Source organism: Balaenoptera physalus (genome assembly GCF_965194825.1).
Source record: "Balaenoptera physalus genome assembly, chromosome: 19".
Lineage (NCBI taxonomy): Eukaryota > Metazoa > Chordata > Mammalia > Artiodactyla > Balaenopteridae > Balaenoptera > Balaenoptera physalus.
Window position 1 is genome coordinate 34,327,159 of NC_138900.1, and position 284,734 is coordinate 34,611,892.

The window sequence follows — 284,734 nt, forward strand, 5'->3', positions numbered from 1 at the left end:
GTCTTCACCAGTTGACCATATTATATTTTTGTCCTGTTTTGAGTGTTTTATCTTTCCTTGCATTTTGAGCCTCTCATTAATATTTAGGTTTAATATTTAGGTCATTTGCTTTGGCTCCAGATATTCCTGGATAAAGTCTTCACAGAGCAAAACACATGAGGTAGGGAGAGCATTTTTAATAGCCTTTTTTCCTCTGGAGTCTTAAATCTCCTTGTGTTTTCTTTTCATTGCCTTAACCTATGGCCTAGTGTCTGGGGGTTCTGAACTGCAGGTGGGTCACAAGAGAGTATGGCTGCTCTGAGCCGCAGGACCCTATTGCTGTGACGTGTATTCATTGCGAAGACCTCCCCGATGACTAGGACGTAGTTTTTTAAGTTGCTCTGTAGAAATCCCTAGGAATCACCATGGGTATTATTGATAAGTTTTGCTGATATTTTTATTGTTCATGACATACCTTCTCAACTTTAATATCGATCTAAAGTTAGAAACCAATCAGTTCCCTCAATTATCACACGCTGTTGATTTCTTAGTGTTTCAGTCACTAACTTGGAATGTTGATAGGAAATTGGTTGCTTCTCAATTAACTTTTCAAGCATTAAATGGTAAAGTATAAAAAATATTCCCAGTTTTGCTGAGATAAATATTAAAATGTCAAAATTAATAATCAGAAGAGTTTATGCTTATCCATCAGTTCTTACTCTCATTAAAGTGTTTGAATTAGTGGAAAGCAACATTCTCGTAAAGTATTTTGTGAGCAGAGTATTCAATAAATGACTCTATTAAACCTGAGTAGGAAAGTTATAGTTAATAGTTACTCTTTATCCTAATTTTCATCAGTGACGTCTAGTGAAATGTGTAGAGAGAGGATGATGTAGCATTGAAGTGGGATCAAAGATACGTGTAAGTAATTCTTTGCAAGTGGTGTCTTTACCTTGTCTCAGTTTCTAAACCTCAAGACTCTTAACTGCCTGCAATTTTGTCAGAACATTTATGGGTGGGATAATGTTAAAGAACGAATTTTAATATGCTACTTGATAGTTACCATAACTAAGAAACAAGCCAGATTTTACTCCAGAGAGTATTTGCATGACTTGAAAACCCTACATCACCCAGACGCCTTTTTCTCGACCATCTTCTTGTGAGCTGTCTTGACTTTACACCTTAAGCAACATTTTTTCTTCAAAGAGAATGAACTAAATGTCTGTATACATTGAATGCTGACAAAACTATTAACCAAAGGAATTGCTTATAAAGTCTGCTGATCTGTTTTATATCCAGAGTTAAATATTTACTTAAGGACAGCTTTTAGCTCATAAACTGCTAATGTGCTAATGTTTGTTTTACTCATGTCAGGTTGGGTTTTTGTTTTTGTTTTTTTCTGAGTATTTGGCCTTTATATTTTCTGCTTGAGTATGTGCTTTATTAAGTTTAAGTTTAACCTAGTCCATAGTCTACTAGCCTGAAGGAGGTAACACTTTAGAAAGAGGCTGAACCAGAGAGATGGAGATAGTGCATCCCCTTTGATGACTAAACACTTGAGGTATCTCCTGGATTTACTGAGAGACATGTTAGCCATGTCAATAAGAACAGATGCTAACAGGGAAGTCAGGTGTTCTCTTATTTTGTGTATTTCAGCGAACGTGTTGATTGGTATTTGCGCATCATCTTAATTTTGCATTTTAATTTAAGTCCTTTTGGTTCCACACAGCCATGGCTTCTTTTCATTGCAGCAGCTTCTACGTGTCCTGATTACAGGGAAGGTCTCCACTAAGGAAACAGTCTGGATGAATTTGTTAGGAGTGTTGTTTTATCTTAAAGATGCTGCGGTGACAAAAGATTATGAAGTAAAACAAGCTGGTCGTTACCCACTGGTGGGGTGGGTGGGGAGGGGAGAAGAAAGAGGCCCGGGAGAGGCATACTATAAAGCCAGTAACTTGGTGAAATTTAGTCCTTGTCTCTTATGGATTAGTCAGCCGTACTTTTTGAAGAGAATGAGATTTTTGGTTATCAGCCACTTTCTTTGAGTTTAAATTTATCTTCAGCTTTCCGCTTGGGTTCTGTGCAATTCATAGCTGTTCCCTAAATCATTTCATATTACCTTTTATATTTGGTTGCGGCTTATCACAGCATGTCTCTTTGTCCCTAAACATGATCTCTGAAATTTAAGATCCCCTCCCTCTGATTTTTACGTAACTGAAACTTCCAGTCACATTTTTTTAAAAAAGTCTTTTGAAAGTCCTGTAATCCTAAAACAATTCAAAGACTTGTTACAAGAATCAGAGTCTTCACACTGTACTCACTACTAAAAAGCACCGTCTTATCGCATGGTGTTAAAGATGAGAAGATAGGTGGCAGCCAGTGTAGCTTCTGGATATGAAATGTGAAGGACTATTGAGATAAACATTTTTTTTTAGTGGAATATACGTAGATACATGTATTTAGCAGTTTGATGAACCTGTGTTTGTTTTTAATAACCTTTTATTTATTTCCTTCTTTGATTAGCATTGCCTTCTGTGCTAAGAAATGCGGACTCCTGTGAGGTGCTGGAGGCTTGAATCATCTTGAAAGCTTTGCAATCTTGTCTAGTTACCACTGCAGAGGCAGTAAGGAATTTACCAGAAAAAGAGATTTGATACAAATGATTTATGAAATTTCGACATTTCCTGAGGTCATATCACTGGGCACCAGTTACCCTGAATGCTCTGAATGAGTTGCACATCTGGAAGCTTTTTTTTTTTTTTTAAGCTAACAATGATTTCTTCAAAGATATCTATTGTTTGCCTTAAAAATTTTATAAATTGCATTTCTGCACACATCTGCCCCCAGTGCTTACCATTGGGTTTATTATTCATAATCTGCAATTCAATAAAGCCTTTGTGCTTTGATTTATCTTCATAACCTCTGGTATGAGCCTTTATGTAAGACTGAAATAGCTACTTTAAAAAGAAATTATCTTGTAATTCTAAGGACGGCCCAATTTAGACTGGTAAGAGGTTTTCTTCTATCTGTACAGATAGCATTTCTGTGGGTTTTCATTTTTTTAAATGCCAGCAGTGGAGGGAAGATGCTTTTTTTTTCTTCTTTTGCCCATGTCCTAGCCAAAGATAGCCTTTTGGCCTCCCCATAGCCATTGCAAGACTGTGGGGACGGACTCCCTCAAATCTGGATATTTGCAAGTACCAACCCAGTTTTACTCTTTGCTTTAATGTAAGGGGTTGTGCTTGCTGTACTAAGAAATTGAGATACCATTTGTTCAGTGGAGCAGATTACACAGACTCTTAACAATAGAGTAATGAAAATGTTAGGTTCTCCAAGGAACAGAGAGAAGCAGGGTTAATAATCAAGTGCAACTAAAGCATGTGTTGAGAATTATGCTCACCCAGGGAGAGAACTGGCAGTCCTATGGCATGGACCAGTGGTGCTTGCCTGGAACGCAACTGAGTGGTGGTGGGGAAAATCCTGAGTAGTTTGCTTCAGGATAACTACAAAGCTTGGTTCTGGGTGAAGAGTAGCTCAGCAGTCTGTAGGCAACTGGCTGGTAAATCCAGACTGCCCACTCCAGTTACTGGAAATGTTCTCTTTTAAAAAGCAATAAAGTATAATCCTGTTAAATAGCATCCCAGAAATTTCTCAAAGTAAATTAGAAAATAAATTGAATATACAGGATGATTTTGTCCATACACCCAGACACAGTGAATTTACTTAATTTCTCAACAAATACGTGAATGTATGTTCCATTGTGAAGAAACGTAATTTGTAAATAGCTACATAAAAGGAGTTAGTTACCCTTCACCCTCTTAAATCCCTTAATGTTAGAGCCAGCTTCTTTAATATTTTGGGATGTATACTTTAAGATTTAAAAAGAAATGCAGGGCTTCCCTGGTGGCGCAGTGGTTGAGAGTCTGCCTGCCAATGCAGGGGACACGGGTTCGAGCCCTGGTCTGGGAAGATCCCACATGCCGCGGAGCAACTGGGCCCGTGAGCCACAACTGCTGAGCCTGCGCGTCTGGAGCCTGTGCTCCGCAACGGGAGAGGCCGCGATAGTGAGAGGCCTGCGCACCGCGATGAAGAGTGGCCCCCGCTTGCCGCAACTGGAGAAAGCCCTCGCACAGAAACGAAGACCCAACACAGCCATAAATAAATAAATAAAAATAAATTAAAAAAAAAAAAAAACCAATAGAGCTGAACACAGATTTAAAAAAAAAAAAAAAGAAATGCATTTTCACACATAAACATATCTGCACAAATTTAATTTCAGAGGGGTCATTTCCCCTTTTACATAAGTGGTATCATTCTATAGTATTCTGCAAATCCCCTACCATATAGAGAGATCTTTCCATGTCAGTGCACATACAGATCTACTCCGTTCCTTTTTGTATGCTGACGTTAGCTTGCAAGTAGCTTTGGTAAATTCACATGTCAGATACCCCAAGGCTCTTATAAGCTAATAAGCGCTTATGAAATGTCCAGTACTTTTCAGCTCGACTTGAATAGGGGTTTTATAAAGTGTTGCTGTTTGATGGCTTTTTTCTTCTGAACTTTTACTGAGAAGAAAAAAAAAAAAGATTCCCCCAGTTTTATCTTTTAGGTGAATTTTCATGAGTTGCTTTTGGATATTTTTACTAGGATTTAAATGTTATAAATGCAACATGGTCATCTGAAACTACACCCTGCTCCTTTTTTTCTGTACTTCCACGTAAAAAATTGCCCTTGGCAAAACTGATAAAAAACATTAGTTTGATTGATCATTTTCCCCCCACCTGTCCCCTAACTTAATCTTTTAAGACCATTCAGTGACTGTAGCAGCAACAACCACAAAATTCTCTCCAGAAATAAGTTATCTGTCTTAGAGTAGAATGAATCATACAGTGAGCCAAGAGAGGGAACTCTGGCAAGAAAAGGGATCCAGCTATTTGGGTCAAGAGTAGGCAGAAAACTGCCTTGGATTTTACTAGGAAAATCTGCTGGAAAAATTTGTTGGAGAAAGGATGAACAGTAGCTGTCGGAAATTCCAGATGGTGATCTCCCTACTCTTTAGAAGCTTTCATTTTCTAAGGAGATACTTTGCTTCAAATCACTTTCTTAGGCTGCCATTGTAGAATTTTTGCTGTAATCTGTGTTCATTAGCATTCAGTAAAGTCTGGGATGCGATGTTCTGTATTTACCGGGTTAGCTTAGGAACGCAACAACTTTGACTTTTAAATTGGGACCATTTTTCACTTTATAAGAAAAATGCTTTATACTTTTTGCTTGTCTAAGAAAACCATTTAAAAACGCCGATGAGGCTTCCCTGGTGGCGCAGTGGTTGAGAATCCGCCTGCCAATGCAGGGGACACGGGTTCGAGCCCTGGTCTGGGAAGATCCCACATGCCGCGGAGCAACTGGGCCCGTGAGCCACAATTACTGAGCACGCGCGTCTGGAGCCTGTGCTCCGCAACAAGAGAGGCCGAGATAGTGAGAGACCCGCGCACCGCGATGAAGAGTGGCCCCCGCTTGCCGCAACTAGAGAAAGCCCGCGCACAGAAACGAAAGACACAACACAGACAAAAATTAATTAATTAATTATTTATTTATTTTTAAAAAACGCCGATGAAATAAAAATTCATATTTTATGGCAAGACAATTTAAAAATAAAAATTTTCTCTGCCTGTTTGGGCCTCCTCCCTCCCCTCTGGTGTGCATTGTGTATCTGCATTATGCATTAATGAGACCTCCCCAAGGGCAGAAATACCTGCTCAACCATAAAGATCAATTTTTCTCCTTCTGGTACCAGCCATGTAACTCCTTAGAAGATAACATTCCTTTCTCTATCCTGTAAGGGGTCATAATAACCTTGTACACGCAGACATCTTTGGTGAACTTTCTGTACAATGCCAATATATCATTTCCCTTAAAGATAGCAATTGGTGCAGAACAGACTGGTCAGATGACCTGGGGATATACTGGGCTGCACCTAATAGAAGTTCTTAAATACTTACTTATGACCTTATTAATGTTACTAGCTATGTTACTTGTATTCTGCCTATTTTACAAGATTACTGTTTCTTGCATTGGCAATGTGTGATTAGCCTCAGATAAAATTAATGATGATTAGGCAACTTGAAACAATTGATCAAATATGTAAGATAATGATTGTAAGAGTGTAACTCTAAATGTGGGAAGAGGGAACTTTCCTGGACCATAACAGACTAGTAAGACAGGTGGTCCAGAGGCTTTTGGCTACTGTTAAGAGGGCCTAGTCCAGCAATAGCAAATTGAGTGGCCTATCAACGAAATCCTTGCCTGACCGGGGAACGGACATTCTTGGCATCATGGGACAAATTGGTGACGAAACGCCTCCCAAAACTTGGTCAAAATTAAGACCAAAAGGCAAGGGATTGTAAAATGAAGAATGTTGCCCACCATTCAGTCCTTAGCCACCGCAGCTGCTGACCCCCAGTACACCCTGAAAGGAGTTCAACGTGAAGATCAGGTGAGGCACTTTGTGCTCTGAGAAGACTGAGAGACTGGCCCTCTGAGAGTTCGATATTTTCAGGAGAAAGTTTTACGAACCCATTTTCTTGCATCTTCCCATACTTAGAAAACCATTAGCTAAGATGTTTGTTCCTTGTGGCTAGCAGCGACCGTCTACCAAGATGTGTGCTTGGTTGCACATATGCCCTTTGCCAAAATCACATCTCTACTGGACTCCGCCACTTACCTCTTCAGAACAGTTCTCAGAGCTCTCTGAGAGCCTGTCTCCTGGGTTATAATCCTGTTTGGCCCGAGTAAAATTTACCATTTCTTTCTTAGATTGACTACTAAATTTTTTCATCAACAACCCAAATTAATATGTGAAATAATCTATTTTGGGAAATAGCATAAATTTGTGTTATACGTGTGTTTCTAAAGCGAGTAACTAACTCCAACTTGAAAACACAGGATTAAAACATTTAAGAGAAACCCATCAGAGATAAAAATGTCAGTGTTTAATGCCAACATGAAAATGAAGGGAAAGGAGAGGGTTAAAAGTATCAAGTGGCCTAATCAAATGGTGTGTCAATCAATATTCAAAAGAGCTATTGCTCAATGTGGGTTGCAAACCACTTTTGTACTTAAATCACTCAGCAGGTATCTTTAGGAATGTGGTTTTGTGCAAGCACTCAAAATAGTTGAAAGGTGATTACATCATGCATCTTTGTTTTTTAAAATCCAATTCAGGAAAACAGTGCTTTCACGTAAGTAGGCAAGACATCTCCACAGGAAGACCCAAGTGAAGGGGAAAAGGCGACACAGAACAGCCTATGGAGATAGGGGTGCATAAGGCAGCCAGGCTGGCATGAGGGGGCCCTGCCAAGGAAGTGAAAAGCAGGTGGATAGGGACAGAACAGGAGTTGTGTTATAGTTTAAAACCAATAGTTCTAAAAGTTTGTCTCCCATTCCCTCCCTCTGCTTTCTCCCTCCCCACTTTTTTGGGGGGTGGAGTGTTTACCTCCTTGTCTCTAAATAATATACCTCTAATACACTTCTTGATTTTTTGTTCTTGAAATAGTGTGTTGACTTCCCACCAACCCCAAACTTCTGTGCCCCAACCTCCCAACACAGTTATATTGAATTTTGCTTAGCAGAATATACAGTGGTTGCATTATCGTGACTGTGTAGATGCTGTTCTTATCCATTGAGCTGGATGATAATATGACTCCCTTTTCTGCACAAGTTTTTGGTTTTTCCTGGAGTTTTTTGTTTTTAGTTTTCCACATTAATTCACCTTAAACTCTGCCAATTTTCTAAGCCTCTCTAAATGCTCAGGTGCATTAGAGGCATCTCTCCTGGAGCTTCTGGCCTGCTGTGCCTGTGCACACGTCACCCTGGTCTGTCCAACCTCCACCTGGACATTCCTATCACGTATACTGTGTTGCAGGTCCTGTTCTCTGTATCCCCTGTTTCCCTCTTTTTGATAAACTCTCTCCTTTCCTTAGCACACATTCCAGTACCCTGGAAGAGGGTGCACAGACAGTAAACACCTGAAAATGTCTTTGTTCTTCATTTATGCTCAACTGATAGTTTGGCTGGGTATGGAATTCTAGGTTGGAAAACATATTTCCTCCAGGATTTGAAAGCATTCCTTCATCACTCCCACTGTTGTTGTGAGAAAAGCTAGTTGTAATCTTTTGTTTGTTTGTTTTCTTTTTTTTTCTCTTGAAACGTTTAAGAACTTCTCTTTGGTTCCCAGTAGTCTGAAATTTCACTGCTATGGAAATTTGGTGGTTCTATTTCTGTCACTTGTACTGGGGCATTAGTTAGTACAGGCCCTTCTGATCTGACACCGCATGACCTTTAGTACTGGGAAATCTTGAATTCTTATCTTCCTTTCCTCTGTTTTCTCAGGAACTCCACAATTATTCTGATATTGTGTCTCCTGGACCGATCTCTCGTTTTCTTATCTCTTCTTCCCTATTTTCCATCTCTGACTTTTTATTCAACCTTATCTTCCAAAGCTTCTGTTGGCTTTTCGTTTCTGCTATCATGTTTTCATTTGAGGATTCTTTTTTTTTTGTCTCAGATGTTCCTTGTCAAAAAATAGTACCCTATTCGTTTTCATGGTTACAATGTATTTTTTGAATCTCTGAAGATATTAATGATACAGTTACTGTCTGCCTGTATAGGCTCTGTGAACTTTTTTCCCCCTCTTGCTGTCTTGGACTCTGTTTTCTTGGGTTAGAGGCTTTCCTCGGATTCCTGATGTCTTCTGGTTGCCTGCACATGTGTAAGAACGGGGCATTCTTTTCCCACAGCTGGGCTTGGTGTGGTCCAATCCAGAGACTATTTTAGCTTTTCTAGAGAAAAACCCTGCAGATTTCTGCTTGCCTGGGGAGGGGTACTCAGCTGGGTGGTGGTAGTCAGGGGTGGGGGAGAGACTGGCCCTCTTAATTGCTTCTTAGGTTTTCAACCTACCTTCTTTACTTGAGCTCTACCTTGCTTCCTGAGATACCCAGCACTTCCACTTTCTGAGACTTTGGAGCTTACCCCAGTATAACTGGGATTGAGTCTTACTTCCCAACTGCCAGTGGATGATTCAGTTTCTTGTGTCTGCCAAGTCAGTACCACTGGTCCATCTGCTTTCTACCTTCCAAATTTGTACTCTTTACTTATCCTCTCATTCTCTTCATTTTTATGGGCCTTAAAAAATCCTTTCATTGTTGTTTTAGTAGGTGTAAGGAGGCAGCCGGAGTAGATAGCGGGTTTAGTCCACCATCTTTTCTGACCATTGTTCCCCCCCAATTTATTGAGATACAACTGACCTACAGCACTGTATAAGTTTAAGGTGTACAGCCTAATGATTTAATCTGGTGAGTTTTCTAACGTAAAATTGGGTTGCCAAGGAGAAGGGTGTAGAAAGAATATATCCCAAGCCTTGAGAGTCAATTCTCTCAGGGAGTGGCATGAAGGAGAGGATAGATTTTCAATCCTTCACATCTTTGGATTGTTTCATTTTTCTACTGTGAAGTACATGTCCCCTTTCTAATTAAAAATCGATAGCTGCATGGCCCATCCACAGGTACTCAAAGAACACCTGTCCATGACAAGTGCTACTCGGGGGAGTGAGGGGGCAAGAAGAAAGCTCCTTCTTCCTTAGCGGTAAGTGACAAGGACCATCTGGCTGGGAAGGCTAATGCTGCTCCACGTGGTGATGAGTGAAGAAGTTGTACCAGGACCGCAATGACAAGCACCAACTTGGCATGCTGTCCTGCTTGGCCTGATAAAGAGAAGGGTTGAGTTTGCTGAGATAAGCAAATCATAGCTTCCATTGTAGTGATTTATTTTAGGTTTTTGAATCTTCTCCCTACCCAAGAGAATCAAGGCCCCTGAACTGTTGCCTACCACAGAAATTCATTCAGGCAACAAATGCTGATGGTTTTCTGGCGGCAGATGCTGGCCCTCCATGGGGGACTCTGTCCCTGGGGCAGTTAATGAGGGACTCTTCAGACAAACGTGCTCTGGAGGTTTTCAACACAGTGGATAATTAAAATCACAAACATACTCGATGTGGACATTTGGAGACCCCTCACCTGGAGAGAGACGTTCAACTTTTAACTGCAGCCCTTCAGTGTGGATTTGATTTCCTATGCAGACTTGTCCACTCCAAAATTACTAAAATATCTTCTTTTATAAGGTTTGTTTTCATACACAAAGATCTGATTCTATTGGTTGACTGTTGTTGTTACTGCTGTTTTAGTATGGTGTGAGGTGCTTTCTAATAGTTTTGCCTCAGTGGTAGCCAATTCAACACTATGGATTGAAGGAGCTATTCCTTCCCTTTCTGATTTCAAGTGCCAACCTCGTCATGAACTAAACTCACTATGGGCTTTTTAATAATGCATATTCGCAGACCTACCCCAGGATCAGAATCTCTGGGAATAGGATCCAACCATATTTGGAGACCAGTGCCTTAGAGCCTTGCTACACAGGCTGGCCTGAGGACCAACAGCACTGGCGTCACCTGGGAGCTGGGTAGAAGGTAAAACTCCTGGTGGCCATGCCATACCTGCTGCATCAGGTACTCGAAGTGGGGCCCGTCAGGGTGTGTTTTCACCAGGCCTCTGGGCGATTCTCATGCTGGCTATAGTTTGAGAATCACTGACTGAGGACTGAGTATGCAAGGAGGTGACTGCCACTGAGGTGACCACAGCACTGATGGGGTGATGGACCTATTCTGGCAGTTCATGGCGAGTACTTTTGCAAGCATCATGTTTAACTCACTTTCTCTCGCTCTGCTTTCCTGTTCGCTGTCAAGAGAGTTGGTCACAGAGCTGCATAAAGATGACACACACAACAGGGTGGGAAATCATAGCGTTGCTCCCCGCCCCCCACACATCACGAAGGGCATAAGGCTTCTAGCGCTCTGCATGGAGAGGCCAATGGAGGGAGATAGCTGAGAGCAAGCCCCAACTGGGCCATCCCATGCCCAGGGCTCCACCTCACTCTCCAGGGCTGACCTCACGCAGCAGAACACACTGCTGCGGGGCTGAGACACTCACTGTTCTTGAGGCCTTGGGGCAAACAGGTGGGTTCCCTGACTTCCTGGGTGGTTGAGGGGGAAGGGCTGCAGGAGGTAGGCAGGCACAGCTCCCAAGTCAGCTCTGCTGAGCATTAGGTGTGCCCACCATCTTGCGCACTGCAGGGCTTCCCATTTCCTGCGGAGGGAAGTCCCAGCAGCTGGGAAGACCTTCCCCTGTGAGCCCTCGGGAAGCAGCAGTGACCGCACCAGGGCTCCAGCCTAGAGGGCCAAGGGCCACTGTCTGGACACCCAGAGGCTGTGGGAGCCCAAGGAGGTGCCTGACCAGTCTCCAGGGAACCAGGGAGGGCTTGCTGCTGAGGACAGACATTTCAGCTGGGATCTTCCCACCTGCCATCTGGAATGGAAATCAGATGTTCACCTTCCAGCGTCCCATCATCTGATTCCTCATAATAGTTCCAAAGTAGGTGGCCTCTGGGCTGGGTTCTAGGCCCACTGCAGGGTCAAGGCTGTGACACATCCAGGGTCTCTTCCCCCTGGAGTAAGCTCTGGTACCTGGCTCCAGGATTCCACCACAGGGTCCCAAGTAGACCAGAGTTCATCAACCTGCTTCTCATAGGATCACCTGGGGGCTCGTTAAACTGCAGATTCCCAGGAATCTTTCCTGTGGGGCTCTGGCCTCTGAGGTTGGACCAGAGAAATGGGTATAACAGATGCTCACGTGATTCCTCTCAGCAAAGTGGGAGCCTCGGGATTCCACGGTGGGCATAAGGGTGCTTTGGACAAGTGGGAAGGGAGAATCTCATGCAGGACTATGAGTTAAATGCCTCCTGGTCTTGATTACCCCTTCAGTCAGCCTCCTTTGTCCCTCCCAGTGGTGACTCAGAGGAGGGCTTTCTTGTTCTCCCAGCCTGGGTTCCTCGGAAACAGGACAAGATTTTTTTGCTGCCAGCTCTGGGGCCTCAGCCGGGTTGTAGGCAGCGGTGAGTGGGGTCACGACGAGGTTACGGCACCTACTTTCTGAGGACAACTACTTTCTGAAGCGGTCTTGGTCTTCCTGGTGCCAGAGAAGAAGGTCAATAAAGGGCTGACTCTCGCGGGTGCTGCGGCAGCTCCCGCCTCGGACCCCTAGGGAGTTTAAGGCCTGAGTGAGACAGTAGGTTTCGACTAGTTTCCCTCATCGTGGCAGGAGGGCACTAGACCACAGTCCATGGGTCCTTCTAGAAACGGCGTTACTGGTGGGGGTGGGATGGGAATCTGGGGCAGAAACAGCTGAAAGAATTTGCTAGAAAGTGTTTTCCTCTGGGGGTGGGGCCACACCTGGCGCGTCCAAACACGTGCGTGGCTTTGAGGAAGAGAATGTGTTTTGAAAAGGTTTTGTTTCCTGCTCACGTTCCGAGGGTGCCTGGCCGCTCGCTCCCACACCCGCGTGGGAAGGCGGGCGGCGGCTGTGGGATGCTTGTGCGTTTTCAGCGTTTCTGGTGAAAACCGAGCAGGGTGGCGGCACGCGGCGCCCGAATGGGGGTCGGGGAGTCGGGGCCTCCCTCCCTCCCGGCCGCGGGGCCCGGGGCCCGGAGCTCCGGGCTGGGCCGGGCGGCCAGCGGGGGGCGCCTGCGGCCGCTCCGCCGCCCCCGCCCGCACAGCCCGATCCCGCCCGCGGCGGCGCGCCCACTCGGGCGGCGGCGGCGGCGGTGACGGCGGCGGCGACGGCCGGCGCAGGAGCGGGGCGGCGGCGGCGGCGGCGGCGGCGGCAGGTGAGCGCGGTCCGGACGGCCCTGGCGGGGAAAGGCGCGGCGGGCGGGCCGGGCCGAGGGGGCGCGCGCCGCGGCTCGGGGCCTGGGGACGCGCCCGCCGGCCGGGTCCTTGGACCCCCGCGTGGCAGGGCGGCGGCGTGGGGGGCGTCTGCGGCTTCCTCGTTGCTCGCCCGCCGGGCAGCACCCGGGCGGAGGGGTGGGTGTGGGCGGGGGCGGCTGCAGCCGGGCCCCTCGCTCGGCCTGCCTTCCCGGGCCTCGGGAGCCGGGGAGAGGCGCGGGTCCGGCTGTCTCCCCCCTTCCCCCGCCCCGCGGGGCCGCCCCCGCCCCGTTCCCCGGTCTTGCTCTTTCTCTGGCCCAAGCTTGGGGTGGGTCTTCTCAGGTACCCCCTCGCTCAGGCACTGCGGGGAGACGTGTCCCACATAGGACCTCAGCGCAGGAACTGGGGCCCAACCCCACTTTCCGGATGACAAGACTGAGACCTCACTGAGGGACATGGCTCTGCGTCACCCCTGGGTCTGGCACGCTCCGACCACTCTGTTGGAACGCCCATTGGCTTATGATGGTAAAAAGAGGGGCTGGTTTTGTCAGGTTTCTCAGACTCAGGCAAGGCAGGGGCCCCAGGAGGGTCAATATGGTCTGTTTAAAGTAAAAAATAACTCAAAGGGAGAAGGCTCAGGTGAGGGCAAGACAACGGCTTGGGGTTGGAAGCAGTCCAGTCACAGCCACAGTGAGCAGGACGCCTCACCAGTTAAGGGGGGCGGTGTGTGGATGGGAGAGCCGGTGAGGCATTTGCTCTGGCTTGCGTCCCCACTGGGACACTCCCGAAACCTACCCTTTTACGCGAACGGCATGGTAACCATCCCTGGTTGGGAGTGAGATGATGGAGCCTTTCTCAGTGTGGGCTGGAGTTGTTCTCTCTCCTGGTGTATATCTTGGGTCCCCTTCCTCAAAGGCAAAGAATTCATGTTCTTTCTGAGTCCCAGAGCCAGAGCTGGAAAATGAGAGTTTGGGCCCTTTCACTAGAAGTAGAGCCTTTAAGGTGAGGACCACAGGTGCCCTTGGTGGTTAGGCTGTGCCTGGAATGGCCAGATCTGGACTGGCCTTAGGTTCAGGGCCCTCATTGCTTGCTGAAGGCTTCTCAGACCTGGTCCAGGATGATGGTCAACGGAAGCATGAATGAATGAATGAACGAATGAATGACCGGCAGGACTGCAATGGTCTCAGGGCATGAGGCTGAGGGGACTCGGCAGGCTGGGGCTTTGGGCTCAGAGATGAGGGCCTCTGGCATTCAATCAATCACCACTTTCACACGTGGGCAGGTGCCCTCCTAGGAGAGGTGAGCGTGTCCCGCTGTGGACCTGGAGCTATGGGGGCAGACCCCCAGTGTAGTGAGGAAGCCCCCCAGGAGTGGCCAGCTGGGTCTGGGGCGTGGAGTTGGGTCCACAGGGTGACTTGGAGCTGCCTCCCCCAGTGCTGAATGTTGGGGATCCTCAGAGGCTGGGTCTCCTTCCTCAGCCCTTGATGCCCTTGGGCTTTTGAGAGCGGTTGCTCTTCGTCCTTTTATGGAGGAAGGCAGGAAGAGGTGGGAGAGTTCCAGTTTCTGAGGCCCGATGGCTTACAAAGCCATGGCATGTCCCTTGTACCGTTTGATCCTGTGAGTTAGGGCCAGAATGATGAACACCATTTATGGGTGGGAAAGCTGAAGTCCTTGAAGGTCTTGTAGCAAGTTAGGCCTGGAGTGGGGGCTAGGGCGTGGCCTTCTGGTCTTCCCATCCTGTTCTGGCCTGGTTCTGGTGGAGTCTGACTAAGTACCCATTGGGAGCCTGATCCTACCCCAGCAGGCAGTCTTAAGTGAGCCCATTAAATCCCCCTCAAGGGTAAAACACATTGCCTGCCCACCTACCTGCCCACCTCTCTCTTCCTCCTGTTCCTACTCCTTACCAGGAGATGCTCTGGACTTTGCTGCTGACCTCACCTCTTGGATTCCCTTCCTCTGCAGCTGGGCTCAAAGGGACTGCTAATGGAGGGATAATGGCTTATGTTGCCTCCGTGGCTAACTCCAGCAAGGGAGCCTCGACTGGCCTGCCCTGGTAGGAGGCAGAAAAGCGAGTTAGGCGTGGTCCCTGCACCCTGCCAATAGGGGCGACAGAGTGGTTGCACCTTGACCCCAAACACCTCTGTAGAGAGAGGCTCACAGAGCAGGCAGGCCAGTCTGTGCACTAGAAGGATGGACGGAGGGGTCTTCATTGTGATATCTTTGGGGGAGTTTGTCGATAGGTCATTTTCTTATTTCTTCATGCTTTCTGTATTTTCAAAATTGTCTACAATGAAGAAGAAAAGCAAAACTATTCCATTTTTGTTTGTTGTGGAAAATTTTCAAGAGCTGTTCCGCTTCTGAAACTTGGAATTGGGTTTACAGGTGAGGTCGGTAAACTTCTGAATTTAATAGGGCATCCAAAGGGAAGGTCCCCGGATTTTGAGGTATTTCAGCACAAATTAGTCTCCAGAATGGCCTGGAACTCAGGCAGAAGTTGCAAACTTCTTGTTGACAGTGTTGCCTCTCCCACTGCGAGTCTGCTGGTATTTGTGGCTCACTGCCAACTGTTGGAGAGCTATCTGATGGGGCCTAGCTGGTGGGTGGGCAAGAGCTCGAGGTGATGGAGGCAAGGTTGGTGGCAGCTTCCAGGCCCTGAGCCACACCCATCTGGGAACCAAAGAGAGTGGTTTTCTAAGCTGATGCTGCCCGGCCTAGGTTGGAATTGGGGGTAGGGACTTTGGCCAGAGAAGAGTGGACAAGTCCACATCCATGTGGGTCCTCCCTGAGGAAGCTGAGTTTGCGGGATCAGCCCACAGCGTCCTGGTCCTCTTTGCACGTAACACAGGCTGCGTGACGCCCTGGAGTCCTGAGTCCTTGCTGCGAGAGCTCCACTCCCATCTCCAGCCCTTTCTCTTGCTATTCCTTCTTCCTATAAACCCTTCTCTCCAGTGCAACTCTGTCATGTGTCTTAGGATGTGCTCAGCCCCCTCTTGGACAACTGACCTCAGGTGTCCCCTTCAGTCTGGTTGTCTGTGGGTCAGGGACATGGCCTGAGGGCCCTTTTGACTTCAGGCTCTGTCCCTGGGGTATTTGCCTTGCTCTGATTTTGGGACATGGGCATTTGTACCTGGACTGTCACTTTGAGAGGGGGAAAAAGCAAGGTAGGAGCTGTGGTCCCCTCCAGCTCTCCACCGCCCAGCTTGTATAGAGGGAGCTAAATGGGGCCCCACAGGGTGGGGTGGTGGGCCTTGGGCCAGGGCCATTGCCAAGTGTGGGGAGCTGGCAGCAGGAGGTCCAGCCAGTGTGTGCACAGGAGGCCACCCCTTCAGTTAATGACCACCTGCTGAGTGAGGTGGCTATGAGCAGCCGTCCACCTGTTTGCAGAGGGAGCCGCTGTTTTCAGTTATTAACAACAAAAGGCTATTATTTGCTAGCTTTTATGCCTGGAGGACAAGAACACAGGCTCTGGAGGGAACCTCTTGGGCTTGAGTCCAAGCTCAACATTTCCTAGCTGTGTGACTTTGGGCAGGTGCTTCAACCTCTCTGAGCTTCAGTTTCTCATCTATAAAATGGAGACAGAATAAGACTACTTATCTCAAAAACCAGGAACAGTTCCAGATTAAAAGAGACCAAAGTGACGTGACAACCAAATGCAGTATGTGAACCTGGGCTGAAAAAAATTACATAAAGGACATTATTAGGACAGCTGATGAAACTGGATATGGACTATAGATTAAAGTAGTGTATCAATATTAAATGACCTGATAACTATATTGGTCCTTGTTCTTAAGAAACATGCAGTGAAGTATTTAGGGGTAGAGGCTCACCGTATAAGCAAACCACTCTCAAATATTAAAGAGAAACATATGTATAGACAGATAATAAAGAAAGTGAGACAAAATGGTGCAAATAGGCAAATGTGAATTAAAGTATAGGAGAGTTCTTTGTAGCTTTCATCTAACTTTTCTGAAAGTTTGAAACTGTTTCAAAATACAGTTAAAAAAAATGCCTGTCTAATAGTATGAATGAAATGACATTAACTGATGTTACTTAGAACAGTGCCTCGGACTCCCTGAACATTAGCTGTTATTGTAAGTGTTGCTTTTTGTTATCATTAGTATGGACAAAGTATACATCTTTGTCTTTGTCTTACTTCATTGTCACAATACCCTGTGTTATTTTTCCACTTTACAGATGACAGTTGAAGCCCAAAGAGGTTAAGTGGTTTGCTCAGGGCCACACAGCAGTGAGTCCAGAGCACTGATAGGAGAACTGCTTAAAATTTATTTTGGATTAATTGCCAGCATCTGCAACCATGAGATTTTATGTAAAAAAACCCCCAGATTTCTTTTTTTTTCAGTTATATATATGTAATTATATATATATAAATTTTTAAAAAATACATATTTTTCAGATTCTTTTCATTATAGATGATTACAAAATATTGAATATAGTTCCTTGTGCTATGCAATAAATCCTTGTTGTTTATTTTATATACAGTAGTGTGTATCTGTTAATCGCATACTCCTAGTTTATCCACCCCCCCCCCCTTTCCTCTTTGGTAACCATGAGTTTGTTTTCTATGTCTGTGAGTCTGTTTCTGTAAAAACCCAGATTTCTGATTTCCTTTGATAACTCAGAAGGCTTGCAACACTGGCCACATTCCTTTGTGGCAGCTACTGGCTGAAGCTCGGCAGCAGCTTCTCTTTACACAGAGCTTGGGCCTCCAGTTTCCCCTAGTCCCCAGCCAGCCAGCCAGCCAGCCAGCCAGCGTCACTGGTTGATGTCCCATCTGATCTCTGGGGGCTCTGAGTTTGCTGTCCTGGGAGAGTGCCATTGTACACCTGATCCCAGGGTGCCAGGCCAAGGCTTGGGTTCTTCCCTTCCCTCCTGATGCCCCGCCTTGCGTTCTCCCCTCCGCCCACCTGCTCCTCCAGCCAGAGGGTGCAGCATTGCACCTCCTTTGCTCAGCCTATACTTGAGCACCTACCAGCTGTGTGGAGAGGGGCTGGGGGGCTGCAGGGGAGGAGGAGGAGGAGGAGCCGGAAGTTTTGTGGCTCCAGCCTGGTGTGTCCTACCATGTTCCTTGTCTTCCCTTGGTCCTGCCCGCAGCCCTAAGCAGTGCGCCTGGCTCTCCAGAAAGGGTACAGGGTGGTTTGCTGATAGCCCATGAGGAGGGTGTAGGAGGAACTCTCAGAAGGGCCCCCAGGCTGCAGTCTTCATGTTGGTTTGGTATGTGTAGATGGGCGGTTATTTCTCTTCTCTGAGTCTCTGGTTCTTTCTCTGTAAATCGGGGCTATACCACCTTCCTGGAGGGAGGTCAGAGGACTGGAGGGGCTACCATGTCAGCCTCGAGCAGGTGGCGATCTGGGGGTGTGGTCGTGGGGATTGTTTCAGTCCACGCTTGGCCTCTGACGCCCCTGGTTCCCCACCACGCTGGGTGTAAGGGTCATCAGGTGCCCAAGAGGCAGAGGAGTGAGCAAAGGCTGGAAATGAGGGCACCAGTCCACAGGGAGTGGGGGAGGGGAGGCTAGGCAGGTGTCGTGTATGTGGCCTTGTGGGTGCGCCTTATGGTACCCATCTCACAGAGGAGGGAACAGGCTCTGTGAGGAGGTGGGAAGAGCTCACTTGGTGGATTTGGTGTCAGATGGGGAAGCTGAGGCCCAGAGAGGCCGTGAGGCCTTGAGAAAATCCCACAGCCAGGCAACTTCTGCCTCCTGGGCCAAGACTGAGCAGCATTCCTGGGGAGGAGGAGAAGGTCAGCTCATTTTTTATTTTCAAATGGCTTGAATTTTGTGTTAATTACCCAAATAATTCACACTTATTACTAAAAAATCAGAAAACCTAAGCAGTAAAGTGGGGAGAAAAACCAGAATCTGTACCCATTAATGTAACCTATTAGTGTATTGGTGTACGTCTTTCCAGAGGATTTCTTGTTTGTTTTTTTAAACATATGACAAGAAAAAAAAAATGAGCATCAGAACATTTCTTACTGTGTCTGTCCTGCTTGCCCCCAGGCTTTGGGAGTGGAGTTGCTGGAGTTCTCAGACACGTATCAGGCCCGCTCCAGCAGTTGGTGTACTAGGAGCCCTGGTTGATTTTTCTCTGTCCCCTATTGCTGGACATTTAGGGTTTTTTCCAGTATTTTTGCAGTTAGCTCACTGCGCTAAGTAGCCCATAAGTAAGTCTTTGTACACACTGGGGATTATTTTCTGTAGGGTTTGTGTCACTGCAGACTGGATGCACGTTTGCGGTTGGGCCGTGTCTGCAGGCGTGGAGGTCCTGGGCGCCCCACTCCCCCGGTAGACTGCTTTGCGGTCAGAGGATGCGACGGGGAGGGGCTCCCACCGGAGGGCTTTGCCAGGAGAGGGGTTAAGATGCCGCCACCCAGGCTGGTACTGGAAGCCTTTAAGCTCCTGTGCGGGAGTTGGGTGGAGGTGGAGGCGAAGGAGAAGGTGGCCGCTGCTCCAGGCTGGTACGCGACGGTGGGGCCTGCAGCCCTGCAGCCTCCTGTGCTTCCGCAGAGGGGCCTAGGGGCGTCTCTGCCTGTGCTCGGGGTTCAGGCTGAGAGTGCACCCACCCCTCCCAGTCGGGAGCAGGGCTGAGGCTGATTCTGTGTTACTGGCTCTGAGACTCCCTGGGGGCAGGGTGGGGGGCATTCCTCATCTGTAGGAAGGGACTGAACATGTCGCCTTCACTGAGTGAGACTCAAATGAGACAACAGATGCCAGAGCTCTTACAGTGACAGTGTTTCAACATTTCATTATGGAAAAATTAACCACCCACAAAGGAAGACAGAATAGCATGTCCACCCCCATATACCCATCCCCTAGATGCCACAGTTTCCAGCTCTTGGCCAACCTGGAGTCATCTCTCCTCCCACACACTTCCCTCCTTCAGACCTCATATCACTTCGTTGGTAAAAATTGTATTACAGACATACGTCGTTTTATTGTGCTTTGCAGGTATCGTGTTTTTTTTTTTTTTATAAATTGGAGGCTTGTGGCCACCTTGCCTTGTCAGATGATCTTTAGCATTTTTTAGCAATAAAGTCTTTTAAAATTAAGGTATGTACATTTTTTAGACATAATGGTGTTGCACACTTAATAGACTACAGTATAGTGTAAGCATAACATTTATATGCACTAGGAAACGAAAAAAATTCGTGTGACTCACTTTATTGAAATATTTGCTTTATTGCAGTGATCTGGAACTGAACCTGCAATACCGAGGAACTATTCCTAAAGGAGAAGGAGTAAAAAAACCAGACAAAACAAAAAAACCCCAGAGTATTATTACCACACCTAAAACTTAGCAATATTCTTTAAGATCATAGCTATCCATGCAGTGTATTGTGTTCAAATTTCCAATTGTTTCATAAATGTCAAAAATATATATATATTATTTTAGTTTTTTAAAATCGGCATCCAAATGAGGTCTATGTAATGAGATTGGTTGATATATTTCTCAAGTATTCTTTCATCTGTATGATTGATATTAATTCAGTCTCTCTCGTGCCATGTTTTTTTTTTGCTTCCTATAATGCTTAATGTGTTTTTTATCCACCGAACCTCCTATATATAGATTGGTAGTTGTATCTGGAGCCTTGATCTAATTTAGTTTTGACTTTTTTTCCACACAAGAGCACATTGGAAATGGGGTTGCAAACTTCTACTGGGAGGCTCACATTATCTGGTTTCAATCTCTTTTTGTGATCTTCAATGGCTTTAAGGTAGTAGTTTTTGTTTTTTTTTAAAATTTATTTTCTTTATTTTTTTGGCTGCGTCGGATCTTTAGTTGCGGCACGCAGGATGTTTCCGTTGCGGCACGGGCTCTTCGTTGTGGCATGCGGGCTTCTCTCTAGTTGTGGCATGCGGGTTTTCTCTCTCTAGTTGCGGCACGCGGGCTTAGTTGCCCCCTGGCACGTGGAATCTTAGTTCCCTGACCAGGGATCAAACCTGTGTCCCCTGCACTGGAAGGCGGATTCTTTACCACTGGACCACCAGGGAAGTCCCTAAGGTAGTAATATTTTAAGTTATCATAAAAACTTTCCATTTTCACTTGGTTACAGGTGGTGCTGAGTTTGGCATTGGGTGGAGACCTTCCAGTCTCAGGCCATTGTTTTTCCTTATTCCTGCTTTTTCTTCTTAGTAGTTGCTTTTCCCTGTTATCTTTTAATTACATGGGAGGTATATTTTCATTAGAGAAAATTGGAAAACAGGCATAAACAAGAAAATATGTAATTAAAACTGTGCTAAATTTTATCACCTAGCGATAACTCCTAAGATTTGGAGTATATTTTTCCGGATTTTCCTGTGTGTAAAAGAATATACGTACATCTGTGATATTGTTAAATGAAAGGTCTGTTTTCACCTCGTGGCACCTCCATAACCTCCTTCCCAGGATCTGTAGGGAGGGTCATGGTCTCCCTCCCTGTCCATCAGTAGTTCACACCAGACGGGGTGTGGGGAAGGACGGGCGGCCGCTGGTGTAGCCCAGCTGCCAAGTTTTTCAAAGGAAATAAGGACTTTTGGTTGGCAGGGCAGTTGCTTTCACATCTGTTCTTTTAGGATTCTCTGCAGTTACTCAACACACTGTGACCTGGGCTGCCCCTTTCCTTCTCCAAAGCCCTATCCCCGAGGCCTGGCAGAGGCTGGGGCCATGGGGGTCATGGGAGCCAGCCCCCTGCCCTCTGGCAGGCTGTACCACCAACATGATGCAGGGTTGTTTGTTTTTCCTTGTCTGGCATTCTAACTGAGACAAGCAGCAGCTATTTAGATTTCTACATAGGAGGGGCAGTGGCTAAGGGAGCTGAGTTTGGTTGCAAAGATGCTGTTTACTTATTAACACATGTGTTTTCTTGGAGTGGCCTTGTATCTCACCCCAGGTCACCCCTTAGGACCACCACTGATTAGGAGTGAAGGCCTTTGTTCCATCCTATAACTTGTAACTGGTCGCATGACCTCGGTCGGCCCCTTCTCCTCTGGACTGAAGGAGTGAGCCAGAGCATCTCCATATGTTCCCAGCCTGGGGAAGGAAGGGATCCTAGCACATCCCTGAGCTTGCAGTCGACTGGGAAGAGATGATGGCAGAGGGGCCAGAGGTGAGTCACTGCATTGGAATGCACCCCACCCCCCCACCCCCAGTGTGAAAAATCACTCTGGGAGGAGGGTGAGTGACGGGACCACAAGGCTGTGCCTGCCTCGGTGAGGCTGTCTCCTTGGGGATCTCCTGGCCCAGAGCGTGGAAGAGCTGGGGGCCTGGAGGAGTGGGGCCAGCAGACCTGACACCAGTACCGAGCCAGACTGCTCTGTCCTCCCAGGCAAGGGGAGTGCTGCTGTATGTTCTTGTTAGGAGATTCGGGGTGCAGATCAATTTGGCAGAAATGTCATGAAGGCCTCTTGAGTGCCTGGTACTGGGGGTGGGTGGGTCTGCTGGAAGAGAAGAGGTGCCCCTCTGTCACTCCCGATCAGGCAGGGATGCTACAGTGAGAGTGCATCAGTCCAGTCTTGACGGGGGCTGGAGGATCTGCTTCCGAGGTGACTCAGTCACACGGATGGCAGGTTGGTGCTGGCTGTGGGCAGGAGGCCTCAGTTCCTCACCACAGGGCTGCTTGAGTGTCTCACAACACGTTGGCTAGCTTCCCCCAGAGGGAGTAATCCAAGAGGCAGCAAGGAGGAAGCCACAGTATTTTTCATGACTTCAGAAGTCAAACATGTGATATCTGCAGTATTTTGTTGGTCGCCCAGGTAGTGTGGGAGGACACCATACAAGGGCGTGAACACCAGGAGGCAAGGGTCATCAGAGGCTGACTACCGCTGTGGCAGAGACGAGCCCAGCAGCTTCCAGCTCATATCCTCCCAGCCTAGTGAGATGAGAGCATCTTCTTTTTCCATTTAGTTCCAACAAAAGTCCCAGAATTCAACATTTGGAGTCACATGCCCATTCCTCAATGGGCACTGATCAGGAGCCCACCCCTGAAGGGCTGGTTCTCCATAGGAATAGGGAGCTGTTACTAGAAGTGGAAATGGATGCTACAGAAGGAAGGTAACAGTGTATATCCTCTCAGGAGAGGCCTGTGGCACTGTGGCCCAGAGGAGGTGACGATGGGGCATTGCTTCCTGAAAGAGGTGGCATTTGTACTTGTCTTGGCAGGATGAGTAGCATTTTGACCATTTCTGGTGGCAGAAAGGCTTGAGCCAAGGCATAGCAGGGTGAAGCAGCTGGATCATGGGGTCAAAGCAGATCAGGATGGAAAGACGAATTGGGCCAGGTGTGGAGGCTCAAGGGAGGGAGCCGGGACTTGACTCAGGAGCTACCGTGAAGCCATGGAAGTTCTTTGAACAGGACAGGCCTACAGTAGAGCCAGGATCTAGGGTTTAAAACTGAGAGAACACCCTCTCTCCAGCCTCCCTTGTCTTCAGCTATAACTGAGCACTTACTGTGTGCCTTATACACATTTCTCACTAACCCTCACAGCCTCCCAAGGAGCTGGATGATGTTGTCCTGACTTTACAGATGGGCTCCTTGAGCGGCCAAGATCATGTAACTTGGCCAAGGTCACTTGATGGGGACTCTGATTGCAGAGCTCTCGGCCTCTTCGTCCCACATTCATGGGACAAGGGACTGGGTTGGGGCTGAATCGCCAGCCCTGATGGCTCAGACCCCTCTCGGGCTGCTCTGGGGTGTGGTGACTGTAGTATCGATGGCTTCCGTGCTCACACTCCCTCTCAGAAATCTGCCTGGAGTTTGAAACACGCTGGGGTGCTGTGGGGTTTCTTCCCGAGGGGAAAGGGATTGACATCTGGGTTTGTCAAACGGGGCCAAACTATGTGCTCAGAGCTCAGCGTTGTCTCTTGGCCGACCGCCAACTGTCTGCCTTGTTTTTGCTGCAGTTTTATTCCTTCTTGCCCACTACTTCACGGCCTTGCCACTCTCTACAGCCTATTGCGCCCACGCACCAGTCAGGGATTGGCTGGGCCATCTCCTGGGCCTGGGACACCCTCTCTTGGGTCCCTTCCTTCAGGGAGGCCCTGAACCTCCCCCAGGTGGGTGAGGTCTCTCTCCCCTGAGCTCCGGACCACATATCTTGCCTTCACGGATGCTTCTCCCAGATCTTTGTGCCATGTCATTGGTGGTGGGCACGCTGTGTCCAAGTCGCGCCTGTGTCCCCAGCACCAGAGAGGAGTCCTGCCCACGGGGCGGAGGGCGGGTGCTGCTGAGTGGAACAGGAGAGGGTTGGGCTGTGCTTTGTGCCTGGCACCTTGAGCCAAGAGAAACCAGTCTTCCCTGCCTGATGCTGAGAAAGCCCGCAGTTGCCCCTCCTTTGGGGGAGTTTCGCTGGCAGGTTTGGGAGCACCGAGTGCCAGGGCTTGGAGATCTCGGGCGAGGGCACCTGCCAAGGACGGCGTAGTGGGATTTGGATCAGCCTGTCTCCAGGGAAGCCCTTCTTTGCTCCTGGGGAGGGTCATGATGTGAGTGGTTGAGAGAGCATAGGCCATAGAGTCAGACAGACCTGAGTTTGAATCCTGGCTCTGCCTTTTTTTTTTCTTAAGCTGTGTGTGCTTGGGCAAGTGAGTAGCCCGAGTCTCAGTTTTCTCTTCTATAGAATGGGCATAATAGCAGGACCTCCTCATGAGGCTGTGCATGGTGCCCCTCACACAGTCAGTGTTTAAATAGTGATCCTGGTTGCGTTAACCTGTGTGCACAGGTCCTGCCTGCTGGGACCTCGCAGTGGGGTGAGGTGTCCAGTGCCGGGCGGCTGGACCTCGGGGTGCAGCAGGTCAGCAGAGAAGAGTCTGCTTCCTCTGAGGAAAGAGCTGGAAGGGAGACCTGGGGAGGGCAGGACGTGTCAGCTGGGAAAATTGGGCTCCGTTCCCTACTTTGTTACTAAACAGTAGGGTTTACTGTCAGGATAAAAGGTAGAAGATGATCCCAGGTGCCCATGTCACATGCTCAGAGGGCTCCCTGAGGACCAGGAGGTGCTTTCCCCCTCTGTTTTGGGAGGTCTGTGCGCCCTGCTTCCCAGTCCCTCCTAGTCTCCTGCCTCACCACTGAGCACCCCATGATCCCAGTGGGGAAACTGAGGCTCAGGGCCTTGTGTGAGTGGCGGAGCCAGGATGCGGCTCCCTGCCAGGCCGCTCTTGCTTCTAATTGCTCATTAGGGAGGCGTTTACTCCCTGCCTCCGTAAGTTGTCGCCGGGCTTCTAATGCAGGCTTTTGGTGCTTGTTTTATTTTTTACTCTTTGAAAATGGTTCCAGCTTAAAGCTTCCAATTTCCATGAAGTCACTGGAGTCAGGAGCCTGGCCTGACAGCTTCCCCCGCTCCTGTTGAGGGCTCTCTGTGGCTGGGAGAGCCCCACTACACACCCCGAGAGGCGCTGAGCTGAGGGTTGAACGTGAGGCTTTCTGCTGCTCCCACCGCCAGAGCAGGAAGCTGTGGGTCCCAGATGTGACTCACTCTCATTAGGTAGCTGGTGGAACGAGCCTTCACACGTGTGAGCCTGGATGCTGGCCTAGGAGGGGCGGGCGGCGGCCACCTCCACGCTGGCTCTGACCCTGGCCCAGCTGCCGAGGGGCCCTGGAGGAGAGCCAGGTAACGTGGGGAGGGGAGGTGGTGCACCATGTGTCCTAGTGGCCTGGGCCTGAGGGGACCGCGGGGCGGCGCCCCTCCCCACCAGGCGGGCCCAGCCTGGGAGTGGATGGACAGGGTCTGGACTGGAGGTGGGGGAGGCTTTGGAGGCTGCTGGGCAGACGGCAAGGTGGGGGGGCTTGTGGACAAGAAAGAGATGCCTTGTCACCGGCTTTTCCCGGCCTGACCAGAAGGTGCTGTTATGACTGTGGTGGTGTTTATTAGGCTTGGTCCACCTAGACTGCCGTGACTGACTCTCAGGTGCCCACGTTTCTTTACAGGGTTGTAATTTTACATTTACAAGTACAGTGTACTTTTCTCAATGAAAGTAAAAGTTAACTGGGGAAGTGCAGCTGAATTTATGTTGTTAGATTAAAAAAGAATAAACAAAAACCAAACCCTGAAAGTGATGCATGCCCATGAGGCAAAGAACCAAGATACCTCAAGAAAATGGAACAGTCTCTCTTTCCCTCCAAGTCCTCCTAGCCCAAGGTCCCGGGACCACCAGTGTGGACCATGGGGCGTGGGTCTTTCTGGATCTTTCTGCCCGCTCATCCAAACTCACGTGCACAGACACAGGGTGAAGCAGGCATCTCCTGTCCGTGTCATCACATGGGGTTCTGGACAGCTGGCCCTGGGGGCTTCCTCCCTGGCCAGCCCTGAGGGGAGGGGGGAGGGGAGGGGGGGTGGGAAAGCAGAGGCCTGGCCTGGGCCTCTGGGAGACAGAACCCCGGTCCCCAAGGCCTGGACGTGTGGCCGGAGCCCAGGCTGGCTCTGCCTGGAATGGCTGTGTGACCGTGGGCTGTCACCGGCTCTCTCTGCCACAGACATGCAGGTGGACGATGTGAGGGGTGACCAGACCAGCATTTCTCAGGGTGGGGACCCTGCTTTAGCCTGGAGGTGGATCAACGTGCTTCACGTGTAGGTACGCGTTTTAATACATTTCAGAAAAAAAATTTGGAAATAGGACATTGGATCTGTGACTTCATGCATGTGTTTTTGCCTTGGACAAGGCCGAAGAAGACACAGAAATGAAACGGGTAGACTTAAGAGGAAGTATAGTGGGATTGGCTCCACAGGAAGCGCGGGCGTCTAGCGGGGCGCGGAGTCTGGAAGGCCCGTCTGAGCGCCCTCCGTTCTGACCAGGCTGCGGGCCTCCCCGCTCCAGATGGGCCCTGGGCTCCCTGGAGTTTTCCTGTGGCTCCTGGTGTAGGGGAGGGGACGCTCAGGTTGTGTGCATTCTCTGCCCTCAGTGGGGAAGTCGCCAGTGGTCATTCATCGAAAAGAAGTGACTGTTTACTGGCGGCCGTTTTCCCAGTGGTCGGGGGTGAGGGTGGTCTCATGGGGCCTCTTTGCCAGGAGTGGGTCTGGGGAGAGGCAGTCTTCCTACGGGCCCTACGGGGCTGGGAGCTGGCGCAGTTAGCCGGGGGTAGGGGGTGGGGAATGGGGCAGGAGTGGGGCTTCCACACAAGCCAGAGGTGCTTCTCAAGAGGAGACAGAGGCCCGACTTGACATCACTTTGGGCATGTGCACCCCCCTTTACAGTTTGTAACTATTGGTCTAACCCATTCCCTGCCTCCCTGCCACCCTGTGTGGTAGTGTCGTCTGTCCCCAGTTGACGGAGGAGAAGCCCAAGGCCCAGCAGGGCACCGTCTCGTCCTGGGCCACACAGGGAGTCGGTCCCCGGGGGCGTCCACTTGCACACACCACCTCTCATGGAGAGCCGCCGTGTTCGAGGCCTGGGGTTGGGTAGGGACGCTGTGCCTTTGGGGAGGCTGGCGGGGGGCAGCACAGCTGAACAGGGGCTCTGGGTGGCTTTGGAGGGCTGGTGCGGGAGAGCCTTCCTGGCGGAGGGTCTTGCCTGCCCTCACTGCGGGGTGGCTGGGCTGAGTCAGGGGTCGCGCCCCAGCTGGGCCGTGTGTTCTTGGACCCGTGCTTGAGTCCTGCCTCAGCGGGGAGGTGGATGGCCCAGCCCTTTGCATTTTCCATGACTTGCCATCCCACCATTGCCAGGGGTCATTAAGGGGTGGCCGGTGGCCTGTCCCTCACCTCTCTCCTCCTGTCCTGGGCACATTCGCACTGAGCTGAAGGCAGCTTTCCACATCCCATTGCCCAGGCCAAGGGCAGTGCTTAACTCGCCCGGGAAAGTTCCAGGGGCCCCTGAGGGAGCAGGCAGAGTGAGTCACACTGGGCACCTGAGTCCGAGTGGCCGATTCTAGCCTTTTGTGGGGTCGGGTCTTAGGGATGAGAGGGAAGTGCTGATGGTGGACCTTTGGAGCGTTTACTGTCTTTAAGAAGGCCTGTGTAGAAAGAGCTGGAAGTTAGTTTGGCTCAGTGAATGAAGCCTTGGTGTCTGAACAGTCGCCAGAGGAGCTGGGTCTTCTGGAGGTCACTGCGTCCAACCTGTCTCCAGACAGAGCTTTGTAATGGCCTGGGTTCAACCGCACTGTGCCTCCTCCCGGCAGTGTGCGAGATAAGCAAGGGCTGAGCTAGTTTCTTGCATCTATAAAATGGGCTGCTCACGCTACCCAACGTGCCAGGTAGTTGTAGGATTAAACGAAGGGATGCACGTGGTACGGCTGGCACAGAGAAGCCACTACCCAAGTGGAGGTGTTTGTCATTACTGCCCCGTCCTGCCTTGGGTGGGAGGGAAGGGAGCCTCGGAGGTGAGGATGGGCAGGGCCGGCTGAGGGGTGTCACTGAGAGGCCTCCCTGGTAGCCGGTAGCCCTTGGGGTAATCACTGTCTCTCTATTCCTCAGTTTCCTCATCTGTAAAATGGCAGCGCCCAGGCAGGTTGCTGGGAAAGTTAAATGTGTGAAAAATGCTTCCCAGGCATCTGAGACCAGCAAGCTGAGGCCTAGAGGTCCCTGGCAGTGGCGAGCCCCACAGCCTGTGTGTGTGGAATCCTGCCAGCCCCTCCAGGGGTCCTCCAGCTCTGCCCCCACCCTCCCGGCTGAGCCTGCTTGCGGAGTCTCCACTTGCCCACCTGTGGCTCCTCCTGCCACCAACCCCCAAGGAGGGTGGCACGGTGCCCACCTGACAGCCACTGGCATCTGGCTCAACCTGCCGCTGCCCATGCATTTCACAAGGGGCTACGTCATGGCTGGGGCATTGCCCGGTCCCGGGCGCAGACCTGCTGGGCTGAAGCGCCTCCGTTCCCTGGGTTCCCCTTTCCCCATGCCCACACCCACCCCAAGCCTTCGAAGGAGGACAAGGTGTCGGGATGGGGCGGGGCGTGAGCCCTGGGCAGAAGTGGGCTCATTCCCTCTTTGGTTACCCTTCTCCCCGTGATGCCTGGGATCGTCGTTTCTCCTTGCATCTGCTGATCTCTGATGGGTGTATTTCACAGGCGTTTTCTGGGGCACTAAGTGCTGTGCTGGGGGATAGACCTGAGCCCACCCTGTTGTGAAGATGGGCTGGGACAGCCCTGGAGAGGAGGCCCGTGGGGTTCCTGGGTTCCTCTTACACACGCGTCAACTAGTTCCTCCTGTTTGGTGTCACGTTTGAACCCCTTCTCCTGGCTTTTGCCCCCCTCGCCGTGTTGGCAAACCACCCCCCCGCCCCCAGTTCTACGTCTCAGGCACTCTGGGCCCACCCCCTGGCTTGGGCAGCAGGTCGGCTTGCCTCCTCTGCCCTTTGCCATGCATCCCCTCTGCTTAGGGTGCTTCCCCGCCTCGAGCCCCCTCTTGCCTCGTGTCACCCGCTCCGGGGTCCTCGGGCTCAGGAGAAGAGGGGGCGCAAGTGTGTCTGCTCTACTTGGCAGCCTCCCCCTGCCCCTTGGCTCTGTGTTGAGACCCCCTCTTGCTGGTGCCGGTGCGGGGGGCGCCAGGAGCACCCTCCTTGTTCTCTCCTCCTCTTTGTGCCTCTGTCTGCCCCCCCCCCCGCCCCGGCCCCGCCGCCTTGAGCTCTGGAAGAAGTTACCCTGCAGCTGTGCCTGAGGAAAAAGAAACAAATCGAGGCCTTTGTTGTGGGCACCCTGGTCCTCAGACGTGATCCTGGCCCCCAAGGCCCACCTTCTCTTGCTTTCTTCTGAGCTGGGCTGGAGGTGATGGGGTGGATGACCCAGGGGGGAACTCGTGCCCACTTGGGGGTGGCAGCGTGGCAGGCCTGGCTTTCGGGCATCGTGAGGCCCCCGGGGGTGATGCGGTCAGTGGTGCCACCACCCACCTTCAGGACCCGGAGTACCTGCTGGAGGCGTCTTTGTCTTCCAGGAATCCAGGCCTTCTTGCCCCTTGGAAGTGGCTTAGTTCACTACCTCAGGTGCAGCTGACTTGGGTCGACGGTTCCTGGCATCACTGGCCAGCCGAGCAGGGGGAGGCCCAGGATCCAGGGGTGCGGCCTTTCTCTGCACAGATGGGGAAACTGAGGCCCAGAGGGCTCCACAGCCTCGGGGCGAGTGTGTTTTCCTGATCAGAGCTGTTTGGAGGCACATTTCCCTGGCCTCACTCAGTGGGGGATGTGGATTTGGGGTGGTCGTCCTCTCCTCCTGGCCTCAGTCTCCTCATCTCTGCAGTAGTCAGGCTGACCCTATTCCTGCGCACCTCCCTGCTGGGCGGGCCAGGGACCTCCCGGGTCTGCCCATCCCTGCTCCCCAAGCCCTACTCCCTGGCCTCTCCTTCGGGCCCCATCCGCCTGGGGGAGGAGGTGCCCTTTGAGTAAGTCGTCTGGAGGCGTTGCTTTAATGGGGTCCTAGGCTAATGGGGAAGTGTCCTCTTTTGAAATATTCAGACTCCCTGGAGCCGCTGCTCAGGTCCCTTGGGGAAGGGGTGCCTTAGTGCCAGGCAAGGCCTGGGACAGGGGCTGGCACCCCGGCATCCCTTTGTCAGACCCCGCTTTCTGAGCAGGGGAGCAAGAGAAGAGAAGAGCTGCCTTTTGGGGGCTGACAGGAAGTGAGGCTGAGACCCCTGGGACTCGAAGTGTGTCCCCCAGGTCTTTGTTGTGGGTGCCCTAGTCCTCGGCCGTGTTCCTGCCCCCCAAGGCCCACCTCCTCTCTCTCTCTCTCTCTCCTGGGCCCGGCTGGAGATGATGGGGTGGGAGCGATGTCAGGGTTTCTCAGGCCCACCCCTCCTGTTTGGAGCCAGTTGGGGCGGACCCACGTAACAGCACTCCCTGTGTGCCAGCCTCTGTGTGAGGCCCTTGGGCATTCGGTACCATCACCAGTCCATTCTACAAATGAGAAAGCCGAGGCCCAGAGAGGTTAATTAACGTGCCTCAGGTCACACAGCTCCTCTGATGTGGAGCGGGGATCTCGCCTGTTTGGTCTCAGAGCCTGTGCTCACAACCCCTAGGCTTTCCTGCATTCCTGACTGCGGCCTGAGGCTGGGCCCTCTCCCACCCTGGCATTTCTTTGCCTCGTGTGGCTTCTTTGGCACACGTCTCTTCCCTCCCCGCAACATGGGCTCCCAAGGGACCCTGCGTCCATCTTGTTTGCTTCAGCACTTCACCTGGTACCTGGCACAGGCAGGAGCCCAGTGGGCACCTGTTGGATGGCAGTGCGGGAGCCTTAGGCTGGGGCCTCTTTTCCTGTGGTAGAAACAGCACAGCAAGGTTGGCCCCCTTCCATGTGCGAAGTTTCTGGATTTATAAGGAATTTTTATAGCCACGAGGTCATTTCACTGCCAGAACAGGCCGGGGAGTGGGGGAATGTTTTCGTCCCCATCGCTCAGGTGAGAAATCGAGGCCTGAGAGGCAGGTGACCTGCCAAAGCTCAAGCAGATGGGACTAGGGACACCAGGGTTGGGGGCCAGACCCTGCAGTTCAGGGCGGGCTGTATTTGACTCAGTTCATGAATTTGGGGTTTGAGTGTCCGCTATGTGCCAGGCACTGTTGGGTCCTGAAAGCAGGGCAGCGCGTGGCCAGACATCGGCCTTCGTAGAGGCATCGCGTGATCGGGCAGCGACAGGCCAGGGGCCCTGTTCTGTGGTGGGAAGTGCAGGCACTGAGTCAAGGTTGGGCAGCCCTCCTGGAGGAGGTGGCAGCTCAGCCTGGCTCTCAAGGGCCGGTAGGAGTTTGCCAGGCAGAGGGAGTTTGGGGGTGGGGAGGTAGGCAGTGCTTTTAGGCTGTCTGAGCCTGGAGACAAAAGGGTGGGGCTTGTTTGGGGAACCGAAATAAGTCAAATCACACAGCCGCGAAGAAGGTCTCAGGAAGCCCTGGAGGAGTTGGTTGGCCGGGGGTGAGCAGGACGGGGCTCGTTGTCTTTGGGGTCGCGGACAGGCGTGGGGAGCCCTGGTGGAAAACCCCAGGGGAGGCTTGGGTTTGGGGGGCATGTGGCTGCCGTGGACTGAGCCTCCATCACAGCGACTTCCTGTGCCCAGCGGAGCCTGGAAGGAAGGGGTGCCCAAGTAGGAATGGGGAGCTTGGGCTCGGGGGACAGCCGTGGGGAGGGGCTCCCGAGCCCCTGTGTTTGTGGCTCCGGAAGCCAGGCTTGTAGGGGTGCGGGGAAGGTCGGCTGGGGCTGCTTCCCCTGCAGAAGGGCTCTTCCGGGCTCTGGGCTGGGCTTCACCAGGCAGCCCTCCCGCCCCTGCCCCCCCGTGTGCCCCCTTGACCTCTCACAGTTCTCAGGAAGCCTTGGGGAAGGGGGGTCTTAGCATCTTGGATTAGGGCCGGGCACTCTTGGTGGCTGGTGTGGCGGGAGTCCGAGGGGGGACCTCTGGGGGAGGCATGGCTTTGGGAGCCAGACCAGACAGTGATGCCTCACGGGTGCTGGGGAGGCCACGGCCCCGACAGGGCCTGCTGAGCTCTGCATGGAGGTGCCTCTCCATGTGCCTTTCCCGCTGCCCTCTCTGTGGCTAGCTTCTCTGGTAGTCTCAGTGAGAAGGGACCTCGCAGACCCTGGGGGCCTTCCCTGCCCCTGGAGGAATCAGGCCCAGAGAGGGCGAGAGGCAGAGCGGGGCTGGACCTTAGGTGTCTATCCCGTGCACTGCTTTGCTTATGGCAGGTGAGGAGACTGAGGCAGGGGGCACTTCACAGCCCTGCACGGGAGAGGCAGGAAGTATGACAGGAGGGTCTTTCCTGGTTGGTATTCAGTGCCTTTTCCCACTTTCTCTTCCCCAGGGCAGATTGCTTCCCCAGCAGAAAACTGCCCTAGGGCGGGGCCTCCTCCAGTCTTCCCCTGACGCTACCCTGGAGGCCAAGATCAGGGCTGGTCCCTGTGTGCCCACGCAGCCCAGCCCAGGGGAAGGTGGAGGTGGGGGAGTCGGGGCCCAGCTTGAGGGAGCTCCCAGGCTGTCAGAAAAGGGGCAGATAGTGGCCTCTGCGAGCCACAGTTGCCCAGGGAGTCTTCTTGGGGGAGGATCCCTGAGCCGGGTCTTGGAGATGCCAAAGTCAGCATCTCCCCAGGAGGATTCCTTAGAGATTTAATGCAAAAAGGGCCTCGTGAACCAAAAAGACTGGGAGATGCTTAGCTGTGGTCATTAATTCAGCAGCCTGCTTTCCTGCAGGACTTCTCAGAACCTTTAATTTGCTAATGTGCACAGGGTATCTTTAGAGAAGGAGGAAGAGAATGCTAAGCCCAGCACTGCATGTGACCAGAAACTGCCGTGTGTGTGGCTCTTCACGGCCCCGCTGTTGGGCAGAGCGCCCCTCAGGAAATGCAGACACAGGGCCAGAAAGTGTCGTGTGTGTGGCTCTTCACGGCCCTGCTGTTGGGCAGAGCGCCCCTCAGGAAATGCAGACACAGGGTTAAGAAGGAGCCTGGGCCCGGGAGTGGGCAGCTCTGGGTTTGAATCCCAGCCAGGAGGCTTTGGACGAGGAGCTTAGGATCCCAGAGCTGGTTCCCCTGGCTGGAAACAGAGGGAGAGCACACCTAACCCGCCCTGGGGGTCCGGATGCAAGGACCTTGCCTCTTCCCAGCACGTGCTTGGAGGCTGATGGCAGGGGCGCCTCCCGTCGGGTTTCCTGCCTCTGTCTCCCAGGTGGGTTCAGAGTGCGCAGAGCACGTCTGGAGGGCCGGGCACTGTGTGTCCTCTCCTCTCCTCTCCACAGCCCTAGAGGCCTTGGGGCGAGGACCCGGTGCTACCTGGAAGCTCTCTCTGGCTCAGGCCCACCTTCCCGCTTTCCTTGACCCAGTGGACAGCTGCTCGCTTGAGGTCCAGCTAGGCTCTGCGTGGATGTGTGAGCCCATGCGATGATGACGCTGCCTGTACCCAGAAAGCAGTCCCGAGGTGCTGACGCTGCTGTCTCCACCCCAGAGGCCAGGCCACTTCCAGAGCAGGGAGGGGGCCGGGGCGCCTTGACCTCTTTGGTGCCGAGGCCCATGACAGAGTGGGCTGAAGGGGAAGGGGCAGGTTCTGGGCCCACCCACAGCCCTTGAGGCCCTTTCTGCCAACTTGGTAGGGCTTGTCGTCTTGACCTGGCGTGTTGTGCCAGGTGCAGCCCCCTCCCCGCCCCCCGCCACCGTGCTCTGCTTGCATCACCTCCACTGAATCCCCTCAAAGCCCTGGGTGGTCTGAATGTTATTCTCCCTTTCTTTCAAATGACGAAAAGTGCGGCTCAAGGAGGATAAGTAACTTTTTCAGGGTCATGCATCTTAGACGTGATGGACCTGGGGCTCGTTTTCCTTTTCTTCTTCTTTCGTTTACAGGCTCTATTTATTTTTTGTGTATTCACATACATATTTCATAAATTTTTAAAAAATATTTATTTATTTTTGGCTGCGATGGGTTTTCGTTGCTGCGCGCGGGCTTTCTCTAGTTGCGACAAGCGGGGCCTACTCTTTGTTGAGGTGTGCAGGCTTCTCATTGCAGTGGCTTCTCTTGTTGCAGAGCACGGGCTCTAGGCACGCGGGCTCAGTAGTTGTGGCTCGCGGGCTCTAGAGCACAGGCTCAGTAGTTGTGGCGCACGGGCTTAGTTGCTCCGCGGCATGTGGGATCTTCCCGGACCAGGGCTCGAACCCGTGTCCCCTGCATTGGCAGGTGGATTCTTAACCGCTGTGCCACCAGGAAGTCCCCACATACATATTTATATATGTACACACACACACACACACACACACACACACACACACCCCGACAAACATGCCAGGAACACATCTTTCCATGTTAATATATTAAACTTAGAGCGTCACTTCAATGATCAGTCGCTTTATATTGCCCTTTGAGTTTTTCTGTTAGGGTCGTTATTTTTTACTTTTATGTATTTATTTTAAAAACCCCTTTGTTGAGGTATGAGTGACATACAAAAAGCTGTGCATTTTTATTGTATACAACTTCATAAGTGTGGAGATAAGTATACACCCGTGAAACCATCACCACAATCCATGCCATAAACCTGTCCCTCACAGCCTAAATTTTCCTCCCTCCTTTTAGTTTATCATTATTATTTTTAAGATAAGAACATGTAAAATCTACCGTCTTGAAAAAAAAATTTTTTTTAATATATTTTTATTTATTTTTGGTTGCATTGGGTTTCTGTTGTTGTGTGCGGGCTTTCTCTAGTTGCGGCGAGCGGGGGCTGCTCTTTGTTGCGGTGAGTGGGCGTCTCATTGCAGTGGCTTCTCTTGTTGCAGAACACGGGCTCTAGGCATGGGCTTCAGTAGTTGTGGCTTGCAGGCTCTAGAGTGCAGGCTCAGTAGTTGTGGCGCACGGGCTTAGTTGCACTGCAGCATGTGGGATCTTCCCGGACCAGGGACTGAACCCATGTCCCCTGCATTGGCAAGCGGATTCTCAACCACTGCACCACCAGGGAGGTCCCTTGAAAAAATTTTAAGTATACAATACAGTGTTGTTAACGATAGGCACTATGTATGTGGTCGATCTTGTTTTTTCTACTGAACACTTAAAAAAAATTGCATAAGCTACATTATAATAATAGAAATAGAAACTGAAAATGAGGAGAAGTAAGATTTGTTCACTCTGACAAAGCAGCAGTTTTGGTGTTTCTGTGTCCTGGTTCAATCCTAATCCATTCTAGGCATGACCTTCACCATGTGGATTTTTCACAGGATACCCTTCCACAGTATGGTTCAAGCTGCTGCATCTTTTTGGTAGCTGCATTGTACTCCACTGTAAGAATGTATTGTGATTTATCTTCCCCAGACTGATACACACATTGTTTTCAGTCTTTTGCAATTACAAATAATGCTGCAATGAATAATTTTGTACATAAGTCAAATTTCACACATGTGAAAGTGTTTGTAGGATAAATTACTTGATGTAGGTTTGCTAGGTCAAAAGGTGTGTGTGTACATTAGTGAGTCCGTTAGATATGATGAAACTGCCTGCCCCAGAGGTTGTGCTGAATCACACGCCCACCAGGGGTGAGCGTGAGTGTCTGTTTCCCCCCAGCCTAGCCAACACAGATTTATGAAATGCTTTGATCTTTGCCAATTGGGTAGGTAGAAATGGTTTTCCATAGTAGTTTTAATTTGCATTTCTCATGTTATGGGTGACGTCAGCTGCTTTCCAAATATTTAAGAGATTTGTATTGTCTTTCTGTGAACTTTCTGTTCATCCTCTTTTCCCATTTTTCTACTGGATTATTGTTTTTTTGATTTGTAGGAACTCTTTACATATGAGGGAGATTAGCTCTTTAGGGAGATAAAAATTGCAAATGTCCCATAATCTCTCGCTCATCTTTTGATTTTGCTTTTGATAGATTTTACTATGTAGAAAAAGAATTTTTAATTGTAATTGAATTTATCAGTCTTTTCATTATGACTTTTAGGTTTTGTGTCAGGTTAGAAAGGACTTATTCACTACAGCATTATATGAGAATTCTTTCATGGTTTCTTGCTCTTTGGAAATCATCCTGGTATAAATTATGCCTCCAGCTTTCTCTCCCTCCTCTGGGCTCTGCTGACTTTTTAAACAGGCAACTAGCAGTGCAGAAGTTAAGACTTAAACCTAAATCTTTCTTGCCCTTTCCAGGACAGTGGCTACTCTGGGTTAAATCTTCTGTCACCAGCAGACCCACTGTCTGGGTGGGCCGTGGGAAGCCCAGTGTTCTGCCATCTTGGGCAGAAGTAGCACCACATGAGGTCCCTGAAGGCCAGCTAGACTTCCCCTTTCTGTTCTTTGTTATCGAGGGGAAAGGGATCAGGAATGAAACATGGGCATGAAAGTGTTTTCATTCTAAAGGGGGAGCCTAGTGAAGATAGTGCTTAAAGGAATGAATAACTAATGGTGGAATTTCAGGCAAGAGTTGGGGGAAGATATAGCTGTTCTTTCCAATATGGGAACCTGGTTGTTTAGTTGGTCAGTTAATAAACATTGTTGCCTGAACACCTCCTGTGTGCAGAGCCCTTTGCAGACACCTGGGGGAAGGGGGCACCAAGGTCTCTGCCTTCTGAAAACTTGTGCCTGGAGCTGAGTTTCCTCTTGACACATAGAAGGTGTTAGTGCACATCTGCTGAAGGAATGAATGCATGAATCTCTGTCAAGATGAGTGAATGAATAGATGAACTCTTCCCAGGCAATCACTAACCATCATTAGAATTGGCACAGGAGATGGCAAACTGGATTTATTATCCCTGGCGGCTGGAGCCTTGGGGGGGAGGGGTGACAAGGTATTTGTGTTTTAGAGGAGAGATTGACTAGGGTAATGCCTAATCCAGACGGAAGAGTGGAAGGGAGGATTTCAGGAGCAAAGAACAATTCCCTACCCCACCCCTGGAATTAGCCCTCTGGGGCCAGATGACAACACGCAGGCTTTTCAGCTTTTCCTCAGTTCTCTTTGTTTTATGATGTAGCCTCCGCTGCTAGCCCAGCCCAGAGCTGGGCCTCAGAGGTTTCACATAACCACCTCCTTTGCAAGAGGGAAAACCGAGGCCCGGATCAGGTAAGGGTCACAGAACACGTTAGTGGCAGAGCTGGGACTGGAACACAGGTCTCTAGACCCCGAGACTGAGTGACAGCTTGTGGTCCCTAAAGGCTGGGGTGGAGTCAGCCTGGGAGTTCTTGGGGAGCAGGGCTGTCTGAGGGCATATGCTATTGGGGGCTTCGGCTTTTGCTCCTGCCTGGTGGCTTTGCAGACTGTCACCAGGAGGTGGGGAGATAAAGTGGAGGGTCGTTAGGGGCTCTGCCCCCTGTGCACCTCTGTCTCTCCTGTTTGGACCTCATGGGTGGGCTTCCTCAGCTCTAGGAACTGAGCCTTCCTTCTGGGCGCATTTGCTATTTTGTCCTCACAAACTTGGCCTGTTGGCTGTGAGGACCTGTGCCTCACTCTCCCCCGAACTTGGGTATCAGCACCTCAGTTTACTGATGAGAAAACTGAGGCCCGGAGTGTGAGAGACTCTGCCACTCCTATGGCCAAGGGCAGCAGAGCTGGGATTTGAACCCAGCCTCCTCCCTCCCAGGTACCGCTCATCTGCGGAAAGGTGTGATGCAGCAGGTGCTTCCTGTTCTGGGGGAGACCCTTTTGTCTGTTTTCATCATCTTCCGCCCTAATGCCCGCCCCCCAGCCCGCTCACCAAAGCCGCCCTGCCTGCTCTCTGCCACCTTTCTGCCTGGCTCAGGATTCGAGCTGGTGGGCTCATCCATCTGTCCGTCCCACAAGCATCTGCCAGGGCCTAGCTGCAGGACACAGACTTAAATCCCACAACAATTTGGTGAGGCAGGTGCGGGGATGTTTGATAGGAGTCTCAGAAGGCCTCCCGATGGGGGCAGATGCCCAGGAGAGAATGGTGTGGGGAGGGAGGTTCGGCCCCGGCACGAGCTAAGGCTTGGGAGGCCCTTAGTCCCATGAGGTTTTCTGGGTGCCCCTAGGTGCCAGGCCGGGGCTGGGCAGAGCAGCTGCTGTCTCTCCTTCACAGAGCTCTGGGTCTCCTGAGGGAGGTGGCATTAACATGAGTCCCTCAGCAAACAGAAAGTCTGTCAGTGACCCAGCCCACCAGGCACTGGGCTGGCCTAGGGGGCAAGACTGTGCTGGTGGGTTCCTGGCTGCAGCCGTACGGTCACCTGGGCGGGCCATGGGTACAGGGTCCGGCCTGAGGGGCTTGAGTGGGCCCTCTCCTCTCCTTAGGCCTGCCTGCCTGCCTGCCTGCCTGCCCCGCTTCACATGCCAAGGCCCCACTTCCCCTTTCTGGGGCCACCAGGCCCTGTACAGCTCCGGGGCCTGCCAGGGCAGGGCCAGAGGAAGCTGGGCTGGGTTCCTGCCAGTATTGCTTGGGTGAGGAAGTGGGTATCCTGTCTGTGTCTGTGAAAGCTGGGGTGGGCTAGAGCTCCCCCAGGGGTGTGGTAGGGCTGGGGGTGCCGCCACATCAGCCAGTTCCGCTGGGGAAGGACTTCCTGAGCACCCCTGAGGGCCCAGTCCTGCAGTCATAATTCGAGGTCCCAGCGCCCTACCTCCAGCAGCTCTTCTAGCTGAGGAACCTGGACCCCGCCGGTCAGTATTTGGCAAGAAGACCCCAGTCCTGTCTTGTTGTGGGGAAGGGAGAAGGCGGTGTGTGTGGGGTAGTTCAGAGGGCTTCCTGGAGGAAGAGGCCCTCCTGGATCTTGCTGGCTTCGACGAGGCTCCCTGGCATGGCTGCCTCATCTTGCCCCAGGAAGGCAGAGGGAGGTACCTTGATGGAGTCCACTTTGCCCCCCACCCTCTGTCTGGGGCCTTGAAGGGGGAGGGCAGAAAGGGGTTGGCATTCTGAGATGTTATGGGCTCTGGGAATGTCAGCACTGGGAGGGTGACGGACAGGACCCTGAGGGGCCTGTATTCAAATCCCAGCTCTCTTTTACTAGCTTTGTGACCTCAGGCAAGTGACTGAATCTCTCTTTGCCTCAGCTCCCACATCCATAAAACAGACACAGCTGTCTTACCTACAGGGCAGGGGTGCAGATTTAGAGAGACTACAGTGCTGGGTACACAATAAGAGGTCAGTAGGTTTTGTGATGGTCTCTCCTGCTCAGTCACGGGCCCTGCGGCTGCGGGGAGCCGAGTCCACCAGGATCGCTTGGGGGAAGAGCTTGATTCCGCCGGTATCAGTTTCTACCTAAGTATACCCCTCGGCTCCCTAATTCCTCCCACAGGGGAGGAATCTCTGGAGGGTACTGGCCTCCTGCAGCCTTGGGCCCCCTCCTGCCCTGGTTAGTTTGGGACACGGTGACAGAGGTATGAGCTGGGGTGGGGATTGGGAAGGGTCCCCCTCCCTGGCCGGCGCCCCTCCAGAGGAGGCCTTAGCCAGGGCTGGCTGTGTCTGCAGGGGCCCAGTCTCACCTTTGAGCTAACTTCTCCCGACTTGGACTCATCAAGGGGCCACGAGGGCTTTCTGGACACAGCAAACTGGGGCAGGAGGCCCAACGTGGACCTTGGGACTCTTGGTTGCAAGTGCCAGAAGCTCACCCTGGCTTCGGCTGGGAGGGGTATTGATTATCCCTTGGGAGTAAGTATCTGGGGGTTGCTTGAGCCTCAGACAGAGCTGGATCTGGGGGCCCCAGCGGGTATGTTCAGGGCTCTGTCTCTCACCAGTTCTCCGTGTGGGCTTCCTTCTCAGGTGGGCTGTCTACTGTGGTGGCTCAGGTGGCTGCCAGCAGCTCCAGGCCGCTGGCAAAGAGAACATCTTTTCCTCGTGGGCCAGCAAACGTCCCAAAGAGTATTCTCACTGACATGGTTTTGGTCACATGTCCATCCTTAAACCAGTCGCTGCGGCTTGGGAGAGACGGTACTGATGAGCCAGACCTGGGTCTTGTGGCCCCTGAACCAGGGCTGAGAGGGGGAGGGGACCATGTCCAGCAGAAGCGGGGAACACCCTCCCACCTGGACCCTTGGGGTCCCCCCTCTCCGTGAGATGGGGCTGCTCCCCTACCAGAGGTATCGTGAGGTGTGAGTGACAGTGAGGGAGCCCTGGGAATCCAGCCTCTCCAGGTAAAAGGGCCTCGACGTCTCTGCTCTTTGCGTCTTTGGAGTTCACAAAGGACCCGTGGGGTGGGGGTGAGGGAGTGACAGGGAGGCAGGGCCTGGCTTGACCTAAGGTCGGACTTACAGCCAGAGCAGCGCCCAGCGCTGGAGAAGACTGCCCTGAGAGGGGATGAGCTCCCCATCACCGAGGCCTGCAAGTTGAGGTTGCGGCAACACTTGTTGGAGACGTGGCAAAGGAGTTCATCCAGGGCCTCACAGGGGCCCTCCCAGTTATCAGCTGAGTTGGCAACTGGCAGAGGAACTGGAGATTGGACAGAGGGGCCTTGAAACCTGCCCTGACAGAGGGGGCCTCTGGGTCTCACTTTGTGGGGTGGCTCCTGGAGAGGAGCTGGCCTGTGGAGGTGCCTGTTGGTGCTGGGTTGTCTGCAGGAGGGAGAAGTGCGGCCCTTCCTCCCAGCCCTGCCTTGTACTGCCGGCGCTGGACGGGGTCCCTGGGTGCCTAGTCTCCGTGCCCAGTACTGCCCGTTGTCTGCCTCTTCTCCCGCCTGCCGTTGCCCAGGAAGTGGCCTAATTAGATCCCCAAGAGGAGTGTTTACGAGGCCTGAGTTCCCAAGACTCTCGGAATCTTTCAACTAATCCCTCTCTCTCCATGCCTGGCTCAGCCCGGCTTTGTGTGCCTGGAAGGGCAGGTTGGCATCTGGGGGTGAAAGGCTCCATGGTGTGTGTGTGTGTGTGTGCGTGCACACGTGCACACACATGCACATTTGTGCATGTCCTGGCCACCCACAGCTCTGCTCCGGGGGCTTTGCCTGGGGGATGGAGCAGCTGTGGGGAGTTGCCTTGGCTCTTTGGAGTTTGGGGTTTCTCGGCCTGGCAGTCCCGGTGCACTGGTGTTTGCACCAGGCCGGAGGGACAGGCAGTGTTGTGTATACTTTTGACAACTGGTTCAGTCACTGGGACCTGCTGCTTCTGGAAGGAGCTCCATGGGGAAGCCTTTCTCAATTCAATAAGATAGTGAGGCTGGGCCGAGGAGCCTGGTTTGGAAGCTGGCAGACCCAGATTTGAATCCCAGCCCTTCTACCAACCAGCTCCAGCTGTGTAATCTTAGGCAAGGCACTCTCCTTCTCTGGGTTCAATTTTGCATCTGTAAAATGGCTGTAACACCTTGGCCTTAGGTTATGAAGGCGAGAGTGGAGATGTATGTGCAGGCACCTGGCGTTGACAGCATGACAGCCGTTTTACACGTGCCCTGGAGTGGGGGCTTCTCAGGGCAGGGACCTTACCTTGTTTCGTAACCCCTTTAGCACAGGGCTGGGCATATATGGTTAGTACTCAAGAAATGCCTCTTGTGGAACAAAGACTGGTGAGTATAGCTTTAGAGGTGGCAAACTAGTGGGCTGCACTATGCAAATTTTATAAATTTGTTTTAATTGAAGTAATGTTGATTTACAGTGCTGTGCAAATCTCTGCTGTGCAGCAAAGTGACTCAGTTACATATGTATTTGTGTTCTTTTCCATTAGGTTTATCCCAGGAGATTGGATATAATTCCCTGTGCTATACGGTAGGACCTTGTTGTTTATCTCTTCTAAATGTAATAGTTTGCATCTACCAACCCCAAACTCCCAGTCCATCCCTCTCCCTCCCCTCTCCCCTGGCAACTACAAGTCTGATCTCTATGAGTCTGTTTCTGTTTTGTAGATACGTTCATTTGTGTCATATTTTAGATTCCACATATAAGTGATATCATTTGATATTTGTCTTTCTCTTTCTGACTTACTTCACTTAGCATGATAATCTCTAGTTGCATCCATGTTGCTGCAAATGACATTATTTCATTCTTTTTTTATGGCTGAGTAGTATTCCATTGTATATAAGTACCACATCTTCTTTATCCATTCATCCGTCGATGGATATTCAGGTTTTCCCACGTTTTGGCTATTGGCACAAAACAAATTTTAAAAATTAGCTGGCAACATTTGGAAATCAGTATTTCATGTAGAAATCAGATTAGTAGCTTTTGTCCAAACACTTTGCACACTTTGGTGGTCCTGGCCCAACCCCCTCAGGGTTGCCTGGGTTAAGCAGGTAGTTGCCGAGGCTTGTAGACACCTGCCTGGGCCCAGAAGGAGCAGAGGGGCCAGGACTCCTGGAAAACAGCCCCTTCCTCCACCCACAAATATGTGGTTTTTCCATTTTGTTCCTGGGATTTGAGGAATAGGAGCTCCCAGATGGAATAGTGCCGCAGGTGACTCCTGATCCAAGGTGGCCCCAGGTTACTCAAGGCAGTTGGCACTCACTGGGGGACTTCACTCAGACTCTGGGATTCTGGGTGCCCTGCTATTTTGCCTTTGGGGACTCTGGACCAACTTTCCTTCGCAGCTTCCACCAGTGGCCATTTGCACCCTTTGTGACTGCCCTGAGCCTTCCCATGTCTTACCACCTCCCTGCCCCCTGCCCTGTCCTGGTTCCTATCTCTGATGCAGGCCTGGAGGATGTTGGGGGCCTGGACTCCTGGTCCAGGGCTGCTCCCTTGACACAAGGTTCCTGCTGGGAATATGGCAGCCACCCCAAGCCCCAGTCACTGCATCTAGGGATTGCACATTTTTTTGGTAACTTTCTCTCCCTGGAGACTGGGAGCCCTAGCGGGAGAGGGAGCTAGCCTGACACACAGGAGATATAATGGGCCTGGTGTGCCATAGGCATGGTTAACAAGCTGTTTGGGAATAAACGAATGGGAAAATAAATGAAAGGTGCTGGGGAAAGAGGGAGCCCCTGTGGGCTAAGCATTGCAAGCCTGGGGTCCGCTCTCAACTTTGTCATAAAGGGTCCACTGTGTTCTTCTCTGAGGTTCAGTTTCCTTATCTATGAAGCGGAGCTTGCAAGGTTGTTAAATTCTTGCCAGTGGGCCCTTTCAGAAAAATTCAGTCTTATGTGGAAGCTTAACATAATATGAATGCAAGGGGTACGCTCTGAGTGAAGCTGGCGTTAGTGTCTGAGACACAAGACTCATTGAAAAGTTCCAGTAATCGAGTGAGTGAGGTCTTTGCACAAGAACCATTGGAACAGAAGAAAGCCTGCAAACAGACTTCACATGCATGGCCACCTGACTTAGGGCAAAGGTGCCTCCACTAAAACTCTTGAAGGAAGGATGGTGGCTCCACGAAAGGCTGGTGGGGAGATATCCATTCAGAAAAAAGATAGATATCCATTCAGAAAAATATCCATTTAGAAATGGCTAAAGATAGATATCCATTCAGAAAAAAGATAGATATCCATTCAGAAAAATATCCATTTAGAAATGGATAAAGATAGAGATCCATTCAGAAAAAAGAAGCTTGATCCCTGCCTCACACCATACACAAGAATTCCTTGAGATGTATCCGAGACCTACATGTGAAAGTAAACTAGTCAAACTTCTAGAGCAGTGCTTTCCAGTAGAAGTTTCTGGATGATAGAAGGGCTCTATATTTGTGCGGCCCAATGTAATAAACAGTAGCTATGTGTGGCTGTTGAGCACTTGAAATGTGACTGGTGTGGCTGAGGGACTGAAATTTTTTTTTAACTTTAAAAATGTTTTAAATGTAATCATCAAGCTATTATTATACTCCAAAAAATTAAGTGTAATTTATTAACTTAATCCCACCTTCAGTTCACATTTAGATTTCACCAGTCGTTTGAAAATTTTTTTTGTAGTTGCAGCTTTTTAAAATCAAAATCCAGATAAAGTCCATTATATTGCATTGGGTTGGTAAGCCTTTTAAATTTATTTTATTCTGTAACATCCCCACTGTCTCTCATGGTACTGACTGGTTAATAATGGGTTATGTGTCCTGCAGGCCAGTAGTTTTCAAAGTGTGGACCAGCAGCTTCAGCATCTTCTGGGCACATGTGAGAAATGCACATTCCTTCTCAGGCCCCTTCCAGTCCTACTGAAACAGACGCTGGGAATGCAGCCCAGTGATCTGTGTTTTAACAAGCCCTCCGGGATCTCTCCTGGGTACCACTGTTGTTGACTAGCCCACGTCGTAGATTTGGCTGGTTGCCACCTCCTGCCGCCATTTATCTTCTCCAAGTAGCCTCTATATGGGACTGAACTTTTAATTTCGTTTTTAATCAACTTAAATTAAATTTTTGATAGTCATATGTGGCTAGTGGCTACTGTATCGGACCGCGCAGTTCTCGGAAACACAGGAGACTAGCTTTATGACCTTGGGGTGGGCCAAGCTTTAAAGACCTAAAAGTTAGGTTTGGTGAAGATTGATAAATCAGACCCGGGGCTATGAGGCCTGGCCTTGCTCTCGCCCGATGCCAGCCTTCCCAGTCCAGGTCAGATCTTGGTCTGCTTTGTGTCTCTGCAGAGCTGAGGACCCTGCGTGTCTGTTCCTTCGGGCCTGGATGCAAAGGCAGATGCGGGCGGTGCAGTGAGCAAGGCCTGGCAGCTGGAACAGTGCAGGCCCCGTGTGTCCATGGAGCTGCTGGCCGAGGGGACTTCTGCCCAGCTCCGCCTGCCAGGCTCGGAGAAACCAGAGGCCTAGGCGCACAGGGGTGGGTGTCGGCAGACAGATGCTCCCCAGGCTGCGGGGTTTCCTGCGTGGACTGCTGGGCGGCTGTGCCAAAGGTGGAGGATGCCGGCCAAGGGGCGCTACTTCCTCAACGAGGGCGAGGAGGACCCCAGCCACGACACGCTCTACGAGAAGTACCGCCTCACCAGCCAGCACGGGCCGCTGCTGCTCACGCTCCTGTTGGTGGCCATCACTGCCTGCGCCGTCCTCATCGTCATCGCCTTCAGCTACGGGGTGAGTGGGGGCTTCCCTGGGGTCCAGGTCTCAGCTCTGATGCTTTGTACTTGTGAGGCCTTGGGCAAGTCATTATCTTCTTTAAGCCTGAGTGTCTGCATCTGTAAAGTGCTATGGAGCATATTTAGGCTGGAGGAAGACACAGTTTTTATTTTAATTTTTAAGTCTGGGGTGGTTTTAGATGTTACATTAATTTGGCCAAATAAATTACCCTCACTTTTCTCCACAATGGACTTTGATTTTACTGAAGGCCTGTGTGTCAGTGCTCCCGCTTCCAGGACCGTGGCAGACATCATGCATCAATCCCAGAACTCTTTCTCACGGAGCCGGCCGGGGTGGGGGGATGTGTGTGTCTCAGAATCCTTCTTATGACAGCGGGCACCGCTAATAATATCTCTGACTTAGGCCTCGTCCTGCTATAGCCATGACCTATGCGTGGCTGTTGAGCACTTGAAATGTGGCTAGTATGACTGAGGAACTGAATTTTCAATTTTATCTTTAATTATTGGAAATTTAATTTTGAGTAGCCACATGTGGCTAGTGGTTGCTGTATGGGACAGTAAAGTTCTAGAAGAAAACATCAGAGACTACAGGCTGTTAACAGGGTGATATGTGTAAGGTGGCCAGCACCCAGTAGGTGCTCTGCCGGTGCTGCCTGTATCTCTGTGCATATAAACCCGAGGACCTTTGTTTTGTCATTCGGCACATAGTTACTGAGCGCCCACTGGGTGCTGGCCCCAGATTAGTCTCTGTGCTCATGGAGCTTATGGGCCTCTGGGGGAAACCAGGTGCTGTCCACCTGTGAACGTCTTGCCTGTTACCTCTTCTCCCCACACTGTCGCACTTCTGTACCTTTCCTTCAGCTCGTCCCCTGTCTGGGATGCCTTTGGTCGTATTTCCTCATAAACCTCCATTCATTCTTTAAGAGTTAGGAGCAGTGGCCTCTCCCCCAGGAGGCTTTCCACAGCTTTGCTCCTGTGCTCTTGTACCTGTGCCCTGCAGGTGTGCACAGAGCTGCTGGGGACCCCGGGGGACGCCTGAGGTTGGGGGGGGGGGGAGTGAGAACGTCACAGGACTGGGCCCCACAGGTGACTGGGGGAAGGTGGTGGTGAAGGCACCCCTAGCAGAGGCAACAGCACAAAGCCTGAGGTAAGCGAGAACTTGATGTTTAGGGGGAGGGTGGACACCACCCACGTGGAGGAAGCAGCAAGTGACCTGGCTTAGGGCAGGCTGGACAGGCTAACCTGGCAGGCTTTCTGGAGGAGGTGGCACCCCGCTGGGGAAAGCTATGGCATTTCTGTGTATGTTCACCCCCCGCCCCCCCCCACAACAGGACCCCTCCCGACACCAGGCTGTCCTGGGGACGGCGTTCTTCACGCTTGCCGTGTTTGTGGCTCTCTACGCGCTCGTGTATGTTGAGTGCCTCGTCCGCCGGTGGCTCAGGGCCTCGGCGCTGCTCGTCTGGGCCTGCCTTGTGACGCTGGGCTACGTGCTGGTGTTTGACTCATGGATGAAGGAGGCCTGTGACTGGGAGCAGGTAACAGGGGACCCTGGCGCCCCTGGGGGCTGGGTGCTGCCAGCCAGCTGTGCACTCGGTAGCTCCTGCCCTCTCTGGGCATCAGATCCCTCCTGGAGACTGGGCCCGCATTGGGTGTGCCAGCCACAGGCCCCTCCCTCTCTCCGGGCTGTGGTTCTGTGACTGAGAACGGGCCCTGGGCTGATCTTGTTCTCTCAGCTCTGTGCTGATGAGATGGGGGTGAGGTGGGAGAAGAGTGTCCACTTGAATGTCTGGCTGTGGTGTTTCTGGAAATGACACGTCTCCAACTCAAAGAGGCAAAAAGGCACAAATTGGCTCACGTGCCGGGAAAGGCCCGGGGGTTGGTCTGGGGCTTCAGCAGGATGGCCAGATCCCGAGTTCTCCCGGCTCTGCTTTCCTCTGTGCTGTTTCATTCCCTGTCAGGCCACCCCCAGCTCGGGTCAGAGGTGCCCGTGGCACCTCTGGGCTGCCCGTCCACCAGCCTACCCAGGCCAGCTGAAAGAGGCAGCCCTTTCTCAACCAGCTTGAGCTGCACTGGCTGGCCTGGGGCCTGGGCCCAGCCCTGGACGGTCATTGTCACCGGGGGCGGGGGGGGCCCTCTGACCATTGGGGCTGGGTCCTGTGACTGGGGTGGGGTCAGGCTCAGGCAAGCCATGTGGGTGGGAAGCTCGGGGGAGGGTGCCGTTCCCAGCAGGGGCCAGCTCGGAGAGTGGGCGGGGCCGGTGGGCTGGGCTGCTGGGGGTGGCAGGTGAGGGGGCCCTGCCCGGCCTTCCAGTAGTTACCCTTCCTGTGGAGGGAGAGCTGTGGGCAGTGGACACCAGGCGAGAGCTCCCTGGGTCATGAGGGCGGCGGAGGCTCGGCCTCGGCCCCAGACGATAAATCAGCTCGTAGGAAATGATGCTGGCCGGGCATCACTTTCTCGTTCTATCCGTCGCTGCCTCTTGCCACACAGGGTGGGAGAAGGGGCCGACCTGAGGGCCGAGGGCGCCGGCGGCGTAGCCTCAGAGTTCAGGCTTCTAGGGCCATCCCCACGGGCCGGGGCTGCGGAGTGACTCCAGCTGAGCCCTGGGCGGGGGCGGCGTGACGGCCGCGCTCATGACGCCGCTGTGCGCAGGTGCCCTTCTTCCTGTTCGTGGTCTTCGTGGTGTACACGCTGCTGCCCTTCAGCACGCGGGGTGCCGTCGTGGCCGGGGTCGTCTCCAGCACCTCCCACCTCCTGGTGCTCGGCGCGCTGATGGGGGCCTTCACCACGCCCAGCGTCCGGGTAGGGCTGCAGGTGAGGGCCGTGTGGGTCTGGGCGCGGGGCCGCCTAAGGCCTTGGGTGGGGCTTTGGTTTGGGCCGAGGGAGGCCAAGGCTGGAGCGGGTGAGTTGGAGGCCTTGGAGACAGAGGTGTTTGCTAACAGGTGGCCTCGAGGCCGGGCTTCGTCCAAATCGGCAGGTGCCCTGCCCTGCAGCCTTTTCTTTGCTGGCCTGGGCTACCCCAGAGGCTCAGCCCCTCCCTCGAGCCCTGACCCTCGGGCCTCCTTCCTGGGTCCAGCGCACTGCTGCGGGGTGAGGCCCTGTTCCCGAGGTTTCACTCGTTCAGCCCAGAGCCCCATCTGGACAGGGCTGGACGCACCGTCTGGTGTCCTTTGTGTTGAGTGATTGTGAACAGTTAGTGCTGATGCACAGATGTGTTTTCCTCCTGACTAGGCCTGCTGTCCGGTCTGGGAGGTGGGGGCCAGAGCTCTGGGCAGCCAGCCTGGCTCTGTGCCTTCCGCGGCTGTCCTTGGCGCTCCCTCTGGGCTCTGGGCTCTGTGAGGGGATGTGCTCCTGCCTCCCTGGAAGTGGCTGGCTGCTCTGGTCTCTGGGGCCTGAGCCCTTCTGCACCAGGGAATGTCTGGCGGATGCTGAGACAGGCCCGAGTCCTGGTCCTGTGGTCACAGTGACCTACTAGGAGACCAGTGAGTCTAGGAGACCAGTGAGTCTGGACCTCAGTTTCCCTGCCTGCCCACCCCAGGGAGGCTGCAGCCCGAGTGGGTTGGGAGGCCAGGGATCGGGGAGGGGGTGCCGTCACCAGCCCACCAAGGGGGCCGGTGTCCCGGGGCACGGGCCAGGCCTGATGCTGAGCCCGCCATGGCCCGCCCGCAGCTGCTGGCCAATGCTGTGGTCTTCCTGTGCGGGAACCTCACGGGCGCCTTCCACAAGCACCAGATGCAGGATGCCTCCCGAGACCTCTTCACCTACACTGTGAAGTGCATCCAGATCCGTCGCAAGCTGCGCATCGAGAAGCGCCAGCAGGTGGGGACCCGCCTCCCCCTGGAGCCACAGCCTGACCCTGCCTGGCCCCCCGGCTGTCCCCCAGGCCCCACGCCCTGCATCCTCTCCCTGAGGATGTGCTCACTGAACAACATAGCGAGGCACCTGGGGCACCTGGCCAGACACCTGTGCTGGCGTCACCCCGGGGGCTGCTGGGGACACGGGAGGGTGTGTGCCTGCCGGGTTGGTAGCAGGGTGTAGGCCAGCAGCGATGGGGCCCGTGGTGGGCAGAGGGGCAGGAGGGCAGAGAGGATGGAGACCCGGGGCCTGACGCTGCCCTCCCTGTGCCCCACGTGCCAGGAGAACCTGCTGCTGTCCGTGCTGCCGGCCCACATCTCCATGGGCATGAAGCTGGCCATCATCGAGCGGCTCAAGGAGCGTGGGGACCGCCGCTACCTGCCTGACAACAACTTCCACAGCCTCTACGTCAAGCGGCACCAGAACGTCAGGTGGGCGGCTGGCCGGGCCCGTATGCACAGTGTCTCCCAGGGTGGCCCCAGCAGGTGGCCCGCTGCCCTCCTACCTTGAGGCCCAGGTCCCAGCCCGCACGGGGACTGGGGAGAGGTAAATCCAGGCCCCTCCCTGGGCCTCAGTCTCCCACTTGTTCCCCCAGGGGGTGGGGGCAGATTTGATTAGTACTGGGGGAGATCCACTGCCCCCTAAAATTGTCAAACTCTGTGCACGAACGTGACTGTTGGGAAGAAAGGGGTCTTTTCAGATGATTCTCAAAGGGGCACAGGCCCCCCAAAAGGAGATGAAGCCCCACACAGGTGACTGCCAGGGGCCCCCCAGTCCCGACACCTGTCTTTGACTGATTTGAAGGGGCTGCAGAATCTTACTCAGCGGCGCTGACCTGAGTGAAGCGTAGGTGTGGGCGCTGTGAGCTCCACCCTGGTCCTCTGCCTGCAGGCTCAGCATTACCCCTGAGACTGGCCTGCTGCCTCTGGGTTGTGGATGGTCCAGAACTGTAGACTCAGGAGCGGGGAGATCTGGTGCAAAATGCAGCTCTGGCTTCCCAGCAAGTCTTAACCTCCCCGGGCCTCAGTTTGCTCGTCTGTAGAATGGGGTTCCTACAAGGGCAGTGTGAGGACTAGATGTGTGAAAGCCCTGGGTGTGGAGCTCAGCTGGAGGGAGCGTGCAGTCACATCTTACCAGGGCTTTAGCTCTGAAGTCTGCGCAGAGGTGAAATCCAGGTATAGGGAAGGGGAGAAGTTCCCAGGTGCCTGAGAATCCACCTGTAAGGGCTCCATTCAGTCATCTGTGGTGAGGCTCTGAAGGGGTTGGGGGTTCCAGAGGGCCCCTGCAAACTGGGGCTTGCTACATTTTGCTTTGATGTGAAGCCTCTGGAACTTTAATTCATCCTTATGGTGGGGGGTTTCTCTCCCATCCCTGGCGGCAGAGGGCTCGCAGGGGTGATTGGGTGCGGGGCTGGCAGATGCTCAGGGGCTCTTGGCCCTGACCCTCCTGCTGGCCCCACCCCACCCCCAGCATCCTCTATGCTGACATCGTGGGCTTCACGCAGCTGGCCAGCGACTGCTCCCCAAAAGAGCTGGTGGTGGTGCTGAACGAGCTCTTCGGAAAGTTCGACCAGATTGCCAAGGTGAGCCCACTGGCCTGTGCTGCCTCCCCTCCGCTGATGGTAAAGTCAGGAGCCCTTGCCACCGCATCCACGGGGTGTCCTGTGTCCAGCGCTGTGCTGAGATGGGTGTGGGGAGGCCTGGGCTGAATTTTAGCATTCAGTCAGCAAAGCTTTCAAGTGCCCCGTGGTCAGAGTGGAGGTTGAGCCAGGATCCTGTCGCCCAGAGTATGAGGCCTCTGGGGAGACTGTCAGTGCACACTGGGGAATGCACTGGGCTTCACGAGCTTAGAGGGGAACTCCAGAAGGCTGCCTGGAGGAGGAGACGGCTCCATCCTCACTACGCAAGGTCAGCAGCCTCAGCCTCAGCTCCACCTGGGAGCATGGGAGGACTGTGGAATGCCAGGCCTCGCCCAGAATCTGCCTTTTGACAAGATCCCAGGGTGAATAGTCTGCACATTAAAGTTTGAGAAACCTAAAAAGAAACTGAAGAGGAAAGGGAACAGTGTTATGGGCAGAGGGAACAGCATATGCAAAAACCTAGAGAAGAAAGAAAGCTCTGTGTGCCCATGCAATGAAAGTGGCTCAGTGTGAGTGGGACAGAGTGTGTTGGCGGGGAACATGGTCACAGGGTCAGACATTCAAGGACTTGAGGGCTGAGGTGAGGAGCGGGATTTGACCTAAGGACCCTGGGGAGCATAGCAGGTGCCAAGCAGGGAGGGCATTGGGCAAGGAGGGCCTCCAGGGTTCAGCCAAGGCGGGAGGGGTCTGGAGACCAAAGAAGGCTGAGCTGAGATCTCACTGTTTTGTCTTGAGCAACACCCAGCTCCACGGGTGTGTGTAGGGGGCTGGGGAGGAGCCTCAGTTATTCATTAATTTACCACCTGGTCTGGTGACCTGCTGAGTAGCAGCCCTGGGCTGCCCTCAGGTTGCTCCTGGGCTACGTGCTATGTGGTTGGAAGGAGGGGTACAGGGGGCAGGACTGAGGGGTGCTTATTTAGCCCAGCCTCCGGTGGTCAGGAAGGCTTCCTGGAAGTGGTAGCCACTGAGTAGAGACCCAAGTGTAAGATTTAGGACAGTGGCTCTCCGTCCTTGCTGCGTGTTTGAATCACATGAAAAGCTTAAGTAAAAACCCGGTACCCATGCCCGCACCCATGAGAGTTTTTCAGAGCCTCCCGGGTGACTCCATGTGCAGAGAATCGATGGTTTAGAACTTGATGGGAACAAGTTCTGGCCTCGCACTAGGAAGAGCTGCTCAATCTTGGGAGGGCCTGCCTCACCAGGAGCAAGCTCCACCTCAGGAGATGAGCTTCCCGTCACAGGAGGTAACCAAACTACAGTTGGACACCACTGGCCAGGGGTGCTCTGGAGAACTGTCCCCCCTGGGTACTGTGGACTGAGTGACTCTGAGGGTCTGTTGAGCCGGGAACCTTCCTTTAGGAGCTTCCTTCCTTCATGATTTCTCTGCTGGAGGTTCCCAGAGGTTGGGCCTTATGTGGGCCCAGGCTCCATCCTCACTACACAAGGCCACAGCTGGCTCTTCCCCTGCCCCAAAGCCAAGGACCTGCCCTTGCCCTTTTGGACACAGCCCACTCTCCGTGGCAGGCCCAGGAGGCAGCCTCATTTTATAGATGAGAAGAGGGAGGCTATGGCAGGTGCCAGTCTTCAGGCCAGAGTGTCCAGTCCCTGGGCAGACACAGCAGGCAGAGCTGGTCCCAGCCTTTTCTCCTGTCAGCAATCAGATTCCAGAACTGTACCCTCCTGGCGAGAGCCAGGGCCTGCTCTCAGGGGTGTCCGCGTTGCGTCTGGGCTCAGGCACCTTCTGTCCCAACAGACTCACACAACTCCTCCAGTCTGTAAGTGCCAGGGGCACGGGGAGGAGCAGCCTGGGGAACGTGGCCTCCTGTAAATCCCTGACAGCGGGGCCGGATCCAGACTGTTATCCTGCGCCTGGCCCTGGAGGAGATAAGGGCAGTGGTGCCCTGAGCCTGTGCCTGGGTGTCCCAGCCCTCGCCAAGCTTCTGCTGCTTTCTAGGAAAGCTCTGTCCTCACCCACCTCCGTTAGGCCATTCAGAACTCGGCATGTGCCAGACGGAGCCCATCGGGAAGCAGCTGGCACACACTCAGCTGGGTCATTGGAGGAGGGCTTAGGAGGGGGACTGCTCACAAAGGCCTGGCAGGTAGGGGACCTCGAAGGAGGGATGGTGCCTGGCCTGGTCATTGGCGCTGGCTGGTCACCCACAGGCCTGGTGGGCATGCCAGGGAGTGGGCACTGGATCTGGAGACAGAGGGTACCCTGGTTCTAGGAGCCAGCCCTGTGGGAAAAGGCAGGAGGGAGCTGGGGCAAGCCTTCACTGGAGCCCAGTAGGCAGCTTCTCCTTCCTGTTCCCTAAAACCCCACCCTCAAGGCCTTGATATGTATGGCCACCTTTGCTAAAGGCTTATGGAGGGTCAAGTAGCTGCAGCACCACCTCAGATGGAACCTCAGACATCCTACCTGGGCCTCCCCTTCCCCTCCAAGGGCATTTTTTTTACGTGACCCCACCCTCTCTCCCCACTCCCATCTTTCGTCTCTGTTCTTCCCCCACTCCCCAAACCTTGTATCCCTAGCAGCAGAGTCATCTCTTGGGTTACCTTGACACCTGCTGACCCCGGAGCTTATGGCACCTGCTACCTCTCTGTTCTCATCCCCCCTACTCTCTCCACTCCACCCACACTGACTGCTGTGCTATGTCTCAAACACCCTTCTGGCCTCAGGGCCTTTGCACATGCTGCTTCCTTCTGCCCGGATGCTCTTCCTCCAGATCCTGGCATGGCTTGCTCCCTCAGTTCCTTTAGGACTTTGCTCGAATGTTACCTTCACCGGGAGGGCTTTTCTGGCCTCCTGGGAACTTCCTCTTCCTTCCCATTCCTCATTTTTCTCCATAGCACTTATCATGGGCGTCTACAGATTTTATTTATGTAGCTTAGTGTCCAGCTCTGCCACTGGCTGCAGGGATTGTTTTCTGTTTTGCTCACTGCTGTGTCCCAGTTCTGGGGCAGGGCACTCCGTAGATGCTCAAACATTGCATGGATGAATGAAACAAAGGTAGAGCCTCCCTAGAGGTCCTCAGGTGGCCGCCCTTGGTAACACTTGCTTTTATCCCTGACACCTGCTTGGGGTTCGTCCTGCAGACCCCCCGTGTTCCCTGTCCTTTTGCCGGGCCCAGAGGCAGCTGCTGGTGGCCGGTGCCCCAGGAGAAAGCCCCTGGCCAGAAGAGAGGCTGGCTGACTCTGGAGGGTGTGGGGAGGTGGCCAGCATGCCTGCTCCCTGGCCCCTGGGCCATCTGCTGACCAGGCCTCCCCTTGCCCTGCAGGCCAACGAATGCATGCGGATCAAGATCCTGGGCGACTGCTACTACTGCGTGTCAGGCTTGCCCGTGTCCCTGCCCAGCCACGCCCGCAACTGTGTGAAGATGGGGCTGGACATGTGTGAGGCCATTAAGTAGGTACCATGCACAAGCCTGGGGCACTGGGGCCTGTTCCCACGGCGGGCCCCTCCTGCTCCCCAAGGCATGCTGGGGAATGCATTGTCCCCGCTTTGCATATGAGGAAACTGAGGCTCCAGGGGCACAGGAGGTTTACCTGGACCACTCAGCAGTGTGTTTGCATCCCTCCCTCTGGGCCCACTGGGACTCCGAGTTCCAGAGAGTGTCAGAAGCTCAGAGCTGAGGGCCATGAGGACGGGCAGCTGGGCTCCGTTTCTCCGGAGGCTGAGCCTTCGCGGCAGCAGGGGAGCTGGCAGACGCAGGCTTGGACTCCAGGCCTCCGTCTGCTTCCTGTTCCCCCTGTGAAGACCCTGGAGTTGGGGGACTAGCCCTCAGAGCTGCAGGGAGACCCCCAGCCTCCTGCGGCTCCTTGTCACCAACATCCCAGCTCCCCACAAGGCTCTCTGGAGCCCTGAGCAGCCATGGCGTGTGGCGGTCAAGCGGGTGGCGGAGGGCCAGGCGGGCTTGGCCAAGCGGCCCAGTGTCCGGGGCAGACCAGGGCGCGGCTGGGCTGCTGGGCAGCGCACAGCTTCCGCGCAAACCCAGCTCCAGCTTCTCCTCCTCCTGAAATCTCACCAGAAAAAAAACCCGGCCAGGGAGTCGGTCCAGGTCACAGGCTGGCTCTGCGTCACCGCCTGTGTGACCTTGGGCTGGTGCCACAGCTCTGGGGCTTACTTCCCTCCCTGGAGCATGTGGAGGTGGTGCGGGGCCCTCTGCTCCCCCGGCTTTGACCCCGGCAGGCTCGGTCCACCCCTAGCCCGTTGGCGGAAACATGGCACCGGCTGCTCCCCAGGCCCTCACGCACTTATCAAAGGGAGCCGGAGGCCTGCTCATGTTGGGGGTGCTTTGTGCCCCAGGGAACTCTAAGTTGGGGCTCCTTGTACTACATGGTGCTAGCAACTCCCAGTGCTCCCAGATCCCAGAGATGGGGGTATATAAGGCCCACCAGGGCTGGCCCCATGTTCCTTGTTTCTGCTGGGTTTGGGACAGTGTCTGGATCCCTCTGCAGACTCCAGCTGGGGCTGCCAGGCAGGGGTAACACCCAGTGATAGTATGTTAGGGCCTCCAGCGTGAGCCACAGTGACCAGTGATGGTTGGAATTCCTCCTCCTTTTAACAGCCTTTGAGCTTGGGGCGGCCACATCCATTTGCACACTCCTGGAGATGGGGGGCTCATCCCCTTTCGAGGAGGCAGCCCCCTCAGGCCGAGAACGTTTTCTCCTGTGAGCTGGGCCTACCCTGTTCCCATACGCTCCCCGTACCCTTGCTCTGCCCCCACCCCGTGCCACACCCCCTACCAGGGACCTTGAGCCTGTCCTAGGGTTCAGGGCCCCCCAGCAGCCCTGGCTGGGGTGGGCTGACGGGCCTCTGCCCCAGGCAGGTGCGGGAGGCCACAGGCGTGGACATCAGCATGCGTGTGGGCATACACTCGGGGAACGTGCTGTGCGGTGTCATCGGGCTGCGCAAGTGGCAGTATGATGTGTGGTCCCATGACGTGTCCCTGGCCAACAGGATGGAGGCAGCTGGAGTCCCTGGGTGAGGCTCAGCTGGATGGCGGTGGGGTCAGAGGTCCGGGGCTGACTCTGGGCTGCGGTGGTGGGGTGTCAGCATGGGGTCAGAGAGGGAATCAGCGACCTGAAGGTGGGGGGAGCCTGCCCGGGCTCCGGCCTGCTCAGCCCTGCCTGCTGTGCACCCCCGGGTGGGTGTCTGCCCTCGCTGGGCCCTGCTGCTGTCTGACGCTCGTCTCCCCCAGCCGGGTGCACATCACAGAGGCGACGCTGAACCACCTGGACAAGGCGTATGAGGTGGAGGACGGGCACGGGCAGCAGCGGGACCCCTACCTGAAGGAGATGAACATCCGCACCTACCTGGTCATCGACCCCCGGGTACGAGGCTCAGCCGCGGCAGGCTGGGGGGCGGCGCTGGGGCGGTGCTGGGGAGCAGGGTCCACACCCGGGGCACGGCCCCCATGGAGGGAGAGGGGGGGCCTGCCCGGGGTAGGAGGCAGTGCCCCGTTACTAGGTATGTTCTAGGCCCCAAGGGACAACTTCTCTGGGCCTCAGTGTTCTATGAAAGGGGGATAACAACAGCGCCTACCTCAAGAGGAGAAAAAGCTAATCGAGTGAAGCCCTCACCGTCAACTGGGTGTGTCATAAACGTTCTAGAAGTAATAGTCACTGTTAGTTTATTTTCCATGAGGTTGTCACTAATCATCCAGATTTTCAAAAGACACGTTTTAAAAACACGCTTTGGATGGGAGTCAGGGAAGCAAGGGATGGCCAGGGGGCCGCTAGGCAGGAGCCCCCGTGTGTCCTGGGCTCTGACCCGCCGCGTGCGCCCGCCCGGCCGGTGCCTCTAGGTCCTCGGTTGGCCCCGCTTCCTTCAGGACCCCGTGGTGGGGAAGGCTGTGAGCCTGCTTCTGGGCCGTGGGCCCCGGTCCTGCCCGCAGCCTGCCTGCGCCGGCAGGGGCCTTTCGTTCCCGCCCGTGGGAGGCCAGCTCGTCTGGGCCCTCGGTGAATCATCCTTGGGGCTTGCTCAAGAATGTCGGCAGTGGCTGGCTCTTTCCAGCTCCCTCTCACTCTGGCCTTTGCCGTCCTCGGGGCTGGCCCGCCTGCCAGTCTCTGGGGCCGCCGCGGGCCAGGCTGTGAGCCTTCCCCGACGCCCTTGGGCTTCATCCGGCCGACGTTCCCACTGCGCCCTAGGTGGGTCAGCCATGCTGAACAAGCATCGGGGGAATGCCGCCTGGTACCTTGGGGCTGCTCCCGGCCCGCTATCGTGGAAACCGCCCAGCCCCTCACCCTGTCCCTGCAGCTCTGGGCCCCGCCCACTCCTCTGACCCCCCCCCCCCCGCTTCCTTCCTCCCCAGCCCCGTGCCAGCCTCCTGTCCCTCCACTGCCAGGCTCTTTCCACTGCAGAGCCCTTGTCACTGCTGCCCCCTCCGCCCAGAGCCCTCTTCCCTCTGTCCCAAATGCTCCTGTTTATCCTTTTTACTGTTTATTGTCAGTGTGAGCTCCATGTGGGCAGGCTCGGGGTGGGGGTCCCTCTTCTCCAGGCTTGAACCCCTGGTCCTAGGACAATGCCTGGTACAGAGCAGGGCCCCAGATAGCTTGTGAACGAATGAAGCAGAGCCCTTGACCCCGAGGTGGCGGCAGGCGTAGTCCGGTAGCCCACCCCGCGGGGCCGCCGGATCAGCAGGTATGACCGCGGGCGCCCGGTCAGACTCGTGTTCCAGATGAACGAGGGAGAAGGTTTTAGTACGAGTGTCTCACGCAGGGTTTACTGGGCACCCTGTCTTTTATCTGGCAACACTACCTTCCCCCATCTTTGTTTAATTTTATTCATTCACATAGTTGAAAATTCAAAAAGCGTGAAGGGTGTGCTATAGAAAGTGTTCCGTGCATCCCTGTTCGCCGCCGGCACGTCCCCCGTGCCGGGGACCCGTGTGGTGAGAGGTGTCTGTGCGCGTCTAAGTAGAGGGAAAGACTCCTCTGGCCTCTTGGCTGAGCTGGCGGTAGCGCCTCCACCAATGTGAACTTTGCTTCACCAGCGACGTAACTTGGAGACCTTCCCTTCTGTGCACAGAGACCACCCTCGTCTCTTCTCATGACTGTGCTGCACGCACCGCACGGAGGCGTGGTGGGGAGGTCCTTTCCCAGCTCTGGCTTCTGTAAGCTTACGTGTGTATGAGGTGCCCCAAGGGAGGAGTGTCCAGAGGTGGCTGGTAGGGGGCCCGTGGCCGGTGCAGGTTGCAGGTGCCCTCCCTGGGCCCTGCTTCTGAACAGATGCGTTTTTGCTCAGAACTGATGGATCTTCAGGACCCATTTAATTTTTAGGGACAGTGTCTGGCTTCCATGCCCTAAGAGAGAAGTGGCAATGACCTTGAACTTGAAGAGCTGGCTGCCGTGTAGGCAGAGTTGCTGACGGTGGAGGGGGAGGCAGAGAAACGTGACCTCCCCAGACCCCCAGGGCAGGTCACTCACCACAGGGCACAGCTCACTCTCAGGACCCTGGGACTCTTCACAAGGGCTGAATTCCATGCCATTCCCTCTGGCCTGGCAGACAGACATGGCTCAGGGTTTAAGAATGTTTCTGTCCTAGGAGGAGGCAAGAAGTTTCCAGGAAAGTTGCTGCCTATGGCTTAACGAGTGTTTGTGGCAGTAGGTGTTGGCCCATGTGGGTGTTTGTGGGAACCGCCGGAGACTGGGACTCCTGGAGGGCAGGAATGTGAGGGGATGAGGGGGACTCAACAGGCCTCGAGATGGCCCGAGCTTGTCCCTGGTGGCCTTGGGGGTCTTTCTCTTCTCTCCCCCTTTTCCAGTCCTGTCCGGCCTCGCCAGCTGAGGATGGTCCCAGGCGGGTTGTTGTTCTTGGCGGGGGGTTGGGGGAGAAGGAGGCAGGGCTGGGCCCCTCCTTCAGGGCCTGGCTAAGCCACCATGTCCCTGGCATGGCCGTGGCAGGCTTGTGGCAGATAGTGGACCCATGCTGTGGTTTGCAGGCTGTCCAAGTGGAACTCCCTGGAATGCTGCTCCGTGGGGAGCAGCCCTGGGTTGGCCAGCACTCCCCTTCTTCCTGGCTGCTCCCACACGAAGGACATGTGCTGCCACATGTGGGTGGGCAGGGCAGGATGCTTGTGGCTTCTTCCCTGGGTGCCATCTCCCTGGGGTGCGTCCACCGGGAGGGGCCGATGGGCTTTCAGACCCAAGGAGCTTCAGGGGCCAAGTGGGGCCTTCGGGCTTGGGGCCTGACCCCACCTCTTGCCCTGGGGAGGCAGAGAAGGGCCTGAGGGGCTGTGCACAGTTGTGCCTGGGACAGGGACAGGGCCCCGAGCTGGGGCCTCCCGGGAGCCCAGCCAGGGAGAGCACTGGGCTTCCGCCAGTCCCCGAGGGGCTGCAGACCCAGCAGCTGTTTTGCCATTTTCCCTTTTCGCCAGATGGGCCAACGTTCTGGGCAGCATTGCGTTTCTGGTGGGGCGGGATGGGGGCGGGCCGTTCTCGTGCTGAGAGGGGAGGGACCGTGTCTGTGTCTGCCTGCAGAGCCAGCAGCCGCCCCCGCCCAGCCTACACCTCACCAAGTCCAAGGGGGACGCGACCCTGAAGATGCGGGCCTCCGTGCGCATGACCCGCTACCTCGAGTCCTGGGGGGCGGCGCGGCCCTTCGCACACCTCAACCAACGCGAGAGCGTGAGCAGCAACGAGACCCCTGTGCCCCACGGGCGGAGGCCCAAGGTAGGACCTCTCCTCCCAGAGAGCTGGGAGCAGGGGCCGCGGGGAGGGGCAGGAGAGCACATGCTAAGGGTGTCCTTCCACTAAGGGTGTCCTTCCGTCCGAGCCTCACTTTCCGCATCTGCAGCATGGTTCCGGGCTCTGCCCTCCCTCCCTCCCTCCTGGGGCCCTTGGGGAAGTGAAGGCATTTGGAGAATGCTCCAGGGCGGTGGGGGATGTCCCTGGCCTCCTGGTTCCCCAGACCAAGTTCAGTTTCAGTTCTGGGTGCCTGCAGCTTGGCCAGTCCTTGCATCCGAGAGTGCCGGAGATGATAGACCCGGTCCAGTGAGGCGCATCAGGGCCCTGGGTCCTGGAGAATAACCGTCTCCCTCTCCCTTCCCTTCCAGGCCATTCCGCTGCGGCGCCACCGGACCCCTGACAGGTTTGTGCCCTGTCCCCTGCCTCCCTGGCCAAGTCCTGCCCCAGTCACCTCCTGCAGGCAGGCTGCCCTGACCAGCCTCTGTCCAGGAGGGCAGCTCCACAAGGCCCAGCCCTGACTATGGGTTTCGCCATGGCTTGGGTCAGAGTGTTTTTAGGAACCAGAACTTCACAATGATCGAGTGGCTGTTGTATACCCACCCTGTAGTGGGGTCAGTGGGGTTGGTGTGATGGAACCCTGGGGTTTAGTGGAAGAGACCTTGGACCGGGGCCTGGGGGGTCTGCCCTTTGCTTCTTGCTGGGCTGCTGGTGGCTGGGTGATGCTGTGTGATGCTGGGCCTTCGCTTGTCCTCTCTGGGCCTCAGTGGGACCCGCCTTTCCCTCCTCCATCCTGCACGAGGCCCTGGGACCTCCTGCAGGCACCTGGGAACCCCACTTGGGCGAGTCATCTCGCCCACACCCCTGCCTCTGGGCAAGTAGATGTAGGTTCCTGGGCTGATGCCGCTGTGGGTGTCTGATTCCAGAAGTGCGCCCCCCAGGGGGCGGTCAGAGGATGACTCATACGACGATGAGATGCTGTCAGCCGTCGAGGGCCTCAGCTCCACGAGGTGAGGCTCCGAGACCCGTGCCCGCCTTGTGCCTCATGCCCAGTGGCTGTGTCCGTGGTGCTGCCTCCTGAGGGTGGCCCCCCACGCCCTCCCCTCAACTCCTCCAGGCCCCACCTCTCACTGCCTGTGTGTCTCCACCCCACAGACCCTGCTGCTCCAAGTCTGATGACTTCTCCACCTTTGGGTCCATCTTCCTGGAGAAGGGCTTCGAGCGAGAGGTGAGGACCTCTGAGCAGCCCCAGGAACAGGGGCTCCAAGGCCTGGGGTAGGGGGCGGGTGCTGGCCACAGGGCAGCCAACACCCCCAGAAGGTCTGCTCAGGGAGGGCGCTGGGGAGTCGCTCCAGCTGCCACTGGGGCGGGGACGGGGCTCAATGCGGCCTGTTTGGGTTCTCTTCTTACCGGCCTCGCCCCTGCACCTGACACCCCCGTCAGTGGTTCCCCCACTTGGGTTTGGGAGACTTTGCTCCCTTCAAATGCCAAACCTCAGCCAGTGCTGATAGGGGCCAGCACGCACCTTTGGCTCTGCACTTTTTAGAAGAAAGCCACAAACTCAGTATCAGTTTGACGGGGCCTGACCGGTTCCCCCTTCTGGCTGCTGTAACACCATGCTTGTGTCCCACTAGTGACCATTCACTTATTTATCGAGGGCCTACTGGTTCTGGCAACATCCAAGGCACGCGTGTGTCATTCTGCCCTCACCTGCTGGCCAAGGTGGGCGACGGTACCCATTTCACGGACCCCAAGGTTTGGGGCGTCTTGGCCTCAGGTGCGGCCTGAGGGAGTGGCCCAGCCCACGGCCCTCTGGTGCTGGGACCGCTCTGCCGCTTCAGCCTCCAGGACTGGGGGGAGCTCCCTGAGTGTGTGGGGAGCTTGGGGTCTGGAGGCAGGTGTGGTCACCAGGAGAGCCGCCTGGCGGGCCCCCTGCTGGCTGTGAGACCTGGACAGGCTGCCGGGCTCCCTGAGCCTCGGTTTGCTCGTCTGCGGCAGGAGCCCTGTGGGCTGAGATCTTGAGATGGTGCCGGGTGTGGAGGGGCGGGCAGCACAGGGCCCCCGCCCGATGGCTTTGGGGCTCAGACCTGGCCGTGCTCCTCAGTTTGGGGTGAGAACAGACCCGCCACTAGCCCCAGTCGCAGCAGCCCCAGAGCTCCCATTTGGTTCTCGCCCACGGACTTGGGCTACGGGCTTTACAGGGACCTTGGAAATGAAGTTGGAGACCTGGGCGGGGTGGGGGAGGGGAAGGTATCGCCTCTAAATATAAAAGAGAGACTGCAAAATGGAAACAGATGAAAATTGTTTGTTCATGATGATGTAACAGTCAAGGAGGGGAGGAAGTCAAGGAGGGGGTGTAAGGTTTTTCTTAGAGATGATTAACTCGAGCCAGGGTGGAGCCCAGGAAGGGGTCAGAGCAAGTAGCCTGCCCTGCAGGCGGGGCCTCGGCTGCCCGGCCACCCCTCACAGTCTCTGTCGCCCACAGTACCGCCTGGCACCCATCCCGCGGGCCCGCTACTACTTTGCTTGTGCCAGCCTTGTCTTCATCTGCATCCTGCTCGTCCATGCCCTGCTGATGCCCAGGTCAGTCAGGGGGTGGGCCGGATGGTCAGGTACACTGGGGTCGGGCTAGGAGGGGTGGTGACCTTGCAGATCCCACCAGAAAACCTGCAGGAAGGGGCTGGCTGTTAGAGTTAGTACCTTTAGTCACTTTAGGCGTCAGAGCCCCAGAAACTGGACCTGGCACTGTGGCCCCCATACCTGGAGTTGCCAACGTTTATTTTTAGTTTTAGTTGAACATGCTTGCTCGCTCAAGCCGCAGACCTCCCCACTCCCAGATGCCTCTCGCCTTCAAAGTCACCTGTTTTCTGTATGGCCCTTCAGGCATTTCAGTTTTTTGTGACTGTTGCCTGAGGTATTTGGAGTCCTAGAGGGGCAGACTCCTAAAACTGTAGCTGCTACCACCTCCCTCTTAGGTGTGGGAAATTGAGGCCAGGGGGCTTAATGCCTTATCCAGGGTGTGTGGCCAGTACACAGGAGCTGCTGAGATTCACGCTTCTGCGAAAGGGCTCTGTTGCTGGGGGCGGGGGCAGGGGGCTGAGGTCACAGGGAGGGAGGAAGGTCAGCCAGTTGGCGGCTTCTGGAAGGGTAGTTAGGCCAAAGGATCCACTAGGATCGTGGTTCAGGATGTGCTTAATAAAGACGAAATAGGGAACGCTTTTAGATGGTGCTTCTGTGCCGGGCAAGAGTCTGAAGGCTGTAGTATAATCAGTTATTTCTTGTAAACTTGGCCCGGAAAGCGGGGCGTGATGTTGATCTTGGTCCTCGTGTCTTGGCCAGGCCTTGTGTGTTGTTCGTGGGGCAGCTGGACCACGGTGTGCAGTGTGCCCCTTCGGCTGAGTGCAGAGTAGCCGTTTGGGAGGGGGAGAAGGTGAACTGAGGCGCTGGGGGGTGGGGAGCATGCCGGTGGCTTGGCCCCGGGCAGAGGGTCCCCCAGAACTTAGGTTTTTCCTTCCTCTCCAGGATGGCGGCTCTGGGTGTGTCCTTTGGGCTGGTGGCCTGCGTGCTCGGGCTGGTACTAGGCTTGTGCTTTGCCCGTGAGCTCTTGGTGAGTGGGGAGGCCCCCGACTGGGCGGCGGGCAGGCCGGGCCCCCCGGGTGTCGGGGCTGTGGTGGTGCGAGCCCCGGCCCCGTGACCCCTGCCGCTCCGGCCTGGAGCACAGTCCCGAGGCTTCTCCCAGGCGTCTCCGTCCTAGGTGCTCGTAGTCCGCAAGCGGCTGTGGCTGTCCCCGGCCCCAAGGGTGGGGCTGTCCCTTCTGTCTGTGCACCACACGTGTCCTGAGCTCTGGGCTGGGCGGGCACAGCACCCCTGACTCCCCAGCGGAGCTCTCAGAAGCTCTCGCTCTGCTGGGCCCTTGGGCTGTGGGCCCCCGGGCCAGGCCTCCTGCGGGCTCTCCGTCCACCTCGGGTGTGGGTGCTGGGTGATGACACTGTGATTCCGCAGAGGTGCTGCCCGGCCCGGGGCGCGCTCCAAGCCATCTCCGAGAGGGTGGAGACGCAGCCCCTGCTGCGGGCGTCCCTGGCCGTCCTGACCATCGGCAGCCTGCTCACTGTCGCCGTCATCAACCTGGTGGGTTCTGCGGCGGGGACGGCAGGCCTGGCAAAGACCCCTCGGGCCGTGCACGCTTCCGGGGAGGAGGGAGCAGTCTTTGACCCTGGGGACCTCTGGATTCTAGAATCCTATACTCCTGTTGCCTAAAAGCCCATCTGGTGTGACCCCTGTGGGCGGGCCCTGTGAGGTTCCCATGGCGGCTCTGAGCTCCTCACCCTGTTTGTCACACGAGGACTTGGGGGCCCCCAGAGCGTTCACGTGGCCGACCCCACAGGGCCACCACGGCGTCCTTGACGTCCCAGTCTTTCTTTCCGGACCCTGAGGAGGTCCTGTCTCAGCCTCTCTGAGACCCAGTCTCCTCACTGGGGATGAGCAGCCCTGGGCACAAGCTGGAGGGGACACCTGGGCCCTGCTTCTCGGGCTGGGCTCGTGTGCTTCGGGCTCAGACAGCACTTGTCCCATGCGGTCCTCCCCCCTCCGACATTTAGAGCCAGAGTCTCTCCCATCTCCGTGTCCCCTGCCCTCGGGACTCTGTGACCACCTCCCTCAGTGTCACCTGGGGAGAAGGGGGCTCACTGAAAACGTTGCTCCCAGCTTCTCCCCCCGCCCCGAGTCAGGCGCTGGGATGGTGTCCCTGTGCCTTCCTTGGACTCCCTCTTCCCGCAGTGAAGCTGCCAGCTGCGGTGCGAAGTCGGGGGCACAGAGGCTTCGGCCAGGCTTAGAGCCGGGCCTGGCAGGAGATGACCATGGTGCTCTCGGAGGCCCCGGCCCTGCCCTCTGCCCCCTCCAGGTCCCCAGCCCCGCTCAGCCGGGGCAGACCCTGGAGTGCCTGGACCACCCCTCACGGGGACCTGTCTTTTCCGTAGCCGCTGATGCCTTTCCCGGCCCCAGGGCTGCCTGCTGGGAACGAGACGGGCCCGGGGGCTGTGAGCGGCTGGGAGAGGACCCTGTGCAAGCCCCTCCCGGTGAGTGTGTCCCTCGGGGCCCCTTGTGCCCTCACGCGGACTGTCCCTGCACGCTCAGAGCACACTGAGCACCTGAGCCCATGGGCATGGAAGAGCCGAGTCCCCCCTCTCCCAGGCGAGGCGAGAGAGCAGGGCCGGCTGGGGCTAAGGGGTCCCGGTGCTGGCGCCTGGGTCCAAGGCGAGAGGGTGGGAGCGCCCTGCGTTGGTGGTTGTCTCCTGACCACGCTCGTCATGATCTCCACTTCATGGATGGGGAAGCCGGCGCGGGGAGGCCGACGGATTTGCCTCATAGGCGGCGGAGCCAGGACTGGGCCCAGGTGGGCTGACACCAGAAGCTGTGCCTGGAGCGCCCTCCCAGGCAGGATGAGGGCTGTGGGACTTGAGGGGGGGGGGGGTGGTGAATTTGAGCTGGTCTCTAAAGGGCAGAAAGGTTATGGGACAGGGGTTGGAAGAGGGAACAGTGAAAAAAAGCCAAGGCAGGTAGTGGGCACAGTAGGTTTCAGGTGGTCGTGTCACGGGGAGGGGGTGGGGGAGGATTGGGAGATGAAGCCAGAGGTGGGTTAGATCCAGCTCCAGTGGAGCACGAGTGCCAGGGTGAAGAGCTTGGTCTTTATTCTGGGGCAGTAGGGAGCCACAGCGTGCTCTTGAGCAGGAGAGTAACATGGGCAGAGATGCACTTTGGGAGGGATCGGCTCATGGCAGAACTCAGATCACTGCCTGGACCTTGTCACAGCCTCCCCAGCACGTGCATTTTTATTTACTGTGTTTCTTTTTCCTTTAAATGAGTTCACTTGCCATAAGTGGAAGTAAAAATATAGTGAAAACACAATATAGAAAGTTTTAGATTCCGTTGCCTGCTCTTTGTTAAGGGAGGTCAGTGAGGCAAGAGAGTGGTGCTGAAGACACACTGGCTCTTCACGGATTCCTCTGTGGCTAAAGGTGTCCCTCCCTTGGGTGACCTCTGATCTGGGAGGTGCCTCTTGGTGACGGGAGATGGTGGGGTGACTGACATCCCCGTCTCCCCAGTATTACACCTGCAGCTGCATCCTGGCCTTCATCGCCTGCTCTGTCTTCCTGCGAATGAGCCTGGAGCTGAAGGTCGTGCTGTTGACAGTGGCCTTGGTGGCCTACCTGGTGCTCTTCAACATCTCCCCGTGCTGGCAGTGGGACTGCTGTGGCCACAGCCTGGGCAACCTCACCAAGACCAATGGCACCCTCAGGTGGGGCCCAGATCCCACACTGCCGGGACCCCTGCCCACTGCCTTTCTCGACTGTGGCCCATTGTAGCACTTTTTGTTTTGTCTCAGTGTCATTTCAAACTAAGGTGCTTTTGCATTCACAGTCCCCTCTGGACTGGACACCATGTGGGCTGGACCGGCAGGTGGCATGGTTTCCGCTTTACAGAAGGGGAAGTGATGGGCTCAGGCCCTGGGTCTGCAGCACTCAGAGCTGAGTGTGACTCATTTGCAGGGGGTGTCCCCAGTCCCAGGAGGCCACCTGGGTGATCCTGTCTCTATCTAGGCCAGTCTGGGGTGGGGAGGCGGAGGCTTCAGCTCTAGCCCAGTCCCCTGCTTTGAGCCACGTCCTGGGTCTCCAGAGCTCTGGAGAGAGCAGTTGGCTCTGGTCTATTCCCAGACTGATGCGAGGGGCTGGCGCGTGCGTAGTTCTGGGGGCTCTGGGCCTCAAGTGGATCGAGGAGCGGGGGCCTGGCCCCCCTTGAACTAAAAGGCAGGAACCTGGGGACCCAGAACAATGTCTGCTCCCGTGGATCTGGCTTGCACCTGCACATTCCTTCTGCCGACCTGCAAGCCCTGCTCACCTCGAGGAGCTCTGGCTGCCTTTGGCTGCTCCCCTGCCTGCCTAGAGTGCAAAAAAAAAAAAAAAAAAAAGTCGTTCAGACTTCGCCATGAATATTCCTTGAGACCCAGGTGGGAGCTCAGATGTCACCTCCCTGTCAACTGTACGTCCCTCTTTTCTTTACAACCTGAAGCGTCCTGTTTGCCAGCCACAAGAACGTGAGCTCCGAGGGCAACGATCTCCCATCTTGCTTACTTTCCCGTGGGCTGGCCCTGCATCTGGGCCTCATGCCACCCCCTGAATTCAGGGGGCTTTGGGCGGAAGTGGAGATGACGCCTGCCTTTCCCCTTCATATCCGCAGCTCCCCGTCCTGTTCATGGGATCTGAAGACAATGATCAATTTCTACTTGGTCCTGTTTTACACCACCCTCATCATGCTCTCCAGACAGGTACGGCCCAGGAGGCGCCCACCGCGTCCCTAGCTCAGCGTGGCTGCTTGTACCTCTTTCTGGAGAGGCCGGGGGTGGGGCTGGGGCTGCCTCAGATTTGGAGCAGCACACAGGACTGCAGTCTTTCGGGGAGCTCTGGTCCCTGGGTCAGGGTCCTGAGTAAGTGTCCTTACCTCCCATCAGGACACGAGTGACATTTAATCCTGTGGGTCACTTGAGAATTAGGAGTCATGGCTGACTGGGGAGTGGCTGTTGAGTTGGAGACATCTGCCAGGGGTACAGGGTGGAGTGCTGATGGGCTGGCTCCCTAGCCCCCAGGGTTACGAGTGTGCTCTGCCCTCGCTCGCTGCTGCCAGGACACCGATGTTCCCTTCTGTCCGCAGATTGACTATTACTGCCGCTTGGATTGTCTGTGGAAGAAGAAGTTCAAGAAGGAACACGAGGAGTTTGAAACCATGGAAAATGTGAACCGCCTTCTTCTAGAGAATGTCCTGCCAGCCCACGTGGCCGCCCACTTCATTGGTGACAAGTTAAATGAGGTGTGGGTGAGAAGGGGCTCAGTCACTAGGACAGGGAGACTGAAGGTACAGATGCAGTCTTGTGGAGGGATGCGCTATAGCTACAAGGTGCTTTCTGCACTTGGTTTCCATGGCTCTTGGCCTCATTGATGTGCCCAGGAGACAATGTGTGGTGTTAGCTGTAAGAACACAGGCTTTGGATCAGAGACCAGGGTTCAGGGGTGATTGTGGACAAGATATCTCACTGCCCTGGGCCTTGATTTTCACATCTATAAAATGGGGCTGATAGTACTTGGCTGGCAGGATTGTTGCAAGGATCAAATATCCAGGTATTTGCAGTCTGGACCATCTGTTGATGAAAACATGCGTTTTTACCAATTCTATGTAGCAGAGAGTTTTATATCTATGGAAACTCAGGCCCAGTGAGCATAGAACCCAGGCCTCCTGATTGTTACCTTCTACTACCTAGGGGTTCTCAAACCCAGCTGTACAGACCCAGGGTACTTAAAGGAGCCCAACACCAACCTGAGTCTGACCCTCCCCAACAGATCGATTCGGAATCTCCTGTTTTGTAACGGCCCCCACTCGAGTCCCACGTACAGCCAGCATCTGCTCCTGGAGCGCGAGGAGTCGCCTCCCCAGTCTGCTTCCCCCCGCCCCGCGCCCCCCACGAGGTCTGGTGGCCACAGGGTCATGTTTCTTCCCACCCCCAATCCAGGACTGGTACCATCAGTCCTACGACTGCGTGTGTGTCATGTTTGCATCCGTGCCGGACTTCAAAGTATTCTACACGGAGTGCGACGTCAACAAGGAAGGGCTGGAGTGCCTGCGCCTGTTGAACGAGATCATAGCTGACTTTGACGAGGTAAGGCCTCCACACAGCCTGGAGAGGGCAGGGTGGGGCCGGGGGCACCCTGCGCCCACTGAACACGTGTGCTGCGGCGCCCCTGGGGAGAACACATGGTACACAAATTATAAAAAGTACCTATGCGTTTGCTGTTTTGTTTTTTCACTATGTAATTTACCTTCTCTGTGAGGGGCAGCTTGCTTAGATTTAGGTTGTAGAATAGTTTGATTTCCTGCTAAGCCCCTGCTAGCAACCTGTTTCAAAGGAAGTCACTCAGTTTGGGCTTAACTCTTAGCTGCAAATAATCGACATTCCTGTGTAGATACTGTTGGGCGGGGTGTTTGCTCCTTAGCAGGAATGAGACCAGATGAGAATGGAAGAGACAGGGAATGTCAGGGAACAGAGCCGAGAGGGAGCAGCAGGGAGAGAACCCAGAGGCTGTGTCCCCACCTGTACGGAGGCATGAACTCAGGTGGGAAGGGTCCCGCATGAGAAATGTTTGCATTAGGAGTGGTGGTGGGAGGGAATCCTACACCCTTCTCAGAATCTGGGACAGGCCTGGGCTGCAGCTGTGTTGTATGGCCTGCTTCCTTTCGTCTTATAGCTGCTGTTAAAGCCCAAGTTCAGTGGTGTGGAGAAGATCAAGACCATCGGCAGCACGTACATGGCAGCTGCAGGGCTCAGCATCCCCTCAGGGCACGAGAACCAGGTACCCAGGCAATCGGGTGGTCTCATGTCCCAGCCCCAGACCAACACTGTACTTAGAGGGGGCACCTCTCCGTACCCCCTCCTATGAGGGAAGGGCAGAGGAGCTCACGGCTCAGCCTGAGGGAGCGTTTTGGTGAAGGGGTTGGGGCAGGCGGCCCCTCACCAGGAGGGGAGCTTAGGTGGGGGAGCAGGTCCTAGACCCTCTGTGGAGGAGCCTCGGTACACCTCTGCCCATCAGTGGCCCCCCGGGGGTTTCGTGCCCAGGCCGGCACACAGCGCTCAGCAGGTCAGGGTGCTCTGGCGCGTCCGTCTGACAGCCGGCGGAGGCAGGAGGACGGGGTGCGAGTGGCCCTGGCCCCATGGAGTGCTCTGTCCTGCAGGACCTGGAGCGGCAGCACGCCCACATCGGCATCATGGTGGAGTTCAGCACCGCCCTGATGAGCAAGCTGGATGGCATCAACCGGCACTCCTTCAACTCCTTCCGCCTCCGAGTTGGTGAGGCCCTGGGAAGGCGGGCTGGGCCTGAGCTCTGGGTGGGACTGTGCAGCTCCCGCCTCCTGGCAAACCCACTCTCAGTCCGGTGTATGTTGCCATCTGCTATGAAAAGTTTTAGAAATCCCTTTCTGATCTGAAAACCCCAGTGACTGGGTAATAAGAATTCTTTGCATACTATTTATGAAGTTACCTTGGCAAGTTTTAAGTAAATAGGAATATATCACTGCGGGGAATGGAAAGCCCAAATCCCTGGCTGTAGAGAGGTGACCTTAAATACATTGAGAACAAAGCAAAATCATTAACCTAAGTAGTCACTGTTAGCTAACAGGGTCAGTGCTCAAAGCCCATTTACTGTTCAAGAGGAGATGAGTAGATACAGGAAGTGTTCACAGTGGATGCAGGTTTCACATCCAGCATAGCCTGAAAACTGCCGAGGGAGCGCTCTCCTCCCATCCCAAGTACCACCTCCCGTCAGACTCAGGAAGCACCCTTCCAACCTTCATTTTAGTTGTTTTGTCAACGCTTTCTGTGGTTGCCGGGTGGATTCTGTGGCCTTATAAGCCTGAGGCTTTGCCTCTATGATCTGCTAACTGCAAACATGTTCTTTAGGCATAAACCATGGGCCCGTGATTGCTGGAGTGATTGGGGCACGAAAACCTCAGTACGACATCTGGGGAAACACGGTCAATGTTGCCAGTCGAATGGAGAGCACCGGAGAACTTGGGAAAATCCAGGTAAAAGCTCACCTGGGGAAACCTGTGCCCAAGGGGGGAGAGAACTTCCCAGAGGTGAGGGAGCCCGGGCATCAGTCAGCTGTGGGATTCTATCCACAAAATTCTTGAGGGAAACCAGACCCTGTCGGCCGATTTCTCTTCATCCCTCCCACAGCAGATTTTCTTTCTGCTTCTGAAGACTTAGGTTTCTTTTCCTTTTCAGGTTACTGAAGAGACATGTACCATCCTCCAGGGACTAGGTTATTCTTGTGAATGCCGTGGACTGATTAACGTCAAAGGCAAAGGCGAACTGCGGACTTACTTTGTCTGTACGGATACTGCCAAGTTTCAAGGGTTGGGGCTGAACTGAGAGTTTTAGGTAGGTGCAGAACATGCTGGAAGCCGATTTCCTTCCCTGAAGCAAGCCAGGGGGAAGGCTCAGCCCCATGTCAGTCACAAAGGCAGTCCAAGGGTTTGGCCATTACCACCCCTAGCAGGTGGTTGTGCATGGCTTCCTTGAACTGGCACTAGAGGATTTCTCAGCTTGAGGCGACCACCAAGCCTTACACACAGGCAGCCAGAACCTCTGTGCTGTCGGAGTCTGCAACTCGGCCTCCGGCACAGCAGAGAACGGCTCATTTGTGAGTTTTAGACCCTCATTTCCCCAGGTGCTGTGGAGGAGACCTCAGAGCATGACCTGGAGAACCCCGCCCACCCCTACTCCCCCTTGGCCTGTGAGCTGCACAGGCGAGACTCCTTTTTCTTTTCTTGTCCAGGATGGGTGGAGACTCCTTTCTCCCCAGCAGAACAGCTACAAGAGTCCACGTTTCTCATACAGGCATTCTGGTCAAGAGTTGAAAGGGTGCTTGTTTTAAATCTATAAATGGTTTCAAACAATAGGGAGAAAACCCCACAGTGGACACTTCTTACTTCTTGTCATCTTTGGCATGTGTCTGCTTTAAATGGATACATTGTTGTTAATGGAGGTACTTATTATCCTTTAAATGACTTCTGAGATGCTAGACAAATTATCTTCTCTGCAGTGTAGTCTCTGCCTTTGTAACCACTGACACATACGTGGGACCACGGTCCAGTGTGAGCATATGGGATCAGCTCAGCTGTGGATGGAGCCCAGAGCAATGTGGCTCACAGCAGGCAGGCAAGGAGTGTCACAGCCTTGGCTTTGAATCAAACAACTTTGAAGCCAGAATTTTGAGATTAGGTTTAATGAGAAAAGCCTAGAAAATAAGGTATAAGCTCTTAGCCCTTCCTTGACTCCTCACGCATTTTTAAGCACCCGCTGCAACCTTCAACTCTTAGCTTTATACTGGAAAGGAATGGAGTCCGTGTGGAGAGAAGCCTGTAGTTCTTTCCTTTCCTTCAGTCCTCATAGCTAGCTTTGCAGAGCTTCAACACTAAGAGGATCTACTCAGCATCAGCACGTGTAGAGGCTCCTGTATCTGGGAAGCCAGCCCTCTCACAGGTGCTCGGATGTTCTTGTTCTGAACTGAATGAATCAAGGCAAGTGAAAAAGCCAGGTCTGTGAGGTGGTGTCTTACAGCACTTGAGCACCAAAAGAATGGAAAGAAGTCTACCTATGTTGTTTCAAGGTGAGAAATAATAACCGAACTGCCCATTCCTTTTTCTGAACTGACTTCATTACCTCATAACCACAGTATCCCCGGGGTTTCTAATAAATACAGCTGAATTTCACTATATAGCAGGAATTCTTAGCCAGAAGTCATCCCTCCCCTGAAATTACACAGAAAATCTTGCATACATGAGGCTTCAAAAGATCACACAACGTTGCAGACAGGTGACTAAGCAGCCAGGTCTGCCTGGGACGGAGGGCTGTGGGGTGAGCTGGCACCCCAGCCACGGGCAGGGAGGGACTGGAGCCGAAGCTGCTGCCTGCTGGTGCTGTGTCTTGTTGGGGGCTGGGTGGGCTCTTGGCAGAGCTGATGCTCTGCATGAAACTGGAATAGGTAGGAATAAATCACAAGAACTTGCTGGCCTAAAGGAATTTCATTGTGAAAACGCTGGTAAAGGAAATAAGCCGTACTTAAATTGCCTTTTTTACACACCAATTCTTCATCTAAGTACTATGCTGAAATCTGTACCCTTAAAATCAGGAGTGACCAGGGCTGCTCAACAGGGCTCTCCTGGGAAGTCGGGAAGGTTCTGTCACTGATATGGTGTAGACACACATCAGTGTGCTGGGCCTCTCTTGAGGTGGACATACTTCTGCTCTTGAAATATGCAAATTACTTTTTTCCTCCAGCAAAGAAATCCCAGTTGGGAGTTTTAAAAAATAATTGGTTACCATTCATGTATTTTTCTTTCACTGTGCTCAGATGATAAGAATATTAAGTTTTGAGTTTTTGATGATCAGATCATAGTGTATAACTAACTGACCATAAAAATCACTTATTTTTCATAAATTTGTTTTCCAATTACCAAGTCATTTCTTCACAGGTGTCATTTTGCTTTATGACAAGTATCTTTCCTAACACTGACCTTCTCTATGGGTCAGGGACCTGCTTCAAATTTCTACTGAGGTGGCCTCACTGATGCTAGTGAAAATCACACCTGAAGTTGTCTGGTTTACTTATTAAGAAAATTTCCTGACACGATCATTAACCACTGTATACATTGTGTATATGTACAGAAATATGCTTTGAGAAAGTACATGCAAATGACTAGGGGTTATTCTGTATACTGAATATTTATAGACCTGTAACATTTGTTTCAAAATGTTATAATTTCATTTTTATAAAGCAACGGTGTTTCTCCTTTGTTTGGCTTTTCATAGATTAAATTAGCAATTTGGAAAACCTGATGTCGTAAGGTGTTTTGAATTTAAATGTTTTCTTGGTCTTCGGGAACTTACCTTATTAGCTAAGTAGATCTAAAGTTTGAGTCGGTTACTGCCTGAATTATATTTGAGAGACAAACTCTAAAAAGACTTGATAAATACATATTTGAACTGATTCTTTAATTCTCTTGGCATATGATTTCAAGTATGTTTTTGAAAGATTAGGTCATCTTAACTCTCTTGAGAGACTGAATTTTCCTTCACCTTACTTGTTAAGTGTTAGTTTTCAAAGTCAAGAAACTAATAAAGTAGCTTCCTGCCTGGGTGTTTTACAGAAGGTCTCCATGCAGTCTGAGTAGGGTCTTAAGCTTAATTTGTTCACTGAACTAGGCTACAGTCTAGTGCCTGGTTATAGAAGAGGACCACATCGTCGTCTCCTACTTAAGTAATTAGACTGCTTGGGCACTTGACCTTTGCATTTCAGGTAAAAGTAAATGAGTATTAGTTTAGGGGGCACGGCAGAGGCAGAGGTGACCTGTGAGAAACAGTAAATAGAAACGTAAACTTTCCTTTAAGCTTGCTGATTTCCTTATGTATTCATGGATGATTTAGTTTGTTATCTTATTTGGCTTATCCTTTTACCATAGTTCCAAATAACCCTCTGACAAATGGCAAAAACAAACCAAAAAGGAACACTAGACAAGTTAGTGCTATGAAGCTCCTGATATGTTTTGTTTTGTTTTTGTGGTGGTGGGAAGCCCCTAATCCTTCTACATGAGGACATCATTCCCAACAGGTACATAGGGGACACACTAGTAAATTCTAAAGGTATTTTAAGTGTATTTGTTTTCATGGTATAACAATGGAAAATCTCACTGGATGGGGATTTTAAAGAAGAGTTCCTCAGTCATGGTGCTGCCTGTGAAACATAAGGAAGCAGCACTATCACTGCTCTGCGAGAACTCTGCCCAGGTCTACTCGCACCCACTTTCTGCTCAGTATGGCAACAGGTCAAAATCATTCATTCCTCACAAGGCCACTTCTTAAATAAATCATCAAGGTGAAATCTGGTAAGTCAGGAACGATTTGGTTATAATTTCCTTAATGAGAAGTATGGCAGATGTGGAAAACTGAGGGATTTCAGTTATTTGGGGAACTTCTTTTAATGGATGGCCATAAAAAGGCTGTTTTATTTTCTGAGTTTTTTCTCTATCATTTCCTCCTCAGATTTAGCCCCAGGGAAAGGTGAAGGGGTAACTTAGCTGATACGCACACTACAGCTCACAGTCCCAGGTTCAGCTTTATTACCTAACACAAGTCCAATCTCTGGAACATTAAAATTAATTGTTCCAAAGTTTAATTAAAAACACAATTTACAAATATTTAATATCTTCTGAAAAAGCATTTCCAAGTTAAGAATGAAAAAAATATATACATAATATATAATCAAATACCAGTTAGCTTCAAATCCCATCAGGTCCACACTCAGTAACATCAGTCTTTTTAGGTTCTTCAAAATCTGGAAGAAAAAAACCCCCTTCATTCAGTACTTTTTTCCTTTTAATTAAAAAAGGTATGTGAAGGTAAAAAGAGTAACTATTGACAGCCCTTCTTTACTATGTTCAAGGTTAAAGACTAGGTGCATCACTGTGGCTTTTTTTGGCAAATGTGTGAAATCTTTATTCCTTAGACAAGATGGAAAGAAAACTAAATAGTTTATATGTTAACAGCAGAGACAAAACCTTTCAGATGTTACTTGGAGGGGGAAGACCAATGTTTACTTTTACTCACACTTAGCCCTCCACTCTACCGGAGACACAGGGCACGTACCTTCTGTTAAATCTACAAAGTTGTTTTCAACCACCGGGGAGGGGATGGAAATCCCCATTGCTTTTCGGACTCCATACATGCTTACAATATCACCTGGAGTTACTTGCTGTGCAAGTTCTTTAAGGTTATTGGTCACTTGTTCAGCTGGAAAGAAAAATCAACATAAAGACAGTTCAAGGTACTGAAATGTGGTTCCTTTAGATAACTTAAACAAAAGCCCAATAAATATATAAGTGGAAAAAAATAAACTGTCCATGGTATTCACTTCAGTGTTACTTTATTGTGGTATCACTACTCAGAAATTTTCCCTTTAAGCACCCTTATTCTCCTACCAGAGGTACAACATACCAAGATGCATTTCTCTGTATGAGGGACCCAAGAGACAGATCATGTTGGGAGGGGGTCTGGTGCTCAAACGCTCATTCTGGGCTTCCTGGAGCTCTCTGAGCAGTTTGGTGGTCTCATCAAGTTTCCTCTGGAACACTTCAGCTTCTGTGTGGTAAGAAAAATAACTTACTAAGGACAACATGGACATACTTGTACGTGATCTTGTGCAATAAATCGAGTACTATGCTCTGGGGTTTTGCTATTTATTGGTTAGTCTTCTCAAAGGAGTAATCCCCCTCAAATGAAATCAACACCACAGACACGCTTTACTATTCCACTGAAGCATGGCCAGTCAAGATGTTCCTGTAGTGAATGGCTATGTTAATCTGTGCTACTGTGACACTAAATCCTGACTGCCTGTGTCGTGAAGTATTTCCTTCAAACCCTCTGGAGACACTTACCTTCCGAGTCAAAAACTTCAACTGGAGCTCCAAAGTTTGTTACTGCTTTCAGTGCTGTAAGCCTGTCTTGATTATTGGAGTCTAAATGCCCTGTTGGTTCGATTTCTGTAATCTGCTTAAGAAAAAAAGATTAATTGAGCTTGCTAAGCCCTGACAGTGCTAGAATGAGAAATTAAGAAGATGGCTTGTGTTTATAAGCCAAGCTATTTCACCTATTTAGAGTTATAATTCTGATGCCTATAAAAATCTTTAAATTGCCATTCCCAAATCCTGGCAAAAGTGTCCATAAATCACACTTCTCGGTAATGGAATGGTGTGTCTTACACAATCTGCATCAGTTGTTTCATCACCACTCCAAAGATAAAAGCCTCGTTACTGCCGACTCTGTGAAGCGCTTTTGGTGACTGTGACAAGGCTGCAGTTTCTGAGGTTCACAGGCAGTGTTTCAGTCCATACACTTGCACTCCCCTGTGGTAGATCTTGAACATAAGACACTTCCTGGGGCTTCCCTGGTGGCGCAGTGGTTGAGAATCTGCCTGCCAATGCAGGGCACACGGGTTCGAGCCCTGGTCTGGGAAGATCCCACATGCCGCGGAGCAACTAGGCCCGTGAGCCACAATTACTGAGCCTGCGTGTCTGGAGCTTGTGCTCCGCAACAAGAGAGGCCGCGATAGTGAAGAGGCCCGCGCACCGCGATGAAGAGTGGCCCCCACTTGCCGCAGCTGGAGAAAGCCCTCGCACAGAAACGAAGACCCAACACAGCCATAAATAAGATAAATAATATTTAAAAAAAAAGATACTTCCTGGGTCTCCTCCAGGCCCCAAAGCCAGGCTGTAGTATTGCATGGGAGAAACAAAATCCTAAAAAGGGTGGAGTTTTATTTTTGGAATCACAAGACTCGGAGTTTCCATAACCCCAACACTGCTTTTTAGGAACAGATCAATCCTGACAATGAGTAAACAAAAGTTAATGGTTCCTTTTATACTTTGGTATCGCACTCCGAGCTTGGACAGTCTGAACATCCTATTTCTCTACCGACATACGGGCTAAAAGTGTGTGGTGGAGAAAACCGTATCAGTACATACTGATACTTATGGTTTGCCATTTTGGCTGGGCCCTTACAACTCTATTCAATAAACTTCTTACCCAGCTTTCTTTCCCATTCTGAAGTTTTCTTTCATTCTTGCCGGCTCACCAAGTACATGACCTTGCTTGGCTCCTCTTTCTTGGAAAATGACATGATTTTGTCAGCACCATCTACATTTGCATCTGTCTTTACTTGATCTCACATCTTCAAGTTTTCTTTCCCTTCAAAGAGCTTACGTCTCTCTGATCTTCAATGTCCCAGTTTTCCTCCAGTCATTTAACTCACGGTACCTTTATCTTGTCCCCACCATTTTACTGAAATTACTCTGATTAAGGTTACAAATGACACCTGCTGGTCTCCTCTTACTGGGCTTCTGTGCAGCATCTGACACTGCTGGACTCTTTCCTGCATCAGTCTTCCGTGGTTTTCCCACCTCAACTACTGGTCTCTCCAAGGTTCTGTTCTTTGGCCTTTTCCCAGCCTACGTGTCCTGCCTGGACAATCTCAGTCACCTAATACCTAAAATAATTCTACCTTGACACCAATAACTTCCAGATCCACACCTCCATTGATGTCTCAAATCACACTCACCAGCCCTGAAACCGAGTGAAATTTCTTTCCCTGCCAAAGCTGTGCTCCTTTTCCTGTATGTCCAATATGAGCTAACAATACTAATATCTACCTTGTGCAGGTCCTGTCAATTTTATTTCTACTGTATTTCTCCTTATTGTACATCTTCACTCTCTTCCACAGTATTGTTATCTAAGCAAAAAATTAACTAGCATAAGTCCTATAGCTTTTCACTGGTCCCCTCCCTCCAGCCCCTCTCTCGCCTCCACATTTGATCACAGCAGTCTGACTTCTAAAATAAAATCTCAGCCTCTTAAGCACTGCATACATGACTCATCATGTGGTCCTCAATACCTCTCCTCCTCTCTCCAGGTACCCTGTGGTCACTCACTTTCTGGGTGTTCTGCACATGTGCCTTGCCTGCTCACATCTATTCAGGTCATTACACATGAAGTTCTACCCACTTCACAAACCTGGGCCTGTGCTGGGGGAACCCTGTTCATCCTTCTAGACCCAGTTCATCCGGAAGTCCCTCTGTGAGGATCTCCTCAGCTGTCCAAAGCAGCTGGTTTCCCCAACCTGCGTTCCCACAACATGTACATTTACTCTGTACAGTAATTGGCTTTGGCTCCCTTGTTTACGTGTGTGCTTATCTACTGCACTCGCTGCTACTACATTCCCCACAGGCAAAGAAAGTTCTTTGATCTCAGGAGACACTCAATAAATATTTTTCTTTTAAAATAAAAGCTTTATCATTTAGGCTTTTTAGCTTATTCGCCATTTAAATATTTCTTATAAAGAGTAAAAAATATAATCACCTCCATTTCTTTTGCTGTGTCAAGTGTCCTAGTTTGGTCTTCATCTTCAGGAGATGACTGTAAGGATAAAGAAAAACACTTTATTAAAAGATATACAAAAAGGCTAATATCAAGGAAAATAGAAAAACATCAAGAGTTTCACGGCAAGATAAAAGGAATAAGAATATGGATTATCAAAATATAATTTTTTAAACCAAAAATGAATTAGATATAATTATTAGCATTTTGAGAGTATTTTGTGAGTCCAGAGTACATATTACTGGTGACTTCAAGACTGATAGTTCTATGACCAATCAAGAAGCAACACACATGTTTAAGAAGGTACTTGGTAATAGCATACAAGGACCTAAATAAATGGAGTCTTATTTTTAGCAATAGGTGGTTGAAATCTCTGACAAAGAGAAGATAGGAGTACTCCAGGGTGTATTCTGCATGAAAAGAGGCAATACTTGCAGACAGCAAAGAATGTAAAATATTCAAATGCTATAGAGAACGTGAAAACTTCCCATAATCCTAGTCTTCAGAGATACTGTGTATATAAACAATACATGTATCATGCACAAAAATCAATCATGATCTGTTATCTTTTCTTTTTGTTTTTTGTTTTTTTTTTAATTGTATCTCATTTTTTTTTTTTTTTAACTTTTTGGGTTTATTATTTATTTATTTATTTATTTATTTATGGCTGTGTTGGGTCTTCGTTTCTGTGCGAGGGCTTTCTCTAGTTGCGGCAAGTGGGGGCCACTCTTCATCGTGGTGTGCGGGCCTCTCATTATCGTGGCCTCTCTTATTGCGGAGCACAGGCTCCAGACGCGCAGGCTCAGCAATTGCGGCTCACGGGCCTAGTTGCTCCGCGGCATGTGGGATCTTCCCAGACCAGGGCTCGAATCCGTGTCCCCTGCACTGGCAGGCAGACTCTCAACCACTGTGCCACCAGGGAAGCCCTGTTATCTTTTCTTGAAAGGTCATACTGTGATTTATTTAACTGATTCCCAATTTTTAAAAATTATAAACACTGTATTGCTTATATGTAACTTCTATCTTAATTTTCTAGTACAAATTCTAAGAGGAACTGCTGGATCAAAGGGCAGAGGAACTTTAAATCTGAAATATATTGCCATATCAACAAAATGAAAGATATGCGATTTTAGTTCAAGACTTTTAATTAATTCAGGTTAATTGCTGGGAAGGGTATAGTAAAAATATTTTTGAATTGATGTAAAGCTGAATGTTTTTTAGGTTATGTGAAGAAAGCAGTTTATGTGCTAAGATATAAGACTCTACAGCAATTCTCACTGAACTTCAGGCGCTGACTCAGCTTTGCTGACAGGTCACCCAAGGACCAGCAGCCACAGGTACAGCGAGGGCAGAGGACAAGGCAACTACAGTCACAGCCACCAGGAAGAGTTATGACCCCCAGGAGATACAGGGTTCCTCTAACTATGGTGACAAGGACATTCTGGAGACCAACTCTCCTCTACACTGAAGGAACACTTTCTGGTTTTAATCTTTGAGCCAAGTCTCTGAATTATCCCAGATTATGAACTATGTCCAACTGAACTGGAGCTAGTTTACAAGTGTTAATAAAATACAGCAATGAGGAAGCTTTTTACTTTTTTACTTGAGGCTCCACCACTATATTATTACTACGTAATAAGGAAAAGGACATTCCCTATCATTTTAGTCAACTTAATGTCAAACCAGTGAGCAAGACTTCCTTTTTTTGTTAGGGTACATAACACGAGCTGACTTCTGAGTTATAAGCCCCATTTTGATTCCTACATTTCCAAGATGAGGAGATAATGACAATCACTGGCCCTCACAGACCCTGGAAGCCGAGTTACTCGTTTCCGTTCATTGTCCTCCACCCATGGTCTCCACCCGGGCTGGGCTGTCTTTTCAGTGCAATGGAGTTCAGCTGTCACACTGGTTAATCCCATGGTTTCATAACACTGATGACTAACACCTGAGGGCCAATGATAAATCACTGTTTCTTTAGTAGCATTCTTACCATCTCCGCCTCCTGCAGGGTTCTAGAATGTCCTCCTTTTGTTAAAACATCCAGTAAACTATCTGCCATAACATATGGATAATCTTGGCATGTGGCCAAAAACTCATGGATGCTGAAAGAGAGTGTGTTGGGAAAGTCATTTTCATACAAATCATCTCCACTGGCGTAATCTTCCTATCACAGCCAACTATTTCATTAGATGCCTTTAATTTATACCCCATGATGTGAAACTTTCCATCTAGACACAACACTGTATTTACATATTTACCAGCGATCAAGTTATCATCACAAGAGAATTAAACAATACCAAGAACACGATGAAAAGGAAATGCTCCTGGGGAAACTTCAAAGAAGAACAAGAGCTCAGTGATGGAGGGGATCAGGGCTCAGTCTGTGGAATTCCTTGCCTCTTCCCTAAGGTGATCGTACTCAGCTCAGGACTCTCACAGATACTAAAAGACTCTAAAAGTCACACCTCCAGTTTGGACCACACTCTTTGGACAGCTCCATTTGGAGGTCTAATAGGCTCAAAATGTCCAAAATTGAGTTGCTGGATCTTCCTCCCGAAGTAGTCCTTCTAAAATCTTCCCCTTCTCAGTAAACAGCAATGTCATCCTTTTAGGCTTGGTCTGAAACCCTGGAGTCCTCCTTGACTTTGCTCCCTCACACCCCACTTCAGTGAGTCAAGAAATCCTACTGGCTGACTACTGATCCCCTCTCAGCACCTCAGCCACCACTCCCACGGTCCAGGTCTCACGTGGATTATGACAGCAGTTCCTCTGTTTCTTCCCTTGCCCCCCTGCAATCTGTTTTCCACAGAGCAGCCATAGTGATCCTTTTAAAATTATAAGCCAGACTTGGTCACTACTCTGCTCAAAAGCCACCAATATTTTCCCATCTCACTTAGAATAAAACACCAAGTCCTTATAAAGATCTACTCCCACCAGTTGTTTCCCCTACTCTTCCTGGCCCTTACTGCTCTTCTTGGTCTTTAAATGTGTCAGGCAGGTTCCCACCTCAGGGCCTTCGCACAGCTATTCCACTGGCTGGAATGTTCTTCTTTCAGATGGCAGCAACGTTTGCTTCTTTACTGCCTTCAGTTTTGCCCAATGTTCACTTAGCAAAGCCTTCCTTGACTACCCTATTTAAAACAGCACCCCTCTCCCAATCCTAGTACTCTCTATCTTCCTTTACTTCTTTACTTTTCTTCAAAACACCTGTTACCACCTGACAGGAGGGCATGGGTCTTTGTCAGCACTGTTTCCCAGGGGAATCCCCAGTAGCTAGAAGACTGCCTGGAAAACAAGGCACCTGCGATGCCTGTATGTGGAATGCATGGATGAATAATCCTGAAAGAATTTATTCAAGCTGGTGAGAAGAGGTCTAAAGGATATACAAATGGCTTGCTCTTAAACCACAGTCACTGACTAAGGACCCCTGCCTTATAAAAACACTGCCACCACTACCACCATACATGTATAAAAGTGAACAATCCCCCCTTTGTCAGAACACCAGGAGACTGGTTAACCTATTGGGTTAAATTCTTACATATAACGAAAGTTAACAAAGTGCCAGTGTCAAGGAGGAATAACCCAAGCTCAGTGCCCGACCCCAAGCCAGAATCCCAGTAAATCAGGACATTTCATTATGTTGATGGGATGCAAAGTACCCAACATCCTAAATAAGAACACAAAGTTATCTTCCAACAGGAACATTTAATAAGGGATAGTTGAGTGTAACTGCAATGGTCTACTGGCAAGTGATGGGTCAAACAGGCTTGGATGTGGGTTGCCTTAGGAATCGAATCATGTCCTACCTCTTATCTTGGGGAAAATGGGTTGTGGCTTCCCAAACTGATCAAATTTGGAACAACTCACTGACACACAAAACTGTTACAGTAAAGCAGGTGGCACGTCAACATTTTGAAGCAACAAGCTCCTGAATTTTAGTTAAGTGGAGGTACACAGCATCTTTAAAAAGATATTTTTGTAAGAATTAAAATACTACAGATGCCAACATCAGAAAATATTAGGGAGATACGTTCTTTCTTTAAAATATATAGTCTCTATTAAAGAGCGATGATAACTAAGGGTCTATTTGATTATTGTCACTTAAAAAAATTACTGAATACATTTTCTACCATTTGAATAACTCTGTAAGTCTATCAATAGATCACTTATGTATATCAATATTTTAGGACAATGTAGCACTCAGAATACTGATGAACTGGTGACTCACCTGAAATCACTCGAGAGGTCAGAGTCTTCCCCATAGGTTGAATAGATTAGATCAGAATCGTCCTTGCTGATATTTGCAAATGTGGAGTCATAATGTGGTGCATAAGAACTGTAGGGTCCATAGTTCAAGTATAACACTGTTGATAAAAACACACACACACAAAACCACAATACCATTCTTTAACTTGTATGTCAATCTATTTTTTTGTTTATTAAAGATTATTCCCTTCTAACTTTGCTACTTCACTGACTGGCATACAAATCTAGGGTAAACATTTTCTCCAAAACATATCTGGGAAGTCACAACTCAGGTGAATCATTGCCCGCAAAGGGGCGAGGAAAAAAAAGAAATAACAAAGCTCATTTTGAATACTAATACTGACTTTTCAGGGGCTTCCCTGGTGGCACAGTGGTTAAGAATCCACCTGCCAATGCAGGGGACACGGGTTTGAGCCCTGGTCCAGGAAGATCTCACATGCTGCGGAGCAACTAAGCCCGTGCGCCAGAACTACTGAGCCTGTGCTCTAGAGCCCGCAAGCCACAACTACTGAGCCCACATGCCACAACTACTGAAGCCCGCGCGCCTAGAGCCCGTGCTCCGCAACAAGAGAAGCCACCGCAATGAGAAGCCCGCGCACCACAACGAAGAGTAGCCCCCGCTCGCCATAACTAGAGAAAGCCCACGCACAGCAACAAAGACTCAACGCGGCCAAAAATAAATAAATTTAGAAAAAAAAAATACTGATTTTTCAGTTTCTTCTTAATAAAATAGCTAATTAATGTTGCAAAAATACCATAAAGAGAGTGCTTCTTTTCCTCAGCTCCTTGAGAAAGAGAGAAGAAAAAACTTGACGACCACGTGGGAGCCTTACCTGGAGTTACCTTGTTCCTTTTATCTTCTTTGAACCCCTGCAAAGTATTCACTCCAGACTGAAGTCTTCCAGCTGTCATTCCCAGTCTCACAGGGCAGTAGCCTGGTTCTAAAACATAAGAGTGAGCACGGTGGCGGCAGCTCAGGTGGCAGTGGTCCAGATGGTGCTCTCGCTCAGCGTCTGTGCGCACACTGCTGCATGCCATCCACGTGACTCTGGGCAGCCCTTGCTCTACCCATTTTTAACATAAGAAAATCTGAGCTTAGAAAGGAAGGAATGTACGTGGGACCAAAATCTGGTCCTTTTCATTATACTCTACTGCAGCCTGGAATTCTTTATAATCGTGTTGCACTTCACTTTAAAAAACATGTTTAAAGTTTTTTAAACATGGACTTTTTTTTTTTAATTTTTAGTTTTTCTTTTGGCCGCACCCCGCAGCATGTGGGATCTTAGTTCCCCCACCAGGGATCAAACCTGCGCCCCCTGCATTGGGAGCGTGGAGTCTTAACCACTGGACAGCCAGGGAAGTCCTGAAGGTCGGATCTTTTAACGTTAAGATGATGAAAGTAAACCAGTAGAAATGGTCAAGTAAAAGACTAAGGGAAAATACATGATTAAAGACAAGAACTCATACTATATTCAGGATAAGTTAATCTGAATTAGTCTGAGGAAGACTTGCACTGCAGGGAAGAATAGCCTTCAAAGATGTGATGTCTGTAAACCAGGAACGAACCCCCGTAATGATGCTAGAAATCTGTGATACAAGCATAAGAACTGAGAAGGATGGTACCAGGACAAAACGTGGTCTCTAACAAAATCCAACAGAAAGGACATTTTCTCTTGAAGAAGAGATGAGATGATTTTTGTAGCATGACCACCTTGGAATAGAGTCTACTGCCACATGTGATCAGTGTGATAAAATAAAAGCACTTGTGAGAAACTTCAAACACCTAAATCAGATCTTCTTTCCTTGGTAAGCAGTCTGGAGTTTGGTGTCCCAACTGGTACTAGTGCCTCCAACCAGGAGGATGCAGCTGAGACAGGGGCATCTTCTACCTTAAACCAGTAAACTGGCCTCCTGGGGGAGCTGCTGTGTGTGTGAGGAGTCAAGTCAGCGTTGGCCACATTTGATAACGCCTACAGAAGCAAGAAATCCAGAAAACCAGACCAAGAGCAGAGACCAGACCCCAAGTACAAAGAAAGGGGCAGATCTTAGGGTGTGACCTAAATCAACTTAGTTGCATCACCAAATTTTCATCACGGCTATACTAGAGAGAGCAATGCTCTCAATCCTGTGGCATTTTCTTTTTATTTTTCTCCCCTGTGGCATTTTCTTTGACCCAAGACCCTAAAACATTCTTATGAAAAGTTCATATAAAAGTAAAAAATGAGTTTTGTTTTGAAAACATAGCACCAGTTCCTTTTCTTCTAAGTAAAGGAGGCTATTAATGTTCTCCTTCAGCATTTCAAGAGTGGAATGCAATGCTCAAAGAGAACATTGACAGGCTTGCATCAAATGCATCAAGCTGTTCTCTGCTTCAAGGTGTTTTTTTTACCTGTTATTCCCCAATCCCTTACTCACCATTTTGGGATCAGCCTCTCTGACCCCCAGACACTAGACAGGTATATCCTGTTACTACTCTGCTGCTCTGTTCCTCTGATGCACTGATTCATGGTGGACAAGCTGCCATCTCTTTACATGATTCTTTTTGTTTGTGTCCTCCTTTCCCCACTCCACAGAACGTAAGAGGGACTTGTCTCTTCATGTTTTGCTCCCTTTTTACACCTAGCTCCATCTCAAGCTCCTAAGACAGTGTCTTGCTCAGAGCAAACAATAAATAATGGAGACTATTTCCTGAAGTGCAGGAATTTTGTCATTATTCATTTTTGTATCTCCAATTAACTCTCTAATGGCAGTAGGATAACAGATATTTATAAAATATTCTCATGCTTATCACATGATTTTCCCCCCTCAGATGAATGACATAAATTTCCCATTCTTACACCAAGGTTTAAAATATTCCCTATACTATCTCCATTAAGATATCATTTGAGAAAATGTAAGTATGACTTGAGTTTCTAAAAGTGATTCCCAACCTTTATAAACTTTCTATCAACCACACTGAAAGATATGTCATTAACTATATATTATTCCATTCCCATTAAGGTACCACATGGCATATGTATTCATTTTATTCCCTGAAATTAAAAAAGTCAAGTTAAATTTATTATGCCATAGTCTGAGGGTTTTGAGATACTTCAAGAAATAACTGAGTCTTTATACCAGAGTCTCTTAAAACCAGGGCTAGAAATGACTGCCTAATATTTTGGCTTTGCTAATGGTGGGTATGATATTCCAGGCACTTTATATTTTAAAGAAAACTTGATCTGTAGTACTTATTTGGGATGAAATAAAGTTAGGCTAGCTGTTAGCATGAAGTACACGATGCCTAGCCAAGTTCTTTATGGATGATAATACAGTTAGGTTTATCAATATTCAGACTTGTTGCTTTAAAATGTTAACCCAGGTTACTGCTCTTTGCCAAATTAGCATCAAGTTCATGCACAGTCTAATTCTGTGAACTTACCTCCTACAACAGGATCCACAGGATGGAGAAGTCCCAATGTTGTTGTTCCATCTGGTTTTCTCCTTTCAAATTCACACTGCAATGACCCAAAGTATTCAAATGGCATGAACAGTTTTATATACCATATGTACATATGCTGCTCATCAGAAAACCTTACCTTAGTTTAGTCAAACTAATATTACAGGTAGCGATCACCATTATACTCAGATATCAACTTTCACACCTGTCTCCATGCACACAGGTGTTGATGGGTTAAAGAAATGAAGGTAAGAGAAATCTCAGAATTTTGAAGAGCTGTGTGGGTCCTTAAGGTCACCGAGTTCTGTTCACTCTATTAAAAAAGGATACTGAAGGCCAGGGAAGGGGAGTGACTTGCCCAAAGTCATGTATTAATTCATTTGGTTTTAGAACCAACGTGCTATACAATATGACTTGAAAAGACCAGTACATAAATGTTTTCTTTGTAAGCCTTAAGTCTGTGGTTCATTTTCCAACTTTAGAACACATTAACATCACTTAAAAAAAAAAACAAACCCAAATCCCTCTATCCAGTGACAGAGGATAATACTATGTACTTTATAAACCAAGTATATTATTACGTTTTCTTTTTGTGAGTGTTCTCCTTCAGAGCTCTATGGCAGATATGGATTAAAAGTACACAAGCAACTTAAAAACTGAGAGTTTCAGACCACCTGAATCAGTAGGTAATGAAAAGAAAGGAAAAGCTTGATCACCTGACTATTAACAAGCCGCCTGGTCAGCTTTCCTCCAGATTCCTTAACAATGCGGTCAATCTGCTCCTGCTCTCTTTCTAAATTATTGCTTTTAAATTTATCTTCAAGTACATCTTTGTCTTTCCTGAAAACACACATTAGTACTAAGTAAAAAAAAAAAAAGATAAGATGAAAACATTAAAATGTAATTCCAAATATGAATACAACTAAAGCGGAGAAATTTGCGCTACTGACACCAATTAAAACTTTGTTCCTTAATGACCTGGTAAGGGGCCCTAATAACACACCAACAGTAAGGCAAACCAAGTAGGTTGGTTAGTTCCCTCCCTTTTTGTGTCCAGTGTTACTTGCTTTAAACTTTTTTCTTAGAAGATTCACAAAAATGAAACTCCACCTCAAATATGTTTTAAAAGGGGAGGGGCGCACAATTTGTTTTACAATGTTTTAAGTCCAATTTTTAAAATTAAAATTTAAAATAAACGTACATTTAAAATGTATAAATCTTAGAAATATAACAAAAACTTGTCCCAAGTTTACTTCCTTTGCATTATGACAGCAGAAATCCCACACTGCTAAACCCTTCTCCCAGAGTTGACAGCGAGGTGCTGGGCATCAGAGCAGGCAGTGGTGTGAGCGGGATATACACGACTGCGTCCGGCCATGCCAGCTGCTGCCCGGTAGGACCAGTGGCTCATTACTGCTCCTACCAGTTGACACTGAGTGGAAAACATGCACACATCTCAGTGACAGCCCATCTGTTTAGAAGGTAGCTTTAACTGTGCTTAGGCTTAATTAAGTACGGTCTCAACTCCTTTGTGGAATGAAATAATGAATACACACATTTTTCTTAAACAAATAGTTCTATTAAAATAAACTCACAGACAATATGAGTCCCTAAAGGTAATTTACTGGTTTTAAAACTACTTTCATACAGAATAGACATTCAGAACTATTTTCTGAACTGTGTTTGGACAATTCCATATAATGCTTTGTATAAGAGGGGTATCAAATCATCAAAATGGACTTTCAGGACAAAACCCAACCAACCATGGACCCAAGGCAGGCCCCCCAATCAGTATTTTCTCCCGATACTGGTGTGAAAAAGACAGCTTAACCTTAATATTGCAAAGATTCTTTACTTTTTATTTTCCTTATTGGGACTCTTGAAGCCTTGTGCCTCAGTGTCTCCAGAGTCTTCCCTCTCTCTTGGCCAGCAGCCGCTGTCCTCCCCACTCTGCGAGGTGTCTGTTCTATCTTTCTGCTTTCGACTTTTTTGCAAGTCTGCCATGAAGTCTATGCTCTGCTTCAGGCTCTGAATTCTCTCCTAAAAATATTCAAGGATATTCTTATTGAATGTTTGTCATTCATTTTGAAAGTAATGCATTTTTTCCCCCACAAGAGCTTGCACTTACCCTATTAACTAGGGAAGAAAAAAAATTAAATGTGATCATACCAACAGAGTAGAATATTTAGGAACCAGGACAATAAAGTCTATTCCTTCAATGCAGATAATTTCCAATGTAAGAGAATGCTTTATAACTCTGTTGCATCATCAAAAAGTTCACAGAAGAGAAAGTGTGAATAAATACTAAGTATTCTTTGCAGTACTAAATTTAAAAAGTAAAATTTAGTTTAACAGGATGTTAAAGTTTTATATTTAACAGAATGGTTTTATCTTCTGACATTTAAGAATTATCAGGTATTTAAAACCTAGAGCATGTGAACATGTAAAGATCCCTTACATTCTGGTATCCTGGGATGATCAATGATGATTCTGGCATTTTTCTCTGTGTGAAAACATGCCTCAAGGAGAATAAAAAGGCTGCTAGCATAGTTTCTTTTTCAGAGTGCATAATGTTCTAACCAAAGAAGTATTGTTTCTGTTTTGTGAAACGTGCTGAGTTTTCCACTGCATTGATATGCTGTGAAATTTTCATGGTGGTTAAGGACTTGAGGTTTCTGGACAAATGTTAAAGAGGCAGATTTGTTCCCAGTGACTATTCTGCCTTTTAGTTCTGAGTGTTGTCACTGGATAAAATATGGACTGCAGTCTCCTCAGGGCTGCACAGCAACAGCAGGGTAGACTTCTGTGGAATAATAGAAACTAGAACTGGAAAGGACCGGAGGTCATTCAAATAAGAACAGTGTAGCCCAGAAATGCTAAATGACTCACCTAAAGTCACAGAACCAGTGACTAAGACCAGGCCTCTTGTCTCTCACGATGGGGACTTTCCTCATCATACTCTGCTGTATTAGCAGTACACTGAGAGCCTCAAGAAATGGACCCTGCTATTTTTACTGGACTATAATTTTAAAATAATCTTAAAACTATTTAAGCAATATATTTTATGGCAGACAAAGATATGGGTAGAGGAGAAAATAAATACCTTGTTAATTTATTATCCAGAGAGGAAAAGTGTTAACAGGTTTAACATTCTAGTATTTTTCTAAGCATTACACATATTAACAAATTGGAATTATAATAAACATTTTGTAACAGCAAAGTTTTTTTTCAGTTAATAAATTGCAAGTATCTCCCCTCTGTATCATTAAATATTCTTTAAAATATTCTTAACAACTGTATAGTATTTCATCCCATGTACATCTCATGGTTTAATTAACGACCCTTACTGGACATTCAGCTTATTTCCAAGTTTCTGCTATTATAAATAAAAGTCTCCGGGAATCTGTATCTCTTTAGAATAAATCCTAGCAGTAAAAATACTAGGTCAAAGAGAATGAGTATTTTTAAAAGGCTTCTGATGTCTACTACCAAACTGCTTTCTAGAAAAACTGTAACAATTAATAGTATTTGAAAGTTTCACCAGTGTTTGAAGTTTTCTCTGAATCCCTGGCAAACTGATTAGTACCATTAAAAAAAAATTACGAATTTGATTTTTAAAAACAGGTTTTAATACACACTTAAAAATATTAGTGTGTGATTCTTTCTGTGTGCATTTACTGGCCATTTGTGTTTCCCCCTGTGCATGTCACTTAAGCCATTTCTTACTCATCTATTTCTAGCACCTGAAATGGAGGTTGGCACATAGTAGGCACTCAATAAATGCTGGTTAAATGAATGGGCTTAGATCACAAAGTTCTCAGTAACCTTTTAATTTCCATTCTAGAGTTTTATAAATCAGAACCTACATTTAAGAACATTTTCAGATTTTTAGAAAAACATAATATGCATAAAATTAAAATAATTCATTTAGAGAAATTTTCTAAATTTCAACACAAGTCATGGAAAAAAATTGAGTTTAATTAATTTTAATTTGAAAGCAATGTCTTTCTTTTTTGGTAACTAAAATGTCTTCAAATCAGCATACTGTTTATTAATTCTCAATTTTACAAATGACTAAAGGGTTTGATTCTTTGCCATTAATAACAGCTAGCACCTACTGAGTGCTCACTCACACAGCAGGTATAATTTTATAAGGTTAAGTACTTCTGTTATGCCATTTTACATGATGGGAAAAAGGCTGAGAAAGGTTACATAGCCTACCTAAGATCATACAGAGTCTCAATAACACAGCCAGGACCTGAACCTTGATTAGTCTGATCCAAAGCCACTATGCTATGAACAGTACTGTTTATACTATAATGCAGCATTTAGTATTTATTTGGGAGGTCAAAAGAATTATTCTGCATATGTCTACTTTTTATAAAAATAACACATCTACTAATAGTCACCTAATAGTCACTACTTGTGTGTAACTGAAAAAATGATGAATGACTGCTCTACAATCTTTACACTGAATTCAAAAACAGTTATCTTTGAAAAGACACCATTCACGGAAGGGTGTACTGGGCTCTCTTGGGAGATGTGCTATTAAAAGAGTTAATTCAGAAAGTCTAAATTTAAACATTTAAAAATCACTACTGTAAGGGTCTCTCCCATCTAGGGTGGAGAGAACAGTCAACAGGAAGCTATAACACAGGATGCGTAGGGCTCCTCAACAGGAAGAGATCTGAAAAGAGGGAAGACAACAGAGGGAGAAAAGGGAAAGTGGAAAAGAAAGGTTTTTTTTCTGTGCTTCCAGCCATCCTATCCCCAGTAAAATACAAGAGATACTGGAGTCGTTTACATGTTATATTAACTACATTATTTAAAGATGAGAAAACAGTGGTAGATCAAAGTTGAAAATTTTACTTGGGTATGTTATGCTTGCGAATTAAACTTTACCCTAAAAATTCAATGTACATATTTTGGAGTGACAAAACATTGCATTTGTTGGGTGCACTTTTACTTCAAATACAAAAATAGCAAGTATTTGCAGGTTTTTAAAACTGGAATATGGCTTGGTTCTGGATTCTGAGTTTTTCTGCAAAGAATGGGATAAACATTTTATATTCCCCTTTCCTCTGCCTATTTTGCCAAAGATGGGTAACTGGCTTACATTACAGTTTCCCAAGTCTCTAGGAAAGGGTGGGAATTGATGTTGTCTAAATATTAGGAGTGCAAGAATGATCATCAATCCAAATGTTTTTCTTTCCTCAGTTAAGTGGATACAAGAATCTTTCAGAGCCAAGCACACAGACACTAAGACATCTGCACACCAAGGCAATTCTTTAAATGTAAAACTGATACAAATGATCACCATAAAAATTGGAAAACCATGTGCATCTACACATGACTCATTTCTACTATCCTCTAACTCCCTTGAATTTGAACCCGAGCCCTTGATTCTGATTTCTTTCTCCTCATACCCACTCATTTCTTCTTTGCAAAATCCCTCTCACATCTTGTTCTTCTTGATCTCCTCCTTACTCTAGCTCTTTCTAAAATCAGCACATTAACGCTAGCAATTATCTTTGAGATCTCAGATTAAACCTTCTTCTCTACAGATGAGAACACTGAGGCCCAGGGTGGTTAATGGGCCCAGGGTGGGCCAAGGTCCACAAGTTAGTGGAAAAGAGCTAAAACTAGAACTCAGTCTTCTGACTTCCCGCTGTGACAAGGTGCCAGGTTTGTCTCAGTTAATTTTCCGTCCTATGCAGAGTTGTAAAACCTCAAAAGACGTGATTTATCCTGTGAGCTCTCCTCTTCTCCCAGCAGATGCACATGATCACCTCAATTTGCCCTTCAAGGTCATTCATCAGCCATCGCTCCGAGATGAGACTCCCGTCACTTTCTGCCACTATCTACAGTATCTCTGTTTTGAATAAGTTACCAGTTTAAGCTCCCTCATGAAGCTTGATGATGATGATGATGTGTGTCTCTGCACACGTTTCTCCCATGTCAAATGCCTTACTATGTGCACCAGTTCTTATCCTTCAAAGGAAAGTCTGCTCCTGTGGGGAGGTGGCTTTGAGACAATTCCAAATTATCGTTCATTTGTGTATTTTGTTTCTTTCTACTCGAAGGAGTTCCTGTGCTTCACCAGAACATTAGATTCCATCCCTACAAAGGGAAATAGAGAGCTTTCCTTCTAAAAGGTCTCATAATTCATGTAATCTATCCTGTCCTGGAATTCATGTTGATGTTTGTTTCACAGCCAATATAGGTAAATAATTACAAGTGACTGCCAATATTTATTTGTATCAATTCCAAATGAGAATCTTCCTGCTTTAATTTTCTGTTAAAATTTTTTTTTCATTTAATATTTCCTACTTTTAATATCATCTGCCTATAAAATAAAACCAGTACTGTATTGGATCTGTATCACTATAACCAAAAAACTAAGGGATATAGATTTTTATAATAATTATTATTTATGACAAAGAATTTCCTTTACCTGGCTAAGAATTTTCATCCCTGAGTGCAATAGCTTCTTTGCAGCTTTATAATAAATGGTCTCTGGTTTGTTGTAAATCATAGCATTAGTACACATTAGTTTGAAGTTATCCTGCAGAGAAAATATTAGGGAGGAATGCATTAAAATGAAACAAAGTACCCTCCTGTCCTGGTTTGAAATCATGCAGGTCTTCAGGAAATTAAAAACAACCACCACCATCAAAAAAAACCCAAAAAAACAAAAACAAACCAACAAAACCCCCTCCCATCCTTTTACTGTTTACTAAGCAACATTAATAGCAATTTATTAAGTTTTAAAATTCACTAACAGGGCTTCCCTGGTGGTGCAGTGGTTGAGAATCCGCCTGCTAATGCAGGGGACAAGGGTTCGAGCCCTGGTCCGGGAAGATCCCACATGCCACGGAGCAAGTAAGCCCATGCGCCACAACTACTGAGCCTGCGCTCTAGAGCCTGCGAGCCACAACTACTGAAGCCCACACACCTAGAGCCCGTGCTCCTCAACAAGAGAAGCCACCACAATGAGAAGCCCGCACACGGCAACGAAGAATAGCCCCTGCTCGCTGCAACTAGAGAAAGCCTGCGCACAATGAAGACCCAACATAGCCAAAAAAAAAAAACCAAAAGAAAGAAAAAATAAAAACTTAGAAAAAACTTAAAAAAAAAAACTCACTAACAAAACGAATACTGCTAAATTAATTTAAATATCCTACTATATTCCTTTCCAAATTCTTAAACATTCTATAGTAACTATATAAATTTTAGAGCCTGAGATAAAATTTTAAAATGGGTTTCTTCAGTACAATCTTGTTGCACAAAAAAAGAATTAGAAGAAAATACTTCTATCTTATATTTAATAATTTTAACTGTGTACTTCATTTAATTAAAAAATATTCTTAGTTTTAAAACAAACATCTTAATTCTCCAGTTATGAGTTAAATACGTTACTTCAGATCTTGACTAAAAACTGGGACAATGTTAAATTATCACAATATTTCCTACCAGATTCAAATTAACTGAGCAAAAATGGCAGAACATTTACACTAATTTTCTTTTAAGTGTTTGGATATTATTATAAGCTAAACATAATTTGCAGAATGTTGCAAAATCATGCCAACCTGAAATAAACCATACAATCTCAAAGAGTTACAACATGTAACTGCAGTAGGCAAATTATCAAAACTGTACTTTTGGTTTAAATTTCAAAGTATGCACATGTGCTGGGGAACTCAATCCCACTGCATATTTTCATGGTAAAGTAATTTTTACATTGTATAAATGTGAGAGTGATTATGCCAAGGCCTTACTAAGTTAAAATGATAAAAACCCAACAAAAAAGAATCTGAGCCCCAAAATCCTCCTCCAAATTTAAAACGAAACATTCAAGCCCCATCATTTAATAACGAGTGATGACAGCTTAGAACACTTAATGTAATGAAGATAGGTAGACTGAATATTATTTAAAAGCATATGAGAAGACTGTTCAAGGGTCACAATAAATTTGATATTAAATTTAAAGGAGATGAAACGAAGTATATGTGGATCCTCAGTTCTTGGCCAAGTCTCTAATCAGTTAGGATTTTGCTAGGTCCTGGATCCCTAAGAATCTGATGAAAGCTATGGATCCACTCCTCAAGCACACACATGTAATACAAAGGTGAACACAAAATTTTCACGTCATTTTATAAGGTTCCTGATTCCCCTAAAGGCTCATCCATGGCTACCCAAAGGACCCCAGGTTAAAAACCCTTGTTACAGATATTCTGAAAAGCTTCCATTCCATTAAGAATTATTAAATATATATTTGGAGTTAGGAGAGGCAAATGAGGGGAAGAACTAGATGACTATTACACTAAATGACCATTGGTCTATAACTGGCAAGAGAGTACTGGACTATTCTGATTACAGGTCTGATCTGTTAAGGCAATTTGTAGATTCCATGAATCTTAACTGCCACGTGCTAGGCTTTACTGGACTTCTGTGTAATGGCACTTCATCATTCATAAAGCTGAATGACCTTTCTGCATACTTTTCATGTAATAATAAAAAAAAAAACCTTGAACAGCCTAATGAGCTGGATAAGCTAATAAATACTACATCGGGCTATTGAATTTTCCTGAGAAAAAAGTGTAGTAATGTAGAAAACTCCAAAAAGTTAAAAATACTTGTTCATTTCCATTACAATAAATCTTAACCATTTGCTCAAAACACTTAGGGGGCATACTTCTACTCCCTCATGTCATCATAAGGGAAAGATCCAAGGAAAACTATTCACAAAAAGGAAAAAAAACTGTGAAAAATTTTCCATTAAGCAATATATAAGGTCCAAAATATGCTGAATAAACAGTTCTAGCCTAACTTTCACCAGATGAAAAGTTGAGAAAAGTTTCCATTTCTTTGAATACAAGAGAATACAATTCAGGTTTTTCAGAGTAAAATATTATCTATACATTCAAGTTGATAGTAAAGACAGAACTAAATGCTAGTGTTATAAATTTCAACTGATCAACTTGGATGAAAAAAAAAGAGACCAAGTAAACGTTTACTGTTTTATTTTCCTTCTGTAACTGATTAGGGTCTAGCCCTTAGGTCAGGTGAACACTACAATGTTCAACCAGAAAAAACAAAGATAGATATTATCTAAACCAGTTAAGTTCATAATGGTTTGGTACAGAGCAAATTAAAAAAGAAAACACATGTTTCCTTTTCTTCGTATGACTAAAATGTAAAGTATAACTCTGAAACCAACATATATACCAAGGCTATTTAAAGATGGAAAAAACTTCAACTATAACATTAGGCATATGTATCATCTTGGTAGCTTGTAGGTTCTTTACTTGTAATTTATAAATTTCTTTCTTCTTAAAGTTGAAGAAAATATGCAAAACAAGTATAGCCGAAGTGAACTCAGGGAGCAACTGACTTTCATCAAACTAGAAAATGTAATTAAACTTCTTTTTTATTTATTTATTTATTTTTATTTTCGGCTGCATTGGGTCTTCACTGCTGCACGCAGGCTCCCTCTAGTTGTGGTGAGCGGGGGCTACTCTTTGTTGCGGTGGCTTCTCTTGTTGCAGAGCACGGGCTCTAGGCGTGTAGGTTTCAGTAGTTGTGGCACGCGGGCTCAGCAGTTGTGGCTTGTGGGCTCTAGAGCACAGGCTCAGTAGTTGTGGCTCACGGGCTTAGTTGCTCTGCGGCACGTGGGATCTTCCCGGACCAGGGCTTGAACCCGTGTCTCCTGACCTAGCAGGCGGATTCTTAACCACTGCGCCACCAGGGAAGCCCCAAGAAAATGTAATTAAACTTCTGTTTAGTATTTCTAGACAAGCCAATTTACTCTCTATTAGGAAGATGTCTAGAAATAGAAAAAGAAACTACTCTAAATCAACTTCCATTAAAATACTGACTTTATTCAATATCTTGTTAATAACCTATAATGGAAAATAATCTGAAAAAATATGTAACTAAAGCACTTTGCTGTACACCTGAAACTAATACAATATTGTTAACCAACTATACTTCAATTAAAAAATATATCAATTTTACCTGCATTGATCTGAAATTAAAAATCAAACATCTTTTCATTTTAAAGGTTGAGAAAATATTTTATAGAACACATGAAATTCAAAATTTTACCAAAACCCAAAAAATAATAAAAGACAGCAGATGGCTTATTTTGTCTGGTTTTTTATCACCAAGCTCAAAGATGTTTTCTAAGACAAAAAAATACAGATTTTAGGTATTAAAATAAACTTGAGAAAGATTCTGAATACCAGACATGCAGATTTCTGCCAGGATTTTGTACATATAGGATCCAAAAGTCTGACTCTCAATTGAATAGATGTTACTTTGTAGCATATAGCTCAGTCTATTTCTCCAACAGAGGTAAGAAACTAGAGTTACCTTTAGTTCTTCTATAGACTGGTAATCATTGTTCTTGATCTTTTCTTTCATGGTACTAAAATCCATTGGGTGTTTAATGATCATGGAGTAGCCGGGAGCAATAAAATCAGTCACAGGAAATGAAAAGAAAGCACTTGGGTCTTTCCTGTGAAGATAGGAAAAAGGCAATTTTATTTCTGCCACAAACAAATCTACTGCTCAAGGAGCATGAGTCAGAGGAAACCCTTCAGATGTAGAATTTGTAGTAGGCTAATATGTTTTTCACTGAAAACTGAAGTAATGATTTCAAAAACTAATAACTATTTAACAAGGTTAAGATGCTTTACATACAAATTGTACCCTTCAGACAGAGAATCTTTTAAAATATGCAGCTTAATTAATTCATAGCATCTCCAACACAGGGAAAGATGAAACAAAATAAGAAATCTAGATTAACTACCCAATATCTTGTACTCTGGAAGATTAGTACTATGTATTTTTATCAATCATAGAGGAAAAAGCAGAAATAGTAACAATGAATGCACATCTGCAATCTTCCATATTGGTTTCTAATTAGGCTTGGACTCTTGGGCCACAGAGCTGTTGCTTCCTCATGAGTACAGCTGGCCCTCTGTATCCGTGGGTTTCTCAATGTGGATATGCAGGGCTGGCTGTATTCACTGGACTGCTGTCATTTTATATAAGGGACCTGAGCATCCTTGGATTCTGGTATCTACGGGGGCTCCTGGAATCAATCCCCTGTGGATACCAAGGGATGACTATATATATTTTCTTAATCAGTGGATACAACTTCTATTGTGTGTGTGGGGGGGGGGGGTCTTCAAAAAACTGACATTAAAAAGGTCCTCATAATACCCCCAAACTTGAGACCCAGTGCTTTCCATCATAGGTTCTTAGCTCTGGCTGCAAATGAGAATCATCAGAGGAGCTTTAAAAAAATTCCAGTGGGGTGGGAGGCTTACCCTAGACCCACTACATGAGAATCTCTTATAGGAGGGTGGTCCAGGCAATGGTTTTCCTAGGGTTGAATTTTGATATTTCCAGGATAGACAGGGTTGAGAACCACTGCTCTATAAGATTAGTTCATTAGATTGTTATTTTCCTCTGGAAATCTGGCATATCAAAGCTTTCTTACTCCAAATAATCACAGCAATAAAAATGGTTATTATTAAATAAATATATTTATTATTATTAAAAATAATAATAGCAGCAATTCAAAAAATGTATTTACCACATGCCAGGGCCAGTGGTAGGTAATTGAGGTATTTTATATCTAATCCTCACAAAAGCCATCAAGGAGGTGGTATCCTCGCTTAGAGATGAGAATACTGAGGCTCAGAGGTCAAATGATTTGTTCTAGGTCATAAATCTGATAAAATATAGAGATGGAAGCTGAATTAGATGTATGTGAATCTGCCTTTGTTCTTCCCAGCAGGACGCCTAAGCAGTGAGATTAAAAAGTACTGAGAATAAGCAAAAATGTCCAGTCTGGAACTTATACATCCAAATGCATATTGTCCATGAAAGCTACTGTGAATAACACCATGAAGCATCTCTGGAGGGCCTCTTCAGAGCAAATTATCTACACCTCCTAAAATTATTCATTTTAATATAGAGTCCCACTTGGTTTGACCAAAAATGCTATTATTAAACTTGGTCAATTATATTCTTTACCAGCATTTGCACTGAGCCTCAAGGATGAAGAATCATTAAGGCTATTCCAAAAAAATGTGGCTCTGGGTTCTAATTCCCAAAATGTTCTAAGCAATGTGAACATCCTTAGGCTAAGAGAGACCCTGATAAGTAGATTTCTTTTAAGGAGACGTCATTACCCTACATTCCGGTCTTACGTTGTAAGAAACAAAATTAAAAGGTAGCCAAAATGCTTTGTAGTCATACATTCTAATTGAGTTGGAATGCTTAATACTTACCTGTTCACTCCTTTGGGACAAGTAATGAATGATTTACTCAAGTGTAAAGACTTGAGATGTAAATATCTCAATTGTTCTGTAACACCAAAAAGGAAGAGAGGCCACTAATTTCTGATTTTCACTGCAAAGCTGAATAGGTGTTGAATACAGATAGCACTAGAGGCTTTACCTTAAAAAATTATTTATGATATGTTCTGGGGTTGACATATAAGGCCAACATGGTAAGAAGAAAGCTCACTGTTAGAATGCATGCCCTATACCCATGAATCCTCTTCCAATAATGTAAATGTCTTTGAGCTGAGAATTCAAATTCTGAGTAAAGAGAGGTATCAAAATAAATATTTTAATGAAGATCATGTTATTCTTTTCTAAGAACTTAACATTAGTGTTATCAAGATACTGTAATTTTTAGATCAAATTTCTGCATTTAAGAGAGGGTCACAAATCTTATTTATGGCATTTTGTCTCTTCTCTCAGACTTGGTAATTGTTGAGTATTCACAGCAGTGATAAGCACTGCACAAACATACAGAAGGTATGTTTATGTATTAGCAAATGGAAATATCTATACTGTTTAATCCTGGTTTAAAGCTTTAACGTCAGAAGTTACTTTAGATTAAGGAGAAATTTGCCATTAAGAGTATTAAGTAACACTCTTCAAGCTGCCATTTAAAACAAACCAAATGAGAACATCTAAAAGTCAGCCTCTTGGAGTACTTCTATTGCCAGGCAAAATATTTATCATCCACTTTAAAATCAAGTACATTTGGATACAGGCCATATAATATGGCTTTAACAAATAATAATAATAAAAAGACGTGGTTTGGATCCTGTATTTCCCATTTCAATTTCCATGTTATAAAAATGTTGGAAAAAACATTCACCTCTGCAGTTGTCTCATCAGTTGATTCAAAGCTTCTTGAAGGGGTGTCTGTTCTACTTCTGAAGTAAAGAAGAAAGGAAAAGAGTGTTTTTAAAAGGAAGATTCTAGACAGTATTGTTTAGCTTATTTTCTTTCTATATATGACTTATCTCATACCCATCATTAAATATCTCATAGAGAAATTCCATTTATCTTTCAAATATGGTGAAGTATGAGAATATCAAGTTCAAAACTGAAGCTAATTTAAAGCTCTTAAGCAGTGACGTAAATAAGAAAACTTAAAAAAAATTTTAATTTAACAGCTTTTAAACTTTAACTTAAAAGCTAAACACCCAGTCACCTTCCCTGGCTATCATCTTTAAAATAATTTCAGCCTCCTCATTCAGGACAGTTAATTCAGAGTTATTCCAACCTTCTTGTTTGGCTAAAGAGCTTGCAAGAGGCTTCTCAGGAGGCAAGTCTAATCCTACAGGGGCCTGACACTGGAGGTCTTTTTCTGCCTCATTGTCCACGCGGTCCCGATCTCGCTTCTTTTTATCTTCCTAAATGGAACAAAGGGAGATAATTTAGAAATACTCCAGAATCAATACCTCTAAAACAAATCATTTTAATTTCAGTGGAAAAAAAGAAGACACCACTGAAAAGATTACTAATAATGAAATCTTAATGTATTTTACTGCCATCTACTGGAAAATGAGAGAATAATATGTTCATAAAGGTGGAAAAAAAAGTGCTTCTATATGGTAGAAATAACCAATTAGAAAAGTAATACTATTCACAAAAGCAAGATAACATACCCATGAGTAAATCTAATAAAAGATGACTAATACCTTTTAGGAAAAATTATGAAACATTACTGAAAGGCCACTGTGGAAGATCTGAATAAAGGAGATATACCATGTTCATGAACTGACAGTCAATTTGCTCCAAAGTAATCTATAAATAAAATGTAATGCCTATCAAAATTGTAAGACAGGATTTTTCATGAAATTTGATAAGCCAATTGTATAATCTATCTTGAAGAGTGAATCATCAAGAACAGTCAGAACAGTTTTGAAAAAGGTCACAATAAAATGTCTTATCAGATATTAAGTATTTGTATAAAGTGATAATTAAGACAATGTGGGTCTGACACAGGGACAAACGGACCTATAGGACGTATCATAGAGCCCAGAAACAGACCCATGCACATAGAAAAGTCTTGATATATCACAGATTGGCATTATAAATCAATGACAAAAGGGTAGTGCTGGGACAACTGGTTATCTACATTTAAAAGGAATATGAAATTAGATCTCCACCTCATACCACATGCAAAAGTAAATTTCAGATAAATTAAAGACTTAATTTTAAAACTTGAGATAAAGTAAAAGAATCACTGTGACTCAAGAGGAGGGATTTTCTTATCTATAAAGCTAAAAGACTAGCCTATTGACTGAGAAACACAAATAACTCAAAGTATTAGCAAAGATTACATAAAGAACACCTACAGATTCATGTAAAAAGGTAAATAACCCAACAGAAAATGGGTAAAGGGTATCATAACTAATTCCCAGAAAAAAAACTGGAAATGTTAAGAAACATGAAAACTAGCTTCAGGTTTCCTGGAACTCTGGGAATTATGAATTTAAAAACTGGAAGGCATTTCACATCTCTATGATTGGTAAAAATTAAAATGTCTAAAAATGTCAAGTTTTGATGAAAATGTGGAGAAATGGGGCTCTCATACCTTGCAGATGGGTGAGTAAATAGGTACAACCATTAGGAGAACAATATCTAATGAAGCTGAAGCTACCTTTACCCTACTTCTCAGCTATTCTACTCCTGGGCATATACCCTAGAGAAACTGCTTTTCACAAGTGTACATGTAGACATGTGCAAGTTTATTACAGGACTCTGTGAAATAGTAAAAAATTAGGAACAACCTACTAAAAGGAAAATGGATTAATAAATTATGGCATATTTACACAGCAGGTAAAATTAATAGTCTAAAGTTACACTGTATCAGCATGTATTATATTCAGAAACATAATTTCTGGAGGAAAAAGTTGAGAATTATTACAAGATCAGTTATGTAAGTTTTAAAAATATATTAGTGTATTTTACAAACGTATGCAGAAGGAGTAAAATTATAAAAACAAGTTTTCATGTGATGCACACCAAATTCATGGTCCTCTGTAGGGAATGAGGAAGAGGAATGGATTCTGGGAGGGTACACAGAAAGCTTCATCTGTGTCTGTACTCTAATTTCTTAAAAAAACCAAAAATACGAGCAAAAGGCAAAATGTTACGATTTGTTGGTATCCAGGTGGTAGTTTTTGTTTTTTGTTTTTTTAATTCTCTGTTCTCTGAATTTTAAAAATTAAATTTTATAGTAAAATTGTCCAAAAATGTCTATTTTATGCTCAAGATTCTCAATAGGATCTTAATTTTCTTGGCCCATGTCCAAATTTCTTGTTCTAGTATCTAGAGCAGTGGTTCTCAAAGTGTGGTTCCCAGACCAGCAACATCTGGGAAATTGCTAGAAATGCAAACTCTGAGGTCTCATTATGGTTCTCAAGCTTCAGTGTGCATCAGAATCACCTGAAGGTCTTGTTAAAACACCAATGACTAGGCCCTGTCCCCAGAATTACCGATCCAGTAGGTTGAGTAGAGCCTGTGAATCTGCATTACTAACAAGTTTCTAGGATATGTGAGTGTTGCCGGTGCAGTGATCACACTTTGAGTATCACTGATACAGAGCTTCACATTCTATTCTCAGAGTCCAAAGCATCTAATACAGAATACATGACTGACTGAAGCTCCAGAAAACGTTATAAACTGTACTCATTGTGCACCTGATGTCAGTTTCCATTAAGTTGACTGCTGTCTTTTTTATGGCCTCACGACTTATTTTGGAGCAGCAATTTTTGACTCAGGAAAGTTCTGTATCTTTTCCCCAGAAAAACTAGCATGAATCTTTTGTAGGTTGGCAGGTTTAGAACAACATCTGTTCAATGGAAAAAAGACCCTCAGAGACAAGATCTCTTCCTATTAAATGTAAATTGTGGATAGAGGACAGCCTGAAAGGCAGTAAGCACTCTCCTAGGTGGAAAGAACTAAGACCATAGTACAAGTCTGGAGTAGGGGTTGGCAAACTTTTTTTTTTTGGTGAACGGCCAGGTAGCATAATTTATGCTTTGTGGTCCATAATGTCTGTCACAACTACTAACCTTTGCTGGTATAGCAAGAAAGCAGCCACAGACAGTATGTAAATGAATGGGTGTGGCTGTGTTCTAATAAAACTTTATTTACAGAATCAGGTGGTGTTGGCTCTAGTTTGCTGACACATGGTCTAGAGGCTCAAGTTCTTGCTCTAGCTTCACCCTTAACACACTCTGACCTTCTTAGGCACTCATTTACTCTCACTAGCCCTCTTTATCACCTGAAAGATAGAGATTCAACTGTTGATTCTTATTTATCTTAGAGTTTATGAGATGGTGAAATGACCATGAAACAGAAAAGCTGAAAAAGTGCCAAAGGAAGGTATAATGTCTCTGAACTACCCCTATCTGGTAACTTTATCTAGTTAGACTGGTCTACAGTGACCACTTTACTATTTGGTATGGCAAGAGAATACTGCCTTCTGGGCCACAGTCCAAAAGAAAAAAAGAATATAAAAAACATATACTTGGAAACTACCCTAAAGTGAAAGGAGATATTGTAACATGTTATTGCCAGACTAGAAATCAGGAGATCTAGCTTCTAATTTCCCAGAATGTAAACCTGAACAAGTTATTCCACTGTTTTAGTCTCAGTTTCACCTGTAAAACAAGAGGCTTTGATCTCTATAGTTCTCTCTCTACCTAACATTCTGATTCCTACCTTCCAATTTTCTTTTTTTATGATTCCAAAATACCATAGTTAATGTCACTTACTGAAAGTAATAGATACATAAAACCGGAAGTTAACACAGTTCTGGTTAAGAGCAGTTTATTTTGCTAATTACATAGAGAAAACTGAACAAAAATACTAAAGCCATTTAACTTCAGGTAGGAGGGTTTATAATTTCAGTTTATAAAATGGGTTCAAATTCTGGCTTTGCCACTTATTAGCTATGAGATCATGGATCAACTACATAATTTCTGTGGGGGGACTACTTTCCTCATCCCTAAAACAGACACAACAATACCTACCTCAGAAGAGTGTTCTGAGGATTAAATAAGATAGTGTATGTGAATGTTTAGCACAGTGCCTACCTAGCACATGGTGAATACTCATTCATTCATGCATTCAATAAGTAAATGAGGTTCTACTGTGTGGATATGTACTGGTGGATAAACAAACACAGCCCTGCCCTTAGGAAGCCAACAGTGTAAAAAGCCACAGACATCAAACAACTTAGTAAAAAAAACCCAAACAGATTTCAAGGAGAGAATAATTGTTGGGTGAATCTAATTTAGACTGGAGAAGTATGGGAAGGCTTCCATGAAGAAGTAACATCTGAGTTGAGATCTGAAGGAGAGAAAATTTAGCCAGGCTGGGGGTGGGAACAGAATTACAGGGAGAGTAAATATCCTGTGTGTATGAAGGTCTGAGGCAGGAGAGAAAAAGTGGCTATTTCCATAACTACAAACACATTGCATTTATGTCAGACTAGATTCTAATTTATCCATGACTCAATGGCAAGTTATTTTATTAATTCGTAACACCTCTGAAGTAAATCTTTGCTCATATTATTAATATTATAACACTCATTGCATGTCATAGACACATTTGCCTCTTTCTGGAGTTCCTGGTGGGCAGAGGCCCAAGTCTTATTCAGCTCTGTACCCACAAGCTCAATAATGCCTAATACATAATATTTGTAGAATTAATTAATCACAAGAGACAGCGTGAAATAGGAACGTGAAAGCATGAGAAGTAACAGCTGAAGTTCTAGGTACTATCCTTCAGATTGGTCACTTTTGTAGCAGAGATATATATACATAGATATCTATGTCTATATTCAAATAATGCTTCCAGTGTACAAAACAATTTCAGAACTTTGTTTTGTTTTAACAGCTGATTTTAGAATTCAACTGAATAAATCAGCTTTATTACTTTGAAGCTACACCTCATCTTTGGCCCTAGGTTGGGAACTGCATCTGCCACACAATTCAGCTCTTACCTCTATGATGCTTTCCCCTACTTCCCCAAGGCATAATGAGAAACACTTTCCTCTGGACTCCCAGAACACTTTATTCATACCTCTATTAGAATTTACCAGGCCATGAAGTTTATTTATCCTTTTGTGTCTGATTTCCCAGCCTAACTTTGAGTTCCTGCAGAGTAGGAACTATATTTTACTTATCATTTGAGTCTAGTGCATCATAGGTTTCTGGTAGATATTTGTTGAATAAACAAACAAATAAATAATCCTTCTATCAGAGGACCAACACTACTCTTATGCCCTTAGTCAGAGTCCTTTCTTCTCTGGGAAGATCTTCTGTGATTAAGAGGACCACCTCAGGGGGTTTCCCTGGTGGCGCAGTGGTTGAGAATCCGCCTGCCAAGGCAGAGGACACGGGTTCGAGCCCTGGTCTGGGAAGATCCCACATGTCACGGAGCAACTAAGCCCGTGCACCACAGCTACTGAGCCTGCGCTCTAGAGCCCGCAAGCCACAACTACTGAAGCCCGCGAGCCTAGAGCTGTGCCCGCAACAAGAGAACCCACTGCAATGAGAAGCCTGCGCACCGCAATGAAGAGTAGCCCCCGCTCACCACAACTAGAGAAAGCGCGCGCAGCAACGAAGACCCAATGCAGCCAAAAAAATAAATAAATAAATTTATTAAAAAAAAAAAAAAAAAAAAAAAGAAACAGGACCACCTCAGGAGGGAAGAGCATAGCAGCCCTGAGACCTTGGGTGTGGCAGATTCATATGAAAGAAGTCAATGAATTGTGTTTTGAGAGAATTCCCACTTTGCTCAACAATTACAGTCATTCATTTCTCCTCTCTAGTTATAAGCTACTTTACAGTTAACTCAGCAACAAAATGAGATACTAATAGTACCTACCCCATAAAGCTATTAAGTATTAAAATAGTAAATATAAAGAAGTCAGAACAATGCCTAGCATATAGGAAACACTCAAATGTTAGTTTTTATGAGTATGTATGCCCCTTAGGACCTAGTATAGTATTTAATAAAAAGGGGAATTTATTGTATATGAGTAAGTTTTAAATTTTCATTAAAAGTATTACTTACATTGGGACTTCCCTGGTGTCCAGTGGTTAAGACACCACGCTTCCACTGTAGGGGACACGGGTTTGATCACTGGTCAGGGAACTAAGATCCCACATTCCACATGCCGCCCGGAGCGGCCGAAAAAAGTAAGTAAATAAAAAATTTAAAAGTTTTACTTAATTTGAAAAGATATATGCACTCCTATGTTCAGTGCAGCATTATTTATAATAGCCAAGATATGGAAACAATCTGAGTGCCTGTCAATGGACGAATGGAAAAAAAAAGATGCATATATACACACACACGTTTGTGTGTATATATACACGATGAAATATTACTCAGCCATAAAAAAAGACAAAATCTTGCCATTTGCAACAACATGGACGGACCTTTAGGATATTATGCTAAGTGAAACAAGTCAGACGGAGAAAGACAAATATTGTTATGATTCCACCCATATGTGGAATATAAAAAACAAACAAGAAAACAAAATAAATGAACAAATCAAACAAAAAAACCCTGAACACATAGATACAAAGCACAGAGTAGTGGTTACCAGAGGGGAAGGTGGGGGAGGGTGAAATGCGTAAAAGGAATCAACTGTATGGTGATGGATGGAAACTAAATTTTTGGTGCTGGGCATGCTGTACTGTATACAAAAGTAGAAATATAATGCTGTACACATGCAACTGATATAATGTTATAAACTAATGTTACATCAATAAAAAATAAAACAAAATTTTACTTAACTCTAGCATTGTGAATAATATCCTATATATTTAATGCTCATGATTTTAAAAAAATTAAAGAAAAACACCTGTCATTTTATTCTGATAACATCCCTAGCAACGGGACTAGCCTAACTTCTTTGAGCATCTAAACCTGAAGCTGACTCGCAAAGCTGTTAAGACAGAATTCGGGTTAGGATTATGCTTTTCTGAAGAACAGGTTTGAGTTTCAATGAAAGAATTTAGACCTCTCATCTGAGCTATTTCAATGAAAAGCCTTCTAAGTAGGTCTCCTTACACCCAGTCTCTACTCTCTTCAATATCTGCTAGATACTGTTAACAGATTACCGTTACTAAGGCTCAACTTTTTATCATTCTTCCACTCAGAAAGTTTTTGACTCTCTACTGCTTACATATTCAAGTTCAAACTCCCTACTCTGACATGTCAACTGCCTCTCAGATCTTACCCCATCCTCCTCCTCACGTATTCTGTGCTTCAAAAAGAGAACTACTTTATGTCCCTTGTACACACCCTCACATTTGCCCACTTTCATGCTATTGTTCTTAGTTCTCCACATGGTGTGCAAGCTTCCTTACTTCTGCAGTAATGTACCGTTCTGTTCAGGGATCAGCTTCTCAAGTCAGCATATAAATGAAAAGTGGGTTGTCAGGTTACCTTTGAAAATATCTGAAGTAGCCCATAAAGTATAATACTCATGGCTTTATACCTATGATCCTTTATGTTTAATAGTACGATATAAAAGAATATTTCTACTATACTACAGTAATAGCTCAGAATATATAGTTGACCCCATGTTGACTGTAGTGTTAACATCACTGTACTCTGATTTCTAAAGACTAGAGTTATGCCAGCAGGCAAATTCTTTGCCAACTGCTTGGCATTCAAATGTTTAAGAAAAAAAAAAAGCCAACACACTTCGGTGTTGTGCAGATTATGGTCTGATTAAAACTAAAGCATGGGGACTTCCCTGGCAGTCCAGTGGTTAAGACATTACCTTTCAATGCAGGGGGTACGGGTTCGATCCCTGGTCAGGGAGCTAAGATCCCACATGCCTCGTGGCCAAAAAACCAAAACATAAAACAGAAGCAATATTGTAAAAAATTCAATAAAGACGTTAAAAAATGGTCCACATCAAAAAAATCTTAAAAAAACAAAAAACAACCCCCCCCCCAACAAAAACTAAAGCATGGTGTGCTCTTAATGCTGTGGTTGGTATTAAATACCACTGCTCTACAGGGAGAAACAATACTGATCCTATCTGTTGGGGCATTTTAAACTAGTATAATCAGAGCCTTCCTACTCAAAAGAAGAATATTACTTAACTTTATATGACATCTTTGAAAAATTACAGGGTTTTGTGTTGTAAGCATCTGTGCTTCCCCAAAACTTTATCTTCTCCTTATTTTCCTAAGTAAAAGATTCCTGATTTTTATTAGGATATAATGCCCCCAACCCCTTCCCTACACTAAAAGACATTTTCCAGCCTCCCTAGCAGCAAGGGTGGCTAAGTGATTAAGTTTTGACTAATGAAATATAAGCAGAAATTATGAATGCCTTTTAGAAAAACACTTTAAAAGGGAAAGGTCATGTTTTATCTTTTTCTTGTGCCCCTCCCCCTTCCTGCTACATGAACTGACAGAAGAGTCACCAGTCCCTCAGAACCACACATACTCTAGCCCCTTTCAGGCCCACAGGTGTCACACGGCAGACTTTCCCCAAGAAAAGACCAGAAGCAACTGCTGTTCCTAAAACTCCCTGGAGATCCAGAGTACAGCTCAAAGAAAAGTGTCCTTCTGAAGTCTCCCTAGCAAAGGAACCCCTCTTCCCCCTCCCCAGTCCAGCCTGGAAAAAAGGGATAACCCAAACAGGCTCTACAGAACCAGTGACACCCCAGAAGTATCCCACAGTCCCTAGCCCTGAGTCCTGGGGAAGTGGGACCTTGGGCAAATTCACTTCAATTCTGAGTTTCCACTTTACCTTCTGTAAAATGGAAATCATCCACCTCCCTGCCCTACTCTGCAGGGTGTTATTTCCAAATGAAACTGTGGATGCGAAAGCGTCTTAATTTGCAATGAAATAAAAATATATAGGTGGCTAATGATACTTAGAGCCACCGTCAAGAAAGGGCAGAGGGGGAGACGTCCAGGAACCTATCCTGAAGATATCCTTATAAAAGTATACAAAGCGATGTGAACAATGAGGTTCAATGCAGCATTATTTGTAAAATTTAATAGTTATATAAAATAAAATATGGCACAGCAATATAACCAAATACAATGTAGTTAATAAAAAGATGAGATAATTGATAAAACAAGAAACGAGGAGTATATCAGCTGGCATAATGGTAGTAACTGCCAGAACTAAAACCGGAAGTGGTTAAAAGGGGTTACCTCAACTTCCAGTTAAACAAGATGATGGCGGGAAAAAAGAGTACAGGAGAGATGACAGTGGGTGAAAGATGTCAACACACTTGGGAGATGAAAGGCAAGTGGAGGAGTCTGCAGATCAGAGAAAGCAAGATACCTCCTGCATGCAAGGAAGGAGACACCTCTGAGAAAAGTTCTAACCCCAGAAACCTGGAAAAGCGCAAAACTTTGGCGGCTCCCAATCAAAATGATTAGTTCTCTGTTTAGTGATGCCCACAGTGAAGTCCATCAGCTGACAAACTTTGTCTAGGCACAAAGCATACAATCAGCCTTTTTGTGCTTCACATTTAAATACAAATAGATTACAAACGCTCAACAGATAACTAAATGATGCTTTTAACACAAAAGGAAGAGACCAAATAAAATGAAGAACTTGAGGGGAAATAGAGACAGTGCAAGGAGCAAAAAAAAAAACTTAAAAGAAAAATATCAAAAAAAACTCATCAATGAATATTTCAGAGAAATAAAAGATCCTGCGTGTAAAAACAAGAACAGGATGCTATTAAAACAAGGACAATTAGAAAACATGAAAAAGTTCTTGGAAATTCAAAATACAAGGTCTGAAACAAAATTCAAGAGCAGAGCCAGAAGACAAAGTTTAGGAACTCTCTTTGAAGGAAGAACACAAAAAACAAAGAGGAAAAAGAGGAAAAAAAAAAACATAAGAAAATTAGAGAATCAGTCCAGAAGTTCAACATCTAAATGGCAGGGGTTCTAGAAAGAGAGAAGAGAGAGAACAGAGGGAAGGAAACTATCACAGAAATACTTCAAGCAAACATCTCAGACCTGAAGACAAGAATATCCATTGTGCAACAGACCACTGAAGATAAAGGGGAAGATTCTAAACATTTTGAGAGAGCACATACTGGTCATGTACAAAGGACTAAGAATCAGAAAGCAACAGACTTCTCAATAGCAAATCTAGAAGCCAGAAAACAGCATGCAACGCTTTCAAAATTCTGGGAGAAAATAATTTCCAATTTGGAGTTCCATGCTGAGTCAAACCATCAATCTACATGAGGAGAGTATATGGGAGTAGAATAAAGATTTTCAAACATGTAAGAACTTACAAAAATCTACCTCCTATGAATGCTTTCTTAGGAAGTTCGTAGAGTTAAGACTCCACCAGAACAAAGGAGTAAGTCAAGAGGAAGACATGGGATCCAGAAAGAATGCAAAGGAGGCCTAGAGAACAACTAGTCCAGATTAGAGCAGGAGGAGACAGAGGGCTGCAAGATGGATGTTTCCAAAAAAGAGGAAGTGTCTGACCATGTGAAAAACAGAAATCAGATGGGTTTTACAAATCTGTTAGAAGTTTGGGAAGAATCAGTACACGATAACCAAACAAATGAAAGCAATTAATCAACTGGTCAAGATCAGATCTGTATTTGTATATTCCATTTGTCTCCAATGAACAATAATTAGAAATAAACACTGAATATTGAGCTGTATCTACACGGGGAGAATGCAGGAAGGGAAACTGGGGGCGTGGAGCAATATAAGGATGCTAATTTAAATTCTCATCTTGAGCAACATGATGTCAGTAAAAGATGTACACATAAATCAGTAAAGAGCAATATAAACCTGCATTTAGAAATGGAGATAAACATCCAAAGAAAAAAAAAGTTTGGGAAGTAAAACTCCAGGATGGAGCAGGACACCGCTTTTATGTTAAAAGCCTTGTAGTACTCTTGACTTTTTTTTTTAATATAATTTTTTTTCAATTGGAGTATAATTGCTTTACAATGTTGTGTTAGTTTCTGCTGTACAACGAAGTGACTCAGCTATATGTATACATATATCCCCTCCCTCCTGGACCTCCCTCCCCCCCTCCCCCCCACCTAGGTCATCACAGAGCACTGAGCTGAGCTCCCTGTGCTATACTGCAGGTTCCCACTAGCTATCTATTTCACACATGGTAGTGTATTTATGTCAAACCTACTCATGAATTACCTTACTCCTAATAGTAAATAATTTTAAAAAAACAAAACAGAACTGGTTACCTCTGAAGAGGAAGACTAAACAAGGTACCTGAGTGAGCAAAACTTTTTTCCCTTCCATTTTGTTCACCTCTGTATTACCTGAATTTCTTTCAAAAAAAAAAAAAATCATAGGCATATATGGCTTTTATAGTTTAGGGAAAAAAAAACGTTAGATAGTTCTATATATTGTCACAATCTAGACGAAGGCAACAGACATTGGGGCAGAAAGGCACATAATTAAGAAATTCCAAAAAGAGAATCTCTAAGATTTAGTGACTTACCGATGTGTTTAATCACATGGACTAGAACATTTCTGTTGTATATATAAATATAAAAAAATTATAAAACTAAACCTACAGAAATCTAGCTTCAAGATCCAGTAACTGATTCAACAAGTCACTTCGTGACAGGTTACGTTTGGGAAGTGCAGAAGTCTAGGACAATTCCAGGTATGTATGTGATCATCCTTGGAAGGAAAGTTAATTATTATTACTATTTTACCCAGCTTACAGATAGAGATAGCAGCTACTTTCTTTTTTACTTTCTATTAACTGCAAATGGTTACGAAAATGCTTATTTTTATCACTGGTGTCATATCCCTTAAAGGTCTCTGATCAAATTATCCCATCAATAGACTCAAACTTTGTTCTAAAATATGAAAACTGTTCATTATGTATTTGGCACTGTAGTATTTATTTCAGAACAAAATGTGAATCCCAATAACTTTTGAAATGACTGTTTTCCACAAACCTCGAACACTGAGGCTTTCTTGAGCATGACTTTTACCTTTCCTAGATGGTAGGAAGCAGCTCCTGAAAATCAGGACTTAGCTGCTCACTCACCTGATGTATGAGTACAACTAAGAGTATAATTAAAGAAAGAGCTGTTGAAGCTCACAGATGATTCATGTTTCTATTCTGCCCTGCTCCTGCTCAAGACAAGTCCGATTTTACAAGCGTTTCAGCATCTCGCTAGACACAAAGAAAATAAAGCAAGGTTGGCAGCGGGAGGCGGCAACCCTCAGAAACTGGCACCACCTGCAAAGCTGAAGCAACGCAACGACCTTTACCTTTATTCGTCTCCGTTTTCTCCCCTTTTCTTCCCCTGGAACCTGCTTCTCTCCTTTCTTTCTCTTTTTCCGCTTTCGGTCCTTGTGTTTGTCATGATCGTTTTTGTCTTCTAAGAGGCTGGAGTCGTGCCCGGAGCTGCCCGTGGAGAGCTCGGTGACTTCGTTCCCTCCCACTTTGAGGACCAGCTTCAAGGGCTTCTCTACATACTCTTAAATGAAAGGAAAGGGCTTCAATTAAAGGAGAACCTCGCGGGGCAGTATCCACAACGAAGAGTGACCGCTGGACGGGAGAAAATGAGGCGCACAGACCGAGGCGGCCCGGGGCACGCAGTGGGCGGCCCACGAAGCACCTGTTGAATGACGGGCACTCGCCGAGTGGACGCCCCGAACATTCTCGGGCCGCCTCACACCTCTCAACAAGAGACCCGCCCGGGCCGGGGGTCCCGGGTTCGAATGTCGCCCTCGCCTGGGGTCTGAGCGGCTCACGCGGGCCGCGCCCCCTTCGCGGGTCCGGGCCTGCCCGCGGGAGGTGCGGCCCCCGGCCCGCCTCGGACACTCGAGGGTAGTCTCGAACGCACGAAAACCCCACCGAGCCGCCGCGGGCTCGCCAACCTCCACCGCGGGCTCGCCGCCCCCCACCGCGGCCCACTCCTCACCCTCGTAGAGGTGTTTGTCCGACTTGTGCTTCTTGTGCTTCTTGCCCATGTCCGACCGGGCCCCGGTGCCCGCCCCCCGCGCCAGGCCCAGGCCGTGCGGCGCCGCTTCCGGTCCGGGCCAGGCGAGCGGAGGGCGGGAGCGGGGCCCACGAGACCCCGCGCCTCGAGGCAGGGGTACGGCGTGCGCCGAACGGCGCGAGGCTTCTCACGAAGAGACCCAGCAGCGCCCGAGCGCGCAAGACCCAGCCGGAGCCCGAGAGCGGCTGCGGGTCGGCGAGAGGCCGGCGGAGGCGGGAGAGAGGGCCTGCCGCGCGCGCAGAGAGCGGCCGGCTGCGCGTGGCGGCCCCTGGCGGCTGGAGGTGGCTCTGCAGCCTGCGGCCCGGGGGCGGAGTCCGGCCCGGGGGCGGGGCCAGGGTGGGATCCACCACAATGAAACTCCCTTTTTTCTCCGTCACTCTCCTTTCCTTCCTCTTCATCTCTCTCTTCCTTCCCTCCCTTGATGCCTTCCCTCCCTCCCTCCTCCTTGCCCCCTCCTTCCTTTCTTCCTTTTTCTTTTCATCACCCTTCCTCCTTTCCTGACTCCTCCCTTTTATCCCACTTTCCCTAGCTTCTATCTTCCCTTTAACAGTATTTGTTGAACCCTGTACTGGATGCCAGATCCAGCAAATCCAGCACCTTGGTAACTGAAGGACTGTAACTTAAAAAACAACAACAACAAAAAACTAATGTGATGATATGTAAAGGCCTCCAAGACCTTAATTAAAACAACATCAACAAAGTATGGAGCAGAGTGTATTAGGTAAGATGCATTTATGGAAATAAATGTTGTCATCTGGATTAAAAGGCTGTGATGGATACTCAAGAACTGTTAACAGTGGTTATCTCAGGTGAATAGGACTGGAGGTGGAGTGGATTGGTTTAGTTTTATGCTTCTCTGTATGGTTTGAAAATTTTCTCATGTGCATGTTTAATTTTTTTGAAATAAAAAGAAAGAAAATTTAGAAATTAGATTGAAAAAATGATGAAAATATATCTGGATCCACACCAAGTGGGGGTCCAGACTAACACTATTGCTCTGTAGATGGATGTCTACTCCTCAATCCTGTTTTAAGCCCTTCTTCTCATTCACTTTCATCCTTAGATGCTGAGCCTTACTGGTGAGATGAGTTATTCACATTTTTGCTCACTGGCATTTACCTAAATAAAATGTTAAGGTGTGTTTAAGATAGCACATCCAGGGATTATGGCTGCAGGGAAACAAAATGATGTTGATATTTTTCTACATGACAACCTTGTAAGGTAGGAAGGGCAGAAATATTCTTATTCCCATTTTACAGATGAGAAAATTGATACCCAGAGAAATTAAGTAAGTTGCCAGTTAGTGGTAAAGCCAGGCTTCAAATCCAGGTTTTCTGAATCTGTATCATAATCTTGTGAACCTGATGAAGGAGGTCTTGATTGTCTCTGCCTTTAGAGTTACAGTGCCCTGTTTGTTTTCAGATAAACCTATAATCACCGCTTGCTCTCAAGAAAGGAGCTGACATTAGTCATTTATACTTGAGTAAGAGTTTGGACCTCTGGATTACTTCTCCCAGGAAGATCTGTAGCTTTAACTTGAACTGCAGTGGTGAAATGGTAGACTTGTAATTCTGAGCCCTATGGTTGGATAATGACAGAAATCCAGTTTGAATTATTTCAAGTAAATAAAAAGATGTATTGGGTCACATGTCCAGGAAGGACAGGAGTAAAGCTCGCCTGAAGAAAGATGGGAACCAGGGATTTCATACTGTGAGGTCTCTCTCTCTTTCCTTGTCTCATCCCTTGGGCTCCATTTTTATGGGCTCCATTTTTTTCCCCCTACATGGCTGAAAACACAGTTACCAGCAGCTGTATCCTGACCAATTGGGAAACGGGTCTCTTCCTTCCCTATCAGCTTCACCCATGAAAAAATTTCAGGGGAGGGCTCTGACTGGCTTGGCTTGGCTCACATGTTTTATAGGCAAGGGAATGGGAGATTGATCCAGCTTGGATACCAAGTCCACCCCTATGGCCAAGAGGAGTTAGAGTCTATGACTGGCAGTCCCCACCAGACCCCAGTGATTAGTCAGTGAAGATGAGGTTCCTTTAGAGGAGGAGAGCTGCTTTTTCACAAAGGCTAAGAGTTTGTGTCTGTTAGCTCCCTGTAACAAGCCTCTCTGGCATCTGTGAGGTGGATGTCAGAGTGGAGCAAGAGGGGTGTTGGAGAAGGGAACCTCTGTTGCTCTGAAATCAAGCCACCAAAGCCCCCTAAGTATAGAGCAAAGCTTGGTTTCAGCTTTTCAACTACTGGCTATAACTGTTTTTGCTTTAAGGAGAACTGCTTTGCCAGCTCCCCCTATGGGTCTGGCCTCCACTATGGAGTGGGTCTGGCTCACTCCAGGCTGAACCTGTGAGTTTTCCTGCCTTCTCCTCATCACCCAGTATGCTCCCCCAGGGCAGGGTTTGGTCTGGGGAGCACAGGACCTTTGTGTCCATAGCACCCAACACAGTGACCACTACTCTGCAAAGGCCCCTCAGAACTAGCTCACTCTGTGTGTGTGTGTGTGTGTGTGTGTGTGTGTGTGTGTGTGTGTGTGTGTGTGTGTGTCTTCCCTCTGAACACCCTGTGATGGAGGGAAAGGGTCCAGTTAACTCATTTACATTAGGGAGTTAGTAATTTCCCTCCTTTCCTCAACAGAGATCTTACCTAGGTCCCAAAGTATTCACAGCAGTGAAAAGTGAGTAAGAACCTGAAGCAGATAACACTTCACAGAAAAAAGTTCCTGGGAGATAGAAACCTCAACTCATCTACTTTTTTATTCCCAGCCCAAGGATAGTGCCTGGCACCTAAAAGGCACCAGAAAATTCTAGTTGAAATGAACATTTTAGAGTCAGGCAGAGTCTAAAATGACCCCTAAAGATTCCTGCCTCCTGGTAGTCACTTCCTCCAATTGACCGTGGACTGGCCTAGAGACTTACTTCTGACCACAGAATATGGCAGAAGTGATGAGATGTCACTTCTGTGATTCGGTTCCAGAAGATTGTGACTTTTGTCTTGTTAGCCAACTCTATTGTCTTCTTGGCTTGCATGCTTCGGTGAAGCAAGCTGCCATGTTGGATAGGCTCACGTGCAAGGAATGGAGGGCAGCCTCTAACCAACACCCCGCAAGAGCTGAGGCTGTCAGTCCAGCAGCCCTTGAGCCATTGGTCCTGCCAACAACCACCTGAGCTTCAAAGTGAATCCTTCCTCAGTGGAGCATTCAGATGAGACCTCAGCCCTGGCTCACACCTTGATTGCAGACTTGGAGAGACCCCAAAGCAGAAGACCCAGGGAAACTATGCTCAGACTCATGACCCACAGGAACTGTAAGATAATAAATGTATGTTTACTTAAACCACCAAGTCTTAGTATAATTTGTTATATAGTATTTGTATAAAAAATTTATACAAATAAGCTTTCTGAGCCTATTACATATGTCAATAAGAAGGAAAGAAATGACAGAAACTGAGCAATTGCCTGTGCAGGGGACTTGGCTGGAGTGTTGCCCACGCTGCCATCCCCTTTTATCCTCTTCTAGGTGGGTGAGAAGAGCACACTTATCCCTGTCCCACAGGTGAGGAAACTGAGGCCTGGAGAAGTTAGGTGGTTTATCCAAGGGCACACAGCTTGCCTGTCTGGGATCTGAATCCTTGTCTGCCTACCTCCAAACCCCACATTCTAACCATTAGGTCACACTGCTCTTCAAAAAGAGGGTCAGATAATCTCCAAAGTCCCTTCCTGCATGTTTGGAGTAGCGTTAGATGAAAACAAATTCCAGAAGAGGATGCATATACTCACATAAAGGTGTAGAAATGGATGTTTGTGCCTTGAGAAGGATCAAAAGGTAAGTTGAAGAATGGAAATAGTTTTGCTGTTATGGAACAAGGGGTACTTGACCAATAGAAGATGTCTGCTTGACTTGATGGACCAGCTCTCTAATGGCCAAACTTCAGGGTTTTTTTTTTTAGTATTTATTTATTTTTTTGGCTGCGTCGGGTCTTAGTTGTGGTATGTGGGCTCTTTCCTTGTGGCGCGTGGGCTTCTGTCTAGTTGTGGCAAACAGGCTCTGGAGCGTGCGGGCTTAGTTGCCCCGTGGCATGTGGGAATCTTAGTTCCCCGACCAGGGATTGAACCTGCATCCCCTGCATTGGAAGGTGGATTCTTAACCACTGGACCACCAGGGAAGTCCCCAAACTTCAGGTTTTGTGAGACCTGTGTAGGGGCCTGGTTCTGACCTGGGCTGCCAGGGGAGGCTCCTTGCCAGCAGCTGGTCACCCCTCATAAGGAGAGGGAGCTTCTCTCTTGTGCATCCTTATTGGTGGAAGAGGAAGAGCACAATGGAAGAGCACAAGGCTGGCTCTTTACCTTGCTTAGTCCCACCCAGCACCTTCCTACATCTGTGGGCCTCTGTCGCTTCCCTTGCAGCCTGGTTTGCTGCACCTCCATCGTGGAGGCTGAATGGATGCTTTGTCTTTCCAAGGTGGACTGGCCTGATGCATTTCACCAGATTCCTAGAACACAGCCCCTGATGCTTTGGGCATGAATAACTGCTGTGACGCTTGTTGAGCATCTGCTGTGCACTCACCAGCCTGGACCCTTCCTCAGTGTCCTCCCTGCAACACCCAGAGGAGGAGATAGCGTGTCCATCTTACAGAGGCAGCATCAGGACCAGACGGGAGCCACATATGTTACACAGCTGGAGGGTGGAAGTCAGAATCAAAACACCGAGAGTGAGACCTGGTGTAGAGTAAGTGCTCAGTAAATGTCAGCTGCTAGCATTAATTTTTAAAAATAAATTTATTTATTTACATTTGGCTGCATTGGGTCTTCATTGCTGCAGGCGGGCTTTCTCTAGTTGCGGCTAGTGGTTGGTTACTCTTTGTTGTGGTGCGCGGGCTTCTCACTGTGGTGGCTTCTCTTGTTATGGAGCACGAGCTCTAGGCGTGCGGGCTCCAGTAGTTGTGGCCCACAGGCTCAGTAGTTGTGGCTCGCGGGCTCCAGAACACAGGCTCAGTAGTTGTGGTGCATGGGCTTAGTTGCTCCGCAGCATGTGGGATCTTCCCAGACCAGAGCTCGAACCCGTGTTCCCTGCATTGGCAGGCGGATTCTTAACCACCGAGCCACCAGGGAAGTCCTAATTTTAAAATATTCTATGATCCTTTAAAAACGTGATTCAGATAATGTCACTCTCCTGCTCAGAACTGTCTCGTGCCTCTCCATCTTCCTCAGAGTCAAAGCCAAACCCTTACCTTGGCTTTCAGGGCCTGATCTGGTCTCATTATCTCTCCAGCCCCACTTCTTCCCCCTGTCACCGTGGCTGGGCCACACCGGCCTCCTCACTTGTTCTGACACACCCAGGACCACAGCCTCTGCTCTTCCCTGTGCCTGGAATACTCTCCCCTCAGCTCCTGGCCTGGCTCCTGCCCTCGGGTCATCCTGGGCTCCAGGGTGACTGCCTCAGCAGCACTTCTGACTCCTCAGCCCCGCGTGGCTTTGCTTCTCTTTGTGGAGTTACGTATCAGTTACCCGTCTGTGTGCGTGTTTGTCCACTCTCCCCACTGGACTCCCAGCTCCTTGGGGACAGGGACTGGGTCTGTCTCCCTTGCACTGTGTCCTCTGCACCTAGCACAGTGCCAGGCTCAGCACAGGCCCTCAAGAGATATTTGTTGGATGAAGGAACGAATAATTACCACTGTTTTGTGAGATGATTCCCCCGCTCTGTCCTCCCCGAGGGTCTTTTAGTTGGGGACAGGAGGTAACTGGTAGCCTCTGGGAGAATCTGAGAAGGAGGAGGAGGAGAGAGGCACTGGGGAAGGCTGGCCACTGGGGGGTGTGGCATTCCCAGGAAATGGCCTCTGACCGGCTCTCTCAGGCCCAGGCCTCTCTGCAGCTGCCCAGTGGGCCTGAGGCTGGGGCAGGCCAGGCCCTGAGCAGACTCATTACCTTGAGGTGTGCCAGGCTCCCACCACAGCTGGGCCTTCTTTCTGACCTTGGCGCCTCTGTGGAGAGGGCGCCCTGGGACACAGCTGATGTCCCGGACACCTGACCCTGGGTTAGAGTGTGGTCTCCCTTGGTTGGGGCAGTTCTGGGAGAGCTGGTGGGGACCCTTTACAGGAATCCCTTTATAGCTGTCAGACGAAAAAGGCTTACTGGGAGCCGACCCCCTGATCTAGACACACTGAAAGGCCTGAGCATCAGGGGCTCCCACGACCTTCCCCTCTGCCCTGCTGTGTTCCCCAAAGCCCCCTAATGCAGCAGTGAGGCAGGGCGAAGATCTCCCATGACCACTTGTCCTCGGGCTACTACTTCTTCTCTTGTCTTCCTTTGTCTGAGCCTCAGTTTTCTCCTGTGAGGAATGGGCAGAACCTGCCCTGTGCAGCCTGTGTTGTTGGCATGAGGGTCAGGGTAAGTGAAAAGGCTTCTTGCACAGTGAAAGCCTTCCCAAGTAAATATAATGGCGCAGGAAACTGCCGTTCTCCTGGATACTCTGAGGGTGCCCTGCACTCTGTCCCCGGGGGAAAAGGGGGAGGTGGCATTTCCCGAGCCCAGACCCCCAGCAGCTGGAGCAGGCGCCCCAGTTTGGCAGCAGGGATGGGCCTACCTGGCACCAGCCTATTTGTGCTGCTGGGAGAGCCCCAGAGGGGGCCGAGGCTGGGTCGCTGAGCAGCTCTTTGGGGATGCAGCAGCCTGAGGTGATTCGCTGTGACAGGCTGTCGATGGTGCAGCTTCCAGGGTTGTTCATGAGGCCCCAGCTGCCTGCCTCTGAGTGAACAAAAGAGAGGTGGCAGATGGCAGCTGTCCATGTAGATATCCTGGGGTGCCTCTGCCCTTGTGGCCCTGGAGCCACTTGCTCAAGTGCAGTTAAGTCCAAGCCATGGTGCCCATTGCAGACAACTGCAAAGTCATGTGGACTCAGATTCTGCCATGATAAAGATAAACCTGGAGCCCTCGATCAAATAGGAAATATGAGTTAATTTTTGCGAAGGGTGTAAGGTTTCTGTCCTGATTCATTTTTTTACATATGGATGTTCAGTTGTTCCAGGACCATTTGTTGAAAAGATTCTTTTCTCCGTTATACTGCCTTTACTCCTGTCAGTAGATTATATTTATAGGCATCTATTTCTGTGTTACCAGTTCTGTTCCACTGATCTATTTGTCTGTTCTTTCATCAACACCACACTGTCTTGATTACTGTGGCTTTACAGTAAGTCTTGAAGTTGAGTAGTGTGTCTTCCAACTATTTTTTAAAAATTATTTATTTATTTATTTTGGCTGTGTTGGGCTTTAGTTGCGGCACGTGGGATCTTTCATTGCGGCATGCGGGCTTCTCTCTAGTTGTGGCTTGCGGGTTTTCTCTCTCTAGTTGTGGCGTGCAGGCTCCAGGGCTCTGTAGTTGTGGCGTGTGGGTTCCAGAGCGTGTGGGCTCTGTAGTTTGCGGCACGCAGGCTCTCTAGTTGAAGCACGCGAGCTCAGTATTTGTGGCATGCGGGCTTAGTTGGCCCACAGCATGCGGGATCTTAGTTCCCTGACCAGGGATTGAACCTGCATCCCCTGCATTGAAAGGTGGATTCTGGTCCAGTAGTAACTGGACCACCAGGGAAGTCCCTGTGTGTTTTCCAATTCTGTTCTTCTTTAGTATTGTGTTGGCTACTCTGGGTCTTTTGCCTCTCCATATAAACTTTAGAATCAGTTTGTCAATATCCACAAAATAATTTGCTGCAATTTTGATTGAGATTGCATTGAATCTGTACATCAAGTTGGGAACAACTGACGTCTTGATAATATTGAGTCTTCCTGTCTATGAACATGGACTATCTCTCCATTTATTTAGTTCTTTTTTGATTCCTTTCATCAGAGTTTTGTAGTTTTCCTCATATGGATCTTGTACATATTTTATTAGATTTATACCTAAGTAGTTCATTTTTTGGGGGGGGGTGCTAGTATAAATGGTATTGTGTTTTTAATTTCAAATTCCACTTGTTCATTGATGGTATATAGGAAAAGGATTGCCTTTTGTATATTGACCTTAATTCCTGCAACCTGCTGTGATCACTTATTAGTTCCAGCTTTTTAAAAAATTCTTTCAGATTTTCTACACAGATGATCATGTAATCTGTGAACAAAGACAATTTCTTCTTCCAAATCTGTATTTTCTTATCTTGTCTTGTTGCATTGGTTAGAATTTCCAGTATAATGTTGAAGAGGAGTGGTGAGAAGGGACATCCTTGCCTTGTACCTGATCTTAGAGGGAGAGCATACTGTTAGGTATGGTGTTAGCTGTAGATTTTTTTGGTAGCTGTTCTTTATCAAGATGAGGAAGCTCCCCTCTATTCCTAGTTTACTGAGAATTTTAAAATCATGAATGAGTGTTGGATTTTGTCAAATGCTTTTTTTCTATCTATTGATATCATCATGTTAATTCTTCCTTAGCCTGTTGATGTGATGGATTATGTTAAGTGATTTTTGAAGGTTGAACCAGTCTGAGTACCTGGGATAAATCCCACCTGGTTGTAGAGTATAATTCTTTTATATACATTATTGGATTCTATTTGCTAATATTTTGTTGAGGATTTTTGTATCTATGTTCATGAGAGATATTGGTGCGTAGTTTTCTTATAATGTTTCTGATTGATGTTGGTATTGGGCTAATGCTGGCCTCATAGAATGAGTTAGGAAATATTCCCTCTGCTTCTATCCTCTAAAAGAGATTATAGAGAATTTGTATGTTTCTTTCTTAAATTTCTGGTAGATTTCAGCAGTGAACCCATTTGGGCCCGATGCTTTCTCTTTTGGAAGGTTATTAATTATTGATTCAATTTCTTTAATAGATATGGACCAATTCAGATGGTCTATTTCTTCTTTTGTGAGTTTGGCAAATTTTGTCTTTCAAGCAATTGGTCCATTTCATCCAGGTTATCAAGTTTGTGGGCATACAGTTGTTCATTTTATTCCTTTATTATCCTTTTAATGCCTGTAGGAGCTGTAATGATATCCCCTCTTTCATTCCTTTTTTGTTTTTTTAAAATTAATTTTTATTGGAGTATAGTTGCTCTACAATGTTATGTTTCTACTGTACAGCAAAATGAAGCAGCCATACATATACATATTCCCCTCTTTTTTGGATTTCCTTCCCATTTAGGTCACCACAGTACATTAAGTAGAGTTCCCTGTGCTATACAGTATGTTCTCATTAGTTGTCTATTTTATACACAGTATCAATAGTGTATATGTGTCTATCCCAATCTCCCAATTCCTCCCACCACCCCTTTCATTTCTGATATTAGTAATTCGTGTCTCTTTTTTTCTTAGCCTGGCTAGAGGCATATTGAGTTTATTTATTTTTTTTCAGAGAACTAGCTTTTGGTTTCATTGATTTTTCTCTATTGATTCCCTATTTAACCAATTTTTACACCTTGGAAACAAACACATTGAAATTTAGGTCACTGATTATTTTTTTAAAATTTCTTTATTTTTTATTTATTTACTTTTGGCTGCCTTGGGTCTTCATTGCTGTGTGCAGGTTTTCTCTAGTTGTAGCGAGCGGGGGCTACTCTTCGTTGTGGTGGCTTCTCTTATTGCGGAGCACGGGCTCTAGGCGCACAGGCTTCAGTAGTTGTGGCACTTGGGCTCAGTAGTTGTGGCTCGCGGGCTCTAGAGTGCAGGCTCGGTCGTTGTGGCGCATGGGCTTAGTTGCTCCGCGGCATGTGGGATCTTCCCGGACCAGGGCTCCAACCCGTGTCCCCTGCATTGGCAGGCGGATTCTTAACCACTGCGCCACCAGGGAAGTCCCTAGGTCATTGATTATTAAAATAGTAAATGTTAAAACTTTTAACTTAAAAGATAAAATACATTTGCACTAAAGAGACACTGTTTTTATTTTTTACACACAAGAGCTCTGCTTAATATTTCGTTTGAAATAAGAAGTTGCTAAAAATCTTTGATAACCACTCGATGATATGATCTCCAGGGGCCCTCCCATGGCTCTGTGATTCAGTTAGATTAAACAATGTTGTGATCAGATGTTTTTGTTTTAAAAATGTTTCTCTTTTAGTAAACCGTAAAGCCATACAGATTAGTCAAGTTTGGACATGTGGTTGGATAAAGTCACCTGGAACATGACGTAGGGTGAGAGCACTGGACTAGAAATCAGAATGCCTGGTCCTCATCCTTGCATTGCTTAGCCTTCATGTGAAAGTCAGAATGCTTCTGTTTGGCGGTGTCAGAAACCCACCCCTAATGAGGTTGAGCTTTAGGTATGGTTCCATTCAGAAGCTCAAATGATGTCCAAAAATTCATGCTTTCTCTATCTCTTGGCTCTGCTTCCTCTGCACTGGTCCTATTCTCAGACAGGCTCTCATGGCCTTCAGCAGCTCCAAGCTGACATCCTCATAGATCCCAATTCAGAGAAAAGAGAATGCTCCTTCCCCCAGGGGTCCAAGCAAAAAGTCATGGGGTTATCTGATTGAACCGATTTCGATCATGTGTCCACTCTGAACCAATTACCCTGAAGGGGCAGGGTGTGGGGAGGTGGCCCTGATCGTTGTGGATTTCAATGACAAGCCAAGTCTAGATCATAAGTCCGCCCTGGAACTTGGGTGGGAGGCCGGTGCCACCTAAACCATGTGGCCTAAGTTGAGATCCCCAAGAAAAATTAGGGTGCTGTTACCACAGGATTGGAGAATGGATGCTGGATAGGCAAAGCAATCTAGTAGAAACAAAAACAAAACAGTTTCTAAACTCAGTTTCTCTACCTTCCTTGAGGGGACCACTGTTGTGAGGGTCCAGTGAGAAGAGGATGTAGACAACAGGGAGGACTGGTACCTGTCCTGAGATGGATGCAGCCTGGAGGCATGTTGCCGTGCAAACTTGGCTGGCAGGCGATACCTGGTTGAACAGAAGCATAAGGTATTTAATGAACACAACAGGCTTCACAAAATGTGAGCTCTTGGCCCTCATGAGGCTGGTCACCAATGAAGGGCTGGCAGAAAGACTCTTCCTGACTAATCACATTCTGATCGGCTTGGTTGACACTGCCCTGCTCATCCCAGAGGCAAATGTGCCCATTTGCTCAGGGAAATGCAACCAGGGAGGCTTTTTCTGCCTCTCGCTCTCCTGTGATCTTGTCTTTCAGAGGCCAGCGGGGATCAGACTTGGAATTGCTGACATTGTCAGCCCCAGGACAAAATTTGTGAGGCTCAGCCAGATCTATTTATGCCAAATTTGATAATGTCATTGGGTTATTCTCACTTGGAATTGCCGATGGTTTGTTATAATTGTTGTTTAATCCTCCGTGTAGGTGATTTGGAAGATACTGATTGATGAATGCTCATCTCTTTCTAGTTTCTGAGGCAGAAAAAGGAAAAACAAGTTTTCCCTTTATTCAAGGGGAAAAAGCTTGGAAGGGGGAATGCAGCGTTCTCCTTTTTTCCTGCCTCTTGAGCTTTCACTTGGGGAAAAATTCCCTCCTCGAAGCCTTCCCATATGTCCCCATTAGGAGGGAATAGCCCCCTCATCTATGTGTCCTTGACATTGACTTAGCAAGAGCCGCCATGTTTCCCAGCTTCCACTCTGCCTCACTCTCCATCCACTCTCCCCATGACAGCCAGAGTGACCTTACAAACACAGATTAGCTTAGACCGTAACCTCACCCTGTTCATAACCCTTCGGTGGCCTTCCTTCACACTCAGATAAAACCTGAGCTTTGGGGGAATTCCTGGCGGTCCAGTGGTTAGGACTCTGAGCTTCCACTGGAGCATGGGGCACGGGTTTGATTCCCCGGTTGGGGAACTAAGATCTCGCATGCCACGCAGCGCAGCCAAGAAAATAAAAAATAAAATAAAATAAAACCTGAGCTTTTAAAAAATTGAAGTCTAGTTGATTTACAATGTTGTGCCAATCTCTGCTGTGCAGCAAAGTGACTCAGTTATATATGTATAGACATTCTTTTTTTATATTCTTTTCTATTATGGTTTATCACAGGATATTGGGTATAGTTCCCTGTGCTATACGGTAGGACCTTGTTGTTTATCCCTTCTAAATGTAATCGTTTGCATCTACCAACCCCGAACTCCAGTCCATCCCTCTCCCTCCCGCCCCCTTGGCAACCACAAGTCTGTTCTCTATATCTATGAGTCTGTTTCTGTTTTGTAGATAGGTTCATTTGTGCCATATTTTAGATTCCACATATAAATGATATCATTTGGTATTTGTCTTTCTCTTTCTGACTTACTTCACTTAGTATGATAATCTCTAGTTGCATCCATGTTGCTGCAAATGGCATTATTTTGTGCTTTTTTATGGCTGAGTAGTATTCCAGTGTATATATGTACCACATCTTCTTTATCCATTCATCCATCGATGGACATTTAGGTTGTTTCCGTGTTTTGGCTATTGTGAATAGTGCTGCTATGAACATAGGGGTGCGTGTATCTTTGAATTATAAAAACCTGAGTTTTTGTCCTGGGCCCTCCTCTCAGACCCAATCTTGTGCCGTAATCCGTTTTGACTTGTTATACTCCAGATATAATATCCCTAATTTTAGTCTTAAAGATGCCACATGCTTCTAAATGCATGGCCTTCATACATGCTGTTCTCTTGTTCTGGAAAGCTGTTCCCACATTCTTCATACAGCAGGTTCCTTCTTATCATTCTCAGAAAGGTAACCCCCTAAACCCTGCTGACATGAACCTCTTTTATCAATAGTTTCTTTCCTACCACTCTGCATTTCCTGTTTCCTTTAAATACATCACATTTGCAACTGCATATTTATTTATTATCAGTCTCCCCATTAGACAGAGAGCTTCATGAGGGCAAGACCTGTTCTATTTTTCTTTTGTGTTTACTGCTATATCCCCTGCACCTGGCACTTAGCCTGTGCATAATACATTTTTGTTGCCCAAATTATTAGAGAGTTGGGGTTCTCTCTTAGTGTAGGCAGGACTTCCTTCTGTGTTCTTTCTTCTGGCTGCCGCTGATTTTTTCTTCCAAGAGGGGATTAGGGATTGTGTCATACTTACTGCTATCTCCCTCAAGCCACTTACCTGGTGTTTGGCTCACAGTGGGAGCCCAGTGGGGATTGCTGAATGAATTCACATTACCTGTGCTCTTCCCCCACCCCCTCAACTGCATAGCCAGCAACTCTTGGAAGTGGCAAAGATAGCAACCTACAGGATGAGACTTCAGAGTTGCCAAGCCACTGCAAAATGTAAAACTCTCTCTTCCACCGGTGAGTTGTGGATCCTGAGATTTCTGGCACAACAGAGCCAGGACAAGCTCTAAGAATCACTGTCCAAGAGACAGCACACCTAGATGGGGTAGTGCTTGAACTGAGCCTAGTGATCTCCTTCAGGGGCAGGGATGAGTCGGTGGGGGGGGAGGGTGGGGAATGCAGCAACAGCCCTTGAGCCCCTAGGCTCTCACTTCAACAGAATTCATTAAGCAAATAGTGATTGTGTTAGAGTCTGTGGGGCCTCAGACAAGAACGAGACACAGCCCCTGAGCTCAGGAGGCTCAGATTTTAGTAGAACAGATACATGACTTACGCCTTTCTAGCTGTATGACCTTGGACCCATTACTTAACTTTTTCAAAGCCTCAGTTTCCTCATCTGTAGGACGGGGTAATAAATGTACCAACCACATTGGTTGATAATTCAGTGAGTTGATGCACGGAAAGGGCTTAGGACAGGGCTGGGCTTAGTAAGGGTTGGCAGTAAGTATTATTATTTGCTATTCTGAGGCAGAGATGGGAGTCACTTGCAGCCCTCTAGTGTTAACCTCCTGTTTACCATTGTCTCTAGGCAGAGCTGCCCTCTGGTGGTAATTGTGCAGCATGACCATCTGTCCTGGGACCTTGCCTATTCTGCCTTGCTCTTGAAGACAGTCATGGTTCTCAGCCTGGGACCATTTAGGCATATATGTGAGGAAACTATCATATAAACCTTTACTAAGCAGTTCTAATTGAAGATATTCTCAGGAGTAAGGGTCCTGGGGCTGGAAATATCTCAAGCTTGGGCAAGCGGGTGGGTGGTAGCAGAAAGAGGTGGTGCTGTTTGGGCTCCCTGTCAGTTTTGAGCAGGACAGAAGCAGAGGTGGGAGGAGTCGACATTTGGTAAAAAGAAGAACCAGGATTCAAAGAAGTTTGCCAGGCAGGGTTGATGGTATCCTGGCCCTGCAGCTACAGACCTGGGGTGGAGACTTGTTCTGACCATTTAGTAGCTTAACGACTTTGGGCAAGTCACTTGACCACTCTGAGTGCATTTTCATGGAATGGAAATAGCAGCGATATTACCCCTGATATTTGTAGAAAGCATCTAATGGGATAATGCCTGGGAAAAACCCTGTATGAACTATAAAAATATTACTGTAATCCATCAGTTCTAAGATGGGCTTTTTAAACATTCCCTATTTCTGAAATTGGAAGGAATTACAATCCGTGGTGTAACATAATTTAATTGGTGGCTTTTAGTTTTGCTTGGTGGTTCATAAAAACTGTGTGTATTGCAATCAGGGGCATCTCATGAACAGATATGATGAGATGGTAGTTGAAACAGTAGTCATTGTCTTTTCCTCCCCCACTGCTACCCTTGCCCAGGAGCTTTCAGAGAATAGAAGTGACACCTTTTTGTGTGTGCCCCCTCAGAGCCCGGCACAGTGTCTGGCACAAATCAGCACTCAGTTAATGCTTTACACTCTGATAAGGGCAAGTGGCCAGCTCAAATGTTCGACCAGAAGGGCTTTTGACAAGCCAAATACAACCTTCTCACCTTCCAATTAACTTGGCGATTGAGGAGTGGACCTTTGCGTGTTTTGTTTTTCTGGCCACCTAGCATCCATCAGCCGTATTGCTGAGGGCTGCTGTGGTCCACCCTCACCCATTTAAATGAAATACAGAGGGAACGCCTCCTTACCACCTTCTCATGTCCCTGACCCCCGACCTCCCCCATCCCCCTCCACCCCTTGCCTAATATAATTAGCATAGCACATCACTCTGGCCTCAGTGATTGGTCCAGGGATGAACATATGACCCAATCAGAACCTTTGAGATACAATGAGACTTTTGTCGGTGTAGCTGCTGTCTGTGCCTCTACCATAGCCCCCTGGCATCTGCCATTTCCATGAACGCTGGCTGAACTTCCAACTGCCAGTCCTCGGGACTCTGCCTGAGGGCTCTCTCAGGCTGCTGGAGCCCACTGTGCTCATGCATGCAGCAGGCCCAAGTACCAGAGTCAGTTCTACCAAGGAGCTGCCAGGGCTGGGATTCGGGTGAGGAGAGTGGCATGCCTCATGTGTAACATGTAAGGAGTCCTAGGCCCAGCCCTGGAGCAGCCCTCAACCAATGGCTGATGGGAGCTGGTAGATAAATGCTGCAATTCCCTTTTGGATGCATGCTCTACCCTGTTTCTCACAGCTCCTCAGTAAGATTAGGCTCTGGACGCCTGCAGAGATAACTAGCTCAGTAACACATCCTTTATTGACTTTTTTCCTTCCCTGGCTCACTTTCTCATTCCCCTACCGGCATTTCCTGTGATCACTTCCTAATAAATGACTCGTATTCAAATCCTTGTCTCGGGGTCTGCTTCTGGGGGAACCCAAACCAAGACCCCTGTTGGCTATGGTTAAGGGATGATGCAGCTCTAGGAGATGCCGCAGCAGCTGTCTTGCCAGCCATGGGGGGCAGACCCTCCAAGAATGGAGCCGACATGGAGGTGAGCAGAACCGAGATGGCAAGTGAGGTGATTTTTTTTTTTTTTTACATCTTTTCTGGAGTACAATTGCTTTACAATATTGTGTTAGTCTCTGCTGTACAACAGAGTGAATCAGCTATATGTATACATATATCCCCATCTCCCCTCCCTCTTGAGCCTCCCTCCCGCCCCCCCATCCCACCCCTCTAGGTGGTCACAAAGCACCGAGCTGATCTCCCTGTGCTATACGGCTGCTTCCCACTAGCCATCCATTTTACATTTGGTAGTGTATATATGTCAATGCTACTCAAGTGAGGTGATTTTAATGAAGTTTTGCTATTAGGATCACACACCACAGTTCAGACACTTTATGAAATTCCCCATGAGATCTCTCTGTGCGCCGGTATTTCGTCTCCTACAGCCAACCACCTCCTCTCTTCTCTCTCTGCCTTCTCCAAAAATTCTGTTGTCCAGAAGGATTCATCTCCGTCTCTCAGCTTTTGCACCCACTCAACAAAATGAGTCTCCTTTGAGATTTACCATTCTGGAAGTTGTTCAGATGTGGGAGGGAATTGTCAAGAAAAAGTAAAAAGGAGTGCGTGAACGTTGGTAGGATGGGACATGGTGTGTGTGTGTGTGGTATGTGCACATGTGTGTACTCTTCTTGTGTTTGTGCACATGGGTTTGTGCTTCTTGGCAGGATTCATCTCACAGGTTCCAAAGTCAGGAGTTACGGAACAGATTTGTCTACTGGGAAATCACGTGAGAACCCCAAACCGGGGGCTCCCCCCCATCTCTTCCTGTCTCTTAGGAACCTTTTGTTTCTCTCATCTCTGCTGTTCTCAATTTTCTGTACCTCTCTCCTCCTCTCTGCCTTCTTCCTCTGTTCTTCAGAGGACCATCGATCTACACGACCTAACAGACTGACCCCAGTTCAAATTCTCCACGGAGAATCTGACAGGCTCTGCTCAACTGCCAATAGATAGCTTCCCTTGGACCAGGTCCCACCTCCTGTCCAATCAGCTGTAGCCTTGGTGCTGGGGGCGAGGCCTTGGGGGTGGGTGGCCAATGAAATATCCCCAACAGCTCCACCCCTTTTAGGTGCCTGCTTCCTGAGCCTCAGGACAGTATCTGGGAGGGAAGACAATGATAATAAGAGTCAGTAGAGACAAAGTACTTCTTTAAGTCAGGCACGGGACACACATTACCTCTTTTATAATGAAATTTTATCAGAGTATAACAAGTGCATGAATATAAAGTGTACAGCTCAATACGTGTATTATTTCTTGCAATTCTTATAGCAACTCCATGATTACGGGTGTGATGATTATTATCTTTAATGTACAGGTATGAAAACAAGCTCAGCAAAGTCCATTCACTCGCCTAGAGAGTGGATCTGGGATTTGAACCTAGGCAGTACAACTCTAAAATCGGAGTGCATGACCACTACCGTACACTGCTCATGTCACCAAGTCACCTCCGGGGATAAGCATGACCTGTGGTCCCGGGCAGTGACAGGGAGACAAACAGGTGACATTCATTTACAAAGTGTGTCAGGTGCTGGGTGGAAGAACTGCAGCCCAGCTTTCTCCTCTTGGCCATCCTTCTCCCTCTCCCCCTCGTGGCCACTTGGTACCTTCCTCTGCTTTTCCGGGCAGCACAGCCGCAGCTGGAGACAGCCTCCGGGAACCACCAAGAGGCTTTATGATGTGCAGATGGCGTTTCCGCCGACCCCTCTCTTTTCATGTCGGTGGCCTCTGGGAGCTGGGCCAGCCCAGATGTCCCTGATCTTGAGAAAGTCTCCCATGGCAAGACTGGCATAAGATGCCAGCGATGGGGGCCTCAGGCCAGCTCTGGCTGGGATCCTCTGGTGAGGGGCCTTGGCTGGATGCTTGTGAGGCAGACGATTCTGTGTCATTTGTGTCCAGCCCTGTGGATTAGGATGGTGCATCTGCAGAGCCAGGAATATCACTTCTGAGGCTACAGACAAACAGAGACACTGCACAGCTAGCTTTTCAAAGGGACTCTAGATTGATCTCTTTTTTCCATGCATGTTGTTTTATCTGACTCTCAAGCTATCTATGGGCACAGACTGCCTTTCCCATCAGAGGAGGTGCCCTCCTGTGACAGGAACAATCTCGTCCCCATCAGTGATAGACTGGGCCAAGATTAGGAGCCATGTGTCTCCTCCATCAGACTTGGAGTTCTACAGTCCAGGGATAAATATGTCTCTGCCATCGGGGAAAATGAGAGTCTGCTATCTGCTCTCAGACTAGGAGTTCCCCAAGTCAGGAAAATGTGACTCTCCCATCAGATTGGGAGTTTTCAAGGTAGAGAACTATGTATTTGTCTCTTCCATTAGGCTGAAAACTCCCCAGGGATGAAGTGAGTGTCTTCCGCATCGGACCAGGAGCTCCCTGAGAGTGGGGTGATGGCATCTCTTCATCTCTCTCTTCCAAGAGTGTTCAGACAAGGATTTGTCTGCAAAGGATGTCTAGCATAGGAGAAATGTCTGCAGACAATCCTAGGGGGCAGGCAGCTTTCATCCTGGACTCTGCAGGCCTGCCCTTAGCCAACCACCTGGGAAGGGTGGGACAGCGTCAGCCAAAGTGGGTGCTGGAGATACATGGAGAAGACCAACTGTGAGATTGATGGGCATCTGGCCAGTGTCTGTCTTGCAACCTGCTGGAGAACCTAGCTTTTGGCTCAGGGCTTGCTCCTTAACAGGAGCTCAGTGATGATGGCTGAATGGTGAATGAATGAATGAATGAGGACCTGGTTTCTGCCCTTGAGATGCTCACCCTCTGCTAGGGAAGGAATGAAGCTCACTTTTCTTGCATACCTGTATGCATTGGACACAATTTCAGGCTCTTTAACGTATATTACCTTATTTAATCCTCAAAACCACCCTAGAGGAAAAGTTTTATTTCTCCACTTTACAGATGAAGAACTTGGGGCTCAGAGACCTGTCCAAGGTCTCACAGCTGGTAAATAAGGGAGTTGAGATTTGAACTGAGGTTCTTTGATTTCCAGACATAGGACCTCTTCGTGGAAAAATTACTGTCATTTAATTTCAGAGCTACCTAAGACAGTTGTGTATGAAGTGGCATGTGAAATGAGGGAGAGAAAGGCTTCAAAGAATGAGTGATATTGGATATGGGTTTTGAAGGATGAGTAGGAGTTCACCAGACAAAGAAGATGGGAAGGCATGGTTAGAAAAGGAGAGATGTTTTGTCTACTTGGAAGACTCCCATATGGGGTTTTTGGGCAGCTGCCCCCTCCCTCACGTGCTCTTCTGTGGCCCTGCTTTTCCGGGAGCTAGACTTCCTCCCTCTCTTCTAGAGGACACACAGCCTAATCTCATGCTGGCACATCACTGCCAAGATGCCAGGAAGTCTGTGCTGTGAGCCTCCACCCTGGCGCCACGGCCAGCTGGGCTTCTAGGAAGAAGGAAGGGTGGTTGGGGGCCAGCTGTGATGAGAAATTTCCTCTTGGGCCCTCTGAAAAGGGCAGGGCAGTGGAGGAGGAGCTGGGACCCAAGTCCTGCATCTGGTCAGAGGGAGGAGGTAAAGAAAGATGGGGATGGGCGAGTTGTCCCCCAGACCTGTGACCAGTGGCCCTCTTTTTGTGGTTTAGAAAACAGAGGGCAGTTTATTGCATCCCCCTGTGAGTGTGGACATCCCTTAGATATCTTTTCTGGAGACAGGCAGGTGTTACATTCTCCTGGGTGGGAGTGCAGAGTAGGTCTTCAATAGATTCTTGGTTGTTGATCAATGGTCAGACTTTGCAAATTCATTATTTTGCTAAAACTGGGTAGAATGAAGTGTAGCTCTTAGTTGAGTTCATCAGGGTCCAGTTAGAATCACAGCTTCAAGGAGGTCAGAAGGAAGGAGCAGAGACCCTCTAGGTCTGCAACTTTTAAATTATATGTGTGTTTTTATCAGCAGAACCTTAAAACAAATCTGGAGATTTTACCTGAAGCCTAATGTGTTTAACAGATAAAAGCAGAGAAGCAGGGACCCAGAGGACTGACCACTCAGCTTTCTCTTGACCCCACCTTGGCCCCCTGAGGAATGTTCATGGAACCCAATTCTTCCCAGCACCTGAATGTCTCTGGTGAACTCCAACTCTCAGATTTTACTAGGATAACCGAGGCACTGAGAGAGGAATGATTTGTCTGAAGTTGCATCAGTAGTGGGTATGCGGGGTGATATCTCCCAAATTCCTGGGCTGAAAGTCAGTGTGGATGGGGGTGTCTCTTCAGTTGTACTACTGGCTGTGGTGCCAGCTCCTCCAGGCTCCCCATCCAGGCCAGTGGAGCACCCAAGGCTTTGGTCTCTGGGCACTGCTACCCAACAGGATAAGAGAAACTCTGCCTATGAGGGTAGGCCCTGTCCCTTCTGCAGGAGGGCCAGCTGAGGTCCCAAGAGGGCCAGCCTCTGGATTACGTGGATGTCAGCCCGGGTGTTAATGCAGCACTGGGTCAGAGGTGCCTTTGGTTCTGTTCCTCCAGACCTTCGCTTGTCCCAGGCTCAGTCGGCCGATGGAGACCCTCCCAAGGGCCCTGGCAGACAGCCATCTGCCCAGGCTTCACCCAGCCAGGAGCTGTGAGAAGCAGGTTCTGATATGAAAGCTGCCAGGGCATTACTAACGGGCTGTCGGTTGCAATTAGGGCAGCGGCCTTTCATCTCCCTGCCACTCCCCTCCTGCTCAGGACAGCCTCGCATCAGCTTCCCGTCCTGTCCTGACTCTGTCTGGCCGGTGTCAGGCGCCCCTCCTGAGGTGGGACACCAGAGGGGGGCCCGGGTGAGCAGCCCTAACTGGAAACCATTGCCAGGACCTGGCTCTGGATCCAACTGTGGAGTCTGCCTGGGGGCGCAGGGCCCACCTCCAGCAGCCTTCCATCCATCCATCCCTCAGTCCCGCCCGGCATGGCCAGGCCCCTCTCTGAGCCTCGGCCTGGAAGGCTCCATCCACTCCAGTCAGGCCTGCCTGAGATTACCTAGGTGTTCTGGTGACTTCTGAGGGCCTCGCATGAAAGATAACGCCCAAATCAACAAATCTGCCATTGTGGCTTTGAAGAGACTGTTTCAATCACTTTATTTTGTCTTTATGTCAGGTTTGCCAGATGGCTTGGGTCTTTCTGAGGTCCTGTACCGAGGGGGCGCAGAGAGAACTGGTGCAGCTTCAAAGCTCCTTTTTAATCTTTAGCAACATCACAGCGGCTGGGAAACTGCCTCGGCTCCCTCAAGTCTCTCCCACAAAAGAGGCGCGGCCGAGGCTCTAATGAAAGCCAGATAAAGGGATGGCTGGAATCAGAAACAGAGGGAAAAGAGCAGTCGTTCGTCTTTCTTGTAGCTGTTTCAAAAGAAATTCTAAGACAAATTATGGCTTTGGGTGTTTTTCTAAAAGGACTGAAGCAAGGAGAGGAGCTGGGGGAGGATGCTTTGACCCCCTCAGCACCCTTCCCCTTGCATAAAAGGCAGAGGAGACTGAAAAAAGGCCGAAAGACAACAATAAACTTTCCGCGTGCGCGTGGGGATGAAAGCCTGGCTGGCATAATTATGGGCGAGGGTGCGCTGAGCGGGCGGGTGCCTTTACCTTGCCTCCAGCGCTGTTAATGATGAGGCTCCCTCCTCTTTCTTCTCTGGAAGGGATGCCTTTGGTTTTTGGGAATGGGGGCGGGGAGCTGTGCCACGTGGCTGACATTTGGCACAGGCTGTGTTGTGCGACGCGTCGTTCCATCACGTAAGGGTCCGGGCGCCCTCGCTGGCTGCCAACGCCCGTCATCCGTGAGAAGAAGGCCAAGGTGCCCACGGGTCAACCTCCCTTCCCGCTCGCCCTTCTTTAAGGCTTCAAGGTCTGTCTCTCAGGACCTGGGGAGGGGTTTTCTGACCTGCAATTCTGCTCGCACACGCTCTCTCAGCCAGGGATCAGCCCTGTTCTAGGGCAGGGGTCCCCAACCCGCGGGCTGCGGACCAGTAGCGGTCCTCGGCCTGTTAGGAGCCTGGGAAGCGGGCCGCACAGCAGGAGGTGAGCGGCGGCAAAGCAAGTGAAGCTTCATCTGCGCTCCCCATCGCTCTCCATCACTGGCATTGCCGCCTGGACCCCTGCCCCCGACCACCACATGGAAAAATTGTCTTCCAGGAAACCCGTCCCGGGTGCCAAAAAGGTTGGGGACTGCTGTTCTAGGGGACTGAGAGGGGTGGGGGAGCCTACAGACGTCCTTCCACAGCATGTACTGTCTTAAATGCCCACCATCAGCCAAAAGGCCAGGCCTGTCCTGTGCCGCCGCCGTGTTCTCCAGCAGGGGTGGTGCACCGGACTACACTCAGCTCCTGCCTCCCCTCCCATTTCCCCAGGGGTCATCTTAGTCCCTGTGGATGGTTGGTCAGTTCCTTGGCAAGGCCTTGAGGGAATGGGACAGCTAAGATTTGATAGGTGGGGAAGGAAAGAGGCAGAAAACTGGACTATGTAAGGGGGCTTCCAGGGGAGGGGCCGGGTGGACATTTGGGGGATGCTGCAGCGTCCTTGTGAGGGCATCACTGGCTTTGAAGGTTGGTGAAGGCCGACAGACTCACTGGCCCCCCAGAGTGCCAGGCCTAAAAGGGCCCTCACTGTACAGGTGGCAGACTGAGGTCCTGGGAGGGGAAGGGCTTAATCAAGGTCACACGGCAGGTTAGGGACAAGCAAGCCCTCAAGTCCATGTTCCACAGGAGGACTCAGATATTCTGCGAGAATGGGGGACTTGTGTGACGTGGGGTCAGAAGGGAGTTCAGATCCTGATGAGAGAGTAGGACAGGGTCTGGCACATTCCCTCCACACTGTCCCTCTGCCTTCTCCCTTTGCCACGTTGCAGGGCTCAGTGGCCATGGGCTTTGGCCTCTGGAGCCTTGGCCGAGAGGTGATCCTGGGGCTCCCTGAGCATCAGGTCCATTGCTGTTAAGTGAGGGACATCCCCCCGTGGGCGTGTCTTTACTCACTTCTCCTCTGGAGGCTCTTGCCGTGCATCTGAGACTTGAGGAGACTTGAAACTAAAGAAAAGTAGCCGCCCAACATTTACCTGCTGGTGTTAAAAAGTCTTCCTTTTTCCCCATCTTGTTCTCAGCCCCAGCGAGGGGAGAGTTAGATGTGTTGACAGGTGGACAAGGGAGGGGGTAATCTCATCTCTTTCTTTTACTTTCTGCCTTTGCTCTTTCCCTGTGTGTCTCCCACTTTGTCTGTTTGCCTGTCTGCCTGTCTCTTCCCCATCCCTCTCCCATGATGTCCGTGGGGCTCTGGTTTTTGTTCTTGGCACTGGGGCCTCTGTAGCCTCCTGTGTCCCCATAGCCTCCCAGTAATTCTGGTGCCTCATCTCCCTGCTGCGCCTGTTGCTGAGTGAGGAGCTCGGGGTGCTGAGAGGTGGAGAACCCCTGGATACTGAGGGGTGCAGGCTCGCTGGAAGGGGGGAGGGGTGGTGCTGTGGCAAGGGCTGGGATGTCACATCGCTCTTCCTCCCTTGGGGCAGAGCCAGGCAGAAGTGGCCTGCCAGGCCCCTGGGCTATTTTAATGAAGGAGAATTTGGGCAGGTTAGAGGTTCTAACTGTGTGGGGGTGGATTTCTCCTGCTCTCCTGTGTGTATGGTGCACACCTGACACCACCAAGCTCCCCTTGTGGACAGTAATGCACATTGGGGGGGGTCACAGGCTCTGGGACCACATTCCTGAAGTTTGAATCCTGGCTCCTCAACTTCTTAACTGGGGGGCCTTGGGAAAATGACTTACCCTCTTTGTGCCTCACTTTTCTTATCTGTAAAATGGGACTAATAATTGTACTTAGCTCATAGGGTTGTTATGAAGAATAAATGACTTACGACATGTAAAGTGCTTAGAATAGTGCCCGCACGCTGCTACTCAACAAATCTGAACTACCGTTGTTGTTGTCCCCATCTAGATCGCTTCAGCCATCATTGTCAGCAGCAACCAAGTTGACAATCCACGCTGTGAACCAGTTCTCCTGCTTGGGTGATGTTGGGGTACTGGGGTAAGTCGACTGTCTTTTTTCTCTCTCTCCTTGTCTTCTGACAACAGGCCCTCTTTCCTGGGGGCCTATTCTGTGTAGTTCTAAAGGGGGTGTGGCACCTGCTGGGCCCATGTGACACAGGCCTGACCAATCAGAGAACCTTACTCCTCAGGCCACAGTGATTGACTGGCTTAAGGGGGTCATAGGACCCAAACCAGGCCAGAGTCCTCCCCAGAATTTTGCTGCCAGAATTGTCATGAAAGATGGTTTTCCATCTTCTGAGACCCAAGTTCTAGGATGCTGTAAGCTGGAATCCCTAGAAACCACCTTCTCCAGCTGCATAAAGGAAGCTACAGTAGGAGGAAATGAGGCCATCAGGTCAAGGAAAGTAGAAACAACACATGAAGAGGGGGAGAGAGAATGAAACCCTGAATCCAGCTGTGTAGGTATCCCCGTTTTGCATGTGTGTAAACAGCTGAGCCAGTTGCTGTTTGTACTTAAAGCGTTTGACTTAGGTTTCTTGCAATTGAAAGAGTCCTGATCAATGGCAAGGCTGGCTTGATTGCCTAGGAGGCCTGATCTCATGCTCACAATACTGTCACTCACAGGAACTCATAGCTTCCTCAACAGAGAAGCTACACCAGGAGACGAACGCTGAGGAGGACCAGATGATGAAGGACTCGGAGTCAGAAGCAAGAGTGGCTGGGCTGGAGAATTGGAGTTGGCATGGATTCAGCAGAATATGAACCCTCCTGATGGGCTTGATTTCAGGGTCTCAGAGAAACGAAGAGGAGAACAGGTGAGCATTCCAGGGGAAGGGCAATGCATGAGCTAGAGGCTCAGAGGAGAGAAAACATAGGTTAGAAGAACAGCAGCTAGTTTGGTTTGGATGAAATGTCAGGTAAGTGGGGAAAGGAAACCTGGAGGCAACGAGGCTGGAGAGTTTTGTTGGGGTCAGAGCAGGGAAGGTCTTGAGTTTCAGGTCTAGGGCCTTGGATTTTTATGGGTTAGACAATAGAGAGCCATTGAAGTGTGTGTTTGTTTTTATCTTTTGGAGTGAAGTGGAAAGATTCAGAGCTGTGTAGAGGACAGTTAAGATGGGGAGGAGGAAGTCAGGGAGTTGTCCAGAAGACCAGGTGAGAAATAATGGCCGTCTAGAGTTGGATGATGGCCTAGAATGGATATGGATATCACGGGAGTTTGTTGTTTTTATGTTCAGCAATCATTCTTGCTTCTTCCGGTAAGAATGTCCCCATTTTCCTTGGGGAAACCACTCCTCCTCCAGACTCAGTCTGTATAGTCTGGGTGGGACTGACCTCACACCCAGACCTAGGGTATGGATTGTGACCCTGGCCTAAGCTAACTCATATATCCATCCCGTGATCACAGGAAATGGTTCAAGTATGCCCATTGTCCCAATTTGGGGCAATGAAGGTCAGGCCCACTATTTTTGTGAGTTAGGGAAAGGGAATTCTATTTTCCAGTAGACTTATGGCTGAGAGGAAGTGAGTCTGGAGCTTTGGGGGCCCCCATGAGGCAGAATGGCTCAAGTGGATGACCTTAAGGCAAGTTCCTCTCCATGCCTCAGTTTGCTCATCTAAAAAGTGGACACAATGATGTCTATCTTGTAAGGTTGAACTTTTCTATAAGTGCATGGCACATAGTTGGTGCTCAATAAAGGCTTGCTTTGTTACTGTTATTATTTTTAAAATTATTTATTATTATTTCTCAAGGTATGGAAACATGGAGGAGCATGAGGGGGTGTGTATTAATCAGTCTTCTTTCAGTTGAAAATACAAGAAAACCAAATCAGACTGGCTTAAAAAACCAAAGGAAGTTGTTGGCTCACCTGAGAGTAAAGTCTAAGGGTGCTAATGAATTTCAGGCATGGCTTGATCCAGAGGCTCAAATAATATCACCAGGATACTGTCTATCTCTCCATCTTTTGGCTCTGTTTTCCATGGTATAGGTTCCATTCCAGGCATGCGCTGGAGCCAACTGTAAAACATTCAGGAATTTTGGGCAGTGTTGTTAAATCATTGGTAGCATGAAATTGGCCATGGTGGGAGTATTTATATCATGGAAACTGGCAAATGCTGCAAACCAGGGCTTTCTTTCCTTCTTCTTCTTCTTTTTTCTTTGTGGGAGGAGAGCTAGTTCACAAGCACACAATGGATCCATTCTCCAGAAGTCACTTCCTTTGTAGTGGCAAGAAGTCTGCCCACAACAACTGGTTGACATCCCAGCACCTATGCAACCCCAGTGGGAAGCAAGTACCTCTTTTCCAGGAGTCCCAGAAAATGTCCCAGGGTTGGGTCTCATTGGCCTGGCTTGGATCACATGCCCTTTTGTGAAATAGCAACTGAGGCCAGGGTGCCAGTGCACAGAGTGTACTGATTGGTACCTGTCCTTTCTGGAGCTGGGAGATGGGGTCAGCTCTCCCTCCCCCTGAACCACGTGGACTGAGAATGGGTGGGGATGGTTCCCTACCGTAACAAACAACCACAGAACCCGGTAGCCTGCAACAGGAAATGTTTATTGCTCGCATGTCTGTGGTTTGGCTGGAGGCTCTGCTTCAGGCTGGGCTTATCTGAGGCAGTTAGGTGGGATGCTTCTGTTCCCATTCTCTAGTCTCCTCCTCCTGGAACCAGCTGAGCAGCCCAGAATGTCCTCCTCGGGGTGACAGCAAAGTCACAAGATGAGAAACAGTGATGCCCTCATAAGGCCTAGGCTCGGACTGGACACACCATCAGTTCTGCCTCATTTCATTGCCCAGAGCAAGTCACAGGACTCTGCCCAGATTCCAGGGGTGGGAATATACACTTTGCTTCTTTAAGGAGATAAACTATGAAGTCCGAAGGCGAAGGGTTTTGGTGTGGAGAGGGGAGAAGAATTGGGACCATGGAAACAAATCAGCACCTTCCCTAAAGAAAAGCAGGGCACATTCAGTAGCAGAAAGAGAATGGTTACTGAGTGGGTATAAACAATAGATGTCCACTGAGGGTGCTGGGAGGGAGGGGGATGGATGTGGCTATGCTGGGTGTGTGGGTAGTGGGGAAGGAGGGCCTGCAGGAGAAGAGGCTGGAGTATAATGTAAGGAGTGGAAAAAGGCCTCCTGCCTCTGTGACACCACCATGTGACCCAGATGACCATTCTTGGTCTCCAGACTCAGGGGAGCTGTCTTCATTTTCGTTTCCCCAGGAGCAGATCCTGAGCAAGGGTTTGGGTGCAAGTTAATTTATCTGGGAGGTAATGCCAAGAAACACTGATAGGGGAGCCATGCTGTGCTAGTAAACTGGCTCCCTGGAAAAAAACAAACAAACCCTGATTTCTAGTGTCTGCCAGTTTTCATGGTGTAAATGTTTCCACCATGGTTGATTTCAAGCTACTGGCACGATGTACCTGAATGAGGAGCTGGGAAGAGATGGGAGAATGGGTTCTCATGGGCTGGTCTGAGCTGGCTTCAGCACACTTCTGTAAGTGAGGCAGGGAAGGAAGGTGGCCAGAAGCCAGCTTCCAAGGCGAGCCCCTAGAGCTCAGTGCCACTGGGACGGCTGGAAATGGCGTGAAGCACAGCCCTCTGTGTTACCTCAAGGGGAGAGGGGCTGGGGTAACCACCCACCGACTCCCCGTCCATTGTTCATGGGGACTATTCCCTAGGGGATGGTAATTTGCTGGCACTTCTGGCCGGGGCTCTGGTTGCACAGGGGCTGGAAGTTGCCAGTTGGGCCACAGCGGATGTGGAAATGGTAAGGTCTGCTATGGGGGCCACTGGAGAATCGCCAGCAAAGAATGCAGCATCCTGTTTTTCTTAAGCTACTCTTAATTTTACAATGACTAGGTGAGCTACACTTCCACGGTCATAAAATAGAGGTTTTCCTCTTTGCAAAGCTAATTGACCGCTGAAGGATCTAATTTGGCCTCATTAGCAAGATAACTGCTTTGTGCCTTGGTTTCCTCATCTGTAGAATGGAAATATTAACTACATCGTAGGATTTCTATGAAGGCTAAATGAGATAATACAACCTCTTTAGCATATGTACCCTTCAACATATGGTCCTTAGACAGGTGCCAGTTACTGGTGCATGGGGAGATAAGTATAGCATTAAAAATAAGCATTGAGGGGCTTCCCTGGTGGCGCAGTGGTTGAGAATCTGCCTGCCAATGCAGGGGACGTGGGTTCGAGCCCTGGTCTGGGAAGATCCCACATGCCGCGGAGCAGCTAAGCCCGTGAGCCACAACTACTGAGCCTGCGTGTCTGGAGCCTGTGCTCCGCAACGGGAGAGGCCGTGACAGTGAGAGGCCCACGCACCGCGATGAAGAGTGGCCCCCGCTTGCCGCAACTAGAGAAAGCCCTCGCACAGAAACGAAGACCCAACACAGCCAAAAATAAATAAATAAATGTAAAAAAAAAAAAAAAAAAAAAGGAATAAGCATTGAGAAACTTTGCTAACAATTTGCCAGAGTAATTGTATATCTGTTAACTCTAACAGTTAAAAACCTTGAATTTTGCATTTTTATTAAAAAAATTTCACTTTTCTAAAAAAAAAAAAAAAAGAATGAAGCATCCAACATGCCAGCCTCCAGGGTCCCCTCACCAGCTTCCGGACCCCGTTCTCCCCCAGCATACTACTCCTTCGTTGAAAGAAACATTCCCTGCTTCCCTCGAGCAAGAAATGGAGTAAACATCTTTAACATATTCAATGAAACCATTTTGTTGTTCTCTGGATGTGGAGGTGTTTCTCTGGAATATTTTCAGATGTGTCCCTTCTCTGGGCTTCTGTCTGGCCCTTGATGGGGTGGAAATGGGGTCAATTATATTTATTTCTTGCTTTTTCTTATGCCCTCTTATATTTCCTTCTTGCAGTTGGGGAGTCTGGAGAAAATGCTCTCTGTAGTTTATTTTTTTAAATAGCAAAAATCCATTCATTTATTGGGCACTCACTCATTTTGGTGATTTGCTGCCTGCGGCAGACATGGTGGATGCCCGGCTACTCACAGCTCCCACTTCTGGCTTCTCACCACAGAGAACTGTGCAACTATCTGAGCTCATTCTCTGAGTGCCAGAGGGTGACTGGCCCCACATGGGACGGGCCCAAAGTGTCCCAGGAGCAGCCTTAGTGGAGGACAGCCTTAGTGGAGGATTCAAATGGTGGATGAATCTCTCAGCTTCATTACGCCTTGGGTGGGACACCCCTCAGGCAGGTCCCAGGGGTCTGGTCGGGATGGAACCCGTTTTGCCCACAGCAGTCACCTGCTCAGTAACCCATCTCGTATTGGCTGGCTTCTCCTCTTGCCTCACTTCCCCACGTCCATACTGGGGCTTCCTGGGACCACTTCCCTGATAAGCTGTTTATAGTCGTATTCTTGTCTCAGGCTCTGCTTCGGGGGAACCCATCCTGGGACACAGTGTGTCACCCCTCTTGGCTTCTGAGTGAGACTGATCTGATGGGGTGGGGTGGGAGTTGTGTCTGATGGTGCTTTTTGATTCCCCCCCAGGGCTTGGCACAGTGTGAGGGACTCACCAGGGTTTCAACTTCAAAATCCAAATCCAAGGAGGCACCAGCTAAAGGCTGAAGGGCAGACAGGGACGATGAGGTCTACAGGTGCTGCGTCCTCTTAAATCTACATGCCCAGGCCCCTGTCTCCTGAGCTCCAGACCCAGGCATCCGACCAGATGCCTCCACCTGGGCGGAAGCTCAAAATGTAATTTATCACCCCTCCCCCGCCTCCCCGCCCAGCATGCCTCCTCTCAGGCAACGAAGGCAGACACTGGCGCCATCCCCTCTCGCCCTCGGTCCCACAGGGTCTTGTTTTGGTACTCTGTGCAAACTTCCCAAAGCTCTCCACTTCTCCCCACCTCCCCTGACACCTCTCTGGCCCCTGCCAGCATCACCTCTCATCTCCAGTCTTGTGACCCTGCAATCCCTCCTTCTGAAGCAACCTTGGCCACATTGCTCCCCACTGAAAGGCCTCAGCTGTGGCTCCCCATCTCCGTGAAGAGGAAACTCAAACTCCTAGCTGTGGTCTAACAAGCTCCCCCCCTCCACCCCCGTCCCAGGAGCTGGTCCCTGTCCAACCTCCAGGCCCCAGGCTCTCCCCTCCCCTTAACACCTGGAGGCCCACGCCCACGGGGCAGAAGTGCCTTCAGTTCCTTGGACTCACTTTCTTTCACCTGCTGGCCTAACGCTTGCTTTCTCTCTGCCCCCAACACTTCCTCCCACCTCCCCTGGCCAGCCTCGATTCATCCTTGAGGTTTAGCTTAAATGCCACTTCCATGGAGCGGGTGCCTGTGGATCCCTGGTCTGGGTTACAGGAGCCTGTTTTCTCAGGAACCCCTGTGGTGATGTAATCCCCTGGATTATAACCTGTTGTTTAATCACGTTGCTCTCATGCAAGGTGAACTCTCTTCGAACAGAGGCCGCATCTGATTTGTTCCTGGTCGTGTCCCTGGCCTTTGGGGATGTAGTAGTGTCTGGGGAGTGACTCAGGCAGTGGAAGGGTGACTTTTCTCCGGCCTGGCCCGGAGGAGTGCATCCAGAGAGCTTGGCTTCAGGCTCTCCTGGAGGAGACAACTTTTGCTTGGCGGCCTTTGTGTTCCCCAGGACATCTTATTCAGGTCCTTAACAGGAAGACAGGGGCTCGAGCAACGGAGAGGAGGAGGGAGGGCAGGAGAAGAAAGGAGGCCCTAATCCGTGGCCCAGAAGAAATGAACATCTCCAAGTTTCCCACATCCCTCATCTAAGTAGGTCACACGGAAGAACTCAGAGTTCCTGTCAAAGTTTCAGGCAAAAACAATAACTTGGTTTTGACCTTGCTCTCTTCAAAAAAGCAAGTTGCTGCTGAGCTGCAACATCAAAAAGAATAAATAATTGTTTTTCTTTTTTGTTGTTATGATACGGATCATCTGAGCGGTTAGTGGTAAGCAAGCGGCTTTGATTCGACTCTGGCTCCCCAGCGCTTCAGCCCCTCTTTATGTCAGCAGGCTCCTGTTTCCACCCCAGGACAGCAGAATCCCTTGATTAAATTCATATTTGTTTTAATCTTTCCCTGTGTCTGATCTCGAGCTCAAAGATGGTCAGGAAAAAAAGCTGGCTGCCCCGCTGCGGCCACGGGGAAGGCCCGTGTCAGGCCCCACGCTGTTTGTTCTGTCCAGAGCGATAAGGCAGCCAGCCCGCCGTGCCCTGCCAGGCCCCCTGTGTCAGCCCCAGTTCCCGCACTGCTGGTGGCTGCCGGGATGGCCCACCGAGCTGCCAGGCCGCAGGTGAGGGCGAGGAGGGTGGGGGACCAGGCAGCTGGCAGCACCGGGCACGGTCTGCGATCGGACCCTCATGCTGGACTGGGAGTGCTAGAATTCTCCTTAAACATCTTAAAGCTGAAGACGGTATGGATCTCAGGGGCGCCGAATGGAGTCTCAGTTCATAGCAGGCAACTACCATTTGTCTGTGTTTTACACCCCCCCACCCCTGCACCCCGTCACTTTCATCCCTCCCCCCATTCTGCCAGCATGGAGGCAGCCTTCTCAGCGTGTTGTGTAAACATCCTGAATACATAATGTTGCTTTGTATGTGGATGTGTGTTTCTTTTTTTTTTTTTTTATTGTGGTTAAATACACATAAAATTTACCTTTTTGGCGTACGTAATTTTAATATAGAGAGAAGTACTGTGTTCTGTACGGCGTAGCAGTCAAGAGTACAGGCTCTGGACTCAAACTGCCTGAGTTCAAAACCCCAGCTTTGTCTCTCACTAGCCGTTTGGTGGCTCAATGTCTCCATCTGTGAAATGGGATGGTATATTTGTTCCTACGTCGTAGAACTATCTGGAAGATTAAGTGAGGTAATACGAAGCACTCAGAACACTGCCGGGCATATGCTAAATGCTCAAAAAGTGTTAGTTATTTTCATTATTCTATTTCTCATTTTTTGGTTTTCTATCCCTCAGCCCAATATTGAGAACCACCCATACTGCTGTATGTATATCTGGTTCTTTGCTTTTAATTATATTCCACATTGTGTATTGTCTACATTTTACTTTTTGAGTCCCTGGAGATGGACCCCCAATTGGCAATGTAACAGTGAGCACCTCTTGCAGATCTGCAGGAGGATTTCTCCCTGCAGGAGTGGGGTCAATGCGTCCCAGGTCAGGGTTTGCAAATTTTCTTTCTTTTTTTTTTAAATTTATTTTTTAAAAATTTTATTTTATATTGGAGTATAGTTGATTAGCAATGTTGTGTTCGTTTCAAGTATACAGAAAAGTGATTCAGTTATGCATATACTTGTATCTATTGGCAAATTTTCCATAAAGAGTGAGATAGTAGGTATTTTTGACTTTGTGGTCCATATAGCTCTGTTGCAATTACCCAACTCTGCCATTGTAGCACTAAGGCAGCCATAGGTCATATGTAAGTGAATGTACATGGTTATGTCCTAATAAATATTTATTTACAAAGACAGGGTCTGGCCAGATTTGGCCTGCAAGTTTGTAGACCCCTGAACCAGGTCATGAGTAGACCTAATGTTGCTGAGTCCCTCCGGTTGCTCTCAGATTGGCTACACAGTCTGTTCTCCAGTCAGCAATGCCCATGAGTTCCTGTTCCCCCATGTCCTCCTAACAGAATTCTCCAAGTCATTGATTCAGAGGGCAAGGAGGAGGCAAGGGGGCCCATGCCTCTGCCCTCATCCTCTGGCTAAGACTTTCTTTCACTGTGAGGTTTGGGCTGTTTACATCTGTTGTTTGAGACCTTTCCCTATGAAATTTAAATTAATGTATATCTGGGACATTTGAACCATTGTCACTACCATTTAGTGTGTGCCAGGTGCTGTGCTAAGCACTTTACATGTATTAGCCCCCTTGGTAATCCCAATGACCCTGTGAAGTAGGTACCAGTGGAATTTTCTTTACCAGATGAGGGAACAAAGGCTCAGATAGGTGGAATGACTTGCCCAAGGTCACGTGGCTAGGACAAGGTAGAACCAGCACATGAAACCACATCTGTTTAAAGCCAAGTTGAATTCCACTCTCATCCCTCTCCCTGGGGGTGTGTGGGGAGGGCTGGGCCCAGCAGAGGAAGGTCCAGGAAGTTCAAATGGGGGCTCGTCCATGTAAAGTACTTAGCACAGCCCCTGGCACACAATAAATGGGAGGTAGGAGGGTGCAGAGCAGGAAGGGGAAGGAGCTGATAGGAAACTTGGAGGTGTCTCTGGCTAAGGGGCCTGCTCTGACAGTTCTGATACTCAAGCCTATGGTGGAAAACTCCTCTGTGGAATCAGCAACCTGAGACCCAGGCCTGCGATGAGGGAAGGACTTGGACCAGAAAGGACAGAGGCTCAATCACATGTGCCGTGTTGAGGAGTGAGGGCTGTGTCTGGGCCACCTTGGATCCCCTCTGTGCTTAGTGCTGTGCCTGACATTGAATGGGGAGAAGCAAATAAGTTGCTTGAGCATGAACCAATTAAAAGCAATGTTTTCCAGCCATTTTAAAAAAGTAAATCTTTATTGACGTGTAATGTACATACAGGAAAATACACAGATCATCAGAGTATGATAAATTTTCACGAAGTGAGCATACCCATTAGCACCCAGATCAAGAAATAGAACTGCACCAGCACCCCAGAAACTCCTTTCATGTCCCTTCTCAGCCAGATACCGCCCACTCTCCTGGCTTCTAATAGCATAAGTTTTGCCTGGTTGTGAACTTGAACTTTCTATAAATGGAATCATCAGTGAGCAGTCTTTGGTGCTTGCTTGGTGTCTTTTACTCAACATTATGTTTGAGATTCATCCATTTTGTTGGTTGGGCATAGTTTTAGTTTGCTTATTTTCATTACTGAAGAATTGTATATATATGTGTGTGTGTGTGTGTGTATTTCCTCACTATATATGTGAGACTGTAAACAATACTATATATACTATATATACATAGTCTCACATATATAAATAAATAAATTAGTAATTTAATTTAAATAAATAAATTCAATTGTGATATCTATCTATAGATAGATAGAGATCACAATTAAATTTATCTGTTCCACTGTTGCTGGGAATTTAGGTTGTTTCCCTTTTTGGGGCTATTGTGCATAACGCTTTTATGAACATTCTTACATGGGTCTCTTGGTGGCCACATGCATGAATCTCTGTTGGGTGTATATGTAGGTGTATAATATTTGAGTCCTAGAGGAGCAAATGTTTAGCTCTAGTTAGATGCTGCCAAACAATTTATGTTCCCATCCCAGTGCGTGAGAGTTCCGTTTGCTCTAGACTGCATTAGGGTTGCAACCAGCTGAGTTTTCAGGTGTTCTGAATATCCTTAAGCTTCAATAGCCTGTGGGTTCAAATGAGGTCACCCTAACACATCTAGTGGGCTTTCCCTGACTGGCTAGCTCCTCCCTTCCCGCCTTCCTCCACAGAACCATAGATACTAAAACAGTGCATTTATCAATCACTCCTAATGACAACATTTACTGAGTACTTGCTAGGTATGCGGTACAAGCACTGAACAAGAATTAGTTGATTTAATCCCCACAACAACCCTTTGACGCAGGTACACTTAATATTGGGTTGGCCAAAAAGATCGTTCGGGTTTTTCCGTACCATCTTATGAAAAACCCGAACGGACGTTTTGGCCAACCCAATAGCATCCCATTTTACACATGAGGAGATGGAGACAGAGAGGGGAAATTACTTGTTCAAGGATACACAGCTGGGAAGTGGCCGTGCTGATATTAAACTCCGTGAAGGCTGTCTCCAGAGCCTCTCCCCTTCACCATCAACTCGCACCGCCTAGTAGCTCAATCTTCTCGTGCCATAGCCTCTGGGCCACTACTTCCTCCTCTCCTGGGCCCTCTGCGAAAGCCACGCTCCCCCTGTTCTACTTAGGCAGCTGCCCTCAAGGGTATCCTGTGTCTTCAGGCCACTATCTGGTGCTGGTCTGGGCCCCCCTTCCCTGGACCCCCTTGGCTGCCACCCAGTGAACTGCTGGGCTCATGTTCCACAGGAAATGTGTAGGGAAATCGGCCCCTGGACCGAGTCAGAGGGACCCACAGCAGAGGTGCTTGAGCCCCGGGTGTCTCAGCTCTTGTTGCCACGACCACTGGCTTTGAAGGAGCTTGACTAAGAGCCAGCAGGGTAAGAACCATCATTCCTCTCCCACTCTCAGGTTCAGTTGCCAAGTTTGGCTTACAACAACAGAGTTTTCTTTCCTTCAGGAGGATTTATATTTTCAGGGTCCCAGTTCAGTCTGGGTTCCGGTTTCATACAACAGAAATGGGCAATGAAAAACTTAAGCAGATGAAGAATGGAAGGGAAGAACGTTGGTTGCTCATAGAATCAATAGAAGGTTGGAGTCCTTTGACGTAAAGGGCAGAGCCCAGGAACAAGGGATGTTGTTTCAAAATAGGAAGGACATTGGATCCTGGGTAGGAAGGAGTGGGGAGAGAGAGAGAGAGAGAGAGAGAGAGAGAGAGAGAGAGAGAGACCCTTCTTGTCTCAGGATTTGGCATCTGCCACAAGCCTCTCAGCCTGTTAACAGCCTGAATATGCCCAAACCTGGATCCTGGCTCTCTCCTAGAAAGCCCTTCAGTCCCAACCCTGACCCCATGTAAATTAGCTGGCACAAATAGGAGGTCCAGGAAAGCTGCTGCAGGCCTCCCAATGCACTGCAGGGTACCCTTAGTAAGTCCCATCTTGAGTGATTTTTTTTCACAATAGTGACTTTGCTGCTTGAAACAAAGAATAGCTAAATGAAGGACTCAGTGCTTTTCTGACAATGATTTGTCCAACTGAAGTCACAGCACCATCCAACAGTGAGGAACACGCACAGGGTGGGAGCTACAGGCACGCCTCTGATGAATGGAACTTGGAAATGACTTATGCAATGACTTCTCACCTCTTTATTTCACATTCCAGTCTTAGGATAACATTTGAAACATTAAGGTTGTTTTCAGGAATAGCCAATAAAAGGCTTGTCATGCCCTTGTCACTGTTGGAAGTTTTGTTTTTCTTTATGGAAACCACTTAAATACAAAGTCAATATGGAATAAAAGTGTGAGACATATTGCTGAATATATAAAGTAAGCAGTATTTGATTTAAATGCATTTTAAAAAAAAAATAAATTTATTTATTTATTTATGGCTGTGTTGGGTCTTCGTTTCTGTGTGCAGGCTTTCTCTAGCTGCAGCGAGCGGGGGCCACTCCTCATCGCGGTGCGCGGGCTTCTCATTGTCGTGGCTTCTCCTGTTGTGGAGCACAGGCTCTACACGCGCAGGCTCAGTAGCTGTGGCTCACGGGCCTAGTTGCTCCGCGGCATGTGGGATCTTCCCAGACCAGGGCTCGAACCCGTGTCCTCTGCATTGGCAGGCAGACTCTCAACCACTGCGCCACCGGGGAAGCCCGATTTAAATGCATTTTAAAAATTTAAAGGCAAAAATAGATTGCAGATAGTAGCCCCTGAAATAAGTTTTACAAAGCTGTAAAAAAAAAATCACCATTGGGTGTAACCAAAGTTATTAAAGAAAATGTTCATTTTGACCTTTCATTTTGGCATTTCACTTAGCACTAGAGACAAATTTAAAAATTTATGACAACATTGTAAAGCCACTGGGGCAGCCAAGACTGCCTGAAAATGATTTTGAAATCTAAAACTTTAAAGCTGAACAAAAAGACTGACGAGTGCTTTTTAAAAATGTTGTATGAGAGTAGAATTTAAAGAAACCAAAAGCCCCCCAAATTCTGAAAACAGCTGAGTGAGCTTAAAGTGCTGTCAAACTATTCAATAGTGAAAAAAAAAATCAATCCATGAGATATTAAACAAAAGAGAAAGAAAGGAAAATCAGTGGCTACTTCTGACAATTTGTTGCCTTGACCATTGTTCCATCTGCCAATTCACCTGGAGCTGTAGACGTCTATCAAACAAATGAAGGATGCTGGTGGGTCTTGGGTGCACCCACCTCCCACATACTCCCCTCCCCTCAACGGTGCCAGGTCTGGCTCTGCCCACTGAGCCAGGGCTGGTGTCCCGTCTCTGCCTCTGAATTTTCTGTCAGGATTATTTACTATGTTTGAACATTTATCCTGCTTCTTCTTTAGGAACTGTGTTTCATTGTGGCCAAATAGCCCCAGTTGAGGAGGGAAATCTCTTTATGGAACAATTCTAGCTAATAAATGGAGGAATGAGACAATTAGAAAGTGGTCGTTTCACAACTATCAATGATATAATTGGTTTAGGCAAGCATCATCAATGGATGTTGGAAGCATTAGGTAAAAAGTTGACTGAGAACTGGAGTTTTGCACAATGTCAGGGTACCGACCCTCAAGTCCACTTGCAAAGGGAAATATGTAATTGTATAATGGCAAGATCCGTCTGTTGCTACCTTACCCAGGAATCAAACTGAGCGTCACTAATGCGGGAACTCTGTTGTTTCTCCTGATGGGATGCCGTGATGAAGTATAAGCTTCACCCTTGAGGTGTTCTTGTCAGTGATGTTGGACACGCCTCTATCAACTGTTTAGTCCTAACTCTGATTTATAGAAAATATAGAGAACAGAGGGACAAATTAAATGATACCACAAGGAAACAATCAGATTGACAAATACAGAATGTGCCACATTCCTTAAGATAAAAGGTTTAGTATCTTTAACAAAGTCAATGTCATAGGTTAAAAAAAAAAGACAAAATTAAAGGGATTGTTCTAGACTAAAAAAGACCTAAGAGACATAACAACCAAATTCAAGTATGACCTTTGATTGGGTCCTAGTTTAAACAACCATAAAAGACATTTTCGGAACAAATGAGGATTTGGATATGGACTGGTTATTAGATGCTATTACGGATTTATTATTGGTTTTGTTAGACTAGGTAATGGTATTATGGGAAAATATCCTTATTTTTTGACAATGCAAGCTGAAGTATTACTGTCATGATGTCTGCAATCTACTTTCAAATGGTTCAGCAAAAATACAAAATTTGGTTGAAGCAAATATATTAAATCCAGAGGGATTTTTATGGATGTTCATTTTGCTGTTCTATTTTTCAGTATTTCAAACATGTCTTCATAAAACTTAAAAATAAAAATATGCCAGTGCATATGAAAACCTTTAAATCTCTTAATAGTCTGGTCACAAATAGCAAAAATATAGAGCAGTGACTGATGTAGAAAAAAAAAAGTGGGCTAATGCTATAAAATGCTGACTTTATGGTCCCCACAGCGACAATAAACTGAGGGAGATGTGGGTGGTGAGGCCTGAGAGTGGCGGGGTGACTTTGCCACAGTGCATGAGATCCCCCATGCTGGTGGCCCGCCAGCTCCTATGGGAGCCATTGCTGGGGTTATGCCTACGTTTACAAAATTCATTCAGTACTTTGGCTCCTGCACAAGAAATACACATGTGCCCTTGGAAAGGTAAGTGTGCCCTTGGAAAATCTTTAAAAAAACCTCAGAACCAACAACCCACCAGGCTGGTAAAATCTAGATGGAGTCTACAAATCGTGTCTCACTCTCCCCCATCCTCCTGATTTTACTGTCACCTCTCCTGAGGTTGGGGCAGCCATGGCTTGCCCTTAGATTCAGAAACTGATTCTTGACCTTGGCTGCTAAGAAAGGCCTGTGTGACCTTGAACAAGTTATTTGCCTCCTGGGGGATTAGATTTCTCACCAATAAATAAAGAACAACAAAGTTTGTCTCCCAGGTTTTTTTTTTTTTAAGTGAAATTTACATAACATAAATTAACCATTTTAAAGTGAACAACTCAGTTGCATTTAGTACATTCACAATGTTGTACAGCCATCATCACCATCCATCTGCAAAACTTTTTCATCTTCCCAAATGGAAACTCTGTATCCCTTAAACACCAGCTTCCTATTCTTTCTTTCCCACTGTCCCTAGAAATGACCAATCAGCTTTCTGTCTCTATGGATTTACCTATTCTGGATATTTCATATAAATGGAATCATACAATATGTGCTCTTTTGTGTCTGGTTCTGTCACTTCACATGATATTTTCAAGGTTCATCCATGTTGTAGCATGTGTCAGTGCTTCATTCCTTTTTATAGCTGAATAATATTGTTTGTATATAACATAATTTGCTTATCCATTTGCTTGTCCATTTGCTTGTCAGTGGACATTTGGGTTGTTTATACCCTTTGGCTATTGTGAGTAATGCTGCTATGGACATGAATGTACACGTATTTGAGTTTCTGTTTTCAATTCCTTTGGGTTTATACCCAGGAGTGAAACTGGTCAGTCATATGGTGATTCTATGTTTAATTTTTGAAGAGCTGCCAAATTGTTCTCCACAGTGGCTGAACCATTTTACATTCCCACCAGCAAAGTTTGAGTGTTCTGATTTCCCCAAATCCTCACCAACACTTGTTATTTTCTGTTTTTTTGTTTTGTTTTGTCTGTTTGTTTTTTTAACATAGCTCTCTAGTGAGCGTAAAGTACTGTCTCAGTGTGGTTTTGATTTGCATTTCCCTAATGACTAGTGATGTTGAAACCTTTTTATGTGCTTATTGGCCATTTGTATGTCTTTGGGAAAATGTCTGTTCAAGCCCTTTGTCCATTTTTTTTTTAATTAATTAATTAATTAATATTTATTTTTGGCTGTGTTGGGTCTTCGTTTCTGTGTGAGGGCTTTCTCTAGTTGAGGCGAGCGGGGGCCACTCTTCATCGCGGTGTGCGGGCCTCTCACTATCATGGCCTCTCTTGTTGCAGAGCACAGGCTCCAGACGCGCAGGCTCAGTAGTTGTGGGTCATGGGCCCAGTTGCTCCGCAGCATGTGGGATCTTCCCAGACCAGGGCTCGAACCTGTGTCCCCTGCATTGGCAGGCAGACTCTCAACCACTGCACCAGGGAAGCCCCCTTTGTCCATTTTTGAGTTGGGTTGCTTTCTTTTCTGTTGTTGAGTTGTAGGATTTCCTTGAATATTCTTGATATTAATCTCTTCTCAGATATACAATTTGCAAATAATTTCTCCCCATTTTGTGCTGTCTTTTCACTCTCCTGATAGTGTCCTTTGATGCACAAAAGTTTTTAAATGTGATGAAATTCAGTTTATCTATTGTATTCTTTTGTTGCCTGTGCTTTTGGTGTCATATCTCAGACTCCACTGCCAAATACAAGGTCATAAATATTACCCCTGTGTTTACCATGAGGATTACGATTAATAAATATCCTAACTTTATAACAATTTAGTTTGAGCTGATTTCAAATTAACTTTAACAGCATACACAACCTCTGTTCCTATATGTCTCTGTCCCCTCCCTTTTTTGTTATTATTGTCAAATTTGCATCTTTATACATGTATGCCTATTAACATAGATTTTTAGTTATTGTTTTATGCATTTATATTTTAAATCAGATAGGAAGCAAAAAGAGGAGTTAGAAACAAAAAATATAATAACACTAGCTTTTATATTTACTTATGTAGTTATATTTACTGAGATTCCTTATTTCTTAATGTGGATTTGAGTTACTGACTAGTGTCCTTTCATTTCAGCCTAAAGGACTACCTTTAGCATTTCTTGTAGGTCTGGTCTCCTAGTGACAAACTCCCTCAGCATTTGCTTATCTGGGAATCTCTTAATTTCTCCTTTTTTTTGGATTGACTTTTTATTTATTTATTTTTATTGTGATAAAATATATATAACATAAATTTACCATTATAACCTTTTTAAAGTGTACAGTCCAGAGGGCATTAACTATATTCACAGTGCTGTATAACCATCATCAGTATCTATTGATATTTTCAGAACTTTTTCATCATTTCAAACAGAAACTTTGTACCCATTAAGCAATAACTCTCCATTCCTCCTCCAACCCCTGCTCCAGCCCCTGGTAACCTCTGTTCTTTCTGGCTCTATGAATTTGCCTATTCTAGATTTAAGTGGAATCATGCAATATTTGTCCTTTTTCACCTGGCTTATTTCACTTAGCATAAGGTTTGCAAGGTTCATTCATTTTGTAGCATGTATCAGAATTTCATTCCCTTTTGGCTGAATAATATTTCATTGTATGTATAGATCTCATTTTGTTCATTCATTCATCAGTTGATGGATAATTGAATTAGTTCCACCTTTGGGCTATTGAGAATATTGCCACTACGAATATATTTTTTGAATTTTATTTTATTTTTTATACAGCAGGTTCTTACTAGTTATCTATTTTATACATATGCCACTATGAATATTGATGTACCAAGTATCTGTTTGAGTCCCTGCTTTCAATTATTTTGTGTTATCTATCTAGAAGTGGAATTGCTGGATTATATAGTAATTCTATGTATAACTTTTTGAGGAGCCACTAAACTGTTTCCCTCAGTTGCTGCACCATTTTACATGTCCACCAGCAACGTTTGAGAATTTTCTCTACATCCTCACCAATACTTGTTGTTTCCTCTGTTTTAAATTAAAAAAAAAAAAAGCCATCTTGGTGGGTGTAAAATGGTATTTGGTTTTGATTTGCATTTCCCTAATGACTAGTGTTTTTGAGCATCTTTTTATGTTCTATCGGTCATTTGTATATCTTTTTTGGAGAAATGTCAAGTCCTTTTCCTATTTTTGAATTTGGTTATTGTCTTCTTGTTGAGTTTTGGGTTGGTTTTTTTTTCACTCTCTTGATAGTACTTTTGTTGCACACAAGTTTTACTTTTGGTGAGGTCCATTTTATCTATTTTTTTTCTTTTGTGGCCTGTGCTTTTAGTGTTGTGCTTAAGAAACCATTGCCAAATTCAAGGCCGTAAAGATTTTCTCCTATGCTTCCTTCTAATAGTTTGATAATTTTAGCTCTTAAATTCAGGTCTTTGATCCATTTTGAGTTAATTTTTGTATATGGTATAAGGTAAGGGTCCAACGTCATTCTTTTGCATGGTGGACATACAGTTTTCCCAGCACAATTTATTCAAAAGATGGTCCTTTTCCCATGAATGGTGTTAACACCATTGTCATAACTCAATTGGTTATATACGTGAGGGTTTATTTATGGTCTCCCTATTCTATTCCATTGATTTATATGTCGATCCTATGTCAGTACGACAGTGTTTTGGTTATTGTAGCTATAGTATGTTTTGAAATTGGGAAGGGCAAATTCTCTAACTTTGTTCTTTCTCAAGATTGTTTTGAAAATTTAGGGTCCCTTGAAATACCATATGAATTTTAGGATGGATTTTTCTATTTCTGCAAAAAACACTGTTGGGATTTTGATAGGGATTGCACTGAATCTGTAAACTGATTTGGGTAGTATTGCCATCTTAACAATATTAAGTCTTCTAATCCATGAACACAGGTGTCTTTCCATTTATTAGGACATCTCTATTCTTTCAGCAATGTTTTGTAGCTTTCAGTGTACAAATCTCTCACTTTGTTGGTTAAATTTATTCCAAAGTATTTTTTATTTGCTATTGTAAATGGAATTATTTTATTAATATTTTGATTGTTCATTGCTAGTGTATAGAAATATTGTTTGTGTGTTGATTTTATATCCTGCAACTTTGCTGAATTTGTTTATTAGCTCTAACTTTTTTTTCCCCTCTATAGATTCTTTAGGGTTTCCTATATATAAGATCATGTCATCTGTGAAATAGAGATAATTTTATTTCTTCCTTTCCAACTTGGATGCCCTATAATTCTTTTTCCGGCCTAATTGATCTGGCTAGAACTTCCAATACTGTGTTGCACAGAACGATAAAAGCAGGTCTCTTGTCTTACTCCTGATCTTAGGGGAAATTCTTTCAGTCTTTCACCATTCAATAAGATGTTAGCTGTGGGCTTTTCATACAGTTTTTATCATGTTGAGGCAGTTCTATTTTATTTGAAGGATGTTGGTTTTTGCAAATGCTTTTTCTGCATCAATTGAGATGATATGTTTTTTCTCCTCATTCTATTAATGTGGTATATTACATTAATGGATTTTCTTGTGTTGAGCCATCTGTGCATTCCAGAGATAAATCCCACTTTTTTATGGTGTATGGTTCTTTTAATATGCTGCTGAATTTAGTTTCTTAGTGTTTTGTTTAGGATTTTGCATCTATATACATAAGAGATATTGACCTGCAGTTTTCTTATACTGTCTTTGTCTGGTATCAGAGTAGTTCTGATCTCATAGAATGAGCAGGAATTATTCCTTCCTCTTCAATTTTTTGGGAAGACTTTGAGAAGAATTGGTGTTAATTCTTCTTTAAATGTTTGGTAGAATTCACTAGTGAAGCTGTTTGGTCCTGGGCTTTTCTTTGTTGAGATGTTTTGATAACTAACTCAATCTCCTTACTTGTTATAGATCTGTTCAAATTCTATATTTCTTTTTGAGGCAGTTTTGGTAGTTTGTGTGTTTCTAGGGATTGTCTATTTCATCTAGAGTATTCAATTTGCTGGCATATAATTGTTCATAGTATTCTCTTATAATCTGTTTTCTTTCTGTAAAATAGGTAGTAATGCCCCCACTTTCATTTCTGACTTAGTTGAGTTTTATTTCTTTTTTAGTCATGTAGGTTCATCAATTTTGTTGATCTTTCCAAAGAACCAACTTTTTGTTTAGTTGATTTTCTCTATTGTTTTTCTATTCTCTTTTTAATATATATTTACAGATATATAGATTCTATATATCTCTAATCTAATCTTTATTATTTCCTTCCTTCTGCTAGCTTGAGTTTAATTCATTCTTCTTATTCTAGTCCCATATAGTGTAAAATTGGGTTATTGATTTGAGATCTTTCTTCTTTTTTAATGTATATGTTTACAGCTATAAATTTCCCTCTTAGTACTGCTTTCACTGCATCCCATAAGTTTGGTATTTTGTGTTTTCATTTTCATTTGTCTTAAGGTACATTCTAATTTCCCTGATGATTTCTTCTTCCATCCATTGGCTGTCTAAGAGTTTGTTGTTTAATTTCCACATATTTGTGAATTTTCTGTTATTGATTTCTAGCTTCATTCCATTGTGATTAGAAAAGATACTTTGTGTGATTTAAATCTTTAAAAATTTTTGTTAATTCTTGCTTTGTGAACTAACATTTAGCCTACCCTGGAAAATGTTCCCTGTGCACTTGAAAAGAATGTTTATTCTGTTGTTGTTGGGTGTAGTGTTCTATATATGTCTAATAGGTCTAATTGGTTTATAGTGTTGTTCAAGTCCTTTGTTTCCTTACTGATTTTCTGTCTGGGTGTTCCATCCTTTATTTATTTATTTTTAATATTTATTTATTTGGCTGCATCGGATCTTAGTTGTGGGTCTTAGTTGTGGCATGTGGGATCTTTGTTGTGGCATGTGGGATCTTTCATTGTGGTGTGCGGGCTTCTCTCTAGTTGTGGCATGTGGGCTCAGTAGTTGCAGTGTGTGGGCTCTAGAGTGTGCAGGCTTAGTTGCCCTGTGGCATGTGGGCTCTTAGTTCCCTGACCAGGGATCGAACCCGCATCTCCACATTGGAAGATGGATTCTTAACTACTGGAACACCAGGGAAGTCCCTCTATCCTTTATTAAAATTGGGGTACTGAAGTTACCAATTGGGGTATTGTAGAACTGTATACTTCTCTCTTCAATTCTGTCAATTTTTGCTTTATCTTTTTGGGTCTTTTTTGTTAGGTTCATGTAGGTTTATAATTGTTCTATTTTCTTGCTGAATTAAAACTTTTATCAGTATATACTGTCCTTATGTCTCTTGTAACTTTTTTGACTTAGAGTCCATTTTGTCTGACAATAACATAGCCACCTCAGCTCTCTTTTGGTTACTATTTGCATGGAATATCTTTTTCCATTCTTTTACTTTCAATCTCTTTGTGTTGTTATATCTAAAATGAGTCTCTTGTAAACAACATATAGATGGATCCAATCTATATCCAGAGATTAAGATCCAGATTTAAATCCAATCTGCCAAGCTCTGCCTTTTAATAGAAGAGTTTAAACCATTTACATTTAATGCAATTACTGATAAAGAAGCATTTACATCTACCATTTAGCTATTTTTCAATGTGTTTTATGTTGTTTTGTTCTTCATTCCTCCATTATTGCTTTTTTTTGGGTATTTAGTTTATTTTTTGGTAGTAAACCATTTTGATTCCCTTCTTTCCTTTTCTCTACACATTTTATTTATTTTATTAGCTACTACTTTTGGGATTACAATTAGCATCTTTTAAGCTTATTAACAAGCTGGTTTGAACAGTGCTAACTTTTAGTCTCAAAAGTATACACACTCTGTTTCTGTATATACCTGTTCCTCATTTTAAATTTTGTTATTGTCACAGAATACATCTTTATATATGTTTTTCCACTGACATAGGTTTATAATTGTTGTTTTGTGTGTTTTCCTTTTATATCACGTGGGAAAAAAAGTTACAAACCAAAAGTACAATAACATTTGACTTTTATATTTACATACATAGTTACCTATACCAGTGTTACTTATTTTTTCTTATGGCTTTAATTATGGTCTCATGTCCTTTCATTTTAGACTGAAGGACTTCCTGTAGCATTTCTAATATGGCAAATCTATTGATAACTCCCTCGGATTTTATTTCTATGGAGATGTCTTGATTTTTTCCTTCATTCTTGAGGGACAGTTTTGCTGGATATAAAAATCTTGGTTGACACATTTTTTTTCTTCCAGCACTTTAAATATGTCATTCCACTGTCCTCTGGCCTCCATGGTTTCAGATCAGAAATCAAGTGTTAACCTTATTGAGGATCCCTTGTGCTTGTCACAAGTTGCTTCTTCCTTGCTGCTATCAAATTTTCTCTTTGCTTTGGGTTTCAACAGTTTGATTATAATATGTCTTGTGGATCTTTTTTGACTGTATCTTACTTGGAGTTTATTGAGCTTTTTGGTGGTATATATGCATGTCTTTCATCAGATTTGGGAAGTTTCTGGCCATTATTTCTTCAAATACTTTTTATGTGCCTTTCTTTTTTTCTTCTCTATCTGAGACTCCTGTAATGTGCATGTTGGTATGCTTGATGATATATCACAGCTCCCTCAGGTTCTTTTCATTTTTCTCTTTCTTTCTTTTTTTCCTTTGTACTCAGATTGGATAATTTCAATTGTCTTATCTTTGAGTTTGCTGATTCTTCCATATGCCTGCTCAACTCTGCTGTTGAATTCCTCTTGTACTTTTCATTTCAGCTCTTTTTACTTTTCAGGTCCAGAATTTCTATTTAGTTCCTTTTTGTAGTTTATCTTTTTACTGATATTCTCATTTTGATCATACATTGTTTTCCTGATTTTCTTTAGTTTTTTTGTCCATGATATCCTTTTACTCATAGTTGATTTAATATTATTGACTAGTAATTACAATGTCTGGGCTTCCTCAAGGTTGGTTTCTATCAAATTCTTTTTTCCTGCCAACGGGCCATACTTTACTCTTTCTTTGTATGTTTTGTAAATTTTTGTTGAGAACTGGACATTCTGAATATTATACTGTGGTACACCTGGAAATCTAATTTTCCCACTCCTCAGGGATTGCTGATTTTTACTAGTTTACTGGAGCCATCACTTTTGTTTTATTTGTGATATTTCCAAACTAGCTTGGCAAAATGTGTTCCTTGTTGTGCATGGTCACAGAAGTTTCTGTTCCATTATCTATGTCAGCCAATGAGCTGACAAAGATTTCCTTAACATCTGACTGCAAAAATGGAAAAAAGAAAGATTATATCTCTAAACCTACAATAGGTCTTCCCCATAGGCACTGAAACTAAGAGGGTCAAAGCAAAAGCAAATATCTGTGCTGGTCCCTCAGGAATCTACCAGACTGACCAAAATGCCCTACCCCCAACTTCTGGAGAATAAGGACCACACTGCTCATCCTGGCACCAGTCAGATGCTCCAGGAATGTGAGCCAGTATCCCCACAGTATGGCAGGGCTTTGTGATGGAGGATGGTAGGTATTTTATACATGCTGGCCTCTTACCGAAGAGCAATAGCCTCTCCCTTCATCAAGCAGGCCCTGGCTTTTATAAGTGTCCCTTCAGGACTCCGAGGTCTGAGGTAGTTACCTTTGACAGTTTTTTCCCTCAGTTTACTGGTTGTTTGGCTTAAGGACTGAGCCCTAGTGCTTCCTCCTCTGCCACTTTGCATGGTATCACTGTGGTTTCTCCATTTTTGAAGGAAAATTTTGCTGGATATAAAATTCTTGGTTGACAGTTTTCTTCCAACACTTTAAATGTATCATTTCACTGTCTCCTGGCCTCCATAGTTTCTGATGAGAAATCAAGTGTTCATCTTGTTGAAGGTCACTTGTGCTTGTCACAAGTTGCTTCTCCCTTGCTGCTTTCAAAATTCTTTGTCTTTGGGTTTCAACAGTTTGATTATAATATGTCTTGTTGTGGACCTTTTTGACTGTTCATTGGAATTCACTGAGCTTCTTGGATGTGTATATTCGTGTCTTTCATCAGATTTGAGAAATTTGTGGCCATTATTTTTTCAAATATTTTTTCAAATATTCTTTCCATCCTCTTTCTTCATCTGAGACTTTTATGATGTGCATTTTGGTATGCTTGATTGTATACCTTCAGGTTCTGTTAATTCTTCTTTCTATTTCTCAAACTGTGTATTAATCTGTTCACTGCCATAACAGAATACCATACAGTAGGTGGCTTAAACAACAAACATTTCTTTCTCACAGTTCTGGAGGCTGAGAAGTCCAAGATCAAGGTACCAGCAAGGAATATTTCATTCTGAGGCCTTTTCTTTGGCTTGTAGGTGGCCACCTTTTCACTGTGTGCTCACATAATCTCTTCTTTGTGTGCATGTGGAGAGAAAGATCTCCCTCTCCTTATAAGGACACAAATTCTATCAGATTAGAGTTCCACCCTTATGACCACATTTAATCTCAATTACCTCCTAAGGCCCTATCTCCAAATACAGTGTCATTAAGGGTTAGGGTTTCAACATAAGAAATTTGGGGGGGACACAATTTATTCCATAGTAGCCTGGATAATTTTGATTGTCTTATCTTCAAGTTTGCTGATTCCTTCATCTGTCTGATCCAATCTGCTGTTGAATCTCTCTAGTGAAGTTTTCACTTCAGCTATTGTACTTTTCAGCTCCAGAATTTCTATTTGGTTTCTTTTTAATATTTTCTATCTCTTTATCGATATTCTCTATTTGTTCATATATCGTTCTTCTGGTTTTCTTTAGTTCTTGGTCCATGGTTTCCTTTAGCTCATTGAGCATATTTAAAATAGTTGACTTAAAGTCTTTCTCTAGTAAGTCTAATATCTGGGCTTCCTCAGGGACAGTTTCTGGCAATATCTTTTCTTTTCCCCTGTGCATGGGCCATACTTTCCTGTCTCTTTGTATGACTTGTATTTTGTTGTTGTTGTTGTTGTTAAAAGTGGACATTTTGAATATTATAATATGGTAACTCTTGAAATCGGATTCTCCCCAGGGATTGCTATTGTTGACTTTTGTGGGCTGCAGCCATAGTTCGTTTAATGACTTTTCCAAACTACTTTTGCAAATACTGTATTCCTTGTTATGTGTGGTCACTGAAGTTTCTGTTCCTTTATCTCAGAGGTTAACCAGTGACCTGGAAGATTTCCATAAATGCCTGGAGCAAAAAAGAAGAAATATACTCTTCTGGTGTTTGCAGATTGGCTCTAAGCTGGGTTACTCCTTCAATGCTATGCCAGGTATACACAGTTCTGCCTTAGCTTTCACGTCCTGTTTGTGCAGATCCCAAAGATCAGCCAATGGTGGAAGCCTCGAATCCTATCAGATCTTTTCTGAGTATCCAGCCATGGGCATGCACGTTGCACTCCAGATTCCCTGGTATATGTGATAGTCCTTTGAAATCCGTATTGCCCCAAGAATGTTTCTCCTTAGCTTCTTCCTTCCCAGACTTATGCATCTGTCTACTGCTTGCTTGTCTGTCCCACCCAGGTGGCTATAGGTAATGTAATGCCTTCTACAGATGCCACATAGAAAGCCACTCCAGTCTGAGGGAGACAAACAAAGGTCAGCTTCTGTTCTAATCCCTCAGGGAACTTCCAGACAAGTCAAAACACACCATTACAACTTTTTGAGAGCAAGTTCTGTATTGCCCTCCAGCTCCAGCAAGCCACCCCAGGAATGCAGACTGCCATCCCCATGGCTGCCACTGATCTAGAGAATGGGAGATGATAGGCAGGTAAGCAAAATGCTATACATTTTCTTATTAAAATTTAGCAGACTATTTATTAAGCACTCCCCTAGTTGCCATAATTTTTTTTTTTTTTTGCCAGTTTAATGATTGCTTCTTTAGAGTTCCTTACTCCTCCATTTCTGTAACATTACTCAACCTTTCCCGGGTTTTTTAAAAAAAATTTATTATTGAAAAACTTAAGTATACACAAAAGTGGGGAGGGTATTTTAATGGATTCCTATGAATTTATCAACTAGTATCAAAAATTATCAACTCATGGCCAACTTCGTTTCATCTATACCACCAGCCATTGATTGAGAACTTACTAAGTGCTGTGCTCAGAGCACTTCATGCATTATCTTATTTCATTTTCACAATACTCTATGAGGTAGGGATTAATATCCCCATTTCACAGATGAAGAACTGGAAACTGAGGGGTTTAGTAATTTTATCAAGATCATATGCAGCTTCCTGCAACCAGGACTTGAACTTGTATCTATCTGGGATCAGAATCATGGCTTAAGCTGGTTCCCCAATCACCTTTCCTGGGAAGCTCATTTGATGCTGACAGCAACCTGAGAGGCAGGTGTGGTGGACATGGCTAATGTTCATTCAAATCCACTTCTTATCTGCTTCTTGGTAGACAGGATTATGATTCCAAAACTTTGTGAAATTAGGCAGGATCCTGTGGCAAGTTCTGCCCAATGAAATGTAGGCAGAAGTGACATGTGTCATTACCAAGCTGAAACATTTAACTGCTGGTGCTTTACTCTCTAGCCTTCTCTACACCTCCTGCAGAGAACTCTGAAGACTTGTCTTGAGATGCTGGTTGCAGGTTGTAGATTAGGGAATCTTTGTTGCCCTGGGTCCCTGAGGGATGAGTACTGCAGTAGAGCACAGTTCTTTGCTGACAACACACATATAATGTGTACAAGAAATAAACCTTGGTTGTGGCAAACCACTGAAATTTTGGGTTTGTTCATCAGTGCAGCACCACCTAGCCTATCCTGACTAGTAAAACAGGCAGTGCTATAATTCCTTTATACAGAAGGAAACTGAGACACAGGAGGTTGCCCATCTTAGATTCTTTCCTACTGTCTTCTGACAGCATGACAGCTTTCTGAAAGGGGCTGACTTGACATGGGGGGATCCTCATGTGATGTCAGAAGGATCCTTTTTTACAGAATAACTCTTTCTTATCCCATAGTTCCTACTATTAGGTCACATTTTCATAGCATCATTTCCTGTAATAATGCAGATCCACTCACTGTGGAGATGGATAACTGGTGGTGTGTGGGTGCAGCCTATCAGAGATTTCTCTGATTGTCACCATGATTTTAGAAGATGGGGCTTTTCTGGCAATGTTTTTTATGAGAAGAGGGAGCATGAGTATGGCCTGATGGTACTGTGCATGGTTTCAGGTCTGGGAGACCCAAGTTTGAGTCCCACTTACTAGCTCTATGACCTCAGGTAAACCAGTTAATCTTTAAGCCTCAATTTTCTCAGCTCTAAAATGAGGCCAGTAAGAAAGAGGTTGTATTTAATTAGTTAAACCATGCAAAACACCTGACATGTAACTGAAATATAGCAAGCCACAATAGTCACTATTATTAGGGGAAGACTGTGGAAGTTTGATTGCCAGGATTTTGGTCTAGTAGGTGAGTTAAGAGCAGGAGAATGCTTTAGGAAGATCCAGCTAGTGGCCTTGCACAGGGTGAAGGAGGGCAGAGGACGGGGATCAGTTGCAAAGCAGTTGTAGTAATGCAAGAGGTTGTCAATGTAGATTCAGGGCAGTGGAGGGACAGTGGGTGTGAAAGGGAAGGACAGTCATGAGAGCCTGGGGAAGGAAGAGCGGGCAGTGGTGACAGTTGCATGCTGCCTCTCAGCATGCCTCAAGTCACCTGTGTTGACTGATCCAATATCCTTGTTCTGATCAGCCGGCCCAAGTGCTGCATGTCTATTGTGGCCTCCAGACCAGCTGGTGGGCTGGGACAGTGGGGCAGCCTATTGGCAGTCGGCTGAATGCTGATGTCCACAGCTTACCAGTTGTTACTTTGCACATCCACTCTGCCTGCAGCCATCTCCTCTCCCTGAGAGCGTAGAAAGGCAAGCTCTCGGGGACCATCCCAGAGGGCAAGGGCAGGTGCTGGCAGCTGCGGCCATGCTGGGAGCTGACTCTTCCCTTTAAAGTGAAACCACCGGCTTCAGGCTTACTGACCCTAGGCGCCACTGGGACCCCCTCCTGCTTCCACTGGAATCAAACCTTCCTGGTCCCTTTTTCCAAGTCAGCTGAAAAGTTTCTAATCTCTTTGCAAAGTGTCAAGTATCTTCCAGTGCCTTGAAAGGTGATTTTCTAAAAGCAGATCAAACACTTTTGACATTTGCTGCCAAGCCATTTAAAGTCATACTACAGGCTTGCCTCTGGCCTTGGCGGCTCGACTGGCTGCAGATAAAGGTTGAAGCGGCATCTCTCGTCACAGACACGAAGAGCCTGCTTGTGGGAGCTGCATCCTGGAGAGAAAAATATTCTGTAAAAGTTAATCTGCTGCTTTGTCTTGGCCAACAATTTATTCTTTCATGAAAGCCAGGCCCTGGCCCCCAGTTGAATTCTGCACACACATTTTTTTAATTTGCTGGAATTTGCAAAAACACATCAGTGGCCCTGCTGCCTTTGGCTTTTTATGTTCAGCAGAATAATCCCACGGCATTGCCTTCAAAGGGCTCTCAGCATCACACTCTCCCCAGTTCTCTTCCAGCTTTCCAAAGAGGGAGCCGAACTGTGCTTATGGGCCCGTGGAGAGCGCGGGGCCAGGGGTCACTCGTCCACTGTGCTGTGAGGCGCTGCCAGCCAGGCCTATCCAGAATGGGCTTGCCGACTCGGATGCCTGCAAGGGTCAGGCAAATCAAGGAAATGGGCCAAGTGAACTGGGGGCAGACACTGAGGAGTGGTGAGGACTGAGGCGAACCGGAGACGACAGGTCCTACCTCAATGCGGCAGCTGGCCTTAGCGTAGAACAATTGTTGCCTTGTGGGAATATGGGCTTAGTGCCCTCAGAGCTTCCCGTTTCCCCAAAGAAGCATTGGCATTTAAAAAATGTGAAATCTGTCCATTTTTAAATGTTGGCCCCAGTTCTCTACAAACACTCTGCAGGCCAAACCAAACAGGTCTGCTGGCTGAATCTGGCTCGCAGGGCTGCCCGTTTGCAATCTTTGATGGAGGAGGAAGAGATAAGGAGTGGGAAGGGCAGGCTCACCTTTTCTCTTTACTCTGAGAGGTCGTCTGGTTCCAAGGTCTCAGATGGGGAAACTGAGGCCCATCTCTGAGCGATTGCACTGATCCTTCTCCTCCGCCTACTGCCTTTCTCCTCCAAGACTTAAGAATGTCACTGCCCAAGATATGAGACTAAAGGAGCGACATCTCCCCAGGACTTGCATTTTAATAGGGAGGACCCGAAAGTTTCTGTAACTCAAAGAAATGCCTCCTTTCGATGGTGGGACTTCAGACAAAGTGACAGGGCAGTAGGATGAGGGCTTTTCAAAAGTCCCTCAAATGTTAGATGATTGTCCATTCTGCCCAGTCCCAGAGGGTCCCTGGGGTAGGTCTCCCCCAGGCAGTATTTGGGACAGGTTCTTCTCCCACAGACCTACTGGGGGCACAGCATGGTTTCCGTGGGAAACAGGACCACTGGAACTCTGGGGCGTACGTTTGGCGTCTCCACACCTGCAGTCCGGCGTGAACTTTGCAAGGTGGCTCTGGCTCTGGCCGCTGGCTGGCATGCAAGGCGGTGCCTCCGTCCCTGGGTGCTCAGTAAAACAAATCCAAGCTGCAAATATTCGCCCAAGACCTGCTCCAGGCTTGGCCAGAGCAGAAGCAGTTTGCCATGGGGAGAGGATGGTGTTTTCTCTGCCCCGCTGGCCTGCTCGGTGAGGCTTCTCTCCTGCCCCACGCTCCCAGCCAAGTCCTTGTCCTGCCCCTACACCTCCTCATGTGCAGCCTGTCAGAGCCCTGACCACCAAATTAGCCCTTCGTGATTTTATGTGGCTTTTATTGGCTCAAGCTGGATGTTGGAGATGGAGCCAGATGTGAGGCCGCGGGACCACTTGAAAGGCCAGGTAATTAGCAGCATCTGCCTTTGCCTTCTTATCTTGACAGGCGGACACACAGAGCAGTGACCTGGGAGCTGGGAGGCAGCTGCCTTCTCCACATTAAACGAGGCAAAGGCCAAAGGGGAACCTTACTTGGCCTGGAATGCCGCCATCTGTGTGTGTGTGTGCAAACATGTGAGAGTGAGCGTAATGAAGAATTATCCCCTCCACCCGCTGCTTTCTTGCCCCCAGATTCAGGAAGAACCATCTGCCAAGCTCTAGACACCTAAGATAGAATTATTATTTTGAAGTTGAGGAATAATTTACATACAGTAAAATATATGATCTTTAAGTATACAGTTTGATGAGTTTTCACAAATGTATAACGTTCATTAGGATATAAAACCTATATCCTAATGAAGATATAAAACATTTTCATCACCCTGGAAAGTTCGTTATGTTCCTCTTCAGTGAATCTTCTCCCTCCCACACATGGGCAACCATAGTTCTGATCTCTATTGCCGTAGATTAGTTTTTTGCCTGCTGTTAAACATCATGTAAATGACATCATGGAATATAAACATAGACTCGCAATCTTTTTGTGTCTTTCTACTTTTGCTCCACATAATGTTTTTGAGATTCATCCAAATTGTTACCTGTATCAGTAGTTCATTTCTTTTTATTGCTGAGTATTATTTCATTGTGTGAATGTATCACAGTTTGTTTATCTAGTCTCTGGTTGATGGATATTTCTGGCTTTTGGCGATTATGAATAAAGAAGTATATTAGTTTTCAATAGCTCTATCACAAATTGCCATAAACTTAATGGCTTAAAACAGCACAGATGTATTATCTCACTGTTTCTATGTGAAACTGTTTCTCAGGGTCTCACCTGGCTAGAATTAAGGTGTCTGCCAGGGCTGGGGTCTCATCCTAACTCTGGGATCCTCTACTAAGTTTATAGAATTGTTGGTGGAATTCAGTTCCTTTGTGGTTGTTGGACTGAAGTTCTCAGCTCTCAGAGGTCACCTTCTGTTCCCTGCTACCTGACTCTCTCCACAACATGGCAGTGTGCTTCTTCGAGACCAACAGGGGTACATCTGCTGCTGCTTCAAACCTCTCTGACTTCTTCCATTTCTGACCTCTAGACCCTCTTTTAAAGAGCTCACCTGATTAGGTCAGGCCCATCCAGGATAACCTCTACTTTGATTAAAGTCAGCTGCTTAGGGTCAGCTGAAAAATCTCTTCACCTTTGTCACATAACATAACCTAATCACAGGAGTAATATCCCATCATACTCACACTCAGGGCATGTATTCCAGGAGATGGGAATCTTGGGGGCCATCTTGGAATTCTGTCTACCACAAGCAACTATGAACATTCTGGAGTTATTTTGTTATTCAAGTGTGCATCTTTAAAAAATCAGAGCATTTCCTATTGAGCTAAAATAACACAATCCCACTTAACAAAATAAATAATTATTTCTAAATATCATCTTATACCTGACCCATATTTAGTGAGGGGAGCGGTTGTCTTAGCAATGTCTTTTAGCTGGTTTGTCCAAAGCAGAATCTTGTCTAGGACTTTTCAGTGCCTCTGGGCACATGTCCCTTCCATTGCTTTCCATCTAGCTCAGTGCCCTTTTTTGTGGCTGGTTGAAGACTGTGGCTCTATCATCCGGCAGAAGAGTCTGCTGTCTGGATTAGTGTGGTGGCTTCCTTTTGTCACCATTTAGCTTGTTCCTTTATCCGCTTTACATCCTGTGAATTGGAAGTCAAATCTAAGTTTGATGGACCCAGGTAAACATCTTTTGGCTGGAACATATCATGGGAGATGCTGAGAGCTTCCACCTGTATCACTTGATACATGATTTCTGATGGTCCCACCGTTGGTGCAAGACTAACTCTTGGATCAGGGCAGGCACAGCTTAACCCTTCTAGTCCTGTTTCTTCCTCCTGAGCCAGAAAGAAATCTGTGGGGTCTTTCTTTGCATAATTCGGATGTCCATTTATGCATCCACTGTTCACCTAATGGTTTTAACACATCAATTGATAATCCTTGCCTGAATCAGTGATTTCATTAGGGACCAAGGGGGAACTTGGGGCCCAGCATTTCCACTCTGCGAGGTGAGGATTTGGTCTGAAATCTGCCTGACTTTGGCCCCTGGAGGCCTGTCCTCCCACTAGCTGAGACCATCTGGCGTAGACCCTCACCAGGCCCAGGGGCGGAGGTGGCCTGAGATGGGATGGGGTGGGGAGACACAGTCCTACCACAGCTTGCAAGCAAGTCAGGCATTATGCATTATTTCACTGAGACCTCCAGGAGGCCAGCCCATTTCACTGCTGAGTCTCCGGGCCCTGGGACATGTCATATGCCTCCCAAATGCTTCTTGACAAGTGAATGCCTGAATGCATGGTAAGTGAATGATTGAATGCTTATCTAGCCCTAACGCTGGGCTCCTGATCGTCCTGAAATCTACACCTGTCTTTGGGTCCCCCAGTCCTTTCTTAGGCTAGAGGCAATTTAAGAGGCCCAGACATGCATCAGGAGACCTCTCAGTGGGTCTACGATTGGTACTTGCTCCCAGGGGAGCCCACTTTGATGTGCCAAGACCCCTCCTCCACCCAGAGCCTTAGTAGGCCTGGCTGGGGTTATAGCTTCTGGAGGCAGAGCTCTGCCCACCTACTGGATTGGACTCTCTGAGACACTGTCTTGTTCCCTGGGGCCCCATCCCAATGAACCAGCCAGGCCAAGCTGCAGCTGCAGGTACGGCCATGCTACACTGGCAGCGCCACCCATCCAATATGGTGCCCATCAGATAACAAACATGGGGACCCTTAGACGAGTATGGGTGGGGTGCATATGCTCCCCAGACAGCACTCTCTCCACCCTGGCCTCCCTCCTGGAAAATGGCTCAGCAGCTGGGCTCCGACTCCAGGCCAGCTGCCCCTCCTGCCGAGAAATCTGCCTTTAATTTAGAAGTTCTATTTCTTTCTCCATGGAAAAGTCTTTGTGGTACCAATTAAGGAACTCTTTTATCCCCTCCTGTTTGAGGAGTGAGGAATTTGGGGACTGTCTAGAAAGGGCTCCTTTCCTCACTAATTCCCAAGGCAGAGTGACTTTTCCTCGGGATGGGCATCTGGCAGGGGGCTCTGGGAGGTCCTTCCTGGTGATGTGGAAGTTGACATCCCTGGAGGGCTTGCTCTGTGCCAGGCACTGTCCCGAACACGCTGCATGGGCCACCTCACTGCGTCTTCCCAGCCACCCCACAGGAAGGCCTATCGTCATCCATAGTTTACAGATGAGGAAACAGAGGCTCAGAGAGGTCACTGTCTTGTTCAAGGCCAGTTGGGTGGTTGATGGAGGGGCCCGGCTGTGAACCCAGCTTGGCCTGACTACAGGGTCATGGCCCAAAGTGGTTCATTATGTTGATAGAGTGTGTTATTTTGTGTCTTTATTATAGGACCTCAGATCCAGGAAAATGCACAACCTGGGCCAGATGTGGTCACAGTTTGTACATTTTAGTGCTTATTCTTCTCCACGGAGTCTCCAGTGTGTCTGTGTGAGGTCCCCGGATAAAGGCAGAAGCTCCTGGAAGAACCAAGGTTGACTTGGATCTAGAGCTCCTATGTGTGTGTTTAAGGCTCTGCCCAATCTGCTCCTTTCTGGCTGCCCAGCCTCATTTGCCACTGTTTCCCTCATGCCTTCTCTTCTGGGCACACCAAATGGCCCTGCTGTTTTGGTCTTGGAGCATTTTGCTTGGCTTCAATGCTCCCTGGTGCTGGAACGCTGTTCCTAGGTTTCTACCTGATGGATTCCTTCTCTCTTGATGCCCCAGAGACAAGGATCACTAGTTCTATTATGAGAACACTGCACACCTTCACGCATCTTTCAGAAGGTTGATTGTACTATATTGCAATTTTTTTAAGCTCAGAAAAATTTAATACAGAAAGTTATAGTGAATATATATAACAATTATCAATATGCCCACAACCCAGAATTAACATATGACGAAATTTTGTCATCTCTGCTTCAAACTGTTTTTAAAAAATAAGAAGTACAATATATCACTTAAAACATGAAAGTCCTGGACTTCCCTGGTGGTGCAGTGGTTAAGAATCTGCCTGCCAATGCAGGGGACACAGGTTCGAGCCCTGGTCCAGGAAGATCCCACATGCTGTGGAGCAACTAAGCCCGTGCACCACAACTACTGAGACTGCACTCTAGATCCCGCGAGCCACGACTACTGAGCCCATGTGCTGCAACTACTGAAGCCTGCACGCTCTAGGGCCCGAGTGCCACAACTGCTGAGCCCACGTGCTGCAGCTACTGAAGCCTGCGCACCTAGAGCCCGTGCTCCGCAACAAGAGAAGCCACCTCAATGAGAAGCCCACGCACGGTAAAGAAGAGTAGCCCCTGCTCACTGCAACTAGAGAAAGCCCGCACGCAGCAATGAAGACCCAATGCAGCCAAAAAAACCCACAGAAAACCAAAACAAATAAACACACAAACAAAAAAAAACCATGAAAGTCCTTTCAGAAACCCTTTTGTATTCATTCTCTTCCTCCCTTCCCCAGAAACTGCCACTCTGATGAATTTCGTGAGCCAACCCATGTTTTTATACCTTTATTACAGTTTTGTCCAGCAATAAATAGTATATAATGTTGTCCCTTGTGTCTAAAATTGTTTACATGTTCATATCTTTTAGTATCTTGCTTTTTCACATAAGTTTATACTTTTGAAAAATTTTAAGATTTTTGTTGATCTATCTAGTTCTGGTTCATTCCTTTTAGGATCTGTATGAAATTCCATTTATGAATAAATCACAGAGTGATTTATATATTATATATATTTATATAATATATATATGAGTGATATATATATCACTCTATATAATATAGAGTGATATATATATTATATATTATATATATTTATATATTATAGATACTATACCAGCAATTTAGAATATTTCCTGAGTTACCTCTCAACTATGGGAAATAGTTGGAGCACTGTTTCAAAAAACTTGTCTCCAATAACATATGAGCAGTTGAGGCTGGGAGGCAGTATTCTCTTCTCACTTCCTGAGGCTTTTCAATATAATTATGCTGATTTTTGCCTTTGCCTCCTGACTCAACTGCAGTCTTTGAGTTCACCACTCAAAAAACTCTCCTTAACCAGTCACCTGATGAGGTGAGTCAGAAGTCTGCAGAATCATCATTTCCAATAACCAAACCCTGGCTGTTTCCCAGCCTCCAAAGGACACAGCCTAGCAGCAGTGTGCTCTGTGACATTTTTCCCATTTAATCCACTTGGTTTGCTTTCCCAGGAAGCAGACTTGGAGACAGATTTCTGAGCAGCGGGTTTATTGAGAAGTGTTCCCTGGAGCACTACCTGTGAAGGAGGGAGGGCATCAGAGTTGACCAGAGAGAGGTTAAACTGTGATGTACTTGGGCAGATACCTCAAATGATCTCTACTGGGAGTGCCGGAGATGGGGCGACCTATCAAAACAAGGTTCCAGGCCTTTGTACTGCTCATTGCCCAGGCATTGGATGAAGGCTGCTTTCAGGAAAGGGTGAGGCAGCTCCATTTGCCAAAAGTCAAACCCAGGACAGGACTCATCTGTGGACCATCTGCAGCCAACACTCATGGCAGCCAAGGGAGTGAATGTCTCTGTCCTTAGGGGGAGCTGGGCAGCTGACAACAGCATCCACTACAGTCCACCCGTCGTGCTGCTTGGATCCATTTGTTTCACATTCACCACATCTGGGGGCAGTTCCTCCAGGATTCTGGTTGGTCTCTTTTCCCAGGGAAAACTACAAAAAAAAAGTTAGTTGGGCAAACTGTAGCCCCTGTCACCACAGCTGGTCTTGAGGCCAAATCAGGATCTCATCATCTCCCATTTCTACTATCCGTTCATGTTCATTTTATATCCATTCTATGTTCATTTCATCCTCTGTTAGCACCAGTGCCGGTCTAGGTGGCTTTCCTGCTGGAGTGACCCTGATTCTCATCCCTGAGGGGCCGAACCCTTGGTCATCATTTCTTCTCAGGCCATAGTTTCTGTATTTGCCCATCGGCTGTCAGCATTGGGCAGGGAATTACTAAGAGACACTCAGCAGATTACCTGGGTTCTCTGCTCTCATTATGTAACGGCAGCTCTACAGCCTTCTGCTATCAGTGAAATTCCCTTGCCAGTGTAGTAACACATCTTCTTATCTGTTGGCCTCCTGGCATGAGGAAACTGAAGGAACCATGTGACAGCCATAACTTTAAGTTTAATGGGATTCTCACTGTGTCCCCTGGTGGGAGCATACCCTCGCTGGGAATCAGAACTTCCAGATCCACAAAATCTAAAGTTGAGGAAATGGGAATGTCAAATTCCCCAGTGGGGTTATGGGAAATGATGGTAATGAGGCCATTCCTACCTTCATCTGTGGTTCCTGGACTCATCAACTTAATCTATTGGGAATTCCATGCATAGTGATCATTGCTTTAGAGTTTATACTCATCCTGAAGGATGGTACGCCATCCTTCCAGGATGTCATCTCCAAGCTGACAGCTCAGCTACACGTCTCAGGCCAGCAGCTTCTGAGTAGTGCAGAATGTGATAGGGATCCTGTGGTTATTTGCCCATTGCTGCACCTCCTTTGCTGTAAAGTGGGTTTTTTGATCTGAGGCAATGTTATATAAGATCCCACGTTGGTAGATCAAACCAATCCGCAAATCCTGGACTAGTGTTGCTGACTGCCACCCGGCAGGCAGGAAAGGCAAATCCGTACTCAGAATGTGTATTGATTTCAGCCAAGAAGAGTTGCTGACTCCTTCAGGGTAGAGAGGTCCAGTGAAGGCAACTCGTCACCAAACGACTGGTTTGTCTTTTCAAGCAATAGTGTCATATTGAAGTCCCAACATTGGTCTCTGTTGCTGGCAGACTAGACATTCTGCAGTGGCAGTAGCTAGATCCACATCGGAGAGTGGAAGCTCATGTTTTTTGGCCCCCAAATAGCCTCCATCCCTGCCACTATGGCTACTCCATTTATGACCCCGTTTTACCAGCATCGGGTGACCGAAAACAGTGACTGGCTGACCTTGACTGATCAAGTTGTTCTGTCTCCTTGGTTGTTTAGTCCTCTTCTATGGTAGATGTTCTCTAATGGAGTTAACATGAGCTACAAACAGTTTTACACTTCATACTCACTCTCATACATCTATCACATCCCTCTTCCATAGACCTCCTTGACACTGATCTTCTGTTCTTTCTCCTTCCAGGCCTCTGACCAAATAGCCAAGCCACTCACGACTGCCCATGCATCCATATAAAGGCTAACCGCAGGCTACTTCTCTTCCTGCACCAATGGAATGACCAGGCACACCACCCAACGCTTTGCCATTGGGAAGATTTTCCCTCATCTCTGTCTTTCAAGGCTGTAGAGGAGCAACAGTCCAGTTTTTGGCTTACACCGCATCCTGAAATGACCCATCTGTGAACAAGCTTGGGCTTTTCGCTCTTCCATCACCTGGTCAAGAGTCTTCTCCAACCATGAAGGCGTTGGTGGCAGTTGAAGGAGAAGAACCAGTGCAACAGTGGTGGATCACATGAAAGCATGGGCTACCCAGTCATGCAGCTTCCTGTGCTTTCAGGCATTGCTTGTTCCTGATCCTAGATGTTCCACTTCTATCATATAATAAATTGCTCTCGGGCCTGGCCAACCTTTTGACTTAGTGGGTCTGATGGAACTCAGCTCATGATGGGGCTGCATGGTCACTTGATGTCCCAAGGTCAGATGGTCCATCTCTAACCAGGGCTTGGTAGCACTCCAGGAGCTGTTTTATAAACAACTTTCTGTTGTAAATGGTACATTCTTGCGCTTCTAAGAGGCTTGCCATGAACTCCACATGGTATCTTTTCCCAAATATGCCTCTAATACCACAAATACCTCTAATACCATCATGTCTACTGGATCATATGACCCAAGTAGCAGGCCTGTTTACACTAAAGCCTGGACCTGCTGCAAAGCATTTTCCTTCTGTGGGTCCAACTCAAAGCTAGCAGCCTTACATATCATGTGGCATATGGATTGGAGCTGCCTCCAATAGGTATGGAACATGCTGCCTCCAGAACCTGAAACAGCCTGCCAGACATTATCCTTTGTGGTGGGAGGTACAAGTTGCAATCATTTACTTTTTTGACTTTGGAGAAAATGTCCCACATCACTGGATTCTTAAAAACTTTGCTAATGTGGTAACACCCTGAATTTACATAGGGTTGTATCTCTTTCTCTGAAACACGTTTATCTTATGAAGTCCTCCAAAATACCCACTACTGCTTGCTCATCCCATTAGCATGATGTCGCTGGTATAGTAGACCATTGTGATGTTCTGTCTGATGTCCAGCCAGTCTGGATCTCTTTGGACTATATTATGACAGAGAGCGGGAGAATTCACTTAGCCCTGGGAAGACGGTCAATGTATACTGTTGCTCTTCTTCCATGAATGGGAAACATTTCTGATCCTTTTCCTGAAAGGAAGGGAAAAGAATGCATTTGCCAGATCTGTGGCTGTATACCATGTACAGTCCTGCGGGCTGTGTTTAGCAAGGATTGCACACCAGTCGGCAGCTGCAATTGAGGCTACTACTTGCTTGAGTTTACAATTGTTCACTATCATCTTCCAGGATCCATCTGTTATTTAGGAGCCAGATTAGTGAATTAAATGGGAATAGGCTAGAGACCACACCCCCATATCCTTTAGGTTTTAAGGGTGGCACTGACCTCTGCTGTTCTCCCTGTGCTGCGATATGTTTTTGATTTACTATCCTTGGCTAGAATGGGAAGGTGGTGTCAGAGGCTTCTCACTTGGCCTTCACCACTGTGATAGCTCTTATCCCATAGGCCAATGTGGGGGGTTGTAACAACCACCATGAATGTCTATTTCCATTCCACATTTGGGGCTGGGGAAATGACCATTGGATGGGTCTAGGGATTCGGTGAACCCACTGTGAATCAAATATGGGCCAGGATATCATTTATTCCTATCCCCTATATGTCCTTCTCTAATGGTGGGGGCATGGTACCACTTCAGTTTCTTGAGCATCAGTGTTAATTCAGAGCCTGTATCTGGAAGTTGCTGAAATGTAAGAGTATTCCTCTTTCTCTAGTGTACGGTTATCCACGTAAATGACTGTAGATACTTTTGGAGAAAAACTGGGGGAATTATATCCATATATACTTGCCATGGCATTGAGGGCTCTTCCTCACGGCAACCTGGCTTCTCCTTTAGTCAGTGGTTTCTGGGTCTGAGAACTGGCTCAGGTCCAGAAATTGGCCAAGGAATTATGACTTTTATTAGTATTGCTACCCTTGGCCTTCTGATAATCCATCCTCGATTTCTTTTGGTTGTATAGGTTGAGCATTACCCTGTTAATTGCTGTCTATCTTGCCTCTGGGGATGTCTTATTCCATTAATGATTTCCATAATCTTTCTTTGGATCATGCCCTGGGATTGCCACTTCAGTTTTGCTTTTCATTAACAATAATTGCACTCATTCTGTTTTTGATGGTTAATTCAGAATCTTATCATCCCCATTGTTACGAGGGAGTCAGTTCTTTAACACCCTTCTATTTAGCTTCTATATAGGTCTGCCTAGAGAGTAAGCTTCTTAGTGACGCTGGTGCCACCTCACCACGTCATCCCTTATCGCATTGATAAATGGAGTGTCCTCTAGGCGTCCCATGGAACATAGCCACTGGTAGGTATTTCAGCCTTACGCAGCATATCCACTCTAGGATGCCAAAGTCTGTGAACATTCTGATTCCTTCCTTTACCATCTGCCATGACTGCTCTGGAATTTTTTCTTCACTTTGTGTGGTCTATCACTTTCTCCAAGTTTACAAGATCGACTCTAGGAACATGTGAATACCATCTCCCAAGGTCCTTGGTGGGGTGTTAAGTCTGATCATGGGAGAGGGCTCCCAAATCAATACACTCTCCTTTATCCAACTGTATAGTCTGTCCCTCTTAGTTCAGAACCCTCAGGGTCTAATTGCATTACATTCTCCTGGCTCCTGCCAGAACTGGCCGGAGGTTGAGATCCCACAGCTCCTTCGGGGTGTAGTCCTTTCCCTTCCTTAGCAGGCCCAGAACCATGACCAGGTTGTGACTTGACCCTAGTTATTGGTGGTGGCCAGGAGGAGAGGTAAGAATAAGTCCTGTCTTACAAGGTAGAAGCCTCTGCACTATCTTTAAGCAAAGGGAAGCAGTGGCTTTTTAAAAAAGTTTATTTATTTAATTTATTTTTGGCTGTGTTGGGTCTTTGCTGCTGCATGCGGGCTTTCCCTAGCTGCGGCGAGCGGGGGCTACTCATTGCGGTGGCTTCTCTTGTTGCGGAGCACGGGCTCCAGGCGGGAGGCCTTCAGTAGTTGCAACACGCGGGCTCAGTCGTTGTGGCTCGTGGGCTTCAGTAGTTGTGGCACGCGGGCTCTAGAGCGCAGGCTCAGTAGTTGTGACGCACGGGCCCAGTTGCTCCGCAGCATGTGGGATCTTCTAGGACCAGGGCTTGAACCTGCGTCCCCTGCATTAGCAGGAGGATTCTTAACCACTGCGCCACCAGGGGAAGCCCCCGAAGCAGTGGCTTTTAAGAAAGGAGGGGCCACTTTTGTAGGGCTAGAGGGTTCAGGAGGATCTAAGATTTCAAGATTCTTGAGCACATTGACTCCATCCCAAATGCCAAGGTCCTGCTCTTTCCCAACCAGGGTGCTAGTTTTGGCATAAGTAGATTTGTTGGGGTTGAGAATTTCGCTTTCTGTGGAGTGCTGCTATTTTTTTTTGTTTTTTTTTTAAATCGGAGGCTAGTTGATTTACAATGTTGTGTTAGTTTCTGGTGTAAAGCAAAGTGGAGCGCTGCTATTTTTATAGGCAAGTCCTCGGCTTTATCCTGAACTTTTTATGCCCTCTTACTGCAGGAGATGAGAGGCTTATATTCCACCTTAAGAAGGTAATTAATTACCCTCAGCCTTTCATTGTCTTGCTCCAGTGCATTTATAGCACTCAACGGTAGCCATCCACAGTCTCTCTCAAATGCCTGAGATGTTGCATCAACCAGCACATTCTCTTCTACCTTAATCCCATCCCAATTCACTCCCCATGAAAATTTAACACCTGGACTACTTGCACTTGCTGGGTGCTGTCTGTGTTCCCCCTGTCCTGAGCGATGGGGTCTTCACTGCTAGATGGACAGTAGGGTGATCCAGCTCTAAAATCTCAATTTACGGTGTTTGTCCATCCTGGGACCACCTCTGTTACAGGTGGGTTTCCAGGGAAACAGATGTGAGACAGAGATTTGTACACAGGTGGTTTATTAGGGTGTGCTCTCAAGACCAATATCTGTGAGGGGCTGCGGGAAGCAGGCTTGGGTGCAGGAGAACTTGGGCTGCAATGCAGTTGCAACAGAAGCCTCAATCGATCCTATAGGGAGTGCTGGAGCTGGGACAGCCCTTCTCAAATGTGCTGAAATGAGGCAAAGGAGCTGGGCCTCTATACTCTGGGCTGACCTGTCCTTGGAAGAGGGCTTCCCTGGGGAGGGTGTGTAACCTTGGGCAAGGCAGCTCCCTTCTATTAAAGGCCATTCTTAGAGGAGAACCCAGTCATGAACCATTAGCAGCCAACACTCCCAGGAGATGGGGGCGTGAGTGCCTCAGTACTGAAGGGGTATCTGGGCAGCTCACAACAGAATCCACTACAGAGAGGTAAACTTCTTCTATCCCCCCTCTCCCCCCACTGTTATAACAATGTTGTCATGACCACCTTTGCGCATCTCTTTCCTTGTGCACATGGATAAGCAATAATTCCCCAGCCTTTTCACCTCATGCAGCATAATTGGAATATGATAGTATGTATACATCACACTTGAGTAAATAGGACAGAGTTTTGAGCCCTGGAGTGGGCTGGTTGTGTTGCAGCTCGCAGGGGGGCTCAAGTGGGTCCTCTCCCTGCCATTGCTGCCCCCAGGCCTGAGAGGATCAGTATCTCCAATAGTACACAAGGGTTGGAACTCTCTACTCAGGATATGGATATACCTAGATGGGGGGTTGCAGGATGTAGGGTATGTACATTGTCAGCTTTCCTACATATTGGCATTTGTTTTACAAAACCCTAAGGGGATGCCAATTCACATTTTCAGACTTCAACATTGCTGTTAATCTGATGGGAAGTAACATCTCATTGCTTTAATTTCCTTATTGCGTATCTTCACACAAATTTATTGGCCTTTTGCTTCCCTCTTCTGTGACTGTCCATTCATTTCCATTGCCCTTTTTCCTGGTGGGCTGTTTGTCTTTTCCTTGATTTGTGGAACTCATTGCTTCACTCCCTGGCTGCCTCTGCAAATTCAATGCCCCTGCTGCTGATGCTGTTACCTCCCCACCCAATAGGGACTCTGATTCTTTGCATCTTTATGTCTGGAGAGGTACGCTGTTAGGTTGCCTGAGAGAGAGTTCAAGTCCCATACTTGCACCTTTGCTGCAAGGGAGCCTCTGAAAGCAAGCACCTGAACGTTCAGCTTCTGTAGTTGGAGGTGGGCTCAGTTTCTCACCATGTCTTGTAAGGCGATGGGTTACTCAGAGGGGCGTCAGATTGGGGAATCCCTCCTTCAAGAACAATAAACATCTACCCCAGTGTTAAGGTTTAAAGGACACGAAACGTGTAAAAGTGCCCAGCAGGTGCTCGGAAGATATTAGTCACTTCCTCCTCCTTCCTGGCTTGATGGGGACAAATGTCCCCACTGCAGGGATGGCAAATTAAGTGGATTTGCATCATATAAGCATTTAACTAATGCAAATTCCCCCACTCTCTCCCACTTCTGTGTTTGCAGGTTGTAGCAGAGAAAACTGACAGCTCCTCTGGGACAGGAGGTTTTTTCTGATCAGTGGGTACACATTTATGTGGGAGAGAACAGGAGGAAGCGGGGCTCTGCTTTTGCCATCCCCTCCCTTGAGCTCAGTCCCGGGTGCCTCTCCCACTGCCCTGAGTGAGTCCGGCTTTTAAAGACAGGCATTTTCACACATCCCGGCCTCTCGCCAACATTCAAGCCCCTCATTTGGTATTCAGCCATCGATGCAGTGACCTGTGGCCAGGATGGAGGAAAAGCTTCCTCGGTTGGATTCATTAAGAGTCTGAGTGCTCCTATACTTTGTTTGAGATTTAGGCGATTTTCAAGGATGATCTTTGACGCTATGCGGTTTACCTTTTGTGGGAGGACTTCAGAATCTACCTCCTGTTGAAGACACAGCCTCCCCGCCCCCAAAGCCAGTAGAGGTCTCATCTCAAGAGTTGCATGTGATCAATTGATTATGAAGGTCTGGAAGATTGCAGAAGAGAGGGTGAGGGTGATGGTTGACTAGCAATGTCTGCTAGGAGGACAGGAGCGGGAGAGGTTGGCATTGGGGGCAGGTATTTTGGGGTCTCTGGTTCTCATTGCCTCCCACTGTGAGCAGGCTGAGGCTCTTCTGCTCCATCTCCTCTTCCTCTTATAGAATCTGTTCCCTTTCCCTTCAGTAGCATTCCTCTCTGCCCTTCGGGGGTAGCAACATCAGAGGAGCCCTCCGTTAGTCCAAGGTTAATGTCGGTGGGTATTCCTGGACATCAATGTGTCCTGTCTTCTGTGAGTCTGAGCCACGTGGAAGTTCCCAGAGCCTGGAGTCTCAGGGGTAACTGATAAAATTGGGGCTGGGTCCTGCTAAGCTGAGAGGTGAACCACCAGCCTGGAGAGCTCACTGAAGCTGGCCTATGCTGACTTCTCTGAGGCTGGCCACTGCCAGGACCCCCCTGTTGATCCCACTTGAATCCTAGAGCACCTTTGCTCTAAAGGCAACAGAGAGCCTCAAACTCTGTCACTGTTCAGGTGGGAGAGGGGGTCGGGAGGCAAGCTGGAGAATTGAACCCGGGTCTCCTGACCCCGCACACCGTCTCAGGAGTGTGTGACCCTCTTGGGTGCCTCTTCAGCAGGGCCAGCATCCAGAGACCCTGGACTGGGGTGAGGCCCCAGCATCCAGCGGGGCACTTCAGAGGTCTCAGGGTGGGGTGTGTCCCAAGGGCTGGACTCTCTTCATTGGAGCCCTTCCTGGCTCCCTGGATGCTGCCCTGACCTTGTTGGCTGGGCACTCCAGGACCTCAGGAAGAGAGGACGTGGGACTTGCGCTGGGCTGGTGGTCCCTGCCTCCATGGTGGGAAAAGACAGAAGGTGCCTCCCAGGCCATCCAGTTGCCCCTCAGTGGCTGCTGCTGTCCCTGGAGCCCATGGACCAGATCTTAACTCATGAAGTAGGTGGGGGAAGAGGGGGAAACCCAGGCTGTATCTGGGGGCAAGCAGTCTCTACCGAGGGCTCTGGCTGCACAGTTCCCTCTGCAGAGACTCTCCCACCTCAGCGGCACCCCTCCCCCAAGGCCGGCGCAATCATCTGGGATTCACTTCTTGGGGTCATCTCTACTGCCGGTCAGGCAAGCAGTGGGACGAGCACTGCTCCTGCCTGACAGGTGGAGGCACAGACCCTGGATTAGGAGTCGGATTCCTGAATTCTAGCCCCACCTCCCAGTTTGTTCATCTGTAAGATGGGGAGAGAACAGGGCTTCTGCCACGCTTCACCCGTCCATTCATCAGTTCTTGGACATTTGCATCATTTCCACTTTTTGTCATTTCTGAAGAATGCTGCCATAATATTTGTGCACAGGTTTTCGTTAGGACATAAAGTTTTACTTATCTTGCGTATATACGTTGACTCTTGAACAACACCAGTTTGAACTGTGTGGTCCACTTCTACGTGGATTTTTTTCAATAAATATATACTGCAGTACTACACGATTCGAGGTTGGTTGAGTTCATGGATGCGGAACCACGGATACGGAGGGCCAACTGTAAAGTTATAAAGCAGATGTTTCGATGGTGTAGAGGGTTCACTTTGTTCAAGGGTCAGCTGTACATAGGAGTAGAATTACTGGTTCTTATGGTTATTCTATGCTTAATCTTTTGAGGAACCTCCAGACTATTTTCCACAGGGGCTGGACCATTTCACGTTCTCACCAGTGGTGCACAAGGGCTCCCATTTCCCCACACCTTTGTCAGCACTTGCTATCGTTTGTCTTTTTAATTGTGGCCACTTTAGTGGGTGAAGGGGTATTTCATTGTGGTTTTGATTGGCATTTCCCTGAAGGCTAATGTTATTGAGCATCTTTTCGTGGGCTTATCGGCCCTAATAAAGCTTTTGTTTCTAACTTCATCTCAGCTTTGCTTCCCAAAGAACCCCATTTGCACTGGGTGTTGATGGGAAGCCGATGTCTTTGTCTTTTAGTCTCTGTGTCTCTCTTTTTCTCTTTCTCTCTGTTTCTTTCTTTGTCACCCACCCACCCTAACACACACACACACACTTCTTTTTGCCCACAGTTGCTGGGAACACGCTGGTTAGGCCCATAGTGTTTGCAATTCTCTCTTTTCAATAAAAGCATAAAAATGTCAGCTTGACACCACACCATGGCAACTGCCCCATAACAAGATACATCTTTCCATGGGTCTCCTGGAGACTGCCCAGCACTGTTGGGCCTGCAGCCCATCCCAAGAGCCATATTTATCTTCTGATTCTGAGAGATTCTGTACTGACACCATCCATGATCTGCCTTCTTCTGTTTTCTGCTCCCCTCTCCTAACGATTCCCCTTGTGTCAGTCTTTTCTCTCCAGCCAAGGAGTGCGAGCTCATGAAAGGCAGGGACCAGGCCTCTTTCTCTTGCCCCTCCCTCAGTGCCAGCGCTGGGCTGGGCCTTGGCAAAGACTTGCCATTGACGTGAAGCTTACGGTGAGGTGGGAGTTGGGGGTAAAATCTGAAGGCCTGTGAGCTGTGGGAAGCCAGGGCCCTGTCTGGCTAGTTCACCCAGTGACCAGGATGGTGACATGTGTGTAGCAGGCTGTGGTTTAAGGAATATATTCAGTCTTTTTCTCTGGTTCCTGGCATGGAGCTCTTAAAAAAACGCTTGTTTTTTCCTGAGTGATAGGAGTGTCTTTTCTTATTCCTAATGAGCCCTTTGTGACCACACCGAAGTTTATGCTAATGAGGTGACTCGGAGTGGGCCCCTAAAAAGCTTCAGGATGGGGGCTGGTCACCAGAAAGACCAAATAGTGATTAGATGTGGGAACTTTCAGCCCTACTCCTGACCTCTGGGGAAGGGCTGGAGATTGGGTTATAAACACTCTTTAATTTATTTATTTTTGGCTGTGTTGGGTCTTTGTTGCTGCACGCAGGCTTTCTCTAGTTGCGGCGAGTGGGAGCCACTCTTCATCGCGGTGCGCGGGCCTCTCACTATTGCGGCCTCTCTTGTTGCGGAGCACAGGCTCCAGACGCTCAGGCTCAGTAGTTGTGGCTCACGGGCCCAGTTGCTCCGCGGCATGTGGGATCTTCCCAGACCAGGGCTCGAACCCGTGTTCCCTGCATTGGCAGGTGGATTCTTAACCACTGCGCCACCAGGAAGCCCTATAAACACTCTTGGTTGGCGAAAACATTGAGGTGCTGGGAGGGTGGCGCACCTCTCCCATCCCCATACTTCACCCTATTCATGTCTTCTATTTGGCTGTTCCTGAGTTGTATCCTTTCTAATAAACCAGTAATCCTGAGTAAAGCCTTCTCCTGAGTCCTGAGTCATTCTACTGAATGATAGAACCTGAGGAGGGAGTTGTGAGAATCCCTGAATTTGCAGTTGCCTGGGCAGAAGTGGGTCACCTGGGGACCCCATCTGTGGCTGACATCTGAAGGGAGAGAAGTCTCGTGGGACTGATCCCTAAACTGGTGGATCTTGACGCTGGCTCGGGTAGTTAGTATCAGAGTTAAATTGAATTGTTGGACACTTAGTTGGTGTGGGAGAATCAGAGAAGCGGTGTCAGAAAAAAACACGTACAAGCCCCTGACGAATATGTGTTGAGTGAACAAAAATTTGTTGAGTGAACAGAGAGAGTTACCATAAATTAAGCACTATATCCTATGCCAAATGCTTTATGTTCATTCATTCAAAAAAACACTTTTTGAGTAAGTACTACATGCCACGTGCTGGGCTTGGTATTTGGGTACAGCTATGAACAATTAAGCCAATTCAACAAACAATTTTAGCACCTACTACATGCCACACATTGTTCTAGGTACTGGGGATACAGCTGTGAGCCATTCAAGTCTACACAAGAAATATCTATTGAGCTCCTACTACGTGTCGGGCATTGCTCCAGGTCTGGAGAATACAGCAGTGACCAAACAGAATTGATACCGTGTGTGCATTTTGCAGGACCCCCTAGGAGGTAAATCCTTCAATTTTGTTCATTTTACATTTGAGGAAAATGAGGCTCAGAGAGGTTAATTGGCTTTTACAAGGTCACACAGCCAGGGCAGTAAGGCTAGACCTAACCACTGGCCCATCTGACATCACGCTTGTGTTCTCACCCTCCGGCCCAGGCTGAGTAATGTTGGGGTGAGTCCTGGGGTCCTCTTTACTGAGCACTTTAGGGATCCTGCATCCCTCACACAAGCCTCCCTCTTCTGGGGCTCCCACCCTGCACCTTCCTGTCTGATACACAAAATTCCGATCATGGCTGGCAGTGTTCCTGAGTGACACCCCTGAGTGCCGTAATGTGTTTTCTTGCACAAAACCCCGTGTTCAGCAAATCGCTGTGACCAAGACCCTATCCAGTTACCTGCCGCATCAGAGGTATGTTCTGAGGCACTGCCAAGCAAAGCAGAGCATAATACTTCTAAGAATTTTAACCATTAGATAAAAAAAGCACAGCCCTGGCAGCTCCTGGCAGGCGCTGCCGAGCAGGAACCAGATACAAAGCAAACAAGAAGGGCTCGTCCTATGTGTGGGCTGATGTCTTTCCTGGTGGGTCGGCCGCCCTGGGCCCATAGTCACGTTGTCAAAGCCATCGGTCCCTTGGCTCCGGTGGCTGGCTGGCTGAAGGTGGGTGGCACTGGGTTTCCACGCGCTGCCAAGCCCTGAGCTGTCTGCCTCCCGGGGGCGGGCTCAGTGGAGAGGAGCTCTGAGTCCAGAGGCCCCACGCGTGGCTCTAAAGCCATATCTTGCCAGTTCCGCTGCTGTCCCTAGCCTCGGCAACTTGCGAACTTTGGGCAAGTGACAACTTTGCTGTGCCCTGCTGGGGATGGGAATAATACTATCTGCTTCATGTGTGAGGATTAAATGGCTTAATATAAGCCAAGAGAACTGAGTGCGGCCCACCCTTGGGGCTCCGTAGCTATTAGCTGTTTCTGAAAGTCCGACATGGATGTCACACATCTCTGGGAGCACCTACGAGGCCCTGCAGGTGTACACGGAGGAGTAGAGCAGTTGTGGTCCCTGCCCTTGTGGAGCTTACGGTGCAGAGGGGTGATGGGAGACGAAGCAAACGTGACCTCAGAACTGGGCCTATGATTGGAGGTCTCCACCGGATGGGAAGACAGGGCAAGTCACTCTGGAGGACTGAAGTTCCTGAAGGACTGAACCCTGAAGTTCCGAGGGTACAGGAGGGAGGGACAAGCTTTCTCGGTAGAGGGAAGAGCACGTGCAAAGGCCTTGTGACGGGAGGAAGCCTAATGACCCAGGACCTGAGGTAAGGCCAGTGAGGCTGGAGGCAGAGTGACATGTGGGAGGTGGTACTGGAGAGGTGGGGAGGGGTCAGGTCTCGGGGTGCCCTGAAGGCCAAGTTGAGGAATTTTGCATTTCACCTAAGATCAACAGGAAGCATTAAAATGTTTTAGCCAGGTGGTGGCTTGATTAGATCAGTACTTTAATAAAGATCACCGGGCCCGCTCTGTGGAACCTGGGGCACAGGGGGCCAGGAGGGAAGCCGGAAGGCCAGCTGGGAGGCCTTTCCAGTGGTCCAGGTGAGAGAAGACAGTGGCTTGGACCAGGACGGTGGCAACGGGGGTGCAAAGGACTGGGCGATTCGAAAGGCCTTGCTGCTACGGTGGATGCAGGGTGGGCTGTTGGAAGGGTCTTGGGAGTGAACGTCACAGCCCCAAGTTCCCGGGGAGTGGAGAGAACCGGCTGGGCCCATCCAAGTCACACTCAGTTCCGGGCAGGTGGTCCTGCGCCTGGCTCTTGACCCTTAAAGCCACCAAAGGCGTGAAAACGCTGAGCTGGACATGGCCCTCCACACGCTCACACTTCCCAGCCTCTTTCCAGATGCCCAGGGAGGGTCAAGTCTCTGTCCCCTCACCACACACTGGGGTAGCCGGGGCTCCAACCCTCTCTCCTCCTGGCTCAGGGCGAGGGCGAGGGCGAGGGCGAGGGCGAGGGCGAGGGCGAGGGCGGGCCCCTCCCAAGCGGAAGCCAGTCCTGACGTCTTCAGTGGTTCAGTGCAGCGCTTTCAGATCTGGTTCGGGTCGAGGTTCTGCCAGTTACTACAAGTTGTGGCATCGTGGGGCAAGTTACTAACCTTTCTGTACTTCCGTTTTCTTGTCTGTGGTGTGAAGGCGGGGCACCTAACTCGTAAGTTGTAGTGAGGATTTTAAGTGAGTCATCCACATAAAGCGCTCAGAAAAATGCTGGGCCCATAGCAGGTGCTCAGTAAATATTAGGTCTTATTGTTCCTAATAGCTGTAAAATGGGGATAATGATCGCGGGGCAGTTGAGAAGACTACATTTGTAATGTACCCATCACAGTGAGTGCCTGCTTAGTGCTCAAAACGTCAGTGTTGATCTTTACAGTAGTGCAAAATTGGGAACAGCCTCCGATCCAGTGGGAATCTTTTAAGTCAATTCTAGATTACAGTGGAATGAGAAGGAGCCATTAAAATGATGCTGCAGAAGAAAGATGTGGGAACTTGATTATCCTACAATGTTAAGTGGTAAAAAACCAGGATTAAAACTCCCTATGGTCTGAATGTATCCCTTCAAAATTCGTATATTGAAATCCTAACCCCCAAAAGTTGATGGTAGAAGGAAGTAGGCTTTTGGGAGATGCTTAAGACATGAGAATGGAGGCCTCATGAATGGGATTGGTGCCTTATAAAAGGGACACTAGAGAGATCCCTTGCTCCTTAGATCAGGTGAGGACCCAACGAGAAGATGTGGACTATGAAGAAGGAAGCAGGACTTCACCAGAGGGTGACTGCTGGTTCCTTGGTCTTGGACTTCCCAGCCTACAGAACTGTGCGCAATAAAATTCTGTTGTTTATAAGCTCTCTATTCAGTGGTATTTTGTTATAGCAGCCTGAACAGACCATGATAGCACTGTACATGTAGTAGGTGAGACAGTGGTTATTTTTAGGTTTTTTTTTTTTAGACTTTTCACAATTAAAAAAATTTCAACCATGAAGATGCATTTGTTTAAGAGCCTGAAACATTAAAATGTTTATAAAGAGTTTCTAATGACAAGGGAACATGCTCATAATCCAATGTTAAGTTGAAAAAAGAAATTAGGTTACAAAATTGTCCAGTGTTAATTCACCTACACACAACAAAGTACCCAGAAGGAAATAAATACACTGTGACATCAGTGTCTGGTATCTCAGTGAGGGTGATTTTAAAACATGACCTCAAGTTCTTTGACCTCCTCCCTCTGAGAAGAGGAACCTGAGACTTCTCCCCCATGAACCTGGGTGGACTTGTGACTGCTTTCGCCAATTAGAAAATGGCAGAAGTGACACTGTGTAACTTCCAAGACTAGGTCTTAAAAGGCCATACAGTTTCCCTTCACTTGCTAGAACCTTCTCTCTTGGAGCCCTGAGCATCTAGGTAAGAAGTACAACAACCCTGAGGCTTCCATATTGTGAGGAAGCCTGAGCCACGTGGAGAGGCCATGACTAGGCACTCGATTCATCCCAGTTCAGGAGCCTGACATGCGAATGAAGAAGCTTCTAGATGATTCTAGTCCCCAGCTGTTTGGATCTTCCTAGCTGAGGCTTCAGACATCATGGAGAAGAGACAAGTCATCCCCCCTGTACCCTGTCCAAATTCCTGACTCACGGAATCTGTGATCATAATTAAATGGTTGTTCTCCGCCAGTAATTTGGGGTGGTTTGTTATATAGTGATTAGATAACTGGAACAGAGGGATTATGGGACATTTTTATTCTTTTAACTCTACTTTTTTAGAAACTTCAAGCTTTTTTATTATGAGCATATGTTTTTTATTGTTAAGAAAAGATTTATAAGGAAATGTTTGTTGAGTGAATAAAGAGAGGAAATAAAGAAAGGAAAAAATAAATTAAAGAAAAGGAGACAGAGAGGGAGGGAGAAAGGAGCCAGTGAACCCTTTTTATGAGAAAGCCCTAACTCCATCTCTTTCAGGAATCACAGAGCTCAGACAAACTTCCCCTGGACGTTTCTTTCCCCCATGACCCATTCTGTTGAACCACTCTGCCCTTGGACCATGACTGAAGGACACAGCAGTAAATGACTCTGCGTCAAACAGCTGGCTGTGTGTCTTTGTGCAACTCACTCAACCTCTCTGAGCACATTTCCTTACCTGCCAGGTGAGGCACACGCAAATACTTGACATGGCTGGAATGTGGAAGAAACAGGATTCAAACGCAGGGCAGTTCCTCTTTCTCCATTAACAGGGTCTAGAAAAAGGCCTTGGGGGATATTAGGAGAAGGGAGCTGCTTCCGGCCAGGCCCCACCTGGTAGCCCTCTGTGCCGGCTGCCACTGGGGGCCAAGGTGCCAGGCACAGAGCAGGGAGGCTGGGGGCCCAGGCAGAGGTTGGGGCGCTCTGTCCCTCCAGGAAGCCAAGTGATCCCTCCCATAAGCCTTTCACCCCTGCATTCTCTGAATGAAGCCATTCGGAGGAGGAAACCCAACCGGCCAATGTTTTATGCATGGTCCAGCCATGCCAGCAACAGCAGGTCACCTGGGGAGGTATTATTTTTAGCCAGAGCACGTGAGTGAGCTGGGAGCTTGAAAGAAGCAGGCTAGCCACCCACCTGTCCGCCCCAGGACCCTCTCCTTTGCCTGGTGGTCCTAGGCAATGTTAACCCAAACCATGCCCAGCACAGGGCACTGGCCTAAGCCAGGCCTCCACTGGGGGCGGGGCTGGGGTCTAGTCGCTCCAGGCTATCTGTTGTGCGGCAACTAAAGCAGCCGGCCATCTCGACCGACACCTGCGTGGCCACCTCCCACAGGGACCTCACGCCCTCCCTTTCCAGGTGTTGGCTCTGGGTAAGGCTAAACCCAGGGGAGAGGGGCAAGCATGTTTCTGAGACTCTGCGTGAGAGGACGTAAACTTTGTCAGCCTTTTGAAATTCCTCTGCTGCTGAAAAACATAATCTGGCTACTAGGGGTGCCCAGCTTCCATCACTCCCAGCTTCCTCCTGGGCAATGTCCCCAGCAGGTAGAGTGTCCATTTCAGGGTAGATTGTCGGTGAATCCTAGGTGATTAACATCTTTTCCTGTCAAGTTTCCACATCCCCCACCTGGCCTTGCTTTCAACTAACTTTCAGCTGCAGCGTGGCTGGCATTTATTGAGTGCCTACTCTGTGCTGAGTGCCTTTGTGCACATCATTTTTTAAATCCACACAACCCTTGGGGTAGGCACTGCTATGGGCTTCATGTTTGTAATGGGGAAATTGAGGCTCAGAGAGGAGACTGACTTGCTCTAGGCCACCTAGTGAGTTACAGCAGAGCCGGACTCAGACCCAGGACTGCCGGACCCAAAGCAGTGCTCTCTGTACATTTTGAGGTCTGACCTGGTAGCTTCTTTAGGTTAAGAGTCAAACCCCACAGCTCAGAGGTGTTTTTCCTATGTTCTTTCCTGTTGACGAATAATCAGAAGCTACTAAATGTGGAAATGGAAGGAACAGTGGAGATCACCCCTTTATGCTGTTCATTTCTCAGATGGAGAAACCGAAGCCCAGGGAGAGCAGGGCATTGCTCAAGGCCACTTGGTGCCCCAGGAGCAGTCCCCAGCGTGCCGACCCTATTCCAGGGCTCCTTCTGTTCCAGCTCACGATATTCCACCACTTTATCTCCCCAAACCTCCATCTGCCTCTCTGTCAACAGGAACAGTCATTCAAGCTCCACTCACAAGCCCTCATGGATGTGAAGGGGCTTAGTGACCAGATGGGCTCACTGCTGGTCTGGTGAGTCCTCTGCCCTATTTGGCAGATTGGTTACAGGCTGAGTGGGAGGCAGGGCTTTGGTTTGAAATGTCTCCTGTTTAGGGCCTGACCAAGAGCGGTTGCTGAATTAGCCCAAGGTCCATACAGGTCAAAAGTCTCTCCAGGTCTTTCAGCGAGACAGAATTCAATAGAGGGAATTGATTACACAAGAGATGTAAGAGCTGAGAAGCCCAGCAGGGAAAAATAAGAAAGCCAGGAGCTTAGCAGCAGTAGGAAGCTGCTGCTACCCCAGGGATGGGGGCAGAGAGAGGAGGGATGGGGGCAGAGCCTGGGAGCTGGGGTGAGAACTAGAATCTGGGCGGGGACTGTCTGATGGGGGTGGGACCAGAGGCCCAGCACAGTCTCTGTTGGAGAAACCACAGGAAACACAGAGGTGGGGGAGGAGGGGAGAAATAACTTGGCTTTTCCCTCCTCTCACTCTCTGCAATGCCTCCCATTAGCCAGACCAACACAGAAGCCAGATGGCCAAGGAGTCTGGGAAATGTAGTTCCTGTGATATGGAGCAAGGCTAGGATCTGGGATCAACAGGTACAAGGTCATCAATATCGCTGAGCAGACAGCATCGAGACTGTATCAGCAACCATTGGTTGAGTGTTCAGGCGCTTACATGCAGTAACTCCTCTTTACCCCACGACAACCCTTTTACAGAAAAGGAAACAGAGGCACCGAGTAATGAAATGCCTCAGTCAGGCAGTGGGGGAACCGGCTTTAGCCCTGGGCCTCGTGCTCCGACTCCACGCCCCCCTCCTTGCTGCATATACCCTCCAGGGCTGGTCCCCAGCCGTGCTTCGGGGCTTGGGCTCTGGGTTGAGTGCCGCCTTCCTCAACAGAGGTTGGTTGTTAAATGGGTCATTTCCGCATCTTACAGCTGAGGAAATGGAGGTGCAGACAGGTCACGGGACCCTCCCCTCCCCCACGCCCCCAGGTCACCTAGCTTGCTGGTGGCAGTGCTGTGAGTTTGAACCCATCTCTCCTGGCTCCAGAATGCATGCCCTTTACTCTCGGGCTTCTTGAGGAGGGCGGTCCTGGGACCCCTGCCCGTGACTTGGGTGCTTCCTGGAACCCCTTCTCGTGGCCACCGTCTGGCTCCTCCCACAGCCCTCTCTAGCTCATTAACTCTGCCCGGATGGCCGGGCTGGTGTGGCTCAGGCATGACCCGCACACCCAATTAGAGGAATTCAAAACGCCGTTTATTTATCAATGACTTAAGCTCATTTGATCATGAAGGATGGGGCCCAAACTATTCTCTGAAGCCACTGCTGTCCCTCAGCTGTGCCAAATCCGCCTTTGATCTGCTAATCCTGAGTTTATAAGGTTAGGAGATAAGCGGGCGGAATGAAATTCTTTTCTCTTTCGGTCCACCTAAGCGGTCATGAAACCCCCAGACATCATAGACCTCCTGGGCTCCTGCGGCCTCCTCGCCTGGATAACTCAGACGGTGTGAGAGCGGGGCCCCCGCATAGGGGTCCACACAGGCCATCTGGGGGTGGGGGGCTGCGGCGCTCCTCACCAGACCTGCCTGCTTCTCCCCGCTCCTCTTCCTTTCCCTTCTCCCTCACGCACCAGCCTCTTCACGCTGACCTCAGCCTTGGGAAACCAGGAAGCCAATCCAGCCGGTGACCTGGCCGAGCCGCTGGGACCTACTCCTTTCATCCCATCTTTCCTTGCATCTGGAGCTCTGATGCATTCACCTTGGGGAGGCGACAGAGACCCTGTCCCTAGTAGAGGGACAAGACTTCAGGACAAGTGAGCCCAACCCATGTTCATTTTGTTCTTTCAGGTGAAGGACCCCAGGGAGTGTTTATAATTCAATGTGTTGAAGAGCGTGAGAGATCTGTCGTCCGACAGCTGGGGTGTAAATCCCAGCTCTGGCCGGTTATGGGACCTTGGACAACTGGTTAACCTCTCTGAGGCTCCATTTCTTTATTCATAAAATGGGGATAATGATGGTACCTACCATCATTAATTTAATTCTCACCCTGAGGGTCAAATGAGGATACCTACAGCCTGGTGCAGAATAGATGCTTAACAAAGGGCACCTGCTGTGATGATTTTTGCGATCTTCCATAATAATGAGGACAATTCGCATCTGCTCAGCGTTTCCCACATGTCCGTTTGGAGCTGGGTCCGTGGCTGCTGTCTGCCCCTCCAGACCCCAGAGACAACCTGGGAGGACGCTGCCATGTGGCTTAGGCCAGTGCTGGGAAGGTGAACCCGGGAGGAGGGATTGCGATCCACGGGGTCGAAGCTCTGGGACACTGGCCAGGGGCTCTTGCAAGAGCTGTGACTGTCACTGAAGCCACAGACTCACAAGGGCCACAGAAGAGAGGGCAGCAGGTCAGACCACTTTGACCAGGACCACTTTGAGGTGGATGGGGGCAGGCAGAAGTCTCATTGTTCGCCGCGAGGCCAACTGACTGGAGAGCTGGGCCTGGAAAACAGGTGTCCTGACCTATTTCATGTGGAATTCATTGACAATAAAATAAACGTTAAGATCATAATAATTCATAAAAGCCTTTAGATACAAAAGGCTTTTAAGGGCCAAGACTGGACCTAGGCCTCCTTCACTGGGGAGAGAGAGACGGGTGAGGGCAGGGGTACTGCTTCGGGCGTCTGGGGGCAGTTTCTACCCTCACTCTGCTTCCTACCAGCGTGGAGTCCTGGGCCAAGTCCCCTCACGTGCATGGATGATATCTCTTGGCCTTGCACCTGCCTCTGTTTTTAAACTGTAAACTGTAAGCTCCTTTGAGCTGAGACTCTGCTTTATTCACCTCCGTGAAACCCACACGTCAGCAGAGGGCACCCCATTTACAAGAGGGATATAACAGACTCCAATCCTGCACTCACATTCTGGAGTCGGGGTGGGTGGGCAAACACGCCCTCCTGAGATTCCTGCAAATTCCTAGGTGTCCGTGCTTTTACTTCTGGTCCTGACTCCTTGCTCCCCAACCTCTGCTCTCACTCGCCTCTCTCCCCCGGGACTGTTTCTTTTCTTGGTCCTGTACTAGCTCTGAAGTGGACCCTAACCCTTTCCCCACATCCCCCCAAATGCCACTCACACAAGTCATTCCTTTGCACGGCCGACTTTGCTGGCTGGCATTTTCAGGAGGAGGAAGGGTACATTACAGAAACTGACAAGTTAAAATCAATATTAGTCATCCTTATCTGGAAAAGCCCCTTAGCCATGGCCCCTGTAGAAGTTTTTCACTCTATCTGGGCTTCTGCCACATCAGCCCCACTTTTTCTCCAGCTCACCCTTAATCCCTTCTAAATCCTTATGCAGAGTGATTGAATTTATCACCATCTTCCGTGCATGCGTGCCAAGGTCCCACCTTTGCACACAAACTACCCCAGCAAGATATTTTTCTAAACAAAACTTTCTCTTTAAAATGGCCTTGGGACAAACTGTTAAATAACTTTTTTTTTCTTAACTCTTTTACTTGTATGCCAGCGTGTTCCCCTTTCTAAGTCTGTCTGCCCTCATTTGTAAATGGGGGTCACCGTCTCTACCTTTCCATCTCACAAACCATTTTTTTAAAAATCAAAACAGAATAATAAACAAGGAAACAGAAGGGCCACACGAATGTTCAAATCCTCCTTGCAATAAATATTCCAGGCTGATAAAAATGGCGCTGTCGCTGTAAAACTTTGCAAGACCGTCAGTCTCTTCAGTTCGGATCTCCAAGTAGGAAGTTTTTGACCTTGCTGACAAAATAACTCTTTGCTCTCCCACTGCTGCGATTCGCCAGATGCAGGAAGGATGGCACGGAAACTCTGAGGTTCCCTGTTAGAGAAGAGATGCCTGCCTCCTTTTCATTTGGTCCCTCTGCGGGGTGGAGTCTGATTTATTCCTTTTTTTTTTTTTTTGGTACCATATGCAAATCTTTCTCTCGGCTTCCTTCACAGCTTGATAACTGATTGGTTCTCACTTTCATCATCAAGAGCAAGGCATATATATGTATTTTTTTCACTTATGCACGATTCTGTGTCTAAGTTCTTGGGCACTGAGAGAAAACAATATAGTTCTCCTGCAGGAGGTAGACTGTAAAATATATTAGTTTGGGGAGAAGGAATGAGAAATGATAAAATATTCAGAAAGCGGTCTGTTCTTGAGGGATGTTATTCCACACAGCCAGGGAGCAGATTAATGACATCGTTTGCAAGGAAGGGAGAACAGCCCCATAAAATATGTATTAGCGGGGTTGGTGGTACGATGGGCGGAAATGCTCAGTGTTGGCCGTGAGGGCCTCAGCCTCAGAATCTGGTACCCACTTTTGATCTCTTTCACCAGAGCTCCCAACAGCTGGCTCTGGGGCCCTGGAGGTAGAAAGCACCGATGAGGGGTGTGCTGGCCATATGCAGCCAGGTGTAGGGCATTGAATGGGTTCTTTGGTAGGAGTACTGAGTGGAGAGTTGGGAGACCTGGCCTGCCTCTAACCTGCTGTGTGGCCTTAGACAAATTCCTTAACCTCTCTAGGTCTTTGTTTCCTCTATTATAAAATGAAGACAAGATGATTCCTAACAGGGCTTGGGTAAGTGGCAGGAGGTGGGGAGGGGAGTCACTGGAAGTGAAGCAAGCTGGGAAAAGTTGTATTTGGGAAGCCGCATCATCTGGGAGTGTACTGAATACAGATGGAAGAAATTCTCTGTTAAGCCAATTGGGGGTCGCAGTAGGTCCTAAGGAGCACGCTTGAGTAACAAGTGATGGTCCCCAAATTGCTTTCTAAGGTGGACAGTTCTGTTAACTTTAGGGTTTTTTTGGCTGAACAAAGGTGCAAGTTTGGGGCCAGAGCTGAATTGCCTGAAGGAATGGCCAAGGAGAGAGAGGCTGAGGTTGGCTGACACAGAGCGCAGCTTCTCTGCTAAGCAAGAGCGGATAGATGTTCACATTCTCTTGGCCTGCCTGAGGGGCCCGCATGTCTTGGTCTGATCCTCGTCCCTTAGGTTACTTCTACCTTACGCAGTGCAGGATTCTTTTTCCCATCCCTACCCACCCCTAATTCAAGCCCTTCCCCAAGCCCAACTCTGCAGAATTTAGCTTTTATTCCAGAGGGCGGCCTCCGATTTCACGTGTTAATAGTAAAAAGTTTGTACACACGTCCCATGTACTGGGGATGCTGGCAGTAGTTACAGAGCTGGATGAGCCTGTAGGGAGAACAAAAGCCTGTCCTTATCCCCGCAGGTGTGACAGATATGGCTGGTGCTCAGCTCCGAATACCCCCACGCTGCACATGTTCAGGATGACCCTGTGGCATCACCTGTGGCTCTTTCCAGATGCTTCCTCTGGCTGCTGGGATTTACCTCACGAAAATGTGGGGGAGGGGCTTCCCTGGTGGCACAGCGGTTAAGACTCCAAGCTCCCAATGCAGCGGACCTGGCTTCGATCCCTGGTCAGGGAACAAGATCCCACATGCATGCCGCAACTAAGAGTTCACATGCCACAACTAAGGAGCCCACGAGCCGTAACTAAGGAGCCTGCCTGCCGCAACTAAGACCTGGAGCAACCAAATAAATAAATAAGAAAGAAAGAAAGAAAGAAAGAAAAAACAAAAGTGGGGTGGAATCAACATCCTTGGGATCAGATTTCATCCAATGACTGACAGTTTCTCGCCCCTCTGGTGGGACGCCTGGGGTGATCTTTCTGCAGTCCCCAGTGGGGAGTGAGCCCCGGCAGGCGCAGGGGTGATCATTATGCCCCCATTGGCTTCCTCCCCCTCTCTGCCTCCCATCCCCCGACCCTCACTGGTGCTTGCTGGGATCACCTCCCAGATGAACTCCATGTTTCAAATCCTGGTCTCAGGGTCTGCTTCTGGGAAGCCCTGACGAAGACAATAGATGTAACAGAATGAAAAAAAAAAAAATCACAGGATGGGGGATTTAATCCACATGAGCCATTCACTCATGGTCCCAAGGCAAGCGAGCTCTGTCGTATTGCTTAATCCTGGGACACTGGGGAATCCAGCCAACCACTCCTGGGCATATAGTTTTTTTTTTTTTCTTTTAATAAAAAATGTGAACCACGTGCAATTTTTCCACTGTAAAACAAAATGGTGGCTTGGGTTTCACAGTTTACTAGCTGATTCCATGTGCCTTTGACAGTTTTTGATCTGTTTTTGACTTCACAGTACCTATATCAGGAAGGGGAAGCATTCCCCTGAAGCTTTACTTGCTCATGGTCCCCCTGCCCCAGCTCATATCAAGCTTTCCAAAGAGGGAACCCCTGAGCAGCTCCTATGTTGCCACCCACCCCAAGCCCAGAGGAGGGCTGATCCCATCCAGGGACAGTGACCGTCTCAGGCTGGGCCAGTTCAATGTGACTGAGAGTCAGGGGTGATGAAAGCTCCAGAGACACCTTGCAGGGTTGCCCTGAGAAGTCTTTCCCAGGTGAGACTCTTGGCAGATCTAAGACTTTGCATGTAAAGTGTGTGCTGGCTCACACTTGAGTGTTTGGAGAATCTTGTGGGAGAGGGGTGGGGTGAGAGTCAAGATGCTCCAGGGGTCCAGAGTGGGAGGAGAGGAGAAGGCTATGGACATGGTTGACCCCTGGGCCTCTAGAAGCTATCTATCCAGATGACAGGTTCCAGGTTGGAGAGACCAGGAGGGTGTCCTCCAGAGGTACTAAGTCATGGTGACTTTTTCTGGGAGAGTTGGAAATGGGTAGCTCTGAGCAGATGGGCAGGCAGGGGGCTGGGAAGGCTCCAGGGTCCCCTCTGACATTGTGACTGTCTACCGGAGTGCCTGGCCAGTGCTGGTCAGGTGTACCTGGGTGCACTGCCTATTTAAAATGGGGCAGGGATGATGTGGGCAGGTGCCAATCCAAGAGCTGTGGTAAAAGGGAGAGCTTGTTCTTTTTTGAAGTGGAACCCCCCTGAGAGTTTGTACAGACATCCCGTCATCCCAGAGAAGGCCGGCTCTCTTGGGTTCATTGTAAAGTGTCTGCTGCATCAATAAAGCTCTTGGCTTATTAGTATTAAAAAAAGTCTCAGGATCCCCTCCTCAGATCAGACATCTGCAGCCACATTGGGCTCCTGTGATGAGGGATGAGGTTGGTAGGTTGTCACCTGCTGGATACGTGCCAGCAATTTCTACTGTAGTTATGACAGAATCACATGATACCTGTGTCAGCTTGGTTGCTGAAAGTTCATCTGGAAGGTGATCCCAGGAAACATCAGCAAAGGGGCAGGATAGTGAGATGAGAAAGGGAAGGCAGCCACAGAGGGCACGTTCTCGAGCTTGTCACCATTGAGGACAACTGGGGCATACCCTGCCGGGGAGCCCTGGGAGCCAGTGTAGAACATGCACCTATGAGTTACCCCACCTCCCTGCGCATGAGGGAGCTGGGGTATTGATACACCAACTCCCTTCTGGCAGAGCTCAAGAGCTTGTTCCTGGGTGGTGGTAATTTTCCAGCACTGCTGTCCTGTGGGTGGAGTGGACGTGTGGGACTCTGTTCATCAGAGAAAGAGATGTGGGTGCTGGCAGTTGGAAAGGCCCAGAGTGATGGGCTGGGTGGCAACAACATCTTCTACACTCCTGCCCCAAACCTCTCCACTGCTCCGCGCAAGTTAACCCTGAACTTCGAGGCCCTGGCCACCTGGTATCTCCCACTTTGCCAGCCTAACTCTCACTCCGCAAACCCTCCTCAGAGGGGGCCCCTGGGATTGGTGCCCTCACATATCACTTTCCCTCTCTGGAATGCCCAGCCTTATTCTCTCCATCCTCCTGAGTCCCCTTCCTGCACGGATCAGCTCCTCATCCTTCAGTGAACACCCCTGTCTCTAGCGTCCCAAAGGCTTCTGGGAGCTCGGCCATCTGTAGTGCTCACTTTGTCCTAACCAGAGTTGGGTCTCATTGGTGTTTTCTTTCCCAGCAAAGTATAGCTTGTTTCCCCCAAGTGACAGTGTGCTTGAGTCTTACACAGCCCTGAGTCTCAGTGCCCAAACAGCATCCAACACCTAGTACGTGCTCAGTAAAAGCCTGTTGTTATTGCTGAGGATCTGAGGGTGGTGGTGGTGAAAGTGATGAGGTCTCCCATGAGCAGGTCCTGGGGCTCGCTCTGTAGCCAACTTGCTCTGTTTCTTCTGACAGGTCACTTAATCTCTCAATCTGTTTTCCTTGAAACAGAGACTTGCTAGTTGTTCTAAATGGTTCCTTTTTACCTCCTGGGAACTCAGCTCGCCCACACTTCCCCTGCCTCCTGGGTGGTTAGGGCCACCCGTGGGACTGAGTTCCAGCAAGGCCCTGTGGGCAGAGGCGATGGCCCCACTGCAAGCTTCTCCCTAAGCCCTCCCAGGCATGATCCTTCCTCGTCTTTCTCCATCTGCCACTAAAGACGGGAGGAACCTGGCTGGCCCCCGTCACCACGGAAGGAGAACTGCACAGGGGGACCCCACCCACAGAGGGCCCCATGGGCTACCCTGTGAGTAGGAAATACACTTTTTCTGTGGTAAGCCACTGACATTTTAGGATGGTTAGAGCAGTTTGTCCACCCAGAATAATGTAGAAGTATTTAAAATGAGAGTAAATATCAATATCAATGGGCTGTTGCCTACATTAACGATACAACCTGTTTCGAAGATGCTATACAAGTCTACTAGGGCTGCCATAACAAAGGACCACAGACTGGGTGCTTAAACAACAGAACTTTATTCTCTCACAGTTCTGGAGGCTGGAGGTCTGAGATCAGCAGGGTTGGTTTCTTCTGAGGCCTCTCTCCTTGGTTTACAGACGGCTGCTTTCTCCCTGCGTCTTCACATGGCTTCCCTCCGCGTATGTTTGTGTCCAAATATCCCTCTCTTATACGAACACCGTCATATGGATTAGGGCCCAAACTAATGACCTCATTTTTACTTAATCACCTCTTTGAAGGCCCTGTCTCCAAATACAGTCACATTCTGAGGTCCTGGGGGTTAAGGCTTCAGCATATATGAATTTGGGGGACACTATTCAGCCTAAAGCAGATGCTCAGTGAAAACTCCTTCCCTTCCACTCCAGGAAACTCTAAGATACCCCAGTAATTAAGAATGATGTTCACAGCACATCCAACTTGCTCTGAAATGTGGTGTCCAGGATTGTCACATAGGCCCTTAATTCAAAGTCTAATCCTCAGTGGAACTGCTTAGAAGATACTGTGACTCTAGGAGATGAAATTCAGCATGTGTGAGGGCTGTGCCGGAAGGATGGGCCCAAGCTGGGCTTGGGGGAGGGGCAGCAAGACGGACCACATGGCAGACTTGGCTGTGGCCCCATCGCTCTGGGGGACCCTGGCACAGTCACGGAGCCTCTCCGGGTCTTGGTGACTTTGTCGGTGACACTCCTACTTCTCCTTCCCTGCTCTTTCTCTTTCTTCTGCCTCCAACGTGTCCTTCAGCGGGGGTTTACGAGAGCAAGTCAGTGTGATGACATCAACCACAAACAATTCCTTGAGCTCTCACTAAGTGTCAGACACACCACAGAGCACTCTTGGTGAGTTATGCCACTGCCTCCTCTCTAAGTGGGCTCTCTTTTTATCTCCATTTAAGAGCAGCCCGGATTGGTTACAGAAGTCACTCAAGAAACACAAGGGAGAGGCAAGGCTGGTGGGTTGGATCGTCTGTTTGATAAAAGATGCAGATGTTGCTTCCTCAACAAGGCAGTCAGGAACTGGCCATACCAACCGTGCTGGGCCCTGACATTTTTTATCCACGGCTTGGGCTAGAGCCTGCCTTCCTTCTGCCTTCAGGACAAGAAAGCCCCCTCCAGCCCCCTTCAGGGCTCATCCTGAAGTCTGGCCACCCTCCCTGTCGCTGTGCCGGCGGCGGGGAGCTTTCATTCAAGTGGAATTTAGCCGAGGACTTTTGTAGCACTTCATTTACATGTATGCCAACAAGCTGAAATGTGCAGCAACCTTGGAACACTTTCAAAGGCAGGAATAATTCCTCTGAAATAGGTCTTCCGAAAGCTTTATCTTGTCCTTTCTTTTTTTTGTTAATCTTGGAGCCCCTTAGCATGTCAAAGCAATTTTTCTAATGTCACATCTCCTAGACATTAGCATGAAAGGGCTTTAAGAGATGATTTGAGAAAGAATAAATGTTGAATGAGCATTTATTATAGAGTCGTTTATGCTACATTTGCATTTTGACTTTATTTCTGCCATGGGGGCTGGAGAAGCAAGCTGATTTGAAAGTCAATGGCGTCTAAACAGAAGACACTGCAACTCTATTTACGCTCAGCTGTTTCCTCGACATGTTAATTTATAGAAAGAGAAGATTTCATTAGGCTGATGTGTCTTGGGGAATGAGATTAAGCAGAGTTGTGTGTCTTAACACTGAGATGGAGTTCCCATCAAGAACTGACCCCATAGTCAGGAGGCCATGGAGCAAAAGTAAGGGAAGCTCATTCTAAGTTTCAGTTTCTTTCTGTGCACCTATTAAATTAATTAGCTGTGTCCTGTCTCCTTCAGGAAGCTGGCCTGGCCCAAATGGCATAATGTGCAGTGGTTAGAGCTCAGCCAGTGAGCAAGGCTGCCTGGGTGACACCTGACCCAGGCGGAGTCATTTTAATGTCCGTTTTCTCATTTGGGATGTGGCCACAATACCTGTCCACATCTCCTAGGGTTGATAGGAGGGTGAAATGGTAAATAGATGGTGTCTAGTATAGTGCCAGGCACACCGGAAGTGCTCAATAAACATTAGCTGGTTTTGATATTTTTACTGATTTTTTTTGGCCTGCAGAACTTGGTAAGAGTGCCAGAGAAATAACCCTGGTTGGTGCCAAGTACGGACTTTCTCATCTCTGCGTCTATGGGTTCCAACCACAGGCAAGTGGATGTGAATGGGCTGATGGGCATCTTAGGGATTGCTTCAGGCCGTGTGTGTGTGTGTGTGTGTGTGCATGCGCGCGCGTGTGTGCAGAGGGAAAGAGGGAGAGAGGTATCAGCTCAATACATCTAAAGCTCCCGAAGCTTGTGTTTGTAGCCCCGGATCTTTCCAGCTCCGGAGAAACCTCTGTCACTCCAGTTCCCTGCAAGTTCTTTTCTGTGTTTGTCGCCACACCAGACTGTAAGCTCCTTGAGGGCAGGGACTGGTTCTTATTCACCTTCACTAAAATCTGGCCCTCAGTTGGTGCTCAGTACCTTCATGTTCAATCAAGTCTGTGGCAGTTTTTTGAGCTTGGTTTTTAAAAGCCACCTCACCTGTGTTCCAAGGCCCAATCTGTGCCGGCTCAGAGGGGCTGCGCTGGGTGCAGCCGGGGCTGGGGGCCTGGAGCCCTGTCCCCTGGGCAGGCCCTCTACTGCCCTTGCCCCACCTTTTTGGAGCACAGGAGCAAGTCTCCCACCAAAACTAGAGCATCCCCCTCATTTCACAGGTTGAGGGAGCTGAGCATCGGAGGGGGTTTCCCTTGCCCCTTGGTCATGCAGCACATCAGTGGGCTGAGCTAGGCCTAGTGTCCAGGCCGAGTGAGGCCAGCCCAGCCCCCTTGGCAGCCTGCAGGCCTCCTCTCATCCCTGCCCCATCTCTCCTGTAGGGCTGGGCTCTTTCTGGAATAGTCCCTAAAGGCAACCCCAAAGCCAGGTGTGCTTAGCCCCGCATCGCCCCCTCCCTGCCTCCTTTTACCCCCGATCCTGTGTCCCAGTCTCTGGGTCCTGCCCTCCATCCAGCAGCCCCTCTAACTGCTCCCCTTGCTCCACAGAGCTTATACTCAGGCCTCAAATAGATCTCGCACTCCCTTGTCCAGTTTTCTTGATTTTTACAAGACAATGACAACTACAGCCCTCTTCGAGCACCTGCTGTGTGCTGGGTGCTGCCCGAGTCCCTTTCCCTGCAAGGTGGACAGCACTGCCCCCATCTTGCAGGTAAAAGCGCAAGGTCACACAGCTCAGCAACAGAGCCGGGATTTGAACCCAGGTTCTGGCTGACTCTAGGGACCCCATCGTTGTCATGTGGCCAGGCTGCCTCCACACAAGCATCTCTTACCTTTCCTGTGGGCCCTGGAAACTTCTGAGGCTGGAGTCTGCCCTGCTTGCTCCCCTCCCCTCGGCCTCCCCAGCTCAGGGCTGAGGACATCAGTAAGTCCCTGAATCCAGACTCACTGTGATTATTTCACCCTCCCCCTCACCTCCCCAAGGACCTGATCCCAGCCACCGCCCCAAGACACTGCACACAGCGTGCCTACGAAGAGAACCACAGGACCACAGGACAAATGTTCAATGCCCCACTGAGTCTGGCAGAGCTGGGTTCAAACCCCAACTCTGCCACGAACCAGCTGTGTGACTCTGGGCAAGTTGCTTAACCTCTCTGAGCCTCTGTTTCCTTCTCCCTCAAATGAGGATAGTAATAGACAAGTTGCTTCCCATCTCAGGGCCTCAGTTTCTTTCCTCTTCTATAATATTGAGGTTGGATAATCTATTTCTAAATTCCCATTCAGCTCAGCAAGCCTCAGACCCCCTGGTGCCGGGAGTGGCATTTGTCCCTCTCCCTCCCTCGCAGAGGGGAAAACAGTCCCACCCAGGTTCCCACCCTACAAGAAAGCCCCAGCAGTCCTAAGGCAGATCTGCAGCATGGGGTGAATCGCCCCTGTTCTGCAGAAAAAGTAAGAGGGAAAGGTTGCCAATCAGGGGCTACCTCAAAATATAATCATAAGTTTTGGCTCAGGAGGAGAGAGAGGAAGAGAGAGAGAGACAGACAGAGAGACAGAGGGGGGGGCGGGGAGGGAGCCTTCTTCAAGGCCAGTTCCCCTCCCGAGCTGGAAACCTGTGTGTGTGAGGATGAAGGGAACAGAGCAGAGGCAAAGGCTGGCCTTCTGATGGAGCATGTGGTGCCCACTTTGAACGGTGGCCTTTGTGCCTGCCTATTCAGGGCGGCCTCAGGACAATGGGGGGCAGACACGCAGGGGAAGACAATGACAGGGACATCGCTGCCGCTTTGCATTCCCTTTGAAGTGGCTCTGCCCTGGCCCCCCGCCGGCTCCAAAAAGAATGCTTTTGTTGCCGGCTCCAAAGATGCTGTAAGATGCTGTGGAAAAAGTAACCGGAGGGGATCTGCTCGATTAAAAAAAAATTAAAGATAAGAAACAAATCAAGCCGGCCACGTGGGGGCTGGCGGTAGCTTTGAACCCTGAGAAGAGAAGGGACATCTCGGTCCAACCTTTTATCTCCCTAGGGGAAGTGACTGGCTTCTGGGGGGCCCTCTCAATGGGAGCCAGAGACTTGGTGGGTGGGAGCCGGGGGCCAGGGTAGGAGTTCCTAGCCTGCTGGGATCTCCAAAGCCGGAGCTGGGACTCTGAAAGCCAAAGTTCACTCTAGTGCTGGTGCTTGGGCAGAAAAATGCTGGAGGCAGAACCAAAATAATAATACGGTTTACTGAGTTAGAGTGTGCCAGGCATGGGGTAAGTGCTTGCTTTACTGCCTGTGTGATTACCTTAAAAATGCTTCGCTATTAATCACGTGGTGAATGTGCACACAAACTGACTCTACATCGGAGAGGTGGAGGTTAACACCAGAACTACCTAAATCAGGAATCCACACTGTTGGGTTCAAGGCTGCAGGGAGCAGGTTGAGCAGGTCTAGCGCTCAGAAAGTTCCAGGGGGTGCCGTTCATACTGTGGTTTTGTCATGTTACTTCCTGGAGTTGTGCAGTGTACAACCTGTGCATTTGCACATGGTGCCCCTGCCAGGGGTGGTTAAGTAATATATGAAGGGTCATCATCAGGAATCCACACCTTCAAATACCGTTATCAAAATCAACATCAAGAATGTGTTAATTAGCCTGAGGATTGTTGGGAGTAGTTTTCTTTTTAAATACTGGTGACATAAATGGACTTCAAGATAGGGGGTTGCTTGGTAAGGTTGTACAGGCCTCACTGCCTGTGAAAAATGAGATGTAAGGACCTGGGAAGCCCAGCAGTCTAATACCAGCTTGGCACTGTGTCTGGCTCATTGTAAGTGCCCTACATTTGGCATAATTATCCCCATTCTATTGCTGAGGAAGCTGAGGCTCAGAGAGGTAAAACAACTTGCCCAAGCACACACTGCTGGTAAATGGGGTGCCAGATTTTGTGACACTCTCGGGCTCTCGAACCCTGGCCTACCCTGACTTTGAGAGGGAGCCTTTTTCAATTGGGCAGTAGCTTGGTCAAATCGTGACTTTATGTGGGCTTCAGGCCACATGTGCCAAGGCCCCCAACTCAACAGCACTAGGTACCCGGACCATGAGCCACAGGTCCTTCAGAACTTTTGGATCTTCCCTGAGCATCTGCGGAACTCTTCATGCCTGCCATGCCCTGAGGTTGCCCCCAGAGGCTTTTTCGCAGGAAGTATTCAAAGTGGCAGGGCCAAAGAAGGTCTTGGATTGGTGGACACCCCCCGGGTCCCTTTTTATCATTTCTGAGCACCTCACCCCACTTACGTGTGCCGTCAAGGGCCGGCACCTGGGGCTCTTCTTTGGCGGACTCCTAGGGGCTTGCAGCTCATTTTGTCCGCGCCGTGGAGAGTCTCAAGAGACTGGGAATTAACACGCCTCACCAGTACCGGTGTATGAAAGCTCCCTTGCCCCGGCTGGGGCAATTCCAAGGTGGAATTCACCCTCCAGAGCCCCCTGCGAGATCAGGTTGAAGCTGCCTTCTGCGGGGCTTTGACTGAGATCACAACATGTTTAGTCCCGCTCTTCCCCACCCTGCTCTCTGCCACCCCCTCGCCAGTCCCCCTGGGAGCACTTCCTGAACACATCACGTGTGCCTGAGTCCTTACCTCGGGGTCTGCGGACCTAAGACGGCTGCACCCACAGAAGGCCCACGCGGCAGGAGAAGGCCCGGCATGAAGCTCTGCTCCATCTTGCACGGGCACCGACTCACCCTAGGGAGTGAGAATGCAGCGTGCACTTGGAGAAAGTGGTGGGAAGCCGTGCGCTCTGCTTCAGGGGCCCACCAGGTGGGCTAGCTCCCTCGACTGCCTTCCCCGATGCCCTCGCTGATGTTCTCAGGGGGGCCCCTCCATCTCCCCCAGTGAGTGAGTGGCCGAGTCAGGACTTAAACCCAGGTCCTTTGTCACAAGTCTATGGCTTAAAAACAAACATCACTCCCCTTCCCCCCAAACAGCCACACACATTTATTGTCTGCAGGCCCTGTGCTTGGGACTTTTCCAAGTACTTCACCTTCCAAGTTCCTTCTCAAGGCCCCACGGGTGATCAGTGGACGGAGAGAGACACAGAGGCCACATCAGGTACAGAGACTGTGAGCTCTGCAGGAAGCAGAGGATACAGAGGAAGGGAGAGGGGACCCGAGAGCCTGGGAAGGCCATGACCCAGGGGTCTAGTGCTTTTCCTGTCTGTCTGTCTGGCAGCCAGTGTCTCTGGGTAACCAGCCCCTTTCACCAGGCAGCCCTGGTGGCTCTGGCCTGCTGGCCTCCTGGACAGGCATCTCAGCCTCTATCCCAGGGGCTGTCTCTTTAAGGCTCTCCTGGGTTCCAAGGAGTCCTCAGTGGTTCTCAAAGCCAAAGACCTGTTTATCCTCAGCTCCTGGGCTCCCAGCAGCCCACAGGGTGGCATGGGAAGGCAGCCTGTGTCTCCCCACCCCTCCTGTGGGGTGAAGCTCCTGCTTGCACCCCTGGGGACTATAGCCCAGTACTCGAGTGGCCTACTCAGCCCAAGCTCCCCACCAGCCTGAGCAAGAGCCTGAGAGGGACCCTAGTCTGCCTGATCCAGGGTGTGCTAAGTAATGTGCCAGGCACTGCAGGGGGGAGGAAAGAGAGACACAGGGCTAGCTCCCTGCACTCTGGAGCACGGGGCCCAGGAGACAGGCCTGGCAGGCCCCAGTGATCAGTAGGCTGAGTTAGACTGGCAGGGACTCAACACAGGGAGAGGAAGCCTGTTCTCAGGAGGTCAGGAGGGCTTCCTGGAGGAGGTGTGTGAACCGAGCTTTGATTCCTAGAGCTAGAGGGCTGTAGAGAGGACCAGGAAACCATTGCTGCCTTTTACCAGGCTCTTGCCCCACCCAGCCTGGCCTTGTGTTTGACCCACGTATTTCCCACATCCCTGCAAGGGGGAATCCTGTCCTTTCTTGATTCTAAATGAGAAAACTGAGGCACAGAGAGGTTATAGAGCCACACAGGCTGGTCGGGCCCAGGTGGGAGCTGTCAGTCCGTGGGGGGCACACAGACCCTGCAAAGGAATAAATCACTGTCATTCAAGGCCAAATGTTCTCTAGCAGGAGGGGGGCACTGTGCAGACTTAGGATGGGGACTACCAGAGGGGAGAAGGCTTCACAAAGGAGGAAACTTTATTTATTTATGGCTGTGTTGAGTCTTCGTTGCTGCGCACAGGCTTTCTCTAGTTGTGGTGAGCAGGGGCTACTCTTTGCTGCGGTGCGTGGGCTTCTCATTGCGGTGGCTTCTCTTGTTGCGGAGCACGGGCTCTAGGATGCATGGGCTTCAGTAGTTGTGGCTCCCGGGCTCTAGAGCACAGGCTCAGTAGTTGTGGCGCACGGGCTTGGTTGCTCTGTGGCATGTGGGATCTTCCCAGACCAGGGTTCGAACCTGTGTCCCCTGCACTGGCAGGTGGATTCTTAACCACTGTGCCACCAGGGAAGTCCAGGAGGAAACTTTTAAACTGGGCTCTTGCAGGATGAGTAGGAATTTGTTTAGGGCAGAGGAGGGCATTCTAGGCAGAGAGAACAAGTGCTGAAGCATGGAGGTGGGAGAGACAGCAAGGAGGAGCTTTCGAGTAGTTTGAAGGTGGCTGGGCGGAGATGAAGTTGGGGACAGCATGTAGCACATAATAGACACTCAAAAATGTATTGGATGAATGAAAGGATTGTATCCCCAAGGTCTGTTAGTATATGGGAGTTCAACAAATATTTGTGAAATGAATGAATGAAGGAAACAACTGTATTTCCCTCATCCAGCACGGTCAGTGCCTGGCACCTACCTGGCACTCAGTACATATTTGCTGAGTTAACGAATGAATTAATGAAGTGGTGATGTAATGGAATTAGCCGGGGGAGATGACTGCCGTGGCCTCCCAATTCGGACAGCCAGTGACTGTGCCATTCAATCCCCGCCGCCCCTGCCCCCATCGGTGCGCGCTCTAACGCGGAGCAGATGGCGGGGGCGGCGCGGGCCGGCGGGGCAGGGCTCTGCGCCCAGGCGGCGGCAGCCGGGCCTGATTAGGGCCCCCTCCCGCTGGCGGCCGCTGGCGCTTTGAAGTGAGCCGCGGACGGGCCGCTCCGGCCGCCTGGCCGTCCCTGCCGCCAGGCCGTCGGTCCGGGGCTGGCGGCGGGGCTGGCGGCGCGTGTTTATCCAGGTGCGGGCTGGGGGCTGGGCGCGGGGATCCTCTTTCCTCCAGGCCCATCTGGGACTTCAAAGCGCAGCGCAGGGCTCAAAGGCGGCCTCCGGGTGGGGGTGGGGGTGGGGTTGGGGGCCAGAGCGGGCCGCGGGCTTCCTGCGCTCAGCCAGGCTCCAGGCCAGCTGGGGTCCCGGCACCGCTGTCCCCCACCGCCACCCCTGGAGAGCGCTTTATCGAGCGCCTACTGTGTGCCAGGCGCTGTGCTCCCCGGCTGTGCGTGTAGGATATCCTGACCGTTCACTACATCTGCAGAGACAGGCCGTGCTATGATCTCCATTTTACAGGTGAGAAAACTGATGCTCAGGAAGGTCAAGGACTTGCCCGGCACCTCTACGGCCACCTGACATCCACCAGGGCCTCTCTGCATCCCTGCCTTTAGGAGCAGCCCCCTTCCAGTCCTGTCTTGAGGCTTGGCCCTCCCGGGTGTGGGCACAATGGTTAGTTTATTATAAAAGCAGTGGCTGGAATGTCTTGAGCCCCTGCCATGTGCCAGGTGTGTGCCAGGCCTGGGCTACTGCTCCATCGGCTCACACCACCCTGTGAGGCGGGCATGGCCACTGTTGTCCTAATTTCAGAGAAGTCAAGAAACTTGCCCAAAGCCACACAGCTAATAAATGCCGGAGCCCAGATTTGGACTTAGGGCCAGTTCTCCAGAGTTCTCCCTCTGCCCATCAGGTTCTACCGTACTTCCTCCAAGGAGCCCTCCCAGGTAGACCCAGCTCAGGGCTGTTTCAGTCAGCAGAACAGCCAATAGAATTTAGTTATCTACACCCACCATACAGCTCATCTTGCTTCTCAGGCACCAGCAGCACTGGCATCACCGGGGGTCTTGTTAGAAATGCAGAATCTCAGGCCCGCCCCAGAATATACAGAATGAAATTTATATTTTAAAAGATTCCCAGTGGGGACTTCCCTGTCGCCACAGTGGTCAAGAATCCGCCTGCCGATGCAGGGGACAGGGGTTCGAGCCCTGGTTCGGAAGATCCCACATGCTGCGGAGCAACTAAGCCCGTGCGCCACAACTACTGAGCCTGTGCTCTAGAGCCCGCGAGCCACAACTACTGAGCCTGCGTGCCACAACTACTGAAGCCTGCACACCCTAGAGCCGGTGCTCTGCAACAAGAGAAGCCACCGCAATGCGAAGCCCGCACACTGCAACGAAGAAGCCCCCGCTCGCCACAACTAGAGAAAGCCCGCCTGCAGCAATGAAAACCCAACGCAGCCAAAAATAAATGAAATTACAAAAAAAAAAAAAAAAGCTTCCCAGTGAATTGGACATGCATTAAAGTTTGAGGGGCACTGGTCTAAAGGGCGTTTTGGCTAGAAGTCTGTTATTGTCACTGTGTGGGAACCTGTCTTTGGGAAGTTGTTCCTCCCTCATCACACTGGGAGTTCCTCAAGGCAAGAGCTGAGCCTTCTCCATTAGACCAGAAGTGATTCCGGGGCAGTGGCCGTGCTTCCCTCAACAGACTGGGGTCTCTCCAAGCACAGGTGTAGGGCCTCCCCCACCAAACTGGGAACTTAGCAGAAGCCGGACCAGGAGCTTGCATGAAGCTTGTGGTGCCTCCCCCATGTGACTGGGAGTCTCTGGATCCCTTGTGAAACTTGGCTCTTTGCTGGTTTGGGAGCCACCTGCAAGGAGAGGTGTCTGATGTTCATGCCTTTCCAGAGGATGGAGAAGCCCGGGGTGGAAGTATGCCCTGGCCCCAGGATCCTCATGACCCCCTTCCTGGCCCAGGGTGTGCCTGTCTGAGGGTCCTGGAGGGGTGCGGTAGGGGAGAGGACAGATTCCAGCCACAAAGGGACCATGTGTGTTCCTGACACCAGGCCTCTCTGGGCAAACATTTGTCCTTTTGTGTCACCAAGGGACCATTCAGGCAGCAGGAAGCCCAGGCAGGCGCAGGAGTGAGCCTGCTGGCAGCAGGAGGGTATTTTTAGAGCTTTGACTGACAGCCCTTTATTAAGCTGTTGCTGCCTCTGTCCTGGCCCCCAGCCCCTTCTGGCCTGGGCAAAAAAGAAAGCGCATTATCATTTTGTTAAGAAGAGGATCCTGGCAGCCCTTCCTTGGTCTCTTGCCCACTGGACAGGTTATTTCTCGCTGTGTCTGGGGTCCAGGCACCCCCGCTGGCACTTCCAGCGTGCCCTGCAGCCTGACCCTTCACACATCTGGCAGTGATAAATGGCTTCAGCGTCGCTGCCATCACCTTGCACCCTCTGATCCCGCTCACTTTGTTCTCTCTTTAAAGCCAGTGGGCGGGTGGTGGGGCTCTCTCTTTCTTCCCCTTCTCCATCAGCCGTCTCCTGGATACTTGCAGGCCTGTGCTCTGATACCACTTGAAAGGGACCGCGACACTCAGTTATCTGGTCTGGGAAGTCCGGCCATGAGCTGTCTGTGCTGACTGGTGGAGTATGCGGGGCGGGAGAGTACGCCTGTGTGTGGATGTACATGTGTGCATGAGTTCCATGTGCGTGCCTGTGTTTGCTCATGTGTGTGTGTAGATCTGGGGATGTGTTAACATGTGTGCCTTTTAATCATTATAGCTTTATAATTCATTTTGATTTCCAGTAGGGCAAGACTGCCTCGTTCCCACCGCACCCACAAACATCCTCTGTTCTTTTAAAACTTTCTTGATGACCTAGTAGTTCCACTCTTAGGAATATGCTCAACAAGTTTGTGCATAAATGTGGATCAAAAGACAAGTAGCAGAATGCTATTTGCAGTATCTCCAAGCTGGAAACTACCCAAATGCTTGTGAACAGTAGAATAGCTAAATAGATGGTGGGTTAGTTGTACATTGGGATATTACACAGAAATGAGAATAAATGATTGACAACTCAGGCAACAACATGGATGAATTGCATAATCATGATGTTGAGTGAAAGAGGCCAGATATAAAAGAGTACATAAGGTATGATCCCAGGTGAAGGGAGTTCAAAACCAGGCAAAGCTAGTTGATTAAGATAAAGCCCTTAAAGGTGGTAGTGACTGCAGCGGGGTACAAGGAGGTCTTCTGGGGCAATATTCTGTTTCTTGATCTAAGTCTTGGTGAAATGGTGTGTTTCACTTTGTAAAACTTCACTGAGCTGTACACTTCTAATTTGTGCACTTTTCTGAGTGTATGCTATTCTTGTATGATAGTCCTTCCTCCATAGGATTTTTAGAATCAGCTTATTGAGTTCCATGAAAAATGCTGTTGGGGTCTTGTTTGGAACTGCATTATGTTATAGATTAATTTGGGAAGATTTGACCTCTTTACAACATTGGTTCTTTTCCTCCATGAACATGGTATATCTCCACTTAAGATCAACATTTACGGGGGGCATGGTGGTGTGATGAATTGGGAGATTGGGATTGACATATATACACTAATATGTATAAAATAGATAACTAATGAGAACCTGCTGTATAGCACAGTGAACTCTACTTAGTGCTCTGTGGTGACCTAAATGTAAGGAAATCCAAAAAAGAGGGAACATATGTATACATATGGCTGATTCACTTCACTGTACAGTAGAAACTAACACAATATTGTAGAACAACTATACCCCAATAAAAATTTTAAAAAAAATCTCTTATTCTAAAAAAAAAAAATCAACCTTTACACGTCCTCAGTAGTAAAGTTTTATGGTTTTCTCCAGAGTCCTATGAAGTTCTGATTGGGTTTGTTCCGAGGTGCCTTGTGTGTTGTTGTTATTGTGAAGGGGATTTTTTAATTTTATGTTTTCAAATCTTTTTAAAAAAAATTGTGGTAAAATATACATAACATAAAATTTACCATCTTAACCTTTTTAAAGTATAGAGTTCAGTATTAAGTACACTCACATTGCCGTGCAACAATCGCCATCATCCATCTCCAGAACATTTTCATCTTCCCAAACGGAAACTCCATACTCACTAAACACTATCCCCTTTCCCCTCCCTCTCAGCCCCTGGAAACCACTATTCTATTTACTGTCTCTATGAATGTAACTATTATGTGTACCTCACATAAGTGGAATCAGACAATATTCACCCTAAAATTGACTGGCTTATTTCACTTAGTATAAAGGCTTCAAGGTTCATCCATGTTATAGGGTGTGTCAAAATCTCCTTCCTTTCTAAGGCTAATTCTACTGGATGTACATACCATGTTTTGTTTATCCATTCATTCATCTATGGACATTTGGGTTGTTTCTACCTCTTAGCTATTGTGAATTATGCTGCTACAAACATTGGTGTACAAATATGTTTGAATCCCTGCTTTCAATTCTTTTGGGTATATGTCCAGAGGTGGAATTGCTGGATCATATGGTAATTCTGTGTTTAATTTTTTGAGAAACTGCCCTACTGTCTTCCACAGTGGCTGCACCATTTTCCTTCAAATTAATTTTGAAGCTGTTGGGTTTTTGAAAATTGATCTTGCAGTTGTGTGCACATTCCTGAGTATATACATACATAGGGTGTGTGTGTGTGTGTGTACTGGTCACACTAACAAGAGCATGGCCTTTAGATAACTTAGAATGCTTCTGACTGCACAGCACAGAAACCCCACATCCAAGTGGCTTAAGGAGCCAAGAGCTTTATTATTTCACCCCCCCCCCCGCCGGGGGTCTAGAGGTAAGGTGGGCTTTGGGCATGATAATCAGCAGCTCGATGATATCATTCTGTCTTTCTACCATTGCCACTCGCAAAGCCAGATGATTGTAAAGTGACTGCTTGTGACAAGAGCAGCGTCAGCCTTCTTTGGCCATGTCCAGAAGGCTCCTCCCTAACCACGGACTATGGCTTTCTTCCTCTGCAAACAAATGACTCCAGTAGTCCAAAGTCAGGCCTCTGAAGGATTGTGGGTACGGGCCATCAAAAGCAAAGCACGCAGAAGCCAGAAGTTGGGAACCGCTGCACAGAAAAGTGGAAGGCCCCCGAGGGGGTCTGGCAGAGACCAGTGCTGTCCATTACAAGAGCATCGATTAACTCAGAGCCTACTCTGTCTGCAAGCTCAGGCTGGCTGCTCTCACAGGCACGAGGAGCAGCCCCAGTTCCTGGGTCCCTTCCAAATGTGACAATATGTGGTCCATAAAGGAGACTCTCTTCCTGTACATATTTCATCAGTGAGGAAACTTTTCATAAAAGCCCCAGCCCATTTTCCCTCAGGCCTCATTGGCCAGAATTGCATCCCATGTGGATCCTGAGAAGGATGGGGGATGGGCTCACCATGGCTGGTTAGACTGATCTAACCCATGTGGGGAGAACACCATCCCTGGGCTTGTGGCGACCTGGAGGAGGGTGGACACCTGTTGAGATGGAGGTGGGAAGGAAGGAGCTGCGACTCTGAGCCTTTCCTTCCAATCGCTCTGTCCTGACCTCCGAGGCCCACAATTACTCTTTGGGGGAGAGAGTGTGCAGGGGTGTGCACGTGTGCGGGTGGGGTCATGGAGTCAGGGAAGACTTCCTGCAGGAAGTGGAACTCAGCCGTGTGGGAGGGAGAGAAGGAACATGTTCCTGGACTTGGGGGAAACGTGGGCAGAAGGGTGCAATCAGAATGAGCAGAGGCATTCCCACTTCCAGCAGAGAAAATGCTGGTTGTACCAGTTTTGTCTTTCATCTGTACACTTCTTGAATAGAGGAGCAGGCCTTTAAAAGCAGCTCAAGTCTGAATCCAGTGATTCTTTCATTCATTCAACAGTGACATTTTGAGCACCTACTCAAGCACAGGGGATATAGCAGCAAATTAAGCAAAGCCAGTGCCCTCATGGCCCTCCACTCAAGAGGAAAGGGTCACCCGCTCACCCTTCTGCCCTGGCATGTGTTGCCGTCTGCCCAGCTTAGACGGTCAGGCGGTGTCTGTGTCCCACACTGTTTGTGGTCCTCAAGGGCGGGACCTCATCTGGGCGATTCCAGACCCCAGCAGTCAATGCCAAATTCACAGTGTTTCACAGTGGACCTGCCTCTCTGAGGTTCCCTCCACAGCCCAGAACCTCCCATTCAGGACCTTGAGTTTTCAAGGTGTCTCTTTGACAGGCAGTAGGAGACAGAGTAAACAAGATAGACATGTTATATTGAGTGAATCTGACTTCATAAACAGCTAGCCCTTAACCTTGCTCGATCGTAAGCAGATTAAAAAATCTTCGGGTGGCATAGTGGTTGCTGTGGTATGCAGCCCAGGCTGCCCCCGTAGGACGTTGGCTCGTTCCCTCAGCTGTGGAAGGCTGGTGGCTGGTGGCTCAGGTGAGCCCTTGCCCTTGGCGGCAGGGGCACCCTTGCTATGCTTATGCCACCTCTCTAGGTGAATGTGGTCCACACCTGATGAGTGGCCTGGGTGCAGGACAAAGGCTAGACCCTGCCTTAGTTTGGGGCAACTCTGAAGGGCCCTGAGGATTCCAAAGCCTTCTGCGGGGTTGCCAGAGGCGTCTGCGTTAGCTGGCTCGCAGCCCACGTCTCCCTCTGCCCAACCCAGATTCCCTCACCCTTGGGGTAGGGACCCCAGGAGGACTCCTGGTGATCCCCCACGCATAAACCTTCATTTCTTCACCTGATTCCTGGGATGCAGTCTAAGAGAGCTTGTCTGTACTAAATTTAGATGAAAGAACTATTTTAGAATTTTCAAATTTCCCATTTTACATGCACATACACTCATGCACACACACACACACGTACATTTGGGGAGAGTTTAAAATATTGCAGAGTGAGGAAGAAGTATTGTTAATTTAGATGACAAAGGATCAAACTAGGTGTCTTCAGTTAGTTTATTTCTTTCCTGATGTTGTATAGATAAATGCACAGCTCCCACTTAAAAACACTGCAGTTTTATAATACATGGCCCTTATGGAGCATTTGCTAAGCACTTTACATACATTTCCCATCTTGTCCTTCACCATAATCATATGAGATTATAGTGTTATCATGGGCATTCATCATACTGTTATCATTAGCATGTTAAGATGAGGGACGTGAGGCTCAGAGAGGTTAAGTAACTTGTCTAAGATCACACAGATGTGTCAGGGTTTGATCAGGGAAACAGAACCTCTGTAAGTAATACAGAAAATGGATTTATTACATGTGTTATCTTTATGTGATTGTTCAGGCTGTTACCTCTGTGTCTGGAGTTGAGCCTAAAGTCAGTCTGACTGAAGCCTGGGAAGGAAAGGTGGATGTGGATGAGAGCAAGGACAAATTAGAAGCAACATCTGTCTCTCACCTTTTCCAACCTGGGTGCTGAGGGTAACCTGTAGGAGAAGCTGGTGTGCTTCACCATGGAGCTGTACACACATCTGGCCCAGGACTGGAAGATACCGAGGGAGATCTGGAAGGAGCTGGAGAAGCCAGGGGCTGCCCCTGCCAGTGAGGATGGCCAGCAGATTGCTGGCAGCATGGGCAAGCCACCGCAGGGCCTGGGACCCTGCATGACCTTCAGAGCATAAGAACTATGGTTGCTGCTTCATTTCCACCTTCCAGATCTCACACATAAGGTCTGTTTTGGCCAACACTACCTCAGAACCACAAGGAAGTTCTGGGACAACGTGGTTCCAGCTTAGCTGAGTTGATGTAGTGTGAAGGGATTGCAGATACTAAGGGGTAAAGCCAGAATCCAGGTGTGTCTGTCTTCTACCAAAACCCACAGGGTACGATTTTCACTTTGTCAGAGTGTGTGGGAAAGGGGCCGATGGAGAGGTGAGGTCACACCCGCAAATGTGACTTTGGGGCTTGTCAGTGGGTGGAGTGTCCTGGTGCAGCAGTAGGGAGCGGTGGAGACTGTAGCAAACTGAAGAATGCATGCCCTGTCTAAAGGGGGTGGCCATTCTCCAGCTCCACCCAGTTGTAGCCATTCAGAAATGTGGGCACGGTATGGCCAGATAACCTGATTTTTTTTTTAACTATAAGAGGGAGATAATAAATCTGAAGTGTGTGTGTGTGTGTGTGTGTGTGTGTGTGTGTGTGTGTGTATGAAATCTGCCAATTTGAGTATGTTGGCAACCAGGTTTAGACATCACTGTGTAAGCCAAAGAAACTCTAATTAGGACTGGATTTGAACTCTGGGCACACAGTGTGACCTTTGTCCCTGGTGACTTCTAAGGCTCTTTCCTGTTCAGCAGATTCTCCCTAACATGCTGGCTTAGCTGTTGAGCTGCGGACTGAAAGCGCCCCCATTTTCTCATAAGACTGGGAGGCAGCCCCGACCCGCTGGCTGCAGTTCCCACACCAGGATGGTTACCTTCCTTCCTCCTTGTTTTTAGCCACATCTCAGTGGGGGATACGTCCTGAACAGACTCAGCCAGACAGAAAGGTTTAATCAGATTTGAGGCAAGGACCAAATTTTCTGCATCCACTCCTGGTGCTTCAGCCCCTTCTCCCCTGCATCCTCCAGCTACGTGATTGCTTTTTTTCTCTTGCACTAAAGACAGTAGGTTTTATTCTCTAATATGAAAACATTTTTATGTTTACTTCTGCACAATCATAAATGCAAAAATATACTCATGGAAACTATGTTTGTTGATGCATTTTTCCACTTTATTGCTTGGCCTTCCTCACTTTCTTTTCTCCCTCTCCCTCCCAATTCATGCCTGCAAGCTAGAAGTATCCCTCCAGGTCTCTGTCCATTCTCATATAGCCACATATGCACATATCACACACACACATAGACACGTACACATGTACCATTAGAGGGTCTTCTCCATCATTGTTTACATGACCAAAGCAAGATATTACGTGTGCCTCTCTGCATTTCGCTTTTCTCCTTCAGTGGTGTGGAAATCCCTTGGTCTAGCTCTAATTCATTCCTTGCAGGCTGAGGAGTAGTCTAGGCTATGCTGTGCCATCATTCAGTCAGTCATTTTCCACTGATGGACACTCAGGCTGCGTATTCATTAAAGTGCCTGTGCTGTGGCTACGAGGAAGCCGTGAAATCACAGCGCCGGAACACAGCAAGAGTTTATTTCTTGTTCCTGTCCCAGTGCAGTGTGGTTGGGCACCTTTGGGATGGTGGTCTCCAAACAGGGACTCAGAAATTGGGCGGTCACCGCAGAGGGGAAGAGAGAGGGGAGATCGTGCAGTGGGCTTTATGGCCACACATCACTTCTTCCTCCGATCTACTAGCTAGAACCCAGTCATATGGACCCAACTGAGGTGCGAGGGAGTCTGGGAAACCAGGTCTTCCCTGTGTGTCAGTCTGCCACGCTTTCTTTTGAGTTTTTTTTTTTGTCATTATGAGTAATAATTCAATAAACATCTTTTTTCATTTTTCCTTAGGATATGGTACTTTAATTTCTATTAGATAGATTTCCAGGGTGAGGATTGGGCCAAAGGAAATCAAGATATATATATATATACACATATATATATACATATATATATATATATATGTATATATATATGTATATATATAATTAATTAATTAATTTATTTATTTATTTTTGGCCACGTTGGGTCTTCACTGCTGTGTGCAGGCTTTCTCTAGTTGTGGCCAGCAGGGGCTACTCTTCGTTGCGGTGCGCGGGCTTTTCATTGCAGTGGCTTCTCTTGTTGCAGAGCACGGGCTCTAGGCTCACAGGCTTCAGTAGTTGTGGCTTGCGGGCTCTAGAGAGCAGGCTCAGTAGTTGTGGCACACAGGCTTAGTTGCTCCGTGACATGTGGAATCTTCCCGGACCACGAACCTGTGTCCCCTGCATTGGCAGGCGATTCTTAACCACTGTGCCACCAGGGAAATCCCTCGATATATATATGTGTATATATATATATATATATATATATATTTTTTTTTTAATGTATTTATTTATTTATTTATTTTTGGCTGTGTTGGGTCTTCGTTTCTGTGCGAGGGCTTTCTCTAGTTGCGGCAAGCGGGGGCCACTCTTCATCGCGGTGCACGGGCCTCTCACTATCGCGGCCTCTCGTTGCGGAGCACAGGCACCAGACGCGCAGGCTCAGTAGTTGTGGCTCATGGGCCTAGCTGCTCCGCGACATGTGGGATCTTCCCAGACCAGGGCTCGAACCCGTGTCCCCTGCATTGTCAGGCAGATTCTCAACCACTGCGCCACCAGGGAAGCCCTCGATATATATTTTTAAATGCAAAATATTCATGTAACTCCTGAAGTTTTAATTGGTGTTGCCAGGTTTCTTCTAAAAAAGAGAGTAATAATTTACATCTTCGGCAACAACATATGAACGTAGCTTTTCCCTAAATCCCTGCCAGCAATTGCATTCTTGTTCTTTTAAATTTTCCTCTGTGATATCTCATTGTCAGTTTAATTTGCATGTCCCTGACCACTAATGAGTGTGAGCATCTTTTCATTTGTTTGTGGCCATTTGGCTTCATTCTTTTGTGAATTGCCTATTCATGTCCTTTGCCATAATTTCTTTTGGGTTGTTTGCCCTTTTCTCTTCACTTTGTAAGAGCCCTTTGTATATTATAGATGGTAACCCCTTGTCCTCTGCATCACAAATATTTTTTTCGAATTTATTGTTTGTCTGTTAACTTTGCTTATGTCATCTTTTGCCTTACAAAAGATGAACATTGTTATATAGTCAAATGCGTCTGTCATTTTAATTTCTATATTCTAGATTTGCATTCTTGGAAGGTCTCTCCTTACTCAGGTCCTTTAAGAAGCTGCTTTCCCTTCATGGGCTGTGAACTGGAAGAGGCATCCCTCCTCCCCTCTCCTGGGTATTTGCAGCCGCCCTTGCTACTCCTGGCCATGTGAGGACCAAAGGCCCAGACTTGATTCCTATAGCTCTTTCCAGCTTTTCTGTAGCTGAGCAGTCTGGGTCACGCAGATGGAGGTCAGGGAGGCAGTGTGAACCTGGAGGGGCCCTGGGCTTGGAATCTGAGAGCCTGGATAACAGAACTGGTTTTGAGTTGCCTCCGTGACCTTGGCCGGATCACTTGGCCTGATTGGCCCTCAGTTGTCTCACCTGTAACATGGGGCATAACACTTTCCCTGCTGTGACTCTCAGATGATAAAATGAAGTTCAGGCACTCTGTAGGCTTTGAAACGCTGTTCAGCGGTTGAGGTGCAACAATAATGTGACACCTGACAATTTCTGAGTCTTGACAAGGAGTGACTTTACATGCATCATCTCATTTAATCCTCAGCAATCCCAGGTCATAAGGTACTGTTACCCTCTTTTTAGAAGTAAAGAAACATAGGCCCAGAGTGGGTAAGTTACAAGCCCAAGGTTGCACGGCAGATAAGTTGCAAAACAAAGATTCCAGAATTTGAGTTATTCCTAACCCGTGTGTGTGTGTGTGTGTGTGTGTGTGTGTGTGTGTGTGTGTGTGTGTGTGTGAGAGAGAGAGAGAGAGAGAGAGAGAGAGAGAGAGAGATACAGGCTGCTAAGGAGAACTTTGCAGTATTTTAGAGAGATTATATAGAGCTTGAATGTTAACGTGAAAAGCATGGGAAATGCTGTAAAACACTCTGAGTGTTTCCTGGGAGGACCATCTTCCTGACCTTCGAAGTTATTAAAACCTGCCAAAGTGGAAAAGGGTGACGTCCAAGCAAGACTGGGACCAGGAGGGGTGCACGAGGCCTCTGACCTACAAGGGGCTGACCACTGTGCCGTGGGAGTGGGGCATTGCTGTGGGAAGCACCGAGTTTCCACAGGTCTGGGGCTTATGGGGCTGAGGTGGCTCTGAGGGGTCGGAGTGGGGGCTGGGGCTCAGCTGGGCTTACACGGGCTGTGCCCTAAATACCTGAGCAGTGGAGAGCCACGTCGGTATGAGGTGCAGCTGCCCACTCCACAGATCCTAAATCCCTGCGTTGGAATGGCAGGCACTGTGATCACGTCCCACAGCCTGACTCCCCTTTCTTGCTGATAAAACCCTAATTAGATGGCCATGTCTTCAGGGAAGACTGGCCGTCCTCTCAGTCAAGGAGGTTGATCTTGACCATACTGGGCTACTCACAAAAATGCCATTCTCCTGGGCAGAGATGGGTCTGCGATGGAATTCTGGCCAGTGAGGTATGAAGAGAAGTCAGGGGAGGGGCCCTCCTTAGCTTCTAAAATGAGGCTCAAGGTAAGGATGTTTCCTTTTTCCACCTTTAGACATTATTGTGTGAGGATGTGATGCTTCGCACAGCTGCAGCCATCCTGTGACCATGAGGAGAAAGATCATCTCTCTAAAGGCAACAGGGCAGAACAAACAGAAACATGATGGCTGGGAGTGATGATGGAATGAATTGACCAAATGTTTTGTGAGATGATACATTTCTCTTGGTTAAGCCACTTTGAATTGTGTGCTCTGTTAATTACAGTCACGTGCAACCTGTCCTTGTACATTTTGCTGAGGTAGGAACGGAGTCAGAGTGGGAAGGTGAGGGAGACATTATCTAGTTAAGATAATTATCAAGTGCTTTAATCTCAGGACTACTTTACACTCCTAAACGTACTGAGGACCCCAGAGAATTTTGTTTATGTGGATTACAGCTATCAATATTCACTGTATTAGAAATTAAAACTGAGAAAATTTAAAAATCCTTATTTATTAATTTTTTAAAAGTCCTCTCATGTTAACATAATGTTTTTAAATGAAAAAGAACTAGATTCCCCCCCAAAAAAACGATTTGGTAGGAAGAACGGCATTGTTTTTCACCTTTGCAACTCTCCAAATGTCTGGCTAATAGAAGACAGCTGGATTCTCCTATCAGCTTCTGCATCCAATTTGTTCCAACATCACATGTCTTGTAGTCTCTGGAAAACTCCACTGTACGCTCAGGGAGGAATGAGAGTGAAAAAGGCAAATGACGTCTCAGCATTCGTATTAGTTTTCTGTGGCTGCTGTGACAAATTGCCTTAAACTTGGTGACTTGAAACAACAGAAATTTATTCTCTCACAGATCCAGATGCCAGAAGTCCGAAATCCAGGTGTCAGCGGGACCACGCTTCTTCCACAGACTCTAGGGGAGAATCCATTCCTCGCCTCTTCCAGCTTCTGGTGGCCGTCTGCATTCCCAGGCTCACAGCTGTGTCACTTCCATCTCTGCCTCCATCTTGACACCAGCTTCTCCTCTGTGTGTCTATCTTAGAAGGTCACTTATCATTGGATTTAGGGCCCCCGCGGATAATTCAGGTCGACCTCCTCATCTCAAGATCCTTAATAACATCTGAAAAGAACTTTATGTCAGATAAGATCACGGTCGCAGTTTCTAGGGATTAAGACATGGGAATATCTATTGGGGGACCACTATTCAACCTACTACAGTATTATTATAAAAATACTTTTAACCTGTGGACCCCCTGAAAGGATCTTGGGGATTCCTGGGGTCCCTGGATCACACTTTGAAAACCAGGGATCTAGTTCAATGGTGTCCACACACACATGCATAAGTAGTGCCCAAGCAAACAATGGAAGGGGGGCCAAATACGCTTTGCCTAATAAACCAGTGAAAATAAAGTTTCTAGGGAGAGTCCTACGGGAAGGAGTCCAGAAAAAGTAGATAAGTGTCCAGTGTGTGAGAGAGGACCCAGGCCCGGTGGAAGACGGGGGGTTGGGGGGGGGCGCGGACAATGGCAGGTGAAGGGCTTCTAAGTACAGGAACGCCTAGTTTGGGGTTGTTTGCTGGGTGGTACTGTGATGTAACCCCCTCCATCATCATAAAACCGATCAAGGCTGATGTCCACAAAAAGTTTTGCATGAGTGATGCTAGAAGAGAGAGAGGGTATTCAAGAGAAATGGCTGGGGCTCCTGTCTGGGGAAGGGGCTGGACAGGATGTGGTGGGCAGGATGGTGACTGACCCATCACTGACCAGCTCAGATTAGGACATTGAGGGCAGGGGTGATGGAGAAAACCTAAGAGATTCCCCAGAGATTGTAGGAGGGGAGGGGTTTCCCATTCCTAAGGCCCCAAGAGCTGGTGGAGAGATCAGCCTGGATGGTTGGTACCTCAACCAATACCCAAGTTATTTAGTTGAACCATGAGTGGAACCAGGAACCCAGGAAAAAGACAGCTCAGACCTCTTCCCATGTTCTACCTCCCCAAGGGGTCTGTGGGGAGTCTCAGGACTCCCGAGCCATGATCAGGACTCCGGATCACAGTTTAAACATCACAGATTTGGTCCATCCCTCCCCATTTTACAAAGGGGGAATCATAAAGAAAATGATTGTTGGTCATACAAATGCCCCAAATCCCCAAACCCCACAAACTCTTTTATGGCACAAAAATCACCTTTAGAATGGAAAAAAAGTAAAGTTGGAAAATATCTGCAATATATCTGAAAGGCAAAAGATGAATACCTCTAATATGCGAAAATAAATCCAGTATCCTCAGCAGAAAGAAAAACAGGCAAAAGGTGTGAACAGGCAACTTAGAAAAGAAGTATAGATGGCTAATTAACATGAAACAAGCTGTTCAATCTTACTAAAAAATGAAAGAAATGAAAACATATCTATAATAAGCTGTGATTTTTCACACATCAGTGTGGCCAAGACTGGCAATTCAGATAATTGATAGCATCCAGCTTTGGGAAGTATGGAAGGAAAATTGAACTTTTGTGCTGTTGGAGGGAGAATTAATTGGTCTAGTTGGATGGAGGGCAGCTAGAAAATGTGAATCAAGATGGAAAATGGGGGCTTCCCTGGTGGCGCAGTGGTTGAGAGTCTGCCTGCCAATGCAGGGGACACAGGCTCGAGCCCTGGTCTGGGAAGATCCCACATGCCGCGGAGCAACTAGGCCCGTGAGCCACAACTACTGAGCCTGCGCGTCTGGAGCCTGTGCTCCGCAACAAGAGAGGCCGCGATAGTGAGAAGCCCGCGCACCGCGATGAAGAGTGGCCCACGCTTGCCGCAACTAGAGAAAGCCCTCGCACAGAAACGAAGACCCAACACAGCCAAAAATAAATAAATAAATAAATAAATTAAAGAAAAAAGAGGCGACTGTTGTAATGACTTAAAATTCTTTAAAAAAAAAAAGATGGAAAATGGACCTGCCCTTTGACTCCGCAGTCCCACTTCTGTAAAATGGGGACAATAAAAGTCTCTATTTCAGTTAATCATTGAGAGGCTCAAGGCAGAAAGGGCCAGAAATGTTAGCTATTACTAGGAATTTATCCTAGAACATAAGCCCCCGCCAAGCAAAATTATGTGTATACAGGGGATTGTCCCTGTGGCTTTGTTTTCAACAGCAAAAAAATTGGAAACAAATTGATTTTTCATCGGGAATTAAGGAGGCTGATTCCACGAGGATAATGCTCTCTGTGACTGCAGGATGAACCAGAAAAAGATCTGAAGGTCTTCGACTGACACTGTTTCTTGAGCTGGATGCTGGTTAACAGCTATGTTCACTTTGTGAAATTTATCAGCCTGCATCCTTGTGATTTGTGCCCTTTACTGTTCTACTTCAACAAAGAGTAAAAAAACCCTGTCTGTATTAGAATCTGATCTCATCTAAATAAATATGTACATATATATGTATAGAAACAAGTCTAAAGGGACGTTTACTCCATTATATTTAAAATGGTTTCTGGGCGTTGGGAGTAGGAGTCATTTTTATTTTCCTTTGTGTGTTTATCGATATTTTCTGCTGATTTTCAACAAGTATGTATCACTTTTGTAATTAGGAAAAAACATAGCCACCATTACAACTCTTCGGTTGTAATAGTCAGAAACCCAACTCAATCTTATTTAAAGAAAAAATGCAATTAATTGGCACCTGTGACTGAAAAATTTGGCCATGGATTCAGTTTCAGGCCTGGATGCAGGCTCACATGAGGTCATGGGGATCCCATTTCTCAGCCTTCTTGGACTTCTTGGCCAACAGGGAAGGTGAGAACCAGGGGGTGTGTATCCATAGGTCCAAGTAATCAGAGCTGCTGTACAATGCAGAAGAGGGAGACCCCTCCAAGGGCCTCTTGGAGGAGGAGGCCATTGAGTTGGGCCTTGAACGATGGGCAGGATTTTCATGGACAATTGGGGGAGAAAAGGGTTTCTTGGTAGAGCACAAAGCTCTACAAAATGCTGGTTGCAGGATGGCATGATGAGCATCTCGACTGGCTGGAGTAAGAGGCTTATTATTAGAGACAAGAATGAAAATGTGGGCTGGGGTTTGATTGTAACGAGCCTTCAGTCCTAGGGGCATTAATCAAGTTTCTCTAGGTTTATAGTTGCAGAACCCTTATTCAGAAGGAACCATCCAGAAGAATGGGTTTCAGGCAGCAGCTAGTTCCAGGTGCTCAAACTATATTTGTTATCAGGGGATTGTCCCTGTGGACAATCTGGAATAATGTACTGGATTAATAAGTATAGTTAATTAATTAATAATATTAATTAATTATAATTAATTAATATTATTTAATTAATAATAAAGGACTGGAATAATGGATGTTATCAAGATCTGATTCTCTTGATCTTGGGTCCAGTTTCCTCTCTTTTGATTTTATTCTCAGAGTGCACCTCCCTGGCAGCATCAGGCCCAAATCCTACTTAGCAACCCCAGGAGACATGGTAACTTTCCCCCAGTAATTTCAGCAAAACTCCAGGATTGATGCTCACTGGTTTGCTTTGGTTTATGTGCTCATTCCTACACCAGCCACTATGGCTGGGGGGCATATTGTCTTGAGGAATCAGGTCTGGTCATGAGGTCACTCCTGGAACCAAGGGCTGGTTCACACAAGTGCTTCACACAAGTCACTCAGGAACAAGGAGCTACGATCAGATGAAGAGCAACATGCTCTCTGGGCAGGCACGACTGCAGTTGTCCAATAAAGGGATGACAATCTCCTCTGGAGGCAATGATTCAGGCTGCCCAGAAGGAAGACAGCCTTTCAGTGTGGTGGGGCGCTAGAACAGGAAGTCCAGTTTACCCTTATGTCTCCCTTCCCCATGAAGCCAGAAGCTCAAGAAGGCTGGGTGCCGTTCTTGACCACCCTTGCATTCGCCGTGCTGCCTGGCGCGTTACGAGTTTGTGTGGCTTGCATTTCATGTAGTCCATGTAGTGACCTCTGTTTTAGCCAAATCTCTTTAAGTGGCAAGTGACAAACACTCAGTTCAAACCGACGTAAACAAACACGGGGAATTTATTGCCTCTCATGTAATTAAAAGTCTTTGGGAGTATTTTTGCTTCAGGTATGGCTGGTTCAACTGCTTAACAGATGCCATCAGGTCTCTCTCTCTCTGTCTCTTGGCATCCTCCGTCTTTTTTCCATGCTTTCTTCAATTTGGCCTCATTCTCAGGCAGACTCTTGTGAGTTGGCAAACATGGTCCCTCATGGCTCCAGGCTGACATCTTACCAGTTTAGCAACCCCAATGGAAAGCAAATACCCATTTCCCAGTGATTCCATCCAGAGTCCTGGAACAGACGCTTATTTGTCCAGCATGGGTCACAGGACCAACTCTGATCCAATCACTGGCCAGGGGATAATGCTCTGATTGGCCAGCCCAAAACATGGGCTCATCCCTAAAGCTACAGGTGGTTGAAGCTGGTTCCTTAAGGAAAATCAAAGTACTGGAATAATGGATGTTATCCAAGCAAAACTAACATGCATCCACCCACACTGACATCAGACCTTTGGGCTTCCCTGGTGTTGGGGACCAGGCAGAGTCAGTAGCTCTGCGCCCACAATTAACACCCTTTTTTGGAAGGACCCATGGCTCCCACCCCCAGAGGCTCACCCTGAGTGGGGCAATGAAAGGAAAGAACAGGGGAAAACCAGCCATCCCTCCCCTCTGGGGCTGCTGGTGCCAAGTTTCTGGCTGAGCTTCTCTTAGAAGACTGGATCACAAAGCTCTGGAAATGGGTGTTTGGGATGGAAACATAGACACACAGTTAATTATGGCGTCCTGCTCGGCGCCACCCTAATTAAGGCAGTTCCCTGGTGGAGGCCAAGATTTAATGCTCTCTTTTATAGTGCTTGGTGGCAAGAGGGCGGCCCTGTCCTCTCCTCTCCCTCTGATGCATCCCCGTCTGGCTGGCCGAGAGCTGGGTGGAGACGGTGGCCTGGCTGGCTGGCAGGGAAATGAGAAGGCAGCCTAGGCCCCATTGGAGTGGCATAGCTGCCCTCCCAGAACAAGGGACAGGACAAGTGGGAGGCAATGTGAGGGGAAGAAATGTCAATCCTGGCTGTCTCCTGCTGGTAGGTGGTGACTGGGCAGAAGTGTCCCATGTTGAAGGCAAGTGTTAGGACTCTCTTGGCTCTGGGGCCCTCCAGGAAGTGGGAAATGGCTCCCAGAGGGCTGGCCAGGAGCACAGTCAGCTCCTGATGTCTGGCTTCATGATCCTCCCTGATACAAATAAAACAAGGAGGGCAGATCTACTGCCAAAAAAATATGTGAAAAAGTCCATAGAATTTCATTTGAAACCAACTGAATTTCCCTCTACTATCCACAATGTAGAATTTTCCAGGCTGCTATTATAGAATTCATTGGACCACAGAGCTGGCAGGGACACAAAAATCATTTCATATAATAGGTAAAGAAATTGAGGCCAAAAGAGAAGTGATTTTCTCAAGATCCCAGAGTTTGTTCGATCAGTGTAGGTGACAGCTGGCAAATAGCTCTCACCTTGCGTACCAGTGCTGAATGATTGGACAGCTGGGGGCTATGATGATATGATTCTGAGGCCTTCATGTGCAGTGGGGAACAGGCACTTGATCGATTAATGATGTCTGTCATGGGCACTGGGGGGAATGTGGTGGTGAATGTGCATCGTTTCTGCCATCCCTGCCTAGATGTCTGAGGGGTGCTCTGAGATGGACCCTGAAAGTAGGCCACCTTGGAGGGTTTTGGCTGGATCGAGAAGACGAAAGTCAAAACAGTTTTACTAAGAGAGACATGAAATTCGCAAAGCCCCTCAATGAACTACCTTCTAGTTACCATGAGGGATGGATGGTCAGGATTGAAAAATGGGAATTCCCAAGATTTTTCACTCTAAGGAATCTTATGATGAGGCTTGGGCTATGTCTCTGGAGCGTTGCCTGGCCCCCAGAGCTGTGAGTCCCCTAGTCCCTTTCCTTGAGGGGCTATCGGTCAGGGGTCTTGGTGGTAGATTCCAAGACCTTTGGAAGAACTGGGACTTGTGTGGAGACATTGATCTGGGATACTGGTCACAGAGTACAGAGCTGAAAGGCCCGAGCTGAAGGCCCGAGTGTCTCGATACCTAAGTTCTTCTCCTGCCTCTGCTATCACCCCTCTGTACCTGGAACAAGCCTCTTTCTCCATTGAACTTCATCTACACAGTGAATGAAGGTCTCAGTGGTCTTATGGGTTCCTAGAAGCTCTCACACTTGACCAAGTAATCTAGTTTTTTTTTTTATTATGATAAAATACTCATAAAATTTACCATTTCAACCACTTTAAGTGTATAGTTCTGTGATATTCAATATATTCACGTTATTGTGCAATCGTGCACCTCCAGAACTTTTTCATCTTACCCAACTTTAACTCTGTACACATCAAATAATAACTCTAGATTTTCACGTGCCCCTGGCCCCTGGAAACCACCATTCTACTTTCTGTCTCTCTGAATTTGCCTATTTTAGGCACCTCATATAAGTGGAATCGTATAGTATTTACCTTTTTGTGACTGGTTTATTTCACTTAGCATAATATTTTTGAGGTCCGTCTGTGTTGTAGCATCTGTCAGAATCCTTCTTTTTAAAGAAAAAAAGCCTGAATAATATTTAATATATTTTTAAAAAATTTAATGTTTAATTTTTAAATGCTGAATAATATTCTGCTATATCTATCTACCATATTTTGTTCAACTCTTGAAGGATACTCGGGTCACTTCCACATTTTGGCTACTGTAAATAAGGCTGCTGTGAACATGGGTGTACAAATATCTGCTTGAGTCCCTGCATTCACTTCTTTTGTGAATATATACACCCAGAAGTAGAACTGCTGGATCATATGGTAATTGTGTGTTTAATTTTTGAGTACTCGCCATACCATCTTCCACTGCAGCCGCACCATTTTACATTGCCAACGGCAATGTACAAGGGTTCCAATTTTGCCACATCCTCGTCACACTTTTCTTTTTTGCTTTTCAATAATAGCCATCCTGATGGATGTTAAGTGGTAAGCCATTGTGGTTTTGAATTACGTTTCCCTCATGATTAGTGATGTTGAGCATTTTTCATGTGCTTATTGGCCATATGTATACCTTCTTTGGAAAAATGTCTATTTAAGTCCTTTGCCCATTTTAAAATCAGATTGTTTGTTTCTAGCTTGGTTTTAATCTTCTAGCAGGGCCCTGAAAGATTGGTACTAAGGAATGGTAATTTTGTTTTCCAGGTTTATTGAGGTATAACTAACAAATAAAATTGTAATGTATCTAAAATGTACAATGTGATGATTTGATCTACGTATACATTGTGAAAAGAGTCCCACAATCAAGTTACTTAACACATCTATTACCTCACATGGTTACCTTGTGTGTGTGTGTGTGTGAGAATGTTTAAGATTTACTTTCTTAACAAATTCAAGTATATAATACAGTATTGTCAACTATAATCATCATGCTGTACGTTAGATTTTCAGAACTGATTCATCTTATGACGGAAAATTTGTACACTTTCACCAACCTCTCCCCATTTCCCCCACCCCTAACACCCCTGCAACCACCATTGTACTTTGTTTCTATGAGTTTGACTTTTTTTTTTAAAGATTCCAGATATAAGTGAGATCATACAGTATTTGTCTTTCTCTGTCTAGCTTATTTCACTTAGCAAAATGTCCTCTTGATTCATCCATGTTGTCACAAAAGGCAGGATTTCATTCATTTTTTTAAAAACTTTTGGGTTTATTTATTTATTTATTTATGGCTGTGTTGGGTCTTCGTTTCTGTGCGAGGGCTTTCTCTAGTTGCGGCAAGCGGGGGCCACTCTTCATCGCGGTGCGTGGGTCTCTCACTATCGCGGCCTCTCTTGTTGCGGAGCACAGGCTCCAGACGCGCAGGCTCAGTAATTGTGGCTCACGGGCCTAGTTGCTCTGAGGCATGTGGGATCTTCCCAGACCAGGGCTCGAACCCGTGTCCATTGGCAGGCAGACTCTCAACCACTACGCCACGAGGGAAGCCCCATTTTTAAGGCTGAATAGTATTACATTGTATATATGTACCACATTTTCTTTATCCATTCATCCACTGATGGACACTTAGGTTGTTTCCATGGCTTGGCTATTGCGATAATGCTGCTATCTCTTCAAAACTGATTTCATTCCCTTTGGATATATACCCAGAAGTGGAATTGCTGGATCATAAATAGTTCTATTTTTAATTTCTTGAGGAACCTCCATACTGTTTTCCATAGTGGCTACACCCATTTACATCCCCACCAACAGGGCAAAGTGTCAGGAAGGGTAATTTTTGATGGAAGAAGAAATACAGATGAAAAGGCTCAAGGCTGAAACGATATTCTAGACCTGACTTCTCGCTGTCTGAGCGGTCTCTTCATTCCTCCCTCCGTGGTGTTGGCTTCGTCCTTGGGCTTCCAGTGGTGTCCGTCCCTCCCCAGCCCTGGTTGCTCCAGGGCCTCCTCTTATTTTCTTGGATTTTAAAAGTTTATTATTTAGAAATATAAGCCAACGTCTGCCCAGTAGCCTACAGAGCCCTCATGATCTAGCTCCCCGCTACCTTCCTGACTCTCTGTGTTACATCCGTTTCGCACACCATCCCAGGGCCTCCTCTCGTATCACCAAAATAGAGGGAGCAGCGGCTAGATCAACAGCTCACACACGCTCACTATAGAGCAGGTCTCTTTCCCCAACTGGCCAGGTTCAGCCTGAGGCCTGGCTCTCACGGGACTCATCTAGAGGCAGGGGTGGAACCTCAGGAGCATGCCTGCTCCTTGCAAGAGGCTGTTCATGCCACAGGGAATAGAGTCCCTCAAGTTATGTCGATAAAACTGTCCGAGACTCTAAGAGTAGGGCTGGTCACTGCTACGCCGAGCAGTAGGGGACTGGAAAGGCGTTCAGAGTGCCCGGCGGCTGTCCCCAGAGGGCTGTCGGCATGGAGGGCAGGGTCCTCCGCTCAGAGGAAACTTCCAGAAGGTGACTCTCCTGTTGCCTCTCCACCTCATGTCAGCTTTCTCCTAACTTCTGCCGACTCAAGGCCTCCACCGTCTCGTGGCCCCTGTGGCTCTGTCTCTGTCACAGCCTCTCAGCATTCAGTCCCCTCATGTTTCCCAGTCCAGAGAGGAGAATCAGACTGGCTCAGTGTATCTGACCCTGAGCAGATGCATACGGCCCCATCTGCTCTCGGCCCTCGGCCCCTCGCTGTGTCCCCAGCCAGAGTGGCCCCGCAATGGTTAGTGCTCTTCCTGCAGCCGGAAAGCCCTGTCTGTCATCTCTGTCACCTCATCTCTCAGCACTGCTGGCCACCTCAGCCTCCCTCGGGGCAAAGCTCCGGCTTCGGTATGGCCTCCACTGTACCTGCCCAGGTGGGAGAGGCCTTTGGGATTGATCCGACGGGGCCCAGGGAGGCACTGGCTTCACCAGCGGCTGCCTGGAGGGGCTGAGTGATGCATGGAAGAAGAGCGGCCACCCGGTGAGGCAAACCTGGATGAGCGAGAGTCAGGAGATGAAGTTTCTCACCTGCCTTCCCTCTGACAGACCCTTCTGAGATGCAGCGCTTCCCGTGTCCTCTGTGGAGGTGGTCCCACCACGCAGAGCTGGTCAACCCACTGGAGCTTCTGGGCTGCTGGAGTCAGCTAGGTCATGCTTACATTTTTATTTTTTTTAATTTACATTTATTTATTTCGTTATTATTATTTTTAAATTTTTAAATTAAAAAAATTTTTTGATTCTTGTTTTTTTTTTATTTAAATAATTCATGCTTACGTTTGAATTGTGCTTTCCCCCGTCCCTCTGGGTTCCCTGGGAAGCAGTGCCTGAGATGGAGCTCAGCACTCAGGGGGTTTATTGGAGGTGCTCCTGGGGTCACTGCCGGGGGACTGGCCAGATGGAAGCAGTGCTGGGCAGAGGGAGATGTGAGCTGCGATTTAGTTTCCTTGATGGGAGTCTGGAAGCTGGCATGACCTTCAGAGGTGTCCAAAGTTGGGGTGAGAGGTCCGGCTTTTAATGCCCCTGTGCTTCTCAGCCATTTGATGGGCTGCTCCAGGAAGGGGGCATGACCTGGGGCCAGGTGACTTCAGTGAAAACAACTCCAAAGAAGACTGGCAGCTGGGGGCCGTCTTCCAACAGCACTCCCAGGAGCTGGGGGCAGAAGTTCTTCACTTCTGAAGGGGGAGCCGCTGTGCCCTTCTTCCCTGCCTCACTTCCGGTTCCCCTCCTTCTTGCTCCACTGGGATTATATCTACCAAAGAAACATTAGGAGATAAGTTTGACCCAGGTTCTGCTTTCTGGGGAATCTGGGGTAAGACATCCACTAAACCACCACCATTGCTATTGGGGAGATTTTTGCATCCAGATGTATCATAGGCTGTCGGCTAACCTATGACATAACTTCCCTTAGGTCAGGTGATCGATTTGACCAATCATCTCTGGTCAGAGGCAGGATGGGACAGGCATTGGTCACCCGGGCTCCAGGGACAGTCTGTCCCCTCTTCCCTCAGTAGGGTTCTGTGAGCATGGCAGGCGCCAGCACTGACCCATCCAGTATAGCTGGGTGCCTGCTATTGGATGGACTTGACCAGGCAGGGGAGCAGGGAGAACAGGAGGACTTAGGCACGGTTTCTGTCCAGGATGTTCACAATCCACGTGAAGTCACCCATCTTTTCTTTTCAGAGCCCTCACGTGGGAACCCTAAACAGTGGCAGAGGCAAACGCTCTTGGTTGCCCCCTTCCCCCTCATCAGCCGTTCCCGCCTACCCTTGCAGTCTCAGAGGGTGACTTGTGAATGTTCTAAACTCATGGCAGCCGATGCTTGGTTTGGTTCTGGGTATGGGACTCAGCTTGGTCAGTGGCCCCGAGGCAAAGTCTCAAAAGTTAGATTTGGAGAAGGAGTTGCGGAACTGCGTGTGATTTTCTGAAAATGCTTCAAGTACAATGTGCCCGTCTGCGGGGTTGGTGAGACATGGTGGACGTGATAAAGACGGCATCTTTGATGATGTCGTTGAACCGCAGAACTAAGCCCCCAACAAGAGCTCTGGTTCTGGGCTTGTAGTTCTATGAGGTAATTGCATCCTTACTGGTGCAGCAGCCAAGACCAAGGTCTCTGAAGCCTGACTACCTACAATTTACTAGCTGTGTGACCCTGGGCAGGATGCTTAACCTCTCTTGTCTCAGTTTCCTCATCTGTAAAACGGACATAAAATAAGACCCACCCCATAAGGCTGCTGTGAGGTGTAAATGTGTTTGTATACCTGAAGGACTTACAACAGTGCCTGGCACTCAGGAAATGGCATGTAAGTATTGACTGTTATTTAGACCCCCTTTAAAAATAGATCTAAGTTAAAGGGTAGACAGAATTGGATTAATCGTAAGCCTTGGTTCATGACATGCCACTGGTATATTTATTAAAATAACAAACATCTGTGGACCCATTGCTCAACTCAAAACTCAAGAACTAGAATATTACCAATCGTTGTTGCTCCTCCACTGGCCCCCTGACCATCCCACCCCTTACCTGCTCTCCCATTCCCGAATTCTACATTTATTATTCCTGTGTATGTGTGTGTGTATGTGTAGTTTCGTCACATATAAAGGTACATCCAAACAACATATTGCTTTGTTTTGCCTGCTTTTGAGCATTATAAAAAGGATATACACCACGTGGTCTTCTGGGAGTTTTTCTGCAAAGACACGTTTATTTTCTGCTCCACACAGCTGAAGGCAATCCAATCACATGGTGCCTTCTTGAAGGGAGAAAGAAAAGCCCACTTTCAACAGAAAGAAACAAAAGTTCAGTCTTTTCTTCTTTCTTGCCCTTCATTTGGCTGCGGAGGTGTACTGGCCCTCATAAGGGTCCTTCCAGAATTGCCTTCCTCCTGAATTAGTGTGTGAGGGGGTTCATGTCCTTCTGGCCTGGCTGCCCTGCTGGGCACAGGGTCCAGGTGTGAGGCACCAGGAGATGTGACTGCTCGGAGACCTGGTCCATGTGGAGAGAGGCTGTGGCCCCTGTGGAATTTTTCTGATGCTTCTGAATCCCCACTGGGAATCATTTTCCCTTTTCCATCCCAAATATGGGCTGGGTTCTGGAAGGCGTGGGAGAACTAATTTGAGGCGAGTATAAACACTTCCATGCCGGTGGAACCCTGGCCAGGAGGAATTCCAAGCCATTTGAGAAGTCTGCCAGCCTAGAGTTGGACTTTGGCTGGGACCCTCTGGTGTAGCTACTTTTAGCTGGGAACATTTTTTCCCAGACTCTGGAAGGCCACACTTGAAGGATTATGATTTACCCCAAACTGACCGGGAGCATTTCTCCATTGAGTTGGCCATTTACATGCCTGCTTCCCAAATTTTGCCTTTCTAGAGAGTGGAACCTACCTACTTGTTAAGACCCAGAGCTTGGGAGGCATATGAACCTGGCTGTACCTCTGGGTCTACCTCTTGTTGACTTTGGACCAATTACCTAACATGTCTCAGTCTGCTTCTTCATCTGGAAAATGGCGATAATAATAATACCTATTTCAAGAGTTGTGGTGAGGATCAAGTGAGATCATATGCATATGAAAATACGTATACATGACAGTGCTTGTACCAGTCAGTTATTGCTATGCTGCAATAACAAATATCCCCCCAAACTCAGCGACTTAACAAAGCAGAAGTTTATTTTTCACTCTTATAAAGTTTGTTGTTGGTCCAGGCCACTCCCCAGGGCAGCATTCCCCCACATGTGACGCATGATCCAGAAGATCAAGTTCTGGTTCCACCATTTCAACAAGAAGCCCTCAGGTTCACTAGAGCAGAGGAAGTGATTAACTAAAGAACAAGGCAGAACACTTTTGATTTCCGTTTTAATTGACCAGAACTAGTCACATGGCTCCATCTAACAACAAGGGTGCTGAGATAATATAGTTTTCTATACGTCCAGGAAAGAAAAGCAAAACCCGATGTTGGGGAGCATTTGTAATATCTCCCACAGTGTTCAATAAACAATATTGTCCTGCCTTTGTTTTCTACCTGCAGAGAGTTTAGAACTTGTTCAAGGTGACGAGGCAGAGATAGATGAAAAGATAAACGTATTTTCCTAATTCCTTAGAAGGATGCAGGCCTTTGCATTTTGTAGGAGGCTTTTTCAGCCTCATTTCCGTAGTCTCCTGGGGAGGGTTTTTCCTCCGGTGTATAAGGAGAAGGAAGCTGGGAAATAAAGGGCTGGGGGCCTGCTCAGTGACTGGAGAGGCAGGTGTCAGAACCAGCTGGCTTTGCAGAGGAAATCCACTTGCACCAAGCCTCAAGGAGGGCAGAACATGAGGCTAAAAGAAAAGGACAACCCAAGTGCCAGGCATCAAGCCAAATGCTATATGTGCTCTTACTCATGTAGCTATAATTAGTGCTGCAATTTTACAGATGAGGAAACCGAAGCTCAGAGAGCCAGGCAGCAACGGCACAAGGAGGAGGGAGGGATGACAGAGGCCTGGGACAGTCTCTGGCTTGAGGAGTGGGACAGGGACGCCGGGGTCCTCCCTCGTCCTGTCTACTCACGCTATGGCTGAAGAGCAAAAAAAAGGAAGTTTTTGGCATAACACCAAATGTGACAACACCTGAGAGGCTCTTAGCAAAAATCCAGAGTGCTCACGGGGATTTCTTACAAATAAAAAATGAGTTAACTTTTCTGTAGTGTAGAAGCAACCAGTTGCCTCTTTTGGATAGAAGGGAGTTGGGGAAGGAGGGAGGGATTGTGCAGAGTGAGGGAGGGGGCTATTCTCCATGTTGGGGTCTTGGGTGGGCCGAGATCAGAATCAAAGTCTCCCTTCCTTATTTGGGGAAACTGAGCGCCAGAGAGGGGAAGGGTTTGTTCAGGGCCACAGAACCAGGAAGCAGCAGAGGCAGGTGAGAAGGCAGGTCTCCTGATGCCCTTTCCCTGCCACGGCCGCTCCATAGCTGCCTCAGGGCCAGAGGGAAAGGGAGGTGTGAGGGCCCCAAGTCCACAGCAGCTCCCAGCAAGCCCTGTATGCAGGCAGTGCTCGCCCAGACCCCCCCTCCAGCCTGGTCTGTCCCTGCAAGCCCACAACATTACAGATAGGAGGGAGCAGGGGAAAAGGCACCTCCACTCACTTCTTTCCCCCCAAGTACCCCATTTTCTATAAGAGTGATGGGGTTGTCATGGCATTTGTTAGGATTCTGATAAGATGGATGAAAACTCAAGGCCAAGAGGCATAAAGAGAAGGAGATCAAATGGGGGATCCTTTTGTTTCTGTGTTTACCAATCAATGCACCAACGAAGCAGGTCCCCCCACTAGCTCTGCTTTGGCCCTCGCCAGGCTTATGTTCCCTCTTCTGTATGTGACCTGCTCCCCAATCCCAGAACTTGGTTTTGCCGGGAGCTGAGATTTGGAACGTTCACATGTGTATAGGCTGCTTGCAGGCGGAGGTGGGGGGAGCTTCCCACCCCTGGGCGTGCACAAGCTGAGTGGGGCCCAGTGTGGCACTCTGCAGGGGTGTCCCGCGGTGGATGGCATGCCCATATGCCCCTCCAGATCCCGCTCTGTGCTCGGCCAGCTTCATCTCTCCATCGGCGCCTCCCTCTGGCTTTTGCTTGGGTTTGGCCAATGGGAGGCACCATCAGGGGATGAGAAGGTGGCAGGAGAGAGCGGTCATGCTGTTCATTCCCTGCTTCTCTCCCTGCCTGGCCACAGTGCCTACCGGGTGGCATCTCCAGATTCCACCCTCTCTGGGTTCCGGTACCTGCTCCATCATCCCCTTGTTCTTTCAGGCCTAGTGGTAGTACCCACTCCCCACAGGTGCTCACTGTCTCCGGGACCTTTCTGGTTCCCCTTCCCCTGTAAATAGCCCCATCATAAACTCCCCTCACTTTCCCTTTGGAGGATGCCATCTGTTTCCTGCAGGGATCAGACTGATACAAAGCGGAAGGATGGGACGTCGACCCCCTGGACTTAGTCTTTCCCAGAGGCCAAGGGTCACAGGTCCCACGGTCGCCTTGCCTGCCCACATTTCCGCCAACCCGGCCCCTCCACGTGCCAGGTCTGTGTCGGGCTCCCGCCAGCCTTATTTATTTATTGAACAACATGCAAGCTCAGTTTCCTTTTGTGTTTAATGTGTCAGCGTTTCAGTGGATTCGGACTTCAAGGCTTGGATTTTGTTGACAATAATGAGATCACCCAGACAATTATCGTTTGATTTTTCAGTTTGCCAGAGAGGGGAAGATTAAAGAAAAGTTAAGAAGCTTTGGCTGTTTCCTGTTATCCATTTGCTGGGAGGGATGGGGGTGGGGTTGAAGGGCTGGGAAGAAGAGAAAATCTGCTTAAAAATGACCACATCGGGAGACATGCAGACTGTCTGCTCCCAGCAGGCTTCGTATGTCTGTGATGGTCCCACGTGGGGTGACCCAGGAGGCACCTGGAAGGCTCCTCAGTCCCCAGCTCCTTCACCACCTCAGGCCACAGGGTCTGAAAATCCATCGGCTCTAATAGGAGTCATAGGAGACTGGAATTCAACAAACATTTTTTACTGTTATGATTATTATTGATAGAATTATGGTTATTGTTTCAGCTCACCACTCACTGGTCGACATGGGATGGCTTCATGCCTCTGGCCTCAGTTTCCCTTCTGCAGTGACGAATGCTTGAATGAGATGATCCAAACCTACCTCAGCCCTGAATTCACCACCCATTGCCACCTCTTATTTGTGTGGTTGGAGTTTTCAGATGGGGACACCCTGAGGAGAGGGTGCTAGGGTGCTGAAGGGGAGGAGGAGGGTGCTGGAGGGACAAACAGGTACTGGAGACTTCCTTCTTCCCATCATGCTCTCCTAACGGGACCCCAGCCCTGGAGGATCACGCCCCTCAGCCGGGGACTTTCAGAGCACATGTCCCAAGGAATTCTGAAAGAAGCAGTGGTGCTGGGAGGGCAGGGAAAGCTGGAGGGTCTGTTCCCTTCTTCCATCCCTCCATCCGGGGTTCCTAGGGGGACTCCTGCTGTGAACTAACCCCACTGACTGCCAGAACATGGTTTTTATGCTCAGAAAGACCATCTAGAAAACGACTCTACCTCTGGAAATGTTCTCATGGCCCCGTCTACAACACGCCCCTTTCTAGAACACCGCAGAGACCCTCACCCCCAGTGGTTCCACCTTTCCCTCGCTTGTCACCTTCTCTCTTACTCCCTGCCACCTCCCTGTCTAGCTCGGATGCCTCTGTGGCTTTGCCTCCCTGCCCCTTTTCGCCAGGCCTCACCTCCCTTCTGCTCCCAGGTTGTCACTCTGCTGGTCTGCCTTGGTGTTGGCACTTTCAAACAACCTGCTATGTGTGGGATGTTAGAAGATGACCATTGGGACAAAGCTGTTTGTCACTGAAAAAAAAAAGAGAGAGAAAGAGAGAGAAATGATGGGGATGGGGTGGGGTTAAGGGGACTCAGAATCTTTGAGCAAGAAGAATGCTAGACAAATGGGGAAACTGAGGTCCAGAGAGAGGACAGAACCCGTGTCTCCTAGTCTGGCTCTGAACTGCAGGCCTTCATCTAGGGTTTGAATTCCCCACAGCCAAATAAGGCCAGTGAGGGCAGTATACTGAATTCTTCATAAAGCTTTTTATTCTGAGTCTGTCCTTCCTATTTTTGGTGTTTCAATGTCCGTTCTTTTATGAAATCCTGGTGATAATGAATAATTGCTGATTTCCCTTTTCAATGGACTTGCTTGGCATAAGATTTAAATGAAAAAATTGGCAACATCAAATTGATAAGCCAAGTTTGGGGGAGATTTGACTGTTGCCCGACAGCCAATGTCTGCGAACGTATGCCTCCCAGCACTCTGAGAAAACGCAGACCAGCATTTGCTGAATTCCTCTCCTGACGGGGAGCTCACTACCTCCCCTGCAATGTGGTTCCGAGGAGCACAGGGTTAGGGAAGCCAAGGCTCACAGCTCCCACTGGCCCAGACCCGGGCCCGCGGGTGCACCCAGAGCCCCACTGTGGGAAGGACTTCACAGTTGAGCCCCAGTCACTCTGATTCCCAAGGCCTTACGTCACTGTGGGTCAGAAAAAGAAGGACCAGATTTTTCCAGCTCATTCAGTGATTATGAATGATGTTTCACTTTCTTTGCTGTGTTTTACTATTGTCTGAATTTTACAAGGAACAGAATAACTTTTACAGCCACCTCCGATAAATCATCTCTATATTGAAAAAACGTAAGCCCGTAAACCTTTGCTCTCCGATTTTAAAAGTAATAATTGCTCGTGGCACTGAACTGAAACGCCCAGGGAAGGATGATGAGAATGACTCCCCCCGCCCTGCTCCCACAGGAGAAAATGGCCAGGATTTTGGGTCTCTCCTTTCCATCCTTAGGACCACTTAGAAATGGAGGACACAATTGGCTGTTCTGTGGACGGTCATGCAGGGCAGGTAGCAAACACCTTTGCTCTGGGAGGCCCCTGGTGCCGAGATTAAGTTTGCTCCCTCTGGGGGCTCCCCTCTCTCTTCTGCTCACCCACCCGTCCTCCACCGACCTCCCCAGACACCGATGCCAGCGCGGCAGGGAGCTCTCCTGCTAGATATTTGTGGAGCTGAATAAAGAAGCAGCAGAGAAGAGCTAGCCCCGCGAGGTGTGCCGCCACTCCCGGCCCCCAGGAGGACTCTGAAGGACTTTGACAGACAGGGGTTTGTTTCTTCACGTTGTTTAGCTCAAAACAGAGCTAAGACTCCTAATCGTCTCAAATGACCTGAAATGGTTTCCCAAGCAACCTGGGCAGACCCTGGGGGGTCCAGAGGGCATTCAGGGGCCCTGGGCCTCTGGGGCTGGAGGCCTGCCCGCCCCTGCTCAGCCTGACACAGATTCCAGAAGGGCAGCAGATGCCTGGTGCCGAAGGGCTGGGGGAGTGAGAGTGTGTGCTCCTTGGTGTGGGGAAGGGCTAGGCGGGGAGCAGGGGGTCCAGCCTGGGCCCAGGGCATTGTCTGCAGGGGGAGGCAGGAGGAAGTGGCCTGGGGTAGCTGGGGACAGCAATGAGCCAGAAGAATGGGGTCATTCTTCCAGAAAGCTGAATGCTCAGAGCTGGGGTAACTCCCAGGGGCGGGGGGTCCCGGCCACCATTTGCACCGGGCAGGGCAGGCTGGGGGTCAGCGCCAAAGCATGGCTGGGTGTGTCCTGCTGGAGCGGCCGGTCCCGGAGTGGAGGGGGAGCTGGTGCTGGCACCCCATGTTGTTCTGGGACCTGGGGCTTTAGGACCTGGGAGGCCTTGCAGTGGTCAACAGGGTGGGGAAGCTGAGCCCCAGGGAGGAACAAGGACTCTCCTCATCTCCCTTATGAGTTAGTGGCAGAGCTGGGACATTAAGCCCGGAGATGCTGGAGATCTGGGTTTGAATCCCAGGTTGTTGGCTTATGAGGTGTGTGTGTGAACCATGGGGCCTCAACTTCTCTTTCTGCAAAACGGAGATAATTACAGTCCCCCAAGGAGCCGATGCAGGACGCAGGGCTAAGGTGTGCAAGAGAACTTCTCTGCGTGCTCTTTATAACTGATTCCTAAACCTAGTCTCCACGCTCCTGCTTGTCCTTCACGGCCCCTCACAAACGCTCTTTCCTCCTCCCGTCTCCTCCGTTCAGCTTTTCTTGGGGACACTGGTTCTTCCCCTGTTCTCAGCGGACGACTGGCTTTTCTCACCTCCATACTCACCTCCAGTCTTTGTGGTTGCCCTTTCAAAACGTATGGCTGGGACAGAAGCCTTTCTTCCAGTTCTGGGCAGGGCTGATCAGCTAGGGTGAGAAGCAGAGTGACTTCCCAGGGACCAAGGTGACTTGTCACCTGGGTTAATGGCTGCTGAGAGTGGGGGGAGTCTCCACAATGAAATCAGCATCTCTGTGCACCAACCATGTGCCTGCCACATTAGGGTCATTTAAGCCTCACAAAAGTCCTGTGATGTTCATGGTATGTATCCCCATTTTACAGATGAGGAAACTGAGGTCTGATTTGCCAGAATCACTTTCCTTTGGATGTTTTGCATCTATTTAGCCTGAGTCCTCCAGGCCTGGTGCTGGCGCTCTGTCCTGTGTCTCACCTTGACTGGGCAGGGCCTGAGTGCCCTCTTACTGGCCAGAACTGACACTAGGCCGGTTCAACACCAGTTATTGGTGAGAGAAACAGAATTGGCATGATGGATTTAGACTGGTCAAGATTCGTCCTGAAGATGAAGTCCAGTCTCCCTCTAAAATCTATTACCTTAGACCTCTACCTTGAGGAAGAAGAGGGAATTCTAGTAACAAGCAATCAAATGTGTCTCTCTTATATATATATTTATCTATCTCAGAGACACACACACACACACACATTTGTTTGTTTGATTCATTTTTAAAGCACCTATTTAAAAATTATTTAAAAAATTCTGATTCTGGTGCCACCTCCGAGATTCTACTTAATTGGCTGGGTCTCACCTGGGCTTCAGGGTGATTAGCAGCTGCCCAGGAGATTCCAACATGCAGCTGGGTTGAGGATAGAACATAAGACACCTGGGCTTGTTCACATCCCCACTACTACGACAGCCAACGCTCAGTATTATTTTCACCTTTGCCAATGCGATGGATGAAAAACAGTACCTCCCTGCTGTTTTAATGGGCATTTCTCCGGTTACTTCTGAGGATGGGCATCCTGATGTCTCCTCCACCCCATGATTTTCTCCCCACACTCTTGCCCATCTCATCTCTCCCAGAGCCATAGCCCTTCCATATTCCTGTTTCACTGGGTCTCCTGGGGTCCCTGGGGGACAGGCAGCAAAGGGTGTGGGTCCATTTCCCATCTTAGAGAAGTGGACATAAAAACCCAGGAAGGACCAAAGGTCACACAGGGGATAAAAGGCAGAGGTGCGTTCACACCAGCATCTTCACACTTAGGTCCGCCTCTGTTTTCAGGACGCTGATAGTTTCCAAAAATTTTTACATAAGGAAGGAATTCTTTTTTGACATCTTACGTGTAACCCTAAGTAAAAACCAGAGAAAAGGCTGTCACTGGGGAGCATGGTTTAAAGTCTTGCCTCTCTGTCACTCTGCTCCTTGAGGGCAGGGGCTGGGTCTTCCATGGCCCCCCTTTTGTTCTCCATGACGCCCAGGACAGGTCATGGGCTGGATGTAACTCGTGGTGCTGCTTTGTTTGGCCCACAGAGTGATTTTTATTTTATTTGCCATGTTTTATTAAGGTATATTGTTTTATAAGGTATAATTTTATTATACAATTTACATATAGTAAAATTCATATGGTATATAGTTCTGTGAATTTTGACAAACTACCGCCATAAGCAACGCATAGATCATCTCCATCACTCCCCAAAATCCCCCGCATGCCCATTTTAGGCTATTCCTGCCCCCATCCCCAACCCCTGGCAACCACTGATATGTTTTCTGTCCCTATACAGTTTTGCCTTTTCCAAAATGTCATGGAAATGGAAGCCTACATTAGGAATCTGTTGAGTCAGAGTTCTTTCACTTGGCAGAGTGTGTATGAGATTCAGCAATTTTGTTGCATGTGTAGGTGGGTCATTCCTTTTATTGCTGATTAGTATACCACAGTTTGTTTATCCATTACCCAGTTGAGGGAACATTTGGATTGTTTCCAGTTTGGGCGATTACAAATAAAGCTGTTATAAACATACACTTACAGAGTTTTGTGTGAACATAAATTTTTATTTCTCGTGGGCAATACCTAGGAGTGGGATGTCTGGGTTGCATAGTAAGAATATGTTTAACTTTATAAAAAACTGCCAAATTGTTTCCAGTGTAGTGGCACCACTTTGCATTCCCATCAGCAATGTTAAGATATCTAGTTGCTCCACATATCTGTCAGCACTTGGTATTGTCAGTTTTTTTATTTAGCCATTCTAGTGGGTGCATAGAGTTATCTTATTGTGGTTTTAATTTGCATTTCCCAAATGACTAATGATGTAGAACATCTTTTCACATGTTTATTTACCATCTGTATATCTTCTTTGGTGAAGTGTTCAGATCTTTTGTTTAATTTGTTTTTAATTAGATTTTGAGAGTAATTTATATATTTGGATACAATATAAAGCGTTTTTAAAAATCAAAATTTGTTTATAATATTTAAAAAGATTTCAAGAGATTTCATGTAAAAGTTGGATTTCCGGTTTAATAAAAAATTGGAAGATCTGGCAAGATTGAGCCCTGTATTCCATGAGGCAATAGTGGCTGAGGCTGGGTAGTGCCTGCATCTTTACATGGGCTGCATCCTTCAGTCTCCTGCCTCTTTTACTTGCCAGCCTGGTTCCTCTAGGTATTTGAGATTTGAGACCCTCTGAATAACATGGTCTTTTGTTTGACCTGTGATGTGTTGGCCACATAGACAGCGCCCCCTAGGGCTGAGTTCAGGTTTTGCACTGTTTTTCTTCTCATCTTCCCAATCACCCCTTGCCTGGGATGGAATCCCCAAAACCCACTTATTCAGATGACCACAAGACCCCTCCACATGCCCTCTGGTTCCTTGATGTTCCCACCTTGGTCACCATGTTTTGCCATTCAGGTGGTAGTTTATGTGCATGACGCCCTCTGGAGTTGTGCAGTGCACGACCCACACTGCCATACATGATAGCCAAGTCCTTTGTGCCCACCTAGCCCAAGACTCAGGTGTTTATTGTTTGCTCACCAGGTGGGAGGATGCTATGCAGCGAGACTAGAGCCTGACGTTGTCTCAAGACAGTCCCACCTCCTTGGGTTTTGGTTTTAAACTTATTAATTTACTGTAATGATTATACTGGACCAGTGGTTCTCAAACTTTAGCATCCATTAGCATCACCTGGAAGCCTTGTTGAAATGCAAATTGCTGATCTCCACTCCCAGAGAGTCTGATTCAGCAGGACTTGGAGGGGCCCAAGAATTTGCACTTCTATCAAATTCGCAGGTGATGTAGATGCTGCTGGCCTAGGACCACACTTTGAGAACAATTGTCCTAGATCATTCCAGAGTGAAGGAGTGGGAGGAGAGTGATTCTGAGTGGGGGAGGTTGATTTGGAGAGAGGAGGTGATTAGAGGAAAATTAAATTCCCTGAGGGAGGAAAGGGCTGTGTGGAATTCTCAGATCCTTAAAGTAACAGGATGGAACCTGGGGACAGGGGTATGGTAGCCCCTCCGAAGGAAATGGCCACAGCTTGGGCTGCCGGACTGAGAGACTCCAGACCTCAGCAAAGATCCCATGCCCAGGTGTGGCTGGAGGCATCCGAGCTGCAGCCTCTGAGGGAGTCTTTGGGGTGTCCAGCTCTGCCTTGGGATGGGGACTGATCAACAGTGACCAGGGACAAATTTCTAGTCAGGCTGCTGGGAGTGTGCTTGGAATCATGTTTAATTTGATTTTAGAAGAATAAAATAAGAACTTTTTTTTACACATCTAAGATCATGGAGTAAAATTCACACCTGCTCTAGATGATTTAGTTGTAAGCACCTCTGTCTCCACGATTGTAGGGTTTTGCTACTGATAAATAATTCCGTCTTTCCTGAGCATATGCAGAAACTGATGATGGAAAGACATCAGCGGACAATAAAAATTAATTTGTGGATACTCTGCAAAGTGGAATAGTCGGTAGTTGGTTGAAATTACTGCTTGTTCTCCTCATCACTAAAGATTTTTAATGTAAAATAACAACAATGATGATAAAGGCTCTGGCCAGGTGCTGGGGCTCTGCTGCATCAGGTCCTATGTACAAGGATCTCCAATTACATTATTTATTTTGAATCTCTGAAAAGCCCCATGAGGTAGGAATTTATTTCTCCCCCCTTATAAATAGGAGAAACTAAGGTTAATAACCTGTCTAAAAGCACACGGCCAGGGGCAAAGGCAGGATTAAAACCCAGCTCTGTCTTACTCTGTTTACCTGGGGGATTATATGGCTGTAAGGACAGATAATCTCTCAAATCACCTTAAATATAAAATGATGCTCCGCAGGAAGGATACAGGGTGATGTCAAAGGGCAAGGGGCGGGTGAGGCTGCAAGACCTGCACACAGAGAGTTGAGGCTCCTCCCTCGGCTCTCTGGGGCCATCTGGGCTCAGCATCTGTTTCTTTCTGCACATCAGCTTCATCCTTCTTTCCTTTCAGACATTTCATCATCTTGTTTGCCTGTGGTCCAGTTTTGGTCACCTCAACACAGCTTTTCACAACTGGACTCCAATCTCCTCTCCCCAGGAGGAAGGAACTGATTGGCCCAGCGTGGGTCAGGTGTCCACTTCTGGCCCAATTGGCTGTTGCAAGGGAGGGCATAGTGTGGGGGAGATAAGCAAGGCTGTGGGTGCCTTGGGGGTAAGGAGGTCCAGTCCTGGGTGGAAGGGCTGTCCTCTGAGCAGGCGGCCCCCATGTTTTTTTTTTTAAATTTTACTTATTTATTTATTTATTTATTTCTTTTTGGCTGTGTTGGGTCCCCGTTTCTGTGCGAGGGCTTTCTCCAGTTGTGGCGAGCGGGGGCCACTCTTCATCACGGGGCGCGGGCCTCTCACTATCGCGGCCTCTCTTGTCGCGGAGCACAGGCTCCAAACGCGCAGGCTCAGCAGTTGTGGCTCATGGGCTTAGTTGCTCCGCGGCATGTGGGATCCTCCCAGACCAGGGCTCGAACCCGTGTCCCCTGCATTGGCAGGCAGATTCTCAACCACTGCGCCACCAGGGAAGCCCCGGCCCCCATGTTTTATAGGAGAACCAGAGGCTCTGAGAAGTAACCACGCAGCTCATGGTGAACCTAGAACAGAACCACTCAGACAGGCAGACCGGGGTCTAACCCTTGTACCCACTGGCTAAACTTGGGCAAGTCCTTGAGCCTCCAAATACTCAGTTTTCTCAGTTGTGAAATGTAGAAGCTATAACTCAGCTCATACAATTGTCGTGAAGAGTAGATGATGTCTACTCAGCTCCTTGCACAATAATACACCCCGTGTTAACCTCAAGCTTCCTTACATTACAGGAAGACACTTTCATTGTGCTTTTCTCTTCCAAAATAGTTATATTGGCCATAATATCAAAATAAGAGAGGACAAATAAGTGTTCATTCCCTTTGTCTTGTAATTTCTACTTCTCAAGTCTATCATTACCCTCTGTGTGACCTCAGGCCAGTTATTTGAATGTCACGGGGCCTCAGTTTTCCATCTGTAAAATGGGCACAACCGTTTCCCCACTACACCCTACCATCTCCACAGACAGGGCTTAGGTTCTGGTGGGCCCAGGGATACAAAAGCAGGAACTTCAGGGGAAACAGTAGTTTAAAGCAACAGTTTAAAAAAAAAAAAAAGGCACCTGAAATGCCCCATGGATGCCCCTAGAATGAGGGAAAAACCTTTAGAAAGCTGGTTAGCTCACTCCCTCTGCAGAGGCCCAGTATTGCCAGGTATTCTGATCTTTAAAAGAAAGGAAATAGAAGGGAACTACTCTATTTCTTTAAGAAATATTTAAGCATCTGCTATATTAAAATTAAAAAAAATATTTGAATTAAATATTTAAATAAAAAATCACCATGGGTGTCAAATAAGACCTTCCCGGGGGGCTGCCAGTTTGAAAGCCCTCCTTGGAGGCAGGCAGGGAGGTTTGGGGTCTTATTCTGAAGTCCGTCCCCTACTCAAGCTCTGGTCCAAGCCTCTGGCCAGGCTACAGCAACCCCTCCCCAGAACCCCTCCCCTCCTGGTGCCAGGGATGACTTCAGCTGGAAGACAAAGGGGCCTTCATGTTCAAAGGCCGGCAAGGCGGTTCATCCTCCGTCCTCCACAAACAAACAGGGCGGCTTTGATCTGGGCGGGGGTGGAGGCAGCAGCTCCAATTAGGAGATCAGCCCGTGACTGGGCTAAAGAATGTTTGTAATAAAATAAAAGATCTAAGTGTCGGTAATGAAGGGTAATAGAACAATGGTGTCACTCGGGATTCTCCCTGAGCTGTCCCATTTGAAGTGGATTAACCGACTGGTACAGGACAGGACAAGGGGCCAGTGCCCAGAGTCCGTCCCAGGACTCCGCCTCACCCCTAGTCGGTGTGGGGTGGACCCTCCTGGGTGCATACGGAAGGGCACCCAGAGGAGCCTATTTTCTGAAGCATGCCCCTTCTCACCTTTGCAGAAACTGCCCCTTCCACCCAAGTGATCACCTTCCTTCCATCAAAGCGTGGGAGTCCAGACCTTCCCTGGTGACCTTCCTGTAGGGAAGACACCTCTGCTGTCCCAGCCTTGTCCCCCCCCCCCCACCTGCTGTGGGTTGCTTCGTTCTGTGGGGCCTGACCCGTGGAGTTTGGTTCTGCGTTACAGCAGGACTCGGGCTATTTCCTGCTAGAAACGTTTGTTCCTTGAGAGCAGGAGCCCTCACAAATTGGAGATGGCCGTTCTTCCTCGGCGTTGGCATCCACCGTACTCATTACGGAGGAAGGTGCACAGGAAAGACTTTGAGTTCAGGCTGATGGTTTGGTAGGTAAGCTTACACAGACGGAGGCACATGGGTGGTATCTCCAACGTGCCAACTGTTTTACGTTCATCATCAGGGCTGCTGCAGACGGTTGTTCAGATTGTGCACTGCACAATCCTAGGGATGCCATTTACAGTCTAGGGATTGCCTGTTCCCATCATTCCATTTTTCTTCATGATAATGCTGCAAAGCAGTCATTTTGATTCTCAAATGAGGGAGCTGAGGCTCAGAGGGGTTGAATGGTATCCCCCAAGCAAGATGACTGAGCTGGGAATGTGGGTCCTCCAGACCCTTGAAGTCCTTATGTTACCACATCAGGATACGACACTGAAGATGACAGCCTGGAATAGGTATTTATTTAGTAGACACTATTCTAGGACTCTATGCATATGAACCCACTGAATCCTTACACATCCTGACGAAGTGATTACAATGATTATCATCTTCATTTTATATATAAATGAGGAAGCTGAGGCAGGGGGTGGACTTGAAGTAACTTGGACATTTAGCAAACAGAGTTGCAGGTATTTGAACTCAAGGAGCTGGACACTCAATGTCTTTGATGTTACCCACTCCACCATCTTGTCATCATTACTACCTTGCTTCTGGCTACTTGGTCTGATTTTCTGGTCTTGGTTTTTTTCCCCCTTTTAAATTGGTGATTCCATTCACCTGAGAAAGCCTTGGGGAGAATATTTCTTCTTCCCTAGACTAGGTTTCTCCCTTCCATGTGGGCAGGGACCCCTGGGCAGGAACATCCTGGGGTGAGGAGTCTTCCTCCTTCTTGGCACCCAAGCCATGAAGCGTGCCTCTCCCTGCTCTGTCCCTCTCCCCTTCCCTCCCTGAAAGAAGGTCCTACTTCTGGGGAAAATGTCCAAGGACAGTCTGGATTTATCTACAGTATATAAAATAGAAGACAATCCTTTCCTTGACATGGAATTCCTTTAGCTTTTATTTTATTTTTTCAGTTTCTAATTATTAACTTCAACTAATTTGGTATGACTTGATATCCACTGCATTACCAGCGAGTAGATGTAATGGGGGTATTAACCTTGTTCCTGTCTCCTCCGTGACATGAAAAGCAACTCTTGAAGAGTTTAAGGCAGCTGTCTCCCATCCTCCTGGTGGTGGAGGAGGGAGAGGGCTCCAGGGAGGCGGTTCTGGAGTTGTGACTCTGATCTAGCTCTTGAAACAGAGGAGATTTGTGAGCCTGTGTGGTCAAGCCAGTTCCTCTCTGAGCAAGCATAAGCAAATCCAGGAGGTCACTCTGGAGGCAGCTTCCGAAAGACACACATGTGTGTTTTTCCTCACATTGGTCACAGACTTTTAAAATCCATCAAACTTTTGAGTTAGGTTCACAAAGTCATACCTCTGCCCACTCACACGCCAGCCACGTTGCTGAACATAAATCCAAGCAGACTCGAAGCACAGTGAAGACGGTCTCTGCCCTTTCCAGGATTCTGGGTGCATAAGGCTCCTTTGTTGGCAAATTCCATCTGGCATTCCCACGCACATTAGGGAGGGCAATCTGCCTTACTCAGTTCCCCTGGTCCAGATGTTAATCTCATCCAGAAAGGTCCACACAGACACACCCAAGCTAGTGTTTGACCAGATGTCTGCACACCCTGGAGCCCCGTCAAGTTGACACATACAATTCACCATCACCACTGCCCACAGAAGCCAACTCTTTAAAAAAGAGATGGACATTTGTCCCTGTGCTCGCTGGCTTGGCATTGCTGACGGAAAGGTTTGTGCACAGGGAAAGACTTGAGCCACTCTGTGTGCCACCGTGGGGACTTTTGAGGGTCAACCTAATTTCACCATCCACTCATGAGACCTTAGCACCCCCGCACCCCTGGTTGTTGTGCTTTCCCCATCCCACCCTTCAGGCCTGCAAGTGTTCCCCCTTACCCTCACATCCAATCCCAGAGCCCCCATCCTGGGTGGTCCCAGCTGCCTATACCTCCTGGTTGGCACCCCCCTCCCCTCTTGTCTCCTAGAGGCCTCCTTCTCCCTAAACCTCCCCGGGCTGCTTGGGTGGCCTTCAAAATGCCCTTCTCCCATTCGTAGACCAGTGTGGTTATTGGAACTGGCAGGGTCTTTAGGGATGGTATATCTTCTCCAATCCTCCTCTCCTTCCTTAGAGCTGGGAAGCTGAGGCCCGGGGAGGGGAAGGGACTTGCTTGGGGTGGCGGCCCTGATCCCCGGGCCATGGTCTTCCTGTGTGTTCCCAGGAGGCAAATGGTGGAGTAGTGAGGAGAGGGCTGTGGGCCTGATGGGGAGAGAGGACGTAAGTAACGTGATTAGGGGTGGAGGTGGTGGAGGAGAGGGGAGTATGTGAGTGTGAGGCGTAGGTACGTGACAGATATACATGTGCCGTGTGCATGAGTCGGTATGTGAGTCAGTGCAACTCCTACAAAGTGACAGTGGATGCTGGATGTGGGGAAGGGAGATGGGCAAGGGCCAAGCAGTGTCAGCTAGTTAATAACTCAAACCGATTCTCTAGGAGGCTCATGATGGGAGTGAGATCTTCACCCCCTTCAGACACAACCCACTTCCACACATGCCTCACTGGGGGCTTCCAGGGGGGCTATTCTGCTCCCAGATCTCCCGGGAGGGATGGGGTGGGTGTAAGAGCTTACCTGGTGTCCTCCTGCCAGTTGGTGCCTGTCTGGAGGCCAACCCAGGGTCCAGCCCCATTGAACCATGTTTAGCTGTGCCCCTGCTAGCACTCAGCCCTCTGGGGCGTAATTTCTCTCATCTGTACGAGAAGGGGTGTGTCAGGCTGGAGGCGGTTTCTAAACACCCGTCTTCTATGCCAACATCTGCCCCCTGGCCTTGGCCAAACCAGCAAAGTAAGGACAGCGCAGTGAGTTGTTCATAAATCTAAATGCATGGAGTTTAATGGGCTATCCTTTCTTCTGAGATGACGTCCTTCTTCTTTTTGATATTCAAATGCCCTTTTAAAAATCAAATGATAGAAGCTGTGAATGTGTGTGTGTGTGAGCGTGTGCGTGCACATTTGTATGCTCATGGAAAAAGGCACAATAGTGAAAGGCAGTGCGTATCAAAGTGTGGTCTGAGAATGCCTGGGTCCCTGTCAGGGAGTCTACAAGGTCAGGACTATTTTCATAATAATACTGAGATGCTATTTGCCCTTTTAACTGGGTGGACATTTGCACCGATTGTTCAAGAGCGAGAGTGGGTAAACCTCCTGGCGCTGGAGCATGAATCAGGCTGTGATGCACTCATGGTAAAACAAACAAACAAACAAAACAGAAAAAGAGACAGTCATCATGTAAGAATGTCCTTGAAGCAGGAAAATTGATTGATTTGTTAATTTCTTGACCCTTGAGTACAAGCCATTTTCATGTTCTGTGTGACCAAATGCATAAAGCATTTCTCCTGCTGAAGTACAGTAGTTGTCTTGAAAAGAAGTACTTGGGCAATGGTTTGAATTGTGAGCTGATCTAACCGAACACCATTGTTATTTGGGAAAAAACGACTAAGCGAGAAATTATGGTTATTCAGACTTGAGTATTGGAGACATTTTCCCAAAAAGGAATGAAGCGTGCCTGTCACTTCAAGGAAAAAAATGGACAGTATTTGTTGCCAATGATGTAATTCAAGCTTTCAAGATAATGGATGCCTGGACCAGAGTGGGTATGCAATAAATGCTAGCCTTCCCTCTTCCCTGACCCCAGTTCTCTCCTTCTTTTCCTCTCTTTTTGGTGGGGATTAGCTCCTCGGCCATGGCTGGCAAAGTGTCTGAGGATTTGGTATGAACTGGGGGAGGAGTTGTCAGTTAGGGCACAGGTTAGCGGCTGTAAGAACAGTTGCCCCCATATATGGCAACTTAAACTAGGTAGAAGGTTATTTCTCTCAGGTAAAACTCAAGTCAGGAGGTGGTCTGGGAGTGGAGGACAATTGCTCTCCATGAAGTGGGTCAGGGGCCTAAGCAACTTCCATCTTGTTCTCTGCCCATCCCCATGGCTGAAGCTGGATCTCTACCCCATGTCTATGTGCCAACCTGCAAAAAGAGGGAAGGACAAGGTGAAGGGCAAACACACATCCCCTCTGCTCATGTGCTGCTCACACAGGGCCATGCTTAGCTGCAAGGGAGGTGGGAAAATGGTGTCTGTAGCTGTGCGGCCATTCTCTTACTAAAGCAAGTAAGGGAGAGTGGATACTGGAGTAGAGATAAATCTTTCTGCTACAATGGGAATGGTGTAGGATCAGGAGAGAAGAATGTGGGAAGAGCAAGAATGTGGCACGTATAGGCTCTCAGACGCCAAGAGATTCTCAAGTGAAAGCCCAGAGAGGCCTATGTAGACTCAGCACCCTGGCATTACTAACTCTCCTTACCTTGTCAGGCTCTTCACGTGATCTAGGCCAGGTGCATTCATGTTTGCCCCAAACATCTGAACCTGTTGGATTTAGAAGAGACCTCAGAGATACCCCCCATTCTATAAAAGGGGAGCTGAGCCCCAGAGGGGGAAGACTCTTGCCCAGTGACTCACAGCAAGTCAAGGGTGTCTCTAGAACCAACTGTCCCCCTCCTGGCCCATGGCTTTCCTGCTGAGCCACTCAATTCTCTCTGCTCCCTCCTGGACACATCAGGTGACTCCCTACCTGAGCTGACCACCTGATTCCTCGTTCTGTGTTACCTTGCAAAGCACTGACATACTTTAAATAGGAAAGGAATGAAACAAACCTGTAGCACACAATCAAAAAGAACAAGCAGAGAGATGTAGCTGAAGAAAGGTCATCCACGGAAGGGGTTTTCCCATCCTGTTTCTCACATCTCTCAAGATCTGCTTGGCTGCAAGTGCGAAAATTTCACTCATACTTGCTTACATAACGAAGGGGCATTTATTGGCTTGTATACTTACCAATTCCATATTTTAATGGAAATTAAATTAGGTCCCTTTCAACACCCCACTCCTGGTACCAACTTCTATGTCACTCGAGGTGTCTTGTTGACAAAGTGGAGCAATGGGCTCCGACTAACCTGAGCCTTTTGGGGACTTTTATCGGAATAATCTTGGGGTAGCTCAGAGGATTGAAGATGCGGCTGAACAGCTGGATCTGGAAGTTCTATCTCAGAGGATGTCAGCAACAGGAGTGTCTGTCACCTGATGTTTCTGCTGCAGCCACCTTCCACCCCTGAGTTCAAGGGCCAGGTCTGGGGAAAGGAATTCTGATTGTATGCCCACTTCTATCTGATACCAGAAAAAGATGGGGTGAAGAGGGGGAGCTATGCCTGACAGACAAAAGCAATCACCATCACACCTTCCATCTCCCATAGATGTGCCCTGTTATCCATGTTTGTTTAATGGACTGGTTATGGCTTTTTTTCTCAAGTTTAACTTACAGATATGTGTCTAGACCCTACTGATGGCATCTTTCTAATGGCAGGCAGTACATATAGCAGTTAGAAAACCTTGCTCAACACTTATTAACGATATAACCTTGGGCAAGTTACTTAACTTCTCTGAGACTTAATTTCTTCATCTTTAAAATGGGGACAAAGATTCCTTGCAAGGTAGTTGAGATAGTTAAAAGATAATTCATGAGAAGATCTTGAAGTAGAGTGAGCATTCAATAAATGGTAGCTGCTTTTCATTGTTTTAATTTCCCTCCCTCTCTTCTCTCTTAGGTCGGGTTTCCAGAAGCAGATTTCAAAAGAAGGAAATGTGTAGGGGGTTAGGCAGGTGAGGCCAGGAAGGGAAGGTATCAGGGCACAGATACCCAAGCCAGGATGTATTATCTAGCAAAGATGTGATATCAAACAAAGTCCTCCAGAGGGTAATTTGGGCCCACTCCCACAGAGGAGATCTGTAGTCATATGAGCTGTGTGAGCTGGGGTAGTGATACCCCCAGACTGACGGACATTGGCTGAGGTCTCTGGTTGCCTCTGGGTCAGAGCTCGCCTACCCTGTGGCTCCAGGACTCTCCTCTTGGAGCTGCCGATTTGCAAAGCACTTCCAAGTAGGAGGCTCCCTGTGCTCAGCTCAAAAGCTAGGAGTACTCGTTTGAAATCCCAGCCTGAGGAATTAAGGATTTAGACCCAGAGGTCTATTGCACTGTGGCATTTCACTAGCAAGCCCTGGGCTGGGCCAGGCTGCATACGTATATTAGCCCAAGCTCAAATGGTGTTCCTGCTGCCCACATGTTGAGGGTTTAGAGGCAGGTGGGGCTTTCACAGTTGGCAAAAGGCTCCCTTGCTCAGGCATTCTCCCAGTACTTCCTCAGCACCCACCAGGCACCAGGCACCAGCCTCAGTGCCCGGGAAGACCTCAGGCCTCACAAGGTCACAGATGACTTCAGGTCCTGCCCAACATCAGAACAGAAGGGCAGGTCAAGTGGGTTGGGATGCTGAGGAAAGAGATGCCACTTCCCACCTGGGGCTTAGGGAAGGCCTCAGGCAAGGGTGACTTCTGAGATAGGCTTGAAAGTATCTGAACTTACTGAACTGCGAAAAGGCAATCAAAAAGGCCTGATTTAGCCCATGGCCTAGAAGTTGTATCTTTCAATATTTATTTGAGAAACATTCATATGGCACTTACTATATGCTAGAAAAATTCAAGAGCTTTGCAAATGTGAACTCATATCTTATTCGCAGGGAGTGTGGAGGTTCAGAGGATGTTTGTGGGGATTTGGATGCCTAGAATCTGACCTTGTCCTCTTTAGGAGTCCCACCTGTTCTTTCTCTAGTAGCAGCTAGGATGTGGCTGCACCCGTGGGGTGCTTCCCTCTCCAAAGAAGCAGGAGAGCCAAAGATTCCCTCTCTACAAGCAGTGGCTTAAAGATCTAGCGCCCAGAGTCCAGGTAACCAGTGGTGCTCCCATTTTGACTATGCCTCTTCTGGCCTTGGCCCAAGCTGCCTGATTTTCTTGCTTTCTGCCCATTTTCTCAACCTGATTTTACAGGTAACTCTGAGTCCTTTTACTGTTAGGGTTCATCAGGGTTGAATCCTGTTTTAGCACCCAGAGTCTTGACTGGTTCAGAAGAGGAAGCTGGGAGATGAGGCCAGAGAGATAATTGGGAGTCAGACCAAGGAAGGTCTTGAATACCAGGCTAAACATTTGTGACTTTATCCTTTTGGCCAGTGGTTCTTAACCAGGGGTGTACTTCAGAATCACCTGATGTATTAGTTAGCTATTACTGCAATAATGCTGTGTAACAAGTGACCCCTGAGGCATACAACAACAAAGATTTATTTTTCTCACTACAGGTCTGCAAATCAGCTGGGGTGACTCTGACGAACTTGACTAGAATTCGCTGAGCTTGAGTCCACACTGGGGGTTGGACTGAGGTCTGTTCTGTATGTCTCTCATTTTGGGACCCAGGCTGAAAGGGTCGCAGCTATCTGGGGCATACTCTTTCATGAGGAATGGCAGGAGTGCAAGAGGAAGGAGTGGAGATATGCAGTGCCTCTCAAGGCCTTGTCTTGGAACTGGCACAGTGTTGCTTCTGTCCATATTCAATTGGGCAAAATAAAAAACATGGCCAAGTCCACTGGTGTGGGAGCATTCCCTCTGCTCACTGGGACTCATGGTACAGGTAGGCAAGGAAGAATCATTGGCAAATAATTTAATCTACCACACCAGGGGTGTTTTTTCACCATCTGATACCCTGATTCCAAGCCTTTGAATGAAATATCTGTATTTTGATAAAGATGCCCTGGTAATTCTGACGTGCACTCCCAAGGGCTAAGTACTATTGTTATGGCCAGTGAGAAGCCGTTGAAGGCTTCTGAGCAGAAGAGTGGCACCCTCAGTCCTGGGTCTGGAAAATAGCCTTGGGAAATAGATGGGTGTGGAGGCTGGGAGATCAGTTAGTTAGCAAATGATTCCAACAGGAAAGATGAAAGCTGGATCCTGGTGTTCAGGTACTTATTGCTGTGAAACAAACCACCAGAAAACTCAGTGACTTAAAACAACCATTTTATTACCTCTTGTGATTTTGAGGGTTGAATGGGCTCAGTGGAGTAGTTCTTCTGCTCATGTGATGTCGACTGGGACTGCTGTCATCTGGGGACTCTTTCATGCTAGACGGCCAAGATGGCGCACTCCCATGGCTGGCAGTTGTTGCTGGCCGTCCGCTCGAAGCTGAGCTGGCGCTGCTGACTTGCAGAGATACATGACCTCTCCATATGGCTTGGGCTTCCAGCATTGCAAATGGGTTCTGAGAGGGAATGTTGAAGAAGTGAGCGTTCCAAGTTGGAGAAAACAAAAGCTGCCTGTCCTCTTAAAGTCTAGGCCCAGCACTTGCAAGGCTCACTTCTCCCACACTCCATTGGTTCAACAGTCACAGGGCCAGCCCAGACTCAAGGGGGAAAATAAACACCTCTGTTCCATAGGGAGAGTGACAAATCATGTGTGACCATCTTTAATCAGTCACACCCGGACAGTGGCAGTGTGGAGGGAGGGGATGCAGATCTAGGGGAGATTTCAGAAGAATACACAGGAGCTAGCACTTCATTGGTCATGGAAGGAAGACTTGGGATGCCCAGAAAGCCTGGCAATGAGGATTTATTGGAGTGGCCACTTCAAACCCTAGGACCAGCCTAGGGAACAATCCCTCTGTCATGTATTAAGTGTGTCCCCTGGGAAGGAAAGGTGATTGGCACTTTTACCCAGGACACCTACAATCATTCCAGCGGCATCAGATAGATTAGCCGGGCTCCTTGTAGAGCAGTAAATGAAGAGGGCACAGGAGAGGTAAGTTTGGATAGCAATAACATAGGAAAGGAAAAATACTGGGTGCTCCTGGGAGAAGAGGGGTGCAGAAGCCAACTAAGATGTAGTGTGAGCAGGTCAGGAAGAGGGACAGAGACTGGCCTCTGATTATTCTGAAGAGTAAATTTCTTGCCTATATCATCAGAGACTGAATTATTTGCCCTCAAGGGTGGCACCTGGCTTCCTCCCGGTGGTGTCAGTTGACCCAGGTGATCAGTCTTGATGGCAACGTCCACTTCATCATTTTCCTCCATCTCTGGAGTCCCATGATCATCTGGAGAGGGAGGGCTCATGGTTCTACTCAACAGGAGAGAATCCAAAAATCCTCTTTCTCGACATCGAGACCAGGCTTCAGAGGGCAGCCCTGGGTCAGGTATGATATATATTTTTCTATCCTTTTTTCGCTAAAGTATTTTTTTCCCCTCTCGTTCCCTCACCAAACCAGCTTTCCTTTAGACCTGAGGATTCTGGTCTCCAAGTCACCTGTTTCAAGGTCAAGGACAGCTGCTAACCTGCTCTTCAATTTGCTCGGTCTCTCATTCCTGTGTCTCTACTGTCTTCCCTCTTGCTTTCCCAGGGGTCAATTTCAAGAGGTCGAGTTCACCCATTTAAAAACATTTCCATAGATCGAGCTTGGTTCTGGATGCAGCTGGACTAGCCCAGGCAGGCAGCCAACTAAGTTGTGGAAACGTGAGTGCCTGTGCGTGGTCAATCTTTCTCTTCTTTCTGAAGAAAGAAAGGGATTAGATGTGAGGAAAACTATGGAGGCAGACGTTCCTAGACTGAGTCCCCGGGCCACCACTTATAGATCATGTGACCTTGGGCAAGTTATTTCATAGATTTGAGACTCACCTTCCCCATCCATACAGTGAGGATAATACCTCTTTGACAGGCCCTGAGTTCATGTATTGGAAGGGTGGAGTTCTGAGGACATCCTGACTTCCTCAGGTAAGATAATGTCCCCTTTCCCCCCTTTCCTTTAGGGAACTTGCTCCTTCTCATCCACTAGTGTCACTGAGATGGGGCTGCCAATCAACTCCATCTGGCCAAGAAGTTGGCCATTGGACTCAAGTTGGACCCACCAAACTCCTCTAGTGATTGGTCCAGGAATGTGTACATGACCCAAGCTAGACCAATCAGAGTCCTTCCCCAGGATTTTTCTCATCTGAGCGAGGGGAGAATAATTCTCCTTTTTTTACTCTCAACCCAAGGTTGTCAGGTTATAAATTGAAGCTGCGCATGATCTGTCCTCCCAGAACCTGGGTTATGTGAGCCCATGAAGTTCCTTTTTGCTTGGATTAGTTTTAGTGGGTTTCTGTCCCTGTCACTTACAACCAAAAAGTCCTAAAGAAAACATTATTTTTTAGTGTTCTTATAATAATAATGATGAGATCCCTTTTACCACGTGTCTGCTATTTGCCAGGCTCTGTGCTAAGCCTTCCCATACCTTAGCTCATGATTCACCTCCATCGATGCTATTGTGTGCTCATCTCCCAAGGTTGGGTTTGTCTCAGCACTTCCTAGAGCACCCAGCGTGGTGCCTGTCCTGCACTGGGTGTAGGGCAGCCGGATGACAGCCCCTCAGTGGATCACCTTGAACTTAGCATCCAGTGTATGGTGGATGGGGTGGTCAGTGCAGACAGTCTGTCACCACACGGGTTCCACAGGCTACATGGAGTTGGTCCTCCGGCCAGGGGTTGGTTTGGGACTGATCTTCGGAGGGTAGCCACTTAAACGTGGGATGGATTCCCATTCTTGCTCATCCTGCGAGCCCCAGCCTCGGCACTTCCTTTCTGATTAGTATGTTAACAGCTGGCCCCAGAATTCCATCCGGGGGCTGCGAGAGTTGGGGATGAGTAAGTGTGTTATTAAGCCACTTGGGTTGAAGGAACGAACTCCCCAGGGCTCCAGCTGGGGACTAAGACAGGAGAAGGACTGCTGGTTTATAGAGGAAGAGGTGACATCCAGGCTGGGGCTGAAGGATGAGCAGGAGGCCGGAGCGGGGAGAGCAGTGAGTGGAGCGGCAGCGAGAGGACAAGGTCAGGAGGTCACCTGGGTGTCTGAGGAGCTGGCCAGAGGCTGGAGCTCAAGGAGGCATGGGCAGATGAGAGGGAGAGCGGGGCATCCCAACACTTGCTTCCGACATGCCGGCACATATCGCTAATTTTTAAGAACAGAAAAGCTGGCATTTTTCTTGGCATTTAAAATTTTTTGAAATCTGAATGATTTTCACCTGAAGTTAGAGATATTCGGAATGTTACATGTGCATTAAAATGTTGACTTGTATAAAGGGGGCACTGGGTTTGAGAAGAACTACAGCTCTCCTCTGTTGAAATCTCTTTCAAGATATTTTATTGCTGTTTAGCTCCCATTCCTGATGCTTACCGAGAGCCCACCCTGAGCCGGGCGCTGTCTGCCATTTTACAGATGGAGGAAGTAAGGGTAAGCAGCAGGTCAAGGTTACCCGCCTGGCAGGTGAAGAAGGCAGAGCTACCTTGTTTAGCCTAGAATCCCTCTCCGGTTGTTTCAGGGATGTTAGAATTACTTCCTAGCTATAATCTCCATTTACAGATGAGAAAACTGAGGGCAAATATTGGAGCCAGGAAGTGTTAATGTTCTGCTTGGTTTCTTTCAGGTACCCATGGAAGGTGGAAAGTCTGGGCAAAGGAGGAAATTTTTTCTTCTCCAGGAGCAAGATTTGTGCTGGGAAGAGGTTCTCAGGGGAGACCCCAGCCTCAGCATTCTTGGGCTTTATATATACTTTGATGAACATTTAATTTGTTGTAATTTGTCTGTTCTACCACAGGGTTGGCATGTACAGTTGCACAGGTTACACACTGCACAGCACCAAGAGTTATGTGGCATAAACCTGGGTGATCCATCTTGCAGGTCAGTGTATAGTAGTGGCCACAGGCAAGGGCTCAGCTGGCAGGCAGTGGGGAACCTAGTCTCTGTCACTTTGTTGAGAAGTTTTATTATTCTTCTTGAGCTCATTTCCTCATCTATAAAGCGGGGATGGTAATCATAGGTCCCTCCTCCCCAGGGGGTTGTAAGGATTCTGTGAGGTAACAAAATGCATACAACCCTTCACACAGAGCCTGGCAATAGTGAGCCCTCAGCACAGCCTAGCTTGCCATACTTCTGTCTGCTTGCCTGGACTTACAGAGTCCTTTCTGATTCGTTCCTGTATCCCCTGCACCCAGCCCAGTCCTGGCACATTGGAGGGACTTGGTACCCATTTGACGGGAGATTGGAGGAATAATGCTGATGGCAGAGAGGGTGTTTGGGGGACACTGGGGCAGGAGGCGCCACTCTGCCATCATGTCCCCTCTTTTCCCCTTTTGGAGAGAGTCTGGGCCTGGTCTGAATTATTGCCTTTCCCCCACCTTGCCTGTCTCCAATGTACATTTTCTCTGGATGAATTTACCTAAGCAGAGGGTGAAACTGGTGCCCAGGGGCTGGATCCTAGGAGGAGCACATGTTTCATTTGGCCTACACTATGACCTAAAAATTTTTAAGTTAGCTGCCAATATTTTAAAATTTGGAGATTTCACCTAGAAACCTGGATTTGCAGCTACTCCTGAAAAATCAAAAGATCCAGCAACTCTGGGCCCTTGGGCTGGCGCTGAGCTGCAGCTGTCCCTTTAGACTAGGCAGATGCCACCAGCTTTACCTGTCCAAACCCCTCCTTTGTGTTTCCTGACCCCCTGGTGAACCCATGGCCGCTAGCTCTGTGGAGCTCCTGGGCAGTCCCGGTGACTTCTCAGGTCTGGGTTTGGCAAATCATGGCCGTGCCAGGGCTTTTGCCCGCGTAACAAGTGTACCTCACCAGACAGACTCAGCAGAGGTTCTCTCCAAATGTGCCAGCCAACGTGCTGATGCTCACGGCCAAGCCTCCACTGTAACCATCCTGCTGACTTTCTCTTCCTCTGCTCCCCGCCCCCCTCCCCACCCCGGCTCCATCCATCCAGCGAGGCTGCTGCATTGTTTTGGGACACAAACATACACACGTTATTAGAACCCCAGATCAAAGGCGGCGTCCCACGGCCTGCCTCTCAATGGTCCCTTTGTGCAGACGGAAGCCTGTGAGAAAGAATCAGAACCCAGGGAGAGAGGGAGGGGCCGAGGAGGGGGGCTCAGTACAAAGATACTTGTCACCCAGAGAAGTCCGCAGACAATGATGTTAAAAGAGGCGCCAGGTGGAGATGTACCCCAGCTCTCTGTTGGAAGATGCAAGTGGAGAATTCTCCGTTCTGTGGAGAAGAAAACACTCATCCCAGTGGTTTCAGAGAGATGGGATGATGGTGGCGGGGTGTCTGAGCACCTCCGTCTGCCATCCTGCCTTGGCTGGGGGTTGGTGTGATGCGGGTAAAAGCTGCTTGGAGCAATAGGGAGGCAGCGACCTTCTCTTGGGCACCGAGTCAGAAGAAACAAAAGTGACATGGGAGGGGGTTTTGGAGAACTCCGGGAGATGCCGTGGGAGACGGTGTCACCTCTGGTCAGACTGTCCCGTTTGCTCAGTCATTCCTGCCTACGGCGAACATTTCTAAAGCCCCTACTGTGGACCAGGCCCGCGGTGGTGTGAGGCAGGCGTAGGCATGGCTAACTTGGGGAGGGCAGGGTGTTCTGCTGTAAGCGCCTCATCAGAGACAGCTGGCATCCACCGGGTCCTGAGCTGGACGCCCGGAGCGCTTCACGCACATTGTCTCGTTTATCTCTAGGGCTGGTTTGAACAAAGAACTGCTTTGAGACTTGAGATGCTGAGCCAGGAATCCTGCCTGCTCTGGGGAGCGGGGGGGTGGGGGTAGGGTGGGGGGGGATGGGTTAGGGCTTCAGGGGTGGGGTGAGCAGGTGTGAGAAGGGTTTACTGAGCAGGGGGTTCTCTAGGAGGGCAGCCCATGTAAACTGGATGGGGGTCAAGAAGTCGCGGAGCCACTGAGATTCCGAGGAGACGGGCAGATACTTGCCAGTCCCTAAATTTGCTCTATCCTTGGCCCTCTTCTGTTCTCTGTCTGCACTCATTCTCCTCACTGGATCTCATCCAACGTCAGGCTTTAAATTCCCTCTCGAGGTTTAGGACACCCAGGTGTAGGTCTCCGACCTGCAGCTTCTGAACTCCAGGCGCATGGATCCAACTGCCTACTTGATCTGGCTGCTCGGATACCCAAAAGGCCTCTCAAAGTAACGTGTTGCAACTGAGCCCTGAGCTTCCCTGCTCTGCAGAGAGCTCCCCGCGCAGGCTTCATCATCTCAGTTAATGGCAACTTCCTTCTCCCAGTGGCTCAGGCCAATGATTTTGGCAACTTCCTTAACTCTGCTCTTTCTCTCCCAACCCATGCCAGTGTATTAGCTACTTGTCGCCACTAACTTCCAAATGCATTCAGCCTCCGACCTCTCACCTCCTCCACTGCCATCACCCTGGTCTAAGTCACCGTCATGTCTTGCCAGGGCTGCTGCCATCTCCTCTTGGCTGGTCTCCTTGCCTCTGCCTGGTCTCCTGCCACCAGCTCCATATCCACATCCACACTCTGCTCTCAACCCAGCAGCCCCTTCACTCCCGGTCACAATCCTCTAACGGCGCCTATCTCCCTCCAGTAAAGCTGAAGCCCTTGCCAAGGCCCACAGGGTTCTTATGATCTACCCTTGTCACCTCCCAACCTCATCTTCCCCTCCCCCCCACTTTCTCTGCTTCAGAGCCACTGGCCTCCTTGTTCCCAAAATATTCCTGGCATGTCCCCACCTCAGGACCTTTGCACTTGCTGCTCCGCCTGCCTGGACCTGCTTTCCCCTGGCGTCCTTATGGTTCCCTTCCTCATTTTCACATTTTTGCTCAGAGGCTACCCTCTGACCCCTCTACCTAAATTTGCAACCCCTCCCCTGGTGTTTCATCTCCCTCTTTCTTATGTGATTTTTCCCATAGGCACACCATATATTTCACTAACTTATTTTTGTCTGTTTTGTTAACATAACAGCCTAGTATAAATTAGGCCCTTAACAAATCTTTGTTGAATGACTTAATAACAGAGAACATCTTTATTTCTCAGGTCCCTCCTCCCTGACGTCTGTCTCTCCTTCTCCTGCCCAGTACTGCTACTTACTCAATGAAGAAGCAAGTTCTATAACCCTAGTAGCTGCTGAGAAGCCTTCACTTTCTAGAGCCTCGAATGCAGTCTACAGACCAGGGGCATCAGTCTAATCTGGGAGGTTGTTAGAAATGCAGATTCTCAGGTCCCACCCCAGACTGCATTTTAACACGATCCCAGGGGATTCATGTGCATATTAAATTCCAGAGAACCTTCATCTTGGTTCTTTGACCCCAGCCTAAAACAGAGGGACCAAGGGTCTCTCAGGGACCCAAGGTCAGAACAGAACATACAGGCAGAACTAACAAGGAAGGCTAGGAGATGGGAACAGGTAGTATCAGGGACCAAGACAGTCTGTGTGTCTGTCTGTCTGTGCATCTCTCTCCACCTGGTTTACTGTCTCTGCCTGTCTCTGACTGCTCCTACTCCTGCTTCTTTCTGCTTGTTCATCAGCCCACATGGACTCCCAAGCAGCTGCTCCAGCCTCTGGGATTACGGAGCCCTTCAGCTTCAGAGACCACCAGCAAACAGACCCCAGGCCCTTGGCCTTGCTCTTCAAATTCTGCAAAAAGATCCTGATTGGTCAGGCTCATGGGTCAGGCATCCAATCAGCTGTGGCCAGGGGATGAAGAGGTCATGCGGTACCAACATGGCAGCAGGGCCACCCTGAAGCTGTGCTCTGTGGGATGGAAGGAGAAGGTGGCGGTGGTGATGGAGACCGAGGAGGAGGAGGCGGGAGGGGAGGCTAAACTTGAAGGGAAAGCAGGTGAGGCAGGCAAACTGACCATGAGCTTTGTAACAGTGATGCTTTTCCTTCTTGCCTTGAGCTTTGGCCTTAAGAAGCCCCACATGGAGCCTCACGCATGGGAGGTGTCTGATTGCTCAGAGGCCTGGGGGTGGACGTATGCGTTCTGAGACATGTTAAATGCACATCATAAACACGTGGGTGTACTCCTTCAGGGAGCCTCCCCACACTGCCTTTGTCCCCAGTGAACTTTCCTTCCTGTCACCCTCCTAGGCTAGGTCCCTGGATTTAGTACTTGGAATTTCAGATTAGAAGGAAACTTAGAAGTCACCTAGTCCAGCATTTTCCAAAGCATGTTCCATGAACATCTGTTTTCACTTGCACCTCTTATAAAGGATTCCCCGGTCCAGTGAGTTTGAAAAACACTCCTTAGGATGCCCTCCTCTTGGAGAATCACAAAGCTTCGCTACTCACTGAAGGTTCTGACAAGTCCTGCAGAAAAGGAACCTGTCTCCATTTGCTAGGCCAGGGCTGCCCAAAGTTTCCTACGGAGCCCTTTCTTTCACATAATAAGAGCATCTCACAATTCTGGTGTTCAGTGGAACCCGTTTCAGCAAATAGTGAATAGTGCCGGACGCTTCCTTCTATTTTGTGGATGTGCAGACTGTGTGCATCCGGGTGATTAGGCCCAGATTGTAACTGAAAAACAAAGTCTTAAAAAGATGGGAGTTTCTTTCTCCCTTTTGTGAAAGAAGTTGGGAAGTAGACAGAGTGGTGCTGTGACTGGAAGGGCTTCTCAGAGGAGCCTGGAGAGAAGCAGAGAGGCAGGGACTGGAGGAGAGCAGGGGCAGGATGAGGCCGGGCTGGCTCTCTCCCTCCTCCGAGGTCACCTGGGAAGCCTGCATTCTGAACTTGCTGAAACACCCTTGACCTGGGAAGCGTCGGCGGCACAAAAATGCAATTCATTTAGGCTCAAGTAGCTGTCTTTGGGGAGTCTTTCCTCTAACACCTGAACAGAGTGGCTTGAGGACCCTACCCTTTGTCCTGGGGGAAGCCCAGCCTCCCCCCACCTCATCTCCAAGGACTGATGCTGGGGCTGGCATTCCCCCCGGCTGCCTCTTGCTCCCATCTTTTCCTCCTGATGAACATCTCCACTCGGAAGACTGTCTGTGACCCGTTGCCCTACGAATGATCTATGTTGGGCTGTCTTTCTGGTTCCTTCATTCTGTCCTCTGCCACTACCCCAAAGACGTGGTTAGGATTTTGCCAAGATTTGGAGGGATGAAGGGCGATTACAGAACAAAGCAGAGCAAGTGACAACTGCCAATCACATTTTAGACTTCACTGTCCGGAAAATGAATCGGCTGCCCCTATCTCACTGCATTGCCCCCTCTTAGGCACTTATATTCATCACTCTCTTCTCATACTCTTTCCCTTGCCACTCTTTCCTTCCCTTTCCTGGTTGCCATCTTGAAAGTTCCTGTGACTTTTTCATGCAGGATAGTTTAACTTTCCTCTTCTCACCCAAACCAGGTTTGGCACTTAGCAATGCCAAAACTCACCAGGGACCTGTGGAATGAAGCAACGCCCGGGACCTAGGGGGGACCAGCAAAATTTGGGCATTCATTATTTCTTCAGTATACCCCAGATCACATTCTTGGAAGCCCTCCCACCCTCTTAGTGATCACAACGCGTCACAGGGTAGAGATGGGACTGGGCCGGTTCCTCTTGTTTCATATAGAGCACCTCCTATGGGCAATGCTGGGTACTGCATCTAGAGATGTGAGTCAGACAAGACCCCACCTCAAGGAGCCCAAACTCTAGGAGGGAAATTTAACTCCATCCTTAAAAAATAAGGAGTGCCAAGTGGAGAGAGAGGGAAGGGGACCTTGGCTCTTTCAGAGTGGTCAGAGTTCTTCAGATGGGAAGGTCAAGGAGGGCTTCCTCTAGGAAGTGGCATTTGAAGGGAGCCAGAGCAGATGGCTTATCTTGGGGCTAAGTGTGGGGCAGCCAACCAGGGTGATTTCTTTTTTTTTTTTTTTAAACCTCCCAACTCCACGTCTAACAGATTTCACCTAAACCAGCCTTGCTAAATCTCAAGCCCCATGAAACCCGTTTCTGTTATAATCTCTCTCTTATCTCTTCCTTGCCTTCCTTCCCCATTCTCCTCCCCTACAGGATGGGAAATCTTCAAAGAAAAAGATGTGTCACTGTAAGTATACAGCCCAAGAAGTGGGCCAGATAAATTATTAAAACACATAAAAAGACAGTGAGTTGTGCGGCAGGAAACCGGCAAAGGCCGAATAGCCACCCCAGGTGGACACTGGGCTGGTGGTCCCTGGGGAACCCCTCCTCAGAGCCCTGGACAGGCTGAGGTTTTACTGCCAGGCCCACCTCTCCTGTGTCTCCCCCCAGGGCCAGGTTGGTGGGGGTGGGCGTGTCACGATTCCAATAGCAGCGAAATCCCAGGCGCCTGCTGGGCTGGGAAGGGCCAGGCTGAAGGTGGAGGGGGGCCTTTGCGTCTGGGCTGGACATTTGGGATTTACTTCCCCCAAGACTTAAAACTGGTAACTGCAGAGTTTTAGTTCTTGCTTTTATCTCTTTTTGAACTGTAAAAAGAAATTCCCAAGGGGAGGAGGGGATACTTTTTTCTCATGCAAGAAGAAAGCCATGACCGGTTTAAGGAAGTAACCAACTTTCTGAGCACTGTGAGAAAGACCGCTCAGAGTTTTGCTTTGATTTAGATGCACCCTGGCGCTGGCGGGGGGCGGGGGTGAGAGAGACAGAGAGCACCTCCCAACCGAATTCCATTTCCTTTGGAGGGGTCTGCAGGAAAGCTCCTACCGGAACTCAGACACACAGAGCCCCCCACCTCCCTCCTACTTCTGAGGCCTATCATCCTGCTCTGCTTTTCCATTTTCCTGCAGCTCAGGAGTTCTCACTTTGGCACTATTGACACTTGGGGCTGGATCACTCTTTTGTTTTGGGGGGCTGTCCTGTGCATTGTAGGATGTTTAGCCGCAACCCTAGCCTCTACCTGCTAGATGCCTTCAGACATTGCCAAATGTTCCCCCAAAGGGCAAAACTGCCCACAGTTGAGAACCACTGCTATAGCTGGTGATGCCTTCTAACTTACCATACTGTTTGCCCGTTCAATTATGTTTATTGTTTCTTCTCTGTCTTCCTCCCAGTAGAGTGCAAGATCCATGAGAGTGGGGATTGTTTGTTTTGTTCAATGATGTATCTTACGTGCCTAAAACAGTGCTTGGCACACAGCTGGCACTGAATCAGTATTTGTTTCCAGATGGGTGAGTCTGCCTCTAATGGTGGAATGTTAAGTTTGGACTGTGTTGGGACAGCCTGATGTAGTAAAAACAACACGGGCAATGGAATCAAGAGGCTTGGGTTCAGTTCCTAACCAGGTCATTGACTAGCTGTGTGACCTTGGGCACGTGACTTCACCTCTCTGAGCCTAGTAGTTCCCTCCTTTGTAGAATAAGTACGAGCCTGCATCAAACAGTGGTTGTAAGAGTTATACATGACTTAGGACAATAGCTGACACACAGTAGGTACTGAATAGAGAACTGCAATATAACATGGACAATAATAATGTTTTGGGGGGTCCCAGCGCTCCTCAAATGAAACCAGCCTGCTATGAGCGTTAATGTACCTGCTTATAAGATTAGCCTTCATTTCCACACAAATGGGTGTGTAGAAAGCAAGTTTGGAGAATGGAAGTAAGACACTGTTGGGTGAAGGGATTTATGACTCTGGAGGGCCATGCAGTTCCCAATATCCTTTTTTTTTTTTTAAACAAGCAATTATAAATTTATTTATTTATTTATTATTTATTTTTGGCTGTGTTGGGTCTTTGTTTCTGTGCGAGGGCTTTCTCCAGTTGCAGCAGGCGGGGGCCACTCTTCATCGCGGTGCACTGGCCTCTCACTGCCGCGGCCTCTCTTGTTGCGGAGCACAGGCTCCAGACGCGCAGGCTCAGTAGTTGTGGCTCACGGGCCCAGTTGCTCTGCGGCATGTGGGATCTTCCCAGACCAGGGCTCGAACCCGTGTCCCCTGCATTGGCAGGCAGACTCTCAACCACTGCGCCACCAGGGAAGCCCCCCAATATCCTTTTGAGACACATAGATGCTCCAGAGTAATGATGTCCAATACAGTAGCCACCAATCACCTATGGCTATTGGTCACTTGCAATGTGGCCCGTCTGTGTTGAGATGTGCTCTAATATAAAATACACACCAGATTTTAAACAGTGCAAAACAAAGAATGTACAATATCTCATTATAAGTTGAAATTAAAGCATTTTTGATATATCAAGTTAAAGAAAATATATTAAAATAAGTTTAATGTTTCTTTTTTACTTTTTTAAAAAAACGTGGCTACTAGGAAATTTGGAAATTACATATGTTGCTCACATTATCTTCCTTTTCGGCAGTGCCCCTCTAAGGAGTTGGCAAGAAGGGCAGAATTGAGCCTCCATTTTACAGACCATAAAACTGAGGCTCACACAGAGAATTCAGTCCTAGCACAGAGTTTTCTTTTCCCACGCCTAGGCTACCGAGTACTAGGACGAACTTAACAGGCCCACAGCGTCCCTAGAAGAGCAGGCGTTCTCTCTGAGAACCACAAAGGTGGAGTGGAACCCCTTGATGTCGCCCTCCCCTCCGCAGAGACCTCCCCAGACAAAACAAACAAGCCCTTGGTCTGGCGAACTGCAGCGGGGAGCGGAAACCAAGGAAGATCAAAGACCCAGCGGTTACCCCCTTCCGGGCTGCACAGCTGGCAGCGCGCCCCGACCCCCGGCGGGCACCCACGGGCCCCGGGATGCGGGGACAGCGATTGGCTGGCAACTCGTGGCTTTCGGACACTTGTAGCCGCCGGGAGTTGGCTGGGTCCACAGCTGGCCGGAGGCTCAGTGGGGGCTTCTCCTGCACAACCAAATCAAAACGTAAAGAGTCGGAGGAGAAGGTGGGCGGGCACGGGGCGGGTAATAAGCGAACACTTTCTGCAAAAGTCCGATCGTGCAACGGAAGGGGCAACGCTGCGGGCGCTCCAAGCAGCGTCTCTTCTCCGGCCTCAGTTTCATCACCTGTAAAGTGGAGCCGCTGAGTCCTCCTGCCCGCTGCCAGGAAAAATAGAGCGGAGGGAACGCACAGCCCCGTGAGCCAGAGGAGCGGTTATTGTAGAGCGGGCAGGACCCAAGGGGGTGTCTGTTCCAATACTCCTCCTGGCCAGAGCTCCTCCGCCTCCCATCACCCCCCCACCCCCGGTCCCCAGTCCCGGGTCCCCAGCCCCCGGCCCGGGTCAGAGACCGCAGCCTGGAGGGGGGCGCTGTGTCCAGCCCTACAGCGCCTCTCCACGCCCCGCCCACAGCCCGCCGGCCCCGCCCACAGCCTTCTCCCTCCGCGTCCCGCCTCGCCTTTGATGCGCCGCGCCCGGCCAATGGGCGCGCGGGGAGGCGCAGGCTGCGGCGGCGGGCTGGGGGTTCGGCGCGCCCGGGCGTCAGTCCGGCCGCGGCGACGGCGGCAGGATCGTGTCGCGGCGACCCTTCGGGATACTCTCGGCTTCAGGGCTGCTCCAGGAGGAGGAGAGCGAGGCGCGGCGCGGCGAGCCGCAGGGCCCGCGGGCCGGGCGCATGGCTTAGGGACGCCCCCTCCCGCAGCGCCCCCAGCATGGGGAAACTTCACTCCAAGCCGGGTCAGTGTCCCCGCCCGCGTGCCGGCCCCCTGGTCCCCGCCGCCCTCGCCCCCGCGGTTGCTAACTCTCTGCCTCTCCTTTCTTTCCGGCTCCCGCCGCCGCCGCGCGCGATGTGCCTGCAGCCGCCGTGTGCAAGCGCAGGGAGAGCCCGGAAGGTAGGGGCGCGCGGGGCACGGACCGGGGGGGATAGACTGGGAAGCACCGCGGACGGCGGCGGAATGGCCTAGCCCGCGGATCTTATTACCAGGGCCACCCCCACCCGCTACTCCAGTCACCAGTCCCACAAACCCTCTCCTTGGAGCAGACTTTGTGTCCCCTCCTCTGTCCATCCTACCCCCTCCCCGCTATCCTGTGCTCTCTCTTCTGACTCTCAACCCCTCCTATTGCGGTACCCCGACCCCGCACTCACTGCACCCCCTTTTCAGGCTCCTAAGCCCCTTCTCCAAGAGCCTGCGCCCTCTCTTTCTGGCCCTCAACCCCCTCTCCCGAGATCTTGGCTCCTGCGCCCCCTCTCCTGACGCTCAGTTCCCCTCTTCCCCTCACCCCGTGTTCATCCCTCCCCTCCGCAGTCCTGGCCTCTGGCGCTCGCTCTTCTGATCCCCAGACGCGTTTTCCTGGGGTCCTGCTTCCCCCTTGGCTCCGCTCTGGATCCCTGCTCTTGGGGCTTCGCTGAACTACCTTCTCCTGATTACCTGCGTCCCTCTCTCGGGTTGTGCGCGGCTCCCAACACCCTCCGGGTCCCTGCTGCCTCTGCCTCGCCCACTCTTTCTCTCCTCTCTCGGGTAACTTTCAGCCTAGGGGCCAGACTCAGGGGCTTCGTGTCGTCCCCGCCTCAGGTGACAGCTTCGCTGCGAGCGCCGCCTGGGCTCGGAAAGGCATTGAGGAGTGGATTGGGAGGCAGCGCTGCCCGGGTGGCAGCTCCGGATCCCGACAGCTGCGGGCGGCTGGCACCGTTGGCAGAGGAACGCGGGTACGATCCCCACCTACGTCCCTTTCAACCTCAGAGATGCGTCTCCATACCTACCCCCCGCACCCCAACCTTTAGCACCCTCTCGGCGCAGCTTCTAAGTCCAGAAATCCCTTCTCAGCTGCCCCTGCCCCACCAATATGACCCTGTACACCCCCTGCCTTGGGGAACCTTATTGGTGACACAGGTGGCAGTCTCCTGTTCAGTTGGGGGCAGAGGGCTGCCCGGGGGGAAATGTCCTAGGTGATGTGGTGGTGCAGGTCCAGTTGATGGGGAAGCTTGTCTGCGCTGGAGGGATCTGGGGGGGCCTGCTCTGACTTCTACCTTGTTTCTGTGGCCAGCATTCAAAGGTGGATTTGGAGTTGGGGCTAGGGAAAAGGGAAGGCATCTGGGGGTGTCTGGATGGAAGGCAGGACTGTGCCGGTCTCTGAATGTGTTCCAAGTGTGTGACGTTCATCAGTACCATCTGCCCTGCAGCCCCAGTAGAGCCGGCTGTGATCTGGTGGCGGGCAGAATTTGGGGGGTACTGAGATCTGGGAGACCCCTTGGCTTGGCCCACAAGGAGAGAGAGGGCCTCATTCTGCTATAGCCTGGGCCTACCCCTAGCCTTCCCCCAGTGGGTCCCTGAGGTTGGAGTTGTTCCTAGGGGAGCAGTAGATGTGACAGGGGAGTGAGTGAGTCCAGCCTCAGCTCCTGGCCTGGCACTGGTGTTCACAGATGTCCTATGGGCTCCAGAACTCTGCACAGGGCTTTCAGATGGTCTGCGTGGAACTCGAGCAAGCCAAGGATCAAAGGATGAATCAACTTTTTGATGTGACATTTAATTTTTTTTTTTTTTTTTTTTTAACTTAGAGGAGAACAGACTGAGTCTCAGGTCTGGTTAGTTCTTTGGTCTTGTCCATGGGCTGGGGAGGGGCCAGTGGACTTTTCAGATGTGTGTGTGTGTGTGTGTGTGTGTGCGTATTTGGTGGTGGGACCTGGACTGGGTGCAGCCCGTTGGAGGAGGTGAGGCCTGTGGATAAAGTCGACTCTTGTGCACGTATGAAATAACCGCTGCATCTGGAAGAAGCTCCCATCTCCTCCTCCACTGCCACTGCTGAGCTGGGGGCCTTCTCTTCTCCATTTCTCTTCATCTGTTGGCTGGGTTAGAATTGGAGCTGCTGTCCCCTGGGAAAGGCCAAAACTTGGTGGGCGGGGGCACTGCAGTTGGGGCCCTTTAAAAACAGAACTACAAACTTCCCTTTCTTCCCCTACCATTTCTAGTTTTTGATCTCCTTATTTATTTAAAGCCCAATGAAAATGATCCGGTTTAGCCATATGAACAAATGCATTTGCAGCTGAAGACAGAGGCCAACTGAGTGGATTTCCATTAATCAAGTTTTGGGTTTTTTCAGCCTGTTTATTTTTACAAAGTATTCCTGCAGAATGACATTTATTTGCAGTCCCCCCGCTTTTTTTTTTCTTTCCTAAACTGCCAGGCAGCTTGCTCCATGCTTTAGGGGAAACTTGAAATACAGCGAGGGCTTACTTCAATTGACTTTTATCTTCAAAGCCATAACAAATGTTACCCGCATGTTTTTGGTAGGTCTCCTTGGCATCCAGTCCTGGAGGATGGGAGGGAGGAGGAAGGAAGGAGAGGAAAACAAAAGTCTGTCGTTTTTAATTAAATAGTAGTGTTCCCAGCAAGAGGAATGTGAGCCAGTAAAAGTTGCCATTGGGGGAAATGAGGGAGGGTAGGGAGGGGGCCCCAGCTTAAGACTGTGGCTTTGGTAAAGTCACGGAATTTTGTTGCCTGGTTTCTTCCCCCAGCTGAGGACAGCATGGGATGGTGCTTGCCCCCTCCTTTCCCAGCCCCCTCTCTCAGAGAAATGCTGAGGGGTCATTAGTGTTTGTTCAAAGCACTTTTGAAGATGTGAGACACAGAGCCATCAGCATGACATATGTTGGGTGGTGGAGCGTGGGACCTGCCATCCAACATATTAAGGGGAGGGAGTCTCTGCTGCCTTGAGAGTTGTGCTTGGTGACTGGGACCTGGGTGCCTGGGTTCCCACCACCGCTGGCCTCGCTCCTGAGCCTGCAGAGGTGGGGATGGCCCAGGGAGAAGTCAGGGTGAGCCCAGGGTGTGGAGCTGCACTGTGGAGGCCTGTGAGGTGATTTCAAGTGGTACCTGGAGGAATATTTCTTATCTTAATAGTTACATTTTTTTTTTTACCAGAAAAAAATAAATAACTGCGACATAAACCCCTTGAATTCGCAGATATTATTGCTTAGGAGGAAGCTAAGTGGAAAGAGATAGTCGAAAGTCAATTCTGAGAAAAATATTAAGTACAACTGGTCAAAATTGTGAATGAGAACGGAATGCCCCAAATTTGGGAAACGTTGAGATACTGAACAGGATAGCAGTAGGCAACGCTCGGTCTGTTTAATTTCTGTGATTTCCAGTGGCACGGAAAGGGTGGCTCCAGGTTCTTCCATTATCTCATCAGGATGTAGGAGGGCGTGGGCTCCAAATTGTGTTGAGTTCCAAGGGCTGGCAGAGGCCCCCTCACCAGCCCCAGACCCGTCTTGGGGTTGGCCTCTGTGTCCACTCGGTCACCCGGCCTTTCACCAAAGTGGCGGGGGACACATTCGTGGCTCATCCAACCAGCATTTTTATTGCAACAATAACTACTATTTATTAAGCGCCTGTGTGTGTCAAGCACTTTGCTTACATTAACTTAATCCTCCTCCTAACCCTGTAGAGTTGCCAGCCGGCTGGTGTGGACGCTGGTTTTCTCCCATTCTGGAGTACTTTCTAGGACAGTGGAAGCCATGTGCAGTTAAGTTCCACACCAGAACATCTGCCTGGAGGGGGTCGCATTTATTCATTCCTGAGAGGTGGCACTCTGGCCGGCTGCCGAGTACTTTGGGATGAGGCAGGTTGTGGGGCAGGCAGAAGCATGAGGGGCCCCTGCTTGCCCTCTTCCTCTCTGAGGGAGCCTGAGTAGCTTAGTAAATGTTTAAGTTGGGTCTGAGTTTCATACAAGATCCTGGGATATGAGAGGGTGACCTCACCGGCAATTAACCCACGCCTGCCCTCCCGAATACAAAACTAAATGAGGTCAGTCTTGGCCACAATAGCTTGTCACCTTGTATAAGCCATTTTACCTTGTCTACCTTAATTAGCTCCTCTGCAAAATGGGTATAATAACATGCTCATCCCTGGCAGGGTTCTGGCAGATAACTCTTCACTGAAAGTAGAATGTGGGGAGAAAGGTACTGGCAGGTTCCTGAGGCCCTGGGAGAGGTGGAGGTGGGGGCCTATATTATGAAACCAGAGGCTCCCCCTCCCCCATACTCTGTAGCCTCACTTGGAGGGACACAGGCTCGGGCTTCTGCCCTTTCAGTGGGTACATGCTGAACTTCAAGGGAATATGAGCTTGGAGGAGAAAAATAATGAGAAATGTGAGCTGTACAAAGTACTGCAGAAGATGACTGATAGGTGAACAATTTGTATGCCAGACAATAATGTGCTAAACAATTAGAAATTAAAATAAGCATAATAATCTCAGAGATAAAGGACGATATTAGAAACATGAAGCAGCAACAGGCAGTTACAAAAGAAAACCGATTGAAAATGTTGGCTCTGGAAAATATAATGGGTGAAATTAACAAGTCTAGTAGATGGATGGAGTAGCGTAATGGACACAGAGATGCTGATAGGAGAACACTCAGAGAAGCAGGATCTGCGTGTCTGTGTACGCTCCTGCAGCGTGTGCACACGTGTGCATATATGAATGTGTACAACTGGATTTAAGACCATTCCCCTCCCCCACCCCCCAGTTTGGTCCTTTTGTTCTTTTATGGCAGAGCTGCCTAAAGAGACAGGCTGAGAGCTTCGGTGCAGGCAAGTCTGCCTCTGGATCAAAGGTGGCTGCCAGGCGGTTTGGTAATTTGATTAGGGGGCACCTAGTGCATTTTGATGTTTGGGGAAGATTGGGAGGGTGCAGGCCCTGCTGGAGCCCGTGGGGATGTATGGAGCTGGGTGATGAGATTGGAGGCCGGCCCAGCTGCTGCCTGAGTGCCGGATTCCAGGGGAATTACCCTTGAATGATACCAGTTGGCACAATTAAAAGGCCCCATGTCTTCACCATATGGAAAGTGTTAGGCCTCCTTACGTGGTTTCAAAGCTATGTGCCGGGAGGTGGACTTGACATTTGAGGTAAAGCATAAATTAAATATTTGGTGTTTCAGAATTAAAAGATGATTTGCTTTGAGGCTAGTGGAGGCGTTTGGACCTCAACTCACTGGCTTCTTTGAGTTCTCCACGGAGGGTGCCCTCTGCCAGGCCAGCTTCATAGCCCCACCTGGCAGCTTTCTGGACCCCTGGGGAATGGGGAGGAGAGCTGGGGCAAGCTGGAGCTGGGCAGAGTGCCAGGTGGGGCTTCTGGTTTCTGGTAGGTCTGGATCCCTCAGGAAGGTGGGAGGTGGGCAAGGGTGTCATTCTGGGTACTTTAATGCATCTCTGTGATGGGGTCTCAGGTGGAGGTTTCGAGGAGTGTCTTATCCTCCCTATGAAACTTTTCTTCTTTGAGAAGCACACTGGTTCCCCGAGTCAGGCTGTGTGTGTGTTGTGTCCCTCGAACTCAGGAACAGACCCTCTACATTCATATCTTGTACAAACTGTCACAAACTCAGGGGGAAGCTAAACCAGGAGACAACCTCGGCGTGTCCCACAAGCTCCTAGCCTTGGGGAATGTTCCATCCCCTCACCCAGTGGGAGTGTCAGAAGTGAGGAGAGAAGGTGGGTGATAGACAGACAGAGTAAATTCCTCCTCATAACAGGAAGCTTGGGCCCCTGGGCTCAGGGGCCAGACTGTCCCTTTGAGGGCTTAAAGCAGCAAGGCTGAGCTGTCAGCAATGGAAGAATCACTTTCTGAGGAGTCCATCTTCCTTGTGGCAGCCCTGGGGCACATGGTGGGCTCTCATGATATATTTGCTGAATGAATGAATGAATGAATGAATGGAGATAGATTAAGTCACCATCCCTGCCTCTTCCTCCCCCAGATTCTCTTCCCCAGCCTGGTGGAGCTGGAAGTAGGAATAAAAGGAAGAGTGGAATCAGACCTTTTCTTTCAGACACTCAGCTATTAATTAATTATGATCAATAATGAATCGTTATTAATTATGGATTCCCTAGCTGTGCCGGACATTGAGGCTACAGTGGCAAATCACAGAGCTGTGGTGCCTGTCCTCCTGTAGCTTCCAGTCTAATAAAGGAGACAAAGAATAAGCGTGGCCACAGGCACATTGGCAGACAGTAACACTCCTGAGAAGCTGAGGCAGTGAGGAAGAAAGTGTGGGAAGAGGGGATGGGTTTGTGCAGTGGGAGCTTGGGGAGACCCCTTGCTCGCTAGTGTCCGTGGACAATGCGTGGTGCTTGGGTTGGGCCCCTGAGAAGGGACTGTGGGCTCCAAGTGGCTCTGCAGCCTGTGGGGTCTGGAACTGTCTCTGGTGCTCATTCTTTCTGCAAAGCCCCCCATGTTAGTGGCTCTTGGCACGTGTGAGCTACCTTTCCCTCTGGACAGGTGAGTGGGGTGGAGCCAGGTGGGCAGCCAACCTGCTGCCCCAGCCGCCAGCGCGCTCTGCAGGGCTGATTTGCATGCAGCATCGTGCACAGGGACTTGGGGGCATTACTCCAGCTGTTTGGGTGGAGGGGCGGCCCCTGCTGCCCTGCGAGGGAGGAGGGTCAGAAGCCCAGCCGTGGTGGGATGTGGCAGCCTGAGCGGTGGGATTGGCAGAGGGAGGCACCCCAAGAACCAGGGGGCAAGAGGCAGTGACAAGCCAGTCCCAGAGAGAACCCATCCTGCCCCAGAACTGCTGTGAGCCTATGCCTGAAGGAGGAGGGTCTCCTGCCTCAGTTTACCAGGTGTGTCTGAGGAAGGGGCATGCAGCCTGACTCTGGGCAAGAGGCAGGGGCCCACGAAGAGATCTGCAGGCACTGGGGAGTCAGACACCCCTCAGTCCTCCTTGCTCGAGGGGTTCTCGCAGCCTCACTCACTGGCTGTAGGTTCACAACTTCGGAATTTTTAGGTCGCTCGTTGGATTCCAAAGCAGGAACTTCCGGCTGCCTCCCTGACTTACCGCTCTCTTTTCCACTCACGCATGTTCTTTTTGTGGCTCTTGTCTCTCACAGACATTCTTTCTCTTCCTCTGGCTCTCTCTCCCCCTCCCTTCCCCTTGCCTCCTCCCTCCCCACCCCCTCCCCGAGGAAGGAAAAAATTCAGACTCTCACAAACAAAATATCTGCCATTCCATCCGAGGGAGAACTGAGGCAGAAGCCCAGAATATCCTGGAAGAAACGCCAGAGAGAGCTGAAGGCCTCAGTTGTTTAATCTGGAAGGCAGTCTTTGATGTCACCGTGCTCCGTTTATCCTGGGAAGCTGCCTGCTTCTTTATGGCTGGCTTCAGACTCTGTGCATGAAAAATGGCCGAGTTCCTTCAGGAGCTGGAGGGAAAGCCTGATCCCTCCCCAGAGGGCAGGCCTGGGGATGCTGCCGCTCCTGCCAAGCCCAGGTGGGCTGGAGAACCTTTTCCAAACAAGCATTTCCAGAGACATAAGTAATTCTTTGATAACTTCCCGGGAAAGCAGAGGGGGCTCTTTATTCATGTGGGTACCCGTCACGGGGCTTCGCGAGGGAAGCCTCAGGTCCCTCCACTGAAGTCATCCTTAGACCCAGAAGGGCGGCACACAGGAGCTCTCACCAGGCGCTCTGCCCTCCAGGGTGCGTCCTGTATGTGTGTTTGTTTAGAGGGCTCCGAGGAATTGCTCTGGGCTTCACTTTCCTTACTTGTTGAGCCATGTGGGCTGCGGTTTGTGTGTGGCTGACGCCTTTCAGAGGATCCCAGGGTAGTGGGTGGGCTTCACAGCGGTGTGGCATCAACTGAAGGATCCCCCCCCTGCCGCCCCTTCTCTGGGCTTTGGATCTTCTGGCTGAGAAGTAGGATAAAATCATTTATTATAATTTAGAAACTATGTATTAAATTCATTCTATTCAAGTCATTCATGCATCTGTGCAATAGAAATTGAGTACTTACTTTAGGCCAGGTATACATTTGCTCTGTCAGTAGAGCGTGGTCCTGGTTTTCATGGACCTTACACTCCAGTAGGAAAAGATAAGTATTTTTAAAAACAAATTACACAACCTAAGCTGTGATTTATGCCTCAAAGGAGAAGTGCTGGGTGCTTTGAGAACATTTAGTAGGAATCAGACCTAATCTGGGTGGCTGTTCATTCTACAGATATTTGAGCATGGGTAGGATGTTGTAGAAACTATGAGGAATAGAACATAGTTCCTGCCTCATAGAACTTGGAGCTTAGTGGAACTAAACTTTCATCTTTGCCTCTCATCTGTTTTTCTTATCTTATTGCATTGGTTAGAATCTCCTCAACTGATTAATAACTATTAAGTATGATGTTCATTGTTTGTCTAGTTAAGAAAGCTTTCTTCATCTCCTGGATTGCTAGGATTTTTAAAACCAGGAATAATTATTGAATTTTATCAAATGCTGTTGGGGTGTTGATGGAGCTGGTGATTCTTTGCTAATATAATGTATGATTTGTATGCATGATTTACATAACTAGATTTCCTAGTGTTCAACTTTCTTTGCACTCCTAAATTAAATCCCTCTTTGCCCTGATAGACTGCTGCTTTAAAATGTTGCCGTATTTGATTTGCTAATATTTTACTTTGCATTGATATTCATGTTTGATTGGCTCATGGTTTGGGAAGGTAGCTCTTGAATAATGAAGACAATGTTCAGGGAATGTTAGAGGATGCTCTGGGGGCTCTAGAGCAGGAAGTACCAACTGGTCCAAGGTCAGAGGTAGTGTCAGAAGAGCTGTGATTTAAGCCCAAAGGTGCATGGGGGGAGGGGTGGTGGTGAGCAAGGCAAGGGGAGAGGACATGTAACAGCCATGAGTGTTTGCCGGACAGACTGGCCACATGTGAGAAAGCCCTGTAGAGAAGAGGGTGGTTCATTTGAGATGCTGGTTGAAGTTCAGTTGGCGGAAGAGAGGTCACAGCCTGGGCCTGGGGGCCTTCTCAGCCATGTTATGGAGCTTGGTCTTTGTCCAGAGGGGAGACAAGTGTGTGAAGGGCCTGTGTGAGGGGCCAGCAAGAAAGAGGTGAGCCCTGTGATCTGGGGGACGAAGGAATGTGGGGATGGGCTCTCCCTTGTAAAAATACTTTGGAGGATAAAGAGGAATCAAGTATTCTGTATTCTGTGGGCTCAGTGAGAGATTCTGGAAGGTCTGCATTGGTCCAGTCACAGTGCTTGGTTCTCGAGTGTCACCCAGGGGACTCTTGAGGAGGCCATAAGGAGGTGAAGGACCAGGAGAAGTAGATTAGGACATCAGGCGATGTAGGGTGGTGCTTAAAGAGTGAGAACTTTGGAGCCCGATGTCTTGGGTTCAGATCCTGCTGCACGATTTTCTAACTGTGTGACCTTGGGCATAGTGTCGAACCTCTGTCAGCCAGGGGTCTAGTGGGAAACAGATGCACTCCAGAGAGTTTAAATGAAACTAGCTTCCAGAGGTATGGGCAGGGTTCAGGGATACTTTATGGGGGGTTGAGGTACCCAGGGACGGATGGTCCCTGGCAACAGTGGGAAGCTGTTACCACCCCTAAGGTAGAAAGGGCCAGGGGAGGAAATGTTGGGTATTTTGGATTGGATCCCTGTAGGAGCCACAGCTGACGATGGGTGGAGACCAGGCAGAAGCTATAAAGATGGAGGATTAACCACAGTCAGAGACACGGGACAGAAGTAGTGAGGGAGTGGAGAAGAAGTACCCGAACTCCCATCTCCTCGCATCCTCCCGTTTCCTGCCGGGGCCTCCCATTGGCTGAATTCAGAAGCCAGAGGCCAGAAAGCTCCAGTGAATTGGCCCACAGGGTCAGCTTCCTGGGGGCACAGGGCAGTACAGAGAGGGTGGGGAATGGATGGGGGTGGGGATGGCAATAGAATAATCAACTCTGCTTGTGTTTCGTCATCTGTAAAGCAGGGATGATAATAGTACCTGCATCATAGGGCAGTTGTGAGGACTCAAATTGTAAAACAGTTGTAATGTCAGGCGCACCCGAAGTGCTCAATACAAGTTCGCTCTTACAGTTATAAGGCCAGGAAGAGACACAGGGTTATGGAGATTCGGGGAGGTGTTTTTGAAGGAGGTGGCATGTCAGTATAGCTCTAAGGATGGTAAGACTGGGACCAGGGGTCAGAATCTAAAGGCCAGAGAAGTCATATTCATGAACGCAGCAGGCTGGGAGGGAGAAACCTGGGAGGTGGGGGGACTAGGGTGCCCTGGGGAGCACATGCCCTGAGTCAAGAGAACAGCGTCCCTCAGCCCCAGCCAACTGTTGTCATGTGGGAATGTGGCCCTGGTATTACCACATCTTCTTATCATTAAGAGAACCCAGCCATCTGGATTTTTATGTGAAATTTTTCTAATTAAAAAAATTATCGTCAACTACATAAAATTTTTCAAAAACACTTTTTTTGGGTGGACCCAGACAGCTGGATTTGGCCTGGCCTGTGATTGTTGATTTAGACCTACAAGGTTTTGGTGGGGTATGAATATGTTAGTGATAATAGTACATACAAGGGAATATTAAAAGTGTCTAATGCTTTACATGCATTCTTTACATGTATTATTCCCCTGTGTACAGATGAGGAGACGAGCTCAGCAAGTTAAGTCCTGAGCCCAGCCAAGGGAGAGCGGATTCAGGCTGCCTCCAAGGCAGAGGGTACAGTCCAAGCCAAGGCTGGGTGCTGGGGAGTCATGGATAGTATGTTTCAGTTGCCGGGGAACAGGATGGGAGGGCAGGTGGGGTAAGTACAGTATAGATGTGGTTTGGGCCACTTTATACTGAGGCCCAGCGTGTGCACGTAGTAGGTGTCAAGAGTGTGTTTAGAGCTTTCAGAACAGAATCAGACTTCCTGGGTCCAAGTTCCCGCTGCACCTCTCCCCAGCCGAGTGGCCTTGGGCCATGTGACGGCTCATTGCTGATCCTGAGCTTTCGCATCTGGTGGAATGGGTAGTCATGGTTCCTACCTCATGGAGTTGTTCGAGGACTGAAATGAGTTCATGCTGGCAAATCAGGGAGAATAAAGCAGACGTCACCCCTCCTCTTGCAGCTTTCTCGTGTGGTTAGCTGATGATCACCCAGATGTGCGCTAAATGTGATGAAGGGGAAGAACAGGGCGTGGTGAGAGAGAATGAGGAGGGTTCTACTTTGGACTGGGGAGTTAAGTTGTTGAGACCCAAAGGATAAATAGCCAGGTGATGAAAGGTTTAGTAAAAACATCTCAAAGGGTTTGGGAAGTGCAAAGGCCAGGAGGCACCACTGGCAAGTAGAGAGTCTTCAACCCACTTCTGGGTGTCTGGCTTAGGACAGAATCCAGTCTCTGAGTTGTTCAGGCAGAAATACGCGGTCCAGCACCGGGGGTGGGTAGCTCTTGAGGGTTGCGGGACGAGATGCTTTATGTTGCAACCTGTTTTGGTTCTTTGTCCACCTGCTGCAAATCTTCTCCCACAGTTTTATTTTTATCGATGTCCGATCGCTCCAGCTTCTCTCATTTCTGGCTGGGTGGGAGGTTGGGGAGAACCTCCTGGTCCCATGAAGTAGTGTCAGCCGGGAGCTGATTGGCTGGTCTGCCACGTGCTGCCCAAGCCCCTGGCCTTGAGCTTGAGTACAGAGCTGGGGCCCTGGAGAGGGTAGGGCAGAGCATAAAAGTCCCTGTCAGCAGCAGGATGGGCCTGGCCACCCTCAGGCTACAGGTGAGGCTGGGGAAGACCAGAACCTCCCAAATGGGCTCAGGCCCAGGGTGTATCTCTAACTGCAGAAGTCTGCACAGGCTGGTGGGCCCCCCTCACGGAGGCTTTGGCTGACCGCGGCTCCACTGTGTAGGTTTGGGCGTGCTACCTTGGGGTACTGAGGCCACTCCAGGCCTGGCTTCCAGAGGTAACCTTGTTACAGGGCAGTTTTTGACCTTGACCTTGTTTTACCCTTCTTTCCCCTAGGGATCTAGATAGACTTCAAAAGCAAAAAGATGATGTCAGAAAACTATTACAAACCAGGAACGAGGTTGCCTTTTCAGTGCATGCTGGGACCACTTATCTTGCTCCCCTGCCCTGGAAATTCCGAGGAGCCCCTGCCCCGGTCAGTCTTGGGTATGTGCCTCCTTTCTCAGTGTTCTGTGACGGCAGCCTCAGTGTGACTATTAAGTGCCTGCGTATGCTGAGCCCTGTGCTGAACCATAGGTGCAGCATTAAGTATCTGCTGTATGTCAGGCCCTGGGCCCAGAGCTGTCCCTACCACGCAGTTCTCACAACACCATTATGAGGCAGGTACTATTATTATCCCCATTTTACTGCTGGGGAAACTGAGGCTTTTAAAAAATATTTATTTATTTATTTGTTTATATATTTATTTTTGGCTGCATTGGGTCTTCGTTGTGGTGCACAGGCTTTCTCTAGTTGTGGCGAGCAGGGGCTACTCTTCATTGAGGTGCGCGGGCTTCTCATTGCAGTGGCTCCTCGTTGCAGAGCACAGGCTCTAGGAGTGTGGACTTCAGTAGTTGTGGCTCGCGGGCTCAGTAGTTATGGCTTGTGGGCTCTAGAGCGCAGGCTCAGTAGTTGTGGCACATGGACTTAGTTGCTCTGCAGCATGTGGGATCTTCCCAGACCGGGGATCGAACCCATGTCCCCTGCATTGGCAGACGGATTCTTAACCACTGTGCCACCAGGGAAGTCCTGGAAACTGAGGCTTTAAAGAAATCTACCCAAAGTCACTTGACTTGGAAGTGGAATCTTGTTCTAGCAAGATTCAAATTCAGATCAGTCTGATTTTAGAGCTATCTTAAATCATTATAGGTGACTTTTTTTTTTCCTTAAACAGTATGTTATAACCCCATTCATGGCTTATGAAATCCATGTAGTGAGCAGCATTAAAAAAAAATGAAATAGACAAAAATAAAAATATGAGAGAATATCCTATATAGTAATAGTAAATATTGCTTTATGTAACTTTCTGTTTAGTTTATAGGTGTGGATAACCATGTCTATAGATGATTGATAGATAGATATGGGCATACAGACATGGGTATCCATACTGATAAATAGATAGATCTATTTATAGATAGATATGTGTATATCTAAACACACATCTATACCCAAACCCATATATACAGAGGCCCATTATAAAACATAATTCTTATTGTGGGTCACTGTCAAAGTGTTAGAAAACACTGGTGATTGGTCACTGGTCTAGACTCTGAGTCTGAATACCTGGTTTCAGGATCTAGCTCTGCTTCTCACTAGCTGTGTGACCTTGGGTAAGTTCCCTAACCTCTCTGTGCCAAAGTTTTCTTTCTTGGCTTCAGGGCCTTTTGGTTTGTTGACTTTTTGGTGAGAACAGATTCTCCCAGGATTGCCATGGTTGCTGTCTTGTTCATCAACTCCATTTGCTTAGGGCATGAAGAGGGCCCTTGGGGACCCCCGTGTCCTCTCACCTTAGAAACTAGCCTCTGAACATGACAAGCAGCAGCTGCACCCTGGCAACTAAATCTTTCTGGACAGAACATTGTTTTGGGAATCCTGAGCCTGGGGGTGGCCGCAGCTTAGCTATTAGGTATCTATTGTGATCTCTTCTGCCCTTTGCTTCCTCCTCTCAGCATGTAGTAAAGAAAAGGTGGATGTCTAGGTTATCTTTTGCTGTGTGACAAATTATTCCAAAACTCACTGACTTGATATTTTATGATCTGCTTAAGATTATGCAATTTGAGCAGGGCTTGGCAGGGGCAACTTATCTCCAGCTCCATGTGCATCGTTGGGTTGGCTCAAACAGCGAGGGGCCACCTGCCACAGATCCACTTGGCTTGTGTGTCTGGGGCCTCAGTTCTCTTCCAGGTGCCCTCACCACTGGTTAGCTTGGGCTTCCTCGTAGTATGGCGATCTCAGGGTAGTCAGACTTCTTACACGGTGGCTGGCTTCCCAAGAGTGCAGAAGTGAAAACTGCCAGGTTCTTTAGGTTTAGGCGTGGAATTGGCAGTGCCACATTCTCTTTGTTAAAGCAAGTCACAGGTCCAGCCCAGGTTTAGGGGAAGGGATTACACAGGGGCATACATACTGGGAGGTGTGATTGACTGGGGGCCATCAAAGTAGTGTACCAGAGAGGATGTGGTCTCCTGGAGAGAAACGGCTGAGAGACTGAGTAAGGAAAAGGACTGAAAGGTGTCCATTGGATTTAGGGTCCTGATGGTCACCGTCCGGTTTGACAGGAGCTGTCGTGGTGGAATGGCAGCCGAGGTGAGACTGGCATGGGTCCTGAAGGGACTGGGGAACACTTACACGGGAGCAGATGCACATACTTGTAAGAACATCCATGGCTACATTATTTGGAAGAAGGAAAATTTGTAACAACTCAAATATTCATCACCAGGAGACAGGCTAATAAACAGTGGTGTAGCCTTTCCATGGATCTCTCTGCAACTGGTAAAACCAGGTTGAGTGAGGACCACAGGCTGATAGGAAGGAGGCCCTGAGATGCTGTTGAATGAGCAAAGCAAGAGCAAAACATCAGTGTAATGTGGCCCCGTTTTCTGCACTATACAAAGGTCTGTTCAGGCCTATGTCTCTATATATTTGCAGGTGCACATGGAAAGATCTGGAATAATACACTGTCAAAGTCTGTTTCCCTGAGGAGTGAAGTGGTGGGAGGTGGTGAGGAGAGAAGGAATTTCACTTTTCACATTATATATTTCTACATTGTTTGACTTTTTTTTTTCTCAATGAGCATGTACTACTTTTGTATTTTTCAAAGAGCCAATACATTTTATTTTTATTTTTATTTTCTTTAACATCTTTATTGGAGTGTAATTGCTTTACATTGTTGTGTTAGTTGCTGCTGTATAACAAAGTGAATCAGCTATATGTCTCGGGACAAGCTTTTCTGGAAGGGGTGGAGAGAGAAGCCGGTGGCTGGAAGGGGACGTGGGGCTGGGATGGACTCAGGGTACGGCCCGAGGACCACCTACATCTGAAGTTCCGAGTGCTGTTTAAAATGCTGAGACCTAGGGGCCCCTCCCTCTGCAAGCCCTCTGAATCAGAGCCTCTCTGTGTTGGGCGACCGGACTCTGTAGGAAAGGTGATGGTGGGAGGGAGCTGGAGGGGTTAGGGCAGAGGGAGGGATGGTGCTTCCCATCTGTAGAAGGGTGGGGATCGAGTGTGTGGCCCAGTGGAGAAGCCGGCACAGTTCCTGACTCATGACACGCTCTCAGTCAGTGATTCTGTCTCCTGCACAGTTCCCTATGGCTGTGGAGCCTTACCCCCTATAAGTGGATTTGGAACTTTGCTGACAGTTATTGATACCTGGTCTCTTTTTCAAGACCGGCCAGGCCCCTCCTTTTATAACTGGAAGGAGGGAGATGTTAAAGGGATATCTAGCCTAGCGATAGAACTTTCTGTGATGATGGAAATGCTCTATGTCTGCACTGTCCAATATGGGAACCATTAACCACCTGTGGCTACTGAGTGCTTTGAATGCAGCTACTGGGACTGAAGAGCTGAATTTTAAGTATATTGTATTTGAGTTAATTTAAATGTAAATTTAAATAGCCACGTGGGGCTAGTGGCTTCTGCCTGGATAGCACAGCTCTGGACCAGCGGAGGAGATGCAGCACTGCAGTGCATCAGGCTAACCCCCATCCCGAGGCGGGTGGAAGGGGCTATTTGCAGCAGGTGATGGTGGAAGGCGAGCTCTGCGCCCAGGAGGCACTGGTGAAAACCTCCCTGGGGCCTCTCCAGACCCTGCTCCTGGGAGGCACAGCTTCCCTTGAGCTTGGAGGGAGGAGGCCCAGGCTGGCCACTGCTGTGGTCAGTGATGGGAAGGATGGCGGGTCTCCCAGGTAGGTGGATTGGTGCACCTTCTCCTGGTGTCATAAATTGGGGCCTTCTTAGCCTTCTCAACCTTGGAGGGCCTGCTTGGCATCTGCTTCTGGGGTTCGTGGGTGAGGACTTGTCCCCTTGGCTCTGGTCTGAGGAGCTGGAAGGCAGAACCCGTTCGTGGGGCTGGAGCTCAGCACTGAGTGGGACCAGCTTTTCCCCAGGAGTCAGAGGCAGCATTCATCTCGAGCTTTATGGTTGGCAAAGCCTTACTCACAGTGATTTGTCAGGCATTTACTATTTGCAGAAACCTGGCCAGGGTCAGTATTAATACTATGGGGAAACTGAGACCAGACTGCAGAGTCCATGGGGCAGGCTCTGTGTGTCTCACTGCTGCGTCCTCAGGGCCTTTTGCACTGCTTGGCACGTGGTGGGTGCTCAAGGAACACTTGCCTGGTGGATGAGGCTCAGGGAGGCCTAGCAGCTTGGCCAGAGGGCACATAGCCTCTGGAGGTCCTGTCCCTCCAAATTCCACCTCCTTTTGGCCTTTGAAGAGAGCCTCCGCTTGCATCTCCCCTGCCTTTCAGAAAGGGGCCTCGCCAGTTTTCTTTTGGTAAATAAAATCATGCACACGGTGAAAAACAAAAGGAAAAAAATTCAAAACAGTACTAAAGGGTATGTAATAAAAAGGAAGCCTTCTTCCCACCTCTGCCAATACCATTGGCCTCCCAGCACCCCTCTCCCAAGGCATCGGCTTTTTCTGGTTCCTGGAGGTGCTTCTAGCCGTGCTCTGTGAGTATGGGCCCTTATCCCTGCACAGACAGTAAGCAGTCCTCTTGGCCAATAAGACTGGGAAGCATTGGTATTTGTAGGTTAACTGAAAAATTCATTTGAGGTGGGGATGCATAAGAAAGTGATAGAGACTTTATTTTCTATTAACCTAAGTTGCATGTTATAATCTCGTTCTGCACCTTGCCTTTTTAACTTAACAGTGTATCTTGGAAATCATTCCATATCAGTGCATATAATCTAATTGCCCTTCAATCTTATTGTTCTTCATGGCTCTCAAGGCCTTCCATTGTAGGGATGGACCATACTTCATTGCACTGATTCCCTGTTGTTGGGCATCTAGGTTGTTTATGGGCTTGTGCCTATAGTCTAAAGTAGACTATTAGATCAATGTGGTGCATTTCTGTAGCTGTGCTTCTGCACACACCCCTGCCGCCCCAGCACACACACTGCACACGCGATGTGAGCTCCAGGCATGGTTCTACTTCTTTTCTGGCAAAGCCAGAGTTTCTCCCGCAGGCCAGGGTCTTCAAAATCCAGGAGGGCAGCAGCTTCAGGGGGGTCTGTGGTTAAGTAAGTGCGACCTTTCTCTGTGTGGGTGAGTCAGAATCCTTTGGGTTTTAAGCCCATCTCAGCTGTTTCGTACAGAAGCACGTTATTGGCCTGTGTAACGGGGGAGTTGGGAGGGTGAATTGAATTCAGGGACAGCTGGGTCCCAGCTCCAACTCTGCCCTCAGCTCTGGTTTCTTTTGGGTCGGCTTCATTCTTGGGCAGACTCTCCCCAGGTAGTGGCAGTTCGACTCCCAGCGGTCTGGGCTTCCATCTCCAACTAGAAGAGAGAGTTTCAGCCAAAGCTTAGTCTGGCTCCCATTGTTTTGACTTGAGTCACATGTCCATCCCAGAACCAAACCCTCTGCCTCTGCCGGTTCTGGGTCATGCGGCTACCCTCGAGTAGGGGCTGGGATCAGCTTCCCCAAACCTCAAGGGCTGGGAGTGAGGGGGTGGTTCCCTAAAGAAAAACCACCTGTGAGGAAAAGGCTGCAGAATGCATACTGGGTGGACAGAACCAACATCTGTGCGTTGTATAAGACTCACCGACCGCAGCTCCAGTCAGCAGCTGGCAAGCGTGGGTGGGAACAAGGCAGTCTGACAATTAGCTGACTGTCCGGGGAGAACCACTCCTTGCCACTGGATCTTGGAAGAGCCTGGGTGATTTACTGCCTCCTCCGTGCAGCCCACATGGGTCACAGCTTTCCTTTCAAGCTCCTAGCCTCTCCATTATGATCATAGGTGATTCTTAACCCTTAGTGGGTAGGTAATAAGACCCTTTTGGGAATCTGCTGTATTGGATGGTGTCTTTCTCCTCCAATAAGTGCTCTTACACATTTACCCCCAATTTCAGGGCCCCCAGGTTAAGAACCTCTGCCTCAGTTTGTATGGATATTTTTAAAACCTCATTATTTAACTTTTTTTTTTTTTTCCTCTATGGGTCTTATCTACTCCAGGGGGCACAGAGCTTTGGACCTGGTCTTCAGATCTGGGTTTGTACTGAACTGTATTCACTGTGGGCTTTAATTTTTTTTACCTGTAAAATGAAGGAAAAAAGTATCCATCTCTTGGAGTCATTTCAAGGATTAAGTGAAATAACTTATGTTGTGATTTAAGGCTTAGCATGCAGTAAGCACTCAGTAAACATACTCAGTAGTCCGATAAGGCCTCTGGAGCTGCTGATACGTTCTGGAAGATTCCCAGTGAACCCACGCCATCTCTCTGGGGCCCATGACAGCCTCTGGAAGGGGCTTGGTTGCTGTTTGATGGATGGAGAGGCTCAGAGAGAACATCGTTGTTCACTCAAGAGTTCCCTGGAGTGATTGTTTGCCATTTTCAGGTGGGCAAACTAAGGCCAAGGAGGTTTCAGTGACTTATCCAGGCATCTTGGGGTTAGTTTGGGTTAGTTGTGAGCACTTTTACATCCTGATCTTAGGACACCCCTCACTTATTTTATAAACTGTGCCTCCTGCATGGCCATGGACAGGCCACAGGTGACAGCTCACCTGTGCATGATGCCTGCCTGCAGGAGTTCCCTGATCTCAGCAGAGCCCTTTCCGGCCCCTGAGCCCCAGCCAGTGGTTCCTCTGCCCGCCTGGCTGGACACCAGGTCTCGGGTGGTGGGTATTGTTCTGTAGAAATGCAAAGTGGTGCTTTGAGAGTATTAAGACACAAAGTCCCTGTGGTTAACAGCCAATTAATCACAGCGTTAAGGAGGGAATGTCTGGGTAGACGTGACTTCATGAGCTTGTCATAAAGTCTGTCCCTGCCATGTTTCACTCTCCAAGATTTTTGACTTTCAGAAAAGGAACCACAGATAGAGTTACCAAGTTTTACAGAAATATTTTTACTGGGCAGAAGATTGCTTTCTGGTGAGAGCCAGTTATTTCAGGAGACAAGCAAAGAGCCCTTTATTCTCACGTTCTGTGGGAGGAAAATATTATGCTAGGAAGCCCGCTTCTTGGACGGGCTGTTTGAGAGGCCGGGCTGCATTTCTGGAGTTGGGAGTGGGTGACATGAGATGGTGTGGGTGCCTGGGGGGCTGCTGGGTGTGCCTCCCTGGGGATTTGGGGCTCGTTGTACGGGCATAAGGGAGTGTAAGCTATAGAGCAGGGAAGGGAGGTGATCAGACCTGGGCTTTGACCTGGGAGTGCATGGCGGAGAAAGGAAGAAACAGGGTTGTACGCCAGTGTGGGAGCCCCCCAGCTGGAGAGCAAGCCTGGGGTCAGCTGGCTCTGCCATTTACCGGCCGTGTGACTCTGGGTCCTCATCCCTCTGAGCCTCCATTTCCATCTGTAAATTGGGGATAACGAAGTTATCCACCACACGGGCTTGTGTGAGCGTTAAATGCGATCATCTATGTCAAGCGCTTTCTCATTTACTCAATCTGTGATATCCAGTGGTGATTGTCAGAGGGAGGGAGATGGACCTTCCTCGTCCACATTCCAGACCAGCTCATCCTGCAGTTCATCCTTTGCTGGTGCCTTGGAGTGCAGTGGGCATGTTTCCTGGTCCCAAATGTGACTTCCGGTTGGATACTGTGGTGGGGGATTGGAAATCTGGGTCACTCCAGCAAACTGGAGATTTATGAGCCTCATTCCTTGAGCTCTAGTCTGTACTTCAGCTCATGGAAGGGACTGTTTTCTCCTGGAAATTAGGGGAAAACAATATGGGCTTGATTGTATTCAAGGAGGATGGGTTTGACCTTTGCGTATTAAGACTTTGTTCCCCCCTCCCCCCATGATGTGGAAGAAGGATG

General features: G+C 48.3%; 3 protein-coding genes and 2 long non-coding RNA genes across 23 annotated transcripts in view; 3 read left to right on the forward strand and 2 right to left on the reverse strand.

Annotated features, from left to right (window-relative positions):
• Nucleotides 1-12,393: 12,393 nt before the first annotated feature.
• On the forward strand, nt 12,394-70,495 carry ADCY7 (adenylate cyclase 7). Of its 3 annotated transcripts, none has more exons than XM_082438328.1 (27): nt 12,394-12,750; nt 41,725-41,765; nt 44,563-45,000; nt 46,334-46,537; nt 47,652-47,813; nt 48,669-48,818; nt 49,137-49,285; nt 50,325-50,436; nt 53,769-53,896; nt 55,316-55,474; nt 55,692-55,824; nt 58,972-59,163; nt 59,547-59,581; nt 60,102-60,185; nt 60,331-60,403; nt 61,661-61,758; nt 62,698-62,782; nt 63,178-63,303; nt 64,152-64,250; nt 65,277-65,470; nt 66,409-66,496; nt 66,880-67,035; nt 67,733-67,879; nt 68,466-68,570; nt 68,950-69,064; nt 69,674-69,798; nt 70,001-70,495. In XM_082438328.1, the coding sequence occupies exons 3-27, from the start codon at nt 44,830-44,832 to the stop codon at nt 70,145-70,147; spliced, it is 3,237 nt and encodes a 1,078-aa protein (XP_082294454.1). In that variant the 5' UTR covers nt 12,394-12,750; nt 41,725-41,765; nt 44,563-44,829; the 3' UTR covers nt 70,148-70,495. The 3 variants fall into 3 exon arrangements, with proteins under 3 accessions (XP_082294454.1, XP_082294455.1, XP_082294456.1); XM_082438329.1 differs by lacking the exon at nt 12,394-12,750 and adding an exon at nt 25,181-25,382; XM_082438330.1 differs by lacking the exons at nt 12,394-12,750; nt 41,725-41,765 and having other exon boundaries at nt 44,678-45,000; nt 47,652-47,801.
• A 492-nt stretch (nt 70,496-70,987) lies between these two features.
• On the reverse strand, nt 70,988-111,964 carry BRD7 (bromodomain containing 7). 11 transcript variants are annotated; one of them, XM_082438348.1, is made up of 18 exons: nt 111,687-111,964; nt 111,031-111,239; nt 99,012-99,141; nt 98,601-98,658; nt 95,787-95,931; nt 91,867-91,977; nt 87,268-87,452; nt 86,129-86,252; nt 85,395-85,470; nt 82,807-83,037; nt 81,936-82,071; nt 79,698-79,809; nt 77,687-77,743; nt 75,211-75,325; nt 74,771-74,914; nt 74,423-74,566; nt 74,047-74,111; nt 70,988-71,279 (listed from the first exon to the last, which is right to left on the reverse strand). In XM_082438348.1, exons 1-17 carry the CDS (start codon nt 111,733-111,735, stop codon nt 74,056-74,058), a joined length of 2,082 nt encoding a protein of 693 aa, XP_082294474.1. In that variant the 5' UTR covers nt 111,736-111,964; the 3' UTR covers nt 70,988-71,279; nt 74,047-74,055. The 11 variants fall into 11 exon arrangements, with proteins under 11 accessions (XP_082294474.1, XP_082294475.1, XP_082294471.1 ...); XM_082438349.1 differs by having other exon boundaries at nt 70,988-71,284; XM_082438345.1 differs by lacking the exon at nt 70,988-71,279 and having other exon boundaries at nt 73,874-74,111.
• Nucleotides 111,965-112,126: 162 nt separating this feature from the next.
• On the forward strand, nt 112,127-187,242 carry LOC309648988. 3 transcript variants are annotated; one of them, XR_014256895.1, is made up of 7 exons: nt 112,167-112,485; nt 135,360-135,449; nt 136,037-136,227; nt 159,922-160,039; nt 160,390-160,536; nt 171,887-183,242; nt 184,679-187,242. It is a non-coding gene; the product is annotated as an uncharacterized lncRNA (long non-coding RNA). The 3 variants fall into 3 exon arrangements; XR_014256893.1 differs by lacking the exons at nt 159,922-160,039; nt 160,390-160,536; nt 171,887-183,242; nt 184,679-187,242 and adding exons at nt 140,928-141,134; nt 141,319-142,026 and having other exon boundaries at nt 112,127-112,485; XR_014256894.1 differs by lacking the exons at nt 159,922-160,039; nt 160,390-160,536; nt 171,887-183,242; nt 184,679-187,242 and adding exons at nt 140,928-141,134; nt 142,034-142,471 and having other exon boundaries at nt 112,129-112,485.
• A 54,169-nt stretch (nt 187,243-241,411) lies between these two features.
• LOC309648989 overlaps nt 241,412-284,734 on the reverse strand; it is a 1,142,769-nt gene continuing 1,099,446 nt past the window's right edge. The window contains exon 2 of the long non-coding RNA XR_014256896.1: nt 241,412-241,597. This is a non-coding gene — a long non-coding RNA (uncharacterized lncRNA). The remainder of the gene's footprint in view (nt 241,598-284,734) is intronic.
• The window catches only part of NKD1 (NKD inhibitor of WNT signaling pathway 1), an 85,636-nt gene continuing 65,397 nt past the window's right edge, over nt 264,496-284,734 (forward strand). For 3 of the 5 annotated variants that reach the window (XR_014256904.1, XM_082438412.1, XM_082438409.1), the window contains exons 1-3: nt 264,496-264,748; nt 264,871-264,903; nt 265,585-265,718. Coding sequence is in view for 3 of the 5 variants with exons in the window: in XM_082438412.1 (XP_082294538.1) it covers nt 264,724-264,748; nt 264,871-264,903; nt 265,585-265,718 (192 nt within the window). In the remaining 2 variants the exon portion in view is untranslated. Of the gene's footprint in view, nt 264,749-264,870; nt 264,904-265,584; nt 265,719-275,422; nt 275,523-284,734 lie in introns of those variants that run through there. The other 2 variants (XM_082438410.1, XM_082438413.1) reach the window with 2 other exon arrangements.

Coding starts and splice junctions, on each gene's coding strand:
- ADCY7 (XM_082438328.1), top strand. CDS start 44,830: ATGCCGGCCAAGGGGCGCTACTTCCTCAACGAGGGCGAGGAGGACCCC. Junction 47,814..48,668: donor GCGTCCGGGTAGGGCTGCAG/GTGAGGGCCGTG, acceptor GCCCGCCCGCAG/CTGCTGGCCAATGCTGTGGT. Junction 55,475..55,691: donor GAGGCAGCTGGAGTCCCTGG/GTGAGGCTCAGC, acceptor CGTCTCCCCCAG/CCGGGTGCACATCACAGAGG.
- BRD7 (XM_082438348.1), bottom strand. CDS start 111,735: ATGGGCAAGAAGCACAAGAAGCACAAGTCGGACAAACACCTCTACGAG. Junction 83,038..85,394: donor TGTGGATCCTGTTGTAGGAG/GTAAGTTCACAG, acceptor AAAAATGGGTAG/AGCAAGGGCTGCCCAGAGTC. Junction 82,072..82,806: donor AAGGAACAAGGTAACTCCAG/GTAAGGCTCCCA, acceptor TTTTATCAACAG/TGTTATACTTGAACTATGGA.